The following is a 268,738-nucleotide window of genomic DNA, read 5'->3' on the forward strand; positions in this document are numbered from 1 at the left end:
ATTCATTAACTTTTTTGAAGGTGGGAGGGTCCCTTTAAAAACACATTTCAATCACAGTCAGCATAGCGCACACGTAACCGTATTATCTATTTAAGAGATCAAACAACGACAATAGTTAGGGGAGAACGGGGTCAATTGTAACATTTTTTGCATTTTATCATCTGGTGCAAACACGTTTGCAGTTATAAACCTCTTTCTTTTATTTTCAGAAACTATGATGTTTTGTCTTTAAAATGCAGTTAAAACATTTCCGAAATAACTTCTTTTTCGGGTCAAAATTGTTGTTCGAAAAAGTCAATTCAGCTGTTACAATTCACCCCAGATACGGGGTCAAAAGTAACACCACCCGGGGACAATTGTAACATGTTAATTTACAGGCTACAGCAACACAATTTTTTCCAAAACTTTGATTTAACAAAAGTATTGAACACTTGTTCATCTTCCCAGACTTGATAAGGACGGTTCTTCTCAGGAAAAAAGGCCTAAAACCTCGCACTTATACAGGGGTTGGATGGACCTCCTCTCCCTTGGTTTTTCGCAAATAAATCGCGTAAAAAGCTGCCGATTGCGACAAAACTTACAGTTCTCTTAATTCTAGCAATGTTTCATCTCCCTTGAAAATTTGACGACTTTGACATAATGGCCACTGACCTATAACCTGTTACATTTGACCCCAGCAAAAATGTTACAATTGTCCCCGTCGCGTCTTGACATATTTTAGACGAAACTGGCGCAAAAAGATGTTGCATGTACAGCATTTAATGCTTTCAATTTATCGACAACAAGCCTGCCAACGCATACACAAAGTCTAAAGTCGATATCTTTTCAATGGCGGGAATGAGCTAATCAAATATAACGGAATAAAAATTTACAAAATGCTCTCAAAAACACATTACTGTGCACAGCCATCGACATACCCGGCACTTTCGCTTCAAACTCCGTTGGGAAAGGCAGTATAGAATAACGCATTTTCAGTCTGAAAATCAGCTCATTCTATTGGTAAGCTTATGAATTATTAGCACTGTTACAATTGCCCCGTGTTACATTTGACCCCGCTCTCCCCTACTATAGTTAGGTACTGTCTAGCCTGAGGGTAATATTTTGACACTGTTTTATTACTTATTTTGTGGGACGATTGCATTCCTACGGCAATTTGGCTGATGCAGGGAGTCGAAGTTGATGGCCTGTAACGTCATCAAACATGCCAGCTTATGACTGCGTTACTGCTCGGGGTGATTACGAAAGCGCTGAACAGACCCGAACCAGACCTCATCCACCCCTCCCTCTCCCGTCCCAAACACTCGGTCTCGTGACCAGCAGACGCCGTGGTGACTGGCGACGCTGCCCCTGAGCACTGTGATGATTCACACCGGATGTGGCGGGTCGACCTCGTGACCAGCCAGCCGCGTCTTCAGAGCCCAGGGATTGACCGCGCCACGACCCGCCGTGGCGGGGGCAAGGGTCAGTTGGAGAAGGGAGGGGAAAGGCAAGTTGTCTGTGCTGACGTGCATCGGTATTCGGCAAATTTATAATATATAAGATTGGGCATTACACAAATATAAATATTTTCAGAAATTTCTCCTCTTCTGCCGTCGTACTCATAAATGGTAACATACATAGGCGGCGGAACGGGGAGGGCACCGGGGCACCGTGCCCCGCTTTGATTTTGGCATTTTAACATTATACCTATGGGCCTTGCATGGAAAGAATGGGATCAAATGTCGGCAGTGCCCCCAGGTGTTCCGCCGCTACTAGTAAGGGAGTTTGTTTCAACGGAGAAGAAAATATTTATTAAAACAAATAAAATGCGAACAGCAATCTTCTAACGATCGAAAGAAGTCACATACACAACCAAGGATAAGTGGTTGTTTTGCACTTTAACATCAACGAGGTTCATGTTATATCTTCACTTCCCTGCTATAGTGTGACCCTGACGCCTGTCTACGTCCTCGCATTGACCCGATCTTCCGATAAGCGCTTATGCAAAAACGTATGTATGTGTGTATGTTCGTCGGAGTAGATCGACTTTGCGTCCAGGTGACGTTGTTTCGTCTTTTGCCGCATATCTATATGCCATCTCCGTCCCGACGCACGATGTCGCTGTGCCGTATCAATCACCAGATCGACTGCACGAGGCCCGCACTGGAGGGGGGGGGGGGCACTCAGCGCGAGGTGCAGCCGCGCGGGCACGTGAGGGGTGCTTTGATAGGGGGCGGGCCGTGCCCTATCGCTGGACAAAGCGCACCCGGGCTTGTGCAGGGCCCGTGCAGGGTAGTCAAGCTGAGGAACACCCGTGCCTAACACCAGATGGATAATGTACGGAAGGACTGGCGGTCAAGGACCAAGGTGACGGCTTTCGGTGACGACTGACTGCCCGCGGCATGATCACTGCAGGTGTGAGGTGGGCAAGGTCATCAGGACACCTCCGATGCGATGCATCTAACTTTTCTTTTAAAGAGCATGTTTTTTCAGTTTCTACTGCCCTCGTGCTTTGTTTTTGTGTTTTAGTATTTCGGTTTGGTATATTATTTCAATTTAATAACTTTTTTTTAATAAGAATAAGTTATTTGTTTCATATTTCGGAAAATCATCTATTTAAAGTTGTACGTTACCTAAGCCTTATAGTTTGGAAGTCTGATTATTACCTACCTTTATCCTGGATCGTCATAATTTCTTTACAATCTAACCATGTTAAAATATACTTATTTTCGGGAAATGTTTGCCTTGCCATCAAAGAAGGACTGTGCACTGCTATGCAGCAGTCTGAATCTCAAGGAAGGACTTAAATGTCTTAAAAAATATGTTCAGTCGAATGAATAATAATTCTTATTGGCCTGTATTTGATGTCTGAATTAATGCAACAGCTATACTAGACATAACCAATTTGTTAAACGTTTACTATCAACCTGCTATAAACGTTTACCTACTGCACTGTTTTTAATAGTAGACCTTTGATAAACTGTGGGCACCTATATAGTAGCCGTAAAACACAACAGTTTCGCGTTACCGGATACTTTTTGCTTATTGCATGCAAGACGTGGGCCAATTTTAAACACCGCTATATGGTGACCGTTGGATGACCATCATCATCCCGACCGAGGACATGGCCACTGGACGTTTAAGAAGTTGCTGAACGCCAACTTCAACGTTTAACGCTTAAACGTTTTAGCGTTTAACGTTTAGCGCTTAACAAATGTGATATATATCCAGAAACTGTTAACATTTACACATCAGTTGGGCGGTTACTGATAAACGTTGTTTTTATTCTGGCACCCGTTATGAATGACGAAAAAGGGCATAAGCGTAGGAACCATGGGTGCAAGGGTGCAGCTGCACCCACAATATTTCTCCAGTGGGTGCAGACAATGTATTCTGCACCCACAATAATCTGAACCAAAAACCCCTTTTCTCATCAACACTACTTTCCATGCAGCACGGCAAATTCAGGATATGTTGCCCACTATCCATCTTTCGAAGCATTTGCTTTTGTGATGGTCTTCAAAACTATATTTGTGCTGAAGAAAAAAAAGGAAATGGAGCATGTGATTGAACACATACCGAGCCGATGACCCACTGTCAAAATTTTTAGCCCGATATCTTCGAAAATGGCTAAGTCGGCCGCTTTTACTTTTTGCGGTTATCAATATTGACAATTTTAACCCTCGCATGTGTGCGGCGTTTTCCAGCTTCTAATGTGTAGGGGGAGGGGGGGGGGGCTGATCGAGCTAGAGGTTCGCGGAAAAAACGAGGGTGTTGCCCGCGACGAGAGAAAGCCGATGATACCCAATTTTAAGGTCCTATGTCATTGGTTGACCTTCCAGGTCAGGTCAATGACCCAAAAGTCGGGAAAATCGGGACCTGCTAGAACTGCGTAAAGTGAAGCTGTATGTATCGTTTTTTTCGGGGTGCTGATCAAGAATTTCTTGTTAGTTTTGATCACAGATGATTTCTTCATGCATTTAGGCCAGATCGGGTCAGGTCAGGTCAACCATTAGGCGTCTTACCGGCTATCCATAGTAGGTGTCAACTACCACAGCCGGTGTCGTAGCATGTTACGAAGGCACTAAACTACTTCGTTAACGTTCAAATGGATGCTTAATTCGAAATCAGCCCGAAAAAACTACCCTAGAAACATGTAATACTCGAAAAAGTGAACCGAGGTCATCAAAGGTCAGTGACCTGACCTGACCTTCAGGTGACCTTCACACCCACCGTGATGCATGGGAGGAACATCATTTCACATGTTTGGACGTCTACAATCACAAAAAGACTGGAAACGCGCGGATAATGTGAGCTGACATAGGCCAAATCGCGATTCCGGCCGAACATGGTCTCGAGAATCAGGTCACAAGTCAAAGGTCTTTTGGGTCAGGGTCATGAAATTTTCAGAGTAGGTGTAAAACTAATCAAATCGAGGTTGCTTAAATTTTCGTCGCGATCGGCCGCTTTTTGCGCGAGTTATTTGCGAAAAACCATGGGGGCTCATCCTAGCCACCCACACATGCGAGGGAATTAATGCTTCCAAATGCACTTATCGGTCGGTACCTTTTCGACATGGTATACAGGGTGTCTCAAAAGTTCGCTTACAGGTACCAGCCATGCTTTTTTGTCAATAATTCTGAATCAACAAGAAATTAACAGTCGAAATTTTGCATGGGCATTGGTAACAACCTTCCTCAAGCAGCTTCATTGTTTTCAAGCGCATTCGACCCTTCATGAGCTCACAAAAAGGGTTCACCTCTGACCATGGATCAGGCATGAAAATGGAGGTCGCATACTCGGGTCGGCTGAGAAACTCTCTGCTTCACGAGTAATGTGAATGGTTAGGTCGGAAATGACACATGGCAAAGTGTCGGCGAGGATGAGTACAACATGATGGTCGTCTAATAAAAACGGTGGCTAAAATTTTTGAAGGACAAAACCATGCGAGACTAACAGCGCTTTGAACGACCCTTGTACCGCAGCAGACTCGTGCTCCGGAAAGCAGCTGAAAATGCAGTCCTAGCTATTGAAAACTGACTAGAAGCTCACAGGCAGAGGTTACCCAGTTTCAAAAATTGCAGGTCATCATAAAATAAAGACAAAATATCATTTAAAATTGTTTATAATATCTATAACGCTAAATTTTGAGGGAAATAATGCGAAAATCGTCAATGCCGAGGACAAATGACCCTCCAAAAGTGTCAATGTAAAGTTTTATCTAACGAAGTTTCAAGAGGCAGATCTGGAGCAAATAGCTTTCTTTTACACACAAAATCCGGACAAAACCGCACGATGGACAGGTTTTGGCCGTTTACAAAGCAGAACCTCTCCTGAGGAAAACACTCCGGAACCCAGCGAAGGTCTTGGCATTGGGAATGACGAGCGTTCGGGATTTGCAAAATTTGCAAAATGTGTCTAAGAAACAGATGGCCGACACATTCTGCTACGATATGCTGCGAAAAATTTGCCCCTGGCACTTCCCATTTGTTCAGGAATGGGGTTGTTTTGAAAAGGAAAATGGTGCTTGGGAAGTCGGCGCCAGTCATTCATGAAGGAGTTAGCGCCAGAGAAGACCTACAAAATACTCACGGATGATGTCGATGAAAGCTGTCGGCTTTCAGGGAGAAGCGGATGTTGCCGGGGAGCTCGTCAAACCTAAATCCGACGCAGAAACTGCAGGGGATTCCCCTACAAGAGCTTGAAAACTGGTAACCTTTTATCAGCCTCCGGCAGCTGACGGAGTGACGAAAATCGGTATGGGCAAATATTTTTGGAGATACAGCAAAGGGTTTGGTTTCCAACCTTCCGAATCAGTTGTCAAAGCATGCATATTTGTCTAGTGTACACACGGACACCAAAACCTTATATTTTTGGCCGGTTCTTATATGCTTTATTGACATGGGAAATGTGTAAACGAACTTTTGAGACACCCTGTACACTAGAGGTGGTAAAAGATGAAAATTTTGGGAACTAGACTCGAACCAGACCCGCGGCTGGACATTTCTGGAACCAGTCGGAACCAGTCTTAGTTGGAAACGGAACCAGTTGGACCCGTTTCCCAAATGTCAATTAATACAAACTACTTGTAGGAATCATAGTTGCATCATGCAAAACAGCCTATTTCCCACTGGGAATACTCATGAGCTACTGTGTGCAAAGAAACATTCACTTCATATTTTGTAATAATGTGTAGTGTGCAAGATGTATAGTTTATGGTAGGACCCGGTTGGGCCCGTCAGAAAATTTCCAGGAACCGGTCTGGACCCGGGCCCAGACTGGTTCTTTGGACCGGGTCCTCGGGTCCACATTTTGCCACCACACCCCTTCAAAGCTCGTAACGAGCCTTCGCTCGGGTGTCGCTCCCAACCCCCCCCCCCCCGCTTCACCGGCCATGGCTGGATTTCTGCACCCATGCACCCACAATGTTCCAGCCGTTCCTACGCTGATCCAGATTCGCGATCGAAGGGATAAACGTTTATTTTCATTTATGTAAAATTTGATCAAGCTAGGTGATGTTGGCATTCAGACTGTTCAAAGACAAAGTTTAAGCAAGATATAATTTAATCGAGAAAGAAGTCAACATTAACATCGCTACATCTTACGAAAGTTGTTGCGTTTTTACGAAGTTACGAGAAGAAATTATTAAAGGGACCCTCCCACCTTAACATTAGATTTGAGTTGAGATAGCCAAAATGGGGTCCCTGGCTCACAATTACCGGTTTCGGCACTCACAACATCGAGAAATGCCTTAAATCGGAAATATTGAATTTCAAAATTGCAGCTGATTGCTTGCTTGACGGCTTGCGAATTTTGATTCAGAGGGGCTAATGCATAGGAATACCCCTCTGAATGTGTGACGTCAGCGCAGATATCTAACGATTTTTAAATGTTTGACTAAAACGTTTTGTAGCACGCGGTGGTATATGCTGCTTTGCGCGCAACAAATGCCGCATTTTCAAATAAAGTCGCTAGGAACAGCGGATATCCCAAAAAGTAAACAAAAGTAAAAGTCTAATATCTTGAAAACCGGTGAACATTTTTCGATGAAATTTGGTAGATATTCGTTTTTGCCCTTTCTGAACCGAGCGACATCACTTTCATGCCAATTCATTAACTTTTTTGAAGGTGGGAGGGTCCCTTTAATGATTGTCTGTTGGTGAAACACTGTTTAATGTCTCGCTACGATTTAAACTTTATGAAAAGTAGGACTGCCTTTAGCATACCTAAGAAATAAGAATTACGAATGCGTTTGGGAATTCTAATGATGCCTATATAGTGCATCCTCTTCTTCATTCTGTTCCAATAATGAGGAAGTCTAAGAACCGTTTGAAAAATGGCCGGCATGAGACCGTCTAAAAAATTGATTTTTTCGGACAATACTTTTCTAAGCATAATTTACATCCTGAATTTAATGATGCCATTTGCCGTTCTCGTCCCGTGCCGACCGGTGAGACCTGCCAGTGAGACATCCCACTGGCGGATCCAGGGGGGGGGGGGCATTTAGGGCCATGGCCCCCCCCAAAGGCCTAAAGTGGCCTGTTTGGCCCCCCCCAAAACGTCAGAAAAATTGCTAAGAAAATATACCTTGATGGAGGTTTTTAGCCACTTGGTGAAGAAAAGCTTTCCACAGCATAATATGGAAGCAATATGGTAGCAGTGAGGGTCAGTCAAAAGTTGCGCGAGCGGAGTCGACCTTCAAAAAAAGACTGTTGTTGGCACGTGTTTATGGCGCGGCAGCTGGCAGTTGGCGGTGTTTCGCGTGGTGTGGCATCACTGGCGGATCTAGGGGGGGGGGGGGGCACAGGAGCCTGAGGTGCCCCTGACAGGCCCGTGGTGCCCTTGCTAGGCCTGTGGTGCCCCTGGACCCTGGCAGGCCTGTGGTGCCTCTGACGGGCCTAGGGTGCCCCTGCTAGGCTGCTGATGCCCCTGGGACCTGACAGGACTGTGGTGCCCCTGACAAGCCCAAAGTGCCCCCAACAGGCTTGTGATGCCCCCGACAGGCCCAAGGTGCCCCTGCGTGATGCCGTGATGCCTGCGAGGCCGGTGGTGCCCCTGCGAGGCCGGTGGGGCCCCTGACAGGCCCATGGTGCCCCTGCTAGACCGGTGGTGCCCCTGGCAGGCCTGTGGTGCCCCTGCTAGGCCGCTGGTGCCCCTGGGCCCTGACAGGACTGTGGTGCCCCTGACAGGCCCAAGGTGCCCCTGCAAGGCCGGTGGTGCCCCTGCAAGGCCTGTGGTACCCCTGCTAGGTCTCTGGTGCCCCTGACAGGCCCATAGTGCCCCTGCGAGTCCGGTGGTGTCCCTGGCAGGTCTCTGGTGTCCCTGACAGACCTGGGGTGCCCCTGACAAGCCTGTGGGGCCCCTCACAGGCCTGTGGTGCCCTTGCTAGGCCTGTAGTGCCCCTGGCGGGCTGGTGGTGCCCCTGCTAGGCCGGTGGTGCCCCTGACAGGCCTGTGGTGCCCCCGGGTACCAAGGGGGGTCATGACCCCCCCATGTGGCCCCCCTTGGATCTGCCCACATAATATATTGATTTGTAAAGGCGTTATGGCTTATGCAATATGCAATTGCAGGCACTTGATATCCCTCACTTATCCCTCATTGGGGGCTCTGGCGGGCTCCTGAGGGCCCACGTCTATCTCCGGGAGCCCTAGACGGGCTCCTTTGGGTCCTTTCAGTCCACTATAGCATAAGAGGTCTCCACGCGAGTCCTATAGGTGCATCTGAGGGCGTACCCTGACGTCTGAGGTACCCAACTGCAGCTCCAATGGTCTCTTACACTGGCGGATCCAGGGAGGGGGCATTTAGGGCCATGCCCCCTTCCCAGAGGCCTAAAGTGGCCCGTTTGCCCCCTCCCCCAAACGATAATGAAACATAGTTCAATCAGTGCGTGGCCCAGGAGCCGAGTTAGACAGGGGGTGTTTTACCACCTCCCGGCCCGCAAAGGGACCCAAGCACTGACTCGAAGCGGGTTAACTGGTCGACAAAAGCAATGGTAAGTGTTTACAAAGTAATATAAAGGCATGGGTCGGGTGGGCTATCATGTATATATTTTTCTTTTTAGTTTAAAAAAATCATAGTGTCAGGGCTGTGACGAAAAATAAGTGGCCTAAATCCGATGAGAAAACAGGATTTGGGGGTACCCTAGGTTTGGCTCCTGCATGAGTTGGCCCCCCCCCCCAAAACGCAAGCCTGGATCCGCCAGTGAGACATCCGACCAAGCATCCAAGCATCGCCCACCCCTTTCGGCCCCTACGGTAAAGGTGCGGCTCCGCCGAGTACAGCTGCACTCGGCACCCCAGCAGCCAAGGCCGCCCGCCTTTTCCGGCCGGCGGCCGCTAGGGGCGCTGGTGTGTGCGCGCGCGCAGGCAGAGCCGCCGGCCGGCGAGAGGGCGAGAGCGCGACACCGGCCGGCGCAGTCAGGGGGCGCAGTCGCCCGTCGTCCGTGAGGTTTGGAGGTTCCGCGGCGTGGTGCTGCGCTGCGGACCCGCAGCTGCCGTCCGGAGAGCGACTGAGGAGCTCCAGCAGCCGGACAGCGCCGAACAGGTTAGTTCTGCGGTCTGATAGTCGACTGTGGCCGGCTGGCAGAGGGGTTCTCAGCGGGCGGTCCCAACTCGCAACGGTTCGCCTTCACACCGATTACCGGCCCGCGCCACCTGAGTTCAAACTGTCGCCGGCTGGGGTGCCGCACAGTAAGAAGGCGCCGGGCTCACCACAGCTGAATCGACAGTGTGCCAAACATAATCTTTGGCTACCAGTGATTAAAGTTCAGGTGGTGTAGCGCGATCAGTTTTTGGGAATGCTTGCAGGCTAGAAACCACCAGCGGCCATGATCAGTTGGGCAAACTACGGGGAGGTAATCAAGAACTTGATTAATCAAGTTCATGATTATTTTATGCCCATATTTGGTCATGTTTGCAGCCCGTCACGAAAACGGCCGAATCTCGATTCAGGGTCTACGGAGATGCACGAAAATTTTAAGACCGATAGAGAAGAAGTCACTCTACAAGTGTAATCTTTGAATGATTCAAGTTGAAAATCGTGAGGCGGTAGATTGCAACCAAAACGTAATCAACAACTTGATTACGAGGCGTCGTCCCGGGAGTCCGATGATCAACTTCTTGATTACGCAGCCAGCTGGCTAATCATGATCTTGATTTCGCATTCAGCTGGCTAATCACGATTTTGATCGCGCTGATCGTGCTACTGGCGAGCGTTGAACAATGCAGCTAATTAAAAGATACAATGATAATGGTGTATATAATAGACAAAATCAATCAGTTTTGGTGGGATGGAATTTATGTTGCAGTTAATGTTTCTCATGAATGACTTGACCGAGCCTCTTCAAATTTTGTGTGTGGCTGGAAGCGGATTAGCTATAAGCTTTGGACGAATCGGGGATAGGATATATTTGCACACGCGCACCTTATTTCTGTATCTCCGGAACGGCGTCACCGATTGTTTTTCAATTTTGGTGGGTGGCTAGAGACTCAATAGCTGTAAGCTTTAGACGAGTTGGGGATGTGGCACACACATGTGAACTTGTGCACGAGCACGCCTCTTCTCGCGCTTGCTCGCTTACATTGCCGAACACGGAGCTGAAAAAAGACCACCCCGAGCAAGAACACCGCTGTCCGCGATAAGCGGCCTGACCATAAGTCAGCTCAAATGATAATCTGCATACGACCGTCGACCACATATATTGGACAAATAGCGTCACAACCCAGAGCCCGTGTAACCAAGCACAGATCAAAGATATATTTCAAGAAATGTGTATTTATAGTCCTGCCGGTGGAAGGCTCAAAGAATTGGCAAACGCTTCCGACACCCCGCAGCGGCATGCTCTACGGGGATCTCACTCCACTTGCTTCACGGTCGCAATAGCCGCCGCTGATGGCGGCACATCGGCCTTCACCCCACCAAACACTTTGGTTCTCAGAAACCAATTCAGATTGACCATGTTTTTAGGAGTTTTGATGTTAAAAATCCAAAAGGCGGCCTGCCACAGCAGGAATGCTTGGTCTGGTGGCGCCGATACCACCTCCTGGACCTCGACGAATACCGCGTCTTCCCCGCCCAGCTCTCCATTCACGATTATGGGATGGAAAGTTTTGCGGGCCTCCGTTGGCTTCCGTCGTCTCTTGGAGAATGCGCTGCAGGTTCTCCAGCTCATCCCCTGCAAAATGTTAAAGGGACCCTCCCACCTTAACATTAGATTTGAGTTGAGATAGCCAAAATGGGGTCCCTGGCTCACAATTACCGGTTTCGGCACTCACAACATCGAGAAATGCCTTAAATCGGAAATATTGAATTTCAAAATTGCAGCATTTTGATTCAGAGGGGCTAATGCTTAGGAATACCCCTCTGAATGTGTGACGTCAGCGCAAATATCTAACGATTTTTAAATGTTTGACTAAAACGTTTTGTAGCACGCGGTGGTATATGCTATTTGCGCGCAACATCTGCCGCAAACGCCGCACTTCTAAAATAAAGTCGCTAGAAACAGCGGAGATCCCAAAAAAGTAAACAAAAGTAAAAGTCTAATATCTTGAAAACCGGTGAATATTTTTTCGGTGAAATTTGGTAGATATTCGTTTTCGCTCTTTCTGAACCGAGCGACATCACTTTCATGCCAATTCATAAACTTTTTTGAAGGTGGGAGGGTCCCTTTAATAACCAAATTATAGGTACACTTAACATTTTGTGGGAGAAAATGGAGGAGAAAGAATAGGAGAGGAGGGAAAGAGTAAAGGAGAGAGAGAGAGAGAGAGAGAGAGAGAGAGAGAGAGAGAGAGAGAGAAAGAGAAAGAGAAAGAGAAAGAGAAAGAGAGAGGGAGGGAGGGAGGGAGGGGAGGGGAGGGGAGGGGAGAGAGGAGAGGAGAGGAGAGGAGAGGAGAGGAGAGGAGAGGGGAGTGAGTGAGGAAGGAAGCAAGGAAAGATGGAAGGAAGAAATGATGGAGGAGAGGTAGGCGGATGTAACAAGGCGAACAAGACAAGACATGGACCTGATGAGTTGGCGCAGGGCACTGATAGGTACTACATTTCGGCACATGATGTGAAAATAATGTACAATGCCTCAGACTCAGCAGTCTGGAAAATGTAGGTACAAATTACACATGCATTAGTGAAGAAGTTTCTGCATTTAGATTAGAATGAATTGTTTTGAAAACATTAGACAATGCCTGTATCTTGAAAAAGGATTAGATTGGGCTGTGTCAGGACAAAACTGGGGATGAGTCATGTGAGCTCGCAAAGTTCCAAAGTTGTGCCAGGCAACTTCATGAGATCACACTGAAGGAGCTCCAGCGAATTATTTTCAGCATGCCCAGCTTGAGTGTGCAAAATGTACACTGGACTGGACCACTGTAGTGTCTGAACGTGATGCACAAAACTGAGCGTGACACACCAGCGACAAAACAAAACACTTCAACCATCTAGTGCAAAAACAATTCATACATACCTGCAACTGTGTGTCCCTGCATCCTGGCCTGCTATCTTGCATGAGCGATGCACATAATACAAATGTAGCTGTACTTAGTCCGCTTAATTCCAAAGAAGTTCATCATATCATTTTTTGATTGAGCGTTCCTCAACGTAGAACCATAGGTACCATTATCACGAGCTTCCTGAACAATACTGTGGTGACGCCCACTGCTACAGCGAGGAGGTGGTGCTTTGATGAGCTGTGGAAAAACAGACACATTTGCAGTCACCACTTTCTATTATTGTTCTATGAATCCATGACAAAGCCACTTAAAATGCAAGTACGAATAACCTAGCATAAGCCCAAATTTAACTTTTCATTAAAAACTAAAAGATATATCCTATTGGTCCCTGCTTGCACAGACAATGGACAAGAATAAATGATATGGCCACACTACAAACTTCTGCACAACCTGCCAGGCCACAACATTTCTAGCTACTGTGGGCAGTTAAATGTGCCTCTCTAATCAACAATTGCCCCAAACAACAAACTATGCCTATTATTTACTTTAAGATAAACTATAACCATGTAAATAGCAATACACTTTGTAAATAATTAAAATATTATACCGCGGAAAGCATGCGCCATGATAGCCTACAAAATCATCATAAATTCTATCGCGATATTTCAACATTTATACCGACGCACATGAACGTTGAGGCTATTCAAATTTACAAACATGATCTAAATTATTGAAAAAATGCTAATTTTACCTATAAGAACCAAATTACCAATAATTCGGCGCTAATTTCCGGCCTCACCCACACACCGACAACACGACAAATGGCGGCGTGCTAACAGGCGACGGTGCCTTTTGGAAGAAATGTTTATTACGACCAATTTAAGACGTGTGTAAAATGAATGTCCAATTATTTATTTTTAAATTAGAAACGTAAAAATGTGGATAAAAGAATAATATCCGCCTAAAAAGGGCTTTAAAAAATATCACTTTTCTGAAAAAGTTAGGCTAGCAGTTTATCTTTCGCCATATGAGCTAAAGTACATATCCCACTGCTACCGGTCCATATCATTTCGGGAGAATAGAATATTGCGTTTCACCTGGGCCCTGTTCATGAACCCCGGCGGCCGCTGCGGCCGCTGCGGTCGCTGCGGCCAGCCGGGTTGTTACGTCACAAAAAGGGGCGGGGCTCATGTAGTATGACGAATGTATGACGTCACCTTGCTGCGGCCGCTGCGATCTCTGCGGCCGCAATCCAGCGACCGCCGAGCCGCAAGAAAGTAATTGCACTGAACTTGGCGCACTGAAGTCAAAGTGTAGGCTGTGTTGCCATGGAGACGATGTTACAAACAAATTCATTCCGTCCGGTGTTGCATGCCATGATACCTAGAAATTAGATTAATGCTTTAATATGAGATTTAATTTTAGACTTAAGTTATTTGTGCTACGATTTAATGAAAACAATACCAAATCATTTATGTGACCCACTTACAAAAATACAGAAACACCAGACGGCCTTGAGAAACGCCCTTTTCATCACAGGAATGGAATACACAGATAAAAGAAGCGCGTGGAAACTATTGATTAGTAATCGTCTCAAGCGCGCAATTATCGGAAACTATTTCGGCAGCAGACGTGTTCATGGAACGCTGATTGCGGTCGAGTGGATGATGACGTTTCAAAAATGGGCGGAGCTTAGAGCCTGCGGCCGGCCGCAGCGGCCGCAGGGTTCATGAACAGGGCCCAGGTAAAAAATCGTGTCGATATGGACATTATAACAATCGAAACGAAACACTTGAATAGTTCGGTGCACGAAAAGTAATCAAAATCTTGATTACAACTCCTTATATGGTCATGCCACGCCCCATTTTCATGACGTCATAATCATGAACTTGATTAATCAAGTTCGTGATTACCTCCCCGTAGTTTGCCCAACTGTGATGGCTGAGATCGCCGACGTCAGACGTGACGACGCGGACGGGCCGCCGCCTTTCCTCCATGGCCGTTTCCAGGTGCCTCTGGCGTGCGCCACCGCCCCCCGGGCCGGCGCCGCGCCGGTCGAGCAGCCAACGCCCTCGCCGACCGCGCCGCACGCCGGCCGGCCGGCCGACCGGCGGCTCTCCCGACCGGCGAGGGCGAGCCGACCGCGCCGACCGCTCCGCCGTCGATATTGATTTTCACTCGATCGGGGGGCCGTGCCGCGTCGGGTCGCGACGCGGGCTGTTCACGCTCCGTTTTGGCGTTGAGGGTGGCTCACTGCGCGGGTTGACGGTGAACCACGCGGGCTGGGGCGCCGGCCGGCATCAGCATGGGAACATTCCCGAACGAAGGGTCTGTGGAGCGGAGCGTCCCCATTGCGCTGCCCGCACCCGACCGCGGCCTTGGTGATTCCCAACCGTGAACGGTTACCGAGCGGTTAGATGGGGATGGAATTTGGTTGGTACAGGTGCGGCGAGGTGATTTGATTTGAGATCTGATAAGTTGTCCCACTCATATGCCTGCCGAAAATTTGTTTCACGGCGAACTTCAAATCAAAGTCGATCGCAGTCTGGAGACCAGGCTAGAGTTTCCGCTTGTGACAGGCTGTCGGTTGCCATTTACTTGTTCTGACTTTGAAGTTCTCCAATGTAATTTGACATGCTGTGGAATGGAATCCCTAACAGTCTAACTTCACTGTGGGCGGTGGCTAGCTCAGAAATGTGTGACCCCGTTGGCTCGGGAGGTAGCCTGTTGGGCATACCGGCCAACTCGGTCAGAAATCTCGGGCCAAACATCGAACGGCGGCGCTGGGATGGCGTCGAAGTGCCTCTGTCACGGGAGTCACTTTATAATTCAACCCTCCAATCCGTCCCGCTCCTCTGGCCTTACATTATGATCGAGCTGGATCGGGAAGCCGGACGTTTTACGGCCCCATCGATTGCGTGATCAATGCACAACATCGATCCTTCCTCCCCTATCACCGGTGTGTGCCGACGGCTGGTGAGTTTCCGGGTGCACTGGATCTATGGAATGTCGTCTTGCGTGCGATGTACCGCCTCGTTTTGCCAAATTTGGATGGTGCCTGCTTCCACATGGCTCGTGACTGGCAAAGGGGCCGGGTTTCCGCGATGGCCGCGGTGGCGGCGGCGGCTGGGTGGCCAACTTTCCTCGCCCAGTCGGCCGGCCTCGTTCGGCCGTGTCTGGGAACGCCGCGGTGGCCAGCGCGTGGTTTGTGCCCAATGCCGCTGGATAAAACCTCACGACGGTCACCGGCGCATCTGCCGGCGGTCGGGCTGCGGCGACATATGATCAGCCCGCCGCCGTCTGTCGGGCCGTTTGACGTGGGACTATCGAGCCACCTCCTTCCGCGCTCGACAGCCGTGGAGACCGGGTCAGCGCCGACGTCCATTTCCCGTGTCTGGGGCTCGCCGGGGCGGCGCACTTCCTCACCCGCGGGAGTGGCGACTGGCGAGCTTCCTTCCGCGCGAGTTCGGTTCCGGTTCCGCCGACGCTGTATATGGCGGGCTGTCGCAGACGGCGTCGTCTCCTGGTATAGAAGACGCTGTGTGCAGCCGTCGTCGCTCCCCTTCCGCGAGAGTCCCCTTTCTGCTGGGGGCTGGTGCGGCGGGTGCGGCTCCCACGTGACTGCGCGGATTGCGGAACATGTTTTGCTCAGCTGGAAGTTATGTCGTTCGGCCAGCGAGGTCACTTTTTGTCCCGGAGCTACTCAGGCGTGCCTCGGACAGCAGGGATTCGTACGGTGCTGCGGAAAATGCATAAACATACAGCCCTTTTAGCACGGTAGATTGTTCTTCCGCACATAAATAACCGCCCCTGTCGCCCTAAAATAGGTCGCCTCGATTGCACGCGGCTAAAAAATTCAACGCCACCGATTAGCGGCATACGAAAATATCTCCTTTTGGAATTTGGAGTCTCCAGGATCCACTTCTAACCTTTTTACCTAATCCTGAAAAGCCATTCCTCATCACTGCACCATCTACACTTAACCCTCGCCCATGTAGGGGGGGGGGGTTGGTGCAACCCCCCCTGAGGTTTTTCGGAAATAGTGCAAAAACGGCGGCGCGCAGCGCCGCCAAATTTTGGGTACCTTATGGGGCAAATCTTGCGCATCTTTTGATAAAAAAAATTTGACCGGGTCATGTCAGGTCACGGAGTTATGACGTCACAAAGGGAACAGCCTCCGGCCGGATTTTCACAAACTGAGTGCCAACGCCCGAGGTTTCCTGCCGGTGGTACGGACATCGGTTGATGGATCGTGATGAAACTTCCCATGCATGTTGGGGCAAGTATTGGCTATCATATGGTATAAGAAACTTGACCGGGTCAGGTCAGGTCGCGGAGCTATGACGTCACAAGAGGAACAGCGTCCGGTACTATTTTTGAAAAGCGCCCGAACCACTATTTTGCTAATTCTTGTCACCTCAATGGGAATATGCAGCAATATTAGCTTCTATAGGGAGCAAATGGACATCCCAAATCCAAAAATACAATCAGATTTCAAAAATTTAAATTTTGATTTTTCGAATTTCTGCCGCCGACTGTGACCTTGCCGACTTCCGGCGCTCCCAACGCGCCATTTTTAGAGCTAGGGAAACGAAATACATACCAAACGATAGAGAATTGATCAAGGAACACGATAGTGAAGGTTTCAAGTCGATATCTCCCACCGTTTTGCCGCAATCGCCGCGCAAAATTTGAAAAAGTCTATTTTTCCGAAAATTTGACCTTTGACCTGTCAAAAGTAGGTCAAATGTTGACCTAGGACCAAAAAATATACCACCAATCGCGAGATCTCGGCGAGAGCAATCCGTTGGTCTTTTCCGCTAAGCTCTACGACGCTCCGTTTTCAAACGCCAAGGGGGGGTCGCACCAACCCCCCCCCCCTGCATGGGCGAAGGTGGCAGATCGCCGTTTACGGGCGAGGGTTAAGGGTATTTACCAGTGCCGTAAGATGTGCTAAGCTGGTTACTGTTGACCGATAGCCTGGTTTGGCACCCGATGTAGGTATGTGTGAAGGCTGTCCACGGCCTGCTCGCCGGTTTGTATCGGGCGCTATCGTGGCTGGGCCGTGTTGATTCTGATAAGATTGGCGATTTGTCCTCCACCGGCGTATAGCGGTCGGGTGTGTCACGCGTCATGTATGCACTCACAGTCACATACACAGCGTTTGGTAGTTCAAACCTATCGCAGTGCCAGCTCTATCAGCCAAGTTCTTCGAGCATTTCATGTGTGCTTGACAGTTTTCAATTGGTGCATCGTCAGATGGGCTATTTTTGATCGTGCTTTTTGGTGATTCATCGAGCCGATAGGTCGCTATATGTGCGTTCGAATAGCTAGAGCCCTCTGATAAGTTCGAGCAGACTGGCTGCCGGCTGGGGGACGGGGGATAGTGGCATTTCTGTGAGCGGGCCGGCGACTGCCGAATTCTCTCCACGACTTGCCACTCGAGCCTCCAGACGGTAGCTTAGCGCAGCCCAACACAATGGCACGCTGTTGAAAAATGGCCATATTGTTGACCTCCGCCATCCATCGAGCCTGTATGCACTTTAGCACGCCTGTATGCATTATATTTGTAGACTTGCTTCTGCGACCTCCGAGCCTGCTGTCCTCGGCAGGCTCGCGAGGCAGACTGTGACTGTGCCGTCCTAAATTACCGAACCGCTTATTTTTCGGTACTCCTCGATGTTTCTATTCATTTTTACCTATACCGTTTGGGTCGTCAACTTTACCGCGTGGGTCGTCTAGCGGATGTGTCGAACGGCTATCGGCCGCCCTCTGTCCATTGTCAAGACCGTTTATCGTCTTTAACATGACAACAGAATCCGGTGGTATCGTCTATGGGCGTGGCCCAGGACGTCGCCTGGTAGCGTCGTGAGTGGAACTGCCGCCGGCTCACCTCTCCTCTGGGCCTCGACCTCCACAAAGTTGTCAGCATGATGTCGTGCTCGTGACCCTTATCGGCGTCCCTCTCACGGTGGGCGCTAGGCGGTGTCGCTGCCCGCTTCCCATGTCTCCCAAATAGCCACCACTGGCTGTTCTCATGTCTCTTTACAGGCCCCAGGAGCAGAGCGATTATCATGTCTCCCAATGGCCACCACCACTGTCCGTTTCCCATGTCTCCTAACCTAAGAGCCACCACCCCAGCTCCCATCGCCCGCCGCCGGCTGAGGACGCGGCGTCTGCGCCGGCGCCGACCGCAGACTCGACACGCATGTGTGAACCGCTCCGGTACCGGATGTGGCTGGAATCCCGCCGCCGCCGGGGAGGGGTTCCACCGCCGGGGAGGGGTTCCACCGCCGGGGAGGGGTTCCACCGCCGCCGACGACGGTTGGACCGCTGCCGCCGCCGCCGCCGGTTATGAATGGCTCTGGCGCGCCGGCAGCCGACGCCTCTGTCGGACCGCGATAGGGACGTCGGGGGACGCCGAATGGGGTGGCTGTCGAAGTGGAGTGGAGGGGGGAGGAGGAGCAGTGAGACGGGGGGGGGGGCTGGAGGAGACGGACGGTTGAATTGCCAAACGGCCAGGTAATGATACTGTGACCCTGACTCCTGAGATGGCGATGTTGAACCCGCAGACGGCGAGACAGTAAATTAACTGTCCGTGCGATGTCACACAGCTGTCTGCTAGCAGTGATTCACGGGACACAGCGGCCTATCGGATGAAGACCGTTCACGACCGGGTGTCTGGCACTGCAACTTATGAGGGCACCTTCACCGTGACCCGACCCATGCGGTGACCGAGTGCAGGGTTGGGACGGTCTGGAATGGCTCGTCCCGTCGGTCTGGCTGGTTTATATCACACCCATCCAAAGCCCTGTGTGCCTCTCAGAGGGATGCAAGGTATAAAAGTAGAAAATCGGACACTTTCCGGCATGCCGTAACGAAACTCTGAAGTCACCGGAAAAAAATTAGTCATGTGCCTCGGATTGTGCCTGGAGACTGGGACTGGCATTTTTCTACATTTATTTGCTGGGGCGTCGGCCGTGTAGTGAAAATTCAAGCAAAATCACTAAAAAGTGTAAAAATAAACATGAAATTATTACTTCTGGTTTGCTTTGTCTTGTGAAAATATTGCCAGCGCCGTATGATTTATTAATTTTATTATGTAGGCGTAAGCATTTGTACAAAAGAGTGAACAATTACATACATGCTAAAAGAAAAGAAAAAAAAAAGAATCAAGGGATGACTAATTCATCCCGACTCATGGATTTCGCTTTGCATCAAAATTTTCTATTTGTGGCACACAATGGCCGCATTATCTTCCGCCCTCGCCCTTCCGCCGGTTGCAGCATCTCTGCAAACCATGGCAACAATCGCCCCGGATATCCTGTGTGTGTTCCGGCCAGCGACCGGCGCATCTTTTGTTTTGTTTTTCGATTTTCGGAGCGGTGTTTATAGTCGCGCTGCTCTCCCGACATTCCCAACAGTGCGCCTGTGCCGGAACGGGACATCGCCGGCCGGGCTGACTCATGTTTCCGCACTTCCGCCGGCTGCAGCACTTCTGCAATCCATGGCAACCATCGCCCCGGGCATCCTGTGTGCAGCAGAGACTGCCAGCGGTCGGCACGTGGGCTGGGGCCGGCAGATCGCGTTCGCGGTCCGGCGAGTCACAGTCGCGCTGCTCCACATCGCCGGCAGCGCGCCCGTATACCGCTCCCAGTCCGCTCTGCCAGGTGTCTGCTGTTGGTGCTGAGGTAAGGGGTGACGAGAAAGCGCACCGCCCGCCGAGCGTCGGCCTCGTTCTCTCAGCCCCGACCCCACCCACATCGCACTACCGACGGCCGGCAGCGAGGAGGTATTTCGCGTAGCGGCGCCGGCACGCGAGGCGCGGCGGCATGGGGGAGAGGCGCGGTGCCGCCGGTAGGTGCACTGTCTTGAGAGCCCCGTCTGCAGTGGTCAGACAGAGCGGGAGAAAGAGATAGAGGGGGGATGGGCGGACTAGACTGCACTCTGCAGTTTCAAGGGAGAGCGAGGGAGCGATATGGAGGTCGGAGGAAACGATTGGACTGTCTGCAATTCTCTGGCAGAGTGTTTCGAGAGGTAGTGTTGAGGAAACAGTCGACCCGTCTGCATTCTTCAGGCAGAGTGAGAGAGCGAGGTAGAGAGCGGATGAGACGGTCGACCCGTCTGCAGTCTCTCGGTAGAGAACGAGAGGAGTCTAGCAGTGGCAGATGACCATTGGCCGTCGTTGTGCAAGCTGAAATCATATTCAGATGACCGCCGCGCTGCGGTGGACAACTGTCCGTCTCTGCTCCAATGTTGCATGCACAAATCAAGTAAGACGCTGGGAGCCATCCAGGTTTCGGAGTTTCTGCAAGCGTATTGCATTATTTAAAGCTGCACGTAAGCAGCAAAATACTTTTTTTGTGAGCTTGCTGGGTGAGCCTCATGCCAGAGCTATCATATCCAATGTTTATTCACTTCGCTTTCGCTATATATGATTCAAAAAGATGGGGAATGTAGAGAATCACACAGTTGCTGTTGCCAGGGATGAGGGAGGCCATCAGCTCTTCTTGCCACGGTCGATTCATAGACCGCAGGCTTAGGAACCTATGTTAGACGGTGAGACAGACCGTGACTTATTTGCTAGTAAGACTGACTTTCGCTCCTAAACCATTCCTACCATTACTTTCGAGCAATCGCATATTCGCCGTGTAATTGCATAGCCGGATTTGTGTCTGATGCCCTTTATTTTTCCTCCTATACGCCCTCGGACGATGGCTCGATGGCACCCGATCCGACTCCCATTTATTACCCAAATCCATTGAGCCGTCTGCAAACGAATATGCAAACTTATACAGCAAACGAATAAATAGCCGTCCGGGTATATACCATTCGTTCATTTGTTTCAGTGTCAGTGATTCTAAAGGTCTCGCGACACTGGACACTGAAGGTAATGCTATTTCATTGTATGGCATTACCGTGGTTGCGCCGGGCGGACAGATCGACCGTGTTTTTATGCGCGTCGTCCGTGTGGTGTGCGCTCGTCACCGCGGTGTTCGGACCGTGTTTGTTGTACTGGAGCCGGTACTGTTACCTGGCACCGGCCAGCCCCCTCTGTATACACACACTGCCGCGGACCAGTGCTGGACGAGTGGTGTATAGAACGGTGCGAACCAATGGTCAATGTGCCGCCATGACCGTCCCCTCCATACACACCACTGCTGACCCGTGGATGAACGATTGAATTGTGTATAGAGGGATGCGAACCTTTAGTCAATGCGTCGCGTGGGACCACAAAAAAACTGTCCTATAGGTAATAGGTATACACTGACATTGGCCGTGAGGTGCATACCGTAAGGGGGAGGGGTCAAGAACCATTGACAATCGCAGACCCTGTTACTGATCATCGTGCATTTCTGGCGTGGAAAACTCTGGATGCAAAAAACTTGATTTGTGATCATGGGCTGAACAGTGAACACGTGTTACTGCGCTCTGCAATTTCGATGTTGAAGCAGAAAATAGTGCGGTTATATGCAAAAAACCCTGACTTGCTGGTAATTTTAGTCGAGCAAATCGAGTCAGTCAAGCAAGTCGAGGCTATCATGCCGTTCTAAATCTGCACCCCTCCTCTCTCTCCGTCTACTAAAAGGTGGCCGGCGCCCGTTGTCCCGCTGTCCATGGTCGCTCTCCTCACCGAGCCGCGTCTCCAGCCTGTGCAGTCTCCAGCCCGTCGCTGAAAAGGTCTGCACGGTCGGCCGGGCAGCACTCGCAGACTGCACGATCGGCCGACGGTCCCTCATCGAACGCCGCTGCCGTGAAGGTGTCGATACCTCAGTCACAGGCGGGAAGTTGATTGTGCCCGCCGCCTGGCTTGTAATTTAGCTACTTCGATCACGATGTTCCGACTTTTGTTGGCCGAGCTGTGCCCGCTCTATTCTTACCAAACTTTTGTTGGGTTGTTTGGAAAGATGTGGCGTTTGTTTGTTGTTTGGCTCCACGGGGCATACGATGACAAGGCTATCCCGTATTATCTTTCGCTAATGATCTGTCTGTTCATCTCGACGGCTCGCTGGCGCTGCAAATGCCGCCGTCTGGCCCCTGAATCACGTGACCGAGCTCAGCTGACAGCGGCGTCTGGCACAGACCCCACGTGACCGAGCCAATCTCAGAGCAGCGTCTGGATCAGACATCACGTGACAGGCTATCAGACGGCAGCTATATAGTCCCTCGGCGCCTCGCGACCCGTCGAATCAGCTCAGGGGCTGTCTCGCGGTTATGATGAGTGTCGCGGCGCGGACAGAATGTGATTGCTCAGGCTGACCCGTCGCTCCGCTGACAACCTCTTCGACCGATCCGGGGGTGACCCGCCGTTCTGCGACACCCCTTCCAGCCTGTCCGATGACCCGTTTTGGTCCTCTCGCGGCTCTCACCACGGGACTTCACCCGCTCCGTGGAGCCGCGCAGCAGGCAGCATTCCAGTGTGCGCTGTCACTGCAGGGTTAGTCACCGGATGCGCTGGTTCGGGCTAACTGAGCTTTCTGATGATTGCAGACGCGACATGGCGGTGGCTGCATTTGGAATGTCAACCTTCAGCGACTCGGGGCTGTGAATCAGTGACTGTGGAGGGTAGTCGCTCCTTTGGATACTCAGTTGATTAGGTTTTAGAGGTCCACTTTTCCACCTGTTCGTCCACCTGTCTGTCCACCTGCCTGTCCACCTGTCCACTTGCGGTCGCCTGTCCAGCCGGCGTCGTGTGCCGATGGCTCCGATAATGCATCTTTTTCACATGTCTCTCTCTCTCTCTCTCTCTCTCTCTCTCTCTCTCTCTCTCTCTCTCTCTCTCTCTCTCTTTCTCTCTCTCTCTCTCTTTCTCTCTCTCTCTCTCTCTCTCTCTCTCTCCTCTCTCTCTCTCTCTCTCTCTCTCTCTCTCTCTCTCTCTCTCTCTCTCTCTCTCTCTGCAGTCTGCAGTCTGCAGTCTGCAGTGTCACCTGCAGATGTGGTCTGGTTAAAATTCTTCAAATAGCGTCCGTCTTCATGGAATTTATGCTGTGCTAACTAGCCATACACCTTGTATTAGAAAGCCAACCTTATCTGAATTGGGAGTGTGTCGGTAAATCAAAAGGTCTATTTTACAGATAGAGTATTCATAACCCTTGGTCACGCTCGCATTGGCATTGGGGTCAAACCATTAGATTCAGTGGGGTACGCCCCGTTCTGTTCTCGAGCCAAGTTTTGTTGGCATCCTCTCGCATTTTACATTTCTGGCGGCGAATTGACGTGTCACGGTATCTCTGTATCGGAGACGGCGGATGTCATGTCACAGGTCTGTGTCACGGTGTCACTGGTTTGTGTCACGGTGTCACGGAATTCGGTTTGTGTCACGGTGTCCCAGACGACGACGGCCCGGACTGTGATGCTAGGTAACCTAAGCAAGGCGAACTGAATGCACTTGGGCAGGCACATTTTCTAGTTTCCACGCTTCCATCGAGACGAGACTTCAGTTTGATACCAGTAAAACTAAAAAAGAACTAAAAAACAGGTGATACAAATAAAAGTTATCGCCAGGTCTGCTCTAAAACGCCACATTTTAACGTTCAATCAGACCTGTGGATAACCACATCACTTGAGACGATATCTATGCCCTATGGGCTATTAATGCTATGCATGAGATAACCCACAGATAAGCTTTAGCTGTCGCTTTGACCTTCGAGCACTCAGCATTATCGCTAGATACGTGTAGCTGCTCAGTACCATGTAATCTGCCACTGGAATGATGCCACTGGTATTGTAGCCCAAGCCCCGCGTGACCTCGGTGTTGTGTGTCGCGAATAGAGTGCTGTGGCATACACCAGAGCTCCCGGCCCGCAATTTGATCAGGTACTACATATAAAGCCTACAGGTGAAAAGGATAGTTGTTGTTCGTAGTAACAGTAGCATTCGATGTCCATGCTGTACCGTGTCGCTTTGTTACCGCGGATAATGGAAGGGAGGGTGAACTCTTAGGGGCGGGGCGGGACGGGGGAGGCTTCACTCTTCGCCAACGGGACGGTAGGCAGGGAGGGAGATCATGTATCGAATAATCTATCGAAAAGTGGTGGCGGTGCATGCCAGGAGCCAGCCCACCGAACCGGACCGGAGTGACCTAGCTCGGTCCGGAACACTCCTACCGGGCATTAATTCCGGGTCTCGTCCCGTCAGTGAGTCCCTTCCTCTACGCACTGCTCCGGCCCACTTCAACTGCGCCGTTCTTCGAGCGACGGCACTTCGCGTCCTTATTCAAGGGACAGTCGCGCGTTGTATAGCATACATTTCTTCATATGAAAGTACAGTCACTCACGCTGCGTCGCTCCACCTCCCCCGCTGAGCTGGTGCCTTCGGGCGGCGTCGCCACTCTCAGCCTCCTGTGTGACGTCATCGAGTGAACTGTGTGACGTCATCGAGAGAACTGTGTGACGTCACAACTCAAGGTGCGTCACCCACTGCGCGGGGTCACGAGCTGGGGTGAGGTGAAACCTCGCGCGGATGAATGCTATCGGTGACCCACACTGACGTCATCAGTCTGCTGACTGTCGGCGGTCCGGTGACTATGACGTCACTGGTTTATCAGTCAGCTGATGTGCGCGTTTAGAGCTGAATCACCGGAATCACCACTTCCTTCCCGCCGGCCACCGAATTCGTTGTGCGTCAGCGATACTTCCTGTGGTGATACAATGTTTAAGTGGTCTGCGTATGTCGCCGTGGCAGCTAACCGTCCGTGAGTCTGTGGGCCGCGTGACGTTACCCCTCCCCTTCCTCCTCCTGGGGGCTGCTCAGAACCAGTGTTACCACCAACATCGTCAATAACTATCGCGGCGGCGACGGTGACGACTGTGACAGTTGTTTTTGGCGGCGTTGTGACGCCGGCGACAAATTGATCCGCCTTGCTCACGCACCGTGGCCCAATTATGGCTGATACGACGCTTTTGTGTTATAAGACAAATTGGAGGAAAATAAGGACGGCGAGGAGGTGGTCGGAAAAAACGTGCGTCACGCGCGTGTGATATTATAGGTATACACACACACTTATATGGATCTAGGGTCTGAGCCATGCAATATTCGACGTGCTTCCTGACAAACGCTTCCGTGCTTCCTGACTTCAAGGATTCATATTTTTTGCCGCTGCAATTGTGTTTGTTGGATGGTCGTTTTTTGAGGCAGTAACCGCAGTAACTCACTTTCCTCCAGAGCAGCAAGTTGCAGTTGGTTGAACTGATAGGGCCGTCGGCCAAACTCTTTCGAAGATAGATCATCCGCTTGCTTCCCTCTGGTGCTGGAACTGAGCCGTCCGGCACAGGAGGTGACTTCAGCACACCCCAGACGAGGTACAAGCCAAAGCACGGGGAAAAGGAGGCTGCGGGTCAGGCTGAACTATACGATCGACACTGTTGACGGGCTGGCCCCAAGCGGCCATCCCCGTCGACTCTCCAGTGGAGACTGGAGAGAATGGAGAGTCTCCACTGACGTACCGGACGTCCGGCGAACTCAGTTCCGGTCGATAGCCGACTGTGCTGAGCGGACACGCGCCCACGCGGCGTGAAGCGATAACGAGTTTCATTGTTCGGGATTATGGCCGGCTGTTTGGTCTCCACACTCGTGCCTCAGCGTCTGACGTCGTTATATCGTAACCTTGCCCTTGAGAGACGAGCTGAAGTTATTGTCTCCGGCCTGCCAAGTTTTTATGTCCGTCAGCAGGTTTTCAGGCCTGTTCCCGGTCTCAGTTGGCACTCGAACCGCTCCTCACTCTCCCACAGGTCACTTCTCAGTCTGCTCGGAGCTGTTGCTCGCTCGTTCGGGCTGATGCTGACTGCATCTCTACATGTTTTCCAGATTCGTGACTGGAATTTTCTGACGACAGCATTTCATCAGAAAGGCTAGCCGCGCCTTCCTTTTCCCTACTTGTGCCAAACTGAATTTGTCTGTCTGTATAGCTACTGTAGAATAAATTCCTCCTGCTGTTCGGCCGGCCAACAGAGAAGGCGATATACCACTCCAAGTCCAGGACCCCGATCCGCATGCAGCGCCTTTGCGCTAGTGGACGGCTTGGACGTGACGTGCCGCTGTATAGTGCCGGTGCGGAGCGGGGCCGGTGTCAGGCCGGTGTGTAGCCGGTGCGCGGGGCTGGTTTAGGGCCGGCCGGTGCGCGGGGCCGGTCTAGGCCCGGTGCAGAGGGTCGGCGGGCCGTGCGATCCGCGCCCATCTCAAGGTCAGCGGGTCGGGCCGCCGCCGCCGCCGCCAAGGACAAGGTCCGACGTGGGCGCTGACCGCGGCGGCGGCCGCCCCGCCGGCCCCGCCCGGATCGACGTGATGCATTCTGCACGTGAGAACTGCCGGCCGGCCGACCGGCGCGCGGCAAATGGGCGTCGAGCAGCCGTGGGAAGGCGAGGCGGACCCGGCAGCAAACGTGACTCCCCCTCCGACCCCCTTCCCACTCCTCCCGCGGCTGGAAGGGGTGCGGCTCCAGGCGACCTTGCACCAACACATTATGAATTTATCATCGGGAGCTGTGACGCCCGTGGCCAGACCGGTTGGTGCTCGTTCATCATAGCAATGAATACGAATTAGCGATTGTCTGCGATTTTTAGCCACCACGATTTATGGTTATTAGTTATGACCACGTTGATAGTTAGGGAGGAGATGGTTTTTTCTTTACGTTATTCCACTGGCGTTTTGGCCCACAATCATCTTGTAAGTTTGTGCTGGCAGACAAATCACAAAGTTTGTGCTGGCGGGCTAATGTTTGTGCTATGCTTGTCCGCCACTCCCCATCTTTTCCCGACGTCGGGCGGTTACACTGGGCGCGATTGTCTGAGAGGCTGGCGCGGCTCTGAGTGGGTATTGTGTTCGCTGCGGGGAGCGATGCACTTACGCGAGTACACAGACGGGCGGGCGGTGCCGGGATCGGACTGGGAGGGGCCGGCCAGACCTGGACTGTCTCCAGCCGCCGCAGGGCGGGGCAGGTGTCCGTGGCTCCAGTCACTCCTGTAGTCGCACTGCAACGGGTCTCCTCCTTCAGCGATCTGCAAGATCAGGCGATCCCAACCGGGCGCGCCTTCTGTCATTTTCGACTGATTTCTTCTCCCAACTCACCCCTTCAGCTTCTGTTGATTAACCCGCGCCCCACTGGGGTCTGTGTATAACACGCCCTACTGGGGGGGGGGGGCTATTCATAGCCCCCCTCCTAACTCCGAAACTACTGGGCCGATCGTCAAAATTCAAACGGCGTCTGATAGCCCCGGAAAAACTGTCGAGCGAAACCTAATTTCATTGACCTCGAGGTCACCGATGACGTCACAGGTCAGGTCAAAGTAAAAATTATTAGCATTTTGGCTTGTTCACATTTTTGGCTCTGGCCGCCGTCTTACAAGTCAGATCACGCTCATTTTTGGTTTCCGCACTCGTGAACAGATTCTCTAGATACCTTGAGGGTACCAAACTTGTACTTTGATTTTCAGGTCAGGGTCAGGTCATCACAGGTCACGAAAATATTATACCATGCGTCGGTCACGTGACACATGTTTTATGGTCCATTTAGGCCATAGATTTCGAATTTGATGTCGTCTGTGTCATTCGAGGTCATTTGGAGTCAAATTTAGCTTAGGTCAGGTCACTTTCAGGTCAAAAAGGTCAAATTTTGAAGTTAAAATTTTTCAACAAAAAAGGTGTCTATTGAATGCAGTTTGAGCTCAGGAACACGATGGTGCCATTTATATTGGTGTACGATGTCAAATACGTACTGGAAAATTGATTTGAAAAATTAATAATTGTGATTTTTTTTTGCAATAATGCGTATAACTTGGCCATTTTTGAAGATATTTAGCTAAAACTTGCTAGAGTTAGTCATAATCATGCGTTCTGTCACATATATTCCGTTTTTTTTTTCGAAAAGTCAAAATCTTTTTGGAAAAAATAGAAAAATATAAATTTTGAATATTATTATATAAAATTTTCGTAATTTACAAAATTTTGAAAATCCGAGATATGTGCTGTTTTAGAGTCATATTTTTCCCAGGTTTATGTTTGTAGATATAAAACTTTATCGGAATTCACTGGGAATTTGCTTCCCAGTGAATTCCGATAAAGTTTTATATCTACAATCCGAGATACCTAGCAGTTTGATAGCGCGGTCAATTCTGAGTCCTTTCATGCAAAGAAATTGGATCTAGCTTAAAAACTGAGCTCTTGGGAGCGATTGCCGTGGTTCAATGTTTTGCGTCGAAATCGGACGAACATGACGTCACTCTGACGTCATTTCCGGCCGACCTATGGTAGCTACGAAGTTCAAATTTTGACACAAGGTGTCAAATTGATGCAGCCGAAGGTACTGAAAGTTTGGCGTCGATCCGTCAAGCGGTTTGGAAGTTATTGCAGAAAAACGGGAGGGGGGCTATAAATAGCCCCCCCCCCCCCCAGTGGGGCGCGGGTTAACCAGATTATCATGCCTTCTCTCCTCGAGCCCAATCTCTATAGAAGGCCAAGGCTTTGTCAAACTATTCTGTTAATACTGTCCTCCCCTTCGCTCAAGTGAAGTTAACTCCATTCAGTCAATTGAAGTCTTGGTTGTCTTGGAAGTTTTGGAAAAAAGACGGTACTTATCGGACCGTTGTTCAATTCTATTCGGCAGGGTTGATGCACATTATTTGCTTAAAACCTCCGCCGACGACAGAGCGTGTGTTTGGCCCTATTTTTCGTTCTATTTCGGTATCCTCGGGCCTCGGGGTTCCTTTGATGTCGCCCCACACACATATGCGTGTGGGTGTGGGTGTTTGTTTGCCAGGCGGGCCTATACGCGGCCCGAGGAGACACCTGCGGGCGGCAGGCCCCCGCTCGATATACCTGTGACGCAATGGTGCACCGTGACAATCTGATTATGCGTGTCGTGCGGGCTGCGGACACTATACGAGTAGGTGCTGCGTCCAACCTGTCACAGTGCGATTTTGGATGTGACGACGCCCCGTCGCCCATATCATATCTAGTAAACTCTTAACGGGTCCGCTGTGACCGTTGACGAGCAGCATGACGTGATGTCGCATGGGATCTCGTTGTAAATTTCTGCTCTGCTATATTTTGTGCGGCCTCTTCTCGCTAGCGCATAGGACTGTCACAGAAGTGGCTCAGTCCCGGCGGGGTTTGACTCGCCACCTGTGCTCCTCAGCTGGTGCGGCAGACGTCCCAAGCCGCGCTCTTTGCGGAGAAACTTAACACGCGCTGGGCGGGCGGCAGCCTCACCCGTCATCTGAATAATGCTAACGAGGCGGCCGCATGCATTAGTGGGGTGTAAAATTGCTGTGGGCTCGGCGCCGAGCCTCCGAGGATCTAAAGCCGCCTCACACCGGGCGCGGTCCGTACAAATTCCCGGCCGACTCCCGTCCCGTTCGAGTCTCCGCAGTCCGCAGTCATATGTATCCACCTTTTCTGTAGAGGGTTTTGCTTCTACATTGGATCGAACGCTTTATTCGGCCATTTTATGATTATTCCGCCGTCATATATGGTTGGATTGGCCCGTCTGTTGCTCAGTTAGCGATGATCACCAGCAGAAGGTCGGAAAGACTGGAAGAAATTAGCCTGAGGTAGGGATCTGCCTGGTGCTGGTTAACCTCCCCTGGACGGCCATTCAGGACCCCAAACCTGGGCGATAGGTGTGCTGACCGGAGTAACAGTATAGACTGAGGTGACCCAGGAGGACGGCCGCCGATGGCGCGTTTGGGTGCCAACTGTTTTGCACTGGTTTGGCCATGGGAAACACTGTGATTACCGAGCCGGCCCCACTGGCTACTGGGGACTACGGCATGGCGTGGTATGTGCTGGCGGTGCCCATCTCATATGCAGCTGCCGAACTGACATGCTCACAGACGTATGTAAACGACTACCGCTGAAACCGGGCGCCCGTCACCGCGTGGTCCCATGGGAGCTGTTTAATGTGACTTGTTCGTGTCGGTGGGCTAGTCATCACCAGCTGTTCGGTGACCAGTTTCAGCCGGCTCTGTCGGTCTTGTGTGACGCTGGGTGGCCATTTGACGGCTCCTGTATGTGTCACTGTGGCTGTGAGGCACCGAACACCTGTGTAGTAGTCGGTCACCTGACTTGCCATTCCCCTCTTTCACAGGTGCACAGCCACTAGACCGAGCGACACCGAGCGGGAGCCACGCCCGAATCGCTAGAGCACATCGTTAGGGACGGCCTGCCGTGTGAGGAGCGTCCGCTGACAGTGCTGTGAGAGCCTGCCTCGTGAGGACGGTGCCCGACGGGAGGAACTCGTGAGGACTGTGGTTGACGGGTGCAGCTTGTGAGGACCGGCAGGAGGAGGTCGTGAGGACGGTGACCGGCGGGAGGAGCGCCCCCCGGCTCAGTGAGAAGTGCTGTGTGTGTTCGGTGCGGCGCGCGTGCAGTATGTGTCCGGTGTGCGGCGCGGCGGGCGGCGCACGCCGATGACGTGCCGGCTGAGTCGCGTCGGCCGTCCCCGCAGCCCTCGGCTCGTCGCCGGTCATGTTCTCCTACTACAGCTACGAGCGTCACTGGGCCGACAGCCTGCTGCTGGCGCTCTGTCTGCCCGTCCTGGTGCTCTGGACCGGCTACTGGGGCGTCCACCTCATCGGTCTCGTCTATGCGTGAGTACTCCAGTCTCAAACCGATCATATGTGACATTTCATTCACATATAGTGCACATCCCGTGCCTCACAGTAGTACAATTGCATTAAAAGTTGATACGTTATGGCCGGTGAAGTGCTTTTGTCTGTTCAATACGATGTTTACAGTGCAGTACTTAGATAGTGAGTCACCATGCATCCAACAGCAGAATCGATGACACGTTTATCTTCTGTGCACACTCACCTGAACATCATGTGGTTCTTATGTTACAACATGAAAGGTGTAAAACGTTCGTGATTTAATTTACATCACACGACGGTGTCTAATGATACTGTTGGCGGTCTCCACTCGTCAAATTATTCAGGACCACGTGTGATAGTGCATGTTTGCAGACCACTGCAAGCTTTCATTCATTTCAAAAGTCCCGCGGCATGAATTTGTTAAATATTTCCCACGATTCGCCTCATAAACGTCACTGCAGTCACGGTACTGTGACCGTGAGGGGTAGCGCCCGGAATTGGTGGACAGGAGGGAAGTGATTCACATATCTACAGATCTACAACAGGTGGATTCACCACAACGGAAGTGGGCGAAGGGTTGAGCTGGCATCCGGTGGGGGTACATGACAATAACAGACAGCTGGCTCCGATTCCAGACACAGGGGCGCTGATTAAGTTGGATACAGTGTAAAGAGGCAGGTGGAGGGAGGGATGAGAAAGGTATAAAAAATGGTTAGGTACCCAATGTTTCTCATCCTCTGACTGAGTTGACCTCTCTTGTCCGTCATGAAGCAATCCGCTAAAATTCTCGCTGAAATTCCTCTTCAAAACCCCTCCGTAAATCAGCATTCGTTTTGCTGGGCGAGCACTGGCGGTTCCATTTAATGGAACGATGCGCATCACTCATCAGTGTGATTAAAATAAGTTGCTTTGGAAGCCTGGGAACGCGAGTCTCTGGAGACAAATTTTCTCATTTCGGTAGTTATTTGAAACGATCCCATACTTTCTGATATCCTACCATATTGCACCTGTGTCCAGGTGTCCTGAAAACGGCCCGCTCTCGTGAAATAACTGGTGTGACGGGGGGTGCAGCCAGCATGGACGGAAGTCGGACCGAGAGAGTTATCCACTGCTCTGTGGATCGTGACGACCGCAGAGCCTGGTGATGCTGGTTATACGGGATGTGGTGGCGATAGGACGGATGTTGACTGACCGGAAGAGACGGGAGCCACGCGGCGGTGCCACGAGCGGAGACTCGGATCATACCCTCACCTCGGGGATGGGGTGGGGTATGGCCAGCTATCTATAACCGCCGCTGGGAGCTGCTAGGAGCCGGATATGGCAAGGAGGGGCGTGGCGACTGCCGTGGTGGCGGTGCGTCACGCTGTGGTGATGGTAGGGTGACGGTGTCGTCATCCCCCGACCCTCCCCGGTCGCCTCGCTCCCTCCCGCCGAGCTGAGCGGATCAGCAGCAGCTGCAGAGTAACAACACTTGTCCCCCGCCGTACCGCCGGCTGTGCGCTCCAGACCGGTGGCATACATATACTGGGGACCGGCCGGATACACGGCCGGCAGTGGTACCTCGCCAGCCGGCAGGTGCAAAGCTAGGAAATGTTGCACTGGAAGTTGCAGAGCTGTGATCCCCATCGCGATATTACTGTGTCATATGACCCACGAGGCGGCGCTGGTGCGGAGCGACGCGGGCGTTCCTCGCTCTCCGCGGCCTGTTCCGGATTGTGTGCAGTGCACACTGCACACTCAGCCGGTCTCCCAGGCCTGTTACACTTTCCCGACCTGCGCTGAGTTCCAATCTTGGCAGCCAGGTATATACAAAAGTCTGCTATGTGGAGAATGTTCCTGCGGCGGTTTGCAGCTCTGGAGTTTCAGGCCGCTGAGGGGAAAGATCAGACGGGTCTAGTGAGCAGGCCAGTCTTTTGACGAGTTAGTGGGAGATGTTTATCTTCTCGGGCGAGGTTTGTGTGAGGCAGCGTGGAACGCCGTCCGGGAGGCACAGCATAGCCGGTGCTTCACTGCTTATCTTTCTACCGGGGAGCTGAGGACTGGGCTCGCCGTACAATGGGAGCTACGGTCTGTCCCCTGTCGTCCTACAGTTGTAGCTGTGCCTCACAAAGGACCGCACAGTGTGCCTAAGGGCCGACGAGTCGCCGCCGGTAAATGGGCACTGGATGGATCTGCAATGTCTCCGAGGAAATGGAAATCGATAGCGGACAGTGGCGCGTCTCATACACGTAATTGAATCCATCGGCGTGCTTCTGACGTCACGGAGTATCATTAGCGACTGAATGGTAAACTGAAGCGTCGGCAAACGCAGGCCGGCCGCCGTGTCGTCGTATGGACGGAAAATTGCCCGGTTTTTGCACGGGAGGTCGGTAGCGAAGATAGTGCGCCGACCGGCCACCGACAGGCGCTCGCCGGTGTGCCTCACGGTCGTTCGATACGGACCAATACTAACCAGACGGGGTCGACATCGGCACGGACGCGTCACAGATTGAAGTGGCCCAGGTCAGGGCCGATCCGCCGTGCACGGATATGAGGGCTGCGTGATTGGAGGGGCACCGATCGACCCGCATTGGACCGTGCCCGGGCGGTGAGGGCGGCCTCATTTTCCGGAGTAGAGGTGTACATAGTCAGAAATTGTCCTCCAGCGGTCATCAGAATCACAACCGGATTGCTGGTCACTTAATAAATATTTTCATTTATTAAATAGATATTCCCATCCCACTCTAAACGACTGACTGTCAGTCATTCGTCCCGTTCGTCCACTCCACTTGGCAACCCGCGCTGACCCCGCCCTCTCCCGCCCATTAGCCGACTCGCCCACTGTCCCCCTCCCCTCGGCCTCCCGGCCGGGGGCGGTGACCGCGGAACTGCCTCCCGCACTGCCGACAGGGACGCCGATCCCATCATCGTCGGCGGTGGCCATTTTACTCGGCAGCCGGCCGGGGCGACGGGAGGCGGTGAGCAAAATCTGCGCGGCGTTGCTTAACGCCGTATCGATCCAGCCGCGCCCTCTCCCCTCATTCCCTCGCCTCTATTCTCCTTCCTGTCCTGTATATGTTGCAGGCACTTTAGAAAATCAGTCATTTTGTAAAATGCCTAGGCATTTTACAAAAAGACGGCTGTTTGAAAAATGACTGAACGCAACCAGGCTTTTTTTAAAATGGCCAGCCATTTTACAAAATGACTAGGCATTTTGCAAAATGCCTGACCAGCATGGAACGTAGATCCCACTACAGATACTATGGCCAACAGTTTTTGGACGTCTTCCTATACCCATATAGGTATGTACGTGTTGGCAGGCCCGGTTGATGTACCTACAATTACATGTAAACGAATGAGTGTAGTCTTTGTTTGATTGTGTCTTTGTTTGACAGCTTTGAGTACCTACTTGCATGGTCCCAGCTAAAAATATCAAGCTCCACATCGGGAGAATCATCAGGTCGCTTGGGGTAGGACGAGAGCGTTGGTTTCAGAAGACACTAACGCCTAAGTGTGTGGGATCGAATCCTCGCGACCTCTAATGGTTTTACAGATACAGGCCGGCATAGGGCCAGTCGTTTGTTGGCGCTCCAGATCGATCATTTTAAATCCAGCAGCGTCGCTGACGTGGGGGTTGGAAATGTCGCGGGCCTGCACTTCTCAAAATAGAGAGAGGTAGGTATGGACTTCCCACTGCTAAACTCCTCTGGTCATAATGCTGGACTCCTCGGTCCACCTACACACTACCAAAACGTATATAATTAGGTAGGTACTCGTATCTACAACACGCTGCTCAGTCATTTTGTAAAATGGCTAGGTATTTTGTAAAATGCCTAGGCATTTTGCAAAATGACTGAAGAGTTAGTCATTTTGTAAAATGCCTAGGCTTTTTGCAAAAAGCCTGGAAAATCAGGCATTTTGCAAAATGCCTAGGCATTTTACAAAATGACTGATTTTCTAAAGTGCCTGCAACATATACACACATTGCCGTCGGAGGGAGCGGCACCACGAGGGTGATGTTCCCCAGGATCAAGCCCAATTGCTGACGTTTTTAGGGTGGTGTCTACCCGTCGAAATATCGAGCGAGGGATGAGGCCGGCGGCTGGCTCGCGTGCGTTGTTTTGCCTACTTCTGCCATGGCTGGCTTACTTATGGCTGGATGCTAGCGTGTGCACGCTGCACACTGCATATTACATCATGGTCCTTGGGGCACCCTCTCCCAGGTCTGCTTGACAGACAAATCTACTCTATGGTACCGGTGCGCTGCTCCCGGCCGTGTAAAGCTGGCAGCGACCATCCAATGCCCGAAGAACCCTCTCAATTATTCATGTTGCAATCAGGGCGATGGGCCCGGATGGTTCCGTGCCGCGCCAGCTCATGGGCCCGGGAATTCTGCCAGAAAGTCGTGGCAATGAGATAACGTTTATACTGGCGTTAATGTCAGAGTTTATGTGGCTTTGGCGTGGTTGCGAAGTAACTTTTTGTGGTTACCAAAATTTAATAATGCTGTCATGTTGTGTTTCCTCTCTTCTCCTTATCTCCTCTGGTTCCGCCTTCTCCGTCTCCGTCTTCGCCTCTTCTTTCCTCTCCCCTCATCACATTTTCTCTGCTTATCTTACCTGCCTCAATCACTCTCTTGCCGTCGTTCTCCAGTATTCCCTGTCGTCCACTTTATTTGATTCTCCGTCTCCTTATCTGCGCCTGGCCTGGCAGCCTCTCGGCCCATGCTCTGAGCCCCTGTCGGCGGGTCTGGCGACTCGGCTGCTCGCCGACCGAGGGCGTCTAGCCGCCGCCGACAATCCCGTATCGATCGGTGGGGGAGGGCGGCCGGGCCAGACGGGCGGGAGGTCGTCGGACCACCGCCGCCCGAGGACCGCCCACCCGCCCACCGCCCACGGCCCATGGCCAGTGGTCACCCAGACCCACCGTCGCCACCCCCCCACCCCCCACCCCTCCCCTACCGTACTGCGGCGGGTCGGACCGAGCAGAGCTGACTAGGTCGTGAGGACACAGAGGAAGGACGGGCAGGTTCGGGGCCGTTTTTTGCCAGTGGACCGGCTCTCAGAACTACTCCCTCAGTGTAGGAAAACACGACGGTCCACGGCGAGCGAGCGAGGAGGGACAGACGGGCTGCCGTGTGGTGCAGGGAAGACGGCACTGGGAACTGGTCAGAACTACACAATGCTGTGCGATAATATAATGGGACCGCGCCGGTCAGCCGGCGGCCGCTGACAGGACGGCGGGCTAAACTGGGCCACGCATGTCTGATAGATGTCGAGATATGAGCGGCCGTGACGCTTCGGCTGTCATTGGGCACAGTAGGACAGACAGCAGCTCGTGGCCTGCGAATGGGATCGCGCTCTCCAAATATTTGCGAATTGATGTGTGGGAACGTAGAGCCAGTGGCCGTTTCGCGAATTGAGGGCTCTGCGGTTCCATCGGTGGAGCTCTCCTCTTTTGTGGCGCTGCTCTCCCTTTCAGTCTGTCACGCCGCTTGCACAGCTAAAGCTAGGTCTGACGGACTGCCGCCTTCTTCGTGAGGCATATCGTGATGTCGGACATTTCTGCTCTCCGTGTTAAACTCTCGTTGGACGGGTGCGTTCAGCCTCCATGGGCGCTGCTCCGTGTCGTGACAGGGGTCTCCGGTCGGCCTATATAGAACCCACTGAGGTCGCGGAAGGCCGGCGCCGCCCCGTTCGGTTACACTGGCGGACGTTAGGGAGGGGCGGCGGGCTTATCGGTCCACTGTGTGTTCGACCCAGTGCCACAGCTGCATATCGACCGGCGTGGGCTAACGCACGCAACACACACAATCCACACACACAATCCACACGGCGCTGCGTTCCGCCTACCAATCACAGAACGGCAGTGCAGCGCCGACGTCCTAATTGGCTGTCAAAGCGCCGCGCCACTGCAGAGGGCGACTCGCGGCAGACGGCGGTGCAGCGTTTCACGGCGCCCCGGCTCCCGGAAACCGGGCCGAGCCGGGGCTGGGTGGCGTGGGCGCCGACGTTAGTCGATGGGCGCGTCCACGGAGCGGCGGCCGACACAATTACCGGCGACGGACGCCACTTGGCGTGGCAGCGCTCCATTACGGGCCCGGCGCCTGAGTCTGCAGGAAATCAATGTCATGGCTGTCTGAGCGCCGCACGGTGAGACAGTGCACCTGCTTGGCGGCTGCGGGCTGGAGACAGGACAGGGTGCTGTCTGGTCCGGCGACACGAACACTGGACAGGGCGCCGGCCGGCCGGCGACACGGACTGGGGCGCCCGCCGTCCGGCCGTCTGGTCGGGCGCCGGTGGTGTGAGACCGGCACAGCTAGCGGCGCAGCCAGGATACCCAGCAGACAGTGTGGCTGCCCTGCCAGTGCTGATGCTGTCTGTCAGGGTCCCGGACACGGCTCCTGCCGCCGGCAGACCGACGATGACTGTCGGGAATGATGTCTGTGACGGCCCGGTCCGTGCCCACCGCCCGGAAACCGGCCCCACTGCACCTTCAAGGTCGCCTGCCGGAGCGGCCACTTTCTGCTGTTGTGAAAACCCGGCTGGCCCGGCTGGTAAAACTGGTCTGTATACTAACCAGGTACGCGATAAACGTGTATCTATCTGTCAAACAGCGTATGTTACTCTAAGCCGGTTATTTACTTAGCTGGGGCGAAACCTTGTCAGAGCTCTATTGCGTCATTCTGTTGGCTCTGCTCCGTTCTGTGGTAGCTGGAAAAGCTCCCCTACCATCGCCACTCCCCACCCCTCTGCACTCTACTGAGAGCGCCGCGCCTCTCCTTTACATAATCCTCCTAGCCTCTCCCCGGTCCGACATATGTACAATCGACATTCCACGGGGTGGCGCGCTCCCAGAGTTCCGGGCCTGTTTCCGGTCCGGGCTCCGGCCGCGGTCCGCGGGCCACGAGGCGACGACAGCGTCCCTCCCACATCCTGCCCCGCCCCGTTCAGCCCCACCCCGCCCCGCCCCGCCCCGGCTCCGGTCCGTTAGCCGCTACTGCCCGATGGGCCCTGTCCCGTGTCCGACCATGGCGCCGACCAGAAGGTCGCGCCCTTCCCCGCTCTGCATGTTGGCTTCATCCATTCTGTTCTAATTTCACCGGCTGTCTGGTTCGGTCCGGTGCCACGCTCTCTCTCTCTCTCTCTCTCTCTCTCTCTCTCTCTCTCTCTCTCTCTCTCTCTCTCTCTCTCTTCCTCTTCCTCTTCCTCTCCCTCACAAGCAGCCCAGATGGCTCCGCCCTGCGCAGTATCAACATACATCACGTTGTATGTTGATACTGTGCGTAACACCGGCGGCTCGTAACGACCCTGGGCCAGTGCTGGAGACCTGTTGGCCATCCACCAGATTCCCTGTCGCCAGATTTGGTAGACAGATACCACCCTACCATCCAACCCAGATGTGCAGATACCCACCAGATACTCAGCCGTTAGCCTCGACCTGACCACCATATATTCAACTAGCAGATACGCGAAGACGTCCAATAGTCCAGCGGCCAGCACAAACCCGACCCTGGTAGCCGAATGCCCACTGCCGAAGTGCCGAGCTATGGCAGGCATCCCGATACTGGGTGGTGGTTTGGCTTTGGAACACCGTTCTTTCTCACCTTTGCTGTCTGCCGACGCTTTTAATCCCCCCCCCCCCAACCGCACCTGGGTGATATGATTTATCGAGATAAACGTGTTAGAGACTCAGGTGGGGTGTGGCCACCGCATACGAAGCTGGTCGTCAAGATTTTGCACAGCGGTATCAACAAGTGGGACATGCTGTGTATCATGACGGTATACCGTCACTATAGTGACTATCGTATAATCGACTATCTGGGTCATCCGGGTGCTCAAAGGTTACTCCCGTGTTGATCTAACTAGGATGGGCCGACGATATAGTGCATGGCATGCTGACTCGAGTGAGTGTCGATTGCTTTTATAGTGCACACCGTACACTGTGCGGTGTACAGTGTGCACAATAATGATGCGATTGGAACCCGTATCCGAATAGTTTGATGCTCCTGTTGTGAATGGAGATGTGGTTCCAGCCTCCAGGGGTCCGCTGAGTCCGGTCAGGCGCCATCGGTTTCCGCGGAATTTATCGTGAATGCTTACTTTTCTACTGCCATGATAAATAAATTTTGAGGCTATTTATTCATCACCCGACGTCATTCTTTGACATTCCAACGATGTTTATTTTAAACACGATAATTGATGATCATTGATCAAGATCATGAACGACTGTTGGCTTCATTGATTATTCAGGCCCAAGTCGTACCCCGTTCTGTAATGTGCCCAGCCCATTGTAATTGCCATTGCAACTGCGCAATTATTATCCTAATATCTGACAGCAGCTTATGGGCATCGCTCGTCGTCCCGATTTATTAATCAGTGGTGCTGTCCGGTGCGGTAGTAGTGTCGTTTTGGACGGTATCAGTTTTAATCAGTCACTGACGAGGTACAGGTGGCAGGCACCTGCTATGGTCTGCAGCGTGGCCAGTTGATGACTGGTGACAGAATGTGTCTGCTACAATCTGTCAGCGCTCCGGCGTAGCCGCGCTGAGCCGGGATCCACCGAGACGCTCGGGGGAGGGGGAGGGAGGGAGGGGCTGAGTCTGCACGCCGGGGTCGCGAGGTCAGCCGCGCAGAGCGGGCGGCGGCTCTGCCACGTGACCGACCCTCCCCTCCTCCCCGCCCCCGGGGCGTTGGCAGTGACCTGAGATGAGCGGCAGGCACGGCCTCGGGGAGGGAGGGCGGGGGGTGGGACATTGGACAGGAAATTGAGACGGCGACCAGGCGGCGGCGATGGCGGTCGTGCGGTCAATACGGCGCCCCTGAGGCGTTCATGGCGCACTGTGCGCCGAGCCTCGCCGCCCAGGAGACGCGGCAAACGACACCTCTGGGGTTGCGGTCGACACCTTCAACAAACATGCGACATGTCTTGGCCGGGGGGTCAGGAGGGGGCGGGATGTGGTAGGGGTATGAAGTCCGAGGCAGAAGATTATTTGCTGTGGCCCAACCTTTGGATCATTGAACATTCAGCATTTCCATTTGCATAAATGAGCGATTTATTAGCAATTGATGTTTTCTTTGGAAGTGATCTTCTGTCTGTCGGATGCAGAGGTAACTATTTAACTAAATGCGGATAGCAGTGGAGCTGATAGCATTTATAAATTTTGTCACCCCGTCACTGAAATGCACTCCCAGGCCATTCTTTGTATACTTTTGCTATATTTGGAACGGTTTTCAGTTGATCTGCGTATCCTAATTTAGGCCTTATATTCTGAGACATAGGCTCTTTTCTCCAAATGTCAGTCAGAACTCGGCTGACCTTTCTGGGAATGGCATTACATTAGTCAATGAAAGAAGCTTTGGCTACTTACAGGGAAACGTAATAAAAAACTGACTGTATCTGCCATAAATCAATAGTGTGCCCTTGGCCGTAGCCCGTACTTCACCCCTGAGAGCATAATACGGTCTCTCGCCTTAGGCAATAGTAATACACTAACTCAATACGCTAACTCGGTCCGTTTAGCGTGCTAAGGTGCTAAACCCGCGGTATTTGCGCCGAAGGTGACCCTGACGCGTCCTGCGTAGTGCGTACCGTCTCTGTTCCCAGCATGCTGCGCCGCACAGCATCACTCCGCGTGTAAGAATCTTGGGCAGGACAACCCCCTCCCCTCCTGTACATAAAGTATGACACCTGCCTGCCCCGGCAGTCTTGCGTTTCTGGGACTGGGAACTTAGTTGTTTCCCGTTGATGAGCTGGCGATCGGTTAACATGCTTGCGGGTCTGGCTCGTAGAAGCACTGCAAATAATGATGTCTCAATCTGCCTCAGTCTCACTGCCTGGGAGTGCCGGGATCCTGCGCGCTGTAGATCTTTGAGTGCCGCTCCTCACGTGTATCAAGGCGTGGTGTGAGGTGGCTCACTATCAGACTATCGGTCGGGCCTGATAGTGACGCTCTGCCGGAGATCCCTGCTGGCTGCTGCCGCCACTGCCACAGGATTATACCGTTCTGAGGCGTTCGGCTCGAGCTGTTTCATGAACTTACTTGGCCTTCGCCCTATTGGAGATGTGGTGTCACGTCTCATCCGTGCCCATTCCGTCATGCACTGTTCTGTCATGTGCTTTTCATGTTATTCATTATGTTTTGTAGTTAATCCTCAGTGGCTCCGTTTTTGGTTGGGTTCCCGAGATCGTAATCCAGTGTGTCTGTGTCTGTCCGCTCTGACTGTATCGTGTCCTGCAGATCCTGTGGCCTCTCTGGGCCGGACCTGTCTCCTGATCCTGGTCCTCCTGAACCCATCGGGACACCATGACATCCTGGAGGTGGTGGTATCCTACACCTGCTCCCAGCCGTCCCACGCCGCTGCCATCTGTTCATCAACGTGAGTACCTACAGCTGCAACATCCTTTACTTACCCTGTGAGTCACTCAGATAGCCTAGAGCTCATTTATAGAGGCACGGCCTCGGCCGGGAATTCTTTACCGCGACACTGATCCGAGAACGGACGATATCGGCCCCTAACGACCCGATAGCCTTATCGGCCACACTTGGTGCCTTTACAAACCATTATCGCTGCCCCCTACGTTAGCATTTCGGCTCTGTAGTGTTCCGCCAGTCACGAAGTCGGATGACGTGAGTTGGACTCTGCTCCGGTGGCAGCGATGGTGGCCAAGAATATCATCGTGAGACAGGTGGTGGATTTGCCGGCATTTGGCCCTGACACTGCACGATAGATGACAGCGCTCACATTTCACGGCAGGAGCGGCTGGTGCCGGCGGCTGAATTGATAGAGCTGTGTGCGGGTGACGGGGGACGATTATGGCCATACGCGACCCAATGCAACTCGATTGGGGCTGAGTATCATTTCCGTCACTGCGAGTGGCGGCACTATGCTGCTGGGAGAGGCGGACGGAGTGGGAGGAGGTCGGTGGTGGTCACTGCCGATGACTGGCGTCGGCTGTGGCTCACGACACGTAGAGCTTGTCGCCTTATCAGATGTAGCGGCTATTTTCAGGGATCCGTGATCCGGGTCACGCGCTGACCTAGTCAGTGCTGTCCCCTATCTGGGCGGATGTTTGTGTTTATATGCGACATATCCTGGGTCGGGTTGAAATGAATCAGCAACACGCTGGCTCCCTTCCATTCGTCATGTCAGCGTTTTGTTGGGTGGGTGGGTGTCATCACATGCCGGTTTTTCCCAAATGGTGTCTCATCGGCCGTCTGTATGTATAACACGACGGACCCTCGGGACTGCGATGTTTCGTTTGTGTACACAAGGGCCTGCACCCTGGTCACCCGGTGGTGGCCTGTCCTTTGCGGGGTAGTACTCCTCCAGAACGTTGAATAATGGAGCAACTTCGCGGCCGTGAATAGACGGACGACTATTCACGACCTTTTCAGATACCTTAGAAGACAGACGGGGACGAGTCACATGACCCTCAGGACATAGGAAAACGGAAAGCATGGGCGGTAATGGAAACATCTTTCAGGGCTGGACAACTCATTCATCAGATCATAGTCTATTGGCGGGCAAAACTCTAAAACGTTAGTCAATCGAAGTGCGCCTTTGTCCAGTAATGTGTCGTCCCTTCCGGCCACTTGACCTGTGTGAATGACCTATCTGTTCCTACTGGCTGGTCCCGTCAGACCCCATCCGTCTGTCTGGCTCTGAACGGTCTGGGCAGGCAGAAGCCACGGCCCACCGACCGACTGTCCGGGAGACGGCCCCCCACGTCGGAGGAACGTCAGAGTGAGGACGTCGCTCGCCTGGCCCGCCGACTGGTCCGGATACACACACAAACAGTTGTCCATCTTAGCGCCGCTCCCGGCCCGGGTGGATGGCAGGATCCAGAGAACCCCAGTCCCTAGAGCCCTGAGAGGCTGGGCCGTGAGAGGCAATTGTGCTCGAACTGGGTGACTGGGTCCTGAGTGGAAATATCGAGCTCAGCAAGTAGTTACCCGGACGATCCAGGTAGCACTTTATGAGCGACTTGGAAATGAGGGCATTCGTGCGAAAACTAGCGGCTCGTTCGGCCGAATCCGGGGATTTACCTTGGATGCTGGAGGGATTCTTGGTATGACACTGAACGGCTGATGAAACGTTTGACGCTGTGCGGTGAATCAGATGTGATTGAATCAGGCGGAGTAGGTAACTGACAAGTGAAGGAGTTTGTGATATCTGCAGAATCTTTGCTCGTACTGCACCCGACGACCTTGCCATATTGCTGGGATGTTTGATCTCTTGCAGTGCAGTGGGGTAGGTAACAGTGAGGCACGTAGTTAGTGGGTAGGGGGCATGGCACAAGGCAGGGGAGTTGTATAGTGTATAGTGTATACCGCTTCCCGGGCTGGCTGAGACCGGTCGATGGAAGGTGCCGTGACCGGTGCGTGCGTGACTTGTGCCTGGCGTGTCGGGGCGGGCCACCGTCTGCCAGTTCGCCCGCGGCCGCCCTCCGCCAGCTGTCTGCTGCCCTCCGGGCTCCGTCCGTCATCAACAGATTCCTTGAGCCGCCCTCCACCCTGACTCTCGACAGCTGCTCTAGCCCCCAGCCGTTAGATGCCCGTCGCCAGCTGCCTACCTGCACCACCTTCAACCCGCTTCCTCTTTTCCCTTGTCAGCTGCCCCCTCCCCCTCTCCAGCTGCCTTTCCGCCCACCAGCTGTCTGCGACCGCCGCCCGCCGCCCTTTGACGTTTTGTATGCGACAATGGACCTCCATTGTAGGATGGAGGGTGCAGCATTCACGAGCTGTGGCGTGGCCGGCACGTACACATGCAACTCATGCACATGTATGTGGATGTGAGGTGTCAGCTGCTAGGGGTTCCCCGGCCGGCGGGAACTCCCCTGGTGCTGGGAACTCCAGACTGGAAAATCATAAGTCTGGTCTGAACTGTATGATCGGTCTGCTCTGGACACAGTGGACAGTGCATTTAGTCTGACTAGAGTTCGATACGGATATTCCTTCAGTCTAGTCGGAGGAGAACTGAGTGATGGAAAGAACGCATCCATTCCGTATTCTCAGTTCAGAGGGGCGCGAGCCATCCTCAAAACCTTGTCTTTCCAAAATGCTCCCGGGAGGGCTGGACCCAATCGCCCAGCATATCGCCACCGTCCTTCCCGGTAATCCTGGGCTGGTGGTCCGAGGCATTAGTGAAGTAATCTTGGTCCGAGGTGCTGGCCGGCTGCCAGCCGACCGTCGACGGCGATGGCAGCGACGGTGGCACGAGCCAGGGGCGGGGCACTCCGACACTGACCTTACCACGTTGGCAATTCGGCCGATTGACTGATCTGGCGGCAGATAAGTCGGCGTGCTAGGACCGAAACGGGACGAATTCCCAGACATTGGCTTGTAGAATTGCGATGAGCTGATGAGCTGTAATGCTGATGTCGCGGTGACGGGGTGTGGCTCGTTAGTTTGATCCCAGTTTATATTTTCAACGGTGATGCGAGCGCTTTGCATTTGATGAGGGGGGCACGCCGCCCTCGGCTTACTAATTGGCAGACACATACATAACCGGCTCCTATAACCAGCATCTTAATCAGCATCCTAACCAGCTAACCAGCACCCTATACGACAGCAGGGAACCATTCGGCACCCTGCACCAATCCGTCTGAACTTGAAGTCTCCCTGCTGGACCTAGCTGATCACTCGGATCTCTCCCTGCTGGACCTGGCTGATCACTCGGATCTCTCCCTGCTGGACCTGGCTGATCACTCGGGGCTCTCTCCGTGCTGGACCTGGCTGATCACTCGGAGCTCTCCCTCGGCCAGTATCAGCTGATGGCGCGGCTCTGCCGCCGAGTGTCGCACTGTCTCGGTACACTTGTGTCGGCCGGTGTGTGCCGGGGCCTATCTACCGGGGTAGGTGGGGTGACGCCCCAGCTGTGGGCCCGCCCGGCCGGCTGTGAGCCGACCCCCGCCGCTGATCGGGGGCTCAGGTGTGCCCCGGCACAGAGTGACTCATCGCTCGACTGACTGTCGCGATGGGATGGGACAGCCGCCTTCGAGAGGCAGCCGACGCCCAGAAGGCCGCTGCCCTAGGTGGGGAGCGGGTATCAAAAATATCGGCTCAGTCATGAGTTCATGACTATTATTGGCTCTAGCTCAGGCTCGGATTGCTATATTTGCGCGCGGTGACAGGCAAACTATCGAGTGACGAGTCCGTTTAGGTTGGGACAGGTGAGCAGGCATCGGAGGGGCATGAGGGTGGGGGCGGAGCATTTGCCACCCTGTGCCGGCGGCTCTCTGCAGTATCCCTCTCCTGCCAGCGCGGCGCTGGGCAACGCTATTCTTGGCTGGCAGCAGGCGCGATCGACTTTTGTGAACGGCTGTCGGCGCTGTTGGACCGGCGAGCACGGCACAGCCTCGGGTCACGACCCAAATAAACACCTCGCCCGCTGCAAGCCATTTCCGGCGATAACACGGCCGGGTTACGACGTGGAATATTATCCCAGTGTCGGCAGCTGCAGCTCGACGGCATGGGTTGTTAAGAGCGAGCCTCATATTGCTCAACATTGCAGATGAACAGTATAGGTTATAGGCATCTGTTTGATGTAACTGCAGACTACCGGTCCTAGTCTGTAACGAACTTAAAAGCTGTGTTGGCGGCTTACAGCTGTGACCTTTTCCACTATCCCGTGTCAGGGCTGTCGGACGGGTCGGTGGCGACTTGCGATGTCGATATGGTCGTCCGGTGACCCACCAAAGCGTCTCACGCCCCGCCCCCGCACGCGACCCGCCGCTGACGTCACTAGCACCACCCAATGACGTCATAGGTCCACCACTGCGTCGGCGGCCGTGCTTCTGTTGTGTGTGCACACTGCACAGTGTTAATGTGCACGATGTTATGTTTGCACGGTGTAGACACGCCCCCGATCAGCTTACGGTGGTCGCCGTGGTTATAGACTCGTGGCGGCGCTGTAGAATCGTCGACATCGACGCCGTGTCGGTAGCGACGGGCGGCTCGATGACGTATCGTTCGCTGTTTGTTGTGCCCATTACGGGCGGACCATGAGCGCTGGGTGACGCCGTCGCGGAGGAGCGGGCCAGGCCGGGGGAGGGGCGGGGAGGGGCGGCGCCACGCGCTCCCTGCGTGCGGGCCGAGCGATCGATGACATCGTTTGTATGCCTGATGATGCCCGGCAGGAGGGTGGACGTAGGCCGTAGGAATAACTCTCGCTTACGGTCCGCCGGGTGGGTGGGTAGGTAAAACTGGGCTGCTTTGTGCGCCGGTGGTGGCATTGACAGTGACACGGGGTCGCGCAGGGTCATGACCCGGCGGCCCGGTTGGCACGGTGACGGCGCCGCCGTTTTCGGCAGACCGTGGTGAGCGCGATCGGCGCCCACACCCGATCAATGGCGACGCGCTGAGGTGTGGGCCGATGGCGGTGGCCGCTGGTCTAACGAACCCCGCGCCGGGCACGCACCTGCTGGCCCTTCGTGGCTGGGCTGGCCGAACTATTAACTAAACTGATAGTGACCATGACGACTACATAGACGCTTTCCCTGGCGCCAAATTGAAGGCTCTGAGATCCTTCTCACAGCACTCAATAAAGCGTTTGCTTCTTTATCCTCCTGTGTTTAGCGTCGTTAGTAAATGCGTGTAATTGCAGCGCCTATCCTCCTCCCCACCTCGCACTCACGTAGCCAATGCCGCTGTCCGGCCTCTGGTCGTTGTTACGATGCCGTTGCTGGCGCCGGTCGGTGGTCAGGAAGCCGGTGTCCTCTCCCATATCACGTCCACTGACAGTTTCCGAGAGTCCCAGACTTCGGTCACGCCCGGAACGGCCGAGGAGCGGCGCCGCTGGTGTCTCAGTGGGGTCAAGTTTAGATGAGTTCAGCGTCTCGACTCCGCCGACCGGCCGCCGTTGCCTGTGATCGGCTTATCTCGGTCGGTCCGAGGGCCGTTACCATTCCATGAGCGGTGATCAGGTGTGCCCCTGCGGTCGGCGCCGCTCCCGGTCTGATGGAGCGGCCTGCTTCCTATCACTGTCCTGTCGCCTGTCACACGGCGCACCTCGGCGGCTGATCGGGTCCCCAGGGTGACGCCGGCAGCGGCGACACATCAGAAACGACGCCGGTGTATCTGAGACAACGCCGGCGTATCACAGCACACATGGGACAGAAGCGGAGCGAGACAGTGGTGGCGTATCGGCGGACATTAGATAAACCGTCGGCATATCAGAGACTGTCATACTAGGAAGCTGCACGAGTGCGACTGTCTGGAGGATGTCCGTTACATGAAACCGAATCGCTGCTGCAACCGAGACCGGAAGGGCTGACTGTGCTGACTGACAAATGTGCTGGCTGGCAGACGCGATGTTGGAGCGGATACTTCAGGATGGTCCCAGGCCTGACTCTGAGTGTAGTCGTCGGTCAGAATGCTGGTACCCGGTCCGTGAACGATCTACGACAGCCTCAGGCAGCTTCAGACAGCCGGAATTCATCTGTGAAGCCTGTAGTCCTTGTCTGTAGTCCTTGTAGTCCTTGGCGTCCTTGTCTCTCTCTGCCCAGACCCCGTGCACCTCCATTTCTTCTTTCGATGTCTGCTGTGTCCAGGGCAGTCGCCCCCGCTGTCGGAGGGCGGACGGCCGACCGGATGTCGGCTGCAACTCGGCTGACGCCAGCTCCGATGTCCCGGTTTGTCAGCGATGACGTGTGTGGTGATCCGAGACGGTCCAGCGTGGCCTGTCGTCTTCAGTCGTCTCTGCTCTGCCCTCTGTCTCTTGTCGTCTGTCGTCTATCGTCTATAGCCTAACGTTTTCTTCTGTCGTCTGGTCTCCGCTTTCTATATCAGCTTCTGCCCACCTTCTATCAAATATCGCCTTTCGTCCTGGTCTCCCTTCTCTAGTCTCTCGACTGGCTGAGACGGTGACCGGTGTCTACATACACTGACGTTTGGCAGGGGCTCACAGACCGGGCCGGAGCGGGGTAGGGGCGCCGCCAGACCGGACATATCTTCACCGTCGAACACCGGCTGTCTGAGACTAGATGGCTGACGGGCTTCTTTGAGACTGGGTGTGTCGGCCGTATGGCGCAACGTGCGAAGTCCGGAGATGGAGACGGAGTGCAACTGGGGAGCCCGCCCTGTTCGCCGGGTAAACATTTCACAACTCGAAGGACTTAGCGCATGGTGGTCGCAGTGTCATACCATGCTCAGGGTGAACCCTGTCCGGGCAGCCGTGGGTGTGCCGGGCGGCCTCTGCGCCTGCTGTGCAGGACGGTCATCCCCGGGAGATGCGGCGCGGACCCCATGCCGGACCAGGCTTGGTGGTTAGGGTCTGCTGACGATTGATGCTAGAAACACGGTCGTCCGTCCCGTTGGGACCATGTCACAAGCGTGTGAATCACCAGAGGGTTACGGCTGGTGTATGCGTTCGTCATCACTTCGACTGGTAAGGGAGTCGGTCACTTTTCGGGAAGGGTTTTTCACCGGCATCCGACCATGTTAAATACAAGCAGGGCTTTCGAAATGATTGCATTCGTATTTTCCTCAGTGCAACATTTTAAATAGAAACCTGTGATGAACCTTACTTATATATTGCTCGGTATATGCTGATTTAATGATCATTTTGGAATGTAAATGCTTATTTATTAAATTTAATAATTAACTCTGTCCTGGTGATAAATGCCTATATATGTTAAGTAGGTGAACGATTCATAATGCAAGCTGGGGATCTATAATTAATTTTGTTAATGTGTGCCAGTAAACGGTACCAGGCAACGAATACACAAAACAGCGCCGGTCACATGTATGATGCGACGCGGCATTCATGCGCTGCCGTACTTTTGCTTATTTTTCACATGTTTGCCGAACAGACCCGGTTCCGGTAATGTCTGCCTTCAGTGGCTGTTAAGCTGCCCACACGATGTATGTAATGTATCTGTCAATGTTGACTTGTGTTTCCGTTTGTCTGCACACGGGCCCAGTTTCGGTCATGTGTGTCCTGTCCCTGTATCTGTGTATATTTGATGGCTGCACGCCCGCTGTAAATGCGGCTGTCGCTGCTGTCCAGCTGCTGATTGGTCGATACAATGTCGCTGATTCAGTAAGTCTGACAGCGTCTGTCCTCGGGCTCGGGTCTCGGCCTATTTTGGTCGGAGCGTGTCGATACATCCTGGCACTCTCGTCTGCAGCCTGTCTGGATTGTCGCCAGTGCTGTCTGAACGTCTGTCTGAATTACCTCGCACTCAGCGCTTACCCCGCTGTCCTGTCTTCAGTACTATCTGGTCGTCCGTGCGTCGTCTAGACGGACCTCACGGTCAACGCTTACCCCCTTTCCAATACTGTCTTGTCGGCTGGATGAGGGGAGCTCGCACTCAGCATAACACATGCTTACTGATTTTCCTGCTGTCTTGCCGCAGTGCAGAGTTTAGTCGTCCGTGTTCAGGATCTCGCGCTCACCATTTGTCACGCTGCTCTGTAGCCAGCGTAGATACTTCTCTAGCCTTGCGTTTACCATGTGCCTCCGGCTCTGTTTCAGACGGTACAAGTTTCATCGGAAGGACCACTTGTCGCCACGGGAGGAGCCCTGGCCAGGGGTGACCATCCTGAAGCCGCTCATTGGTGGTGACTCGCTGCTCGCCACAAACCTAGAGTCTTTCTTCACCATGAACTACCCTGTGGTGAGTGAATGGATCTTCTGTGGCGGCTTGTTTCATTGACCTGCAACCTGCTGTATTGATGACGTACCAACCAACTGTGCAAAGTGCCGCATCCATCACACTAAATGTATTGTGTGGTGCTGGTCTATGACCAGCCGGGTCTTGTTGAATTTACCAGCAGCCCATTCCATGTGTATTAGCGTGCATACTGCCGCTGCAAATGCATGGTAAGCACATGCAATGCAACTCGGTATGGATGGACCACAAACTGGCATTTTCCAGGAGACTGTTCGTGGTCGCGTTTTTAAAAGCAATCTGCCATTACTGTTCTAAAATTGTTCTTTTATGAACGTTGGGAACCCTACAGTAGCTCCGGGACTGCAAAACATTATTTACAGCTGCATGGTCTCTGACCCCTACGCGACCCTATTCATGGTCACGTGATCCAATTGTGGACCGCAGCCATCGGACACGTGGCCTGGCGCGTGCCGCCGGACGTGGTGACACGTGACCTGATCAGCAGTCTCATCAGGTCACGGAGGAGGCGTGACCCGGCGCGGTGATCTATAGAGATACGACGGGACGGCGTAGATATGTGCGTGTCTGAGACAGCCCGTTCTGCGGGGACCCCACGATATTACAGGATGAATGTCGGGCACAATGGGTGATTGTGACATGCGGCCAAGATTTTTGACTCACTAGAAGGATATTAGCATCAACCCAGGCACAGAGCCAAGCTGAGATTCCATGTTTCCACTGCTCTTGGTGTGGTTACTACGTTTTAGCTTGTTTCCATGACTCGTGTTGACGCTTTTGTGCCGTGGGTGTGTAATGTGTTTCGTGATGCCTCCCGTAAGTCGTGTTGTTGTGACTACCTATCTGAAGGAATCCTGCTTATGACTATGTGAGTCGTGGGTGATGTTTCCATGGTGTGATGTGGTGATTTCGTGGGTGTGGTCACTTAAAACTGCCAGCTGTCATATATGTAGAAGCCAACATCGATTCAGGACCATTCAGCGATGCATGTTTATGACTAGAATTTCTATGAACACGCCGGTGTCAATTTCGCTGCACTTTACCCGATCCTGGTTGGCAGGGGTGGCTCTGCCGCGGGATGACAGGGGTCATGGGGTCACGGGGTACGGGTCCATGACACGGCATCGGTAGATCGCGTGGGCGCAGTCACGGAGTCGGGTTTACGGTAAACTACTGAAGTGGTGACGTGATTCGCCGAGAAATAGTCGGACGTGCAGGGTCAACTGCGCTCTGTTCTCGGCCTGCCGTGACCTCTATGGGGCGTATGATCCTGCGGAAACCCGTGTGCCCCGAGGCCCGGGCCGTATAGAGGAATGGGCCCTGTTTCAGCACGCTACCAGACGCTGCCAAGTGTTAGCGTGTTGTGAAGCAGAGGCAGGGTGGAGTGTGATGATTTGCCAGTGAGCGATTAGGGCATAAGAATAAGCTTATTGGTCTCCCGCATGCTTATTCTGGGACTTTAGACGATGACATATATCTAAAATAAAAGTTCCCTTGCCTACCGAGGCTCGACGGACTAGTTTGGTCCCAGGTCCAGAATGGTTAACGTTTTACGGTCGATGCTTTACGTTCATGCCGGTGTCAAGCCTGTATGACTTGGTAGAACATTGCCATACACGATATTCTATCTTTACGCTTGCAAGTCGCATCCCTTGAACTATTGCTCTGTTTCTTGGTATAGCTACTACAGTAACAAAGTACACCTGCGTTTCGTCGTGTAGTAGGCATCGTCCAGTGATTTAATGTAACGATTCGTTTGATGCCGGTCGCTTAGGCTCGTTTACTGAGTAATAAGTCCGGCGTGTAGGTACATTTGTAGAGGCAAACTTCATTCAGTTGTGATAAGGTATAGCACGTTAAGTTCTGCAAAAACAGCCCGTGCCCTCCTATAGCGCACCAGATCGTCTCCATCGACGTTAGGGGGGGGGGGGGGAGTGTGGGCGGGGTGTGTCGAGGGGAGGGCTGTAGGTCATACCGGACGGACAGACTGGGGGGGGGGGGGCGGGGGTCCAGGAAGTAGGTCAAATCAATGCTTTATTACCGTTTTGTCGGTAACCAGGACTAGAGGAATCATATTCGGAGCGATGTCACCTTTTTAGGTGGCGATTAGATCGGCTGGTTTCTGCTCATTTTCTGCCGCAGCCATCAATCGATCTCCTCACTCGCTCAATAGCAGGGCCTATTTTAACATGTTAACTGGGGGGGGGCAAATGCCCCCGCACTCAACAGAATTGCCCCCCCCAGTCGTCGAGATGTGCCCACTATAAAAATGGACATAAAGGAACACGGTGACAAACATACAACTGTGACTTGTTTTGCAATGGATGTCAAATGAGTCAGTCTGCAAGTAATGACCACTGGTGGATCCAATGGTGGGTCATATGGGTTATGACCCCCGCCCCCTTTGGCCCGGGGACACCACAGGCCTGCCTGGGGCACCACCGGCCTGTCAGGGGCACCACAGACCTGTTGGGAGCACCATCGACCTAGGAAGAGCACCATAGGTCTGCCAGGGGCACCACAGACCTGCCAGAGGCCCCACCGGCCTCGCAGGGGCGCCACCTTGGGCCTGTCAGGGATACCACCACAGGCCCGCCAGGGGCACCACAGGCCTGCCAGAGGCACCACAGGCCTAGCAAGGGCACCACGGACCTGTCAGCGACACCACGGGCCTGTCGGGGGCACCTCAAGCTTGTCAGGGCCAAGGGACACCACAGGCCTGTCAGGGGAACCAGAGGCCTAGCAGGGACACCACATGCCTGGCAGGGGCACCACCGGCCTCGCAGGGACATCTTGGGCCTGTAAGTGGCACCACGTGCCTGTCGGGGACACTCCAGGCTTGTCAGGAGCACCACAGTCCTCTCAGGGCCCAGGGGCACCAGCGGCCTAGCAGAGGCACCACCGGCCTAGCAGGGACACCAACGGCCTCGCAAGGGCATCATGGGCCTGTCAAGGGCACCACGGGCCTGTCGTTGGAACTTCAGGCTTGTCAGGGGCACCCACAGTTCTTTCAGATGCACCGGCGGCCTAGCACCATGGCACCATGTTTGGCCGGGATTGCGATTCGGCGCATGTCGCCTCGCATTAGCCGCTCGTTTGCAGTCTTTTCGTGGTTTCAAACGTTCAAACATGGGATATGATGTTGCTCCCATGCATTAGGGTGGGTGTCAAGGTCACCGGAAGGTCAGGTCAGGTCATTTACCTTTGATGACCTCGGTTCACATTTTCGAGTTCTATAAGATTCTAGGCTAGTTTTTGGAGCTAAATTCGAATTTAGCAACCATTTGACCGTTTGCGAAGTAGTTTTGGTGCCTTCGTAACATGTTACGAGGCTGTCAGAGGCGGTTACCACCTACTACGAACACCCGGCAAAACCCTTACTGGTTGACCTGACCTGACCTGACCCGACCTGGCCTAAATGCATGAAGACATCATCTATAATCATAACTAACATGATATTCGTGATCATCACCCCGAAAAAAACATAGCAGCCACCCTTTACGATGCTCTAACAGGTCTCGATTTTCCCGACTTTTGGGTCATTGACCTGACCTGGAAGGTCAAGTGATGACGACCTAGGACCTTAACACTCGCCGGCACAGGCCATTTTGCGTCCTTCAAGGGGGGGTGGTGGGTACGACCCCCCTCGCGTTTGGCCCCTGATCGAGCTAGAGCTTCGCGGAAAAAACGAGCGTGCTGCCCGTCACGAGAGGAAGCCGATGATATCCAATTTTAATGTCCTAGGTCATCGGGTGACCTTCCAGGTCAGGTCAATGACCCGAAAATCGGGAAAATCGGGACCTGTTAGAACGTCATAAAGTGTAACTGCTATGGGGTTTTTCGGGGTGCTGATCCGAATGATATCATGTGAGTTTTGATCACAGATGATGTCTTCATGCATTTAGTCCAGGTCGGGTCAGGTCAGGTCAGGTCAACCAGTAGGGGTCCTGCCGGGTATTCCTAGTAGGTGTCAACCGCCTCTGACAGCTTCGTAACATGTTATAAAGGCACTAAAACTAGGCTTCGTAAATGTTCATCGGGTTGCTAAATTCGAATTCAGCTCCAAAAACTGGCCTAGAAACATGTAAAACTCGAAAAAGTGAACCGAGGTCATCAAAGGTCGCTGACCTGACTTGACCTTCAGGTGACCTTGACATCCACCCTAATGCATGGGAGCAACATCAAATCACATGTTTGAACGTTTGAAAGCACGAAAAGCTTGCAAAAGCGCGGCTAATGCGAGTCGACATACGCCGAATCGTGATTCCGGCCAAACATGGTCTCGGAAAGTAGGTCACAGGTCAAAGGTCATTTGGGTCAGGGTCATGAAATTTTCAGGGTAGGTGTAAAATTGATAAATGCGAGGGTACTGAAAGTTTCGTTGCAATCGGCAGCTTTTTACGCGAGTTATTCGCGAAAAAACCTTAGGGGGGTTGCATCAACCCCCCCCTGTGTCGGCGAGGGTCGGCGAGGGTTAAAATTGGGTATCATCGGCTTCCTTTCATCACGGGCAACACGGTCGTTTTTTCCACGAAGCTCTAGCTCGAGCAGGGTCGAAACGGCAAGGGGGAAGGTCCAACGGACCCCTCCCCCCATATACGTTCGCAGCTGGAAAATACCAATACGGGCGAGGGTTGATGGATTATTAGAGACAATTTTCCAGGCTGCCCCCCCCCCCAGTCAAATTCCCTTAAAATAGGCTCTGCTCAATAGCCAGCGTATAGCGGACTGTGTCAAACGGCACCCCACCCTCCCCGGTCGAAAGGTCTGACCCAATTAGCCCTCTCGGGGGCGGTACCCTCGGCCGCCTCACTAATGTCCATTGTCCAATGTCAATATCCGAACAGCGCACTAACCCGCCAGCTGGCCATTGGTCTTGTGTTACCATGGCGACCAAAATAGTGACGTCACGTCAACTTGTCTGTATAATTAGTCGGGGTAATTTGGTACTTTCTGTGAATGCCAGTCACTATGGGATTAGTTTGTTTTCTTGTCTTTTTTTTTGTAGCGAATTCTACAAAAAAGGTCATCTTGGCGTTTTAACATGCAGGTCACCAGTTATATTACCTAAAGGCCAGTTAAAATTAAGGTCCAAGGAACAAAAATAATACAAATATAATCAATTGTATTCTTATAAAACGCCTTTTTTCAGAGTTACCAAGTCATACGAAACTAGGTAGAGTGTTTTGGACGGACTATATATCTGTAAGGTTCGCCTGGCTTGTGTATCAAAGTTGAACGTAAGTTCCCTGAAGCTATTAGCTGGTTGGAACTTTGAAATAATTGCTTCTGCTCCTGCAAACTTCTGTCCCACTTCATTTTTTTTTTGTGACCAAGTTATTTATAACTTGCTAGATAGACATTCCACTTTTGTTTTTGTGCCTTTGCTACATTATTCTTTCTCGCTCAAAGTTATCAAAGGTATTAGGGTATTAGCTGAAGCTGTTGGCAGTTTCTGCTGCAGTCCGGCGGTGTCGACAGTTTTTGCCACTTCCCGCGACATTACGGGCATTAGCGCGGCTCGCAGCGACCCGGTTTGTGTGTGACAGGCCCGCCGGAAGCGCGTGTATGCCGCCGACAGCCCGAGAGTGTGTGCGTGTATTGAGCCGTCAGTGATTGGGCTCCAGTGCGCTGAGAGTCTGTAGAGGGACTGGGCACAGTCGCCGGGTGCGCTGAGAGTCTGTAGAGGGACTGGACATAGCCGCTGGTGTGCTGCCGCGCCCCGCATGTTGTGGCAAATGACTGCTGCTGGGACCGATAAACACTAACAGTCGGCCTGTGATGTCGGTGTGTTTGGCGCTGGGAGGATCCTCAGCTCGCCAGCTCTGGGAGGATCCTCAGCTCGCCAGCTCTTCGACGAGCAGTTCTTTAGTCCCTCCTGCCCAGCTCCTCAGTCCCTCCTGCCTAGCTTCTCAGTCCCTCTGTCCAGCCCCTCAGATAATCGGGGCGCCTCGCAGTCCACACAGCCCCCACAGCCCCGTCGCCGCAGCTCCCAGCTCCTCAGATCTCCGCAGCTCAGCTCGTCTGCCCTCAGCCCCGTCGCCGCAGCTCCCAGCTCCTCAGCTCTCCGCTGCCCAGCTCCTCAGCCCTCAGTTCCCGCAGCCCCGTCGCCGCGGCTCTCAGCCCCGCAGCTCAGCTCCTCTGCCCTCAGCTCCCGCAGCCCCGTCGCCGATCCCCGGGCGCGAGCTGCGGGCCGTTATCTCGTTAGGCCGTCGCTCCGGTCCTATTTGCCGGCCGTATGAATGGTGGCGCTCCATCGCGGCAGTCTGGGCCGGCCGCTGACAAATTGGCTCCGTAATCCGGCAATTTGGCCCCGGCAACCGTCCTGCCCCGCCCCCGTGTCCCCGCGGAACTCTGCGGCTGATACAGAACGGTACGGCTGCGTGGCGGTCGGGATTTTATAGCTGAAGTGCGGTAGAGCGGCTGGACGACAGATAAATCTTACGCCAAATGAATTTTTGATGGGATATGATTCCGGAACTAAAAGACATCTGAAATGACCTCGGGACTGTTCGATATACTCGGACGTCTGATTTCGAGAGTCGCATCATTGCATTTGGTATAGAAGCTGTGCATCCGCATGCCTGCCGAGTGCCGATGTCTCCTAAAACATGTCCGGGATTTTACCACCGCCGTCCGCTGTCCCCTAAAAGCGATGTCTGCAGAAGAGGCGCCGCCATGTCCGGCGTCTCCAGCCCTGTGACAAATGGCGTTTGAGCGGTTCTCCCGGCTGTGATTTGTCGCCGGACACCAGTCAGCCGTGAAATGGCCGCGCTGCACCGCCGGCCACCGTGAGCTGCGGACGGAGATTGGGCGTAAAACGCGAGAAGTCGCTTCCGTCATTTGTGCTGATGTGCTCCGTTAGTGTGATGGGCTGTTTTTAATGTTTTAGTGTGCTCTGTCGGGGTTCTGATGTATTCCGTTCTGGAATTGTGGTGGGATGTTTCGTTATTGCCCCAGTGTGCTACGCTCTTCTGTTTGTGTTCTCGTGGTGTGCGCTGTAATATGAACAAATGTAGATGAGTTATAATGTGTGCCGTTTATATAGAGCAGGATCTCGGGTAGTTATACATCTGACATTTCAGTACATGCAACCCTCATTTCCTCTCACAGGCCGCCCGTTTGCTCAACATTGTTCATATGTCAACGTTGTTGTATCCTATTGGGTGATACTCGCAATGTATGCCATCGATGCTGATGTTTGGCCCTGTGTTGTTCCCATTGATGCTTTAGTGTCACCCGCAATCGTTGTTTTTATGGTGTTATGGGTGTTATGCATCCTAACTAACACGTTTTCACTCCTTGCATTTCAGTATGAAATCATGTTCTGCATACAAAACGCCAACGACCCTGTTATACCACTAGTCAACGAGTTAGTCGCCAAATATCCCACCATAGATACGAAGGTCTTCATAGGTGAGTAGAAACCAACGTTCTCCGTCTGTATACTGGTCTACTGGCTCAGTTTCCAACCGGCCTCGCCGTGACGGTTTGAGAGCACGTGCTTCCGCTGAGCACTATTTTGGTCCCCATTGACGGCTCCCTGTTATTCTCAGCTCGCACTGATATAGACCACTTGGTCCGCTGCGCCGGTGCGGTCTAAATTCTGGGCGTCGGCGAGCTAAATTTTCGGCGCCCACTCGGGCGGCAGAAGTGTCCCGCAGAAGCGCCCTCGACCGTTTGGATCAGAGCGGCCGGTCCGTCGCCTTCGCCGCCGCGGGGCCAGGCCAAAGAAGGGTTGAAGGCCTGTCCTGGGGGAGTGAAGTCCGATCTGAACACGGCGCAGCCGAAGGCGCGGCTAGAGTGGAAGCAGGAGGTTGAGGTGCAACTTTAGGGTTGCGATTAAGTGGCTCGGAAGGCACTGACTTCACAAATATTCTCAGCTGAGTAAGCCTTATCCCGTGTATCGACAAAGAGAGACAATACGTTTAAGGAGGCTGTTGTGTTTAAATGTATCTAAGGCAAAGATAGTTGATGCCGATCCCAATATAACTATTCGGTTGGAGAGCTCTGTTTTAATCTTCGCCTTTATTTATTGTTTTCTGGAAGAAGCTGAAGGCTACATGCCTAAACTTTCTCGTCATTTGTTTGTCTGCGAAGTTGTGATAGCTATCTCGAATAATTATGCTAGAAGTTTCCATGCATTTCACAGAAGTTTTGTCTTGACATTGCTGCAGATCGAATGCATCGGGACATTTCGGGACGACTGGGGACCTTCCACCAGCTGCATAGAGATTTGACGAGGCGTTTCGGTCATCGCTGTAGTCTCAGGTCTGACGTTGCTGTCCGACCGAGCCAGTCTCCGGCGGAGCTCAAAGCACGCACAATATTGAACACACCGTCCGGCGAGCCGTCTGTTCTGTCAACGGCACGCGCCACCGGGCCGGGAACGTGCCCAGAACCGGTTTGTTTCTCTCTCAGTGTTGTCGTGTTTCTCGTCAATGTTTCGCCGCCGGCGGGGAGAGGTCGCGGACGGAGCAGAACCCTACAAAGAGAGGGAGAGCGGGCGATGGGGAGAGACCTGCAGCCTAGCTCGGCCGCCCACAGGAGCGGAGTCGGTTCTGACTCGTGACTGGAGAGTGGAGATCGTTTTCAGACTGCAGCTGTCCAGTCCCGTCCGTTCTATATTGATTCAGTTGGTTAGGCGGACAGGGGCGATTATAGGCTTCGGCGTCTGACCTCACAAGCTGCCGTCTGCCTCGTCCGGTGGAGGGTCTGAGGTTGACCGGTCAAAATCAGAAGCGAAGTCATCAGACGACGGGCGTGTCCTTCGATCTCCTAAGTCCTACCGGTCATAGGCAGTTCGAGCCGCCTCCAGTCAATACGTGACCGCTCATGGGAGTCGCGCGGGGCCCGGATTAGTCGCCGTCTGACGAGTAATTGACTCATAGTGCTTTATCCGTACTCACGTGAGTCGTCCGTTGCCGGTCTGGCGCCCACGGTCTACAGGAGAGACCCATACGGCAGCGGAGGCCACCGTTTGGGAGGCCCGCGGATACAGGCTTATATGGACCGAACGCGGCAGCACGGCGCCGCGGCCCGGCTTGCGTGGCCGCGCTTATATAAGTTGCACGGGCATTGTCTGCCATGAGCGGGCACTGCCGCGGCCCCTTGTCTGTGTAATCCGGTCTGGAATCGATGATGTGGAACCGGCATGATTTAGTTGTCTGGAAAGCATGGCTGCTGCGCCGGTCATCGTGTGCCCGGCCAGCAACCGAGCTTGCAACATTCAACATCTCCCCTCCCCCCACTCACTCTCCTCCCGATCTCTCTCCCAATCTCTCTTCTCTCTCTCTCTCTCTCTCTCTCTCTCTCTCTCTCTCTCTCTCTCTCTCTCTCTCTCTCTCTCTCTCTCTCTCTCTCTCTCTCTCTCTCTCGAACCAGATCAGATACTCGCCATGAACGCAAATCACCGCCGGGGCCGGCTACCCGTTTACCTTGAGATCCAGTCTGGGAAGGGATGGCTATGTTCCGGTGGATGGCGCTGTCCCCCCTCAGACTCTCTCTTTTAGTATTTATCTTGGTGCTGGTCGGGGGCCGTGTTCGCCAAGCCTCCCCTGGCCACTGTGGCTCCGTCGTAACGGTGTCATTCGGTAGGCCTGGTATAACCCCGAACGGCCGGCGTGGTTCGGAGGAATGTGTCCTTCCCCACCGAGCTGTCAGAGCTCAGGCTGGCGGCTGGCCGGCCGGCCGAGCGGAGCTGGCATCGGGCCAGCGCCGACACCTGAGAGGCTCGGCCAATGTCAGCGGGAGGGGTGCGGGGAGACGCCGAATTCCACCGGCGACCGCGGCCGCCACCGCCGGCCACGGGACGTGTCACCGCTTTCCGTTTCGGAGGAATTTGATTAGCATCGCCGGCTTTCTCCTTCTCCGGAACTCAGTGGCGTGGAAAGCGGCTCGGCTGTGTCGCTTTTTGTTTTCTATCGTTGGTAATTTACGGAGGATACTGAGCTTTACAAGCGACCCTCAATTTGTAACGTGGATTTATCTTCTGAAATGGCGTTGCTTTCCGGCGTGTGTGGTGTTTTGCTTTCCGAACATTGGATGCCTTCCATCAATTCGGTTTTCCGTGCGACTGTTTCTCTGAGAACGGATGAATAAATGTATGAATGGAATGACTTGAGGACGAGACTCGTCCGTTCCATGGCTGGTCGGCCGTGGACGACATCTGCATATTGATCGGTAGTTCCACGCGTCGTCGGCCGTCTGTGACACATGGCGTGTTTAATGGCGACCGGTCACTGACACCGACGAGGATCCGTCGGGGCTGGGGCACTCCCTAGCTCTGCGAAACTTATTCTTTCTCAAAAGAATGTTGTTAATATTATTCTAAAAATGTTAGATTCTTTCTTCTTTGTGTCCGCTACACAGGTCACAGATTGTCCTGCCAGCGCGCGCACACTGCAGTCACTGTTTGTCTCGGCGCTCGACAGGGCCGTCATCAAATGGTCCTCAGCGCAAAGCACCGTCCGCATCCGGCTCAGTCATAGTTCTGTCTGGTCCAGTCTATGAATCGTGTTTATTATTTAGCATCGCCTGCAACTTCCTGCGTATTAGGTATGATACGCGGCTGCTAAGCTATCATGTCTTATGTGCTTGTCAGACTTCTTGACATTCTTAGAGCTTCTTGACAAACTAATACGCCATTTTCCGCCCTCTTGAATATCGGCAACTAATATTGTTCGGTGTTGCATTATTCATAGAATGATCCATCACGTGAGGGGACGTATGAGGGAGGGGGCCGCTGCCTGCGTGACGATGTCGGAGCCAGTCAGCAGCTGCTCCCTCCCTCTGCTCCTGACCCGCGGCCTTGGCAGGGTTCCGGGCAGCGACCGGCGGTATTTCGACTGCCGCCGATCTCCGTAGTGACGGTCGTCGGCGCTGTCGTGGCCCGTTAGAAGGCGCGGCGTCACCCCGCGAGAGTGGATGGTGTTCTGTCACCGACCAGCAGCTAGCTGCTCATGGACGTTAGTTCTCCGTGCTGGCGAGCGGTTACGCCACTGGGTTTGGTTCGCTATGTGGGCGGAGCCTGACTGACGGATCGGATCTTTGGGACCGGACGGCGCCGGGGCTCCCATCCTCCGCGGCGCCCGCAGGAGCCGTCTTCTCCTCTCCTCTTCCAGCTCTCCCCGGCGGAGTTGTGACGTCACTATCCGGACCGCGGGGGCGGCGGGGGTGGGTGGGGGCGGCGCCCCTCTGGCCGGAAGACCGCTCGTCCGTCACCGCGGGCCTCGCGCCGGCAGTGCCATCGACCCGGCGTCATCCGGCCGCCATCGCCGCCACTGTTCTCTGGAGACATGTGAGGCCCTGACGGCGCCGGCCCGGCCGCTGCGCCCTGATTTAGTCGGCCATGACCGCTGATATAGCGCAGTCCTCACTCAGGACCGGGCCGTTATATGGACTGGAGCGAGCGGGCGGGCGCGATTCAACTGCCGCGGTCCGAAATTCGGGACGGGTTTCATATTGGCGACTTGGGCAGACTGGTTTTTGATTCACCTTTTTTGGATCGATTCAATCATTGATTCATTTGATTTTTGTTTGATTCAATCACCGTTTGATTCCTTCAAAAAATTTGGTGAATCGATTCCTTTTGATTCAGAGAATCAAAAAACAATAAAAGGAGTGATTCACGTTTGATTCAGCCAATTTTTTTTGAATGATTTTTTTTTGATTCAATTAAAAAATAAAATGTACAAAATATCAGGGATAGTATTGTATTTGTTGTGTTCTTTTTGTTGTCATGTAATGGCAGTAGTGTTAATATTTGTTGATAATTATCAATAAATATTAACACTAACACATATTCATTAACACATATTCATTATAATGAACTATGTTCGTTCACTTCAATTTTTTTAAGTTCATGAATCATTAATTTTTTTTGATTCAATCAACCCTGATTCCCAATGCGTTTGATTCAATCATGGCTTGTGAATCAAACAATCCTGACGGTGAATCAAACCTTTTTGATTCAACAAATTTTGTTTGATTCAATCCAATCGATTCAATCACAGATGAATCAAACACCAGTCTGGACTTGGGACGGGCATTGGGGCGCGAGTTGTGAATGCCGCTGTCGGAGAATGTCAGAGGACGGCGGTGAAAACTGCTGGAGCTATTCTCTGAATAGGCTACCGCAGGAGAGATCAGAGAAATCTCCGTGGGTACGCGTTTGCACGGTCCTGTTTAGACCCACTGCTGACGCTCCACCTGTCCCGTCAAATAGCCACGACGCATTGTTTCGAATGCATTTGTTCATCGCACGCCTTGCTATTTAAATGACGATGCCCACTCGTGTATAATATGATTCTTCATCCTAAACACTGCATACCGACTGCGCTTAAGCAGATGAGTTTTGATATAAAGCCTTTGCTGAATACATAATACTGAAAGTAAGCTCCCTTGGTCTGCCTGAATCTCCGTATCACGCTCCAGTCGCGGCTTAGCCTACATTCATGAACGGGTATGGCCGGTAGGTTCGCCCTTGAATTGGGCCCGCTGTGCCCTTGGTGTGGGCTCTGAGGAGGCGGTGTACGGTGAAAGGCGTCGTGGCGTCCGGCCCGGCTTCTTCCCGGAAAGCCTTGGCGGCGCCATGGGTCAGGAGCTCTGTCACGTGCTCCGGAGTACGGGCTGGAGGGGCACGGGCCGTGCATCCGTGTCTGTGAGTGACCCGTGCCCCTGGAAGACGGGGCACGGAACATGGGCCGGTGCCCATGTCGAAGGCTGCTCGACAATTTTCTTTTGCCGGATCGCGATGCCATGTGGCCGGTTGTAGAAAAACAATTCGTTCGTGATGAACATAAACCGATCCTGCTGATCAGTTTACGGGAGTGACCACAAATTCCTAATTGGGGTGGGATGGAATTCACCTGTTCGGGTGACGTTAGTAGACAGAATGGGTGAACGGTTCCGGGACATCAAGGCTACTTTACATGTAACTAAATGGCTAATCGATTAAATACGCTCGGCATAGAACGTCTAGGGGAGAACTTTATTTCTGGTATGTGTAGGTATTTTATACCGGCGTGCCATTTGTTTCACGAGCTCAATGCGGAACAAAATTGGTCTGGTGTGCATAGCAACATTTATGTTGCAATGACGGAATGGCATTATGTTGACTTACGGCGCCATAACCATAAATGAATAGTGCTGGTCTAACTGCCTTATGGGTAATGTTGTGCCATTTTTCATTTAGGGGCACCCCTGCACGCATTTCGCCTGTCGTCTACATGCCTTCCAATACCCTCAGCCTCCTGAAACGGAGCTCCACAGTGGAGCGGCGTCGCGCGGCGGGCGTGGCGTTTTATGAGGCGCCGTTCGGTCGCCGATGGCCGCGACGCCGGCGCCGGACGGCCGGCGGGCGGGCTGCGCTCTATTCCTGGCCGCACGGCCATGGGTCATTGCCGATGGCGGGCCGATTGTTGGCCGACGCTACACAGACGACCGACGCTGTGCAGACGACCGACACTGTGCACTGTGCAGCCAGCCAGAGCTATATGCTATACAGACGGCCGACACTATACAGACGGCCGGTGCTATACAGACGGCCAAAGCTATATGCTATACAGACGGCCGACACTCGTGTATAGTATATACGTCTGTAGACTGTATATACTATACAGACGACCGATGCTATACAGACGGCCGGTGCTATACAGACGACCGATGCTTTACAGACGGCCGGTGCTATACAGACGACTGACACTATACAGACGGCCGACACTATACAGACGGTCGACACCATACAGACGGCCGGTACTATATAGACGGCCGATGCTATACAGACGGCTGGTGCTATACAGACGACCGACACTACACAGACGACCGACACTATACAGACGAGCGACACTATATAGACGGCCGGTGCTATACAGACGGCCGGTGCTATACAGACGACTGACACTATACAGACGACCGACACTATACAGACGACCGACACTTTACAGACGACCGACACTATACAGACGACCGACACTATACAGACGACCGACACTATACAGACGACCGACACTACACAGACGAGCGACACTATACAGACGACCGGCACTGTGCAGACGGCCGACACTATACAATATACAGACGGCCGGTGCTATACAGACGGCCGACACTATACAGACGACCGACACTATACAGACGACCGACACTACACAGACGAGCGACACTATACAGACGACTGACACTATACAGACGGCCGACGCTACACTGACGACCGGCACTGTGCAGTGTGCAGACGGCCGTTGCTATACAGACGGCCGACACTACACAGACGGCCGTTGCTATACAGACGGCCGACACTACACAGGCAGCCGACATATAGGTACATATACAGACGGTCGGTGCTCCTCTAGAGACCCCGGGTGCACTATAGTATACATGGCTTCAGCGCCGTCTATATCGCTCCGATGTACTCCGAGATCGCAATAGCTATAGTCATACCTCAGACTGATCCAATGCCTGCCATCTGGTGCCAAAAACAAACCTTTGGTTGCAAAATTTGCCGCCAGGGGCCTTTTTGACTTCGCTATGTCGGGGCGACGGACGCGTTCAGGTGAGGCTCCGACATGTTTTCTTTTTTTCTTATTATCATGCCATGTTATCATCATTTTTGACATGTTGCTAGTTATGAGAAAGGTGCTGTGCAAATATGTGAATAGTTATTTTTGCTTTAGCGTTCGTAATTTTGACGAAGTGTGTTATCGTACTTGATTGTATACTATAGTATACATCCGGACTTCAGACTTCATTTCATGCCACCCGATGATGCAAGTGCCCTATATCTTACATTCCACTCTCTTGAAAAAAAAACTTTATTGTATCGTGACTGTAAGACACATATTAAGATAATTGTCATACCTAAACCACAAAATTAAATCCTACTTATTGAATGTGTATACTATGGTATCCATCAGGATTCGCTCGTTTCTTGATTTGTGTACTATAGTATACACTTAGGCTTACATTACAACAGGACATGTGCACTCAAGTATACATTCAGGATGTGAAGCGTAAACATAGTTGTGGTTCCCACGGACACATCTCAATAATTATTGCGCTAAAACATGGCACAACGTTAGGGACCGGTTAGTATGGTGTTGCACACAAGTCAGTCGGGGTACCATTTCACACTCATGCACGTAAACGACTCACCTTTGCGCTCTCTCGTTCATCGCCCTAACGGCGTTTTACTGGTATTTGACGGTAAAATACTGTTCTTGAATGGAGAATAAATGGTCAAACTACCATAAGGGATCGTGGCGTCACAGTCTGCATGCCATCACTGAAAAGTTAGGTCGGATTATAGAGCGAAGTTTGATAAACTGTGCTGCTTTATAGATGGCCTGTCGTCTGCCAGTATCAAGGCCATGCTCGAAGCACCTGATTCCGGATCCGACCTAGATGTCTCTGATTCAGGAGACGCCCAGTAAACATGCCGACGTCGGCCCGACGTCGGGCCGAGGCTCGGCCCGACGTCGGCCCAACGTCGGTTCAACCTCGGCCCGACATCGGCTGGACGTCGGATATGCCCAGCCGAAGTCCAGCCGGACGTCCAGCCGAAGTCCAGCCGACGTCGAGCCGACGTCGGGCCGAGATCGTTTGCCGAGGTTGACGAGACCGTTTGTCGTTGGACCGACGGGGCCGACGTCGGCATGTTTATTGGGACAACGCGCCAAAAATATCAACCGGCGGCGGGATTTGAGCCCCCCAGTCGCCGACGTCGGCATGTTTACTGGGACAACACGCCAAAAGCATCAGCCGGCGATGTGATTCGAATCCCGTGTCATTTGAACGTGAGGTTAGTGCGCTAACCACTAAACCACGCATCCAGATAGCGAATTTAGTTTGTTTTGTTGGGTTATATCCTTTCGGTCTGACAAGACCATTTCAGAGCCGAAAGGATGATAGGATGGAGACATTGGTCTTCTTGGCGAGCACCCTGGGTCCAGTTCATATAGAGTCCCTGGTCTCATTGCTGTTACGTGACACTTATTGGAAAAGGCAACCCCACAATGGATTCATATAGCCACTCTTACACACCTGCACCAACGTTTCCCAAAGTGTCCCTTTGATAAGTGGCACTTTGGCAAAGTGACACTTGCCGACTGGCCTTTCTATATGAACTGTGCCCGGCCCTGGTGAGTTGCCGGTGCTGAGCCTGACCAAAGGATAGGCCGGGCAGCCCCCAAGCACTCACCGCACCCGGCTACGGGCGAGCTCGGCTTACGGGCAATCCCAAATGGGTTAAAGTTTCCCGTCCAGTCCGGATCAGGGGGTTGCGGCGTGGAGGAAGATTTGAGTTTCCTGAGGATATTTTGAATACAGAAGCTCTTTATGAAAAATGAAACATGCATTTTATATTATTTTAACGGTCAAAACAGCGGCCGATGTCGGTCCGACTTCGCCCCAACGTCGGCTGGACCTCAGCAATTGATCTCGGTCCGACGTCGGCCCGACGTCGGCTGGACCTCGGCTGGACGTCGGTACATGCGGGCATATCCGACATCCAGCCGACGTCGTGCCGACGTCGGCATGCCGATGCCGAGATGCCGACGTCACCCCGACGTCGGGCCGACGTCGGCATGTTTACTGGGCGAGTACATCCCTCGAGTCGATCCTGCTCCTGGGTCCGACAGTGAGAGTGACCTCGAGTTAGGTGATCAAGATGTCACCCCCAATGCTCCTGAGTATGTTTACAACAACAAGTATGTTTTTTCCATGCAGATATCACCTCAAAAGGTTTACAACACATCAGCCCATTCATCACATTGCTAGACATTGTCCATGCGACGCTTAAAAAGCATATTTATCACTTTTAATATTAAAAACCAAGTGCAAAAAAATAAGTTCTGAAACCGAATGTATACTATAGTATACAGGTCACTGCGCATGCGCATTGGGGCATATGGCCAAAACGACTGGAAATTTATCAATCGCACCACTTAAGCAGACTATATTCCAAATTTCGTCTTTTTTCATCTGTAAACTTGCTCTCGGGTCTCTAGAGGGTATATACAGACGGCCGACACTATACAGACGGGCGACGGCAGACGATATATGTATAGGTACGCTATACAGACGGCCAACGCTTTACTGATTCTTTCTCACTGGTCACTAGATGAAGTTTTTCTTCGGTGTGAGAACTGTTTACTGTTCAGTCTTATATAGCTTGGTGGTCAATGACTATGCATCAGGGCCTCGTCTAAGGAATTTTCACTGGGGGGGCCAGAGACAACCTAGCCAAACCTAGGGTACCCTCAAATCCTGTTTTCTCACCGGATTTAGACCACTTATTTTTCATCACAGCCCTGACACCATGATTTTTTTTTTGAAAACTAAAAAGAAAATAGTGGACGATCCGACCCATGGTTTTATATTAGTTTGTAGCCTCCTCACCTTGCCCCATGAGACAGTAATAATCACACTTCTCGGTGTTGAGCGTTTGTGCGAGTGGCAGTGCCTCGTCTAAGGAATTTTCATGACGAGCCTCATGTCGATGGCCCGCACGCATATATTTTTTTTTTTTTGCGAACCACATCGGTTTCTGATGGGCCCCGCCCACTTCTGACTCTGAGCGCTCGGTACCGAACTCTGAGGGCTAATTCCAGCTTCTGGACCCACGTCGGCCTCTATGATAGCCCACACTGGTTTTATATGATTCATACCAGGCTTTAAAGATCAATCTGAGTAGAGACCGTATTTTCCCACGTAGAGCCCCCTCAGACCAGTGTAATGCCTGTGTATCAACTTGGAGACTGACTACTGAGGGCTTCTCAGGTGGATTCTCCATAATCGCCGTGGATCTCCGACACAACCTTAAAGGGACAGTATCATCGAAAAAAATATCCATGTATGGAGCTGATTTTTTTTTTACTAGCATTTCTTATTTTTCTGAATCAGAAAAACATAGTTTGAGGACCGAACTCGGTGAAAAATATTGCAACCACATTTCATTTTCATGATTCATTTTCATGAGCGAACCACCACTATACAAGCATGGCCGCCAGTTTGGAAGCATGCAAAATTACTACAGAACTGGCGCAGATAATACATTATTGACGCTACGCTTACGCGGTCGTTCTTCTGATTGAGTTGTCCTTAGGGAGAGGTAGCCTTAGGTATTGCCTATAAAAATATAACGTGACAATTGGAGGGAGTGACAATTGGACGTGACAATTGATAATGGGAGAAAATATCACGTGACAATCACGTGATAAACGTCATACATTGGAGGGAGATTGTGATTCAAGCTGGAGGAATTCCTTTGTTGAGCCGCTAGAATCCGAAGGAAACAGCGGAAATTGCCTACGACTATTTAATGAATTTAACGGTGATGAATAAGTGCGAAAAACGTTTTGGCTTTATAAAATTTGATGAAATGACCAGGGTAAAAGTTTTATTACTGGCGGTCAATTCAAAACGGCGCAAACATTTAAACAGTGAAGATAGTGAAGCACGATTCAAAGTGTGGTACACCTTTCGTACTTTGAGCGGCGATAGCGGGAAAACGGTGTGGAGCTTCGAGGATCGGTCTTCAGTTCCCGGACCAGAAAGGTGGGGCCTATGCAATGTCAAATTTCATCAAAATGGTGATACTGTCCCTTTAAGGTCGTCAGAGGCTATAGTGTGAGACAATCGGGGCCCCGTGTAGTAGTGCAATTTGAGGCCCGTTGGGACCCTAAGTGACTGGGATTTGCCCTCCGGGACTCCATTTTTGTTTTTCTTTTGTTGGGTTAGGCCCTTTCGGTCTGACGAGACCATTTCAGAGCCGAAAGGATGATAGGAATTAGTGGTGTCAATCGGAACTTGAATCTTCGGAATTCCGATTTTGTCCAATGTCCACTTCGGAATTCGGTTGGACAATGACAGCAGGCTTCGGACAACTTTGGACAATCGCTTGCTACACCTCAACATTTTTATAAAGTAATCTTGTTTAACATTGATTGGCTATTAGAAAGCTCAGCTTTCGATATAATTAACACCTTTGAGCTGGTAACGATACATTAAAAGCAAATTAAATACCGGTGTTGAGTGTAAACTACTGCGTAGATGTCGGACATATTTGGACAGATGGCTGGCTTGGACATTTTTGGACGGACTGTCGACGTAAGTATTAGACATTGGACGGACATTGGACATACGTTTTCTGAAATTGACACCACTTATAGGAATTAGGGGCAGACATTGGTCTGGGCAGGCACCCCAGTGAGTCACCCTGGGCTGAACCTGTCCAGTCGGACAGGCCGCCCAGCCCGATGGCACTCACTGCACCCGGCTGCGGGCTAGCTCCAGTGGAGCCGTTCCCGTGTGGGTTAGAGTGGCCTGTCCAGCCCGGAGCAGGGGGTTGCGGCATGGAGAAGAAGGATTTGACTGTCCTGAGGATGGAAAGCACGGCTCGGTGCCGGGACTCCATGCCGACTTCTTTAGATAACCCAGAGCTGTCAGTTCCCGTCGCCACACACAGACCACCAATCTGCGCCTATGTACGACCACCCGGAACGGGAACCTGCTTCATTACGATTAGGAGCTATACTCTAGCCGCACACCGGTGACCGTCCAGCCAGAAGTTGGACGCCGCATAGTGAGGATGACGATAGGCAAAAACAACAGATTGACGCCCCGAGGACAGAAACAACAGATTAATAGGAGAATTTGATACGTTATTTGATACGTTATTTGATGCGTGATTGATAGGAGAGACTAGGCAAAAAAGGAGAATTTTTTGCCGGTAGAGCGTTGGACTCCTCGTGGCTCGTGGTGAGGGCACGCGTCCCGGTTACAACAGTCCGGGTTCGAAACGCGACGGAGTCGCTCGATGTTTATGAGCCTCCTGGCGAGTATAGTTGCGGTTGGTAGCAGGCCGTAGCTGCAGTCGAAGTCAGTGAGGGGACCGGCCGTGCGCGGCTTTGTGCATACGTTAAACTTTGGGCTCTAAATTCTGCCATAGATCAGGAATTGCGCGATCGGAGGGTAGAGGGCAGGGCAGGGCCAACGCAACAAGCTCTGCTTAGCGGGGGCTCTGTCCTTGTGAATCCTTCATTCAAAAGGTTCGGACTAAATTTATAAAAAAAAAGAATACCCGGGACATGGAGTTGGGCCGCCTGAAAAGACGAAATGTAACGTATTGCTGAGCGAAAAAAAAATGGTTCAGGTAAACAAAATAAACACTTGATAACAACCCTAGGTAATCGGGTATATCAATGTGCTCACATTGCATCCATGTGTCGTTTACGCGTTTGTTTTTTTTTCATGTGGACTGACGACTCGCAATAAAAGTTCGTTTGCTCTTTCGCTATTGCCGGCCCCCCCAGTAGTGACTTTTTGCCCTGACTGGGGGGGCCAGGTTGGTGACTGCGGGGGTTTGGCCCCCCCAGTTAACATGTTAGACGAGGCCTTGCTATGCATTACTCCTGATCCGTTGCCATGCACGAACTGATGAGCTTTTAATTGTTCTGACCCCACCGTCGTATCTTTCTGTTTCAGGGGGTAAGAAAGTGGGCACCAACCCGAAAATCAACAACCTTCAGCCCGGGTACGAGGCAGCCAAATACGATCTCATCGTGGTTTCTGACAGCTGTATCCGCAGTAAGTACTGTCCGCCATCTTTTTTTAGTTTGCTCGATTATTTTGCAACTAAACGGGCTTAGATGCCTATTTCCAAAGCCGAAGCCGGAGAAACAGCTTGCCGCACAGATCCTAGCCCGACTCTCCCGCTAAACCAATGCCCCTTGGCGCGCGCTCACTGCTCACGCGATTGGTACGCTCTAATTATTCGTTTTCCTTTGACTCCTTTGAGTGTGATTGGCTTGGCCGTCACATAGAATCGACATATAGGGCCTGTCGTCTTGGGGATATCCGTCTGTCTATTTCTGTCTATAGGTGTCCGCTGTGTGCCGGTCCCGGAGTAAATGAGCGCTCGGTGCGCTGTCAGCTAGCTGTCCGCTGAGCTATTTTCGCTGCAGTGACTGCCAGTCCGGGTGGCGACAGTGGACTGTGATTCTGTGGTCTGTCTGTGACTGTGATCGATGGCCTGTGACTGTGATTTGCCGTGGGACTCCCCGCTTATGGCAGGCGATGTGAGCTAGTCGATAGTGGTGCAGGTCATTCACCTTAGCTGGGCTGTGTGGAGTTGTGGACTGTGCGGAGTTGCGGACTGTGTGGAGTCGTGGACTGTGTGGGGCTGTGTGGACTGTGTGGGGCTGTGTGGACGGTGTTGGACTGTGTGGGGTTGTATGGTGGTAGCGGTGCTGGAATGATCGAGGGGAGGGGCAGTGAATATTTGAGTAGTTACTGCTGTTGGTTTCGGTGTTGGTACTTGGTAGCGTATATCTTAGAGGCGGCACTTAGTGATAGAAGGTAATTAGGGGGTTGGGAGTATGTGTCTACAGAAAGGTGTGGTCGTGGTGTTTATTGTGTAGTTAGCTGCGCTGCTTTTGACAGCAGTGCATGCCACCCAATCGCGTAAACTCCGGTCACACCTTTCAGTATAAAAGTTTTGCTCGTGTTTCTGTCGGCTCTAGATGGTCCTCGTGCGTTGGTTTTCCAGTGCAAGTGTATGTGCTACTATCCTGTTGTCTGGTTGAGAGTGGAGAGACGTCCTCTGGTCATGTGAGTTGATAGGATGGTTCAGGAATAATTTTGGTGCCCCTCAGGCTAAGAAGGCTACATTATTACACTCCTGTTATGAAATTCAGCGACTGTAATTGCTTGAAAGTGGGGTAAGCTCAGCGACGCTTGTATGTTTGCTCAACAATGAGCTGGACTGCATGAAAGATGAATTAATTAGTCCTTGTGTAATGTTACTTAGTGTCCTGGCTACGCACTCCTTACACTTTGAAGTGTTTGTCCTCATATATCAAGTTTAATTAGCCATCGTGCCCTTCAATTGATGCTTGCGCCACAGTTTATGTAACAGTGGTCCAGTTATTAAACCAAACGGCAAACACATTAGATATTTAGCAGTCATGTTGCTGCAACTTGATTCTGCTCTGCAGTGCAACACACCCCATTCGGTCCCTTCGTGGCCGATTAGCTGGCATTTGCAGTCTAAATTAATATTTGATTAAAAATGAAGCTAAAATTCCATGAAATATCAGTCAACGATTGCATCTTGCTCTGAATTACTACCAACAGCCATGTGACTCGTGACTCGTGAGGAATTCACTGCCGTTCCCTCGATCCCTCTCCGCCTCCCCTCCCGAGCCCCAGCTGGTCTAACCCCCCCCCCCTTCACCGCCAGTGAAAGAAGACACGCTCATGGACATGGTGCACAACATGACGGCCCGTGTCGGACTGGTGCATCAGATGCCGTTCACCTGTGACCGGCCCGGCTTCGTCTCCGTGCTGGAAAAGGTGGGTGCGATCCTCCCGGTTCTCAGTCTGGGCTAACAGTCGCGCTGCGCTAGTGTAGGACAGTAGACATTGTAGGACGGCGCTCTTTGAAGAGGGAGGGAGGAGGGTGGGGATGGGTGCAGCCGAGTGCAGCTCGGTGCAGACTTCTTGCGAGTAGTTGGCAAGTGGGTGCGATATGTGGGGCTGCGCGCTGAATGCCAGATTGCAGCGCCCTGCGGTCGGGGGTGATTTAGGTTTATGACACGTGATTGTGTTGTTAGCGCGTGAAATGGCGACCGTGGTTCATGGTGGTTCATGAAGCGTGAATAGCCATGACCGTTCGGTGACATTGACTGCTATTGCTCGCTCAGTGTCTCTAGTCAATGTGTTCTAATGCTCCAATGTTGAATGACTGAAGGCCTTCCAACGCTGAATAAGACCCATAGCTCCAACACTTCAGTACCTGTCCTCGCTAAGAGTAACATGTCAATCACTGACCCTGCCTAGTCTGACTGTGCTTTACCGTCGTGACTCTGACCCACCCTCCCCTCCTCATCTGACAGGTGTATTTCGGCACGGCGCACGCACGGATCTACATGTGTGCCTCTCTGCTGGGCATCAACTGCGCCACGGGCATGTCGGCGCTGATGCGGAAGGGCCCGCTGGACGAGGCCGGCGGGCTGCGCGCGTTCGGATGCTACCTGGCCGAGGACTATTTCTTCGCGCAGACGTTCCTGAACCGCGGCTACCAGCTGGCCGTGGCCAGCACACCGGCCTGCCAGAGCGCCGACACCGGGGATGTGATCGGCTTCCAGAAACGGCTCATTAGGTGAGGCGCGCGATACGAACCGGGGAGGGGGACGGTTAAGGTGCTGCCTGCCCGGCTGCGGCGCGTTATTGGACGGAGCCGAAAGGCGTCGTCAGACGGTAAAGCGCGGAGCGAACCGCCAGACGACGGCCGACTACCAATAGGGACGGCGCGGAAATGAGTTCAATATTTCGCCAGGCGGCGTGTTATGTAAACTGTTTACCGAACAGTGTCCGGGAGTATCGCGCTCGGGGTGCTCCGAGAGACGCGAGAGAGCCTCTCTGCTGTCGGATGGGTTTGTTTGCCGCCCCTCCAGCGCAGTTTACCGCCCGGTCAGCCCCCGGGCGGTGTTTTCGAGTGATTTACTCCCCTAAGGTGCGTGGCCTTGGCTGTGAATTTGGCCTCGGAGTGGCTGAGTGGGAGGCTTTCCCCGAGGTCAGAGCTATGTGTCTCATTATGAGCCTCTGTGAGGGAAGATGAACAAGCGACCTTGGTGTCTGTCCTGCGAGAATGAGCGGCTTGTCATCAAACCATCCGGTGAGCCTTGCCGTCTGGTCTCGGTCTGAACCAGAGACGGCTGGGCGCCGGTGGGTGACCCAGTACCTACATCATATGCGTCATGTCATGTTACGCCGTCATGTAACTGACATGACGTAGTCCGGCCAGGAACGAGTGGTATGTTCCGGAGTCCGCACTCACTCGGTGCAGTCGCAATTATAAACGTTCCGCGAACCGGGTGGCCGGTTTGTTTGAGCGGTGCCGAGCCTCTGTGTTTGTCGGACGTGGGCAAGCCAGAAGCGCCGTCTCAGATGGACTGGACAGTGCAACTCTGGACAGTGCTACCTGGACTGGACCTGGATGGACTGGACCTAGCAACGCTGGCGGCGGCAGTGGTAGCAGCAGCGGTGGCTTTATCTTCCCTCTGGGACCGTAATCGGATCAACACTACAGCTGGTCGCTAAACTACTCCTAACCTACTTTCCGCTGCCATTACAAGTGGTTACGGGTTTACGGAAGTCTTCTGCTAGTCTCCTGATCTGCAAGTGGTAGCTCTGAGTGACTGGCCGCCATTGTCACCTTCTTCCGTGTCTTCCTAGTCCGCCTTCGCTCCCCACATCCGCCGTCGTGTTGTTATTTCAGCAACACCGCCGGCAATCTCTGGGTGACTCGGGGGAGAAGTGACGCGGTGTTTTTGCGCTGCCTGTGGCTGTCCCCCGAGTGGACATCCCTGCCGCCTGAGATGACCGGCGTCCGAGCGACCCGCGTGCGTCCGACTGCCGGCAGCGGCACATCGGATCGATGGTCTCGGCTGGCCGGTGGTGAACAGGAGGCGGGGGGGGGGGGGGTTACCTGATGGTTGATTGGACGAGCTGTTAAATGATACGCGTGTATTCTGAGAGCTTGACAAGGCTCTGAACCAGTTTGTAACAAGATACACGGTCGCCAAAGGGTTGTTATGGCTTAGGGTTGTTCATAAATGGAAGCCACTTTCAGTTGTTGCCCGACACGAAAGAAGCTGCGTTGATTTTATAGCGATATTTTATATTGGGCTGGTAAATTCCTGCGTTGGACGCCTTAGGTGGAACTGAATCGTAGTGAATGGGTGAGCTATTGATCTACGGTTAGAGTGCGAAGAGCGGGGAATGGGTAACCGCTGCCCAGGCCGAATTATCATCGCAGCCAAAGTGCTCGCTCGATACGGTCTGAACTGATTGACCACTAGTGATGTCAATTTCAGAAAGCATATGTCCAATGTCTGTTCAATGTCCAATACTTACGTCGACCGTCGATCCAAAAATGTCCAAGCCAGCCATTTGTCCAAAGATGTCCGACATCTACGCAATAGTTTACACTCAACACCGTTATTTAATTTGCTTTTAATGTATCGTTACCAGCTCAAAAGTGGCAATCATATCGAAAGCTGAGCTTTCTAATAGCCAATCAATGCTAAGCACGATTACTTTATAAAAATGTTGAGGCGTAGCAAGCGATTGTCCAAAGCTGTCCAAAGCCTGCTGTCATTGTCCAACCGAATTCCGAATTGGACATTGGACAAAATCGCAATTCCGAAGATTCAAGTTCCGATTGACACCACTATTGACCACGTAGGATCAACTTATTCACCGGCCGAGTAATCGTATCGCTGTTCTTTGTGCTGTGTAATCAGCACCCTGTTGGAGCGTTTGGTAACCTAGTTCTAACAGGCGGACTGTTTGCTGTGTGCGCCATCAGCATTGTGCAACTGCAAATGCAATTAAGCCCAGAGTTCCGCTTGCATGTCGACATTGCGAGATCCGCCTTCTTGAAGCGGTGAACTTATCTCGAGCAATGCAGGCGACCGTTGACTTTGTTCTGTATCAACAAACTTAAAGGCAGTACTTGCAAGCCGGTTCTGGGTCATTTTATGCCGTTGCGTAGTACGTCATGTGACCAGGCTGAAGCCTGTTGGTTAATATGTGCTGCCCAGCTGTGATGCGTAACAGAACGAGAGCGACTAGGTTCAGTGACTTCCAATGTCTTCCCTAATTGTTCAAATAGCTTATGCAATTCAATGATCGTGTCATCAAGGGTGATACATGAGTGTCATGACTGGCACTAAGCGTATTGAAGCACGATTGCCAATGCTGCGCAATTGGGCCTAATCATTAGTTACGCGTCGTCTGGGTGCCTCACAGGGCACTCACTCATGTGATGATGCTCCCCTGCTCCCCGGTTGCCTTGTCCCACCAAATACCCATGCCTTTCCTCATGCCCCCCCCCCCCCCTCTGCACCCCGCTAGTGCAATGTCCCGACAGTGTAGCCCCGTTTGACCCGGTGTGACTACATGACCCTGTGGGGCCCCTATGACCCTGTGTGACCCGACTACCCCTTCTGTCGTCAGGTGGGCCAAACTGCGGATCGCCATGGTTCCGTTCACGATCCTCATGGAGCCGGTGACCGAGTGTTTGCTGCTCGGGGCGCTGGGCGCCCTGGCCGCCCGCTGCCTGCTCCAGGTGGATCTGATTGTCTTCTACCTGCTGCACGTGCTCTTCTGGTTCTTACTCGACTGGCTGATGCTCAGCGTGGTCCAGGTGAGGGGGGGGGGGGTAGAGGGGTAGAGGGGGATGCCCCCGGCGCCGTACCGCAGTGCGCCAGCCATCGTGACCCGTCAGTGCCCTGGGTTATCGACCATGCAGCCGTCCGACCGACCGAGCGAGCGACCCTGCGAGCGGGGAAATGAGCACGGTTACCCATGGACCGAACGGCCGACGGACATGCAGACATGAATATTAGACGCTGGGAAAGAGACTGACGGGACAGGCTGGACAGTGGCAGTGGCTGCCCGGGAACGGACTCACTGGGACGTGACCTGCGCGGCCGCGAGGGGTCTGGATGAGCCTACATGGACAATAATTGCACAATGAGCAATGAACGTGACTCGTGCGGAATTAAAGTAGAGACCGACATTTGCACATCCTGTCTTAAAAGCTGGTAAGGATGTCCGTCGGCCCTTACTTAAACTGGTAGAAGCGTGAATGCGGGCAAGATGGGAACCGGAAACAGCGCCGTTAGGCTTAACAATTTTCCATGCGTTTTACTTTGATTTTCAAGACAGACACCGTCTTAACCCCAAGACTACTGAGTGCTCAGTTGCTAAGGAAAAGTCGCACAGCTTACGTATCGCGGATGTTTGACCACTCACACTCGTAACTGACGCCACGCACCCTATAAGTTCCGCCGTTCGGCCCGTGTGTGGTGGTCGTATCGGCCGGCTGTCGGTCCGCTATTCGGTATCCGGCCGGAGTCTGTAGGCCGCCCGCTACACTACGACCGGAACGAGCAACGGCCATTGACCACACAGGAGCTGGACGCTGGGGTAGGATTGGGTGGGTGGAAAGGATATGACCGGTGCAGTAGGCTCAGGTCAGTAGAGATGGCTGCTGCTCCGGGTAGCGCGGCTGCAACATATTGATCGCAAGGCGCCAGCTGTGAGGATATTGCTTTTAGAAGACGTAGTTTTTAGATTCAGCGGGAGTCGCGAATACGTTGATGCCGGCAGGCAGACCTACGGAAGTTTGGACGGACACACGTTTGGATGAATGAAAGCATTTCTGGTAACACAAACATTGTACCCGACCGCTTGCTAGCCTTATCGAGTTTTGCACTTTGTTGTTTGCTATTCAAGAAACTATTCGAAATAATTTTTCAAAGATATTCCATTTCGAACAAAGTTTATGCATCGGCGCATTTAGTACGGAACTGCGTGCTCTGTTTCTCAGTCGAATGCCGCCGATTATTGTGATTATGCCACTGACTGTATCTCTCTCTCTGCTCCATTTCAGAACACCTCCCTCCGATTAGTGGTCGCTCTGGGACTGACAGTACTCTCTGCTCCGTTTCAGAACACCTCGCTGCCGTTCAACAAGTTCGAGTTTGTGGTGGCCTGGCTGCTGCGCGAGGCGTACGCACCGATCCTGTTTCTGCGCGCCATCTGGGACCCGGTGATCCGGTGGCGTCACGGCGTGTTCAAGCTGCGCTGGGGCGGCGTGGCCGAGGAGGTGCCGGCGCCAGTGCCGCCTGCCGACGACGCCGTCAAAGTCAAGTTATAACGCCGGAGCACAGGTGGCGCTGGTGTGGCGCCCATACTCAGCATGCCGCGGCGCTGCGCGCTGCCGCATGCTCACGTGATACGGTGTGTCTAGTCAGTTGTGGTCGAACTCGCGGTGTGTGCCGGCCGGCCCGGCGCGCCCGGGACTGGTGGGGAGTGCTCCCCGCGGGCGGCCGGGCCGGGCGCCGGCCGTACCTCCCAGGCCGCCGGCCGGCTCATCAGTATTACCAGCCAGCGCCGGCTGGGCCTCGGACTTCCACGGCCGCCGCGCCGCGCCGCTCGGTGCCGACGGGACGGACGGAGCGCCGCCGGGGCCGCCGGCCGAGCGCCGACCGGCCGCCCGCGTGATTCGTGACTCGGTGTGTGCAGCACGTGACACGCGTCACGGCACAGTGCAGTTAGTGAGAGCCGACAATCCGTGCGGGGGCGCCGCTCGCCGCCGCCGCTGCCATCGTTCGAGGCATTCCGTTGTCGCTGCCGCCGCTGCCCGGGGCGCTGCACAGTGATGCAAATGGGGTTCACGAGTGGCCATAAATACGAAAAAGGCCCAAAATTCAAGTTCACTTAATCGAATAAATCGTAATATGGTCAGTCAGGCAAATGTTTGGGGTGTCTGAAAAAGTATGATTTTAATGTTTTTGTCAAAACCGGCCTCGTGTATGATTGTCAGAAGTCGAGCCATTTTCGATGTCGTAAAATGACTGTCAGGCACTTGAAATTCAAGTGCCGCTAGCGTGCGTTCATGTCATACAAACTGCAAAAATTATACATAAAAATGATCCCCGAAACCTGCTGCTTCTAATGCCACGTCATAAAAAGCCGTATCTATTTTGGTTTGGCGGTGAGCTAACTATTTGTAATCATGTTGCAACCGCAGTTTTTTACCAAAAATATTTGCTTTCAATTCACCTACAGCACTTCACACAGTGTGTGCCCGTTAGTGCGCCATATCATAGCATTCCCTAATCATTTCTGAGTCGCATAGTGAAAGAATTAAGGCGCTAGCACAGGGCTGACCGGCGCTACAGAGGTTTTCGTCCGGCACGGTCGGGTGCCGCGGCGCAGCGGGCGGCCCGGGCGGCCGCGCCGCCGCGCCGCCCAGGACGCCGCGCGACGGCACCCACCCGCCCACTGCGCGCCCACTGCGGCACCCGACCGCCCGGACAAAAACCTCTGTAGCGCTGGTCAGCCCTGTGCTAGCGCCTTAATTCTTTCACGATGCGACTCAGAAATGATTAGGGAAGGCTATGGTATGGTGGACTAACGGGCACACACTGTGTTAAGTGCTGTAGGTGAAACGAAAGCATTTTTTCTTAGTAAAAAACTGTGATTGCAACATGATGATAAATAGTCAGATTACCGCCAAAGCGAATGAGATACGGCTTTTTGTGACCCGGCATTAGAAGCAGAAGGCTTTGGGGATCATTCCCATGCATAATTGTTTCAATTTGTACGAAATGAACGCAAACCAGCGGCGTTTGAACTTGCGAGTGTCTGACCGTCATTTTGCGACCTAGAAAATGTTACGACTTCTGACGATTATACACGAGGCCGGTTTCGACAAAAACATGAAAACCATGTGATTTCAGATGCCCCAAACATTTGTCTACTCGGCCATATCGCAATTAACTCGATTTGGTAAACTTGACTTTTGGGTATTTATGGCCACTCGTGAACCCCATTTGCATCACTGTGCGCTGGGGGCTCCAGTCATTCATTCCTCAGTGGTTGGCGCTCTCCAGACAGCCGGTCAGTCCCGCCAGAGTCTGTCCCTTCCAGCCAGTCCCCCCCCCCCCCCCAATGACAGCCAGTCATCCCCTCCCCCGGAGCGAGTCCTCCCCCTCCGCTGAATGACCAACCCGGCTCTCATGGTTCACCGCGACTGGACTCCGACTGCCGCCCGCGGACTGGCGACCGGCTGTCTCCCCCTCCCAGTGATGTTTCTGAGGGCCCACACCGGCCTCAGTGGGCTGCCGGGCCCGCGCGTGCATTGTTTTACTACTGTGAATACAGTGTCTTCAAAAGACTAGTGTGTGTGGGTGCGACATGGACGGTGCTGCGGAAAGACAGCAGACAGTATTCGTCTGATGTGGATAGTTTCTGGAAACGACTGAGCCGTTTTCTCGAAATGAACACGCACACATTACATGAGCTAGGATGAACGAGGGCGCGTTATAGGCTTTGTACTGAACATCAGCCGTAGACCCGATTGCCAAATGCATTTACTTCGCACTGTTTCTGGGGAGTTTTCAAAAGGGAGGCAAGGTGTTTCACCGCCAGTGGCGATCCGATTTATACGTAGGTATAACTAATCCGACAGACTCAGTGTTAAATGACAGACTTGCCTCCTTTTCAAAAGGGAGGCAAGATGTCTCACCGCCAGTGGCGATCCGATTTATACGTAGGTATAACCAATCCGACAGACTCAGTGGTAAATGTCCCTTGTCCCAAGTCTACCGTACTCGATTCGACAAACGCCGGGTTTCCTCAAAAGTCGGGCGTGTATTGGTCCGATATAGACACTAGACAGACAGCTGTGATCAGTCAGTTCAGTTGCCAGATGACTCGGGTCGGACCGTCCAGCTCGGAGGCCGGTCGGCCGCCCGGCCGTGGCTCCCTCCCCAGGCCCGCAGAGCCGGCCGGACGTCGGCCGGTGACCGCCATCGCGCCGCGCTCCGCAGGGACACGCGGTCACCGCGCGGCCCTGGCGCGGAGCGCAGGCCGACCAGTCGCGCGCAGGACTCTCGGACGCGCCGAGTCCACCCGCCAAACATGCATCTCAGCTGAAGTGCGAGGGGACTTCAGAGACAACTAGTCTGTCTCTTGTTCCCATGCACTTCAGCTGAGATGCATGCTCAGCGCGTGGGCTCGGAGTGTCCGGCGTCCGGAGCGCTACTGACCGTGTCTGCGCGCCGCCCCTGGGCTGCGCGGTGACCGCGCCTCCCCCCGGAGCGAGGCGGGACCGCGGACCGGCCGGAGGACCGCCCGGACCACCAGCCCGCCACGAGCTGCGGACCGGGCCGACCCGCCCCCGCCGGCCTGCAACACAAGACACTACAGCGAGACGAACGAAGAACCGCGCGCTCGGTCGGATATACAGATGTTGACGGAAAGCACGTAGGGGAAATGCGGTGCCAGAGCAGCTGTTGGAGATTATTGCGCCCTCCTGCGGGGCTGCTGCCTAGACAGCTGCGCGGTCGGACGCGCGGTAGGCACGCACGCGCTCACTGGAAGCTCTGACCGGCCAGCAGCGGCAGGGCGGCGCTGGAGCCACATGTCACACACACGCCGCGCGAGCCGCCCCGTGGAAAAATACCGTATAAAACTCTGGTCGGTCGGTGAGGGCTGGTCCCGGGGCCGGCGCGGTGCCGATTTGTACACACTCCACAGCCGGCTGCCGCCGCGGACGGCGCCTCATCCGTTCCACACGCGCGCGCGCGCGACCTATTGCCTCCGTTGCGATAATCTCAGGGGGTGCGGCGGGGCGCGGGCGCTGCCCGATACAGCCGCCACTACGCTCAGGCGCCGATGCTATAACATGCAGCAGCTAAACATGCACAGGCTAGCTGGAATATGCCGGCGCCCGCTAGCCGAGCACCGCTACGGGGTTCAGTGCTCACCACTGACTACGGTCATGTATATAGGTATGTCTGCCGCTCGTCAATACGCACCGCAACTGCAATACGTACCTCCCACCTGACATGGTCACAATGACGCCCACACACACATACAAACACGCTGTATAACACACTACACAAGTTCAGGGACACGGTAAACTACGGGACACCGCCGGCGTCCGCCGACTTCCCTGCTATCTCTCAAACTGTATACATTATCAGCACCAACTCTCTCTCACTCTCCTAATGACAGAGCACAATGTACGTAACAAAACGGGACACTCGCGACTCTCGAGCGTTATCCGTACAAAAACGGACTTATTCACACTGACACATGTCCGGTTATTAAACGGACAAATTTACTCAGACACTCAGCCACTCAACGCATCGCGCTATAGCGCGACGAGAGAGGAACCAGGCAACCTGCTCTCACCCTTGTCGGGGCGACATCCCATCCTATTCCCCAAGAAACAGCCAGCTTGGCGACAATTTAGGAGAGATTACAATAACCCAGCTATAAAAGTTGAAAGTTCATTCATTCAACACAACAAATCACAACAGTAATACAAATCACGTGGCACACGATCAAGAAGCACGCAATACTACGGCCAAACAAGAATCCCTTGGTCCAAGTTTCGGTTATCGTCAGACGCACGAGTATTCACACGTAACTGAAAGAGCAGAGACACACACCCTCGACCTACGCAGATCGTCACGTGAACGGCCTGTGACGGCCCGTTACGCTACCGTCACCACCGGTACCCTGGCGCCGAGCTGCTGGTCCCCTCCCTCCCCGCCCCCGTAAATGCTGACCGGTCAGGTCACCTGCCTGACCTCAGTCTGTCCGCTGACCGTCAATGGTCCTCACTCGGCCCGCATCGGTCCCCATTCCCCCGCCAGCACTGCAGCGGGCCTCACTCACTCACTCTCCACACACCTCATGCTATCATCAGCAGACCTTTCTCCCTTCAATGTCAGTCCGAGAGCCCGTGACTCCCCATCCTGTCACGGTTTAGCCGCACAGGCTGCCAAGCAGCACCCAGAACACGCCCGGCTCGGCCAGGCCCTTCTCCAGCGGTTCGGGGTCGTGTTCAGAGCCGCGCCGGCGGCGCCACCAGTGCTGCTTGGCCGGCCGGCGGGCCGTGGCCGGCAGCACGGAGGCACGCACGGTCGGCCCGTCCGGGCTGTCCAGCAGCGGCTCGGCCTCGGTCTCAATACGGTTCAGCGATGACTGGCTGAGGTACTTGCGCGGGGACGAGGCGCTGCGGCGCACGGTGGCGTAGTCGGGCGACTCGGAGCGGCCCGACGACTCCGCTGTGGGGAAGGGGAGGGGAATGTAAGAGAAGGGCCGCGATAGAGCGACAACCACGTAGCCGGCAATTACAATGACAGCGGACGGACACGTGCAGAACATATCGAACATGGTTGAGGAGCTAGGAGGATACGGAGATCCTCGAAAAAATCAAAGTAGGGAATAACATATTTTGGGAATACGAGAGGAAACACGGATGGAGCGTGCATCGACAACAGGCTCACAGAGAATCAAATAATTCAACTTCAGCTAGATCCGACAGATACAGAGGGCGACACGGCTGCAACGGCTCTCTCTCTCTCTCTCTGTACCGGAGGGTTGGTACAGAGAGGGCGCTGAGAATCAGCGAGGGCCACCGAACGACACAGGCAGCGCCAGAGGACGCCGCCCGGTGGCGCCATCTGTCCTAGACCTCCCTGTCACCTCAGCAGCGTCGTGGAAAAACACCGGTCCGAACCGGTCAGCGGCGGGGGCGGGGGCGGGGGCGGGGGCGGAGCTGACGACGCCATCCGCGGCTCAAATACCGCCGTCTGCAGGATCCCATAAACTCAGAATTCAGACCAAACTGTAAATAACCCGATAGGCGTCCCGTTTTGCGGCCCAGTTTTTGCAGGCCCACGTCAGCCGGCAAAAACAGCCCACTTTCTTCGCAGGTACCGGGGTTGGACGCAAAAACTGTCGGTAACAAACAGTGCCGGCGGATTGTGAGCAGACTTTCGCCCACTCCCCCCGTAAACAGCGGCGTGTCGCCTGTCACAGACTCCCCGGGAGCGGAGGACGGAGAGCTGGCGACAGGGGCGCAAAAAGAGCGGCATGGTTGGCGTCAGGACGCAGTGGGGGACTGCAGGGAGCGAAACGGCATCCGCCGTCGGACACTTCTACTCTCTTTGAGCCGAGAGGAAGAAAGGACCGAAACAAAATCTTTGAAAGGACTTGAGCTAATGGTGCTGTAACCAACGTATTTAATTTTGATTTGCATAACAATCTGATCATGCGGGTTAGGCTCTTAGTCAGTGGTCATAAAACGAGCCCATCCCATTTCGATTGGCCTAACCAGAAATTATTTATTACACTATACCAGTGTTGCATGCGGGCGGATTTGGGCGTGAACGCTTCAGATTATCGTGAATCAGTCCAATCCAACTGACGGCATCCGGGAACACCGACATCAGTGCAATGCCAGTTATAAAACAATGCAAATACAGCATTCAGACCAAACAGCTATGAAAAACACAATGCTAACGAATAGTGTTTGTCTATTTCAAACAACCTGCGGTAAAGCTAAGCACACGTACCGTCGGCGAAGCGCAGGCTGGCCAGGCTGAAGCTGAGCGGGTGGAACTCGTCGCCTCCATCGTCGGGCACCTCGGGGCACGAGTCGGCGTCGCCGTCGCCGGCGTCGGTCCGCTCGTCGCCGTCGGCGGCGGCGTGCTCCAGGTCGGCCGAGTGCAGTACCTCGGCGTGGACCAGTTGGCGGGTCAGCAGCGGCTCGGCGCCGGCCACACTCGAGGCCACGCTCACAGTGCGAGCCACCAGCGGCGCCGGGGCCGGGGCGTCGCAGCCGCCCGTCGCCGCGTCGGCACCGCCGCTCGGCAGAAAGTCGCGCTGGTACGCCTCGGCAAAGTCGAGAATCTGGATGCAGCGCTTGCGCGCGCGGTCGCGGATGTCCTGTGGCTCGCGCTCGTCTGTGGAGGGGAGGGTTCGGTCAATAACAGAGGCAGGCGATCCAGTTTGTGTCAACGATTAGCAATGTGATAGTGATGTTTTTCCTCGCCGACTACAGAGAAGGACGTTAGTCGAGGTAAGCCAGGTCGAGACACTTCATTAAAATGTATCGCTAACGCAACCGGTTGGTCGTGTCGATCTCTGATCAGCTCTGCACGGGTAATTAATAGCCGCCCGGCGAGCTGAGGCCGGCCGGCTGTCAGTGATAATGCTGAGCAGCGCCGGGCCGGTCAGGCCGCGCCCAGAGAAACGGTGCCAGTCCGACTCGCCGCGTCAGCACTCCCTGCCTTTGTGTTCCCCCCGGCGGCGGCACCAATAGCCAGAGCAGCACGAGTCTCATAAACACTGACCGGTCGGCCGGCCGGCCGGGACTGTCTGGATCGTGAGCATGCAAAACAGGCCCGGGGCGGTCTGTGCAGCCGAGAGGTCGGCCCACCCCTCTCGGCCGAGCCGCCGCCCTGAACGTGACCGATTAACATACAAAGCAGATAATCTCGGGGAAAATGAATTCATCGCCGCCGCGCCCCAGGTTGCAGCCACTCTGCCCGTGCCGCGGCCGCGGGCGACTCGGCACTGGCCGCGGCGAAAACCGCCAGCACCACGCCGCATTATCATACAGGCGGAGCGCTTAAGTTACAGCCCCGCCGTCGAAAAAAAATGCGGGGAATGATAGCTGCAGGGCGTCCTTGAAAGTCGCCGCGGCATACCGAAGTCGCATCGCATGCATCATCACAAACAGGCATGGGTGAGCCCTGGGCCTACCTACCATCACAAACAAGCATGGTTGAGCGTGCCTGGCGGCGTTCGGGTAGTCTCTATGGCGTGAGTTAGGCGAGGTGCGTGCCCTGGGCGGTGTCGACAGACGGTCTATCTGAGGTGCCACCGGCGGCGCTATCTCGAGTATCGGGATCGGCGCCCGTCTGTCACGAACGGCGCTCATGCACACCCAGAGGTCACCGGTTCAAACCGGACAGACGGCGAAGGGTCACTGGGGTCCATAGGCGGCGAAAGGGTCAATGGAGTGGTAGGTAGGCGAGAGAAAGGGTCGTGGAGTGGTTGGAATGTAGCAATGTGTGTGGAAGGGCTGATGATTGTTGGTGAGGTTAATATACATTAAGGTGGAGCGAGCGGAAATGATTGGGAAATGGCAGCCGTGGAGTGGTGGATGGAAAATTAAAAATGAAGGGGTCGGCGGCTGGGAGGACGGAGGCGGATAAACGGAAAATTCTCCAGTAACGGCCCGAATCGTGACTGGTACTGACTGGATAATTCCGAGGGCGGGTTAGTCCGGTAAGTCTGTTTTTCTCCTGCACTGGTGCGGGAACCCAGTGTTTATTTTCTTCAGTCGCTGATGCAAAATCTTGAGTAATCGTACTTCTTTCATCGCACAGTTGCGGAGTAACGAATACCCGTCTCTCATCAAGATACTATCGATCCGCTCCAGTAACGTCGCAGTGCGACTGTCTGAGACGTCACTGATCATGACGGCGCAACAACCCACCTCCTCGCGGCCGTGCTTATCCTTCAATGACGTCATCCACGAACATCACCCTCTGATGACGTCACCACTGGGGTCACTGGGTCCGTTGTCGTCGCCCACTCGGCTCCTTAGCATCAGTCGCAATGGGACTGCCTGACATACCGCGAAAGACCATCTAGACCGACAAGCCGTGACAGCACGCCACCGCATCCCGGGTAAGGGCAGCGGCTCGATCACAGGACCCACGCGATCACTGGGGACCCATCCTCCACAGCGGGTTCGACAGCGTGAAAGTAGGAGCTTGAGACACCACAGGGGCGCACACAGGTAAAGGCGACCTCTCACCTTCCAGCGGAAACTCGATCTACAAACAGGAACGCCGCCGGCGGCGCCCCCAGGAAAAGATGCCGACTCTACGATAGTGCCGGGCGCAGATATACAAACAGCCGTATATGCAGCACACCCTCAACATCCGGTCACACTGGGCTGACTTTTCGTGAGCCGCTTATTCCTGCCCGCAGACCTTGGCGAGTGGTGGAGTAGCCGTGCCGGGGAACGGACAGGGTGCCCTTGGCATTCCCTTCACGGCATGCAACGGAGGTGCAAGGTTTGTTATAAATGACCCAATAGCAGCTCCATGCCCGAGCAAGGGGTCTGATGATTTAGTTAGCGTGTATTAGAGCTTACAGCCTAATAACAACACTCAACGTAGTACATACTCAAACGTCTGCACTGCTACACAGTCAGACTCTAAAAAATGCTGAATAAGAGCTACGCTCATTGCCAAACACGAAATACGAGAGTTCAGACGGAATACGCTATTGCTCATACTACCACGCATACACCTGAGGTAGTGCGAACTCCCGGCATACTCGTAATGAGGTAAACCGATATTGCATCTCTAGCTCATATGTCCCCGACGGCCGATTACTGGCACTCCCTTAGCTTTCCCCGAACATTCTGCAATGCCTACCCACGGAACCGGGGGCGTACTGCGCCACTCCACTGGGACTGGCTCGGTCCGAGCCGTCCCTCGCCTCTGAGAATCAACAGCTGCCCGAGACAGTTGCTGTATGTATAGTGCCGAGTCTAGCTCAAACCCAGCTGTGACTGCTACAGGAAGCTAGACTGGGAGACAAGACTGGACACTAGACTAAGACTGGCTCGGTCCGCAGCTGTCCCTCGCCTCTGAGAATCAACAGCTGCCCGAGACAATTCCTGAGAGTCCTTCTCCAACCCAGCTGTGACCTTAGGTAGCTACATTTACACAACGGACTACATTTCCTTAGATCTTTTCTACCCAGTGACCTTGACGGCCCCTCGCTCGGCAGCCGCCAGCAGGGGACCGCTGGAATTTCCAGACGCTCGTTATGAGGATTTCAATCACCCGGCACGGGTTCTATTTAGATCACGTCCATACAGCACGACCCAGGTATATCCCCGGCTCTCAGCAGTGTGTGTGATGCACACAGGGCGGAAATCCCACCGCGGTAGGCAGCCTTGGTAGTCGGCATTCTACAGCCGTCTCCTACAATTCAGTCATCAATTATGCATTCCAATCGGAGACACGTCTCATATACTTGGCGTCCCTGGCAAAACCCTTCACGCCATCATCCAGGCTCCATCTTACCCATTTAGGTCCCGTTCCCCACCCTTTTGCTCACCTTTGATGATCTGCAGTAGCTGTTCGACCTGCTCGGCGCAGGCGTCCAGAAACTGTCGTCTCGAGCGCTGCTGGTGGCTGCGCGGCTCGTATACGGTCGAGTAGGTTGGCTCCTCTGAAAACGGTACACACAAGTGACGGTCAGAGTCAAGGATACTGAGGGTTACAGCAGGTCACAGACATGGAGAACAGTGGACCAGAAGGTGTTGGGGTCTGCGCTGGTACACAGTCTAGTAGGTCGACTCTTCTGGGGAAAAGAAACATAAGGGGACGATCAGACAGTCAGGATGGTGGCGCATGTTAAACTGTACGACAAATGATTGTCAGGTATGAGGGGAGGAGGCATGTTGGCTAAGAAGAGTGGAAAGGGTACAGAAGACCAGTCAAAGAGTGATAGAAACGGCCAGTCAAGGGAGGGAGCCATTCAGCAATCCCAGATAATAATCCCGACAGCAGACAGACAGCAATCCCAGTTATTCATGTTAAATGGGGACCTGAAGACTCACAACTTGATAGGATCACACGAATAACAACCAATGCACGAAACTGGGACACAGGAAGGACTCCACTCAGCCCCTATAAGAGCACCACATCAGATATCCACCACGTACCACGCCAGCACCAGTACAGCCGAAGAGGTCAAGGGGTAAGCCATGACCTCCTGACCGAGACACGCCACCCAGTCGACCAAATATACAAATGACCGGCCTGATCGGAGGACATCAAACGCCAGTCTGACGGCAATGGTGACCTCAGCTCCGAGCTCGGGTACGGATAAACAGACAACCGTTCCATGGATAGCTGCCCTGGATAGTCCAGGGCCATCAGATGAGAAAGGCGACCAGTCTACGAAACACTCCACACCACTCGCCTCATCACGCCAGATGGTTGTCCCGGGCCAGCCCCAGCCCCGGCATACAGAATCGTGAGCTCCAGATCATGACTCCGAGACACGAATTTCGGCACCATCACCGGTGCTAGGCGCGGCAGAGCTCGGCTCAGCTCACCAGGGTCAAACGGCGTAGCACGTCTCCGTGGGCCTGGTTCATTGTCAGAGTGGACCGCGCCTGCCAGCATGCACCATTGTATGCAGCTACTGAGCAGTGGACAACGACAAGTTGACAGCCAGTGAAGGTACCCACCAGGACTGGCATCCGATGGCGGGCGTGTGATTGGGCCGATAGCGCCCCTACGTCGCCGCCCTGCGTCCTACACACGCACATATACACAGGGCGGTGACGAGGAACCGTGTCGCTCGCTCTGCACACAGCCTCTATCAACAGCGGCGCCCGCATACTCACGGCGAGGGCGTGCGTGAGTGAGCGACCTGCGACACCCCACGGAGACACAAACACACGGAGTGCGCCGAATTAGGCACCGGAACAGAGCGAAACAGGCGGGGACACTGACGGAGACAGAACGACTAGACAGCAGAAAAAGGCGGAGACGGAGTGGCTCGACGGGAGACAGTGATGAGACGCACCTCAACTCCGGTGGCAGTGGGCGGCCAGAGACGCAAAAGCACGCGCACGCACACGCACACACAGACGCCGGTCTGCCCACGCGGCCCCGCCGGGATGTCTCCAACTGCGCAGCACAGAAGCACAAACACGGCTCGGCAGATCGGCCCGTATCAGTGGCAATCTGCGCCAAGGCTGCTGTCCAGACTCGCCAACCAGCTGGAGTGGAGAGCTGAGAGGGCTGGCCCTTGTCCTCGTCAACACAGCGACGGACTCGCTGCGCCAACAGTGCAGTAATCTGAGCCACTGCACGGCGGATCACTGCGGCCCGGCCATTGGCGAGCGACCTCCACGGCTATTTACAGAGAACAAATCACAATCTGCACTGGTCAGCCGGAATAGGAACCCATCATCGACAACCAGCACAACGAGTTACAAGGCGACTCCAAGAACAACGAACGATTTCGCAGCATTTTGACCGGCCTGACAAAGAGGGTTGGATTTATCTATATCAGTCTCCCTACTTTACACAGCGATGAGTCTCAATCAACAGTTGACGCACAGAGCTATATGACAGCCATATGATTCACAAGCCGCCCTGGAGTGATACACAGTGTACACATGACATCAGGCCCATGGAATACTGTTTCCGGACAGCTAATAAAGTGCTGTTTCCGGGCAGTAGCAGGATGAGTTGGCAGCTTCGTAAGAGACATTTCCGTTGCCGCAGCCAAGGCTGGCGCCCAGAGTCGCACACAGCTCCGCTATCGGAACACGCAGACAGATAGTACATCCGCCGCCTTTTCACAGCATCGAGCTGCGACTAACAGGCCTGAATTCGTCTGAAATCAACGACTGCCCTGAGAAAGCATATACTCAAACCTCCGTACTCGTAATAGTTCCACGAGCAACAGCAGAAGGAGCTCAGGCATACATACAAAGCTATACAAAACCACGCGACATTATCATCCTCGGAAAGGAGCGAAGGACAATATTTCCATTCGCGTCGCTTTGTAGCGGTACCTGCGTGACAGTCAGACCCAGCCCAGCCCAGTTTGTTCCGCCAGCCCGCCGCGTCCTGCCGTAGTACGGAGCCGGAAGTGGGTGCGCGGCGCCAGTGCCGGCGTCGGCGCGTGGACTATTGTTGGCACCGCGTGGCCCGGGACCGGCGGGGCGACATCCGGTCTGTGCGAGTCGGCCGGCGGCGCACTGGGACTGCTGGCGTACAGCCAGCACTGCCGGTGCCGGAGCACTCAAACCTGACACCAATGACCGGCCGGCGCCGACGGACAGCGGTCAAGTCTCTCCAGAGACGCTAAGCACCGCTGGCGCCAGGCGAGGCCCACCCGGACCTTACAGGCCCGAAATACCGCGGTGCGGTAACTTCCGGCAGTCGTCCAAATCTCGGATATGCGTGTAATAGACACACGGAGCTGCGTGTAAACACCGTGACATAGCACTGGGCTAATCCAGCGAGCTATTACCGGCACCCAGCAGCTACTACGCATTGCCCTCAACATCGACTAGCATCCGGCGTTAGCTGAGGGACTCTGCACGACCCAGCACACACAGAGTCGCCCGGGCGGCCGTCCGACCAGGCAGATTAGCACCTGACGCCAGCAGCTGTCTTCAACGATACAACTTTACGAAAGTCAGTCGTACCGCGTACGTCAATGAATGCTTGAATTCAGACAAATACGGCCCAATCATCAGTCAGGTGATATACTGACCCACATTCCATAGCACAACTTTCCTTTATATTGCATCAATCAGACACGAGCTCCATCCAACTCGAGAATCTCACACATTCCTGTGGCTCCGTTCAAATCACCGAGTCACGATCTACTCCAGCCGAGGAGAGTGAGACAGACGGCTGAGCTGAGGTCCAGATAGCATCGGCACGGGACGGCCATTTGCCGCTCCGGGAGACATTTTGTCGACGCTCCGTGGCTCCGTTTTTTGTTGAGCGACCGGTGCGGACCGCGGAGACAGCGAAAAATGGACGGCGGAGAAGGGAGCGGATCGGGCGGGCGATAGGAGGTGGTGCGAGAGAGTTAAATGGCGATACCAGTCACCGGAAAGAGCCCCGGCCTTTGGAAGCCAAGGACTGAAACGTTGTAAAATAAACCAACTCGATATCGAAAAGAGTTCGTGAACAGGGTTGAACACCGACGCTGTATCGCACGACTTCCTTGAATGTCTGCGGCTCGTGTGACCTTCCCAGTGAAGATCATTGACCATACCAGCTGAGTCCACATTACATTTGATCACAGACCCCTCGATCGACACGTGACCGACGACGCCACGGACAAGTCACCTGTCGAGCCGGCTCTGACCTTTAACCTAACCGTGATCGATGACAGACCCGTCTACCGGTGCACGACCCGTGTCAGTCGCCAGAGCTCCTATCCGGCCATCGCGGACAGAGAAACTGACGAAACACCCACTGGTAACGGCACACAGTGACGAAACTGAATCCGAGATATCAGTGCATTGTTGTGAATGAATGAAGGAAAGGAGAACAATGAATGAAAATAACACCGAAAAAGACGCGAGTGGAGTGCTTTAGTGAGGATGCAAGCATTCCGCCTCTGTTGTTTGCCGTCAGTCGTGGTGAGTTGAGTCGTATCTGATGAAGAAGGCAACAACACCAACACGCCCCAACTTGCCGCGGGTCCGGGTCCACCGGGCGGCCTTGGTGCAACTTTTCACAGTGACACCAGCGTGACAGTGCTGTGGTGGAGGTGGGCTTCTCTGTGGCGCTCACACGGTTCGGCTCAGAAGAGCTCTCAAAGGTCTAATCACCGGTCTAGTTTCCCAGCCAGTCAGAGCTCAGTGCCAGTTCAGGATACCAAGCCTGGTTTAACCAGTGAACACTGAACAGGCTAGTTCCGAGCTAACTGTGATTTTCAGATCCGTAGCCTATGTCTATCTGGGGAAGCTTGCAATTCATCGTACCACGTTTGTTCATCAGCCAGCTCTCACAATCAGTTCTGATCACCAGCCACATGCTTACAAGCGGGGGAATCACATTAAAGCTACATCTACCGCACAGGTGGGCCAGAGCGAGGTTTTCCCTCATGACGATGATCCGCCGTTTTCCGGACAATGTAACAGTAATGTCGGAGACAGAGGCTAATTAGTGCAGAGGTCGCTTTCCTGTAGTCTCCTGTGATTCGAATTCTTGCGATGAAAACGAAACACAGGTGGTGGGTTATTCTCCGTAAACAGATCCCACAATCCGATAGAATGCGGGGCCGAGCAGACGGAGAAGGGAGTCACGCCACGAAAAGGATCTGGATAAACAACTGACATAAGCCTCGCCCGAAACTGGGCCAGTGGTGTGGAGGCTAACTGGCTGATTGTGGCACTGGCACTGGTGTGGGAGCGCTGCAAGTGAAACACGCCAACCAAACATGCAAAGTCGCCGGTGCGGTGTTGTAATTCAACAGGCCGTATCCTGAGCCGTATCCTGTTGGCTCAGAGGCGCCGACGGATTTCGGGCGAGCAGCCGCCTGGTCAGGGGGGTTGCTTCAGCAGGTTACCGAGACCTGTAACTCCGTCCGTCCATCCGCAGTCCGTCGTCAGTCGGTCCTTCGGTCTGTCAGCTCATAACGTCGCCTCGGAGCACCACCGGAGCGCCCCTGCCGTTACATCAATAAACACCCCGCCAACTAATGACGACCGGTGCCCTCGGCTGCCCCCGATCAGACATGGACGAGGTCACGTCTGTCCTCAGCTCTGTCCACTGTCCGGCCCAGATCCCCTCGGGCCCTCGCTGGCCCCTCGGACCCCCGCGGGGGTTCGTCTGAACATACATACACAGCCGGGGGAAGTGGGCAGCGCGACTGAAGGTTGTGGAGACAGGCAGGGGCGCACCAGGAGCTGAGGCTGTTTATTTGCGAGATCAGCCCGCCTGTGACGGATCGCGCTGCTGCCGGACACGCTCCTCAGCAGTGGCCGCTCCCTGAACGCGCGGCAGGCCAGTTCAAACCAGCTCGGCACAGGACAGGTCTTATCGGCAGCCCAGCAGACACGATGTGGCCTGTTCTGTGCGGATGGCATTGGAAAACACTGCAGGAGTGGCAGAGCCTGTTAGCGCTAACGACAAGCGTCTGATTAAGTCAGCGCGCACCATGGCAAGTGAAATGTGCATCGTGCACGGCTTCTGGACGGAGCCTGATGTTCCGGCTACCAGCAACACTTCTGGTTTCTGGTTGGTTTACATTAAGTGATTTAGTCCGACCACTTAGCCATCCATAATTACTGTCTGGACAAACAGACACCGGGATATGTAAACATAATCTGTTGCGCGGATCATGAGCACTTCAAAGGGAGATTCCGTGAATAATTTAGTGCTGAACCATAGCTGAACGTTTAATGGGTCTACACTGCCGTTTGACCTGACACGCGAGGCTGTGTTTGTGGAACATTGCGGCGCACCATGAGGCCCCCATGGCGGACTAAATTCCGCGTGTCCAGTGGATCTCACGGAGGCCCGCTGCAGCGCCGAGCCGCTCGACCATCGGTCTATCCGTCGATCGGCGACGATCTCATCTCCATGCGGAGCGATCGGCGGGCGGGCCGGAGCGGGTCGGACCGGTGCCTGACCGCCTCTCGGACATGCTCCAAACGCCGCCGGCAGCATACATTACACCGATCGGAGGGGTCTGTACGGCTGCAGCCGGGCCGGACCGCCCGCCGCGCCCTCCCGCCCACACAGCCGCCTGGCACCGCTAGGAACCGCCGGGCCGGACCAGTGCTGTCGTCAGCACGGTCAACAAACGCTGCTGGTGCCAGCGTTCGTACCGGGCAAAGGAAAACAACATGGATTAAAATTCTTGGCGTAATCTCCCGAAGCTATGGACAGGAAACAGAGAGACTGTGGCCGACCGACAACACCAGGACAGAGTCAACTGTAATCTGCTTGTCATCGTGACGCAAATCAAATCGAGCCTTCTACTACTGAATAATCCTACCTTTTCTGTCATCACCATCCTCCACCTGGAACAGCCCATCACACACCAACCCCCTGCCGACATCCTTGCCGGTCCACTCACCGGCTCCTGAGTCCGCCGACAGGTTGTGCGCGTTGTGGGCCCCGTCGTCGAACGTCTCGACTCCGCTATCGGAGGAGGCGCCCGTCTCGGCCGTCTCACTGTCGGCCGGCCCCAGGCTGCCGCCGTCCAGACTCGGCGACCGGCTGCGTGACAGGAACGCCTTCAGCTTCTCCGAGCGGTGCGCGTAGGCGTCCATCTTGGCCATGACACAGTCGCGCACCGCCTGACTCATCTCTGTGGAAGAGAGGGAGAGCGGGGTCAGTTCACTAGGCGTGTTACACATGGAGGGAAGCAGGAAACATATCGCTGCCGGGAAGGGAAGGGGCGGGTTGGTGGTTGGCGCACGGGGCAAGGCACGCACACGGGTAACGTACAGAGATAATCCGGCTAATTTTGCCTAAGAAGTGCCAAGTTCGGCTTGCAACCGCCACGTTGCAAGATCTTGCCGCACGCACATTTACGGATTCTGTTCGAACTGCGCCCAGTGAGCTGGCACATCTGGGGAGTGCAAGAAATTATCCGCGTCGAGTTTTGGCTGGCACTGTGGCGGCAGACATGGGACAAACACAGTGATAAGTGTTGGGCGCACGTGGGCCTTTCAACAGGAAGCAACTGCGCGCAGCTGGCGGCGCTGACGGATGGGGCCATCAGCGCGGCGGCGGAGCGCTGAGCAAAGGTGCACGAGAGCGCACCGCCTGACAGCCAGAACACCTGGGACCAGCGAGCGGTCACAAACAGCTCAATAAACGACCGCCTCTGACAGTCACCCTGACGTAAAGCCCGCGTAAAACACCCGGCTCAGTTTATCGGACTATCGCAGTCCTGGGCGCGACAAAGGCGCTCCAAATGTCAGCCTCGAGACCAGGGCAGGTGCCATTAATCCGGGCACGAGGCCACCCACGCTGAGACCCGAGCGGAGACGTCGGCGGTACCCCGCTGTGTCCGGACGGAGGAACGGAGAGGAGAGGAGAGGAGGGGAGAGGACATGAGAGGAGGAGTGGAGAGGAGAGAAGAGGAGATGAGAGGAGAGGAGAGGATAAGGAAACGGTGCCTACTGCCTTCAGCCCCTGACGTTAGATGTGCAGTGTGCACTGCTTGGGACAGACCGAATAACGATGAAAGTCGAAAGATCAGTGATAATGAAAAAAAAACGATGTGGGAAGCATCCCAGTAGTGCGGGGGCGCAATTAGAATCCACCTCCGTTCGCGGAATGATGTGAATCAGACATAGAGGTGGGTAGATGGGCGGCATGTTTTTCCCAAATGCCGTTCACCGGTCCACCCACATCCACTTTACAGACAGGGCGGCATACAGATAGGCGGCATAGGGAGGAGGGAGAGGGAGAGGGAGAGCGAGAGCGAGAGCGAGAGCGAGAGCGAGAGCGAGAGCGAGAGCGAGAGAGAGAGAGAGAGAGAGAGAGAGAGAGAGAGAGAGAGAGAGAGAGAGAGAGAGAGAGAGAGAGAGAGAGAGAGAGAGAGAGAGAGAGAGAGAGAGAGAGGCGGCGCCGAACAGATGGTGTGACGGACCGGGCCGAGCAGGGTCACAATGAGGCTGTAGGCGGCGCGGCGGGCGGTCGTCCGCTCCGACCCGGTGATGGATGAAGGCATTCAGATCACCGCGGCAGTCACGGTGCGAGGGGCTCCACTAGCGCGGCCATAGAGCGCCAAGGGACCGGCCGACCCCGGGCAGCTCTGGTACAGTGTGGCCGCCCGGCGTTCCAAACATGCAGGAGCACGGCCCAGCAGACGAGGTGCGGCGGCCTCGTAGACACTCTCATACGTCATCGGCATTCAGCCCCCCACAGAGTCTCTCTCAGCGCTCACACCTCATTGAAAAACGGTCGTCATCAGCCATGAACGCCGCCTTTCAGCCGAGACAATGCGGCCGTGATGAGCCCCCGAAACAGCCGACAGCTCCCAATGAGCGCCATACAGGGCAGCCGCCGGCACGCCCTCAATATTAAATCCCCCGTAATGAGCTCCACAGTCCACACCCACACAGCACGAACCAATCTGGATCAGACACCTGAGTCAGCCTGCGGGCCAGCCTATCCATAAGAGGCCCGGAGGCCCGACCGACCAGCAGACTGCCCCCCCCCCCCCTCCCTGTGAGGCCCGATGGCGTGACATATGACGTCACACACCGGCGTCAGACGTACCCTGAGCGACGACACAGTCGAAGTCGCGCAGCGCGGCGTCGTACTGGGTCACCGCCTCACTGTACATGCCCTCCAGGTCCAGTTCGGTGGCGCGGGTCACGGTGCTGATGGCTCTCTGGAGAAACGGAGAAAAGAAAGACAGGTCAGCGGCAGGTCAAGGGCAGCTCACTCAAAACTCAAGGGTCAGCAGCAGATGAACAAAATCAGTAGAATCAGTAGGACGAACCGGCAACATTGTCAAAGTCAAAGGCATGTCAGAATAGAATCAGCAGAAGCCGCCTACGACAGGTCATCAGCATCTCGGCTGTGTGACCGCGAGGCTGTTTGTGCACTGAGAGTGCTGCTGCGCACTAAGGTTATCGGTCGCAGCGTCAGGTCAATCAGTGAGACGACGAGCCCGGATGTGTTGTTGCGCAGAGCACACTGTAGGACCGCCCATCAATTGCCCCGACACTACGCAACGGCACGGGAAGTGGCCGTTTGTCATTGTCGAGCGGGTGATTCTGGCGGCACTGCAGAAAGTGGACAATGGGACGGAGGACGGGCGGAGCCGGCAGTCATTCACACTCAGAGACAGACGGCGGCGTGGATTGGCCGGAGGGAGCAGCTACTGCAGTCGCCGCGGTGGCGCAGATAGTCGGCCCTTGAACCGTCCCGTCTCGCCGCTGCAGGCGCGTGCGTGTCGCCGTGCAGCGATTGTCGCAGCGGCGGGCGGCGACACACCGCTAACGAGGCACGCAGAGCGACTGGGCGGAGCGCGCTGACTGATCAAAGAGACGCCAGCGGCGACGGTCGTCAGGATTGGAAAGGTAGACAGATGGCCGTGTAGATATGAGCCGTAAGGCGAACACGCACGTACGAGTACCTCAGGTGAAGTTAGACGAACCTCTCGGCGAGCCCGCACAGCGAGCGACTGACGGACGGGGACGTCACAGAACTGGGGCGTGACGGGGTGGCGACGTGACGGCACCACGTCACTCAGAGTGACGTTTGGAGCCGGAGCGAGCCGGCGTGGGCCACCACAGTCGTTCCGCGAACCGGTGAACCCGCGTCGACAGGACGTTATCGGATGGCATGGGAACGCAGCAGCCTGTGTGCTGGCTCGTATCGCCGACAGCGCCTCGCGGCCGGAAACGTGGCATCACGTCACAGCGTGACGGTGGACCGTGACGCCGTCACGTCCGCCGGCCCGGTGACGACCCGCCGAGCGGCGACACGGCGTAATTGGGCAGCCGAGCGAGTGCACTCGATCGCCTGTCATACATCACTCGGCCATGAATATTACATGAGTCCGTAGTTGGCCGGTTCCCGGTGCGGCATTTTCCTCCAGCCAGCCGCGCGGCTCGGTCAGAAGCCCACGCTGTGGTGTAATGAGATGCAGAGCAGCTCGATCGGAGCCGGCGCCGGTCACGTTTTGGGCGGCCGTGACCGCCCCTCCCTCCGTGGATCGTGAGCTCGCACTGATGTGGCCCGGCGACCGACCGGGTCACTGCAGGGGCACGCCTCAAGGTGCCTTCTCTGCTGACCGCGAGTCGCAATGCAGCACACAAAGGCGGCAGACGGACAGCGGCGTCCGACCACAGCCGACCTGCTAATGTATGCAGATGTGCAGTATGCAGTTGCTAGCCTCCACCATTTAGTGCTCGGAGCGGAGCAGACCAGGGGGAGGGCAGGGGAGGAGTATCCCCGTCAGCCCCGCGTCACAGCCGCGTGCGTCAGACCTCACGTGAGATCGGAGCGCGGGCACATCTGTGATGCACCCGGGGCGGATGTCAAGCTGCCAGTATTTATCACCCGGGCTTTAGTAGCAGCTTCACACGCAGTCATTGCCAGTGTTTTATCGCAAACACTTCTGATATACTGCTCCAGACTAATACCGGGAGTCAACGTTTATGGCACGGCGAATGGCGGGGATAAAACTGTGTCAATAAACGTTCCAAGTTCACAGAAAATGTCACTGAAATGTCTGAGAATAAGCGGAGACCGTGGGTGCGGCGAGTAGAGGCCGAGGCCAAGCCTCAGGATACGTCTTAACACAGTCGTGTGAAAAGTCGCAGGCCTGTTTTTGTCCCATGACCTCTATCGGAATCCTTGCCTGCGCACTGGGCTTTCAGAAAAACGCATAAGCGACTGACTTCCAAACACTGTTTGCTCTTTATTCTTGGGAAGTTAAAGCGAACACGTTAAAACTAGTGTACTAGTGTACTCAAAAGGTGCAAGAAATGCATAGCAAAACATACTCCATGACCCAAATGTTAGCCCATTTGCATTAGACAGGCTCAGAAGTGAGCAATCGCTCAACCGATATACATCAGCAAGTTCCATCAGTATGAAATCAAGGAAAAACTTTCACGCTGGAAGGCAACTCTATTCAGCTCATGCTGCCAAAGCATTACTGATGTGCATTAGGCCTTGATTAGGCAATTTATCGCCGAATAAATAGACAGCTCGGGCTGAGCTCATCTGCAAAAATAAACCAGTTCTAACATGGAAACAGTCGCAAAGCAGATCGGAGTCGAAGATGGGCGTGACATTACGTAAAATATTTCAGATTAAAATACATGGAACTCTAGAGTGGAAACCACTAACCAGTTCCTCGCTACTTCGAATGCAGGTGTCGATGATTCCCATTACGTGCACGTTCCAGACACTTGTAGCGTGCTCGGAATAGCGCGTCTGTCTCTCGAGAGCTGACGGCACGTAGCAGGAATCGGTCCCTGACGTCACGGCGTTCCCAGAGGCTCCCGTCACCCCGTGGTTCCAAGTCCGCTCGCCCCAGTGGAGAGTTCAACAGCGCATCGTCATCGCAGGGACAGGCGGCAGGCATGACACGACACAGCGAGCTTCGTATGGCCGCCGCTGGGCGGCGCTGCCGTCGCCGAGCTGCGAGGCCGAGGGCTTTTGTCCAGCTCGGCCGTGGTGTGTGTGACGTCACGGGCCAGGTGCGGCGCCGACCCGCTCTCTCCTCTCTCGGCGGCCCGACCAGCACGGCTCGAGCGCCAGCCGCCGGCAATGACAGGTCCGGTCGGCCCACAGCGCCGCCAGATACCGGACGAGGTCCGCCTAGGGTTCAGAGGTCCGCCCAGCCGCACCGCACCGCAGAGAACAGCGGTGCTGAGATGTCGGACAGGATAAGGGAAGGCGGCGTGTCATGGTTTGTTTAAACTGCATGCACTGATGAATCAGACCATCATACGATGGTTCATGCTTTACGATAAGCTATCACTCACTGATGCTCACCGAAAAGTCCGTATGCCACTTCGAAGGGGTAGCGCTAGGGCAGAGTGTCTGCTGATATGATAGAACAACAGACACTTTGTGCCGGGGTCGAATGGTGCGACCAGCTTATCAGCCCAGGTAGACGACTATGGGCGTTCAGGTAGGCGACTATGCACGCATCAGCTTCACGACAGTGCAAGGAATAATCACCCAACTTAACAGGCAGCGAATGCACCACGCTCCTGCTGTAACGGCATTGAGTGGAAACCGCACAACAGCGAACCATTACGACCGAGAGGTTACTTCCACCGCGGCACAAAGGAGAGGGAGGCAGCGCCGGTGTCCAACCGATAAAAAACCCACTCGACACCGACTGTCAGCCGCGGCGGTCCGGGCTAACCGGCTGCAGCGGGTCTCCGGGCGTGTCATGCAGCCGATGGCGCCGCGATAACCGGGCTGCGTATGAATGGCAGTCACGGGACGCCCGTTAGCCTTGCAGGGCCGGTAATCCTCACATTCCAAACGAATGACACCGCTTGGACACACAGACACCGAGCGCCGTCCGAGCAGTTACACTTGCTAGCGGTTACCAGTCCTGCAGACATGCGTGCGCAAGGAAAGTAGTGGTAAGCGGTAGCCTAACCGCCGTCAGACTCAGTGAAAAGACCAGGCGTCTCCTGAGATTTAACGCTCAGGGACGGTTCCTATGCTGACGGTGCGTTTTTCTTTCTTTGCAAATGTCGTACTGACTTAAAAGTCACCGTCCAGCACAAGAAGAAGATCTATTCTGCTCTCCTCTACACCTTCCAGCCAACTAAACTCACAATCCCCCTCCTGGCACATCCACAGCTCGCAGACACACATCTCACATCATCACCAACCAATCGCGCTGTCATACGTCATATATCTCACATCATAACCAGCCAATCATGCTCCCATACGTCATGCCCGGCCCAGCTACTTGCAGGGTGTAACTCGGCCCTGCCGGCATCAGATGCCGGCGGCTATGACCAACGCTGGGTCACCGGTTCACAGCTCGACGCTGAAGCTGACTCACACTTATACGGCTCACATTCATCCTTGCGTCACGCTACATCACCCCCTGGTTCTGAAGAACCACATTACTCTACATGTTACATGTCATTCAATCAACGCATCAACTACATCCTCTGGCACACCATCGCCATATCTTTCCGGCTCTCTTCGAACACGCGTACCACGGCGCAGCGTCGCAGGCACGAACGTTTCACTCTCGTCTGCGGACACATCGGACCCGGTCGGTGGATCGGGGTCCGGGGACTGAGCGACGCTGGGCGGCCGCGTGTCCGACTCCGTCACATCACTCGGAGCTGGCGACACACACACGCCATCACACTCGCTGTCATCAGACCACTCCACCGTTGGCGCTCGCAGAGCCCCTGGCCTCGGACATTCAGGGACGGTCAACCGATGTCGGAGGTTTCGCACATGTCGTGGGACATTATCGACTTCGATTGTCTGGGCCGAAACGACGCCTGTCACAATACCCTCGTCTGACTTTACAAAACATCGGTCGCCCCGCCGCCGAACCCACACCTTGTCCCCTACCTGGTATACACCGGGTTTCTTCAGCGGCAGGGCGTCACCAGGCTCGTCTGAGGTTCTGCGGGGCGTCACGTCAACGTCTCGGCCAGGGTGTCGAAGCACCCCGTTGATTGGAGCTGTGGCCGGGTCACTGCCATCCTTCGGTGTCACGTTGTATCGATGGACTGCTTCAGCAACGGAGCAGGACTGCCGGGCCACCATCACTTTGATGGTACGATGATGGCGCTCGACGATGCCGTTCCCGCCGGGCTCGTAGGCAGCGCGGAACCGGATGGATACGTCCCAGCGAGCCGCGAACGCTAACATGACCCGGCCACGGAACTCTGTCGCATTGTCCGTGAGTATTTCCGCCGGGGCTCCACGCTCTAGAAACACGTTCTCCAGCTCACTCACAATCTCCAGAGCTCCTGCCCGGCGAAGCCGTCGCCATATGGCGTACCTCGACGGCCCGCAGTCCACCAGCGTCAGGTATGGGTGGCCGTGCACGTGGGTGACATCCATGGCCAGGCGATCCCACGTGCGTTCTGTTCCGAGTGACCCACCGGGCCAGCGCTCCGGCGCCGGGTCAATCGAGGCACACGTCTGGCATCGTCTGACCACGTCTCGCACAGCTGGTTTTGACACCCGCCTCACCCCCAGCTCACGTCGGGCGTACCACAACGTTCTCCTCACTCCTTGGTGACCGATGTTTTCGTGGATGGTGCGGATGTCACTCGCTGAGGCACTTGTGATGGCAGCGACAGCCACCGGTTGTGCTTTGGACGAATCAGTGGTTGGCTGGTCGGCAGTCTGCAGCCAGGCGTTGGGCACCCGCGTCACCTCATCAGCACGGTTGACCGCTGACGCGACCAGCTCGATAGTGACCTCCAGTTCGTACTCGATGATGAGCTGACGGAAAACAGCCACGCGCCGTCGGATAAGCATTTCGGACTGCGCCTTGGTTCGCAGCCTTGCCTTACCCGACAGCGCGTCACTCAGCCAGCGGTGCACCGTCACCGAGTCTGTCCGGAGCGTCAGGCGACGGAAGCCCCATGCTACCGCCAGGTTGACACCGTTGAGAGCGGCATCCAGTTCTGAGATATTGATGTGCACGTCCCTCTCCGATTCGGCACGCAGCCAGGACGCGTCCTCGATGATGGCGCCCGTGTCAGGGTCAGTGAGCACGACACCGCGGGCGATGGAGCTGGCGTCGGTCCACACCACGACGCTCGTCCCTGTCACACACCACTGGCCGCGTGCCGGGTCACATGCTCGAAACCGCCGTGACACCTCATCCACCTCACGTTGTAGTTCCTCGCTGACGATCGGAGTGTCCCAGTCCGGGCTGAGGCGGTTGGCAGTCCGCTTCATCCATGCAGCGGCCGGCCGCAGCCAGCCTGCGACCGGCACATGAGATGTCAGCTGGCCGGCCCACGCGAAGACAGATCGCCGCGTTAGCACGGGTGGAGCCTGCGTTGGTGACTCCCCGTCCCTACTCCACTGGAGTGCCGGCCCGTCGCTCTCGGCGACACGAAGGCCCAGCATACGTGCACCGGTCGCGACCCGCTCCGGCGGCTTGCATGTGAGCCCGAATCGAGCGAAGTGCTCGGCAACCTCATCAGCCGAGACCACCGCTTCGTTGACCAGCAGATCATCGGCGTAAGGCAGCACTGCCTCTGCCAACCCGGGGCTCTGTGCGAGCACCTTCCTGACCACAGCCTTCATGATCAGAGGCGCGATACTGAGCCCAAAGCCGACCCTGGTCAGGCAGTACCGCCGCCCTTGCACGATGACTGTCTGGTACGGCCACAGGGCCGGGTCCACACGAAGCTGAAGAAAAGCTTTCTTCAGATCCAGGACAGCGACCCGGCGTCCGTGACGTCGCCACCTTCGCAGCTCTTCCACGCAGACGTCAGCGTCGGCTGTGTGACGTGTCAGGTGTTGATTGAGTTCCCGATAATCTAACACCGGCCGCACCTTGTCCTTCGCTGCCTGAGTAACCACCATCAACGGGATCAATCCCTGTGCGGGACCGTACATCGTCTCATCGTATTCGCGCAGCCAGCCCTCACTAATCCACAGCGCCAGCTCTGCATCGAATTTTTCACGCGCACAACTCGGCACACCGTACTGAGCTATCGAGTTTCCAAGCGGGGGCGGAGCCACGCCACCGGCCCATTTCCAACGGACTGTCCACACATCATCGAACACAGCCGTGAAGTCAGTCTCGTCAATCCTTAGCTCCGGCTCCGTGTCGACCGCTCGACACACCTCCCGCTCCGGCGGGACCTCACGCTGCACCACAGCAGCCGTGTCGACCGCACGACACACCTCCCGCTCCGGCGGGACCTCACGCTGCACCACAGCAGCCGTGTCAACCGCTCGACACACCTCCCGCTCCGGCGGGGCCTCACGCTGCACCACAGCAGCCGTGTCGACCGCTCGACACACCTCCCGCTCCGGCGGGGCCTCACGCTGCACCACAGCAGCCGTGTCGACGCTCGCAACTGGGTTGTCGCTCCCGAAGCGAACGGATCCTCCACTTACACTCACGCCCTGCAGGGCGTCAATGCCGGTCATGCCCAGCAACACGTCTACGCCCAGCAACCGGGCCGGTACGACGACCGCCCGCACACTCACTGTCGCCCCGCGCACTCCAAGGCTGACCACAGCCCGCCCACAGCACAGCACCGGGCTGTCGTTGACAGCGACCAAGCTGGCGTCACTCCGCTCCCAGCAGGACACCATGCCCTTCCACACCACTGTCTCGCTGCACCCTGTGTCGACGAGTGCTCGGCACTTGCGCCCATTTACATTGATGTCGATGATGGGGGCTCTTGGGTCACTGCGGCAGCTGGCGACGGCGGAGCCCGTGGCGCTGATGTAGCGCCGTCGCCGTGCCCGTTTGGGCAGAGCCGGGCGATGTGGCCTACCTGGTTACAGGTCCAACACCGCAGTGGTGGACGGCGACCCGTCCCTCTGGCTCCCCGCTGCTGCTGTACATATGATGGCGGCGGCTGGACGACAGCCACCGATGCAGTCGCTCTCTCCCTGGCCGCCATCGCCAACGTTGACCTAGCGACGGCGACGGCTCGCTCCAAGGAGAGAGTTTCATCTCCAGCACTGTTACGTACTGTTAGCCGCACCTCCGGCGGCAGACCTTGCAGGAAGTGCGTCGTCATCACTTCGTTGGACACTGAACCTATGAGGGATATCAGCCGCTTGACTGATCCCAGGTAGGCATCCACAGACTCGCCTGGTTGTAGACGTCGGTGATACAGCTCATACATAGCCGCGTCGGGTCCCAATGCAAATGCACGATGCAGTTTTTGGCGGACGATTGCAGCATCCCGCTGCTCGGTGGAGGAGAGGGTGGCCCACACCTCGTACGCCTGGTCCCTCAGGCGTGTGGGTATGACAGCGGCCAGTGACACACGACGCAGGGCACACAGCTGTGTCGCCTGCTCCAGCCATCTGACGACGTCACCGCTGCCGTCGAACTCCGGTATTGCCCGCAGATCGAATGCAGGCGCAGGAAACTCTGGTTCCATGGTATTGGTACCAGCTACCGGTGCACCACTGCCCTCTTCTACGTCAGACATAATCACAACACTTAGTCGAGAAGGCCGAAATAACTTGTCGTACTGACTTAAAAGTCACCGTCCAGCACAAGAAGAAGATCTATTCTGCTCTCCTCTACACCTTCCAGCCAACTAAACTCACAATCCCCCTCCTGGCACATCCACAGCTCGCAGACACACATCTCACATCATCACCAACCAATCGCGCTGTCATACGTCATATATCTCACATCATAACCAGCCAATCATGCTCCCATACGTCATGCCCGGCCCAGCTACTTGCAGGGTGTAACTCGGCCCTGCCGGCATCAGATGCCGGCGGCTATGACCAACGCTGGGTCACCGGTTCACAGCTCGACGCTGAAGCTGACTCACACTTATACGGCTCACATTCATCCTTGCGTCACGCTACAGCAAACATCACGAACTGCGCTCTTGATCGCGGCTCTCAGGGGCCCGGCCGGCGCAATCGGCCCAAGTGGATGATGGGAAGAGACAGTCGAGAGGCTTTGTGAAAGCCGACGGTGTCTGCTGGTAAAATACCGCCCGGACGAGGCTCTCCAACTCAGGGTCTGGATGCAGGGCAGGCGGGTTCAGAGACGCGACAATCCGGACAGAGCCTCTCAACCGGCGGACATCACAGGTGTCTAATTCGATCCGCGATAAGGGATTTAAACAAATCCAGCTCTGCAAAGAATGCCGTACAGCGCGGCTGGTATAAGCCGGTCTTTGTCTCGGGTGCAGCTGTCGCCTTCTCTCTGTGACCGGTCTCCCTCCCTCTCCGAGTCCCGTTAGCACCAAGTCGGACACAGGTATCCCCAGAGCCGGCTGGGATGACAGCCAGCCGTGATAAGGTGACTCGGCGCCAGCCGTGACGGCTTAGCGCAGCTGTCCCGGGCCCAAAGCTCCGGATTAGACCGCAGGGACAGAGTCAGGAGGCGGGCGGGGAGAGGAAAGCCGGACAGCGGACAGCCATCAGAGAACATGGAGAGAATGCAGCCAACAGCCGGACAACGGGCAGCGGACAGGAGAAAGCAGACAGCGCAGCGCCGATGATACGGAGCAGAGAGCGGACAACCGGACAGCAGTGCGCAGCCAACAACCGGACAACAGGCAGCGGACAAGGGGAAACAGACAGCGCAGAACGGACGGTACGAAGCAGACAACGGACAATCAGTCAGCGGACAGCAGCACACATCTACGAGCCGGCAATGGACAACCATCAGCAGAGAGCGGAATGCGGATAAAGGACAGCATTGTCGAACAAAAGACGACATACAGCAGCAGGCAGAATAAGGCTCGCTCGAGGCCCACGCGACAACTCGTCCAGCTAGACATGCATGTCGGACATGCAAGTGCATTGCCAAAGTCGTGAGTCGAAATTGCATCGAGGTTGTCAGAGACCGTGAGTTTAAATGCTGCAGCGCTGAACTGCAGTCGTGAGTTAAAACGCACTGTCACTGTGTGAAATCGTGAGGTTAATTCCACTAGAGTGCAGCTCGTGAGCCATTCCGGCAAGAACAGCGAGACCTTTAAATGTATCCAAGGACTGATTACGATAAAGTGCAGAAGCTTCGAGGCGATGTCGGCTCAGTTTATCAATTGATAGCCGTATCAAGTGACGCCAATTGCGGTTAGGGCTGCTAACTGCGCGATTTATTGCCGTATTACGCCGGCTGAGCCGCCCAAAAACCCGCTCCGCGCGGCACTAATCCACGGGTGGTCACCGCTGCAGCCCTGTTGTGTTGTTTACAGAACCGACCGCGAGCCGACGAAGTCCTTCTGAGAACGTGTCCCATCACCGCCCGGACACTGACTCGAGTGGCAGAGGCACTGTTGACACACGTGCTGCCCGGGCCACGATAGCCGCCCCGCGTCGCGTGCTGAATGTCTCTGATACGGTCCGGGCGGTCACAGACTTCACCCCAGTATTCGGCGGTATATCCCAGACGGACGAGTTGAGAGGCCCGCAAACAGATGATTCAGGAACCCCGGCATGGTGAGATACCGTATCAGACCAGTTTAAAAAGGTTGCATGAGGCTTCAGATTTCCATTACGTCATTCCCTGACCAAACAACTATCGGCCTCAGTCAACATAACAAGGAAGCAGCTTTGAGTGACGACACCGGTCACACCCCGGTGGGGTTTCTGTTACCGCCGCCGCCCAGTGTTCGACGGTGCTGGCGGTCTTCCCCGCCGTCCTCCACCCCCGCGGAAACTATTGCTCAGCCGGGGCATCGACATCGACATCGACGGAAAGGGAGGCGAGGGAGGGCGCCGGGACGCACCCTCCGCTCAATGCGTCGAGGGGAGGTGCGTGGCCGCCGCGCCGCGCCGGACCCTCTCTGTGTGTTGCGTCATCCTAGCCTTTGTGGCGGCGGCGGGTGGGAATGGCGGAGGGTGGACGCCTGGACGGCGCGGCGGCTGCAGAGGCCAGTTACGACCGCTCGCTGCAGTATCTCTGATCATCGCACACTGCGCCGCCAGCAGCCACCCAATTACCGCCGGACAGCGCGCCAGCCGCACTCGTAAAAACGTCGCTCTTTGTGCGGTCCGGCGCCACCGGCTCCTGCGCCCCGCCCGCCCGCCTGTCTGCCTTGTCTGTGTGGCTGTCCCCGTGTCGCTAAGTGCGGCCTCTGGCTCAGGTGTGTAGCCGACCACGCGGTCGGTCGGGCTCTACAGAACACGCCGGCCGGCGGGCGGGTCGGTCTGTAGCGCTCCCACTCGGTCGGTGTTGCACAAAACACGCGCTGGGAGAGGAGAGAGCGGTGAGCGGGCCGCGGAGAGAGAGGAGCGCCGGTGGAAAGGAGAGCGACGCGCCGCGGTTGGGTAACGCCGGCAGCCCAGAGGGAGGTCGACCCGCGCCGACCCCCGCGGCGGGCCGGCCGCAGACGCGACATGGGCCGACGGGCGGCCCCGGTCCCAGTCGACCGCAGGGCACCCGCAGACCGCGGCACCGCGCCGGCAGCCGCCCGGCCATTTACCTGTCAGCAGCGCCGGCTCCCATCATTGTACTCGGACCACACCCGCGCTCTAAACCGGCTACCGAACGCTCCACGCCAGCACACCTCCACACAGCGTGCACCACACCCGACTCACAGCCCGCATACCGGACACACACACCGGACAGACGCACAGACACCCGCGCGGCCGCCGGCACCACGCATACTGCCGCCGTGTCTTTCCCCGACGGCACGCAGGGACCGGTCGGCCGATTACGCACAAAGGGCCGGTCCGCGGTCCCTCCGCCGCCGCGGCGCATTCCGGCCCCAGTGGTGACGTCACGAGTCGGCGGACGGCGGGGCGCCGCCGGCCCCGAGCGGAGGGAGGGCGAGCGCATTCCAGCCGCCCCGCCGCAGAGCAGAAGGCGGACCGGAGATGATACCGCGATAGCAGGTTATCTCGGCCGTCATTTAAACTACGCCTCGGGACATTAAGTCGTTAGAAGGCACCCATCCGTGATAGCAGCGCTGGGAGTCGACCGATAGGAACCGGGAGCTGGAACGGACGGTAAGCAGACTGGTAAGGGCGGAAGTCGCGCGCCGGTGCGAGCTCTCGTAAAGGCTGCAGCGGCGGCGGGCCGCCGGCCGAGGTCGCTCCCACTCGCCGCCGCCGCCGCCGCCGCGGCCGTGGAACCCGGCGCCGAGTCGACAGACCGAAACACGGCGCCGCCAGCCGCCCTTGAACCAAATCGGCACTCACCCTGGCTGGAGGCGGAGGGGAGTCGGTCGACGGTTCGGTCCGTCTGCGGCGGAGGTGCGAGGGTCTCTGCCGGTAGCGGACCACCCGCCGACCCTGTCGGAGGCCACGCCGCGTGGGGGTGGGCAGCGACCAGCTGTGGACGGCTATCTGCCGTCCGACCGGCGCCGACAGGAGATAGTCACCGTCACGGCCAAACAAACACAAACAGGTACACAACCGTGGGACAACGAACGGCTGCTACCGAGCGGGCGAGCTATCAGGGCTGCCCTGACCTTCAGATGGACAGGCTCGGACCCCGGCGCTTCTCATTATTGGCAGGAAGTTCCTCCCGTGGTCGGCGAGGCCTTTCGGCGGCGAGAAGCTGACCAACAAAGTAGGCAGGTAAGCGGGTTGGAAGTTGGAACGCCGCGGCTATAAAAAACGGCGGCCCTCCACCCACTCTCCAAACATTGCATAAGTTACTGGCCGGCGTCGCTGCTGGCTGCAGCGTGCAGGCTGCACAGCCGCAGCAGCCTCCGCGTCTCCGCCGGTACCCATCTGTGCGTGTGCCCGGCAGTCCGGAGAGTGCGGTCATCAATCGCGTCTCGGCTCCTGAGTGCCTGGGCGCTCCATCTGCGTCGCGGCGGCCCGCGCCTCTCCTCCCTGCCTCTCCTCTCTTCCTGATCGCGTCAGACACACCCGAGCGAGCCGATCTCTCCGAGAATAAACACGACTGGCGCCGGCCGGCCGCCGCGCCGCGAGCTGGGGTGACCTTGTGGACCGGCGGCAGACGGGCAGATGGGCCGTCCAGCGCGGCCGCCAGCCACCAGAGAGGATACAGCCGCGGACAGGGAGAGAGACGAGCGGACGAGAGCTGGCCGGACCGGCTAGACCGGCCAGCCTGCTGACATGGGGGCGGACGCCGAGACCTCCCTGCCTCTCCTCTCCCGGCTGGTGACGTGTCGACCGCGGGCCGTCGCACCCGTCCGCGGTGTGCGCAGATGGATGACATGACGGCACCGCCCACCCGCTACTGTGCGCCGCCGTAACCAAACACAAAACACGGCCACCTCCCACCGGCGGACGTGAATCAGAGCACGGCGGCTCATAACAGCGAAACACGGCCCGGGTGGGACTGGGGTCAGCCCCGGGGTCTGTGCTGCTCCCGAGTATCACCATCAACAGGAAGGCCTGCATCCCTTTTCACCACTGTATCCGAGGTGGGAGTCCCTGCTATGGATCATGGAATGCATCATCATCTCTAGTCAGCTCGATAGGCCCTAGAGACGTAGACTGTATCCGTCCGAGCGGTCACTGAACTGTCTCCCCGGCTCAGCCCGCGCTATGCAGTGGCGACTGGCGACGCCACTGCGACCGGTCGCTGGCCTACAAACTGCTATCCCTGCAGAGGTCCTAATAAGGCACACCCAGGCATTCACGAGCATTCCGCCACCAGGGTGGCGAGGCCACACACAATTAATCTGCAGCGTCGCGAGTGTAATCATAAGCGGAAATCGGTCGCTCATGGCGCAAATGAAGCTATCGTTTGACGCACATGGTTTAGGGTGACAGTTTTTGATTGTCTGAGCGATTGGCCATTGACGGTTAACTGTGAACGTCGCGTGTCTCTGCACAGTCCAGCTGTCGGTCCAACTCAAGGCCAGCTCCGACCCCGGGCGGCCCGGCCGTCGGAAGCCCGGTTTAGCCCAGTACAACGATGGGAGGACCAACCGCGGTCCCAACCCGGCGGTCCAGCCACAGTACCAGCACGGCGGGCCAGCAGCGTAGCACTCTTATCCCAGACGACCAGTCATAGTCACAGTATAGCGGACGAGGCTCACTCAAACACGGCGGATTAGCAGCTCTCTCAGCCCGGGCACAGTCCGCTCGCTATCTGTCGCTGCAGCCAGCCAGCGTGCCCTGCCCGGGAGACAGTTTACAGTACCGAGCCTGTGGTGCAAGCTGATCATGGATAACGGCACTGCTGATCAGCTCAGGGCGGCTCAATAACAGTCGCCAGACCTGGTCCGCCGCGATAACAACATAGCGTTCATTTGGTTCATCATGGACACAGTCAGATGCCGCGCTGCACACAGACCGCTACCAGACATCCGACTGGATTCCGGGGCCAGGGACATGCGCCGCAACTTCCCGGCCAAATAGTCCTCTTCACGTGCCTTTTTATTTGCCAACAGCAAACAATGCAGGGAATGATAGCTAAGAAAAAAGAACAAAAAACAGCACATTGCATTTTAAAGCAATGATAGGTTTGGACACTGAAAAAACGAGGCTCACTCCAATGGATAAAAATAGAAGATAAAGATAAATGCCCTTCGTATTGCCCATTCTGATTCACCTTTGTGATGCTCCTGCTTCGGTAGCATCAAAATTAAGTCCTGAATGTAGGACAATAAGTGTTTTTATTGTCAAGAGGTGCCTTGAGTTAGGTATTTTGCTTTTGCACAAACTCTTTGTTTTGTCTGATTAGTGAAAATAAATGAGTATGAGTGACGAGTGTTGAGTATCCTAGATACCAAAGACTATAGTCCGGCACACAAAGATTGTTCTGCTGGACAACTTATTAAAGGCAATATCCTGCCATGTAGAGCAAAACCATTTTTATAGGACACTTATTGCTGGGAAAGGAAGTAACCACACTTCAACTAGAAAAACAGCTGCTCCCCAGCAATATATTCATTTTAACCTAGCCTACATAGGTATTGCATAGTGCCTACTGCCTACATAGCCTACATAGTCACTTTCAAATGGGACCCAGCACATGTTACAGTGCAACCTACCCTGTCCCTTTATCTACACACAATCTGACAGAACTGCAGCCCTCTTCCTAAGAATAAAAATAATGTTCAGCAACCACAGCCCATACAAAATAAGCTGGGCTAACCACTGGGCCTTGGATACAATACACATTACACAGCCATACTGCCTTGACACAGCCAAGCAAAAAAAAAACAGACAAGAGAGAAATGAAAAACGAGGAATACTGCTGCGGGCTGTACCATTGCAGGCACTAAACTTCACCTCAACCTGGCTAAGCTTGTAGTTGTGTGACTGATGTCTGCCTTTTTACTACTAAAATTAGCTAGGTTAGCTTCAAAAGATCTAAATACTTTTTCAATACAGCTTGGCTTGTGCCCTCAGCCCTAGGTCTCGTTACAAATTACAAATGCTTTTTCACCTTGGCTCCCGTTAGCCATGAACAGCTCATTATGATACTGTAATACGTAAGGTGCAATCAAAGCTTGGTAACAAGCACAAAAAATGGTAGGTGTTCACAATTCACACATCACTGTCAAGGAGCCAGGTTAATTGCTTTGGCCGAGCTGAAAACAGCTAAAAACAACAAAAATATCAATATTAGTGTGTAGTGGTAAGAGAAGGCATAAAAACTGGATAGATATCATATTCTGAAAAAAACTCACCTTAAGTGTGCCCTCCAAATCAATCTTTGTGATGCCCTCTGGTTCATCATGGGGCAACGGTTCATTTTTCAGGGCTTGGACGTTGTCCACCTCCATTTTTGGGGCTGTGTGGATATTCAATGAAGCCCCTAGCGACCGAAGTAAGTCTGTAGTTGTCCACGACACAGTAACGCTTGACAGGAAACTTATTTCAACAAAATAAGCGCAAAAAAGCGCAGAACCCTGACGCACCCAACACCCAGCACCTCTCTCACGAAACTGACGCTTTACGTCAAGGTTCATCTTTTGCTGCCAACTGCTGCCATATTCAGAACACCTAGCGACTTCTACAAAAATTACCTTAATTCTTGAGAATTGTCACGAGTCACGACGATAAAATGACTATGGATGAACCCCGGCCGGCCCTACTTCATTACCATTTTCTTTTCATAGAAGTTATAACTTTCTATCAAATTTAAGCTTTTAGGTATGAAACATTCACTTGAAGGCATAAACGAAAATACCAGAATGAAAGTCCTGCCTGAGCCAAGTTTCTCCCAAGGAGATGAGATTGCCTAAGACGCAATACAACTATACAAATTTTGCTGGTCAGCTTCCCCACACGTTGTCCGAGGCTTTCTGCGTTGCTTAAAACCGTATCTTAAAACAACGATGTGCGCTTATAATATAGAAGACCTAGGTGTTTCATTTTTCAACTTTCAATAGATTCTCATTTTCCATCACGTAGATCTATTCGTCCCTATCTTCTCAGGATCTGAGGAAAATCTTAGGGTCAGTCAGTAAAATTTCGCAGAAAATCGCGGACCATTGACAATATAGCAAATTTCTATAGCAACAGGTTGTTGCGTCATAACGTATGGTAAATTGCGTCATCAGTGAACCGGGTGAACCAATACAGAGTATAACCGGTTTAACCAATATCGGTCTCATACCGATGACGTATTGTTGGTCTGGGCTTCCGATTGCATTATTCCTGGACCATGGATCGCGTCATGCAAATCATACCTACATAATCTATTACACATTACACAACACCAAATATTAAGTCAAGAAATTAAGTTGGGCCGTTTAAATTACAGTTCAAAAAACAGTATGCAATACCAAACGGGATTCGCATTTTCAGAGCAGGCTTCCGGCGCTTTGAGGGCCATTCTCGTGCAAACGAAAGTAACTGTCACGTCCCAACGATATACACAATGTGACGACGATAAATACGATATTCCACGACGGTCGTGCCATTTATATTCTACTAACATAATTGCAGAATCAACCTAAGCAAATCTGAAATATTTCAAGTCAGGCACAAATATGTATATGCATACACCACAGTAATACCGGAAGCAGTAACATCGAATCAAATGCCTTGAGACCAAACATACAAAGCGTTCATCAAAACGTTATAAGTCCAAACAAATATGTAGAACGAAATACAAAACAATCAATGCCGTAAGAAAACCTGCAAATCATGACGAATGCGATACATGGAAGCGTAACAAGCTCGTGCAAAAGTTACCACACTTGATTCGTAAGGTTCCGTAACAAGCAATAAGGCACGGCACATCGCAGAAAATCAAGGCTGTGCTTCGAAAAAGGCTGCGGCGTGACCATTGTGAAAAAGCACACTGGCCGCTAAACGAGTGTTTAAAGTATAAACCCTCCAATACCGCCGTTCAACTGTATGTGCGTGGTATTATGAACTCGCAAAGGCACCCTGATACCATCATCTTATGGCAACACAACTGAACGACAGTTGACCTCCAGTAAACAACGCTCAGCCCTGTGCAGTGTGCGTGCGTGTAGCAAATCACTCGAAAACCCGACATGTATGGTGCGTTTTCGATCTCCCGATCGGTAACCCCACCCACAGAGACATAACACCCGAGGCACGCGGACGAAGGGACACTTCGGTCCCGTCAGCCAGCTGGCACCCAGAGGTTGTGACATGGCTGGAATGGCACCTAGCGGAGTAACAGGCACCAACTGTTTTCCAGGACTGCTGGACGCGAAGGACACATCACATTCACAATCGGTGCAGTTGGCAGTGTCATTATAATCACCACACATCGCTACAATCCACCTATTAACCGAGGTCCCTGTTAGTCCCAGAACGTAGGCCGTTGGTATGTGGTAAGTACACCATTCTCTACCCTTCCTTCTTCTATACCTTCTATATCCGTCAACCCATCAGCTGAACCGCCATACAGTCCCAACGGACGGTGTTTTGGGAGTATCCCAGGCTAATCTCAAAGCACTAACGAACCCATCGACTAACAGTTCTTCTCTCCCATACAGCAGTTACCGCAGCCGCACCTTCCCATGACTCCCAGTTTAGTCCCCATGTTCCCATACCCAATGTCTGATGCCTTTAGTGTCACAGCATCGCTCTCATGTGCTCACGTCTCTCGATCGCTCGTTATTCGTTGACTGGACGTCACGACCAGGTTAGGCGGAGAGCTGGTCAGACCAGGTCGAGTGAGGTCACGCAGAACTGACTGAGGTCAGGCCGAGCTGGGCCAGGTGTCTGACCGGGTCGGGTCAGACCGGACAGGTTCAGACCATCTATCCAAGGACGGCTCCGGCCGCCCTGGTCAGCGCCGTCTCGATGCTGCGGATGTCCTCTGGCTCCATCAGTCTATTGCAGGTGACGCGGATGGCCGGCGGAGGCAGGCGGTGCTCCTCCGGCTCCAGGTAGTGGGCACGCGTCAGGGCGATACCGGCCTCCCGACACTGGAACACATAGAAACACACAGTTACACTGGGCCCGCGTCAGCGCGATACCGGCCTCACGGCACTGGAACAAAACACATGGGTATAGTCACAGTCAGGGCGATGCCGACCTCACGGCACTGGAACACATAGAAACACACAGTCACACGTCAGGGCGATACCGCCTCTCGGCGCTCACGACACTGGAACACAACACATGGGTATAACTGATCTGAGGCAGTCACACTGACAGGGCGATACCGACCTCCTGGCGTAAAGATATGCATACAGTAATACATCAGGGCCATACAGGCCCCCGGCACTGGAGCGCAAGCTTATATACAGTCACACCGGATTCAGTCAGGGCGACAGCGGCACCCGATATTGGAACGCACAATACATACATTCCTCATGATTGTTCCAGGCCGTCAGGAGCTAAAGAACAAACTTCAATACAGTAAGAGGACATGGGAAACGGCCATTCCACCCCATCCTGTGCCACTTTCTCAGGCCACAGTGACACGGGCGTCACTGAGCCGACCCGGTCCAGAAACTGACGCCATGTGACGGTCAGCCGGAGATCCCACTCGGCTCAGCCCTCAGATCAGCGCCGAGTCCGCCGCTGAGTCTTCAGATCAGCGCAGAGTCCGCCGCTGAGTCCTCAGATCAGCGCTGAGCCGAGGGCGGGCCAGCACAGATCGACACAGGGATCAGCGCGGATACAAGCCAAAGTCGAGACCTTCACAGGGGATAATAACGACGCGGAAGTGGACATACTTGCCTAAATGTTGCCGTCCGACTGTGCAGCGCCGGGAAATTAACATATGCATCAGGAGATGGAGAGACGAGGCAAATCGGATCGTCACCAGCTGCAGGTCCGACAGTGTCTGGGTGCGGCACAAAAATAGAAGTACCGCAGCATTGTGAAACAAGGTTATTTTAATACACCAGAATGACACCCAGCGGTACAATACATATTTTATTTAAAGGTAGTGTGCCACCTTTGAAAGATTTCCCATTTTATTTTTCCTAGGATAAGAAGCTTCTGTTTTTACATAATATCGCAAAAAAAAAATCAAAAATGGGCCTGGAATAGTGCCTTTTTCGCCTAAAAGTTTTTCGGTTTTTAGATATGTATAACAACTGTAGTGGGCTCACCTGCAAACAGGCGTCGGGCAACAATCGCGAATGCGGCGCACTTGTGACAATAAGCAAAGGTCATTATAGTGTTGCGACCATACGACGTACGGGAATGAGTTATCAGCTGTCTAATCGTAGACAACACAATGTCGAGCCTTAAACTGTAAGCCCGTATTGGTATTGTTTCTTTTATTTGGCTGTCGAACATTATTTATGGTTTGAAATATGATTTTATGTAAAATAATTGATATGAAAAAGCCGTCTTATAAGTTATGACCCCATTTCACCACACGCAAGTGGCAGAAATGACAATGATCAGCTGACGCATTTTTCTTGGCCGAAGTCAGAGCGCGCGGCCCGACGCACCACGCGTATTTGGAAATTCCGACCTCGACGAGCATCAGAAGCCACCTAACAGGCGTGTTCGAAACCGCAGGAGATGATGATGAACGGGTTTATCGAAACTTGATTGGATGAGCATATCGGTAATAGCGATTTCAGTGTGTGCATTTATTGTTCATAGTGGTGTGAAATGTGGTTGGGGTACGACCGACAACCCGTCGGGGCGAATTTCGCACTGGGGTACTCGAAATTTGAAGAATTTAAGACGTTTCCATGAGTTTTGAAGGTATGGATAAGTTCTAAAAATCCGTTTCTCCTTATCTGGGCCATTAACTCCATACGGTCCAAGAAAGCTGGCACACTACCTTTAACACAAATGAACAACAACAAGCTGTCATTCACTAGGTACATCTAACTATCAGACCACACTTTTGAAAATTAACTGCGACGAATAAAATGAATGTCCGACGGTACCGAAATCCCACGATTCTCTGATAGTCTCGAGCCAGTCACGGCACTCCTGGGAATTTTCTGTCGATCGTCACACGGCCGCATCTTCACGACACGTCATGAGCGCGACACTGAACGCTGATGCGCACTCCGAAGGACAGAGAGCACGCCAAAAACTGCGCCAGTGTCACACGTCCCAGTCGTGTTTTCCGCTCACAAACAGGGATGTGTGAGAGCTGAGTGTGAGGCTGTCCGTCGCGGCGGTGGGAGAGGACGGCTGCGCGGCGGACAGACAGTGGTGGAGGGGTGGGCGGCGGACGCGCACGGACCACCCACGGACAGGACCGCGACCGGTCGGCGCCACTGAGAGGTCACCAGATGGACCGGGGACACGAGACATGAGAACGGCACGCAGCGGGGGAATGCAGCCAAACGGGTGTGGCTGAAGATGATTTCAAAGTGCAAAATATACGAAAGTCCTAATAGTGTGGTGTGGGCGAGCTGATTTCTATAATTTACTGCCCTGATGATCTGCTGCACCATCCCAGAGTTTTACCGACTGTACTGAATCCGCTCATCTAAAGGGTGTGCAGATTTAGAATACAGATCCTGATTGCAGCGCCGGTCGTTGTTGTCCTGCTATTCGTAAGTTTGTAAGAGACTGATGAGCGGACCATTCGCCGACCGTTATGAGTTTTGGACGAACTCTCCTTTGGGAAACTTTCCACGGTTCCCCTCCACCCTACGGAGGCGTAACTGAGAACCGCACCCCCCCCCCCCCCCCCCCCCAGATGCCTCTCCACAAGGAGTGGGCAGAATCCAATCATCACCGGTTGACATCAGGCACCAGGACTGAGCTAGGAACTCCCCCGACTTCCCGGATGTGATGCGATGATGTCCAGACTCCCGGGCCGCGTATTGACGTCAAAACAGTTGAGCCATAACACCGCAGCATTGTAGGCTGCGCGGGTTGGAGGGGAAAGCGATAAAAGCCAAGGGGTTAACCTCACGGTGGAGTATAAAACCACTATCGTAGTCCGTGGTGACCGGGGAGTCCGAGCCCCGAGGGTTGAGTTGACGCATACCGTGCGGCTTTGTAATCATTGCTGCTGATGCTGTAGGCGGGCAATACCCCTTCGTAGTACTTAGGTTGATGTAAACAGCAAAAATATGTAGTAAACGTAGTCTGGAAACCCCACAAAACGAATCACCGCAGATCTTCATTCGTGTGCAATAGTCAGTACAACTACAGATTCTATTCTTCTGAGCGCGGAATCACGACACCGGCCCGCCGTGCCGCCCGCCCCGACAGCCTTACACCGAGTCTGCGCGCTGTTTTTGTGCCATCCGGCCCAGTTAGATGGCTGGATAGCGCCACAACCGACGAGCTGGCGCCCCTCAGCGACAGGGGGACCCGCTACAGACGCTGCTTATCAGAGAGCATGCATCAGATGCCGGGCACGGAACGGGGCAGGAAAGCACGACCGACGAGTTTAGTGATCAATGTCAGAGCGTTAGCCGTCACACAAGCAAGTTGTCAACTAAGCTGTGCCACTGACATGAGGTAATAATCACTGGTCGGTTTATTTTTTAAAGTCGTTCAGCTGTCCATACCACCAAAAAGTCACAGCCAAGGCCCTAAATACACAGTCACAGCGGACAGTCACACAGTCACAGTTCGATCCAGCATTAGGCGGCTGGAACCAGTTAGAACCAGTCTGTCTGTGCCACGGCCGGCATCCACGGTCTTCAGTCTCACCTGGTCCACGATGTTCTGAAGGACGGCCTCAGACTGCTGCCGCTCCAGCCGCGGCTTGGACAGCTGTAGGAACTTGACCGGCGAGACCTCGTCACCGCACAGCTCCAGACTGCCGGACAGAGACGGGTCAAACGACAATGCGTAGAGCTCTGTATACACAAGGGTATAGAGACCAATGGCGTAACTTCAACTCTAAGCTGCAGCACAAAACAGCGTAGGTGTGCCAGAAAAGAAATCGAATACCATTGTGAAAAACGGCACAGATAGATAACACGTCAAAATAAGGTAACTATCACATCAATAAATGACAAAATAATGCGACAATTTAAGCCGTTACCAGTTAACACACAAGCCCAGCGGATTCAGTCTGTGAAGTGTGACCCCCTCTCATTTGTCCTCCCGCAGCGTGTCCGTACCCGTCGATGTTTGCCAGCGCCTTGTGCATGGCGCGACAGACGCTGCGCAGCTTGGCCGTCATCTCGGGCTGTTCGTCCAGCTGGTCGATGACACACATGGCAGCGGCAGCGCACAGAGGTGCCAAGGCGGCCGAGAACACGTAACCTGCGTGGCACAAGGAGCAGGGTTAGCCCGGGAGGAAAGTGTGCTTTGGACGGCACACATTACACAGACAGGCTGACGGGGCGGGATAACTACAGATTGAGACTGGCTCACTGGATAGGAAAGCTAAGTTGGGGGCGGTATATGATGAAGATTCAAATAAGCCGGTGTTAAAGTACACCCCCTCTATTTACCCTGTCCGCTGAGCCGCTGGTGGTCGGCCACGTAGAAGGATCCGGTGGTAAATCCGCCCACCGAGCCCAGCGACGCCTCCATGCTGACACAAATCAGGTCCACGTCACGTGCCTGCCAGACGACGGGAGGTGAGCGGATGACACAACAAACGAAACAGCACGTCTTAGGCCGACTACACGGAAACGGAGCAGCATTCAGTAATGTAGTATCGGGTTGAGCATTGTACAGTTCACAAACAAATAACACGGTTCCGCAGCCGACGAGTCACCGCAGCACCCTTAAGCCTGAAACAGACTCTTTCCGCAGTCAGGAAATCGCATGCGAGAGCCTATTCAAATACATGGAAGCACGCTCGCAGCAATCGCACGCACCTCCCGCAAGCGATTGATGCGAGAAGAATTATTATGTTTTTGAATAGGCTCTCGCATACGATTTCCTGAACGCGGAAAGAGTCTGTTTCAGCCTTTACTATTCCCCAGCGGTACCCGGGCAGATTAAAAGCCACGACTGTGTCCCCATTCGTCAAGACGAAGTGTATGCCATAATTCACCCCACTTGCACTACTGCAGCCGACGCTTCCCGATTCACCCACCGTGACTCCAAAGTGTTCGGTGAGCCCGCGTCCGGTGTCTCCCAGCACTCCGAACGACAGCGACTCGTCGACAAACAGGCGCAGCTTGTGGGCCTCCTTGAGTCGCAGCAGCTCGGGCAGGGGGCACACGGCACCCGTGTTGGCGTATATACCTTCCACCACCAGGAATCGGCGCACCAGCGCCGCCTGCTTCGGCTTCAGCTAAACGAGGGGGAAGACGTCATGTTAGAGCGTGACCAATCAGTCTTGAGATGTTTGAGTTTGAGAGTTTGAGATGAGATGAGATGCATTATGGTGGTTTCGTAAACAGGCCTCGTCAAGCGAAACATAGGCTCAACTCTTTTAAACTTCAGGTGTGAAGGAGGTTCTGAACGAAAACATCCCCAGCACAACAGTCCGACAACTCAGCAAGCTCAGTTCCCGTTCGCCTTTTCGCACCTTTCCCTAAAGCAGCCGCCTGAATGACCCATCCCAGGGAAAGGAGGAAAGATAAGGAGAAAGAGGAACTGAGGAACCTTCAGTTCTTGCTGACCAGACGGCCCATACGCGGGGAGGAAGTAGAGGTGGCTTACCTTCTTGCTGGCCTTCTGTTCCTCTACACCAGCTGCTCCAGGTGACAGGACTAGGAGCAGGGCTGAGGAGTCGATGGATTTTCGGCGACTCCGACTCCGACTCCGGCTTTCAAAAACCAGCTCCGACTCCGACTCCGACTCCGGGCAGAATTGTCGACTCCGACCGACTCCAACTCCCGACTCCGACTCCGCAGACCTAGCAGGGCTGCGGAGTCGACAGATTTTCGGTGACTCCGACTCCAACTCCGGCTCGGTTTTCTAAAATCGACTCCGACTCCGACTCCGGTCACAACTGTCGACTCCGACCGACTCCGACTCCGACTCCGACTCCGACTCCGCAGCCCTGACTAGGAGGGACCATTACTGGTTGTAAGGAGTGAAGAGCAGTAGCTCACCTTTTTGCTGGCCCTGCTAAATATGCTCCTAGATCAGCTGCGCCAGGTACTAGGACGGACCACTAGATAGAGGGTGGACCTGAAGCTCACCTTTTTGCTGGCCTTGTTGTGCTCCTCGATCAGCTGCTCCAGGTGATCTATCCCGGCCGGAGGGATACCCTACCTTTTTGCTGGCCTTGTTGTGCTCCTCGATCAGCTGCTCCAGGTGGTCTCTCCCAGGGAAGGGTGGAGACTGGATCTGTAGCTTACCCTTTTGCTGGCCTTGTTGTGCTCCTCGCTCAGCTGCTCCAGGTGGTCTCTCCCAGGGAAGGGTGGAGACTGGAGAGGCGTCTTACCTTTTTGCTGGCCTTGTTGTGCTCCTCAATCAGCTGCTCCAGGTGGGCTGTGTCGTTATGGCGGAAGTAGCGTATCTCACTGCGGGACGCCTGCAGACCCTTCTGGATGGCGAAACACACCGCCTCGTCTCTGGAACATGGAGGGCAGACAGGTCAGACTGTGAACGCTCAAAGCAGCATGCAGGTGTAAATCACTAACTTACCGAAAAGTAAGCAACAGACGACAATCTGAATCAGCACGATCAACAAGACCGCGAAAACACCTAATCACCCGACCCAATTATCAAGAAGCCGGAAACACAACATACCAACACTGAACACGGATCGCAAATACGTCGAGCTCCTTTAATTCCTCTTTCTGACCCCCACATGAAAATTCGGTGGAAAGGACGGTGGAACGTCTCGTCAACCGTCTATCTAAGACATGGTGCTGAGCTAGCGAAGACTTACGCGAAGATGACGTCCGACCGTTTGGCGTAGGCGGGTATGGCACTGGCCACGGTGGAGAATCCCAGCGAGTACAGCACCGCCTCCTCTGTGCCCAGGAACTGGGTGACGCGCTTCTCCAAGTCCAGGTGCACGTCTGGGGACAGAGAGCGGTCAGACGGGGAGGGCAGGGGACGGACAGAGGGAGGGGGGGAGCGCAAGGCCCGCTATCATAAACCATGACACGTCAATCACAAGGCGCCAGAAGGGCATATGACGGTGACGAAGACCGTTTGCGCAAAATATTCAGGTGATCCTCGTCCTAATGGAAAAGCATAACAGTCGCAACACTAAATCCAGCTCCATCTCAAGGAAGATGAGCAATGAGTATATACCAGACCAGACAACTACACCTTTTTGCGTTGTTCGATGGCCAATCAGCAAAACCCATTCGTCCGATCAGCACATACAGGGTGTCCCATAAGTTCCTTCTCACCTAAATTTTTCTTTTAGAGGCTCTCTTATTTAAAGTCACGCTTAATTTATTTTGTAACTGAGCTTTTGGGGTTGCCATGGCAACTGTGAATGTGCTCCACGGTAACTAATTCGTCTAGACAAAATATTTTTTGCCAGAGAGTTCACTTCCTGTGGAGACGGCTTACGCCGCAACATAGAGGTCTCCGATACGGGAACGTCTCGGTATTTAGTCCGCACTGGGCCATTCACAACGGCTGAGGGTGATTGAGGCCATCCAGTATGTAGCCAATGTCTGTCGCTAACTGGACGCACAGTCAACAAGTGACGTCGATGATTTGTCGGGAGTCAATCGCTGCAAGTTTATGCTCTTTTTTTGTCAGCTTTCACGAGTGAGCCATGTGGCCAAAACTGTGTGGCGCTAAAATGGCCGTCAAAAAGGTCTTAGCGTTAGAAAGTTGGTAAACATGCTTTTCAGGATGCATTACCAGCTGTCTAAGAGTATCATTTCAGGGTACCTAACTCAAGGTGACTTAAGCTCTACTTACCGGAGGGCTCAAAACAGTCAAAAACGTCTTAAAATGGCCAAACATGTGTTTCGTTATGCCTGAGGCTAACAAAACTGGAGGGCCGATGACATCAATGTGGTCATCTGGACTACCTAGTCCGTGCTCGAGATAAAACACCCGTCCAAACCCCAAAACGGTCCCATATGGGCGACGGAAAAGGCCTTTGTGTCATCCCGCTTTATTCCTATACAAAAGGCCATGGTCACGGTAATGTGGGGTAATATGCGTCCAGACACTGATCACGTTGCGATTGATACTCCAGAAACAGTCTTGGGACGCAGAATGCTTCTCCAAGAAGATCTAGGAGGAGTTTCAGCTTTCTAGCTTAACTCGAACCGCAAGTATGACCACATTTTTTGAGGAGAAAATGGCATCCGGGAGGTCGTAGGCCCATCTTCAAGCAAGACAGTGCATCAGTGCACAGGTCAAGCAAAGCTTAGAAGCGGTGCCAGGAGACTGTGATAGGCGTCTGTGGCAAGTTCACATCCCAGGCAACTCATCGGATCCAAATTTCATAAAAATGTGTTGGGAATATTGAAATCGAGGCTCGTCGAAGCGAAGCGGTGTTCCAGCATTGAGGAGCTCACGGCCCATGCCAAGTCAGTCTGGGCTAACTTCAAGCCTGCTATGCTGCCAAACATGCCGGTTGGCATGTCGCAGCATGTATTCATGTGTTTGCCTATGAAATGGGGAGCACATTGAGGGACTATAAACATATCAAAACGCAATGTACTCTGCTTTACAAGCAAATATAAGGTGAGAACGAACTTATGGGACACCCTGTAGGTGGCGCCAGTGAGAGGCATTCCGGCAAAACCTTCAGCATATGGGCAAAACGGAATGCTGATCCCACTCCACAGTTCGTCAGTTGGTATTACCTTCGCTATTCGCCATAACTGATTGAGTTCCGGCAAAACCTTTGACGATTTGGATAAATGCTTCGTCATTCGTTAATATCCCTTCGTCTTTCACCAAAACATCCCCATGCTAATTTCGGCATTCCTCATAACATTTCGTCAAAACTAAAAACAAATCCCCCCTTTACAGAGAAGTATAAATATGACCACGTTCATACAGTGCAGTGCGAGGCATAGGTGGCGAAACTCGTAGGCCATTTATCCACACAAAAAAAAATTGGTAGCGTTCATGAGCGCCATAGGTAAGTATGTACAATATAGATGAACGTAGCTGACATGTTATCGGCTGATTCATGATTGAAACATGGACAGGCAACAGAGCAACAGGCTAGATAAGTTAACCCCGCCTCAAACACCAAGGTGTCACCAAGGAACAGACAACAAGCTGGATAAGTGAGCCACGCCCCAAACACCAAGAGGTGTCCGGCCGGCAGCGCCTGGCTCGCCATCTGTCAGCCATTCCCTCGCGAGTCCGACCGGCGCGGCCGCCCGAGGCGTTGTCCCATAGCATCGCACGGACAGTGACGCGATAACGACGGCCGACTTCGTGGTTTGTATCGAAGCGTTTAAAGGGACTATCCCACCTTCTAAAATGTTGTTAAAACCAGTTAAATTGTGCCCGACTTTATAGATTGGATGACCAGGAACACGGTTCTGGCATTTATTTTTCATTAAACATCTTAGGTTCCCATATTCCAAACACAAACATTCAAATATGTGACGTCACAGCCCAAAACTACCTCCTTCCCCAGGCCACATTACTGTCATAAAGCTGATTCTTTTTACTCTGTAGGCACCACAACAAAGTTCAGACCAAGTTTTAAGCGATTTTTCAACGAACAAACCCATTTAAATCAGAATGACTAAACGAGGTGACGTCACACTAACGGTCGCTCCATGTTGAAGATAGGGCCTTGTACAAGGCCCATTTTCAAATGAAGGGAACGAATTTCTTCAACACCAAGAGGCCGCGGGGGTTGCAACCTAGATAGATAGTGGTTTCTGAACCTCGCCGCAAACTTGGCTATCTCAACTCAAACCCCATGTTAAAGGTGGGATAGTCCCTTTAAGAGTCCGACGCTCAACCATCTACATGCCTACTCGGTATTGTGCCGGCAGTCTCCTCGTAGCTATCGTATAACTGCCTTTTTCGGAATCCAGTGGTTAATTGGTTGCACATTGCGTTGGAACTGTCGCAAGCCTCATCCATGAATGTGTAAATAACGTTAAACATTTAATATGGCTAGATAAGCACTACATCATTGACATTTTGATCATTGACGAAAGTTTTAAATCAACAGTCATTGTTTACGCACAGTACCGATGAATTTTGCACAACGAGTAACCATTTTGTGAAATGTCGAAGCATTATGACAATCTGACAAAGTGTTTTGCCTATGGCGAACGTTGTGCTGTGTGCTCAATGACAAAGAGTTATGCAGAATGGTTAAAATATGGAGTCCAGCCTGTTTTGCCGACCGTCAAACAGTGATGCACATCGCCGATGGGTTATTCTGAATGACGCTTGTTCAAACTGATGCCGAAATGGTTATGACGATTGGCCATCGAACAACGCAAAAAGGTGTAATAACTTCCACCCAATCAACCCGTGAAGACTATCGAAACTCCGAGTATAACTATCGAAGCACCAGAAAAGGCCTCTTTCTCTCCACTGGTCCGCCCCCCCCCCCCCCCGCCCCGGCCCGATACCATGTCCCCTCCCCTTCCCGCCGCGCCACTGACCGATGGTTCCGTAGAAGGCGCGCGGCCCGCACGAGCCGACGCCGTACTTGCGCAGACAGCGAACGGCCGCCTCCTCCACCCGGTCGTCGCCGACCATGCCCAGGAAGTTGTGCGTGGCGGCGTTCAGGTACTGGCGGCCTCCGATAGTCACGTGCTTCCCCACCTGAGGAGAGGGGCAAGCGGAGTGAGTCAGATCGACCTGATCTGTCAGCTGGTACTGGTAGTGTGAACACCAGAGTGAAATAAGGAAAAGCGATCGCCGGTCATATTAAATCATTGCAGCGAAAATGCGAAAACATGTCGCAAAAGTACAAACGCGTCCAAATTGAAGCAGCAATGAAGAGAATAAACGCTTCATTATCCTATAGCCTGCATCCACTGGCACCCCTTCCTGGCCTTCCAAACCACGACTCATTCGTTTAAAGTCGGTCACTCACCTTTCCTTGGATGACGTCATATTTGATGGGGTTCAGGTCAGCGTCATCAGGCACCAGGGGCTCAGGAGTCCACTCTTGAATGAGCTCCTCCTTCTCCTGAACAAACAACCGACACAGGGTTAGACGGTGAAGCACGCACAGTTAAATTTTATATGTTTTAAGTGAAATGCACACAAAAGGTCGAAATTTATTATGACACTCAGTTTTGCGGATCAAAATAATAAATATACAGATGGCATGGCTTCAAAATAATAAATATACAGATGGCATGGCCAAACGGCAAAGAAGCCGACTCGCAGAAACCGTATTTCCACATAAAAAGTGCAGCACAATGACACAATGAAAGGACTCCAGTTACCGGCGTGGACAAAATAGCTCACATTGACGAACACGAGTGTTTTGGCAATAACGTTTACAAGCATTAGACGAACCAACTGACGAATAAGCTTTGGGGATGCGTGTAAAACGCAGGAGTGACAGACATTTCAGTTGAGATTCATCCCAAGAATATGAGAAAGAAGCAGTGCAGCTGTATAAGCAGGTTGTCAGCAGTTGCCTGCTGTAACAGTTGCCTGCTGTAACACGAGTGAAAACGTGGACAACGAAAACGGGGACGTGAGCACGGAATACGGATGACAGTGACACTCAAAGAAGGGACCAGCGAAGTGCGTCAAACACATAGCAGCGAGACACTGAGGCATGTGCGGAGGTGCGACACTGGTGGAAGGCAGGCATTATGGTGATGGACGCTGGTCGCTGACAAGTACTAAGTGGAGTGCCCTTCTGACTGAGACTGACATAACCTAACATCGACAATCGACGTGATCGACAAAACAAAGCGTGACGTGACGGTCTGACGTGGCTGCCGGCCGACGCAACACACTGGTGGATGAACTCACATGCTCAGAGAGCCTATCCCACAGGCTGGCCTGACGACATGAAGTTCAGGGTTAGTTTGAGTGGGAACTGGGAATACACACATCATGTGAATGTACACGGACATTACGAAAATACGACAGACTTTTAAAAAGTGATGTCTATTTTGTAATCTACAAAAGCTACGAGGAAGTCGGGCTGTCATTTTCGGGACCATAGCCATCCACTTTGCCAGCGAGGTAAGCGAATCCCTCATGCCTTAATTGTACAAGTCTACACCAGACCAAACAATCCATTCTTAAGGCTGCGACCATGACTGTGTTATCATGGAAACACTACCCACATAACATTAGTCAGATTGTCCAAAGGGTGAACGTCTGACAGCGCCAGGCCAAACCAAGACTCGATAATTATGGGTCAGGCTTTAGGTAACGTTTACCTACCATACATTCTATAAAAATAATGGTCTTGTGAGCTGTGACCTGACACTGTGTTTCCTATAATGCAATGTCAATAGCAGGCTTTACTTGATGGAGCTCGGGTGCATTCCACGGACACTGGACATGATCATTGGCGGTGTTTTCAAACCAACATTGCAGTCGCAACCGTAACAAAAAAGGATAACAAAAACGCCTTGATGGGCGATTATACTTCTACTACGAGCGAGGGATCAAGGCTGCACTCATCGCTGGCAAAGACTGACCGCGGGCAGTGGAACATACCTTCTTAACTTTTAGAATTTAGAGTGTACTTGGAACTCACCTTCTCTGATAACGAGGACTTAGATTTTTTAGTCCTTTTCAGAATCAGACTAAGCACCCAGATGATGAGCACCGCCTCCAATATCAAGTGGTAGATCGGAACCTGAAAGGTTGCACATTGTAAGCAGCATTCAGACAGCCAGCTAACATCATTTGCTCTCACTCCCTTCCTCCGCCTTATGAGAGGACTGAACAGACATGCATACTTATTACACAGCACATACTGATCTCTTTAACCCATGCACTGCTGGGGGGGGGGGGGGGGGGTTGAACACTCCTTTGAGGTTTTTCACGAATATCTCAAAAAGGTTTTTGGCACACCTTTTCATGCACATGCTGTAAAAGTTCAGACCGAGGTCACTCAAGGTCAGGTCACCAGGTCACTTCAAATGACTTCAGCTCATGAAAAGTTCAAGGTATGCCATAGCCAGGGTTACTATTACAGGAAAAGTCGAGAGGGGGAATAAAGTTCGGGGCAAGGGCGGATCCAGGGGCATCTGAAAGGGGGCCCAATTTGCCATTACGTTTTTGTTAGGATGGCGCCTGCAGAACCTTACCTACCCCCAAATCCTACTCTCTCCCCGGATTCTGGCCACTTTATATTGTTAGGTTGCTAAAAAAAAAAATAGCTAAAAATATACGTAGGTACCTTCCTTGGCGGTAGGGGGCGGGGGAGGTCCCAACTTGACTGCGCCCTTGCAAATGTCAATCAGTAGTATCAACCTATTACCCTGGCCAAACATCAAGTAGAGCCTTTCTAAATAGAGAGAGGTTAACACGCGGGCCAAGACCGATTGAAGGACCCTGGTTCGAAGGAAGACCCTTGGTTCGGAGAGGTCATGACCCCCGTCCCCCACCGGTTTCTACACCGACGCCTGTAGCGATATGTCAGTGATTGCGAAGGACGGAAGAGACAAGACAAGAGACGGTCCCACCGACCATCCGATCGGTATCGGGTCAAATCTGGAGTTCCCGCTGCACTGAACGTAAAATGGTTGGATGGAACCTCAAAGTGAAAATTATCTAAGCGCCAGCAACGTTGACTGATGACTAGAGTCTGATCAACGATGATTATAGAATCTGAGTAACGAATTGATTGAAAATGGGCTCAAAAATAAATTTGAAAGGGGGAAATTCCCCCTTCCCTCCGTCAGGTCAGGTCAACCAGAAGGGGGTCGTGACGGGTATTCGTAGTAAGTGCCTTAACCGCCTCTGACAGTTTCGTAACATTTTACGAAGGCACCAAAACCACTTCGTAAATGTTCAGATGGTTGCTAAATTCGAATTCAGCTCCAAAAACTAGCCCAGAAACATGTAAAACTCGAGAAAGTGAACTGAGGTCACCAAAGGTCAATGACCTGACCTGACCTTCAGATGACCTTGACATCCGCCCTAATGCATGGGGACAACATCCAATCAAGTGTTCGAACGTTAGAAACCACGAAAAAACTGCAAACGCGCGGCTAATGCGAGCTGACATACGCCGAAACGCGATTCCAGCCAAACATAGTCTCGGAAAATAGGTCACAGGTCAAAGGTCATTTGCGTCAGGGTCATGAAATTTTCAGGGTAGGTGTAAAATTTAATGCGAGGGTACTAAAAGTTTCGTCGCGATCGGCCGCTTTTTACGCGAGCTATTCGCGAAAAACCTTAGGGGGGGGGCATCAACCCTCCCTGTGCAGGCTCCAAACACTGAATTACAAGTAATTATGACATACTAAACATGAAAATAGCACCCGTGACCTCCGTTTATGCCCTAAGGTCATCTCAGGTCATGAATACTAACAGCTTTTTTGCGAATATCTTTTGATAGAGGCACGCTAGAGCGATGAAAATGCCTTAGATGTGCTCAGCTCGATGATACGGATCGACTCATATGCAGCACGACCTTTCCCAGTCAGGTCATGATCTTGACCTGAGGCCAAATTTTCACAGAAATAAGGATAAAAAAGGACGTCAGCATGAAATCTGATATTAATTATCTTTTTGTCACTGAGTTTTCCCAAAAGATGTATTTAGGAATACAGCACCTTCAGTAACAATCTAATGGTTAGATAGCTACCACTGTTGGACATAAAAAGACTTGATTGTTTTGCATCGTGCCTTCACAAGCATATGACATTGAGTACAGCCTTTTTCAGCTAAGTCCTCAAAGCATGACAAAATGTACTTACCTCAAAGAATAGTCTTACAAACTCATATATCTCCACAGTCACCATGACTACAAACTCAGAGAGTATTCCTGCTGTATCACTTTGAGACAGAGCCTGAAAAGAAAATGTTTATTCAGTGAATTACATAATCCAATCAAATACATATAAAAATGAATTTAAAGCAGACCCTGGACCTGCTTTCAATGCAATGGGATGCAGTGATATGTCACCATAGATCAAAATAATCAAATATTAGGTAGCTACCAAATGGAATTGTTATGTTTGCTTATTGCTAGCACTTAATTAAATCATAATTTATGATGTTACAAGTCTTAAACTTACAGGCCTTGCTATGAGCTGGAATATATTTTCAGCATGGTAATTGGCCATCATTGTTGGTGCAGGTCATCCATGGGCAGATTCAGAGAACCAACTGTGAGGCGGGCATTTGCCCTAAAAGCCCCCCTTAGATGATAGATATGCCTGGCTAAAATGCTGATGTTCTAGATACTCTGGACTCGCTAACAGAGCAAAGTTCATAAACAGACATTATTTGAGTTTGATGACAATTTATTTATTACGAGCGAGCGAGCGAGCGCAGCGAGCGAAGCGAGTCTTTTCAATATAACGGAAAAATCTCAGTATGAGCGGCCCGGCCCGGCCCGGCCTGTAACGCTTTTGAGAGGCTTATATCTCAGCAACCGCTGGACCAATTGGCCTGCGGTCTTTTTTGCTGGGTAGCCCCATCCCTTCTACCAAAATAATTTAATACTTTTAATACATCTCAGTGACTGTCGTGCCACGTGAAAAGTCAAGGGTGTTCAAGCTGTTTTGCAAGAGTAATGATTTTGAGAGGCCCATATCTCAGCAGCCGCTTGGGCGATTGTCTTGCGGTACTTTTTGTAGGGTGGCTGCATCCCTTCTACCAAAGGTCAGATACTCTTGATCTATGTGACCAGACTGACCCCCACTGCACGTGCAAAATGCAAAAAGAAGAGGTGCCAATTTTGTTCCCATTTCAATAACTCTGTAATTACTGGGGCGATTTCACTGAAACTTGGCATACAGGTAGGCACCCACCAGACAATGCAATCCCATGTGTGGCGGTTAGGGTGCTACTGCACAGTGCACGTGCACACGTGCAGGGGGCGCTCCCAGATCTCGAGAACGGCTGGGCCGATTGTGCTCAAATTTCGTACACGGTTGGGGACCAGTTAGTAGAGTGCCGTGCAAAAGTAAGTTTGGACCCCGTTTGCACGTGCGCACGTGCAGAATGCTGCTTCCAGATCTCAGGAACGGCTGGGCCAATTGCGTTCAAATTTGGCACACTGCTAGCGACCGGTTAGAAGGGTGCTTTGCACAAGCCCGTTGGAAGTACCCTCTCGCCCCTCCGCTTCTGCAGGGCTCACTATCTCGCTCGCTCGTTCTTCGCCAAAAAGTCGTTTTACTGGTTTTCACTTCCTTTGATTTCATAATTCTTACTGAGAGAAACAAACTGAACATCGCCACAGTTTTTGTCCACACTGTACAAATAAACACCACCTGGTCATTTCCCTCTTTTGCACTCTTTTAAAACTGAAACTGACATTTCTCAATGCTACAATTTATGTACCGCCTTGGTTAAAATGCCGTACGCCGAACGGTCCAGCTTAGTCCAGCCAAGGGTCCAGCTCGACAATGGCTCGACTTGTGCTCGACTGCGACGGCCTTGCGATGTAAGTCAATATACCCACCCTGCTTGCGATAATCAGCGGCGATCTGGATCAGCGGCGGCCGGAGATAGGCGTTTACAAGTTGAAGTGTAGGCAAGCAGTGGTGTAGGCCAAGGTGTAGGCCAAGTATAGGCGTCTACATCAATTTACTTGATAGGCGTCAACATAGTCAAACTTTGCAGGCCAGTCGCCATTAGTTGCTGAGTGCAGAACCTGATCACCCCACCAGTAACAATGTTCGTTGCCTAGCAATTGGCTGCCATAGTGCAAACAACGCTGATAGTTGCCAGGCAACTACTAATTGCTGAAGGAAAAATAAAATTTTCGAACACGTTTCTTATTTCGATAAATTTCATTTATGACGCGTTTGTTGCATTTCTATACCTGTTCAATAACTGAATCGTTTAGCCAACGCACCCATATTGCCAGGCAACTTTGGTTGTTGCTAGGCAATTCGTTGCTACCTCCAGGAAATCAATCCTTACAAGATTGGTCCCGAACAGCACCATGTATGGGAGTAACTGTATATTGACATGCATTTATATGAAAATTGCAGGTCGTGGTATTTGCCTTTTAATATTCACATCCACAGGGATTGCATCTTCCATCCCACGGTATCAGATCATGTCATCAAATTTTCTGGTAAAACTTCATTTCTAAGTCGATTTCAAGTTTCATGAGTCTGTCTTGGCCGATCAAGAAAGTCGCTTTTGATACCCTGGCCCTGGCCCCTGGCCTGTGCTCATTTTTTTAAAAATAAAAACCAGACTATTGTAAGTAAAGAGAACCTACGTGATAATAACCTCATGCTCATGCTTTGCACATTTTAGTTGATATTGCAATTAAACAAAATCATTAATTAATATCAATATTTTTCGGCTTAGCCTATCTTCAGGATGTCATGGCGCATGTAATGGCGCATGTCACATTTTGAAGATGTTGATGCAATCATTTACTAATAAAAAACTGGTACCTATCTACGCTACAAGCAGAAATGCCAAAACCTAATCTAGCCTGACCTGTGATGGCCTTGATAACTAACTTAACCTGAGCTTACTGGACTCAACAGGTAATTCAATTGAGAATTGAAATTTGAGTGAGAACTGAAGCATAGATGTTTTTTTGTAAAAATTATTGTAAGTAGCAATGTGTGGTATCAGTTTTTAAACTTAGAAAGACATGTTATTTCCTTAAATCCTTTCATGTTTTTATTTTGTGATTTTCTCTTGTTGTTATAGGGTGCAAAAGGTAGCTGTAGTTGTAATTTCTTAGTTGTGATTTTTGTTTTAATACTTAGCTGTAAGCTGATGTTCATCAAGACAATTTTAAGCCAGAGACCAGGGTTGATGTGTCTGGTGATTCCAGGGCAAATCGTCATCTACAATTTCTATTTTGAACCAGAGTGAATGGGATAAACATGGCATAGGCTGGCATGACCTGACCTACCTACCTACCTATCCTTACCTAACCTAACACACAATAGCTAAAGTTTGACCCAATCTCTAGGTTTTAGTAAAACAATATATTGGATTCATGCCAAAATTCATGCCAAAATTTTGTGTCCAGTTATAATGTTTTTCCCTCATATGATGCTTTATAAATATTTTTATTTTGTTTGATGTCTGTAAGCACTTGACACTTACATCGCTTAGATGTAATTAAACTCTCCTGAATCAGTGTTCCATTTTTCAGACTTTTTGGTGGCAAATCACACCTAATGGGGAAAATATTTTCATCCCTAAAATATGAATGACCGACTTTACTTCATCTCTGAAAAAAGTTTCATGCATTCCCAACAGCCAGTTTACATGTCACTTGACAGTTGGTGCCCCACATCCTTTTGTTTCACACCCTGTCAAGATCCTGACATGAAATCCTGGCATAAAACTTGGCATTTACACCATTTTGCAAAAATACTTCAGTTATTTACTTCCTTTTTTCTCATCCTAGGATTTCTTTTTCTTCATCGGCACACCCAACCAATATCCAATTTTAGAACACTGCTCCTGATTCCACGGAATTCATGCTGTCACTAGGATCTGCTGGAGTTAGCATTCATAATCTGTTATTCTATGTACCAAGTTAGCAGCAGATTGGACCATGAAAGGTGCTATGTTTGAGCAATGTAGTGAAATGCACAATGTTATGTGTCATATTCTATTCTGATATTTACAGGATTTCTTAAGATGGGACGCTCATCAAAGGACAAAAGAGATATTTATTACAGATTGGCAAAGGAAGAAGGATGGAGGGCAAGAAGTGCATTTAAACTTCTGCAGATTGATGAAGAATTTGACATTTTCAAAGGTATATATGCTACCATAGCATAACATATTAATCAAGCTGCCATACCATTGCATTTTATCATGCAAAATTCAGGTTCCAGCAGCTGCTTGAAATTGCTTCAGATAAACTAAATATTTTCAGTGACTGCTCCAACTCTATTGTAACTGTTGTCTGTTTTCCACTGATCAGGTTTAACCCGCGCCCCAGTGGCGGTCTCAGCCAACTTTACCCTAGTGGGGGGGGGGGGGGGGGGGCATATGTTACCACCCACCTCTAACTAAAAAACTAAGAGGGCTAGAAAGACGCGGTAAAAAGCAATCGATAGCTCTCACTGCGTACGTTTGAAAGTATTTCGGTCATTTTTCATCTTAGACCAATATTGGGGTCACCAGAGGTCATCAAAGGTCAAAATTTGCCAATGGTCATTATATTTTTCAGAAAACATGCCGTTATCTCAGGAACTATGGTAGCTAGAAAAACGCATGGAAAAGCAATCGATAGCTTTTGAGCTCTTCTTTTGATAAAGTCATTATCAAAATTGACCTCAGGTCAACGGTTTAGCCTCCAGAGGGCAAAAACTCCAAAAATAGTTGTTTTTACGAAAAGTGTTTTTCGACAATAACTTTCGACTTCCAAAACCCACGACATTTATATTGCCAGATTCGTGTTCCTCTCGCCGAGACGCGTCGAATGAACTATAATTTGATGTTGAAAGGTCAACTTGAAAATTTGACCTCAGGTCAAGGTCATGACCTGACCGGAAAAGGTCATGTTGCATATCAGTCGATGCCTTTCAACAAGACAAACACAATGAGACCATCCCCAGCGTTCTATCTCTTTCCAATCGCGAGTTATTGGCACAAATCTGTTTGTAGCCTCAAATGACCTTGGATGACCTTTCTAGAGGCTATCAGCAAAAATGACACCTTGGTTGTCAAGGGTGGTCCAAATCATTGAGATTCTGAAATATTTGGACCAGTGGCGTATCCAGGATCTTGAAAAGGGGGAGGCCAAACCTGCTCAAGGGGCCCCACCCTTACCTTAGGGGCCCCAGTGGTAGCATACTTAAACCACGCACAGGTGCGGTTCTTTGCCACTTTCGCCACGTGAGGGAGCCTTTTTAGGCACACTTGGCAATCAAAAACTCTGAAGGCTCATTCTGGCCTCTGAAAGCCCCTCTTCGGCAACAGAGTGAACGACTCTGGCCTCAGCCGGCCCTATAATGGCCTCAGGAGACCCATGCTGACCTCCCAGGACCCCACGCTGGCTCTTTGGAGCCTTTGAGTCAGTCTGATGGCCCTATGCCGCTCTCGAACCCACGCCGGTCTCTAGAAGCCCATGCTGCCCTCTGAGGGTTCCGCGCCGGCTTCTAAGGGCCACTCCTACCTCAGGGGGCTCAAGCATGCATAAGATCTGAAGTATGGCTGCCGAGGCCCTCGAAGTGGCCTCTAATGGCCCGACGCCAGCCTATGAAGGTCCGTGCTAGCTTCTGAGGGCACAGCACCAGCGTCTGAAGTCAGATGACAGCTGGCCCCACGCTGGCCTCAGAGGGTTCACGCTGGTCACAGAGGGCCTCACACTGGCCTCAGAGGGCTCCACATTGTGTTCAGAGGGCCCCAAGCTGGTCTCAGTGGCCAATGGGCCTCAAACTGACTTCAGAAGGCCCCACGCCGCTGGGCTTAGAAGACCCCAAGCTGGACATAGACAGCCCCACACAGCACACTGAACATGAAGGTCCCACACTGGCTTTAGAAGGCCCCACACTGTCCTTAGAAAGCCCCACAATAGACTAAGAGGGCCCCACGCTGGCCTTAGAAGGCTCCACGGCTGGCCTTAAAGGGCTGCGCGCTGGCTCCTTGTAGGCCGTTAAGAGGCACTGGTGTGGGGACCTTAGAGGTGGCGGTGAGGGCCCTCCCAGGCGCCATTGTGAGGGCCCTCAGAAACACTGGTGTGGGCCGTGGGGGCATAACAAACAGGTGTGGGGCCCTTACAGCTGATCCCTCATTAGCCTTCAAGGACCCTCAGAGGCCGGCAAGGTCCTTCAGAACCTGGGGTGGGGCCCTTCTGGAGATAAGTGTAGCTACATAAGAGCCCATGACGTGTTCTCAAAAGCACCGTGGTGTCCTTTCACTCCTTTCCAGTTGACCGTGGCCAGCGCGAACCCTCTGATGTCAATTGGCACCGCAGGGCCCCTCGGGCCCGAGGGGACCTTAAACCATATAACGGACACGTGTCTCCTCGCCCCCTGGCTATGCCATTGAATCCAAGTGATCAGGAGCTCGTTGGGTAATCAGGGGCCTCTCAGGTGACTGCAGGGGCTTTTCAATTGATCATGGGCCCACCAGGTTACCGTGACCAGGGGATCCTCTGAAAATCAGGTGCCGGTTATTTCAGGGGCTCCTCGGGCAACTAAGGGCCCTCATGTGACTGCAGAGGCCCTTCAGATAACCAGGTACTCCCCGGGTAAACATGGGCTCCTCAGGTGACCAGGGCTTCTTTAGATGACTGGCCAGGGGCCATCCAGGGGATCAGGGGCCCCTTGGGTAACTAGGGGCCCCTCAGATAACCAGGGGCCTCTCAGGTAACCAGAGGCCCCTCGGATAACCAGGGGCCCTCGTAACCAGGGATCCTTTACCAGGATTCCTTCAGATAACCAGGGGTCCCTCAGGTAACCAGGGGCCCCTCAGGTAAACAGGGTCCCGTGACCAGGGGCCCTTAGGTAACCAGGACCCGTCAGATACCTATCCAGGGGCCCCTCAGGTGACCAGGGGCCCCTCGGGTAGCCAGGGGGTCCCTTAGACAACCAGGAACCTCTCAGACAACCAGAGGCCCTTCAGATAACCAGGGGCCCCTCAGGTAACTAGGGACTCGTCAGATAACCAGGGGCTCTTCAGGTGACCAGGGGGACCCTCAGGTAACTAGGGGCTCTCAGGTAGTTGGGGGTGCTCTGTGTCCGTCACTGTGATAGATATCGCTCTTTGATATCAGTTTTTCTTCCGAGTAAAAGACGTTCTGTCTAGTACTGGATTAAGGCAGGGAGACCCAGAACGCCTTCGTCACGCTGGTCCCCTGAGTCATCCTTGGACCTCAGGGGCCCCCGTGGCCCCCCTTGGGTACGTCACTGCACTCAAGTGACCCAAAGGGCCCACTTGCATAAGGGGGAGGCCATGGCCTCTTGGCCTCCCCCCTGGATACGCCACTGATTTGGACTGTTCCGATGCGTACACACGGATCTAGAGGCATTTTCATTTTTCTCCATTGACTTATAATGGTAAGGTCACGCCACTGACCTGACCTTAGGTCACGCATATGAAAAATCCGAGATATACAAATTGTAGGCACCCATAACATCATGCAATCCACTAAGTTTAAAACCTCTGACAAACACTGCAGGCTGGACATGATTGCAAACTTTTTTAGGCTTGGTCAGGTAACTTGACCTGGTGACCTGACCTGACATGACCTGGGGTCAAAAATTTCACACATTGTGCAAATTGATGTACCAACAGCTACCCCAAGCGGCGCGGCGCAACGCGCCGCGGTTTTTTATTCACACGCAAAAAACGCGACAGGGTGGTAACATATGCCCCCCCCCCCCCCACTGGGGCGAAGGTTAAACTCATTGCACCACCAGAAACCTTATTCAATGATTCAAGTCATATTTATTTGTGTATGTGAGTACTGTGACATATAGCAATAAGGATTCAGTGAGTGTACAATGAATTTGTGTTACAGATGTGACCAGAGTAGTGGATTTGTGTGCTGCGCCTGGCAGCTGGAGCCAGGTCCTTTCCAGGAAACTGACGTAAGTCTGGTGATCACAATGCAATCATTTTGAGTTTGTTGGATACCTATGTGACACTTGAATCTTGATGATTGTCACCAAGTATCAAGTGTGTGCATTGTGTAATCACACAGCTGTGATGAAACACAGTCATGTTATCCCATTATGTATTAGGGATGCAGACTTCACAGGTTTTTGGTGATTATGACTCCTACTTTACAAAATGGACTCTGACTCAGACTCTGCAGCCCTTCTATAATTCAGATGCCTGGCTTGGCGACTGTACCGTTTGAGACCGACCCTCCTCTTCCGCCACGCACAGGAAGGACGGCACCGCCGGCGGCGACGTCAAGATCGTGGCCGTGGACCTGCAGGCGATGGCGCCGCTGCCGGGCGTCATCCAGATCCAGGGCGACATCACCAAGCGCTCGACGGCTGAGCAGATAATCTCCGAGTTCAGCGGCCAGCAGGCGCAGCTGGTGGTCTGTGACGGCGCGCCGGACGTTACCGGACTGCACGACCTGGACGAGTACATCCAGGTGTGTGGGAGGGCGGCGGGGCAGCCCGACCTGGAGAACAGCTGTGGTACAGCGGAGACTTTGGCGTGAGCTGGGACACAGTCGAATAAGGTTAAAGTGGAAAAGGTATTCACAAGATTCCTTATAAGAAAATGTTGTGGGGTTAGGTTAATCTTGTTCGATTAGGAAGTAGGTGGATGGGTTTCCCACAGGGATGCCGCAGACACGAGGCGTAGGTTCCGAGTGAGTCTATATCATTCCCGTCCATCTGACTGTCACCGATTGTTCTGACAGGCCCAGCTGCTGCTGGCGGCGCTGAACATCACGACGCACGTGCTAGCGCCGGGCGGCACGTTCGTGGCCAAGATCTTCCGCGGCAAGGACGTGACGCTGCTGTACTCGCAGCTGAAGGTGTTCTTCAGCCGCGTCACCGTGGCCAAGCCCCGCAGCAGCCGGAACTCCAGCATTGGTCTGTAAACGCACCGCGACTCTGTTTCCGTTTCCGTCCGTCTGTCTTCTTCTTCTTCTTCTTCGTCGCACGTCACGTGGACGCGCCCGCAGGCGCGTCAGACGGGGGCTGGTCGAGCGGCGGCTCGGACCGCCCCACCCGCCGAATGTATTCAACTATCTTGCCGGCCGGCCCGGAGAGGACCTCGTCGAGGGATGGCAGGGGTCCCCCCCAGAGCCGGCGTCTCGTGGTGGCGAATGCTGGGCACTCGGTGAGGAGGTGGCGAACGGTGTCCTCGGCACCGCACTCCCGGCAGAGAGGGTCCGGGGTGAGCTCCAGGCGGTGGAGCGTCGCTCGTGCCAGGGGGCAGTGGCCGGTCCGCAGCTGCGACACGGTCACTTGCCCCCAGCGCGGGAGGTCTTGGAGTCCAGGTGTGGGCTGGGGGTGCGGGTGCCGGTGTGCACGCGTGGCCTGCATTTCCCTGGCGCGCTGCCGTATGGCGGTTCGGGCGCTGGCCAGATCGATGGGCGTCTCCGATTGGGCACACTCGGCCGCCGCACGGTTAGCCAGCCTGTCTGCCGCCTCGTTGCCGGCGATGTCGGCATGGCCTGGGACCCACTGGAGGATGATGGCCGTGTTCTGTTCCCCCAGTGAGCTCATCGCGGCCCAGACGCGCTCGGCGAGGACCAGCTGCTGGGCCTCCGGTCCGCGCTGGAGTAGCTGAAGGCCGGAGAGGGAGTCGGTGCACAGCAGGCATGTCTTGATGCGGCTCCTGGTCTCCCCCGGTTGTGCCAGCAGGCAGGTGAACGCCGCCAACATCGCTGCGAGTTCGGCCCGCATGCTGCTGCAGACCGAGCCCGCCGGTACCAATGTCTCCACTTCGCGGTTCTCCCGGTGCAGCTGGATCAGCGCACCGCCGCCTCCGTCCCTGGTGCCGGACGGAGTCCTATCTTTCTCACGCCATCTAATGCTCTCTAGCTTTCTCACTTCTTCTTCCTTTATCTCCCTCTCCCTCTTTTCTTCCAGTACCTACCGCCCCTCTTTCGCGTGTTGTCAGCAGATCTGCTTCCCTGATCGACTGGCCAACCCCTTTGGTCGATTTAAGCGCCATCTCAGCCAGTTATACCGTATGCAATGTCTAGTTATTGCAATCATTTTCAATACTTCTCTCACCATGTTATTTCCTGGCTACTGGCTGTTCGTAAATCTGTTTTTGCCTTGTAGTGTGTGATTTGCCTAATCATGGGCCTCGTCCGCCCGTATCATCAGCACACTCATGCCGGCTGGCTTCATGACCGTATCTGACAAAATGTCTCTATTCCCTCCGACAGAGTCGTTTGTGGTGTGCGAAGACTACCGGCCGTGTCTGACTGCATGTCTATCTCTCCTTCGACAGAGTCGTTTGTGGTGTGCCAGGACTACCGTGGTGTCTGACTGACTATTCCCTCCGACAGAGTCGTTTGTGGTGTGCGAGGACTATACCGGCCGTGTCTGACTGCATGTCTATCTCTCCTTCGACAGAGTCGTTTGTGGTGTGCGAGGACTACCGGCCGCCGGAGGGGTACGTTCCCAACATGACCAACCCGCTGCTGGACCACCAGTACTCGGATCTGAACCAACTGAGCGGCCCCAACCGGGTGCTGGTGCCGTTCCTGGCGTGTGGCGACCTCTCCGGCTACGACGCCGATCTCACCTACCCCCTGCAGGTCAGTCGTCGGGGGTGAGGTGGGGAGGGGCTCAACTAGCCGACTTCTGGCCTTCTGAGAGTTGATAGGGGTGACGGCGACTTCTTTACGTGGGAGATCAGAAATTGTTTGAGCTTTGCAGAGTTGCTTCGGTCTTTTCACCCAATTTGATGCAGCGTTATATCTAATATGATCATTTAGTTGAGTACACCATGCTCTGCAGACAGCTAGCCCCAGTTTGTTTTATGCTTACAACTCAGCAAATTACTGCACTCCGCGACCGTCAGGCTATTCCTAGGTGTTTCGATGCCAGCTGAATCCGTCAGACGCTTTATATCTGACAGTCCTCTGGTGCGAGTCCGACATCCGGCCGTCCCCCGACTGTCCTCACTGACTCCTCCGGCAATTGGATACATGCCCTCCCTTGACCCCCTCATTGTGTTCCCGGGTCAGTTGTTTGTATGTGCCTTTTCTCCGACTCCCCCGGCAATAGGCGTGATGGCTATGTCCCCTTCCCTGACCCCCTCACTCTCCCTCCCCCGGCAGCTGAGAGAGGGCGCAGAGTACGAGTACCGTCCCCCGAACCAGCCGCCCATCAACCCGCCCTACCAGGACGCAGTGGAGAAGAAGCGGACAGACCAGCTGGCCAAACCTGGCGGCGACTGTTCGGCCGCACCGGACACCGCCGTCTCGCTCTCCGCCTCAGACGTGGACCGGACGGCCGCGCTCAGTCTACAGGAGCCGGCCGGCGCCGAGGGCGACGGTTGAAGGGGGAGTTGGTGGCGGGGGGAGGGGGAGACGGCCCCTTCCTCTGGTGTAGGGGTGTCGGGACCAGGATCACTGAGTTGGCTAGCCTGCAGTGGTCTTTTTTTATTTGGGGGATGGGGGGATACGTACTTTGTAACATTTGTGTTGTTTATCAGATACGCGGTGCTTACACTGGTCCCGTTTGGCAATCAGCTGTATATTGCGAGTAAATACATGCTTTGTTGTAACACATCATCGTATACTATCACTTGTTAATGATTGGCTGGCGTACCATGCTGTCACGTGAATCACAGCGTGTTGAGTGCGGGGTTACGCATTCACCGACTACACGGAATGTTCAAATAGCGATCGAACTCCTCACCTCGCACCAACAGCTCGCCAACAAAGTCCCCGACGAGTACATCAATCGAGAATAACAAATATAATTGTATAATGGCACTCCTACAATCCTAAACAATGAGCAATGCGACACACATTCGTAGAAAAACCCTCCATTGGGAGCGCCATCTCGCCGCCGATTTTCCCGTCCTTTCCGAATACTCTATGAATACCGGTTACCACCCACGCGCCGCCGCTGGCCACACCGCCTGCCGACCACCTCAGAACTAGGCACATGTCGCTGGTATCTTAGTACCTACAAACGGGTGGCGGAATCAATGTGTCCTGGCGAACCTCATCCCGGTGCGCCAACGACAACATGGCGAGTCCCAACGGTATCGGTGTTTGGAATGTCCTATCACACAACAATTCACGTGTACGCTGGTTTCACAGTTCACATGAACCTGGCCATGGACCGCGCCTTCTCCAGCTGGTGCAGCAGCGAGTAGAACTGACTGACGCCCAGCTGCACGTGGCGCACGCGGCGCGCTCCGTCCGGCGCCAGCACGTGCAGCGCCAGCCGGACGAACGTGCGGCCGACGCGCGCCGGCTCACTGCTGGCCGCCGTCACGCCGAACCTCCACTGGATGTCCTCGAGCTCGTCGAAGCAGCGCACGCCGCCCGTCTCCAGCAGGTCGTCCAGGCCGGTGAGCGGGGCTTCGGCCGGCGGCTCGGCCCCGTCCGCCGGCGCCGGGCCGGCCTCTGTCGCCACAGCCGTCGGGGCAGGCTTCGTGCTGACGGCGCTGGCTGGTGTGGCTGCGGGAAGTACATCTGCGCTTGGTTTAGCTGCGTCAACAGATGTGTCTGATTTGTGAACGTATGTAGACCACAGGCTAGTGATGGACTTTGTGGTCTCTGTTGATCCGGTTAGCTTCTGGAAGTCCTCTGCTACTTGAGCTGAGGTAAGGCCTCCTCGATATGATGCCTTCAGGATGTTGAGCAGTATCTTGACCAGACCCTGGGCCTGCCCAATATCAATGCCTGCTGTAGCTGAGAACTCTGAGACAGCCTCTGCCATAGCCTCCTTGTTGACTCCTCCCACGCCAGTTAGATATTTCAGAATGTTCTCAGCTATGTGAGTGATGGATGGCTGTGGTAATAATGCTAGCTGAGTGACACCATCAATGACAGACTGAGGCACCTCGCCAGAGCTGAAATGATACATCATTCCAGCTGCCAGTGCCACTTCAGCTTCAGTGTTTGGCTTCTGTTCAATGCATCTAGCAAAATGATGTTTGTTGTGTCCAGCTTAGCTGAAAAGTGGAGAGAAACGAGATACATTATCCTTGACCATAGCATCTTAAACACTGTTACATTTAATGCATAGTTAGAGGCTATCTGAGGCACTACCCCTTCCAAGCACTACCCTCATAGTACAGTCCACAGCAGAAGTAATGTGGGGTTTCAGTCATGGGTATGTTCTGCTTCTGAAGCTTAGGAACGATTAGCCAGACCACAATGGAACTTTGAATGTAGCTTATATGTATCGTCACCCTTGCAGCTGCAACTTTAGCTATTGACATCTTCTTTTCGATCACTCCGCATTAAACAATCGCCAGTCAAAGCCAACCGTTGAGATTGGTAAAACCCTACATTACTTTAGCGGTGGGCTGTACCTCCTTGATATGGGTGGAGTTTGGAATTCAGAACCACAAGAACATAAATGGCATTGGTAGCAAACATTTAGAAGTATGCATCTGATATAAAAACCAGCTGAATATGACATTATTCAAAATCAATTTCCATGAAAAAACATTGGTGCCTGCTTGATGACTGCTGCACATTTTTAAGACATGTTGAGATCATGATTTTAAGGTGAGATCATGATTTTAAGGTCATATAATGCTTGGAGTATTAGGGTATGTTGCAAAGGCATTGGATACAAAATGATTTTTTCACCAGCAAAAAAGCAATGGCAGCTTAAGTAGGTACCTCCCTAGAATCAGTAATAATTATGAACTGAAAAACAATATTCAACTGCTTTCCAAAACAAATAAATGCCTAACCGTGGAGGCGGAACACCTTCAGTTAATGGGTTTGAGGTGCAGAGGAGCAGGATTTGTACGTCCTGAGGAAGATGTGTGACAAAAAGATTGTCGAGTCTGTTTTTGTTTTGTTGGGCTAGGCTCATTCCGTCTAAGACCATTTCAGAGCCGCAAGGATGATAGGAATTAAGGGGAGACTTTTGGTCCCACCCTTTTCAAGCAACACCCATAGGGATAATGTTAAAATGCAAAAAAAAAAAAATCAGATGGGCTCGGTGCGACGGTGCCCCCCCCCCCCCCCGGCCCTTTCCGCCGCCTATGATACACCTCGCACATTAAATTCACGATCAGTGCTCAGTGCTGTAAATTGTTACGGAGCGAGCGAAGCGAGCGGAGTCTTACGTAGAATAACGGAAATTTCTGAGTATGAGCGGCCGGCCGGCCGGCCGGCCGGCCGTGCGGACGCTTTTGCGAGGCTTATATCTCAGCAACCACTTGACCGATTTACATGCGGTAATTTTTGTAGGGTAGCTTCATTCCTTCTACCAAGTACTGGACTATTCCCGATGCATGTGGGTGACCCCTTATGCACGTGCCACGTGCAAAACGAAGAGGTGTCACTTTTGTAATTGTTGCAATATCTCGGTAACTACTTGGCCGATTGCGCTGAAAGTTGGCATGTAGGTAGGCACCCACTAGGCACTGCATATCCATGTGCCAGAGTTGGGGTGCTGCTGCACGTGCGCACGTGCAGGGGTCGTTTCCAGATCTCGAGAACGGCTGGACCGATGGCGCTCAAATTTGGTACACAGTTAGGGACCAGTTAGTAGCGTGCCGTGCACAAGTCAGTTGGGACCCATTTTGCACGTGCGCACGTGCAGGGTGCCGCTCCCAGATCTCGAGAACGGCTGGGCCGATTGTGCTCAAATTTGGCACATTGCTAGAAACCGGTCAGTAGGGTGCCGTGCACAAGTCAGTTGGAGGTACCCCCTCGAAATTTCGCACGTGCAAGACTCACCCCCTCGCTCGCTCCGTTAGTCGCCCCAAAAGGCGCTATACTGGTAATATACTTGATGTGCAGCCAAATATAAAAATATTAAACTTTCAATGGTACATACCCTAAATATACAACTCCAAATCCAAAATGTCCAAAACCAAAATCACAAACCGTGTATGCCACATATGAAGCAATCACACCAGAAATGTATTACAAACGAATATGTTTAATTGTATAGTTTTTGCAGCTCGCGATTGGGAAAGTCGAGCGTTGCCTAGCAACTTGCTGCGAATTTGAACAACTTCTGCAGGTTACCTGGTGATGGCCAATGCACTCCATGGCTATTAGACTTTTGAACACCCATATCGACATAAGCTCCCCTAAGCAGCTTTTAGTAAATAACTAAAGAGTAGACAACAAATCAAAATGGGCTGCCCCTCTTTATCTTATTTTTGAGAATGGTCACGGTCATAGAATACTAAGGTAACACGGAGCCGAAGCTTCAAGCCAGGGGACACGGGAGGCATGCCGTCAGCTGTCCATTTATAAATAATCGGTTTCTTTGACTTAATTTCTAATGTTTTTCTGATGTTTTGCATCAATGAGGTACATCAAAAATTAAGTTTTATTTTTTTTTGAGGTCGAAAATATTTTGTTGTCCAAACTATCCCCGTTTAAAGAAAATAGACAAGGGGAGAGTTTACCCAGGACCCTATGGAGAGAGTCTACCCAGGGCCCTATGGGAGAGAGTTAACACGTGCTTCTATGGGGCGAATTCGATGCAACAATGGCGCAGTAGCGACATTACTCTTGTTCGATGTTTTTCGGACGACAAAGATTCTATGCCATTCGGCCAATCACATTCCATAATTGCAGCCGAGCCCCCGTTGATCTAGAACGGGATTGGCCGGACGACGTACAATCTTCGTCGTCTGAGAGACATCGAACGAGGGGTACATCGACTGAACATACATTGCGATTCAATATTCAGTATTTTATGACCGTGATTGCAATCCAAATTTGCATTTGAGCTCAGCAGTCGAGTGTGGTGCCAAAAATACCAGAAGCGATGTCCTATATACGGCCTTGACCAGAAGTGTTGCATGCCCTGGATGCAGAAAAACAAGATTGAGATGAGTGGATCAAGATGTATCTTTCGTGCAGATGTATCAAGATCCTTTCACTTAAGATCCATGGGTATTGTTATAGCAGGCGTCTCACATGCTGCCACCAGTTTGGGAAAAGTCGCTAGATTCGTCAGGTCTAGAGATATTTCTACCAAGTCGCTATATAGGGTAATCACATAGCGGTGATTTCAAAAACGGAGTCAGTTTTTTTTTTCTGAGCTGGCGGGGGGGGGGGGCGTTTGGGGGGGATTGCCCCCTTGCCGATAGCTCGGGAACGGCTGATCGGAGCCAGGCTTGCAAGGCGGCGTTGGAAAGCGGTCGAGTAGACAAGCCTAATTAGTAATGCAAACTATCATCGGGATACTGGGGGGGGGGGGGGGCGTAGGGGGATTGCCCCCTTGTCGATAGCTCGGGAACGGCTGATCGGAGCCAGGCTTGCAAGGCGGCGTTGGAAAGCGGTCGAGTAGACAAGCCTAATTAGTAATGCAAACTATCAACGGGATACTGGGGGGGGGGGCGTAGGGGGGATTGCCCCCCTTGCCGATAGCTCCGGAACGGCTGATCGGAGCCAGGTTTGCAAGGCGGCGTTGGAAAGCGGTCGAGTAGACAAGCCTAATTAGTAATGCAAACTATCATCGGGATACGGGGGGGGGGGGCGTAGGGGGGATTGCCCCCCTTGCCGATAGCTCGGGAACGGCTGATCTGAGCCAGGCTTGCAAGGCGGCGTTAAAGCGGTCGAGTAGACAAGCCTAATTAGTAATGCAAACTATCATCGGGATACTGGGGGGGGGCATAGGGGGGGGGGATTGCCCCCCTTGCCGATAGCTCGGGAACGGCTGATCTGAGCCAGGCTTGCAAGGCGGCGTTGGAAAGCGGTCGAGTAGACAAGCCTAATTAGCAGGGCTGCGGAGTCGATGGATTTTCGGCGACTCCGACTCCGACTCCGGCTTTCAAAAACCAGCTCCGACTCCGACTCCGACTCCGGGCAGAATTGTCGACTCCGACCGACTCCAACTCCCGACTCCGACTCCGCAGACCTAGCAGGGCTGCGGAGTCGATAGATTTTCGGTGAAATCGACTCCGACTCCGACTCCGACTCCGGTCAAAACTGTCGACTCCGACCGACTCCGACTCCGACTCCGACTCCGACTCCGCAGCCCTGCTAATTAGTAATGCAAACTTTCATCGGGATACTGGGGGGGGGGGTAGGGGGGATTGCCCCCCTTACCGATAGCTCGGGAACGAGCTATCGGCAAGGGGGGCAATCCCCCCCTACGCCCCCCCAGTATCCCGATGATAGTTTGCATTACTAATTAGGCTTGTCTACTCGACCGCTTTCCAACGCCACCTTGCAAGCCTGGCTCCGATCAGCCGTTCCCGAGCTATCGGCAAGGGGGGCAATCCCCCCTACGCCCCCCCCCCAGCCGCCGATGATAGTTTGCATTACTAATTAGGCTTGTCTACTCGACCGCTTTCCAACGCCACCTTGCAAGCCTGGCTCCGATCAGCCGTTCCCGAGCTATCGGCAAGGGGGGCAATCCCCCCCCCCCGCCAGCTCAGAAAAAAACTGACTCCGTTTTTGAAATCACCGCTATGTGATTACCCTATATAGCGACTTGGTAGAAATATCTCTAGAACTGACGAATCTAGCGGCTTTTCCCAAACCGGTGGCAGCATGTGAGACGCCTGCTATAACAATACCGATCCATGCAGGTGAGGTTCCAGTGAAATTTGAATTCGATAGGTAGCCATTTTTGATTTTGCTTTGATACTTGTGGTAAGGAAACATGATTATGGTTGCATGAACCGCCCACTGCTCATTGCTGGCTTGTCTCACGTTCGATATCCGATCACCATTCTTAAATAGCTCACCCCATATGGAAATCAGGTTTCAGGAGGCCACTAGGCTTGTGGGGCCTGGTCTCAATGAGCTCCCAGTGCTAAGGACAGTCAGGCTCATATGCTGGGTAAGGTCAGGTTCAGGTAGGCCAGTATGCACTCTGCAAAGCATGGCAATTTCGACAAGATCTCGTCTGTGCTGGCTTGTCCGGCTGGTGAGGCTTTGGTGTGGCGTGGATTTAGCTTGGTGCAGTGCGGATTTTGTGTAGCGCGGTGCAGATTTGGTCTGGTGTGGTCAGGTGGTGGGGGTTGTAGTGTAGTGCATTTTAAATGTGGCTGATAGGTGTGCGGTGGTCAGAACGGACTGTGCCAGTGCTGGTGCCTGGTGGTCCCACCAATCACGGGGGTCATCTCCTGTTGTGACCCAGGGCCCAGGGGGTCTAGTCAAAACCTTACCTATTTCTGCTAACCTAAACCTATTTCTTACAAATTAGGCATAAATGTGATTATGGTATAATGATAATTAAACCTGGCCCTTTTTCAGGCGCAAGCTTTGGATGAACTTCTGCTTCTGCGGTCGGCATTCTTACAGGAGAACCCAAGATTCATTGTACCTACCTGTATGCATTTCAAAACTGAATAATTGATAGCAACAAGTAAATATTTGAAGTTGCAGCCAAATGCTGTGCCTTCTCTGCTGCAAGAGCTACATGTCACCATTGAAGCAAGGTAAGTGTTAAAAGAAATTGTTCACCTTCTGTGAGTAACTTGATAAATAAAATTTAAAAAGGTGTGTTAAAAATGTGATGAATAAAATTTAAATGTATTCTAACTTGGAATTACACACTTCTTCTAAAGGGATTTCATTATTTTAATGATTAGAGTTATGAACACTTACAGCTGAACAACCTATCAGCTGCAAGGGATTCTGCTCCTGTAAGTGCTCTCATCGCTGATTGGCCACTGTGTGTGTTGAAGAGGTTTCTGCTTGCTGTAAATGAGCACTAGAACATTAATTTAAGCACCAATATTCACTGATAAAAGGTGAATATCTCAAACGGTTCAAATATAAGGCATACACAAATCTGCTCTATCAGACTGCTATCTCAGTTTAAAATCCCATGTTAAAGGTGAACTATTTCCTCGACAGGACCAGCTCGACTCCTGCAGTAGGAGTCCAGCCTCGTCCAGTCGTCGCCGCTCGCCAAGACCAGCCGGACTCCTGCAATAGGGGTCCAGGCTGACCCGTTCGTCCAGTAACCGCCGCTCGTCAGCACCAGCTGGGCTCCTGTAGTAGGGGTCCAGCCTCGTCCAGTCGCCGCCGCTCGCCAAGACCAGCTGGGCTCCTGTAGTATGGGGCTAGGATGGCCCGTTCATCAACCGGTCCTGAAGTCACATCGCCGTCAGCCAGCCGAACTCAGTACATAAGTCACCAACCCTGAATGTTGCCAGCCAAAGTCGGCAGTTTCCTTCGGACAGTCATCTCACCAGTGTTGTACAGTGTACGAGGTTAGTGACGCAGTTAAATGCGTCAATTAAATGCGAGGACGTGCGCTTGTATGCAGCGTTTTGTCATGTTGAGCTGCATGGGTGTCGATTTTCACCGAATTGAGGGTGCCCACTGCCCGGGCGCAGCAAATCCGCCGCTGCCTTAGCGGTGACCTTGACCCGCACCGTCTGTTGGGGCTCCAAAGCCAAGCCAGCCGAGCCGGCGGGGAATCTAAAGAGCTTGAGCACCCCCAACCCGGCGGAAATTGACACCTATGTTGAGCTGTATGGATGCGTTTTAGCCTTCCGCCGTGGTGGTAAATAGCAGCCTACATGCAGAATTAGGCAGGCTTATTAGCGGACTCATTATTGGATTCATTGTGTCACGTTTGTCGGCACGTGTAAGATGTGCTTAACTGCCATTAGCTCTCGGCCTGGCGACTTCTGGGGACCACGTAATGGGGATGACAATTGGGATCCTGTGCCTTAAGCCGGCCATTTACGTCCATGGCTATATACCCCCGTACTAGGGCTAGTTATGACGTATATAGGGATCCACGAGATCTTTTTTGATGAATGTGTTGTGCAGTGTTGAGATCCGCGTGTAACGTCACTGTTTGGCCAGTCTGCCCTCAAACGCGTCATCTTTACTCGTATTTTATTTACTGAACGCTTTGCATGGTCCAGTGGCTTATATAGACATCTTCCTTGCACTAGCTAGTTTTATGTGGCCAGGTTGATTGCCTGTCAGCGCGGTCACGCTGTCGTCTTTCGATTGGTGCGCTTAAATGCGGCGAGATGAATATAGGATTTCCTTTGATGCCATTTAGTACCTGCGCCCAGCTCAACTGGGGAAGGGGGGGGGGGGGCACTGCCGACTTTTGGTCCCATTCTTTCCATGTAACGCCCATAGAGCCCATTGTTAAAATGCCAAAATCAAAGGGGGGCACGGTGCCCCGGTGCCCTCCCCGTTCCGCCGCCTATGCGCGAAAGTACCAACTACCAACAGTTTCCAGTTGTTTGTGTCCCAAAGTTTTTTATGAGTTGGACGATTGGGCTTTTCCCATCGCTCGTTATGCAATTATTTTGTTAAACGCTCTAAAATTGTTTCTCTACAAGTCATTAGAACTTAGAAGCAAATAGATATTGATGGATACGATCTCAAGGGGGCCGATAAGAAGGAAGAGCGCGCGGCGCAATGATTGTGGAGCACAGCACACGATTAATGTGAGGCGCATTTAAGCGAGAAATAACTTCATTGAACAGAAATGAGCAGAGTACCAGCATTGAAACTGCACCAGTACCAGCATTGAAACTAAATATAAGATATCTCAGAAGGTTGCGCTTTTGGGGCCGAGTTGTGGTGCTTTACGCCGTACATCATGCTTAATGAATGTGACCGTCGTGTTTGTGGGATCCCCGTCGGTACTAGTCAGCCCCACGAATCGTGGTAGATCATAAAGATAATCTTCGCCTCCGGTTATGATTTTGATATATCTACGAAACGGGTGCTGGGTGGTACACGAAAGCAGCTTTTTCAGGTGAGTTGAAAGGGGAAGAAGTTCTTTGAATTACCATTTCGGACCATGGTTCTAAAAAGCGCTAGTTTAAAACTATTGTTATAATTCCTATCGTAAACCATCGGACGCTCGACGCTGCATTGGCATTGGTACGATGTGCCGGTAATCGCTTCGCTCGCCGAGAATGATAGCGTGGCAGGTTTACTGATATGTAGGATTATCAAATAAATGTAATAGAAACGATATTAAATCCACTACCTCTTTAGAAGCTCTTGAAATAAACCTGGCTATCTGGTTGTCGAAGCCAGGCAAATTATATGCTTGGAATGGCTAAATGTCCATTGTCCATGACATCATTAAATTGAATTATTTTCCTTCTTAGCACTTAAAATACATTTCAGCGACACAAAACTCCCAAAAGTCTGATATCTTGCCCGTGGTATCGTGGTACGATCGGCGAGTACCTAAACCTTCCTACGCAATGTCCATGGCTATGCGAAGTCTAAGGTTGGCCTACATAAGCCTTGGGTTGGCCTGTTTATCCTGTTTCATATCGTATCTATGATAATAAAGTGTTCACGATCGCATAGCCAAACTGAGAACAAAATATTTATTTGCAAAACTCCAGCAATACCCCTCGCTTGATACTATAAAAAATATTGCACACGATCATGCGAAGCCGTGAATCCTACCGCCTTTATTTAGCGCCGGCGTTCCCGCGTTAATAATTTCTCCTGAATCGGAGGACCAATAATCAGCTGACGCACCGTTGTTTTGATGTCGGCGGACCGTGCCAGCCTGAGAATGGTTGTGTGTAATGTTTCCCTGAAGTTCTTTCGGGCAGTTGGGAGCTTAGGGAGCAGGAGCTCCGGCAATATTCGAATTCCACCAAGCTCGACATCTCTTCGTAGACGTTTGTAAGTACCTATCCGTATAATTACAATACGTGTACCTACCTAAGCTTTGATAAGTCACCTACTTTGTTGTATGTATTGCTAATGGGAGCAATTCACTTATTTGGAAGCTGGAATTTATTTTATTTTGCTCTTCAGTGGCTTTTGATGCAGCCTTTATGGATTCTGAGCAGTAGATCTTTTATCCTCACCCTTCACCATTCTATCCTGGAAGTTGCAAATTGCCGTTTTTTATGCTTCCCTGTCTCTCCTCTCATCTCCCCTCCCTTTCTTTTCCTTCCCCTCTCATAACAGTGTTCGGACTGTATGCTCTGAACAGTCCCTCCTTTTGTTGACAGCTGTCAGAGCCCACCGGGAAAACGGCTGCCGGAGCTCACACTCTACACCAAGACGCCGTGCCCTCTGTGTGACGATGCCCTGGAGGCACTGTCGCCGGCACTGCACCGGGTAGGTGTGGCCGGCGAGGTGCAGGTCAATGCCGGGGTACACCCACTCCCCAGCCCCGCTGCCTTGGGTGTGTCCACTTCTCACGGGTATCGTGATCCAATCACGGGAAAATTGAACTCCGAACAAACACTCATGGCTGATTGGTGACCTCAAAACATGTCTGCTGACCCGGTGCAGCTGTGGAGAACATTGTTTTCCTGCCGACTCGCGGGATTGTGACGCCGGGTTGTGAGAACGGCGTCGGCAGGGTGTCGCGGCCGGGTGCAGTCGAGGGTGTTGTCCGTGGCGCCCGACCCCAGCTGACTGCGGTAACACCCGGTAACACCCGGTAACACCGTTTCAGGTGACGCTGCGGAAGGTGGACATTACGCTGCCGGAGAACCGACGCTGGTACAAACTCTACCGCTACGACATTCCCGTGTTCCACCTCAACGGGGCCTTCCTCATGAAACACCGGGGCGACATGAAGGTTCTGTTGGAGGCACTGGAAGCGTGGGAGGGGGCGGAGTCCAGGTGACAATATTTGTCATTTAGATTATGACCGTGTGCCCATGAACATTCGTAGATAATGTATCGTTTTGCGAGTCCTGCTGAATGCATCAGCTGTAGTTCTCATGCGTATGGAATGGATCTAATTGCCCTGAAGAGACACAGATGACTTAGATATTTTCTGAGCTTGCGAATATAATGGGCTGGGAGACAGTGACATGTTTGAGATGGCATTTTCGTTTGGTAAGGAAATTTAAGAGTTAACTTGGATGCAACAGTGAAAGATGCACCTTTTTGGCATACGAGCTCGCGATGGCCACCCAGGTGTAAGTCTAGAAAGCGACATCTACGATAAGTTGTGGATACAGCGCCACCTGCGACCAGTGGCTGATCAGTGTTCAGTCATCTTACGATTCGCGGACTAAAGCACACAGTACGTAGGCACTGGCGGATCCAGGCTTGCGTTTTTTTTTTTTTTGGGGGGGGGGGGGGTCAACTCATGCAGGAGCCAAACCTAGGGTACCCCCAAATCCTGTTTTCTCATCGGATTTAGGCCACTTATTTTTCGTCACAGCCCTAACACTATGAATATTTTTTTTTAACTAAAAAGAAAATATATAAAAGGTAGCCCACCCGACCCATGCCTTTATATTACTTTGTAAACACTTACCATTGTTTTTGTCGACCAGTTAACCCGCTTCGAGTCAGTGCTTGGGTCCCTTTGCGGGCCGGGAGGTGGTAAAACACCTGTCTAACTCGGCTCCTGGGCCACGCACTGATTGAACTATGTTTTATTATCGTTTGGGGAGGGGGCAAACGGGCCACTTTAGGCCTCTGGGAAGGGGGCATGGCCCTAAATGCCCCCTCCCTGGATCCGCCAGTGTAAGAGACCATTGGAGCTGCAGTTGGGTACCTCAGACGTCAGGGTACCGCCAGAGCCCCCAATGAGGGATAAGTGAGGGATACCAAGTGCCTGCAATTGCATATTGCATAAGCCATAACGCCCTTACAAATCAATACATTATGTATCAGTGGCAGATCCAAGGGGGGCCACATGGGTCATGACCCCCCTTGGTGCCCGGGGGCACCACAGGCCTGTCAGGGGCACCACCGGCCTAGCAGGGGCACCAACAGCCCGCCAGGGGCACCACAGGCCTAGCAAGGGCACCACGGGCCTGTGAGGGGCCCACAGGCTTGTCAGGGGCACCCCAGGTCTGTCAGGAACACCAGAGACCTGCCAGGGGCGCCGCCGGCCTCGCAGGGGCACCATGGGCCTGTCAGGGGCACCAGAGGCCTAGCAGGGGTACCACAGGCCTTACAGGGGCACCACCGGCCTTGCAGGGGCACCACAGTCCTGTCAGGGCCCAGGGGCACCAGCGGCCTACCAGGGGCACCACAGGCCTGCCAGGGGCACCACCGGTCTAGCAGGGGCACCACCGGCCTCGCAGGGGCACCATGGGCCTGTCAGGGGCCCCACCGGCCTCGCAGGGGCACCACCAGCCTCGCAGGCATCACGGCATCACGCAGGGGCACCTTGGGTCTGTCGGGGGCATCACGGGCCTGTTGGGGGCACTTTAGGCTTGTCAGGGGCACCACAGTCCTGTCAGGTCCCAGGGGCATCAGCAGCCTAGCAGGGGCACCCTAGGCCCGCCAGAGGCACCACATGCCTGCCAGGGTCCAGGGGCACCACAGGCCTAGCAAGGGCACCACGGGCCTGTCAGGGGCACCTCAGGCTCCCGTGCCCCCCCCCCCCCGGATCCGCCAGTGATACCACACCACGCGAAACACCGCCAACTACCAGCTGCCGCGCCATAAACACGTGCCAACAACAGTCTTTTTTTTTAAGGTCGACTCCGCTCGCGCAACTTTTGAGTAGAGGTGGCAGAAGATGAAAATTTTTGGAACCAGACTCGAACCAGACCCGGTTGGACATTTCTGGAACCAGTCGGACCCGGTCTTAGTTGGAATCGGAACCAGTTGGACCCGTTCACCAAAAGTCAATAAATACAAACTACTTGTAGGTATCATTAGTTGCATCATGTAAAACAGCCTATTTCCCACTGGGAATACTCATGAGATACTGTTTGCAAAGAAACATTCACTTCATATTTTGCGGTAATGTGTAGTGTGCAAGATGTATAGTTAATGGTAGGACCCGGTTGGACCCGTCAGAAAAGTTCCAGGAACCGGTCTGGACCCATATGGGTCCAGACTGGTTCTTTGGACCGGGTCCTCGGGTCTACATTTTGCCACCTCTACTTTTGACTGACCCTCACTGCTACCATATTGCTTCCATATTAGGCTGTGGAAAGCTTTACTTCACCAAGTGGCTAAAAACCTCCATGAAGGTATATTTTCTTAGCAATTTTTTTAACGTTTTGGGGGGGTCCAAACAGGCCACTTTAGGCCTTTGGGGGGGCCATGGCCCCCGTGGCCCCCCTGGATCCGCCAGTGTACGTAGGGCACAAGTACATACGCATTACGCAAATGTGCGTAAAAACAAAATTGTAACTATCACTACAATATCACTAGTATTATATCACTAGTATATAGTATATCATATATTATATTATATTATAATATATGATATACTATATACTATATTAATATATTATATAGTATATTAATATAGTATATTATATATTATATATTAATATAATATATAATATACTATATTATATATATAGTATATACTATATATACTATATGTCTATATTATATATATATATATACTATATGTATAATATACTATATATATATATATATATATACTATATATAGTATATTATATATTAATATAGTATATGATATACTATATTAATATATTATATATATATTAGTATATCACTAGTATATAGGGTATCACTAGAAACCAATATAACCTAACCATACCTAGCCTTCTTGGATCTTTATGACCCAACCTAACCTAACCAAACCTTGCCCAGCCTAACCTAATCTAGTCTTAACTGACCGATGCTTTTGTATCTACGTACCTTATGCCATAACGAGCATTTGTGATGCTTTTTTATCCTACGTACATTGAGTGACGTACAATTGCCATTTGCGCTACCTACTTTTGTCCTCAACCCCAATCTTCGAGGCATGCAATATAATCTTGCTTATAATAAAAACAATATCGTGCACCACGACAAAGTCCTACATTCGGCGTAGCCCAAGGTCTCAATAGGACAAAACAATTGAATCGTGTGCTGTCAATACATTATCCGTGGAACTGGGTGCACGGCAGCTGGGGTGGGCGTGGTCGCGTCGGTCGCGCCGTGCTAGTGCTGACCGTGGCACCGGCGCAGGCCACAGACGCCGGAGTCGTGACGGGACCGGTCGGGAAAGTCACACACCAGACAGCGCGAGATTACATGATAAAATTTTACACGTGGAGTCGAGCTGAAATAGAATGTGGTGGCGCATATGCGTCACCGGAATAACTAAATCTGCAACCACTCAACCGCTCCCTTTTTGCCTTTGGCATAGGTCTTCAGTTCGTGCAACGGGCTCCGTATTCATTGCTTGGGAACTTTGCTTCAGATTATCATAACATGATTACATGGCACTAAGCATATTATGAGACTATGAAAGCATGCTAAGTCATATCCCGTATCAAAGCTGTACTCCTTTCTGCTCCCGCTCTCAAAATGTAAATTACCATGTTTGACGACGGAGCTGATTCTTCTACTTACTCTGCCCAGCTAGATAAACAGTGGTATCACAAACAGCCCATTCGACCTCCTGTCCTGTCCACTCAGCGCGGGCTATCGGACGTCTTTCTTCCCACTTTGTAGATACGGGTTGAAGGACCTCCTCCCTACGATGCACGAGTTCAAGGGCCTCCTCCCCACTGTGCACGGGCTGAAGGGTTCCCTCCCCCATACTCTGCCGGGGTTGAAGGACCTCCTCTCGCTCTGCTCGGGTTGAAGGACCTCCTCACTGTGCAGTGTGCACGGGTTGAAGGACCTCCTCCTCACTGTGCACGCGGGTTGAAGGGCCTCCTCCGTGCTCTCCCCGGGCTGAAGGGCGTCCTCTCGCTCTGCTCGGGTTGAAGGACCTCCTCCGTGCTCTGCCCGGGCTGAAGGGCGTCCTCCCACACTCTGCCGGGGTTGATGACCTCTGGAAACTATCCGGGGCTGACAAGTGACATTTCCTTACCGAGAGTCGCAGCGCGAGGTGAGAGTGAAAACATGTAAAAACAAACCTCCGGTAGGTATGTGAGCAAAACTATCCAGGCTCACCCGAAAGGCACCCTGGGAACAAACGTAAAACTGATCACATATAGAAACTGAGTTATCCCACGAGAAGCAAGAGCATTGCACTGTCTTTGCATCCAAGCATCTGCAACACTTGAGCATTTGAGTTAGTGCCAACGCCCAGCGCGTCGGTTACAACTCTGCAAAAACCACCGGCTACTTGCACCAGTTTAGATACGGGTCAATGTCCAAATGACATGCTACTGTTTACTTATTCCCAGTCCCCACGCCCTTAGTTCGCGAGAAGACTCTGAAAGTTCGGAAGCTTTTTCTGTGACTTTGAAAGCCTCTGTCGAAATGGTGCCATGCAGTATAGCATTTCGCAATTACACAAGAGTTCCACATAACAACCGTGACACATAAGGCCGTGAACATTTCTATCAAGCATACTGCCGATTGCCATTTTTTGTCGGCAGCGGTTCTGCGCTGCGCTGCGCCATTAGGTGCTCACTGCTGAGTATTGCTAACGAGTAAATACGACCTCGTTTCGGCCAAGGTTCTAGGTTTCGGCGAGCTACTGCTATTTGTCCCGTTTCCGTTCTCAATATTGGACCGGTTTGAGCACATATAAAGGTAGCGAGTGACCTCCAGAATCACATGAACATATCTCATATGGACCCGTTCCACCATAACATTGTGTGCGAGATCTCCGGGGTTACTTTTTTTTTCGTTTTCAACACAAGTGAACGTGTAAGTGGGCCGCTCGGTTTCTTGCAGGATAATTCCTTTTTCGTTTGAGATGACATTCCATGAACTCAGATATCTAATGTATGAGGTAGTTTATGGCTGTGCCGTGGACAATTTCACAGAACAGACCATGTAATCTAGCGTAACAAGCTTCATGTCTACATCACCTTCCAATTTCTGTCGGGCGTCGGATCCACGATGGATATCTCCTTACTTGTAGCTTGTTTACTTTTGCCCTGGCCTGGCCCAATACCAATACCTACGGCACTAAACGGGGCCATGTCTCAATTTATCAGTGTCTGATCCGAGAAGCCGCATGTGACCGATATCGTATAGTTTTCTGGCCGCGTCGGCGAGGCTGGTAGGTTAGAAAATGGATCTATCGTGTTTTGTAAAAAGCAGTCTGTGTAGTGACATACATTTTGCTCGGAACCGGAACGGCCGTATTCGGTACGTCTCAACAGGAGCAGAAATACTCGCATAGGCGGCGGAACGGGGAGAGGCACCGGGGCACCGTGCCCCCCTTTGATTTTAGCATTTTAACATTAGCCCTATGAGCGTTGCATGGAAAGAATGGGACCAAAAGTCGGCAGTGCCCTCCCCCCCCCTTAATTAAAGGTGTTCCGCCGCTACTGAATACTCGCCCGTAATCGGAGCCGTCGAATTTGTTCCACGGCTCCAAGTCCCTGCAAACAAATCTTTGCCGTCAGGACTATTGAACTCGCCAGTCACTGACACTTCTTATCATAAGTGCTGAGTCAGAGATCAGCAGCCATCGGCCGAACAAACGCGCTACAAGCTTAGGTATAGCGCCGACATGAAAATAACAGGTCGCAACTAGACATTTTTCATTGAGCTGTCATGGGCGGCATTGGTGTCGCAGGCGCGGCAATAGTAATCAGGGGCTCAGTGCTGGCCGTACAGCGCCGGACAGCGGTGATCGGCCGGTAACGAGCCAGCCCACCACTTTCCTCCTCTCGTGGGGCCTGCCCCAGCCGAGCCCCCGGCCGACCCCGGCCGCTGCAGCCCTGTGAACGGCCCGATCCGGCCGCCTCTCGGCCGCGGAGGCCGGCCGGTGCACGGGGGTCACCAAATCGGATCGTCATGCACCGCCCACAGCCCCGCCGCGCTATAGCGGACTTTTTCCGGTAGCTGTCAGCTGCCCGGAAGGAAATTCACTATACCGCGCTGAAGCGGAGGTCATGTATTTCCAGCGTGATAATTTGCTACGGCCAGCGTGAATTGTAAACACGTAGTGCCCTTTGTCTGCGTCGTGCGGAGATAAGCTGGCTCATTCCTTAAGGTGCAGTACTTTGAAGTAGACGACATGAAATAGAAACAGGGAAAGGCTGCTGCGAACTGCGGCTAAATGCCGCGGTAATTCATCTATCAGAAACTGGATAATCAGCTAAATGATTAACCAATTTACAGTGCATGTTGCACCCTTTCTTTTTTCAAATAGGCTGGAACGGGACGGGAATAATTGATTTTCTTCTTGTTTGGCATTTTAATGTTTGTCAGTTAAAAGGTCGAGAGGCGGATAGAGATTCAAACTACAGTACCATGAGGCACATGTGAGACCTTAGGTCCACTTCAGGCGACTTTGGGTCCATGTCTGTAATTTCGCCACTGCTCGAAGAGATGAGCACCGCATGATGTCGCGGTTGTGAGTCTGTCTGTGTGTGACTGCCCGTAACTCGTTCAAAAAGCTGTTCAAAAGCAAAAAAAAAAAAATCCTTTCAACTCAAGTTTCAAGCTCTGAATCATTCTTATCAAATCAAATTCAAAGATGGATACTTGAGATATAATTAGTTATTGGCGAGATAAATTCGATATATAATAAATAGAACCTCCAAAGGGAAAATGACAAGGTCTGTCTTGCTAAGTTGCGCTTTACCTATGTTAGTATATTAATGGCAGCATGCATTGATTAGTTCCCAGGTACCGGGGTAGTCATTATCTCACCAGGAAATTGGGTGAGCCCTGTCCAACTGCAGATAGGTCATAAGACGTGCCATGCGGAGAGCTTACAATACGAGAAGAAGTGATTACCACGCTTGTGAGGTAGTAGCGCATTTCGGTAAAATGATAATGGCAACTACTAAAACGGCGTATTATCACGCATAGCATGTAGCCGATTGCATTAACAGTTGCCTCTGATATCTCGTTAGAAAGGCCTTTCAAAAATGGCTTATAAAAAGATTGATGCATTTTTCAAACTTGGTTAATGGCTAGTACTTGGTACCCAAGGTTACTGAATTATTTACTCGTATTTATTATCATTCAGCTGAAATTATACGCTTAGCCTACCGTAACGAGGCGACGCAGAAGCCGTCTTCTCATTTGCATGCAGGACGTGTTCGATTGTCAATAGGTGTTTTCATCTGCACAACAGGCTCTCGGACCACAACAGGCTCACGGACCACAACAGGCTCTCGGACCACAACAGGCTCTCGGACCACAACAGGCTCACGGACCACAACAGGCTCACGGACCACAACAGGCTCTCGGACCACAACAGGCTCCCGGACCACAACAGGCTCACGGACTACAACAGGCTCACGGACTACAACAGGCTCCCAGATCAGAACAGGCTCCCGGGACCCGGACCACAACAGGCTACCGGACTACATGCAGCCGCCAGCCTCCACATGTGACATCCACATTTGACATAACCCTGGCCGGTTTTTTACACACCGAGTTGGTACGGTACGATCCCCCTCGACGTTTCGCCCGTAATGGAGCTGGAGCCTCGCGGGGCGAAAAAAAAACGAGCCTTTGCGCCGTGTGCGCGGGGATTGGTACCCGATTTTAAGGTCACCGGTCAACCGATGACCTCTGAGGTCAGGTCAAGTGGCCCAAGTCACGGGTTCGGTTTTTGGTAATTAACTTTACAAAAATGCCTCGGGTCATGTTGACTTCGGGTCAAGGTCAAGTCAGAGCCCCTCAGGTCACGAAGTTGGTCGAAGGTGGTCATATTGCATATCATTAGACTAGGCAAGTAGTCTTCCCGAGACCATTGGTGGCTTTCCTGACTCGCTAGCTCAATTTGATCGGGAGTTATTGACAAAGAACTCGTATGACCCTAGTGGCGTCATAAATGACGTCAGGCAAGGTCAACAATGCAAAAGTGAAGCATCGGACTTCGCAAGGAGTGCATAACATCACGATTCCGTGTGCTTGAGATAGTTTTAAATCATTCCCGACGCTGAAATAACAGATTCCGTATTTTCCCATTTACGTACATACTTACCAGTAAAACGCCTTTTGGGCGAAGAACGAGCGAGCGAGATAGTGAGCCCTGCACGTGCGGAAGGGCGAGAGGGTGCTTCCAACGGGCTTGCGCAAAGCACCCTTCTAACCGGTCGCTAGCGGTGTGCCAAATTTGAACGCAATCGTCCCAGCAGTTCCTGAGATCTGGAAGCGGCATTCTGCACGTGCGCACGTGCAAACGGGGTCCAAAATGACTTTTGCACGGCACCCTACTAACTGGTCCCCAACCGTGTACCAAATTTGAGCGCAATCGGCCCAGCCGTTCTCGAGATCTGGAAACGCCCCCTGCACGTGCGCACGTGCAGTAGCACCCTAACTGCAACACATGGGAATGCATTGCCTGGTGAGTGCCTACCTGTATGCCAAGTTTCAGCGAAATCGCCCCAGTAATTACCGAGTTACTGAAATGGGAACAAATTTGGCACCTCTTATTGTTGTATTTTGCACGTGCACTGGGGGTGACCCACATGCATCGAGAGTATCCTATTTTGGGTAGAAGGGATGCTGCTACCCTACAAAAATTACCGCAAGTCAATCGCCCAAGCGGCTGCTGAGATATGAGCCTCTCAAAATCACTACTTTTGCAAAACAGCTTGAACACCCTTGACTTTTCACGTGGCACGTGCCACGACGGTCACTGAGATGTATCAAAAGTAGTCAATTACGGGGTAGAAGGGATGGGGCTACCCAACAAAAAAGACCGCAGGCCAATCGGTCCAGCGGTTGCTGAGATATAAGCCTCTCAAAAGCGTTACAGGCCGGGCCGGGCCGGGCCGGGCCGGGCCGCTCATACTGAGATTTTTCCGTTATATTGAAAAGACTCACTTCGCTCGCTGCGCTCGCTCGCTCGTAATAATGGTGAGGTCACGTGACCGACCTGGCCTTATGTGAGTGTGACCTTTGGGAAAAAAAAATCCGAGGCATAGAAGTCGGTAGACATCTGGAGGATCCTACATTCTTTAAGTTTCATCTCCCTGTAAAAGTTCCTCTGGCACTGAGGGCGTTGCGAAATTACGACATCTGAGGACCGTGTGCAGGGGTTCACTTGTGACATCATGCCCATAGGTCACTACTTGGCCTGACCTGAAAATGCAATGCAAAATGCACATGCCATTTTCCCATCCTAGAACACACATGGGGGGAGGGGGGTTGCCACCCCCGCGCCATTTCGTTCCTGCTGGAGGTAGAGCTTCGCGGCAAAGACCAACAGATTCTTTGGGAAGAGACTAATCCAATGGTACCCAATTTTATGAGAAAAACACTTTTAAATGGCCTCCTTACAATGAAATACCAAATGATGACCATTTTTTTCAATGGCCTGTGGTCGAAATCACAAGACCCATAGCTAACGCAAAATATTGAGTTTTGGTCATTTGGGTCATGACATGACCTGAAAAACTAAGTCATATCTCCGAAACAAAAAAAGCAGAAACTTGAAATTTTCCGTGGACGCTGAGAAAGGATAGAGGAGCAGAGCAGCTATATGAAAAATCAGGCTTCTAGCTTTAAAAATGTTCAGTGCAGATCAGAAAAACTACCTAGGGGGGAGGTGGCAGCCCCCCCCCCCATGTGCGGGCGAGGGTTAACGCGACAAAAGACGTCAAAAAAAAGATGCTGAAGACCGTTAGGTCATGGGTGAGTGTAACATTGAAAATTGTTAAGTCATGACAGTGAACGCTGCATTACCTACTTGTAGGTACTATATGATTGCTATGATATCGTGCAGTGTGCAATCCATATGTCACGCATCAACAGCTGTTGCTTTGTGCACAGTGTGGTGGTGCATGTCAAGGTAAATTTGCACATTTTCCATGTCGGCTCTGATAACATACTATATTGCCTGAAGTAATTATATTTTATGTTGTTGGTGCAGGTTTTATGTTTCACCAGAGCACGATGCAAGGATATGACACATCATAATATCATGTTGGCTCAGTTGTTATCCTATACGACAACAAGCGACGGGTCTTTAATTGCACTGCTCATTAACCCTATTGCGGGCGGGCTCTGTTAGGTTCGGAATCGGGCGGGAGGGGGGAGGGGCTTTTTGCCCCCCCGTCAGATCTTGAAGACCACGAATCAGAGCGACAAACGATAAACAACGTTTGATACTTCGTTGAAAGACCTACAACTCTTATAGATAACTTTTTGGGTCTGGTCAATGTTGAAGTCACCAAACATCATCAAAAATAAAATGTTTGAAACAGATACTTGCATGACCTTGATGGGTGAACTTCAAAATTTGACCTAGGTAGGTCACGCTGGATACCAGTCAACACGTTATGACCAGGCAAACAGTATCGCACCATTTACAAGCCTATAGCACCATCATATCGTGATTTATTGGCTAAAGCTAAAAAATGTCGATGACGTCACATGACCTCAGATGACCCTTCCCGGTGCCCTTGTCTGTAAATGACACCTGGATCATTACAGAACAGATAATCTGTCATAATCCTGAAGAAATGGGTGGTTTTGACTCGAAGCAGGACGCATTTCAATATTTTCCCATAGGCTTGTAATGTATAGGTCACGACTCTGACCTGACCTCAGGTCACAGATATAAAATTCTGAGATAAAAAATTTAAACATAATGGTAGTGTAATGAATGTAATGTGACCTGACCTTAGGTCACAGATATAAAGATTCTGAGTTATACAAATTACACATACCTACTGGCTACTGGTACTGTAATGAATGTCATATGACCTGACCTCATGTCACAGATGTAAAAATTCTGAGATAGGTATACAACTTACACATAGTGGTAGTTGGTACTGCAATGAAGAAAAGAGGAAATCGCTCCGTGAAAGACTCTAGCTCTGACATGACTGCAAACTGTTCTGACGCGGGGTTAACAAACCCGCTCTGGTGAGTGACCTGACCTGACCTGACCCGGCCATTTTTGTTTTTGCTGAAATGCGGGCAATGAATATTTAGGAAAAGTCACCAAGCATTCTGTATTGTATTCTGTATTTCTCATCACCGTCTACAGGTCATGTCCACTTAAAGACGGAGTCAAATAAAACTTGCAAAATCACACAACTATCACACATAAATACAGTGTCAAATTAATTAAAAATAGATGTGGGTGTCACAGCGGACTCGAGCAAACAAATGAGAGAACCTTGTTAATTCTTAAAAAACATTTTTCGAATGCTTTTGCTAAATAATCCTGAAAAATATGTATGAGCTGTAGGTATGACCAAGTATGAGCTGAATGTCTTCTTGCGGTGTTTGGCAATGGCACAAGAACAACCTGAGGGGGGGGGGGGCTTTTCGGCCCCCGCCCCGAATAGGGTTAACCCTCTTTGGCCAAGGGGGAAATTTTTACTAGCTCCCACCAGCCACCTGACGAATATTTGCGATAGCTCCCGAACGCTTGGGGATAGAATCACCAAACCTTCATTACCCCATCGCGCATTAAGTTGATATCTCCTGGAGGAAGGGATTTGGACCCAGCGTTTTGATGACGTCACAACGTCGATTTTTCCAACCCTGTGTAAATTTTGACGTCACAGACGTGAGCTTCAAATAGCTGCAAAAAATAAAGTTAAAGAGATAAATACAAATTACGAGCACGGATGTGTAGCATATGACTTAGGTAGAAAGAAAAAAGATTTTGGTGACCTGAGGTCAGAGGTCAGGTCAACGATCCCAAGCTAGGGTTTCAGTTTTTACTTTTCACAAATAACAACAAATATGGTCCCAGAGGTACCTAAAGCAGATTCGTCTTGTCAAGACGCGTCGAATGACATATATTCTGCTTTGGAGAGGTAAAATTTTATGTTGACCTCATGTGACCTCGAATCACCTTTGGTTGACCTTAACACATGAAGTATATGATGTATTCGTAGCCGCTGATTACGAATCTGGCATCCATTTTACTCTCTGTAAGCATTCATTTAGAGCCTCAGGATAGAAAAAGGACTAAATTATTATGGTTGACCCGAATCATTGAAATAGCCTCTAGCAAGGATAGGGGAAGCCGGGGGAAGCCTGGCATAGTAAGCTCTTTTTCATTTTTATGACATACCTTGCGTGATGTATAAAATGTTGATATCCTGTTAGCTAGATAAGTTAATTGGCCGTGTTGTCCCAAAAACTTGGTTTTGTGGAAATAGTAGGTTGCGAAATTCGAGTTTAAAAAAGTATTAGTTGGGATAGCCGGTGAGGAGTCCTTTTGTGACAGGATATTATTATAAAATAAAATCGAGCCATCACCAGCTGCAAATAAAAATCGAGCTGAATAATTATAGAACAGTTTCTCATTGTAATTAAACTGCATACCTACGTGTTTAATGAAATGCATCCTAGTCCGTTTTTTTTTTTGCCAGTGAATCGGCTCAAAATCAGGAATTAAATTCGCAGCCGGCACCGATTTATTTTCTAGTAATGGAAGATATTGCAGAAAAACGATAAGGGGTTCTGAAAATGCCTCCGCTTTCCCAGTTATGCGTGGCTTAACCCTCACCCGTATTGGTGTTTTGCCAGCCGCGAACGTATGGGGGGGGGGTGTCCATTGGACCCCCCCCCCCTTGCCGATTGGCCCCTGATCGAGCTAGAGCTTCGCGGAAAAAAACGAGCGTGTTGCCCGTGACGAGGAAGCCGATGACACTGCATTTTAAGATCCTAGGTCATTGGTTGACCTTGCAGGTCAGGTCAATGACCTAAAAGTCGGGAAAATCGGGAGCTGCCGTTAGAACGTCGTTAACTGTGGCTGCCATGAGGTTTTCAGGGTGCTGATCACGAATATCATGTTAGTTTTGATCACAGATGATGCATTTAGGCCAGGTCGGGTCAGGTCAGGTCAGGTCAACCAATAGGGGTCCTGCCGGGCATTCATACTACGTGTCAACTGCCTCTGACAGCTTCGTAACATGTAACGAAGGCACCAAAACTACTTCGTTAATGTTCAAATAGTTGCTGAACTCGAATTCATCTCCAAAAACTAGCCTAGAAACATATAAAACTCGAAAAAGTAAACCAAGGTCATCAAAGGTCAGTGACCTAACCTGACCTTCAGCTGACCTTTTTACCTACCCTTAAGGCCTGGCTACACTACGCGTTTTCTGCGTGCGTTTTTTGCGAGTTTGCGTGATTTGCGGTATATCGTTCTAGAAAGAAACGACATTACGTTTTTGTTATACCTACGTTTTTCATATAAACTTTTAATTAACATAAACGTTTTATTAACTTTTATATAAATATAAAAGAAGTTTAATTAATAATAACCTTTTTTTTCTAGAACGATATTACGCAAAACCCGCAAACACGCAAAAAGCGCACGCAGAAAACGCATAGTGTAGCCAGGCCTTAAGTCATGGGACCAACAGCATATCACATGCTTGAACGCTTGAAACCACGAAAAGACTGCAAATGCGCGGCAAATGCGAGCCGACATACGCCGAATCGCGATGCCGGCCAAACATGGTCTCGAGAAATAAGTCACAGGTCAAAAGTCATTTGGGTCAGGGCCATGAAATTTTTAGGGTAGGTGTAAAATTGATCAATTCGAGGGTACTTAAAGTTTCGTCGTGATCAGCCGCTTTTTACGCGAGTTATTGACGAAAAACCAATAACTCGCGGGGGTCCTTTCGACCCCCCCCCCCCCCCTATAGAGGCGAGGCTTAAAAAGGCTATTCCTTGGTCACTGCGAAGAGATGGTCAGAGGCTGGTCCAGGTTGGTCAGTGTCCAGTGAAGCTTGTAGAGACCTAACGGAAATCTCGCCATGGATGTCACTCTCACCACGACTCTCACCAGGATCAAACCGAAGTGGACCCACCCGCAGTGTGTAATGGACTCGTCTGTTGGGCGGAGCACCAATAGCGGCGGCCGCCGACCGGGGATGGTCCGGCAGTGATGAGCGATGGACGCAGTTGGACTGCTCCCGGCCAATCGCGCCCAGCGTGACAGAGACCTATGGTAGACAGAGGCGCTTCCACGGCAATGAGAGGTAAGAGCTTTATAGCCGCCTCAGTGAACGGATCAGAGACTACTACAATTAGGGGACTTATTGACGTGTGAACAAGCGGCTCAGTTCTCGTCCGGCCGCCTTCGGCTTCGACTTGCCCGCACAATGCACATTCAGGTCTAAATCGGCCATCCTGTCGATAGACTTATGCATAAAAGGCATGCATGTGATTGACGAAGTGATCAAAAGGCACCATGCAGACTATGAATTGCCAAGTGATTTTACTCCCGCCGGGCGGGGAAGGGTGTCTGAACATTCCCATGTGGTTTTTTCGCAAATATTTCAAAAAACGGCGGCACTTGGCAGTGTGGCACACATATTCATGCATCTGTTCCTCACATGTTGCGAAAATTTCAGACCCAGGTCGCACAAGGTCAGGTCATCAGGTCACGTCAAGTGACCTCACCTCAGAAGAAGTTAGAATGCTAGTCTTAGTTACAACGACTGAACGATCGCCTTGAAACTTTCAGCGATTGATAAGAGTAACATATTATTATTAATTATTTAATAAGCATTTATATGTAATGAGTTACATATCAATGTTATTTTGTCATTTAATTTGCGGCAGTGATCATGGATCATGATATATGTAGATATATTGGTCAATTATAGTGCAGAGGCCAGAGCGAGTAGCGTACGACTTCGCATTTCGTATGAAACAAGCACCTAAGTCAGCCTATGCTTGGTAAATTATAATTCTTTCGGTCAGTCAGTGGCAGTTTTCCGCATATTCCGCCATTTGCTTTGAGAAAGTATGAATCTAGGATTATCAGACTTTCTTCGACGCAACAGCAATCGCTTGTCACCTTCATTGTCAAAAAGTTATCGTGAGGTATGCAACTTCTTAAAACAAATGACCAGCGTCACGAGTCCGTTTTGCGGTGTGCACAGCGGACAGCCGCTACGTCAGCTTGTTTTGCCTGAGGCCCAGTAGGGACAGCAGAGCTATAAAACGGCACTGCCGTACCCACACATCACTTCCCTATCTCAGTCTGCGACAGCTACAACCCAGCTCCGAAGCCCTGCACTCGGCCTCGCCATGAAGGTAAATCCGGTCAATTTGCAGAATAACGAATAGAGGGTACGGCCCTCCAGGTATTAAGTGGTTGGCCTGCCAACATCAAAATAAGCGATCTGCATTGACGAATACGTCTAATGGCTGTTGATAACTATTGCCGAAGTGTGTGCACAACCCCATTTCTCATTTCTATTGAGTCATTTTACATGAGTGTCTCTGTCATTCGAAGTTATTACACCAAAAGCACATAGCCTAACCAACCACTCTTTTGCTGGAGGGCCGTACAACGTCTGAAAATGACCAAGGTGGGGCTCAGTATCAGCAACTGGGATAGGTACCCAGGGAGCTGGGATAGGTACCCAGGGAGATCCCATCAAGTTTTTAAGGAGTGGACATCATCCAGCGAATGAACTGCAAAAGAGAACATCGGATTGTATTGTACGAATTGTAGGCGCAGTCACAGGGAGTTCGTCTAGAATTAGTAAACCAAACTTTCTCAAATGAAAAGTCCTTTGCCTACGGGGGCAGAATGACAATCCGGTCGGTTTCCATTAGAGTCCAGCAGTCAGCACTGCTCAAGAAAAGTTTCGCAGACAAAAGCGAATCACGATCTACCAATCGAATGCGAAGTGAGCCATCAGGCCATCATACTGCCTTGCATCTAACGCCTATGTTTTCTGTTTTCAGCTGGTAATTCTTCTGGCCCTGGTGTCCGTTGCCGCTGCCAGCTTCCCGTCGTATTACCACAGGCCCTACTACTACCCGTACCGCCCGTATTACCCCTACTTCCCCTACCACCGCGGAGGCCTTAGCGGCGGTGGCATCTTCGGCGGCAGTGCTTTCGGGGCTATCGGAAGCGGCTTTGCCTTTGGTGGCGGCCAACGTTTTGGCCTGGGTGGCCGTTTCGGTGGCCGCTTCCTCGGTGGCGGCTTCGGTGGCAACTTCGGCAACTTCGGAGGAAGAGGAGGGTACGGCTGCCAATATGGTTATTACTGCTGAAGGACCAAGAACCAAGGACACATGATCATCATGAGGACATAGATTCCGATGCACAATATGCAATATGGATTCTGACACGCCGCCTGTCCAGAAAACTTTTAGGATATTGTGGTCTATTTCCGTTGTATGTTTGTGTGTGTACCTGTGTGTATGTTAGTAAGTACATGTGCCTGTCCGTCCCTAAAACTGTTCTTCTAAAATAAAGTTTTCAACAGCCTAAAGCATGTGTTTTTCCTATTTCCCATACCTGCTACATTGCATGATTAAATCGAGACATCCAGGCATTTAAACGGCACGTGCACTGTACCACACTTTTCAAAGTTTAATGCAATGCTTTAATATTACCAGCCGTGTGGTTCAAGGGGTGTGGTTCAACATGTTGAACCACACGGCTGCTGACGTCACTATCATATAGTTGTGAGCTTTTGGCAGGTATGGGAAACACCTTCCAGCCCTAAGGCCGGGAATTCCATAAATGTCACCTCGCTTTTTTTTAGCAAAATCACCTCGGGCCGTTAGCCCTCGGAGTTTTCGCTAGAAAAAGCCTCGGTGACATTTATTGAATCATCCCGGCCCCGGGCAGGAAAATATTTTGTTGCAGCTAGCAATCCTTGCCCCACAGGCCATATGCTACTGGTATCTACCGAAGCACAATGATGCAGGTACTACATACAATAGAAGGCATCGGCCGAAATCCGACATTTCACTACGACATAGGTATTTATAGGTATACACCACAATGCTTAGACTGCATACCATTTCTGCTTTGTTCTTACTGGGTTGAAGTCAATAATATTTCGACGAAAACAAGAACTGTCCTTCGGTTTGTTATATTGCTACTGATCAGTCACCCGCGCATTACAGAAAAGACACACATCCTAAATACGGTCAACTGGTCCGTTCAAGCCTAATATTGAGTTCAGCCTTTGTGAAAGTGAAACACCCCGCCCATTGTGGCGACAATAGCCAAAAGTTTGCATTGACGAATCTATATTGGGGTTTCAAGAGCCGTGGGTTTGTATTGTATTGTAACACCCACACAGACAGATTCTCTAGTTTCATGAAAAAAGTGGATTTTGCTTCCTTTGCCTTCTGTGCGATTAACAAACTTCGCCTAATAAAAGTATATTTTTCATGACGGCGAAATTCGAGCGCTCCCCAAATCCACTAGTGAAGGTTGTAGTCATCGCAAATAAAAACTAAATAAAAGTTATATTTTTTCATGACGGCGAAATTCGAGCGCTCCCCAAATCCACTAGTGAAGGTTGCAGTCATCGCAAATATAAACTATCACGTTGCACAGAAACCTTCAGTTTTAGCGAATGGCTGAAAAATAAAATCACAACTGTTAATCGAAAAAGCCCTTCTTGTGACTTACTTTATAGCTGATCAGGTATCCGACTGGGGACTCAGTGACCAAAGATTCGAGGCGGACCGAGGGCACTCGGTCTGAACAGTTTCGTTGTTCGTGCCATCTGACGACTGGCGCAGAGAGGACCAAGCTTGGCTCAAGAGGACCGTGTTCTACCAGCTGATAGGTACTTACACATCAGAATTCAGACACAATTCATAAAAGTCGTTCGGCGAAGAAGTCGGACCTCGAGTGATGGGCTCATGAATTATGGTTTTACGCAACAGCCTCAGTCATTCGGATATTTCAAACAATGTGGGATTTTCGTGTGCAACGCATCAATTGCATATAGGTGAGCATTAGTTTCTCACAATCATGAATTCGTGACGGGTTCCTCCGTTCTTCTGCATAAAATGTAATGGAAGGTCTCCGTTACGAAAAAATTAGGCTGAGACCTAGACAGCGAGACAGAGACAGAGAGACTCTGAATCTGATACCTGCCGAGACGGCGATTCGTCTTCAGAATCTGCTCCAAAACAGCGGCTATAGTGAGCCGCCAACTAAACGCACCGAGATATGGCGCCGCCAACTAAGTCCATACAAGGACAGCCTATTATGGTGGGTTTAAGTGGCGACTTGCTGGAGACAGCGAGACGCTAGCCAAAACCCCGGCGCACGTTGCCAGCTGGGAGTCGGCGGATGGTTACGATGGACTGGCAGACCGGGACGGGGAGCGCCGGGCTGCGATGAAGGACTGACTGATTGGGACGAGGACCAACGGTTGGCGATGAGGAACTGGCGGACTGGGATGAGTGACATAGCCTCGAAACCAGCCCCGCGGGGTGCAACACAGGTGGTGGCTGGGACGAGGGACGTACCGAGGGACCGGCGGGCTCGACAGCGAATCGAAGGAAATCGGCATCGTGTGTGTCGGCTGACACTCAGACGAATCACTGAAAAAAAAACACAAGCTGCTACTCCGCTGTCATAAATGCTTGGGATTGATTGCAAGATTGATTGACTCTGAATATAACCCAAAGTGGAGTAAGGCAGAACGGAGAAATGAACCGCAAATGTAACGGAAGCTTCTTGGTTAGTTACACTTTTTCATGTGACGAGTCCGTTCCTCCACTTCTGAAAATGGTGTCGTTCCGAAACGGATGAATTAACTATGCTGAATTTGCCAACGGCCAGCTTATGACTCCATTGCTTCTTTCCTATTTATTGAGTTTCCGGAATTATGACACACTCAAAATTAGGACTCTAAATATGTTTCATTGTGACTTTGGGGACAGCGGTTTTAATCTGAGCTTTGAACTAGGGGTTGGCCTGGGCCTGGTGTACATTTATGCTGTGGCGTTCGTCCTTTAAGTATAAATTTAAACCAACATTTTTTCCTCGTTTTTTTTTTTTCAAACGTGATTGTTTTAAATTTAATCAATATTTTATCTAAAAACATATTTTTTCTTACTTTCGCATATCAACAATGTCCTTCCTAAGAATCGCCTTCGCCGTACAGCGCATACAATAAAATAAATTAAATATGTTTTATTTGCTGAAAAAGGACAAACACACAGACATTCTCAGTTCACCCAGTCGCACAGAGGACACTGCAAGACACTGAAGCGAATACGGTCAGCCGGCAATGCAAGAGGAGGATATTGTGACGTGCTCATCCAAATATACCGATTAGCAGTAGTATCCGTAGGGGCATCCGTACCTTCCCCTGCCGCCAAAGTTGCCGCCGAGGCCAAGGCCGAAGTTGCTGCCGAATGCATTAAAACTGTGGCCGAAGTTGCTGCTGAATCCGTGGCCGAAGTTGCTGCCGAGTCCAAGGCCGAAGTTGCCGCCGAGACCAAGGCCGAAGCTGCTGCCGAGTCCAAGGCCGAAGTTGCTGCCGAGTCCAAGGCCGAAGGCACTGCTGACTCCACCAAAGCCGTGGCCAAAGTTTCCGCTGAATCCGTGACCGAAGTTGCTGTTGAATCCATGGCCGAAGCTGCCGAAGTTTCCGAAGCCATTGCCAAAGCCATTCAGGCCACCGAAGGCGCTTAGTCCACCGAAGCTGTTCAGTCCACCGAAGCTGTTCAGTCCGCCGAGGCCGCTCAGGGCACGGAAGCCACCCCGGTGGTAAGGGTAGTAGTAGTTGTTTTTGTAGTAGTAGTAGGGGGAGAAGCTGGCAGCGGCAGCAGCCACCAGGGTGAGGAGGATGACCAGCTGAAAAAAGAAAATAAACCTTAATCTTTATACCTCCTGCTCACATTTTACTGATAACATTTCGTCTATAGTGAAGTGGTAAATCGTTACCACTTTTAATGATCGTTTAGGGAACGACCTAAATCAAACATTTCAGTTTGATTAGTGCATAATAACAGAGAATGAATTCATGCTTAACTGTGCACGAACCAGCTGGAATAGACGTTGAAAATAGGCTAGAAGATCAAGCACAACTTAACTGCTCCTTTAATTAAACTGCTTCCGTCGTAAAGCCCCACCTTCATGATGGTGATTTGGAAGTTGAGGGTTTTGGAGCTGTGCTGCCGCTGCCTTTGGACTGTGATGGTGAAGTGACTGCTGAGGGCAGCAGAGCGGTTTTATATCCAGACAGAGCTCGGCCCAGGAAAATGCTGCGAGTTAGTATCGAGCTAACGGGCATGTAAAAGCAACACCATCATGCTTGTTCGTACATTCAAAACAGCACGACAACATAATAATAAAATAATGCACATGAGAGTTCTTTTTTAACAATTCTTATCACACGTAGTAACATAAGCATTACATTGTTCCGCAACTTCCTTGGAATATCAGCCGTTTTCACGACGGGCTATCTGGCGACTGAACCTAATTTGACCAAATCTGCACCAAATCTCTATTACAATAAATATATTCATAACTATCATGAATTTATTTCAGTGTTTATTAGAAAAAATATGTCTGATTATTTGCCAAATGAGGCACATAAGCATCTGTGCAACCCAAACTGGTAACTTTTAGGCCGTGCCCCGTTGGGGTCTGCCGAGATACGCGCCCTGTTGGGAGGGGGGGGGGCAACTTGCCCCCCCCCTAAGATCTCGAGAACCACGCAACATAGCGACAAGCGGCAAACGGTGTTGGATAGCCCCATCAGGGAACTACCTTGTGACCCACTTTCATCGACCTTGGTCAAACCGATGAAGTCACAGGTAGAGGTGGCAAAAGATGAAAATTTTTGGAACCAGACTCGAACCAGACCCGGCTGGACATTTCTGGAACCAGTCGGACCCGGTCTTAGTTGGAATCGGAACCAGTTGGACCCGTTCCTCAAAAGTCAATTAATACAAACTACTTGTAGGTATCATTAGTTGCATAATGTAAAACAGCCTATTTCCCATTGGGAATACTCATAAGCTACTGTGTGTAAGGAAACATTCACTCCATTCACTTCATATTTTGCAATAATGTGTGGTGTGCAAGATGCCTATAGTTTTTGGTAGGACCCGGTTGGACCCATCAGAAAATGTCCAGGAACCGGTCTAGACCCAGATGGGTCCAGACTGGGTCTTTTGACCGGGTCCTCGGGTCCACATTTTGCCACCTCTAGTCACAGGTCAGGTCAAATGTCAGAATTTTCACCGCTTACAGGCATTTCAAGAAATGCGTTATAAAATCGAGTATTTCATTGAAAATCATCGATGGGGAATTGTTCGTCAAACACATATTTTGCTATTTGAGGTCACTGACACTAGGTCAGGTCACATAGGTCCGATCACTAAGGGTCACAATTTGAAAATATCATGTGAGGCATGTTTTATGATTCATTTTATATGTCAAATGCGATATGTGGGTCAGGCAGCCTTTGGAACCAGTTTAGATTATGTTCTGGTAAAGGTCAGATCAAGGTCAGGTCAAATTAGGTCATATTTCAAAGTTGATATTTTGCATAAAAGGGGTATCGATTCGATGCAGCTCGGCACGGGGAGTTCAAAGGTTGTCTTTGTTTTGCGCTACGTGGTCTAGAATGACTAAGAATTGAGTTCAAAAATTTGACTTAATAATTTCGAACAAATGTTTCGCTATAACTTGGCAAAAAAGGAGGAATCGATCTAAAATTTGGTATGCAGATAGAATAGAGCAGAGACTATCACAAATATCCCGTTTTTTGGAAATTCGGAAAAAAACGTTTGGAATCTTTTTTGCGTAAAAAATCAACTTTTTTTATTTTAAAATTTTGAAAATCCGAGATAACAGTTTTGTAGCGCTATTGTTTTTCTACATGACGATATAAAGAACTTTGAACTTCCTTGGTAACTGCATCTTTTGTGAGCGTTTCAAGATTTCATGCTTTTTGCTCATTTTTGCTCCAACATGACCCAAGTTTGACCTCAATTACCCCTGACCTAAGGTGACCTAAGACTTGAAATTTTGTGTGAAGGTGTTACATTGATGCTCGGGAAGGTACTGTAAATTTGGCGGCGCTGTGCGCCGCCGTTTACCTGCGTAATACCTAATACCTGCGTGGTATCAAAAAATTCAAACCCATTTGTTTTGACGGGCCGGGCCGGGCTGGGCTCTCACACTTTTACCATGAACGAGTTCGGGCTGGGCCGGGCTGTGAGCCCCATGGGTCTGGGCCGGGCTGGCCTCAGTACTCCTTCGTGCCCCAGATGATCAGATAAAAATCAAAGGTAAGTTAAGTAGGCATATAGCATTGGAAGTTTCCTATTTGATCATATCGCCATGCAATTTGAGTATGTGGATCGCTTACAGGGGCGCGGGAACTACTTTCCGACTGGGGGGGGGCCACACCATAATAGAGATTAACCTAGGGTACCCCCAAATCTAGTTTTCTCACCGGTTTTAGGCCACTTATTTTTCACCCCTCGGCTTTTTCAACAAAAAAAAAGAAAACATTTGCAAAAAGTGTGGTATTCCGTCTCAAAGCTGTGGGGGCACCGCCCCCACGGCCCCAGAGTTGGGGGGGGGGCAAGCTGCCCCCACTGCCCCCCCCCCCCCGGCTCCCGCGCCTATGATCGCTTATGATTGTACAGATATAATACAATACTGAATACTGCACAACACAATTGTCATAATGATAATAAGTTCAAACAATAGCTAGTGCTTGAAGAAGACTAGCTGCATCCAGTGGCATTATATGGCCAGGGCCACCCTTTGATCAAATCTGACGTGAAATCGTTCCTGGAGTTTTAACAGATACACAGGACCATTTTTAAATCTAGTAAAGCTTTCAACAGTTTTGGATAAGATTATTCACATTCTCCCATAACAGATTCATGATATCCTCCAGTCGCTTCTATGCTGAGTTAAGCTAAAAATTACCGAAAGTCATTGTTGAAAGCCGTTAATTTTGGTGCCATTTTATATTTTGTAAGGTTGTTTTTAGAAATGATTAGTGGGTGCGAAAATTTTCACTCACTCCATGGCGACAATCGCTTGACCCTATCACAGGTCCAATGTTGATATTAATATATGTACATCATTACGGAGCGAGCGAAGCGAGCGTAGTCTTTCCTTAGATTAACGGAAATTTCTGAGTATGACCACGGCCGGCCGGCCGGCCGGCCGTGGTCACGCTTTTGCGAGGCTTATATCTCAGCAACCACTTGACTGATTTACATGCGGTAATTTTTGTAGGGTAGCTTCATTCCTTCTACCAAGTATTGGAATATTCCCGATGCATGTGGGTGACCCCTTATGCACGTGCCACGTGCAGAACGAAGAGGTGTCACTTTTGTAATTGTTGCAATATCTCGGTAACTACTTGGCCGATTGCGCTGAAAGTTGGCATGTAGGTAAGCACCCACTATGCAATGCATATCCATGTGCCAGAGTTGAGGTGCTGCTGAACGTGCGCACGTGCAGGGGTCGATTCCAGATCTCGAGAACGGCTGGACCGATGGCGCTCAAATTTGGTACATGATTAGGAACCGGTTAGTAGGGTGCCGTGCAACAGTCAGTTGGGACCCATTTTGCACGTGCGCACGTGCAGGGTGCCGCTTCCAGATCTCGAGAACGGCTGGGCCGATTGTGCTCAAATTTGGCACATCGCTAGAGACCGGTTAGTAGGGTGCCGTGCACAACTCAGTTGGAGGTACCCCCTCGTAATTTCGCACGTGCAAGGCTCACCCTTTCGCTCGCTCCGTTAGTCACCCCAAAAGGCGTTATACTGGTGACACATTACGTGAAGAATATTTACTCCAAAATTCAAATAATATTCAGCCGCGAACTACCATCCATTTTTACAAATGTTCGTATGATACGTTTAAAACAGAGCACATGAGATTATATATGTTGCGGACCAAGTGCGAAGGCTAGTCCATTCGCGAATGGCCTAGTCCAAGTGCGATAACGCACTTGGACTAGGCCGTTTGCGAATGGACTAGTCCATGTGCGTTATTGCAGTTGGCCTAGGCCGTTTGCGAATGGACGGGCGTTTATGCTCCCAGTCCAAGTGCGAAGTCAGGCCAAGTGCGAAATATCCAGCAAGAGGTCATCTGGAGTCAGCATTTTCACATAATGTGCGCAGAATATGGGAGAAAAGGTATACAAAATTTGGCTTTGCTGCGCGCCGCCGTTTTCCTCGTGATCTGTGAAAAACCACAGGGGGGGTTGAAAGCAACCCCCCCCCTGCAGTGCGCGTATTGTTAAATGCAATGCAACGCAACAGTTTTTCGAACACTCACCGCACCGCACTCACTACACACAAGCCGCACCGTCCCGGTACACCACACCAGAGCAGAATGAATCGAGCGCCACAAACTCGACCAAGGTCAGGTCGGGTCATCAGCGGGGAGCCCGGAGCACTGACTATTGGTCTCCGCACACCACGCGACTCTCCGCTGTTCGAAGGTCACGGGGATATTTGACCTCCCCCAGATCCAGATCGGTGGCCGAAGCCTGGCCAGCGGCAACACGTTGCTATAATTTCCGCGTTGTGCAGGGTTCAGCGGAAAGTCGCATCCCGAATGGACCAGGTGTGTGGAGACCTTAACCCAGAGTTGCGCCAGCTCGCAGATCTGCTCCGGAGAACAAACTAAACATATAGACGCAGTGGCGTCGCCACGGATTTTCGACTAGGGGATCTGGTCGGACGGTCAGTCAAAGTAATCCCCACCAAATACTGAAAACTCCTCGGATTTAGACAATTTTATTTTGAGAATGCACCAAAATCGTTTTTAAAATATTTTATTTTATTCTTGATCTATTTTCGTGGCCAAGAGTGTGTGTGTGGGGGGGAGGGGGGGGGGCGTCGGACCAGCATATTTTCAAGAATGTGTGTGTGTGTGGGGGGGGGGTCCGGACCCCTCCGACCCCCCCCCCCGTCGGCGACGCCCCTGCATCGACCAGCGGTCCCCCATTCATTCGGAATCGTACCCCAATCCGAGGATCCATGCTTCCGGCGGCTAAGTGCAACGCCACAAACCCGTCCGTTCGCAAACGGCCTAGGCCATTCGCGAATGGCCGGCCATTCGCAAACGGACTAGTCCGTTTGCAAACGGACCGCCATTCGCAAACGGCCTAGTCCATTCGCGAATGGACTAGTCCGTTCGCAAACGGACTAGCCTTCGCACTTGGCCCGTAACATATACATCTGGAAAGTTGTCATGACATTCATTAGTTGTTGATTTTCAAGAAATGCGTGGACGTGTTCAGCGTGATATAAGATTTGTTAGCAAATAAATGTTTTGACAGAGTCGTGCTTGTCAGAAAGCACGGACAAGTGCGACCGTGAACTTTTACATTCCTCTAGACTTGATAGTTGGTTAGAACAGTTTTCCTGGGTCGGTTAGTTCTGGTATAAAAGCGTTTCGCTGTTGGCATAATTCACTTCATCATCACAGTCCAAAGCCAGTGGCAGCACAGCTCCAAAACCTTCAACTTCCAAATCACCATGAAGGTAAACCTGCACCATCAAGATGATTGCGGGACCTTTTCTCCTCTTAACAGTTTACAATTATCACGATTATGGTTCACCATGTCAATTTTCACCATTCTCTGTTCCCTGAGGGCAGTGTCCTTGTGGGTTTTCACTCCACGTTCAGTAAAATCTGAATCCAATGCCTACAGACCCGAGGCCATCACCAGGAAATAGGAATGGGATACTAGGTTACAGTACACCATCCTGGTCAGACATTATTAAAGCGCATGTTCTCATTTTTTTTTCTTAGGAATTAAGTGGATCTGGGATCGTGTTGCTTGACGTTCCCAGTGTTGAGATAAGCAATAAGGAATACGTCTATCTTTTTCAGCTGGTCATCCTCCTCACCCTGGTGGCTGCTGCCGCTGCCAGCTTCTCCCCCTACTACTACTACTACAAGAACAACTACTACTACCCTTACCACCGGGGTGGCTTCCGTGCCCTGAGCGGCCTCGGTGGACTGAATAGCTTCGGTGGACTGAACAGCTTCGGTGGACTGAGCGCCTTCGGTGGTCTGAATGGCTTTAGCAATGGCTTCGGAAACTTCGGCAGCTTCGGCCATGGATTCAACAGCAACTTCGGCCACGGATTCAGCGGAAACTTTGGCCACGGCTTTGGTGGAGTCAGCAGCGCCTTCGGCCTTGGCCTCGGCAGCAACTTCGGCCTTGGACTCGGCAGCAACTTCGGCCTTGGACTCGGCAGCAACTTCGGCCTTGGCCTCGGCAGCAACTTCGGCCTTGGACTCGGCAGCAACTTCGGCCACGTTTTCGGTAATCGATTCAGCAGCAGCTTTGGCCAGGGCTTTAGTGGAATCGGACGCAGGTTTGGTAGCAGGGGAAGGTACGGATGCTACTACGGATACTACTGCTAATCGCGCCCAATTTTCATTCAACACTTTCCAACTACCCTGTAACAATGGCCGACTGTTAAGCTGACAATTGACAACTTAGTATGCCGCTGTCTCCTCTGTGTGTGCGAAAGTGTGTGAATTGGGTGTTCCAGTATGAGTGTGCTTTCTTGCAAATAAATCATATGCAGAACAGGAGTTCGAAATTGCTGAAGCTCGTCCATCCGCTGAATCTTCGAGAATTGCTACACTTGGTTCACTCATGCATACTTCTGAATTGAATTGAGGCTTAGGTCTCGCGACGCAAAACTTCACTAAAGGCCTCCGCCTGCGAAGATCATGCAGATGACCAGTAAGAACGAGGTCGTAGATGCGGATACTCAGCCCTCCGTGGTGTTTCTTTAAATTCCAACAGCGCCTACCTACACGGTCATGTAGTTCTGTTCAGACTTCTGAGCCTCCAGATCTTCCTAGAAGATATGAAACGTATAAAAGCGAATTAAGTGCACGGTTTTCTGTTTTGAACGTTATCATCAATATGTACAAAACCGTTTCTCGAATCATCTTATGTTTTGGCACAATATTCTTGGTGCATAACCTGAATCTTTCGAAATGGTTTGGAGCAACACAACAAATATTTTGTCATAAATTGAAACTGCTAAAGCTTTAATCCGCACCCCGCTGGGGGGGGGGGGGATGGCAGAATCTGCCCCTCCCGTTTTTCGTCAATAACTTCTAAACGCGTTACGCCAGCGACGTCAAACTTTCAGTACCTTATCTTACATCAATTTGACACGTTTCCTAAAAATTTGAGCGAAATCTGTCGGAAAATTGCTGAGAAAATGACGTTGTAGTGACGTCATGTTCGCAATTTTCGCCTCAAAAACGGCAAAATTTCAAACGCCGCTAACATCTTCATTTTTAAAGGAATCAAGACGTAACAGAAAAAGGTTATACGCGATTCTTCTTTGTCTATCAAATGGCTATCTCGGTTTTTTGAAAATTTTGGATTTTGGTCCAATTTTTTTTTTCAAAAAACTGACTTTTTTTGGGAAAATAATTATAAAATCCAAAAGTTTGAGTGTATCGAAAAAACCGGAATATATGTCAGAGAACTGGTCTATGTGCACCTACATACCAATTTTTAGAAGAATCAGTTCAAAAATGTGGGAGTTATTCAAAATTTTATGACGTCACGAAACACAAAATTTTCGAAAAATGATTTTTTGGAAGTTCTAGACCTCGTACGGAAACAAAAATAGCACCATTCGATTTGCCGTGAAAAACTGCATCAGATAGACACCTTTTTAGGCCTTAACAGCCAACTTCAAAATTTGACCTCACTTGACCTGACTTTGACCTGACCTCGATCTGAAATTTATCCAGATGTGGTCCATATCATTTATTGAGTGCTACTGTGCCTATCAAATTCTATGAATAAAATGGCTCATAAAACATGTGTCGCACATGCCCTTTTCTATATTTCGTTTTTGGTGACCTGACCTGACCTTGACCTTGACCTTTGCATGATATTGTATGCAACGAATATTGTCTTGGTAGCCTAAGAACACGTTTTGGGCAATCAGTCTCAGTCCATTCTTCGGCAACTACGGTGCAAGGCCGATACTGTAGAAACTTGCATTTTGTACCATTGACCTGACCTTGACCTGACCTCTGACCTACGTAAGCAAAGAAAATTGGGCTCTAAAGATCCGCCTTGTTGCGAGCTTTCTATTGCCGTTCTCCCCGTCTTTCTACGACCATCGGTTCGGAAGTTAGCTAGGGGGGAGAATCTGCCCCCCCCCCCCCCAGCAGGGCGCGTATGGCTGAATAGCCCAGCGGGGCGCGGGTTAAAAAAGCTGATGTACATGACTTTTGAAGATGCTATAAACAAACAATAAATATCCTCAAACAATAAAGGAATGTTGAAATCCCATTGCAATCGAAAATCAAAAAGCAAAACCACAGATCACAATCAGTGATCGATGACCAATGACCATACTGGATGCTCTCTGAATCCTGAAACAGACGGGATGGACCCTTTGCAAAATTGGGAACCCCTCTCAACTTCATGAACTCATTCGCCTCAAGTCTTCAATCCTCTATGAAAGACGGAAATAGCGGTGACAGCTCAGAGCTAGTGAGTCGGCTGGGTCATTTTTTTTTCGATTCATGAATCATGATTCACTTCATGCTGCACGATGTGTGAGTGTGTAGCATGACTTTTGTCTAAGAGGCGCAGCTCAATTTTTTTCCTCTGGACTTGGTGTGGATCGCAAAATTGACCCGAGCTCAGGTCACTGATGCCTAAATTTGCTATATGTTGTGCATTATACTCTCACCGAAATTTATCACTGCAAATTTTAACCCACACCCCGCTGGGGGGGGGGGGCAGAATCTGCCCCCTCCCGTTTTTCGCCAATAGCTTCTAAACCCGTTACGCCAGCGACGTCAAACTTTAAGTCCCTTATCATACCTCACTTTGACACGTTCCCTGAAAATTTGAGCGAAATCCGTCGGAAAATATTTGAGAAAATGACGTTTTAGTGACGTCATGTTTGCCATTTTGGCCTCAAAAACGGCAAAATTTCAAACGCCGCTAAAATTTTCGTTTTTAAAGGAATTAAGACGTAACAAAAAAGTTATGCGTGATTCTATTTTGTCTATCAAATAGTTATCTCAGTTTTTGAAAATTTTGGATTTTGGCCATTTTTTCTAAAAAACTGACTGTTTTGGGAAAATAATCATAAAATCCAAAATTTTGAGTGTATCGAAAAAAACCGGAATATATGTCAGAGAAGTGGTCTATGTTCACCTACAAACCAGTTTTCAGAAGAATCGGCTTAAAAAATGTGGGAGTTATTAAAAAAAATTGACGTCACGACACACAAAATTTTTGAAAAAAATGATTTTTTTGGAAGTTCTAGACCTCGTACGGAAACAAAAAGAGCACCATTCGATTTGCCGCGAAAAACTACATCAGATAGACACCATTTAAGGCCTTAACAACCAACTTCAAAATTTGACCTCACTTGACCTGACCTTGACCTGACCTCGAACTGAAATTTATCCAGAGTTGGTCCAGGTCACTTATTGAGTGTGCCTATTGAATTCTATGAATAAGATGACCCCTAAAACATGTGTCGCACATGCCCTTTTCTATATTTTGTTTTTGGTGACCTGACCTGACCTGACCAGACCTTGACCTTGACCTTATGATGATATTGTATGCAACGAATATTGTCTTGGTAGCCTAAAAACACGTTTTGGGCAATCAGTCTCAGTCCATTCTTCGGCAACTACGGTGCTAGGCCGATAATGTAGAAACTTGCATTTTGTACCCTTGACCTGACCTTGACCTGACCTCTGACCGACTTAAGCAAACAAAATTGGGCTCTTAAGATCCGCCTTGTTGAGAGCTTTCTATTGCCGTTCTCCCCGTCTTTCTACGACCATCGGTTCGGAAGTTAGACAGGGGCAGGGCGCGTATGGCTGAATAGCCCAGCGCACACAGCCGCTATCTGGGTTCAGAAGTGGCCAATACCCTAATTTTCGACAAATTTTAAAGCGTGATTTTCTCACATTTTCTGGTCGTAAATTGATCAGACCGTATAAAATATCATCCAGAAAAAATATTACTCATTCTGGCACAGATTGGTGGGCTCCCAAAGTACACCGTTTTGCTTTACTCCGTGAGACCGAACTTGTGCTGCGATTTTGATGTAAATGTTGACGAGTCTCCTGCCATATTCTTCGCTTGAACATGCGTAAGTAAGATATCAGCTGAAAGGGGAAAATGTGCGGAATCCATTGGTAACAAAAGTGCATCTAAAAAACTTCCCACTCAGTTATTTTAAGCCAATTGTTGCACACTTGCACAAAGCAGAAGGGCTTGAGGATTTCAATATTTAGGGGAGAACGGGGTCAATTGTAACATTTTTTGCATTTTATCATCTGGTGCAAACACGTTTGCAGCTATAAAGCTCTTTCTTTTATTTTCAGAAACTATGATGTTTTGTCTTTAAAATGCAGTTAAAACATTTCCGAAATAACTTCTTTTTCGGGTCAAAATTGTTGTTCGAAAAAAGTCAATTCAGCTGTTACAATTCACCCCAGATACGGGGTCAAAAGTAACACCACCCGGGGACAATTGTAACATGTTCATTTACAGGCTACAGCAACACAACTTTTTCCAAAACTTTGATTTAACAAAAGTATTGAACACTTGTTCATCTTCCTAGACTTGGTAGGGACGGTTCTTCTCAGGAAAAAGGCATAAAACCTCGCACTTATACAGGGGTTGGATGGACCTCCTCTGCCTTGGTTTTTCGCAAATAAATCGCGTAAAAAGCTGCCGATTGCGACAAAACTTACAGTTCTCTTAATTCTAGCAATGTTTCATCTCCCTTGAAAATTTGACGACTTTGACATAATGGCCACTGACCTATAACCTGTTACATTTGACCCCTGCAAAAATGTTACAATTGTCCCCGTCGCGCCTTGACATATTTTAGACGAAACTGGCGCAAAAAGATGTTGCATGTAGGCAGCATTTAATGCTTTCAATTTATCGACAACAAGCCTGCCAACGCTTACACAAAGTCTGAAGTCAATATCTTTTCAATGGCGGGAATGAGCTAATCAAATATAACGGCATAAAAATCTACAAAATGCTCTCAAAAACACATTACTGTGCACATCCATCGACATACCCGGCACTTTCGCTTCAAACTCCGTTAGGAAAGGCAGTATAGACTTACGCATTTTCGGTCTGAACATCAGCTCATTCTATTGGTAAGTTTATGAATTATTAACACTGTTACAATTGCCCCGTGTTACATTTGACCCCGCTCTCCCCTACATAGGCCTACCAAAAAACGCACAGCGTGCTTCACACCGAGACAACGTCCACAACATCTACCGTCCAATTGTGATTCATTTGCTGAAAAAATTAGGTCGGCATCACACTGCCGGCAAAAGTTATTGCAGTTTTAGTGACGCTAGGTCGCCGCCCGGCCGACCTCGATCAGGTCGGCCGGGCGGCGGCTGTGCAGCTGACGTCCGTACGGTTCGGGAGCTGACCAATCAGCTGCGTGAGAGGAGCGCGGTCCGTCTATAATCGCTCCCGGCAGTTGCTTGTGCTGAGGGGTGCTCGACGCTCGTGTCGATTGCATTTGTTGGTTGTCGATTGTCGATTGACTTGTGGGTATACTTTCTGGTGACCAATAAATGCACGTCGTCTTAACTGAATGTAGTCTGATCAACTTCAATAAAGCAAAAAGACATCCAGCCAACAGAACATCGTAAGAATGTCCGATATGGTTGATAACATTCAGAGTTTTGGGGAGCAGCCATCGACCAGAATGAACCTTATTGGCTTTTGTATGTAACATTTGCATTGCTTTTGGAAAGTTTCAGTCAGATATCTTCAGAAATGGCAATGTTATCGGCTTTTGCATTTTACCGTAGTCGGTTAATCACAATTTTCGATATTGCAAAGGCAATTTCAGTACGTTCTTGACATCAAAAACCAAAACGAATAGCATCATCGTGTTCCAGAGCTCAAATTGCATCCGATGCACATCTTTTTTGTTGGGAATGTTCAACTTCAAAATTTGGCCTTTCTGACCTCGCCGTGACCTGACCTTCATTTGTCGAATGAAAATAGTTTCGAATCGGACGACCCAGATGACATCATTCTTAGATGCTTTTGCCGAAATGGACCATTAATTATGTGTCGCATGACCTTAAAAATGTATACATTTACTTCCATGACCTTTTCCATGACCTTTTGTGACCCATGACCTTTCCATGACCTTTTGTGACAAAGTTAGGTTTCGTTTGTCAGCTATTCCTATCAGAAGCCGTTTGAACTTTTAGTATTGAACGAGTAGTTTCGAAGACAGCAGGGAAGCTATGCAGAATCCCCTCCCGAGTCACCCACGTTATGGGATATACCCGTCATCCGCGGATTACAAGCAAAAATATTTTTACGGCAATGATGTATCAGCACGGATGCTCATACGTTCCCATATGTGACCTTACGGTTGACTTCACATACAATAAAAATTCCTTGGCAAAATGTCAACTGGTTAATGAGTTATCGCATTTTGGCCACTTCCGAACTCAAATAGCGGCTGTGTGCAGCGGGGCGCGGGTTAAGGCTACCATTTAGTGGCTGTAGATGGCTTTAGCTATGCGCACATGGCGTCATTCCTACATATTTTTACAGATCTCAGGTCAACAAGTGACCTCTGAGGGCAGGTCAAACTCTCCCAGGTACGGGTCTAGTTTTTAAAATGACTTAAAAAATATCACACTTGTCGCCACTTTGTTCCCATCATGCTCACCATAATCAGGCACGTCGAATGATATACTTTGTCTAGCCACTGATACATTGTCAAGTCCAGCCATTCAGGTCAAGAAGCTGGTCACATGTCATACCAATTATGCAATTCGGCAGGTTTTCGTAAGTCCGCTCATGGTTTTCTCAACACGCTAGCTCAATTAGATCGAGACTTATGCAATATGCATCGACGAAAACTCTGATGACCTTTTATGACGTCGTACTTATATTACGTCACGCAACGTCAATAATGTAAACATTTGATATTCATCCCTTGCCAAAATTGTTCATAATCTCGATTCTATGTTCGTGTTGGTAAGATAATTTTCGACCCTAAAATTACAGTATCCATGTAACCTGCGTTCACTGACAATAGGTAGTGAGTTCACGTGGCTGACCTGACCTACATAGGTGACCCTTTGGAAAAATACGAGATATCCAAAATGTGATTATTCCGGAAGGTTCCTACCTCCTGTAAGCTTCATATCCCCCCCCCCCCCCCCCCGACTGCGATATGGCTCGGATGTTCAGGCTCAGGCGTCTACTCGTAAAGGCTTTCGTCTGACTGACTAATGTCGTACACTCTGTCATGAGTGTTATAATTACTTATGTCTCAAAGAAGAGCCAAAATATTTCTTTTTTTTCTAAAAGCTGACGTATACGTTCACGTGACGTTTGTAGGCCCAATGACGCAGTGGCTCAAAACTACACGTCAAAGACGTGATGCTACAGGACCCGGCAATAGTTTTGTCCTCTTAACTATGCAGCACTTCCCGGCTCCTAATCGCTTCTACCCTTTAGGGATAACGGTTCTGGCTGCACCCCTGCATTGCTAGACCCTTGACTACGGGACGTGAGGTCGCGAACGGACCTCGGGTCATGGGTCACCGAGCCAAGGCCAGTTTCACACAGATTGTCCACCCGATCGGCCGCGTCGCAAAATGAAGGTCAGAAAATCTATATCGGGGAGCTGAACCGGACAGTCGGCAATGGCATGCTCCAGGCCGAAATCACCCCGTGTGCCATTGCTGATCAGTTAGGACATCTGACTGCAGTGTGTATACAGACCAGCGTGGGTGGGATAAGCATACGGCTGCTGGCAGTGTTGCTGATCGAATTCCAGACCGGGTGTTCGCCCACCACTTCGACCGTGACAGAAATCGCATTGAAAAAGGCGACCGGGGAGAGGGGCCAGTTGGTGTCAAAATTGCCCAAGCAGCTTACGTGCAAGGGGCGGGCTATCCCATCTTCAGACAGGACCGTGAGACACTATTGGAAGAAGTGTCGACACATTGTCAATGACAGGTGGACATGCATTTTCATGCGGGACGGCGCGTCAGCTCATCGCTCTGCTGCAGGGCCCAACGGTGGTGCGAATCCAACCTAGCGGACTTCTGAAGGAAGGAGATGTTAGCCGGCTACAATCCGCACCCAATCCTGGCCGAGGAGGTTTGCGCTATCATCCAGCAGGTCCTGGACAAACAGGAGCCGGCGGCCAGCTTCGGTGCCCTGCAGGTACAGCTCAAACGGGCGTGGTCGAAAATCAAGCCGTCAGTGCTGCACAGCCTGGTTGCGAGCATGCCAAATTGTGTTCGTGCGTACATTTCTGTTTGTGGGGAATATACTGAACACTAAAAAGAATAGCTGCATCTTATACAGCCGCTTAGAGAGCATATTTTTAGACATAAAACTTATGCCGGGTCTTGAAGTTTCTGGTACAAAGTACCAAATAGGTAACGCTTGCATTGCAACGCTCTTCTAGTCATCACCGAAAGGTAATATCAGTTGTCCACTCATTAATCGATGAACATGATTCACGAACTTTTTGAACACTTCATAAGTTCGAGATGAAATTTTATTTGCAAGTTAAACGCATTCATACAATCACTTATTCGGTTCACTCACAATCACACTCACACACACAATCAACCGATAGCACACGCAGTAGTTACGTCACACTTAATCTGTGGTTCAATGGATTGTCAATGTAAACTAGCGATTCCATTCGAGCTATATCACGCGATAAGATTTAATGGTTAGCAGTGGTATCCGTAACGACATCCGTACCTTCCCCTGCCGCCAAAGTTGCTGCCGAGTCTGCCGCCAAAGTTGCTGCCAAAGCCAAGTCCGAAGTTGCCGAAGCCATTGCCAAAGCCATTCAGGCCACCGAAGGCGCTCAGTCCACCGAAGCTGTTCAGTCCACCGAAGCTATTCAGTCCACCGAAGCTGCTCAGGCCACCGAAGCTGTTCAGGCCTCCGAAGCTGTTCAGGCCTCCGAGGCCGCTCAGGCTATTGAAGCCGTGGCCAAAGCTGCTGCCGAATCCAAGGCCGAGTCTGCTACCGATTCCAGCGAAGCCACCGATTCCGCGACCAAGCCCAATGCCGCTGCCAAATCTTTGACCGAGGCCGAGGCCGCTGCGAAGGCCGAAGCTGCTTCCGATGTTGCCAAAGCCGTTCAGGCCACTGAAGCCCCGGTGGTACGGGTAGCTGTAGGAGGAGAAACCAGCAGCGGCAGCAGCCACCAAGGTGATGAGGATAACCAGCTGAAAGAAAACAAAAACATCAGTCTCTCCGTCGCCTCTCTTATCCTAGAACCGTTCGTGATAGAAATCATAGTGGCATTTTGCTGATATTTATTTGAGAGCTAAATGTGCAAAAGAATTATCATAAACCGATCATTACAGGCAATTGTAACGGTGAGACGAAATAAAGATAAACGGAATTGCGGAATAAAATGAAAACAGAAAACACTTTCAATTTGCCGTATTGCATCCACTACGGCTGACAACAACTAAATGAATGAGCCGGAATGGATCGAGAGATCTAGGTGGTTTTGCTGTTTGTTACAACCGTATCAGAGATGCTGTATGTTTACCTTCATGGTGATATTGAAAAGAAGGAGCTGTGCTGCCGCTGTCTTTAGACTGTGATATAATAGTGAAGTGAATGCTGGAAAGAGCGAAACGCTTTTATACCTACCAGCACTGAGTTCGAGACAGGAAAACTGATCAAAACAAGATTAAACCTAACTAGATCCAAAACAACTTGCTACACTTGTCCGTCTTTTCTGTGAGGCACGACTCTGTAAACACATTTATTTGTATGTTTTCAATTCTTTTTTTAACTTGTCTCATTTGTACAGCGCACCCAAAGTCGCACATTTGTTCTGTGTTGGGGTACACATCAGCCATGACATGGTTATTAGACACTACATAGACCGGTATTCATTCTCGATATCCTCTTATGGCGTTCATATTTCATCTACACAATGCTTTGTTAGTACATGCTTTTCTAAAATGTTTTATATGCCATGTCAATCTTTTTATTGAATGTTTCGAAGAATATTTGGTCATTAGTGTTTTGCTGACGTCGTTCGAATGGGCGAAAATATTATTTACCATACGATTGTTCAATCCATGCATTCTTCGTCGCAAAATATCATTATGTCGGAAACAGTTGCTGGAAATGGTTGTTCGATGGAAAAAGGGCTCACAATTAAACATTTCATACCTAATCAACTTTTTCATCCACGTAACGAAAACATCACAGCGTGTTTCTGATGAAGCGTGTTTCCAAAGATATCAATTATCAACGTTGTACCTACCTACAGGGTGGGGCAGCATAATCGGGAATGCTTTTTGGGCTCTGGTCATGAGTAGGCATGGCATTATTTTGATAAATTATATCATGGCAATGAAACGCCCAAAAGTTGTGCATCATCTGACATGACTACATCCATGAGCATGCAACTTCCTGGAAAAGAGCAGCAAAATAGTTCGACGGTGCTCCAAGTGCTTTGCGCGCGCCCATAGACACTAATGTTAAACGAGTAAAACAAGAACATTTTGTTTAAAACAATGCCATTCCACGTAAAGGTTGCTGGACAGGTCAACGTGTTATCACGGACGATAAGGATTGTGTGGGGATACTTAGGACAAAAAGTTAACGTAATCGTCGTAAAATAACTCTTAGCAGAGGACATACAAGATGACTCACTTGAATATAAGGAAGAAGCTCTTGAGCATATTAAAAAGAAACAATGTTCAAAACTTCAGCGACCAAAAATCTTATCACCGACTGGAATACGATAAAAAAGAATGGCATGCCATATAGGGGATTGTATCGAGAATATTGCAGCGGTCATGCAAAGTAAACATCCTGTTGAGGTGATGGACCTATGGGTGGTCTTCAAGGGAGGTGCACGTGGTGCACCCTACTTCATCGAGCCCGGATAAAACGAGCACCTCTGGTAAATACATCCACACTCTGGCAGACTCACGTGGAGTCGTCGGAAGAGAGGATCACTGACGGTCCAGATCACGTCTTACGAGGACTCTGTCCGTGCTGGTACTGCAGTGAGGACGACATGTTATTGTGTAGGGCACCTCCACCTGAGATGAACCAAAAACTTCTGGTCCTTCAACTCCGCCGATTTAAATCCGACCAAATTCTTTATATGGAGCGTTTTTTGGTAGAAGTTTAATGAACAACTTATCATCAGTAAAAACGGTCTTCAGTGCAAGGTACGAAGCTGATGGGCGATCATGGACAAGCAGGAGGCTGCACGTGCATGCGCGTGCTTTTGGACCCGCCTTGAGAAGGTCATCGACGCGAAGGGCGGTCAAATAGGATGAGGGATAGGTAAAAGGTGACCGATTGATGGGATGTTGTTAAAATAGTGCTTGGAGCTATATTTTTAAATTCATGACCAAATAATCCCGTTTGATATTTATTCCCGATTATGCTGCCCCACCCTGTACAGACGCTTTTATGTAAAAGCTTACATTTGATCCGCACATGGTTGGAGTCGCGCGTCCACACTGAACTAGTATAATGCAGAAAGATGTCTGAAAAGTGTCGCCGGCCGCCGCGGACATCGAATTCGCCCTTCGAGAGACCCTGATTGGAGGGACGGTCCGGGACTGGACGATATACTCGATAACTAATGGAACCTGGGAGAAGTGGTTAAAGGGACTATCCCACCTTCTAAAATGTTGTTAAAACCAGTTAAATAGTGCCCGACTTTATAGATTGGATGACCAGGAACACGGTTCTGGCATTTATTTTTCATTACACATCTTAAGCTTCCCATATTCCAAACACAAACTTTCAAATATGTGACGTCAAAGCCCAAAATTACCTCCTTCCCCAGGCCACATTACTGTCATAAAGCTGATTCTTTTTACTCTGTAGGCACCACAACAAAGTTCAGACCAAGTTTTAAGCGATTTTTCAACGAACAAACCCATTTAAATCAGAATGACTAAACGAGGTGACGTCACACTAACGGTCGCTCCATGTTGAAGATAGGGCCTTGCACAAGGCCCATTTTCAAATGAAGGGAACGAATTTCTTCAACACCAAGAGGCCGCGGGGGTTGCAACCTAGATAGATAGTGGTTTCTGAACCTCGCCGCAAACTTGGCTATCTCAACTCAAACCCCATGTTAAAGGTGGGATAGTCCCTTTAAAGGGAGTGATATCTGACGAAATAGCAACAAAGCCTCAGCAGCTCCACTGTTTGGTATATACAAGAACATATAAGTAGACTTTGTAGGTAGTTTTGTTTATGTTTGTATGCATGTATGTATTGTATTGACATCAAAAGCCTCCCACATATGTATAGCGTGGCGACTACGGCTTAATCACGCTGATTCAATAATCAAGTAGAATGAGATAATAATCATGTCATGCCTACATCTAATTGGTCACACCCCCATGTCCGGTCAGAGTCACTCACCAGGCAGCCGGTAGTATGGGTACTTACATTCCCACCAGGGCGACTGCTTGAGTGGCTGACATGCATACGATTCGGGTGTTGAATCTGCGACCAGGGTGAGTCCCAACCAAGGCAAGCTAAAATTTAGGATGTATCGATCCCGTCTGATCACACAGGGAAACATATGTTGGATCTATGATCGCATGGGCCATGGTGATCGAATCACATATTCCCAGGTCATTAAGCATTTTCTCAAAGCCCGAGAAATAATGCTTGCACCACTGTTTCGTTGTCTCCGAATCCCGACGCCTGATGCGAAGTAGGGGACAGTGGGGCAAAGTGACCACCCGAGGCAAAGCGGCCACCCATCGTTTGAGCCCTCCACAGCTGGCGTCAGTTCCAATTTATGGTTTCCAATTATACTTCTCTTCGCGGTCGTTCGAATGAGCCAGACCGGGGTTTCAGGCCCATCGCCATTGTTCTGTGAAACACGGAAAAACATTGCTCGCCAGGTTACTAACTATGTTTACAATTTTTAAATGTTATTTTATTCCATAACCGTTTAGAAATTTTATAAGCGTCCTTGTTCATGCATTGCGTGGTTAAAGTACATGTCTTCCACCAATTTTAACCCTAGAACGCCTAGGGGGGGGGGTTGTATCAACCCCCCCTGAGGTTTTTTCGAAGTGCACGCTAAACGGCTTGTCGTAGCGGGCTGAAATTTTAAATACCCTCTGGGGCAACCTTTGCGCATCTTTTGCCGAAAAAAATTGATCGGGTCATGTCAGGTCACGGAGTTATGACGTCATAAGAGGTACAGCCTCCGGCCGACAGTTACCAAACGTGTGCGCCGAATCCCTAGGTTTTCTGCCGGTGATACCCACATTGTTTGATGGATCATGATGAAACTTCCCATGCATGTTGGGGCAAGCATTGGCTATCGTGTGGTGCAAGAAAATTGACCGGGTCAGGTCAGGTCACGGAGTTATGACGTCATAAGAGGAACAGCGTCCGGTACTATTTTTTGAAAAGCGCCCGAACCACTATTTTGCTAATTCTTGTCACCTCAATGGGAATATGCAGCAATATTAGCTTCTATAAGGAGGAAATGGACCTTCCAAATCCAAAAATACAATCAGATTTCAAAAATTTAAATTTCAAAATCAAAAATCAAAAATTTTGATTTTTCGAATTTCTGCCGCCGACTGTGACCTTGCCGACTTCCGGCGCTCCCAACGCGCCATTTTTAGAGCTAGGGAAACGAAATACATACCAAACGATAGAGAATTGATCAAGGAACACGATAGTGAAGGTTTCAAGTCGATATCTCCCACCGTTTTGCCGCAATCGCCGCGGAAAGTTGAAAAAGTCTATTTTTCCGAAAATTTGACCTTTGACCGGTCAAAAGTAGGTCAAATGTTGACCTAGGACCAAAAAATATACCACCAATCGCGAGATCTCGTTGAGAGCAATCCGTTGGTTTTTTCCGCTAAGCTCTACGACCTTCCGTTTCGAAACACCAGCGGGGTCGTAACACCCCCCCCCCCCTGGTCGTTCGTGTTATGAGAAATGGCCTGGTCGTGCGAGGGTTAATGCTTTTTTACCCTGGAATATTTTTGTCTCGGACGGTATGCGTGGGGCACAGTGGCCGGGGCGAAGTGGCCAGCCCCTAATAGGCCATAAGTTGTTTCCATCTGGATAAAAAACATCATTTATATTCAAATGTGCCGTCATGCGTTCATCTTGGCCACTTTTCGGTTATATGAGTTACCAAATAATGCAATAAAATGTTTTCCATGAAAATCCTTTCTAGTGATTACCTACAGGTTGGAAGATGACAAAGTAAACATCCATCCTCGCTTAAACCTTGTCACCATCAAATACCCTTGTCGTACATGATGCAACTATTCCGTTGCATCATGAATCATACCTGGACTTGAGAAGACGCCGGTGGCCGCTTTACCCCAGGGTATGAGGCAAAGTGGCCAATATGCATAGGTTCAAAGTTTTGTTAATATCTCCCACGTGTGAACGCATTTGGAAATGAAACGCAGTGGAAATAAAAGGCAATGTACCAGGGATCACATCGGTATAGTAAGAACCTTTCCAAGTTTAAAAATCAAGCGTATGGCCGTATGGCTGTTCCCGTATCTCATTAGAATCGAGTGCAATTACACTTTTTTAACAGTAAACGCATGTTTAAAAGCACATGTTCTGCGACACCCTATAAAGTATAAACAGTTATATACAGGGCCGTAAAGCAGAGCTCCTTTCAAAAAATGAAATGCAATAAATTTTCAGTTATCACCAATCTCCTTGTCACGCTTGCTTCTACCTGAGAAGGAAATTGTTGGTTGTTTTCTTAACATGTGCTGACACCTGAGCAGCGTGCAATGACCGGTGTTTAAAACTTTAAAGCATATGTCTTTCTGGGAACGTGCTTAGCTAAGAACACGGCCAGTGATGACGATGCCGTTTGACACAACCATTGCTGTAAACATTTTCCTGTATCGAGCCCAGTTCTGATATAAAAGCGTTTCGGTGTTTCCATCATTCACTCCATCATCACAGTCCAAAGATAGCGGCAGCACAGCTCCAGAACCTTCACTTCAACGTCATCATGAAGGTAACGTGCACTGACACTGAACAAGTGCCGTGAAAAATAAAATTTGTGATTCACCAGTCTGTTCACATTTGTACGCCTTAGATGTGTTCGGCTCGACGTTGCGGATCGACTGATATGCAACATGACCTTTTTCGGTCAGGTCATGACCTTGACCTGAGGTCAAATTTTCAAGTTGACCTTTCAAGGTCAAATTATAGTTCATTCGACGCGTCTCGACGAGAGGAACACGATGCTGGCAAAAGTAATGTCATGGCTCTTTTGAGTCATAGTTATGGCCGAAAAAACGTTTTTCGTAAAAACGGCTATTTTTGGAGTTTTTGCCCTCTGGAGGCTAAACCGTTGACCTGAGGTCAAATCTGAGAGCATTAATCAGAAAGGCCTGTAAAAGGGCTATCGAATGCGCTTTTCCGCGGCGCTGTAGCTCTATCGGTTCCCGAGATAGCCGCTGGCAGTTTCCAAAATGTTGAAATAGTCAACATTTTACCTTTGGTGACCTTTGGTGACCTGACCTTTGACCTGACCCAAAAAATGACCGAGGTGTTTTCGTCCTTATTTTGGACGTTCTTTCGATTGCCGCTTACCGCGTGTCGCTACGTGGCCCAGGAGCCGTGTTAGAAGGGGGGGGGGGGTGTTCAGACTCCCCCCGGCCCGGCGCGGAATCTCAGAGCACCGGCCCGGCGCGGGTTAATTAACTTTGTGTGCAGTTGTGTGTATTACAGAAAACATGTAACGTCTATTTTCTTTTTCAGCTGGTCATCCTCCTCACCCTGGTGGCTGCTGCCGCTGCCAGCTTCTCCCCCTACTACTACTACAAGAACAACTACTACTACCCTTACCACCGGGGTGGCTTCCGTGCCCTGAGCGGCCTCGGTGGCCTGAACAGCTTCGGTGGACTGAATAGCTTCGGTGGACTGAACAGCTTCGGTGGACTGAGCGCCTTCGGTGGTCTGAATGGCTTTAGCAATGGCTTCGGAAACTTCGGCAGCTTCGGCCACGGATTCAGCGGAAACTTTGGCCACGGCTTTGGTGGAATCAACAGTGCCTTCGGCCTTGGCCTCGGCAGCAACTTCGGCCTTGGACTCGGCAGCAACTTCGGCCTTGGACTCGGCAGCAACTTCGGCCTTGGACTCGGCAGCAGCTTCGGCCTTGGACTCCGCGGCAACTTTGGCGGCAGGGGAAGATACGGATGCCACTACGGATACTACTGCTAATCGGCATAAAAAGGAATCGAACGATGTGTATGTAGTCGGTGCGTTGACTGGCTGTTCCATAACCTCTTCATTGCTACTTTATGTGGGTTTTGTGATGGTGCATTGACTGTGTTCCTATGGCCGTGCTTCTCTGTCAAATAAAAACTACCTAGCTGAACTGATGATGGATTAACACACGGACACCTCATTTTGAATTTTCTCTTTTTTACCTAGTCATATCCCACCTTATACGACAAGTCATTAATCGAAGTTAAATGCACCATCCTAGTTGACTATTCACAAATACGCATCTATTGTCGCAGATAAGGTTTGCATGAAATGTTTCAAATCAAGTTGAACCAACAAATGAAGAAAGAATAAGATTGGATTTTGAAAGTTTTGACATTTGGTTTTTCGGTTTTTATCGTTTCCAAAGTGAGATAATGATTCTAACATAGCACTCACCTTTCTTTAACCTGCACCGTGCTGCGCTGGAGGATTTTTGCCGACCACACTTGTTGGTGAGAGATGCCGCCTCATCTAATGTTTGTAGAACTGGGGTAGAAAAACGGTAGAACGGGAAAAGGAAATGTCAACAAGACGAACCTCAAGATCAAAAACATTTTTGTCTCAGCAACTGTGTAGGCCACAGATAAGGTTTAAGACACATCAAACATCAAATTTACCAGATTCTCCATTATTATACCTGGTGACCATTAACCCGCGAGTTATTGGGGGGGGGGGGCGTTAAACGCCCCCACTTTTTTCGCCGCGCCATAGCATGAAAACGGCGCGCCGTAGGCGGCCAAAATTTGGGTACCTGTAGGCCAGGGAATCGATTGAAGTTTATTCTGACAATGTTTCAAAAAGATCGGTCGGAAAATTTTTGAGATATCGAGGTTTTAGTGACGTCATGATTTCTGAGTCTTCGACCAAAAACGGCATATGTTCAAAAAATCATATAAAATCACAGAATAGACACACAGACATGCCGTAAACGCCATTAGACTGCCAATACCATGAACAATCAAATGGATATCTATAGATTATCGTTCCCCATTTTACAAAATCTTGAACTGAATCTTGGCAATTTCTCGTGACTACTTCACATGATACATGCATTTCTTAAATTGAACTTTTTGAACCAAACACGTACATACACATATGATAAAATGAATGTCACAATCGTGTTCTACGCCCAAAATTACCCATAAAACATGTGTCACAGGTTGCGAATATCAGTTTTGATTTTCGGGGATATGTGCCTACCCGGTTGACCTGACCTTGACCCTGACCTATGCTTGACTGACCCCCGTTTTGACAGAGTTTATGACGAGGGGCGCCCATTGCGAAGTCCTGAAGTTCATGCTACTGAAAGCCCGATTTCAGGTGTTTGACCTGACCTTGACCCGACCTGTGACCTCAAAATTCAACTGTAAAGTACTCATCTGAAGCGTCTCGTCGCGTTCTTTCGTTTGCCGCCTCGTGCGTTTCGCTGCGCCTATTGGTTCTCGAGTTATTGGCTGGGGGTGTTTAACGCCCCCCCCCCTCCAGCAAACGGTGGGTGGCGAAATACCCCAGCAACTGCCGGGTTAAAGAATGAGAATTATTCGAGTCTCGAGAAAGTACCTAAGGTGTGGTCACAGGCGTTTATCACTGCAGAGGAGTAAGGCTACATACGCTCGCGAAGGCAAATGTTGGAAATTTGATGTTTCGCAAAACACCTTTCTATTGTTGGGATATTGTGACCGCGCACCGGCCGTGTGGGGCCGTGGAACAGGATGGGTCGGCGGCCCGGCCGTCCGGCCGGCGAGCCGCGTGACCGCCGCGCGGTCGCCGCGCATGCGCTCTGTGCCGTGGTTATATAAGGGCGCGACCGTGACCGGACTGGGTCGGTCGGCGGGTCGCCGTGTCCGTGCTTGGTCTTCGGTCGCTGGAAGCACAATACACCGTGTCGTGGTATATGCAGCTTTACTTGGCCCTAACATATTTTGGCGCGGTCGGTAGGACCAATAACGTAAATGGGCTGCATATGAGTTTTTAAGAAAGAAGATTGCTGTGAGAGTTCTGTGACGGCCTACGCAAGCTCACGGTGGAAAAGGTGGACGGAGCCGGTGAGTAGAGACTTTGGGTGGTGAGAGGTTCTCTCCAGCAGAGTTCAGTATAACAAACTATGGATTTATCTACCATTTTCCTTTCAAGAGCTTCGAAATTTAGTGGAGAGTCGGGGGAAGTGTGGCAGAAATGGTTCTGCCGATTCGAAGCTCAGACGGCGAGCATGAAAGCCGGGGACCGGCTGGCGGCTATGGTGGGTCTTTTGGACGGAGTCGCACTGGGGGCGTTCCACGACAAATCGACAAATAAAAAATTAAATTTGCACCCTCATATTTTATTTTTCGTTGAAAACTGGTGTAAGGGGTTGTGATGGGCGGGGAAGCCAGCTGTGGCAAGGATTTTTTTCTTCGAACAACGGTTTCCGAGATATAGCCTCGGGCAATTCCTGGAGGTCGCGCTGCAGCCCTATGTTTGGCGGCCTATAACTCAGAAACTCTTGGTTTTCTACGATAAAAACTTTATATGGTTCGACTCACAATCAGCCAACAAACATTTTGGCTATCTCGGATTTTCAATTTTTGAAAATTTTGATCACGTGACCTTTTGACCTATTTTTCGAAGAGTGACCTTGATATTTTCCCCACTGAAAGTTGCAATTTTGTCTGATGACGATTAAAGCCTTATCAATTGTCATTCATATGCGAAAATAAAAAAAGTGGATATCGCCCTGCGTTGACCTCAGGTCAGGTCATTTTTATGACCTGTCCATTATTACGAGCGGGAGCGACAGCGAGATCTCGAGAATAAAGCAAGATAGCTACAAGCGGTAAACGGTGCAGGGTACAAATGGATAAGGTCTATAATTTTTACTAAGGTCATTTTCAGGTCAGGTCAAAGATGACGTCACAGGAGCAAAAAGGAAGCCAAAATTGCGGCACTACATATATATGAAGTTTTTCTAGAATAACTTTCAAGGTATCCCATCTAGGAACAAACTAATAGCACCATCGTGATCCTCTCGTCGATCCGCATCGAAATATATGTATGTTGACCTCGGAAGGTCGAAAGGTCAAAAGTTGACCTTAGGTCACGTGACGAGCGGGAGCGACAGCGAGATCTCGAGAATAAAGCAAGATAGCGACAAGCGGTAAACGGTGCAGGGTACACACGGATAAGGTCTATAATTTTTATTGAGGTCATTTTCAGGTCAGGTCAAAGATGACGTCACAGGAGCAAAAAGGAAGTCAAAATTGCGGCACTACATATATGAAGTTTTTCTCGAATAACTTTCAAGGTATCCCAGCTAGGAACAAACTAATAGCACCATCGTGATCCTCTCGTCGATCCGCATCGAAACATATGTATGTTGACCTCGAAAGGTCGAAAGGTCAAAAGTTGACCTTAGGTCACGTGACCTTAGGTCAACTTTTGACCTTTCGACCTTTCGAGGTCAACATACATATGTTTCGATGCGGATCGACGAGAGGATCACGATGGTGCTATTAGTTTGTTCCTAGCTGGAATACCTTGAAAGTTATTCGAGAAAAACTTCATATATATGTGGTGCCGCAATTTTGACTTCCTTTCTGCTCCTGTGACGTCATCTTTGACCTGACCTGAAAATGACCTGAGTAAAAATTATAGACCTTATCCATTTGTACCCTGCACCGTTTACCGCTTGTCGCTATCTTGCTTTATTCTCGAGATCTCGCTGTCGCTCCCGCTCGTAATAACGGACAGGTCATAAAAATGACTTGACCTGAGGTCAACGCAGGGCGATATCCACTTTTTTATTTTCGCATATAAATGACAACTGATAAAGCTTTATTCGTCATCAGACAAAGTTGCAACTTTCAGTGGGGAAAATATCAAGGTCACTCTTCGAAAAATAGGTCAAAAGGTCACGCGATCAAAATTTTCAAAAATTGAAAATCCGAGATAGCCAAAATGTTTGTTGGTTGATTGTGAGTTGAACCATATAAAGTTTTTATCGTAGAAAACCAAGAGTTTCTGAGTTATAGGCCGCCAAACATAGGGCTGCAGCGCGACATCCAGGAATTGCCCGAGGCTATATCTCGGAAACCGTTGTTCGAAGAAAAAAATCCTTGCCACAGCTGGCTTCCCCGCCCATCACAACCCATTAGACCAATTTTAAGCAAAAAATAAAATATGAGGGTGCAGGGCGCTTGTCGATTTGTCGTGGAACGCCCCACTGGACACATTCGCGTCACTCACCGAAGAGTCACGGAAGGACTACGGCAGGGTGGTTGAAGCACTGAAAAGTCGATTCGGTCGGCAAATAAGCACGTTGCAGGCTCATGCCGAACTCAACCGAGTTTGCCAATCACCTTCGGAGTCTGTTGAAGACTTCTCAGCCAGGATCAAAGAGCTGAGTGGGCTAGCCCAGCCGGCTCTGCCCAGCGACCACAGCGCTATGGAGGGATTCCAGTGCGGCCGATTCATCTGTGGCCTCCGTGACACGCAATTGCAAGAGAGGTTAATCAACCAAAACGTATCCACACTGACTGACGCGGTACGCGTTAGTAAAGAATTCGAGGAGACAAGGAAGACGATCAAGGCAGTGCGAAATCATGAGATCGACGTCATCGGGGCGGTCCGCCCGGTCGGGGGTGAAGCAACCGCGGGTCAAGCAGAAAAGACTGTGACGGACAACAACCGGCTCACAGCCATCGAAGATCATATTCGCGGGCTACACGAGTCGATATCGGCCATCACAATGGCGCCGAAGACGACAACTGATGCGAGTAAGTCTCGCCGACTTCCCCGGTGCTACCACTGCGAGCAGCCGGGTCATTTTCAGCGAGACTGCCCCGAGCGTAGCCGTGGTTCACCTAGCGTCAGATGCTTCGGCTGTGGAGAATTGGGTCACCTCAAGCGACACTGCCCCATTTCATTGCCGTCGACAAGGGATGGGCGCGCGCTGCCGCTCTGCTTATGTTGCGGGCAGCAGGGCCACTGGATGGCGGGGTGCCAGTACTTCCAGGGTGGCAGCACTGGCGGAGGCCACTCCGAGACAAGAGCTGCTGATCCCCGGCGGGGCGCCGGTGCGCATCAGGAAAACTGAACCGGACTGGAGCCGTGGGACAGGTCCCAGTCCTCTCGAAAGCGTCCCCACTCACGGCGTCGGCCGTTCGGGTCGTCATTCACGGCACTCCGACATGGGCGCTGGTGGACACTGGTGCCGACTTCACCATGATGCGAAGAGGATTTTATGAGGGGAACCCAGCACTCAGAGCAATCCGGCTCAGCCCGAGCGCGCGCAATGCTATCGGAGCGGGAGGTACCTCCCTCCAGGTAGTTGGTGAGTTGGAAAACCTCTCATTATGCATTGATGGAGTCAGCTTCCGATGCCCGGTAGTGACCGTGGCAGACGACCTCGTGTACGACGTGATACTAGGTCGCGACTTCACGTGCATGCATCGCACGGTCATCGACGACGACGCTGGCTCATTCAAGATTGGAACCATGAGCGTTCCCCTGCCGAGCCGGGAGCAGGTTCGACCAAGACGTGCGCGAGTGCGATTACTGTCGAACGTCGTCATTCCAGCACGGTCAGAGAGCGTGGTAGCCGGTAAGCTGGAGAGAGTGGACGGCGTGAAGAGTGATGAAATGGGTGCAGCCGGGATATTCGAGCCATCAACCGTAGCGGAGCGGGAGGGACTCCTGACTCCAAGGGCTCTGGTCGTTGCAGACGACGACGGGTGCGTCTCGATCATTTTGACAAATGTTGGGTCTGAAGAAGTCCGTGTTCTCAGAGGCAGTGACCTAGGGACATTTTATGATACTACAAACGAGAAGGACTGCGAGTACAAGTTGTGCCTGGCTGCAGACGGAGGCGTTGAGGACAGTGATGATGATGACGTTGATGATGTGAGCTGCAGAACAGAAAGGCGTCAGAATACGACGGTGACAGAAGTACTTGATGTGGACGGATCTGACTTCTCAGCGGAAGGAAAGGAGAAGCTCAGAACCATTCTCAGCGAATATGCAGACATCTTCAGTCAGTATGCGGGTGATATCGGCAAGACAGATTTGCTCGAACACCACATCGACACAGGGGAGGAGGCTCCCGTGAAGCAGAGACCACGGCGGGTACCAGTTAAACTCCGCGAGCAAGTCGAGATGCAGAAGACGCAGATGATGAAAGATGGAATAATTGAAGAGAGTACAAGTCCTTGGTGCTCCCCAGTCGTCCTGGCCAGAAAGAAAGATGGAAGTTTCCGCTTCTGCGTCGATCTCCGCGCGATCAACAGCCGAACTCGCGGATGTGCGCATCCTCTGCCGAGGGTCGACGAGGCGTTGGATACCCTTGCGGGGGCAACGTGGTACACGACGCTCGACATGGCGACCGGTTACTGGCAGGTCCCGCTGGCCACAGAGGACCGGGAAAAGACGGCGTTCTCCACGGGCAAAGGACTCCATCAGTTCAGGGTGATGGCCATGGGTCTCAAAAATGCTGGAGCCACATTCCAGCGACTCATGGAACTGGTGCTTGCGGGTCTGGACTCGAAACGCTGTTTAGTCTACCTTGATGACATCATCATATCAAGCAGATCCGAGGACGAGCACATAGCAACGCTCCGTGATGTCTTCAAGCGAGTGAGGTCGGCGAAGCTGAAGCTCAAACCAGAAAAGTGCCGCCTCGCAAAGCGCGAAGTTACGTTCCTCGGTCACCGGGTCGCAAAGGAGGGACTCCTACCGGACCCACATAACATCCAGAAGATACTCGAGTGGGCTCCACCGAAGACGGAAGATGGCATGAAAAGCTTCCTCGGATTGTGCGGATATTACAGCCGTTTTGTCCCACAATACATGGATCTCACGAAGCCGCTGAGGGAAGCCAAGGTGGTGGGTGACCATCTGACGTGGACGCCGGAAGCTGAAGCAGCTTTTGAGAGTCTGAAGCAGGCGCTGACTGCACCTCCAGTGTTAGCCCTCCCTACGTTCCGTGGTACATTCGTCTTGTACACGGATGCATCCGACTCTGCAGTCGGTTCAGTGCTCGCGGAGCGGGTGGGTGACACGGAGAGAGTCATCGCCTACGACAGTAAGGTGCTGACAAAGCAACAGCGCAGATGGCCAACATATGATAAAGAACTCTGGGCCATCGTTCACGCCATCCGGCGATTCAACCAGTACACAGTTGGAGCAGAATTCGAAGTCGTGACCGATCACAAACCACTCACGGGTGTACCGGAGTCCATCAATGTGGAACGTGACGGGACGGGAAGACGTGGCCGGTGGGCCATCGAGCTGAGCTCTTACCAGTTCCGGGTGGTTGTCCGGCCGGGCCGTGATCACGGCAATGCCGATGCGATGTCCCGGCAGCGACCAGTCAACGGCAATATCTGGACGGGCAAGCGCAGCAAGTCTTATCCCGCCGAAGCCGGTCAAGCACCCGTGCATACCGCAGCTACAAGAGACCAAGAACCTGCTTCTGGTGGAGAGGAGGAATGTGTGGGGAAGACTCGAGGCGCAGCAGAACTTGACCAAGTCTGCGCACTGCCTACTGCGCCACCTAGGGCGAAGGGTGACCAGGCGGGACGCCTAATCACTGAAGCACCAGGACAATCGGAGTTGCAGACGGCGCAACAAGAGGACGAGGTCCTCAGCGTCATGCGGAACGCCTGTCTGGGCAGTCGGGAACCACCGCCCGATCACCCTCTCGCCGAGTGGGAGCTACTGCGTGGGAGCTGGACGCAGCTCGAAGTGCGGGAGGGCGTTCTCGGCATGAGGACGAAGTGGGGCTTCCGGGCCCTGGTCCCCGATTCGATGCGATCAAGGATCATGACGCTCGCCCATGACCATCCGACGTCCGCACACTTGGGACGGAGTCGAACAACGGAAAGAGTGCGACAGCGCTTCCTCTGGCCCGGCATGTTCGCGGACATCCGTCGGTACTGCAGCACGTGTGACCTTTGCCAACGGCGCCATCGCCCTGCACCGAAGAAACGGGCTCCTCTGGTGACGGAGGTCACGAGTCAACCATTCCGCAGAATTGCGATTGACATCACTGAGATGCCTGTGTCGGAGAATGGCAACCGATATGCAGTAGTCATCATGGACTATTTTTCTAAATACGTCCGAGTGTACCCAGTCAGACGGCAGGATGCCGAAACCGTAACCACGGTGCTGTTGGATTGGGTTTACGACATGGGGGTGCCAGACAGGATTCACTCGGACCAAGGAGGCCAATTTGAGTCTGCATTGTTCCAGTGCATGTGCAAGCGACTGGGCATCCAGAAAACGCGTACAACGCCCTATCACCCTGAGAGTGATGGTATGGTAGAGCGTTTTATGAGAACACTCAAGGACATGGTCGCCAAATACGTTGACCCTCAAGGAGCGAACTGGGACGCTGACATCAAGGCGTACTGCATGGCCTACAACACCTCTGTGCACAGCGTCACCGGATATTCCCCGTTCTTTCTGCTGCACGGATTCCACCCGAAAACGCCACTCGATGCGGTCATCAACTCTCCGGATCGGGCGGTAAATATCCGGTGCTACCTTGAAGACCGTCTAAAGGCCATTTCAGAGGCTTATCAGACGACTATCAGGAAAACCCGGGCCAGTGCTACGGAGGCTGCGACCCGATTCAACCAGCGCGCGAGCGGAAAAGGGTTCGAGGCTGGTGACCGGGTATGGATTCGGGATAATAGGGTCTCGGTCGGCGGGAAGCCGAAGCTGGGACTGTACTACAAAGGCCCGGGCACCATCATCGGCCGCCTCGGAGGAGAGAGAGGAGTAACGTACCTCGTCCGTGACGACAAGGGCAAGGAAAAGGCTCTGCACTTCAACCAGCTAAAGCCAGCTGTGGAACGGGAGTCCCACAAACAGGAAACGTCTGGAAGCACCCGGAGGGAAGACGCATCGGACACAGCCACAGAAACGCGTCCCAGGAAGCAGACGGGGTCCGAGGAGACTGGACCGGATCCACTGGCGTTGTACTACCTCTGCCGGCGGGCCCGAGATCAGGTGGGGAATGGGGGTACATCTGTGCGGGGCGCGTATGTGACCAGGTCTGGCAGAGTGTCGCTCCCCCCAGATCGTTTTCAATCCTAGGCCTCGGATGCTCTCGATGTGCATCACCAGTGTCTGAATCAGTTTGTATTTCCGGTCGCGTTCCGGTCGCGTAGTGTGTCGCGTTTCTTTGTTACTTGACCAAGTGGAAACGTTTCTTTTATGGGGGGAGGAGTGTTGGGATATTGTGACCGCGCACCGGCCGTGTGGGGCCGTGGAACAGGATGGGTCGGCGGCCCGGCCGTCCGGCCGGCGAGCCGCGTGACCGCCGCGCGGTCGCCGCGCATGCGCTCTGTGCCGTGGTTATATAAGGGCGCGACCGTGACCGGACTGGGTCGGTCGGCGGGTCGCCGTGTCCGTGCTTGGTCTTCGGTCGCTGGAAGCACAATACACCGTGTCGTGGTATATGCAGCTTTACTTGGCCCTAACACTATCACGCTCATTTTATGTTCAGAGCAAATGGTCAAAGTGTCCACCCTGTTCCGCGCAGCACAGCTCGGCTCGGAGCCGAGTGTGGCGTGCCATCCGCCGCAGCTGATCCTCGCTGATGTTGCGAGCGAAGTCTTCCACGTCGTCCTTCAACTGAGTCGAGTTCTGAGGCTACGATGAACTACTACCTCTTGAGCTTGGGGCCAGAAGCTGAAATCGAGGCACGCTTATACGGAACTGTACGATGGCCAATGGCCATTGATGTTGAGCCTTGCGGGAGATCAGCCGATCACCAAACTTTGCCGTTAAAAATACATCACTTCTGACGTTATGTGAGAAGGCGCACCGTTCTGCTCCAACTAGTACTCACTTTGGGTAGCTACGGCCTGGACGGCGGGACACATGAGCGTCTCCAGCATGTCTAGATACGTCGCTCCGTCGCTCCGTTAATTGACCCCTCAAACCAGCGAATATGCAGGCACCTCCCGTCGATCCTGCCCACCCACGCCATCACGCTTAATTCTTGCACGGAATGACTGGGTGTGGATTTGCTGGTGCCCAGTGCACTGTGTTCTTCTTGGCTCTTCTTGGTTAGATCTTGATACAGAGAAAACCGCCTTTCATATGTCCAAATATCTCTGTCAAATCCGTCTTCTTCATGTTTTATCCAAAACGAACATGCGGTCTCTCTGGCTTCCATGTTGCTTGGGGAGAGCGGCGCTCTGACTCTGAGCGCTGTGGTAGAGTGGGCACGGTACGATCCCCATTTTAGCTTCTTTCGAAGAATCTTTGAAACTTTTCCAAGCAACACCCCCAGCTGCTCTGCAGCGCCACGGACGTGGGAGCCTGGACGATTTATTCATTCATTCATGTATTTAGCAACTTTCCACTCTACAGTGGCCATTTAACAGTTACACGTCATGTAATAAAAAGACGATCTTCAGAGAACTTTATACTCTGTCCACGTGTCCATCAGGTGTTGATCTTGTGCCCTTTAGGAACAAGGGGTGCTCTTTGCCTTCGGTCCCGCAGCGTTTGACAATGTGCTGGAATGCCTTCGGTCCGGGAACATTTCGAGTGTTCGGTAAAAAAACTCCTGGCAGAAGAACCGCCGTTCATCACTCAAGTTCTTCAGCTCACCGAACTTGAGAACCATACTCAGCTCGCCTGCACCTGGGAGAAGGCTAATTTTTTTATAGTGCCCAGTGGGCTTCGATAAAGATGGGGGCATTGCTGATAAAACTGCTGCATCAGCTAAGGTAGCTTGTGATCCCAGCTGGCGAAGGGTAAGTTGTATGTCGCCAAACAGGCACGGTTGTTGCACATCAGCTGGTTCTTGAGAAGCTTCGAGCACACTAATATACGAGCATGATTTTCTTCATCACATTTCGCTCAATGACAAGGTGAACTTTCCACTGGATCCACGCGTAAACGAGATTATTTTTCTCGAACACAAAAGTTTCAAATTTCAAAGCATTCCTCAGGACCTTATAAGAGTTCAAGAGGGCCGTGACGTCCGCAGTGCGCCTAGTGCGGTACGAGACCTGCCGGGCCGCTGTGACTGGGACGAAAAAGGGTCATCTGTAATTCGTCCTCTGAAGCCGTAAGTGAGCAGTCAGTACGGAGCAGGCGCTACCGCACAAAGTGGCACTGACAATTTTAATTGCGCATTATAGGCATTGATTTGCCTTGTTTTCTTCCTTTCTTACTTGAAATACACATGCAGTTTTTAAATTCGATTGTTCATTTAGGAACTCCCAGTAGGTAATAGTGGGGTCCACATTGAAACTGAACCGCATCCACCCCAATTTTTATAAATGCTTCGATTTAACAAAGCATGCCTCGAATTACACTAAAGCATGAGCTCCACATTTAACCCAGAACTAGGCATTGGACATGAAAACATGATAAGAAGTCAGCAATCTGGTCGTGCACGTCCTTCTTACCCAGTCACCAGTGAGTGCCAACACTATCAGACGCAGGAAACTGAGGTCATGGAGTATTTCTATCACTCTGCTGATGAAAATAAACAATCTTGAAGTGAGCACCAACTACAAAGCAAAGAAAGATGGATATACTCGTACAGTAATTCGTCTACATATGTAGAAAAAATATTCAGCAATTCGATATACATATGTAGAAAAAACAGCTTTGCATACGTTGATAAAAGCAAATTATTCACCATCACTTACGCTAGAAACGGATCAACATTAGATGGTATAGCTAGCTAGTGGTGATGGTGATGATGATGATGATGATGATGATGATGATGATGATGATGATGATGATGATGATGATGATGATGATGATGATGATGATGATGATGATGATGATGATGATGATGATGATGATGATGATGATGATGATGATGATGATGATGATGATGATGATGATGATGACGATGATGATGATGATGACGTTAGGTGTTATACGCCAGGAATACCTTGACGAAGTGTAAATGATACCGTCCATTACGATTTGTTCAGCATGTGCAAATAAACGACACGATCGACAACGCCATGATGCCACGTGGGCGCGGTGCAGCTGAGCCGAAACGGGTTCGTCATCAATTTTATCTGGTCACTGCGGAGAGAAGTTGACAACTTTCCGCCTGCAATCCACCGTTAGTGTCGCCGGTGCCACCGGATGGCGAGCTTAGTTGGGGTATAAAGGGCCCGTGCTGTCCTCAGCAGTCACTCCGCAATCCCTGTCGGCCGATCACACAGTTCCAGCACACTTCCCAAACTCGACATGAAGGTAAGCCCGGAGAACAAGAGGCACGGAAAGCCAAGCCAAGGGAACGTATCACTGGGGACCTCGACTGCGCCAAGTAACTTATATCAATTTGATATGCTCGAACATCTTATTTCCAGGTCATTTTAGCCTTGAATTATCTTTCTAACTCTATAGCTCTGTCCCTGACTAGCTTTGAGATATCTGTTCCTCTTATCTTTACTCAACTGTGACATAAAATATTATGCAAGCTTATTTTCGAAACTCCTCAACGTCCTGTTGTTAGATAAAACCGGAAAACCTCAGCCATGAAAAACTAGTTAGCATGATGATATAGGTACGCTATGTTGTCGCGGTTTCAGAACTAGATGAGCCTAAATGTCAGCTAAATCAGTGTGAAATGGCGTGATTTTAGTAGAAAGTAAGGCAATGGAACATTTTGTGCGCTGGTGGGTCTGATGATATGCATCTTGTTTCAGCTGGTCATCCTCCTCGCCCTGGTGGCTGTCGCTGCTGCCAGCTTTTCTCCCTACCACAGCAACAACTACTACTCCCCATACGGACGCGGCATCGGAGGCAACTTCGGAGCCTTCGGCGCAGGTGGTTTCAACAACTTCGGAGGCTTCAGCGGCTTCAACAATGGGTTCAGAGGCCTCGGCTCCTTCAACAGCGGATTCCAAGGTCTCGGCAACTTCGGACGTCTCGGCTTTGGTATTGGCGGACAGTTTGGACAAGGAGGCGGCTACGGAGGATGCTCTTACTGCGGATAAGCCACGAGGAAAACACGGGGACTGAAAAATCACCTAACGAACGTTTGTCGAAATGTTAAACTGCTTGTGTTGATTCCTTGTCGGGTTTCTACTTATCTCTTATTCGGATGTATGTAAGATCGTTTGTGTTTGCATTTCTTTGCGTGCCTGCCTTAAAAATAAACTTGAACGCAATGGCAATCAGAGTTCTGAGCTACCTATTGCGTCCAAAATCCAAATGTGCTTATGATGCAAGAATGGCAATGCATCGAAAGGCATTATGCTTCGCAAGCAACTCCTATGCAGTTTGCTATTTCAGCGGCTGGCATAATCTTGCACAGCCTTACACAGAAGGGTGTCATACACTATACCATAGTATATATTGAGACGGGCTACACACTACACAGCACATTCGGTTGGACGCGTTTCGTCTACATAAATGATCTAAATAGTAAATGAATAAAAGAGGGTGTCGATAAAGTCATTTAGACGAAGCGCGTCCACCCGAATGTGCTGTGTAACCCGTCTCAATATATATATATATATATATATATATATATATATATATATATATATATATATATATATATATATATATATATATATATATATATATATATATATATATATATATATATATATATATTTGTCTGTTGCTACTCAACTATACCATAGGTAGCAATAACCTGCGCCCCGTGGCGGGGGGGGGGGGGGGGGGAGAAACGGCCCCCCTGTCCTTTTTCGTACATATCTCCTAAGCTGCTGCAGATATCACCACCAAACTTTTCGGACCCCTCCGAACATCAATTTTACACTTTGTGGCCAAACATATTTCCAGAGGCTATGATAGGTTGGCAACAAATAACGTCAGAGTGACCATAGGCGGCGGAACGGGAAGGGTACAGGGGCACCGTGCCCCCTTTGCTTTTGGTATTTTAACATTAGCCCTATGGGCGTTGCATGGAAATAAAAGGCCCAAAAGTCGGCAGTGCCCCCCCCCCCCCCTCCTTAAATGAAGGTGTTTCGCCGCTACTGGGAGTGACCTCATACTCTGCCATTTTCGACAAAAAAAAATCGCAGGAAGAGCTGTCAGGCCTACAGCTTTGAAGACACAGAAAAATGTTAATTACATTAAACTGCAGATTTGACAGAGCTATAAAACTGCTATCTCGGATTTTTGAAAGCTTTGGATTTCAACCCTTCAAAATCAAAAAAGTAATTTTTGGGATATCATAGAAAACAAATCCCAAATGTATTTTTTTTTTTATTTAACACGCGCAGTGGACGGGGGCGGATTCCGCTCACCCCTCCTGTTTTTCGCCAATAACTCGCGCCGCAAACACGATATTAATGTGAAATTCTGGCTACCTGTCCAGAATTGAACTGCAGATCTTCTCGTGCAAGAAATAAGAAAATCGGGTCACAACTTTTCTTGTAATAGCGGTGTAAAGTCAAACATCCTGCCGCCGTGGCGGCGCGGCGGCGCGGCGGGCGGCGCTAGCCGTTACGCGCTGCCTGAATTGTAGACTGTGCCGGGGCGGGACGGTTCCGTCTTTACATCGCGCTCCTTACCGCTGATTATATTCGATTCACGTCAAATTGTGTGAGAAGACTAAGAAATGTACAGAAAATCTCATGGTCAAAGAATTTTGAAACTCGGCCGGTAACAACTTGAGTTATGAGTGTGTAAACACAAAATTGTGATTGCCGCGTTTCCCGCGGCGGCCGATCCCGCTTCAGCCGGCGACATCTTACCCTTAGCAGGCTTCTAGCCACTGGCGGATCCAGGCTTGCGTTTTTTTGGGGGGGGGGGGCAACTCATGCAGGAGCCAAACCTAGGGTACCCCCAAATCCTGTTTTCTCATCGGATTTAGGCCACTTATTTTTCGTCACAGCCCTGACACTATGAATTTTTTTTAACTAAAAAGAAAAATATATAAATGGTAGCCCAACCGACCCATTCCTTTATATTACTTTGTAAACACTTACCATTGTTTTTATCGACCAGTTAAAGGGACCCTCCCACCTTAACATTATATTTGAGCTGAGATAGCCAAAATGGGGTCCCTGGCTCACAATTACCGGTTTCGGCACGCACTCACAACATCGAGAAATGCCTTAAATCGGAAATATTGAATTTCAAAATTGCAGCATTTTGATTCAGAGGGGCTAATGCTTTTGGATACCCCTCTGAATGTGTGACGTCAGCGGAGATCTAATGATTTTTTAATATTTTACTAAAACGTTTGGTAGCATGCGGTGGTATAGGCTGCTTTGCGCGCAACAAATGCCGCACTTTCAAATAAAGTCGCTAGGAACAGCAGCGGATATCCCAAAAAGTAAACAAAAATAAAAGTCTAATCTCTTGAAAACCGGTGAATATTTTTCGATAAAATTTGGTAGATATTCGTTTTCGCCCTTTCTGAACCTAGCGACATCACTTTCATGCCAATTCATCAACTTTTTTGAAGGTGGGAGGGTCTCTTTAACCCGCTTCGAGTCAGTGCTTGGGTCCCTTTGCGGGCCGGGAGGTGGTAAAACAGCCCTGTCTAACTCGGCTCCTGGGCCACGCCCTGATTGAACTATGTTTCATTATCGTTTGGGGGAGGGGGAAAACGGGCCACTTTAGGCCTCTGGGAAGGGGGCATGGCCCTAAATGCCCCCTCCCTGGATCCGCCAGTGTAAGAAGAGACCATTGGAGCTGCAGTTGGGTACCTCAGACATCAGGGTACGCCCTCAGATGTATGTATAGGACTCGCATGGAGACCTCTTATGCTATAGTGTACTGAAAGGACCCAAAGGAGCCTGTCTATATGGGCTCCCGGAGATAGACGTGGGCCCTCAGGAGCCCGCCAGAGCCCCAATGAGGGATAAGTGAGGGATACCAAGTGCCTGCAATTGCATATTGCATAAGCCATAACGCCTTTACAAATCAATATATTATGCATCAGTGGCAGATCCAAGGGGGGCCACATGGGTCATGACCCCCTTGGTGCCCGGGGGCACCACAGGCCTGTCAGGGGCACCACCGGCCTAGTAGGGGCACCACCAGCCCGCCAGGGGCACCACAGGCCAAGCAAGGGCACCACGGACCTGTGAGGGGCCCCACTGGCTTGTCAGGGGCACCCCAGGTCTGTCAGGGACACCAGAGACCTGCCAGGGGCGCCGCCGGCCTCGCAGGGGCACCATGGGCCTGTCAGGGACACCAGAGGCCTAGCAGGGGTACCACAGGCCTTACAGGGGCACCACCGGCCTTGCAGGGGCACCTTGGGCCTGTCAGGGGCACCACAGTCCTGTCAGGGCCCAGGGGCACCAGCGGCCTAGTAGGGGCACCACAGGCCTGCCAGGGGCACCACCGGTCTAGCAGGGGCACCATGGGCCTGTCAGGGTGTCCGCTCGCGCAACTTTTGACTGACCCTCACTGCTACTATATTGCTTCCATATTATGCTGTGGAAAGCTTTACTTCACCAAGTGGCTAAAAACCTCCATCAAGGTATATTTTCTTAGCAATTTTTCTGGCGTTTTGGGGGGGGCCAAACAGGCCACTTTAGGCCTGGGGGGGGGGGGGGGCATGGCCCCCGTGGCCCCCCTGGATCCGCCAGTGCTTCTAGCTACCATGTTTATTGTTGCATTAACTAGAAATTCACCATACATGCTCACAAATAGATATTCTTTCGTATAGTGAAAGAAAAAAGAAAATCGGCCAGCAACTTTTTGAGTTATCGGCGTGTAAACGCAAAAAAGTCGCTCATATGGCAGATTTGACCACATTTGACCTTATTTGACCTTGGAGATATTGACCTAGGGTCATGAAATTCACAAACAACAGAGATGCCCGGGGCTTTCACCTACCCTCCAAATTTCGTCTTTCTAGCTCCAGTGGGAGCTGAGATCTTGGGGGGGGGGGGGCGACATCCGCCCCCCCTCCCCTTCCACTGGGCGTAGTACTCGCAACCCTTCCACTGCGCGTGTTAAAAAAGGACCACATGTGATGTTACCACTTACCTACCGACTTCTATCCACATACCGAATTTCAGATCTATACCTCTCTTTTTTTGGCCAAGTTATAGCGAAAATACTGTTAAAAATGATAACGTCAAATTTTCAAACTCAATTTATAGCAATTCTAGACCATGTAGCGCAAAATTAAGACCACCATTAGACTCCCCGTGACGAGCTGCATCGAATCGATACCCATTTTACGCAGAATTATCAGCTTTGAAATTTGACCAAATTTGACCTGAACTTGACCTGACCTTCACCAGAACATAACCTAAACTGGCCTAAAAGGCTGCCTGACCCACATAATCGCATTTGTCATGTAATTTGGACCATAAAACATGCATCACACGACACTTTCATACTGTGACCCTCAGTGACCTGACCTGGTATCAGTGACCCTAGATAGCAAAATATGAGTTCGACGAACAATTCGCCATCGATGATTTTCAATAACATACCAATTTACTCGATTTCACAACACATTTCTTGCAAGGCCTGTATGTATACGGTGTAAACGGTGAAAATGCGGCCTTTGACCTGTGACGTCATCGGTTGGACCGAGATTTGGGTCACAAGGTAGTTCCCTGGTGGGGCTATCGAACACCGTTTGAATTTTGAAAATCAGCTGGTAAATTTCCGAGATCTTAACCCTCGCCCGCACATGCAATTTTCTCATCCTAGAACGCACATGGGGGGGGGGGGGTGATTGCCACCCCCCGCGCTATTTCGTTCCTGTTGAAGATAGAGCTTCGCGGTAAAGACCAAAAAGATTCTTTGGGAGAGACAAATCCAATGATACCCAGTTTTACCTTCTGAGGTCAGTCATTGACCTTCGAGGCCATGTCAAACTAAAAAATGTTGCTGTTTTGGGTCACCGTTGGATATCAAGTGCGCTGCTTATCATATACCGATGACAATGCCGTTTTCTGGTGCCAAGCCAGCTAGAACCACTTTGTCACACTACCCGACCAGGTTTTTGCTGCTGAGGTCATTTCAGGTCAAGTTAGGTCAAGGTCAATGATATGTATTTGTATGTCTGTGTGTGTCTGTGTGTATACTGATGTGTGCACCGATTGTTTATGTGTCCATATCAATATTACATGAAATCATGATCTGAGAAGCTTTTACCAAAAATTCAGTCAAAAAATTTCACGAAAAGTAAATTAAGCTTGCCTAAAACGCAACTATTCTAGATGACCTAGGTTGAACTTGACCCTGACCTTGACATCTGTACATCGTCGAACAACATGTTCCATGATAGGTGGAGGTAAGACTGGCAAAAAAAGGCCGAAATAAAGGTGTCAAAAGCTCACAAGGCCCATAGCCAACGCAAGAAGTTGGGAATTGATCATTTGGGTCATGACATGACCTGAAAAACAAGGTCATATCTCCAAAACCAAAAACCACAGGAACTTGAAATTTTCAGTGGACATTAAGAAAGGATAAAGAAGCAGCTATACGAAAAATCAAGCTTCTAGCTAAAAAAAAAAAATGTTGAGTGCAGATCAGAAAAACTACGTGGGGGTGGTCCCCATGTGCGGGCGAGGGTTAAGGGAGGCTGAAACACCTCCCCCGGCCCCCTGCGGGTGGTAAAATCCGCCGATAGCTCTACGGGGCGCGGGTTAATTATGTTACGTTATGCATGATTATACTCGTACAAATACCCTTTAGTGTGAATACTTAGTAATGAAAACACCACTTATGCATGTCACCTTGGTCACCAGCCAATCAGCAATGCTGCCTTTGGATTGCTCCCGTTCGTTATGTCCCGTCTTTGCACGTAACATGCAGGTGCTGATAAATCCGACTTAATTGCACGATACAACTGAACGACCGCTGCTTTCTGCACGCTTGAGTTCGTTGCGTGACAGTTCGATCATTTGTAGGGTGCTGCTTAGTGTTTGTTCTGGACAAAACATCTATCTTTTTAAAATTCGCTCTCATGGACTGTTACCATGCGCTATACTTTACCGGAAGGTAAATGCATACATTGCATTCCACTCCTAGACGGTTGCACAAGTTAAAATAATTGAAGGATTAAAACGATAGGTTGTGGAGGACAGATAATGCTAAAAATGAAAAAATCAAATGATAAAAAATGCTAGCCTCGGTTGAGTTGAGGATGTTGTTGAATAAACTGAATGAATGAATGAAAAATAAAACCCTGCCACCAACCGCAACCATACCTGTCAGGAGGTTCATAAGCGTCAAGCGCCCGTCGCTCTTCGAACTCGGACTGTTATAACCGGGAACGCGTGCTCTCACCACGCGGAGTCCGTCGCTCTGCCGACTGAGCTACGGAACCGGATTCGACCACTTAGGCTATCGCGGGTAGGGGAATAGCCCAGGCGGTTCCGGGATTAACAGATTCTGCGCAATCCGCCTTTCGGTTTATAAGTGGCTCTTGAAACCATAAGACAATGAAATTAGCCATTTACCCTGAATATTTACCGTAAGTAAATGTCACCAAGTACCCTTCCGAGTAATAGCAAACTATGAACCCTTGTCTTTCCTGAAATTTGGCAAAAACCCCGAAACCCGGGACAAACACACAGAACCCTGTTTTTCCATAAACCCACTAATCACTATCCATGGGAAAAAAACTATTAACACAGGGTTTTCACAGCCCTGTCTCTGATAAAAGTATTGACTCACTTATAGCCACTACTCGATAAAAATCGGTGCTCTCAATTATCCTTCCGACTTTTCACTAATTACCAAAACATAAACCATTATTTACTTGCTTTTGACGTTTTGCATCAAACATAACGCTTGCGCCTTCTAGAAGAAAGATGGACGTTAAAATACGGCATACGACATAAAACCAGTCGAAACAAGTGCACACCGGCCCAAACACAATCCTCCGGTCACATTTTCCTTCATTCCGAGAGCTTACGCTGAGAAATGCGTGACCACCGTGCAGAAGCAGCAGCTCCTTTGGATGACGTCACAAAGGGGCGTGCACACCCCGGCTGTATAAAACGGGCCCGCTGACCCTGCAGTTTAACTGCAATCTCGACGGCAGCTCAACGTCCTCTCGCGACACACCGATCCTTACCGACATGAAGGTGAGCCTAACACTCATTGCAGGACAGTTGTAAACGCTGGTTCAAAAACTCACGTGCGCAAATGTTTCGTAAAAATGCAGCCGTATTGATTAAACGTACCGTTGCTATGAACTAAGGCAATAGCTATGTAACTTTTCAGAAGATCACGGGTCACTAGGCCATCAAAAAATCAAATGAATTGACGCAAACACTTCACCTGCATTTCCTTGTATTCTTATCGTTGTATTTCTCCTATAAAAGCGACCCTGTGTGACTTATGTAAGTACCAATCACGAAAATAATATCTTACAACGTATGCTAGAACAAACCACGAAAAGCTGTAAGGATTTAACATTTCAAGACGTATCACTTCGTTAAGTAAAACTTCTAGTATGCTATACAATGATTGCACCCACAGTTTATGCATTACACATCTTGGTTTGAATTACCCTTGCTATGTCGCAAGCCATATAAAAATGCTGTTTTTTACCAAAGACGCTTTACCACAATCACTGACCATCGGAGGCTATAGCAAGGCCCTATATTGTAGTTACGATCTCCAATGGAGAACCAAGCCTCTAAAAGAAAAGAACAAATCTGACCCGACTTTTAACATGACGCCTAGGCAGTGCACGAAAAGTGGACACGCAAGCATCGTCCGATTCTCTGACAGCCCTTGGGACCGAGCTACAGTGTAATCGACGACGTGTTACATAACTACTGAATCCGTTCGGCAGCAGAATTGTGGTAAAGTTTTCGATTAAGTCATTGGCAAAATCCAACGAAATACGCATCAGTTGAGCACTTTATGATTTTGACTAGTTGTAAAAGAATATTAAGCTAACGAAGTAATATTTCTTTTTTCAGCTGGTCATCCTCTTCGCCCTGGTGGCTGTTGCCGCTGCCAGCTACCTTCCCTACCACGGCAGCAACTACTACTACAGCCGGCCCTACTACTATGACAACTACTACAGCCGGCCCTACTACTATGACAACTACTACAGCCAGCCCTACTACTATGACAACTACTACTCCCCCTACGGACGGGGCTTCCAGGGAAACTTCGGCTTCAATAACTTCGGCGCCTTCGGCGGTCGCTTCAACAACTTCGGACTTGGAGGCATCGGCAACGGACTCGGCTTTGGTCTCGGCTATGGCCGAGGTTACGGTGGCGCTGGAATCTTCAACAACTTCGGCCTAGGACGTGTCGGTGCATTCAGCCGTGGCTTCGGACTTGGATCGGGATACGGCAACTGCTTTTATGGCATCTGCTAATGAACTTCTGTTGGAAACATGATCACGTCAGACAACGTTGCAAGATTGATCGGCATGCATCTTTGACTTTGTGTTCGTGCTCTTTTGTCGCTTAGTGTTCTGACAACGGTCATTACTATGGCCATGTCAGACTCTCTGCCTTTGTGTGATAATACTTGCTATTGTGAATACGTGCGTGTCTATTTGTGCTTATTTCTGGTAATAAACACTCGGCTGAAACATCATGGTGGTTAAACTAGTTACTATCTATCATAGCCCGAATACCATGCATCAGAGGCGGATAAATGTTGATTGTTGACAACAAGCGAACAATATGGGAACGTGTAGAGGTCAAAAAGAAGTTCAGAAAGTCGGATGCTCAACAGAAACAACTAAATACTTGATCAAGTCATCCTTGAACTTGTAGAGTTGTCTTTACGAGGAGCCATAACTATTTCATTGAATGTTTCAACAGCTTTAATGCTCGCCAGACTCATAGGTGTCCTACATACGTTTCGGCCGAGAAAGAGGGAGCTGAGGGAGGCTACGACGGACGACCCTCTCCCGCCGTTTCGCCCCTAATTGAGCTAGAGTTTCGCGGATAAAACGAGCCTGTGCGCTGTGACGAAACGCAGCGACCCGTATCCAATTTTAAGGTCTCAGGTCAACCGGTGTCTTGTAAGGTCAGGTCAAGTGCTCCAAGGTACGGGTTCAAATTTTGGTAAACAACGTCGACAAAAATGGTCATGAAGACAAGATTTGGTCACCATCGTGTTCCATGTTCATCATGATCAGGCGTGTCGAATGACATGCTTTTGTTTGGGTGAGGACAATTTAACCCTCGCCGGCACAGGCCATTTTGAGTCCTTCGACGGCACAAGGGGGGGGGGGGGGTTGGTACGACCCCCCTCGCGTTTGGCCCCTGATCGAGCTAGAGCTTCGCGGAAAAAACGAGCGTGTTGCCCGTCACGACAGGAAGCCGATGATACCCAAGTTTAAGGTCCTAGGTCATCGGGTGACCTTCCAGGTCAGGTCAATGACCCGAAAACCGGGAAAATCGGGACCTGTTAGAAAGTCGTAAAGTGTGGCTGCTATGTGGTTTTCCGGGGTGCTGATCACGAATATCGTGTTAGTTTTGATCAGAGATGATGTATTTAAGCATTTAGACCAGGTCGGGTCGGGTCAGGTCAGGTCAACCGGTAGGGGTTGTGACGGGTATTCGTAATACGTGCCAACCGCCTCGGACAGCTTCGTAACATGTTACGAAGGCACCAAAACTACTTCGTAAATGTTCAAATGGTTGCTAAATTCGAATTCAGCTCCAAAAACTAGCCTAGAAACATGTAAAACTCGAAAAAGTGAACTGAGGTCACCCGAGGTCACCAAAGGTCAATGACCTGACCTGACCTTCAGGTGACCTTGACACCCACCCTAATGCATGGGAGCAACACCAAATCACATGTTTGAACGTTTGAAACCACGAAAAGCTTGCAAACGCGCGGCTAATGCGAGCCGACATGCGCCGAACCGCGATTTCGGCCAAACATGGCCACAGAAAAGAGGTCACAGGTCAAAGGTCATTGGGGTCAGGGTCATGAAATTTTCAGGGTAGGTGTAAAATTGATCAATGCGAGGGTACTGCAAGTTTCGTCGCGATCGGCCGCTTTTTACGCGAGTTATTTGCGAAAAACCTTAGGGGGGGTTGCATCAACCCCCCCCCCCCCTGTGCCGGCGAGGGTTAATGTGCTGATCTCAGGTCAATGTTACGTCAGAGCCACTCAGGTGACGAAGTTGGTCGAAGGGAGCCATACTACACATCATTGGCTTCAGCAGGTTTTCTCCCCAGTCCATTGGTGGCTTTCGGCTTTCGCGATTCGCTAGCTCAATTTGATCGGGAGTTACTGACGAAAAACTCCTATGACCTCGTCATACGAGGTATAGGTACCATGCAAAAAGGAAACATCAAACCTTGCAAGGAGAGCATAAACTCACGATTTCATCATTCATGTGATTGAGGTAGTTTTAGCTCATTCCTGGCTTCTAAATATTTTTTTCTCCATTGACTTATAATGGCGAGGTCACGTCACCCACCTCACCCCAGGTGACCTTAAGTAAAATTCTGAGATAGACAAGCTGTGAGGCCTCTGGAGGATATAGGTCGTATAAGTTTCATCTCCTTGTGAAGACTCCTCTAACACTGAGGGTATTGCAAAATTGCGACATTCTAGGACCATGCAGAGGTTCACTTATGTATAGGACAGTAATCTGACCTGACCTGAAAATACGGTTGGTCACACAAAATCCTGCTTGAAGCAGCGGTCAGGTCAGTGTGACAAGTTTCAGCTATCTCTTGCGTGTTCTGATCTATCACAAAAAAAAACAACGGTTATAGGTGTGGGTGCGGCACGAGTTCCCCCTCGGCTGACGAGGGTTGACAATATGATAATGTGTACTTCATGTATTTTATCGTAAGTAAAAAAGTAAACTATAAATGACTTCTCTGAAGTGTTTATCTATATGCACCATGGACTGCATTGCTCTTCCTTAGAAATTAAGGCAGTGTTTCCGCTACAAGGTGCTTCGTCTAATGGTGATTATAGGAAGCTTCTTTCGCAGTATCTGCGACAGTCCTATAGAGAGTTTTGGCTACCACCGATCAGTGAATAGCCATTTTGAGGTGGGTTCTCAAACACTTTTTCTGGGATTAAACTACTTGCTGCATCTCGCTTCTGCACTGTCATGGTCACTTAGAGATCTTAACGTCCACAGATTCTACAGAGCAGAGCTTCTTCCTTCTATTCTTCCGCGTGCTTAAGCCCGCCTGGTTCTAGTTTCTTTATAACTCGGTTGACTGGTAGTCGGTTCCATTTTTTGTTAAGACCTTACCCCGGCCCTATACCAAAAAATGCGCTGCGCCAGGCATTTTGCTTCAAGGACAGTGTGATCTGAGCCTTTCATTATTGGGCGGCATAAAAGCTCCTGAGGCAATAAAGGATATTGCAAATCACTGTTACTTTGTTATAACTTACCAGCATGACACGACCCTTTGTCTTTTCTCTTTGTCTTTACTTTCAGAACTAAGGCTATTGTTTATTGCAATAAAAGGCAAAAACGCAAAATACGTTTCTTGAAACTCAAATACAGCCATTTTTTGAAAAGCATGGCAAAGTCACCCAGCATGGCAAAGTCACCCCTGTTTACGGCACCTTGAATTTAACATCGCTTCACACAATATCTATTACAAAGATGACGCAGGAACAACCTCCAACCACCTCTCCCCAAAGAGGATGAGCCGTAGGTAATTGTCACATCACGTGTGGATGGTTTATGGTCGTAAATACATATACATGTACGAGTACGCTGTCGATATCTTCATGTTTACCGAGCGTCGGTGTTTGCAGTCATGCATTACTAGCTGCAGCTTTCCGCGGCCATCGCACGTCGAACGCTGATGGATGGATGAAGATCGGCACAGACGTGCTGCTTCACCATACCAAACTGACTGACAAACCCACAACCACCAGTCTCACTGACGGTAGGTACTGTCGGCACGACGCCGCTCTGCAATATGATCCCAGCAACACTGAGGAGCTGACCGTAAAGCGGTCGAGCTGCGAGGTATCCGGATCAGGGGTCTTGTCTCAGATCCCCGAGTCACACTAATTATCCAGCCACGTGAAGATTTAACTATTTGGTTTCCGGCGCCCTCGATTGCTTATCTCCATGGGCGTGGCTGTCAGAGTGGGTATAAATCGACACCGCGGGCCCCACTATTCATTCCGCTATTACCGCCTGCATCCAGCGCAGCTCCAGGCCTCCACTTGCCAAGCCATGAAGGTGAGTCTACTGAGGTCCACCTGGAGTTACAGCACCGCCTGTCAAATCTTCCCGTCTGTATTTGCCAGTTGTCACTGTACCCGCCGTAGACATCGACCGCCCTCCGATAATCGGCCGTATATCAGTTTGTGTTAGCATGAATCTTCATTGTCTACCTAAAAGTTGGTTCGCAATTTTCTTTATTGCTGTTGAGCGCTTGTGCGAAGAACATAGGTGTAAACAGTTTAAGTACCATATGACCTTTCTTCGCAAAATGTATACCACCAGACAGGATATAATGATATCGCGCTTACATTTTGGTTTCCTGTACTTTACCGCATATTTACTCTACCAGTAAAACGCCTTTTGGGCGAAGAACGAGCGAGCGAGATAGTGAGCACTGCACGTGCGGAAGGGCGAGAGGGTACTTCCAACGGGCTTGTGCAAAGCACCCTTCTAACCGGTCGCTAGCGGTGTGCCAAATTTGAACGCAATCGGTCCAGCCGTTCCTGAGATCTGGAAGCGGCATTCTGCACGTGCACGGGGTCCAAACTGACTTCTGCACGGCACCCTACTAACCGGTCCCCAGCCGTGTACCAAATTTGAGCGCAATCGGCCCAGCCGTTCTCGAGATCTGGAAACGCCCCCTGCACGTGCGCACGTGCAGTAGCACCCTAACCGCAACACATGGGAATGCATTGCCTGGTGGTTGCCTACCTGTATGCCAAGTTTCAGCGAAATCGCCCCAGTAATTACCGAGTTACTGAAATGGGAACAAATTTGGCACCTCTTCTTTTTGCATTTTGCACGTGCAGTGGGGGTCACTCACATAGATCAAGAGTATCCGACCTTTGGTAGAAGGGATGCAGCCACCCTATAAAAATTACCGCAAGACAATCGCCCAAGCCGCTGCTGAGATATGGGCCTCTCAAAATCACTATTTTTGTAGAACTGCTTGAACACCCTTGACTTTTCACGTGGCACGTGCCACGACAGTCACTGAGGTGTGTCAAAAGTAGTCAATTACGGGGTAAAAGGGATGGGGCTACCCAGCAAAAAAGACCACAGACCAATCGGTCCAGCGGTTGCTGAGATATAAGCCTCTCAAAAGCGTTACAGGCCGGGCCGGGCCGCTCATACTGAGATTTTCCCGTTATATTGAAAAGACTTCGCTTCGCTCGCTGCGCTCGCTCGCTCGTAATAAGTGTGAGCAGAAGTTTTAGTAGAAGTAGGTAATTTACTAGAAGTAGTGTGCGTAGGCATTCCTACTCATGTAGCATTAACTATACATTTGTTCAAAATATGAATCCATTGCTCAAAACATTCTAGACATTGGAAAGACACGCATGCATGTAATGTTCAGATACTGAACCATCTTTTAAGGAACTCGATGTATGTAGTAACAAAGTTGACCAAAAAGTTTAAGAATACAGGCTAATAAATTAGAGAGCATGACAAAGTAGTCATGATAGAAATTGACCACAGTTTCTTTCTCTTGTTTCAGCTGGTCATCCTCTTCGCCCTGGTGGCTGTTGCCGCTGCCAGCTACCTTCCCTATCATGGCAGCAGCTACTACTACAGGCAGCCCTACTACTACGGCAGCAACTACTACTCCCCCTATGGACGACCCTACGGAGGTTTGGCCATCGGCGCTGGCTTCAATAACATCGGCTTCGGCTTGGCCCAGGGTGTCGGCGGCTACGGCTACGGCCGTAACTTCGGCCGCCTCGGCGCTCTCGCCTTTGGCGGCGGTTTCAACCGCCTTGGAGGGGGATACGGGGGCTGCTTCTACGGAATCTGCCACTAGATATCTCGGCAACCGAGAGCGCGTTCTACAAGACTGAAGACAGTGCAGAGCACAGCTGACCAGCATGCCAGCTTCTACCCACCCCTGCGATGGGGCTTATCCATCCAAAAGTTGTCCAGTCACTATATGTTTTATGTCTTTCGTGTCTTTAATGTGTGTGTGTGGGGGGGGGGGGGGGGGGGTTGTGCGTGTGGTGTGTGTGCATGAAGAGTGTGTGCCTCTGAGTGCTGTTGACTGTGCCGTCTATCAATACATCTACAGCAATCACACGCGCCAAAAATTGCTTTGTGAAGCACGGAAACATGGAAAAGGTTGTCAATTATAGGGAAAATGACACCAGCGTCCGCTTTCATAACACGCAATGGCATCTAGGTGTATTTCATGCCCTAAAAGCTACACCCTCTAGAAGTGGGGGGTTTTCCTAGGATCGGAGAGCGTTTTATAGTCAGTCCGTCGATTGTTTTAGACTGTATTGTACTACATACCATTACCCACAATACTTACACCAGTAAAACGCCTTTTTGGGCGACCAGCAACGGAGCGAGCGAGAGGATGGGCCTTACACGTGCGAAATTGCGAGGGGTACCTCCAACTAACTTGTGCACGGCACCCTACTAACCGGTGTCTAGCGATGTGCCGAATTTGAGCGCAATCGGCCTAGTCGTTCTCGAGATGTGGAAGCGGCATCCTGCACGTGCGCAAGTGTAAAATCGGTCCCAACTTTTGCACGGCACCCTACTAACCGGTCCTTAACCACGTATCAAATTTCAGCGCAATCGCCTCAGCCTTTCTCGAGATCTGAAATCGACCCCTGCATGTGCGCACGTGGAGCAGTACACCCCTGTAGCGCATGGATATGCATTGCCTAGTGGGTGCCTTCCTCATATAACTCAGAGCATCATTTATTGCTAGAGAAAGGCAAAATACACATACGTTTTTTTACGTTCAGACACAGCAATCGTCGAAATCATGGAACGACCTTGCTAAGACCACCTCACATGCGCTAGCGTGGCGTAGTAAGTCACGATGTTCCATGCACAAGGATCCCGCAAGGAAGCTGACTGTTACCGTTCCCATGTTCCCATTCAGAGTCGCCGGCACGCCCCTGAGTGTGACGAGCACTGTCTCGAGTTCATGTATTTACGTAGAGCACACGGCGATGGTCGGGACACCTGAGTACCTCGATCACCGATCAGCACCGAGTGCGGGCGATGGTCAGGACTGGGGGACTGTCAGGACACCGACGTGCAAGCAACGAACTAGGACAGGTGGACCAGAGACATTGGGGAATCCTGCTGTCTGGGTCTTATGGGCCCGATTTAACGCGTCCAGGCTCGCGAGCATCCGGTGCCTGTCGCCCATGGCAGCAGCGTGTGCAAGCACTGTCCGCTCCACTGTAAATTGGGCCTGCACACTGCCGATTTGCAACGGGGAACATCGTCAGTATCGTCACCGTGTCTCACACTTGAAGTTGCATTTTCGATCCATCAGTCAGTTGTATTTAAATGAAACATGCAGGGCGAAAATCAATTCGCGAGCTTGAACTGACTCGTGGATCTGGGCTCAAATGCATTTACTCAAACAAAGCATTTTTTTCACCTATACAGACTACTAGACAAACGTTGTGGCAAAGCGATGAACTGCACTGGCTACGGCCCTTCAAATCTAATCGCATCGCCACGCAAAACTTATCATTTAAAAAAAACCTTCACTACTATGTCTTTCTTCGTACGCGCAATCTTAAGTCGGGTTTCAAACTTAGTCTGTTTGAGTTGGCAGAAAACGGGACTATCATCACCTTGGGTAGAATAACGCCCGAAACGGTATATATTCCAAGATGACGCCCGGAACAGCATGCAGCTACTCTTCACCATAGGATGACACCAGCCGTTTTTACGACGGCCATCTGATACATATTTAGTGTAGAGTAGGTGCAGATTTGGTGTAGATTTGGTCACATCAGGTTCAGTGTGTTTCTTAAAAGCAATCAGTTTCAGTTGCACAGATGCTTATATACCTCATTTATAAGATTATCAGACATCATTTTCGATTAAAACACTTAAAAAAAAAATCATGATGTGAAGATATCTACCGCTAGATATCTACAGAATTTGGTGCACATTGGATCAAATTAACTGCATTCGCCAGATAGCCCGCCGTGAAAACGGCTACTGTCAATATATTTGCGTTTGCCCGGCGGAAAGAGCCACTTCCCGCCACTCCAAGTACAATGTGAGTGCAATCTGCACTCACATTTCCGCGACCATCGCACGTTGAACGCTGATGGATGGATGAAGATCGGCACAGAAGTGCTGCTTCACCATACCAAACTGACTGACAAACCCACAACCACCAGTCTCACGACACTGACGGTAGGTACTGTCGGCACGGCGCCGCTCTGCAATATGATCCCAGCAACACCGAGGAGCTGACCGTAAAGCGGTCGAGCTGCGAGGTATCCGGATCAGGGGTCTTGTCGCAGATCCCCGAGTCACAATAATTATCCAGCCACGTGAAGATTTAACTATTTGGTTTCCGGCGCCCTCGATTGCTTATCTCCATGGGCGTGGCTGTCAGAGTGGGTATAAATCGACACCGCGGCCCCCACTATTCATTCCGCTATTACCGCCTGCATCCAGCGCAGCTCCAGGCCTCCACTTGCCAAGCCATGAAGGTGAGTCTACTGAGGTCCACCTGGAGTTACAGCACCGCCTGTCAAATATTCCCGTCTGTGTTTGCCATGGTTGTCACTGTACTAGTGGTGTCAATTTCAGAAAGCGTATGTCCAAAGTCCGTCCAATGTCCAATGCTTGCGTCGATTGTCCGTCCAAAAATGTCCAAGCCAGCCATTTGTCCAAAGATGTCCGACACCTACGCAATAGTTTACACTCAACACTGTTATTTAATTTGCTTTTCATGTACCGTTACAAGCTCAAAAGTGTTAATCATATCGAAAGCTGAACTTTCTAACAGCCAATCAATGTTAAACACGACTACTTTTTAAAAATATTGAGGTGTAGCAAGCGATTGTCCAAAGTTGTCCAAAGCCTGCTGCCATTGTCCAACCGAATTCCGAATTGGACATTGGACAAAATCGGAATTCCGAAGATTCAAGTTCCGATTGACACCACTACACTGTACCCGCCGCAGACATCGACCGCATCGGTATATCAGTTTGTGTTAGCATGAATCTTCATTGTCTACCTAAAAGTTGGTTCGCAATTTTCTTTATTGCTGATGAGCGCTTGTGCGAGGAACATAGGTATAAACAGTTTTACTACCTTTTGACCTTTCCTCGTAAAATATACGAGGGGGTACCCAAAAGAACCGGGAATTGTTTCATATCTGTTTATTCACTGATCCCTACACATCGTCACTCATGTCATTCTTAAAGTACTCTCCGTGCGAGACAATGCACCTATGCAGACGCGTTTTCCAGCTCTCAAAGCAGCTCTGGAACTCTTGCAAGGTGAGGCCTTGCAGAGCCATCGTCGTTTTTGTTTTTACCTGATCAAAGTCGGCGAAATGGTTTCCCTTGAGGTCTTTTTCATTCTGGGGACCAGGAAAAGGTCACAGGGTGCCAAATCCGGTGAATAGGGAGGGTGGATCCGTGGGGTCATGCATTTTTTGTCCAAAATTGTCTGACACTCAAGGCGGTGTGCGCTGGCACACTGTCGCGATGAAATCACCACTCCCCGCTTTGCCACCTGTCGGGGAGTTTTCGTCTCACCGTGTTTCACACACGCCGCAGAACGTCCAAGTAAAACGTCTTATTGGCAGTTTGACCAGGGAGGAACAATTTCCTTTTGCACACTTCCCTTTGCATCGAAAAAACAAATCAACATTGTTTTGACATTTGACTTCACTTGGCAAGCTTTTTTGGGGCGCTTTTGGGATAACATTTGACCACTTTTGAAGTGTGAAAATCATTCATAAACCCGCGTCTTGCTCACGGCAGCATATTTGTATGCTGCTTGAAGCATTGGAACCGTTTCAGTCGCGGACTTCCCCAGCAGGAAACAAAATTTCACAGATGCGCGTTGTTGCTCAGTTCCGCTATGCATAAAAAACGACGGATCGGGCGGGAGTGCTCCCACCATGGACTCCCACCATGGACATGGGAGTGTCCCAGGGACACTCCCACCTTAACATTAGTTTTGAGTTGAGATAGCCAAATTGGTGGCCATGGCCTGCAAATACCGGTTTGGGCACTCACAACATCGACAAATGCTTTAATTCTGAGATATGGAATTTCAAACTTGCAGTTTTCGGATTCTAAGGGGCTAGTGCATTGGTATGCCCCCTTAGAATTTGTGACGTCAGCGGAGATCTAACGATTTTTAAATCTTTTACTAAAACGTTTGGTAGCACGCGGTGGTATATGTTGCTTTGCGCGCAACAAATGCCGCACTTTCAAATAAAGTCGCTAGGAACAGCGGAGATCCCAAAAAGTAAACAAAAGTAAAAGTCTAATATCTTGAAAACCGGTGAATATTTTTCGATGAAATTTGGTAGATATTCGTTTTCGCTCTTTCTGAACCGAGCGACATCACTTTCGTGCCAATTCATTAACTTTTTTGAAGGTGGGAGGTCCCTTTAATAAATACGTGCGCCACGCGGCCGCGCCTCTTTATTTCGTCACCTCACGGTGCAGACTAAGTCCCAAGGGCCAGACTAGTTTGCCCCTAGCAGGGCAATGCCGAGCTACAACTGGCTAGTGGCCTACAGAGAACGATTCCCGTTACTTTTGGGTACCCCCTCGTATGTCACCAGACAGGATAAAATGATATTGCGCTTACATTTTGGTTTCCTCTACTTTTCCGCCAATTTACTATAAATGTGAGCAGAAGTTTTAGTAGAAGTAGGTTAATAATTACGGAGCGAGCGAAGCGAGCAGAGTCTTTCCTTAGATTAACGGAAATTTCTGAGTATGAGCGGCCGGCCGGCCGTGCGGACGCTTTTGCGAGGCTTATATCTCAGCAACCACTTGGCCGATTTACATGCGGTAATTTTTGTACGGTAGCTTCATTCCTTCTACCAAGTATTGGACTATCCCCGATGCATGTGGGTGACCCCTTATGCACGTGCCACGTGCAAAACGAAGAGGTGTCAGTTTTGTAATTGTTGCAATATCTCGGTAACTACTTGGCCGATCGCGCTGAAAGTTGGCATGTAGGTAGGCACCCACTAGGCACTGCATATCTATGTGCCAGAGTTGGGGTGCTGCTGCACGTGCGCACGTGCAGGGGTCGTTTCCAGATCTCGAGAACGGCTGAACCGATGGCGCTCAAATTTGGTACACGGTTAGGGATCAGTTAGTAGGGTGCCGTGCACAAGTCAGTTGGGACCCATTTTGCACGTGCGCACACGTGCAGTGTGCCACTTCCAGATCTCGAGAACGGCTGGGCCGATTGTGCTCAAATTTGGCACATCGCTAGAGACCGGTTAGTAGGGTGCCGTGCACAAGCCAGTTGGAGGTACCCCCTCGAAATTTCGCACGCACAAGGCTCACCCTCTCGCTCGCTCCGTTAGTCGCCCCAAAAGGCGTTATACTGGTTTACTAGAAGTACCTAGTGTGCGTAGGCATTCCTTATCATGTGGCATTAACTATACATTTGTTCAAAATATGAATCCATTGCTCAAAATATACACGTTGGAACCAGGCACCCATGCATGTAATGTTCCGATGCTGAACTATCTTTTAAGGAACTTGATGTATGTAGCACAAAGTTGACCAAACAGTTTCAGAATACAGGCTAATAAATTAGAGAACATGACAAATTAGTCATGATAGAAATTGACCACAATTTCTTTCTCTTGTTTCAGCTGGTCATCCTCTTCGCCCTGGTGGCTGTTGCCGCTGCCAGCTACCTTCCCTATCATGGCAGCAGCTACTACTACAGCCAGCCCTTCTACTACGGCAGCAACTACTACTCCCCCTACGGACGACCCTACGGAGGTTTGGCCATCGGCGCTGGCTTCAATAACATCGGCTTCGGCTTGGCCCAGGGTGTCGGCGGCTACGGCTACGGCCGCAACTTCGGCCGCCTTGGTGCTCTCGCCTTTGGCGGCGGTTTCAACCGCCTTGGAGGGGGATACGGGGGCTGCTTCTACGGAATCTGCCACTAGATATCTCGACAACCGAGAGTGCGTTCTACAAGGCTGAAGACAGTACAGAGCACAGCTGACCAGAATGCCAGCTACTACCCACCCCTGCGATGGGGCTTATCCATCCAAAAGTTGTCCAGTCACTATGCGTTCTATGTCTACTCTTTCGTGTCTTAAGTGTAGGTGTGTGCATGTGTATGTGTGTGTAAGAGTGTTTGCCTATGAGTGCTGTTGAAAACTGTGCTGTCTATCAATAAATCTACGGCAATCAACTGCGTTTTTCTTCTTCTAAGAATGTTTTGAGAAACACCGAAACGGAGTAGGCAATAAATTACACGGAAGTTGACAATGACAACAGAAATTTAGGAGAGCATATATTGACTGGGCCAGCACTCCACATATGTACACCCGTGGCTATTCTGTGGCGACATAGACCTCTGTATACAGAGGTCTATGGTGGCGATTATCACAATATAAAAACAGGGGTAGAAAGCGGAATGGGTAAAAACAGGCAAAACATCAGGCACAAATGCATATTATAAAATCTTCAGTCCTTTGCCCCCTCCTCCTCCCACTACACACCCATATAACACTCAAGTAACTTTACGGCACGTTTAGAAAGAAGTGGGGTCCAGCTCAACGATACTCGCAGGCAAGTGAGGTTGCGCAACATAAAAACGATCGCTGCCCGGTGGCCGTTCGCATAGCAGAAGGCCTCAAAAGGCCTTCGCGTACTGCGCTCGGACTGCTGGCGGTAGACTATATATGTATTTTCAAGAGCGATATTGAGTTAGCCACAGTTTTAAACAATAAGTATTACTTAGTATACCAAATGAAGATATTAACCCGCGCCCTGATGGGGGGCATTTTAGCCCCCCCTGTGGTTTTTCTTTAATATTTGAGGAACCTTCCCGGGCATCAATTTGACACTTTCACACGAAATTTCAAGTCACAGGTCACCTTGGGTCAAAAGTTATTGAGGTCAAACTGAGGTCATGTTCGAGTAAAAATGAGCAAAAAACATGACATCTTGAAACGCTCATCAAATCTAGAGTTAACAAGCAATTCTAAAGTTCTTTATTTGGTTGTGTAGAGAAACGACGGCGCTATAAAACATTTATCTCGTACTTTCAAAATTTTTTGGATTTTCAACCCCAAAAAATAAAAAAAATGATTTTTTTAAAAGAAAAACTCAAAAAATTCCCAAAAAAATTCGAATTAAAAAAACGGGATATATGTGATAGTTCCTGCGCTCTTCGAAATACATACCAAATTTTAGATTGATACCTCCTTTTTTGGCCAAGTTATAGCGAAAAAACTGTTCAAAATTGATGACGTCAAATTTTTTAACTCAATATTTAGCAATTCTAAACCACGTAGCGCAAAACAAAGACTACCATTGAACTTCCCGTGACGAGCTGCATCGAATAGTTACCCATTTTATGCAAAAATATCAACTTTGAAATTTGACCTAATTTGACCTGACCTTGACCTGACGTTCACCAAAACATAATCTCAACTGACCCCAAGGGCTGCCTGTCCCACATAATCGAATTTGGCATATAAAATGGACCATAAAACAAAACATGAATCACATGATATTTTTAATTTGTGACCCTCAGTGACCTGACCGCTGTGACCTGACCTGGTATCAGTGACCTCAAATAGCAAAATATGTGTTTGACGAGCATTTCCCCATCGATGATTTTCAATGAAATGCATTTTACTCGATTTTACAACGCATTTCTTGAAATGCCTGTAAACGGTGAAAATTCGACCTTTGACACCTGTGACGTCATCGGTTAGACCAAGGTCAATGAAATTGGGTCACAAGGTAGTTCCCCGTTGGGGCTATCCAGCGCCGTTTGCCGCTTGTCGCTATATTGCGTGGTTCTCGAGATCTTGGGGGGGGGGCCAAAATGCCCCCCCCCCTCCATCAGACCGCGTTGCTCGGCAGACCCCATCAGGGCGCGGGTTAACCTGGACACCGACGGGGGGGGGGGGGGGGCGTAGCGGATATCCCGGAAAACCGGGATATCCGCTACGCTATCCGCTACTCGGTTTCCGCTACCTATATCGGAAAACCGAGGCGCGTAGCGCGGCGAAATTTCGTATTACTTCTCCCACATCAACCTACCTGCGCTACCGCTACCTGCGCTACCTGCGGGCCAGATGAGGTTGTAAGTGTGTGTGCGCACTGCGCTAAGGGGAGGGGTTAGGCCGTATCCGGCTATTCGGAACCCGCCAAACATTTGGTTGTTGAGCTCTGTAGCGGCCTGCGGGAACCCGGAATTTCCCTGTCGGACTGCAAATTTCAGGACATGCGCAACGAGTGCTGTATAATGAGGGTTCTGGCTTCAGAATTTTGTCCATTTGAACTTCTAAACGAAAACCATAAACAACAAAAAATAAAATGAAGTGCAGCTGCACTGAGAAGGGCATTGCCTTTTTAATCGCTTGACCTACCAATATGCCAGCGCTAGAAATGATAGCAACATTTTAGCATACGAATGCAGAATTTTTAACATACATAACATTTTAACATTCTTTGAGTTAACCCTCGCCCTTATAGGGGGTCAAACGGACCAATCCCCTGGGTTCTTCGCAAAAAACTCGCGCAAAAAGCGGCCAATCGCGACCAAACTAGTACCTACCCTCAAATTGATCAATTTTACACCTACCCTGAAAATTTTATGACCTTGGCCGGAATCGCAAATTCGGCGTATCCAGTATTCGTGCGGTTTTAAACGTGCAGACATGTGAAATGATGCTGGTCCAACTCCAATGCATCATGGCGGAAATCAAGATCACGTGAAGGTAAAGTCAAGGTTATTGTCTATTGACCTTTGATGACTTTGTTGATGGCTGTCTTTTTCGAGTTTCATATGTTTCTAGGGCAGTTTTGGAGCTAATTTCGAATTTATTAACCATTTGAACATTTACGCAGTAGTTTTGGTGCCTTCGTAACATGTTACGAAGTTGTCAGTGGTGGTTGACACTTAAAATGAATAGCCGTCAAGATGCCTACTGGTTGACCTGACCTGACCTGACTCTACCTGGCCTCAATGCATGAAGACATCATCTGTAATTTAAACTGTAACATAAAATTCGTGATCAGCAACTCGAAAAACATGATAACCTCACTTTACGAAGTTCTAACAGGTCCCGATTTTCCCGCCTGTTGGGTCATTGACCTGACCTGGAAGGTCAACCGATGATCTAGGACCTTAAAATTGGGTATCATCGGCTTCCTCTCGTCACGAGCAACACGCTTGTTTTTTTCCGCTAAGCTCTAGCTCGATCATGGGCCAAACGCCAAGGGGTCGTACCACCCCTCTTGTGCCGTCGAAGGACTCAAAATGGCCTGTGCCGGCGAGGGCTATGGTTAAACTATGTAGCCATTCGGCTCGTATCAACGATGTTAACACTCCATTTAACCCTATTAGTGGCAGGCTCCTGGCTACCCCTATTAGTGGCAGGGGGGGGCTGTTTACGACCCCCCCCCCCCTTTGATATCTCGAGATCTAACGGGCCGATTTTCAAAATTCAAACGGCATTCGATTTCGCTCAACGAGATCTACATTTCTAAAAAAATAAAATTAAAAATGTAAATAGGGGGGTAGAGGGGGGTAAAAACGGGCAAATTTCAGATACATTTTAGACTGTTTATCACGGCCAGGTTTCTGAACTAATCTTAACGCAACTTTTGCCGATCGATAGAGAATGAACCAGGAATTCACATGGATCCTAAAAACATGCATTTTCAAAAATCATAGGCGGATACAGATCATTGAGATTGGGGGTACACAAAAAGTATAGTAAATAAGGTTTTTGTTGGTACTGTTTCTAAAAAGGGTGGCAATGGTCTTGTTATGTTACAATTTTCTTATGAGAGAACGACTACAATTGTATTGGTCATGCATAGGCGGTGTCAGGGCGCCTATGTTGGAAGGTAAAAAATAACCCCCCTTTTTGGACGCCTGGATCCGCCTATTATAGCAAAAACGTGTCAAAAGAGGATGCACAATAACTTTGTATATGTTGTCACATGATACCTTTCATTCACTGTTCGTAAAACTGGTGCAGCATCGTGATCTTCGCCCAAATGACTCGCTTCACGAATAGGACCCCCCAATTCCCAGTGCTCTGGAGCCGCCCCTGGTAAAGTTATGAACTTGAAATTTTCAGGGAATGTGCCCAATTTAGTTTTAGGAAAAGTCAGAAAATTTCAGCATCGTAGCTTCAGCGGTTTCGGAGATATTCCCGAAAAACCTGAGGGGTGGATAAAAACAACCCCCCTGCCACTAATAGGGTTAAAATCAATGTCATACAAGCTATGCATCAAATGTTACTGCAGACAATATTTTTCAACTAAAGCGTAAATTTTGACCTTTTAACTCTAAGGCTTAAAGAGACCATCCCACATTAACATTAGTTTTGAGTTTAGATAGCCAGATTGGGGTCCCTGGCTTGCACTTACCGATTTGGGCACTTACAACATCGAGAATTGCTTGAATTCGGATATATTTAATTTCAAACTTACAGTTTTCAGATTCCAAGAGGCTAATTAATGCATATGAAATTCCCTCTGAGAATTTGTGATGTCAGCGAAGAGCTAACAATTTTTAAATCTTATACTAAAATCATCATTTAAACATGGTGGTATATATGTTACAGACCGTATGAAAACCCAGTCCGTTTGCAAACGGCCTGGCCCAGTCAGGCCGTTTGAAAACGGCCTGAAAAAGCCGGCCGTTTGCAAACCGCCTGAAATATCAGGCCGTATGAAAACGGCCTAGGCAGTTTGAAACGGCCTAGACAGTTTGAAAACGGCCTAGTCAGTTTTCAAACGGTCTGGCGAAGTACAACAGCCTCTGAAAATTGAACTTAAAGGATCCAGGCTGGTCGATGATCAGGTTGCATCCATGTGAATGTTTGCGCATTCCATGCCGAATGACTCGTCCAAGTACATACGTCGAACATTTTCTTACTGTGCTGATGCTCGGCCCGGCCGTTTTTCGACAATATTACTCTAATTATACAAGTTCACAGTCCGCCTGTGTACGGCCATCCAGTTGATGGAGCCTGGTGAAGCCACTACTGGTGATGTCTGGTGAAACGTATCGCTACAAGACTCACCGATTATTTTGCGGCATAAAACGCCGGAGCGCGCAATGGACATCAGAGTTCACATCAGTGGCGCGGGAACCGGGGGGGGGGGGGCTAGCGGGGGCTGAGCACCTCCAACTTTTCGGCTGGGGTGGGGGGCTCGTAATGTATTTGAGCCCCCCCCCCCCCAGCTGGAGGAATCGAAATCGGAAATCTACCAACATAATTTCATAGATTCATACATAGGCGCGGGAACCGGGGGAGGGGGCAGTGGGGGAAGCTTGCTGCCACAGCTCTGGGGCCGTGGGGGCGGTGCCCCACAACTTTTCATGAGGTCAGGAACCGTTGGGGCAGCTTGTCCTCCCCAAATTAGGGGTTGTGGCCTGTGGGTCACAAAGGAAGAAAGCATGTAAGTGAAAAATCCACCTCTTTCACTGGCTCGGCAACTCATTTGGCAGATTAAAACCTTTATTCCAAGTTGCAAAAACGGTAGTTTCTTCACTCAGCTGAGACGGAATACCTGACTTTTTTGCAAATATTTGCGTTTTTTGTTGAAAAGACCAAGGTCTGAAAAATAAGTGGCCTAAAACCGGTGAGAAAACTAGATTTGGGGGTACCCTAGGTTGATCTCTATTATGGTTCAGCCCCCCCCCCAGCCTGGAAGAAGTTCCCGCGCCACTGGTTCACATAAGAGTCGTCACCGCGCCCGGTCGACCGCCGGCGGCTGGCCGGTGGCGTACGGTACGCCGGCAATACTTGACCATTGCGGTGGAAGGCGAAACTTTGAAGTCCGGGGGAAGCCCGCGGGTCGACCGGGCGCTATACGGGCCGGGTCTCAGTTCTGCTAATCTCGTCTTGACCAGACCTGCATTCGTCATCGGGAAAATCAGGGAGAATTTCCGGAACTAGCGAGAATCATCGGGGATCACGAACGGTATCGCGATAACGAGACATGCTGAAGATAGGCGCTCATCAATAATTTTCCGACGGAGAACATCCGATTGACAATATTTTTCCGGATGCCGAATGCACCTCAGGATTTCATGGTGCCATTGGTGCCATGTAATGTCATGAAACGGTCGTGCTTCAACAAACTCAACATTGTCCAGCTGTAACTTTATGCAGACCAGATTGTTTTTAAAATGCCTAGACCGTTTGCAAACGGCCTGGTGTCTGGAAAGTTGTCATACGGCCTAGTCGGTTTGCAAACGGCCTGAAATTTCAGGCGGTTTGCATACAGCCTGGAATTTCAGACCGTATTCAAACGGCCTGACTTTTCAGTCCGTTTGCATACTGACTGGGCTGTCCAGGCCGTTTTCAAACGGCCTGAATCGGGCCAGGCCGTTTGCAAACGGACTGAGTTTTCATACGGCCTGTAACATATATATTGTTTTGCGAGCAACATATGCCACACTAAGGTGGGAGGGTCCCTTTAACCGTTGACCTCAGGTTAAACTTAAATCTGCATACACTAGCCGAACTAGCTTTAAAGCAACCATCGATTTTTTTCTGTGATGTTCATTGTTCAAGCTCTTTTTGTTCACGATCTACGAGCCAAATGTTCAAGAACGGCAAATCGGGAACATTTTAAGTTTGATGATTTTTGCGATCTATAACCGCAACAAAAAATGACCAGAAAAGTTTCCTCATGATTTTAACCCCCTTTCAAATGCCGCTTACTCCGTGTCGCGGTCCAGGAGCCGAGTTAGGGGGAGGGGAGAGAGGCTAAAAACGCCTCTACCCGCTACGATATGTTCCCATCAGACCAGCGCCCTGGCGCGGTCAAGGTATGAGCTATGATGACACCTTTTTTTCTGGGATTAGATTGTTAGGGTGTTGAATGGTAGGTATAGCTTAACAATTTCCGCACAGCGTGCGAGACTGCAAGTGTATGTGAGGCGATAAGTCTAACATACCTATGCTAGTCTTTGCAGGTCAGGTGCACAGATGTTCAACAACATGCAAAAGTGCAAAAAAATATAAAAGTGCGCGTAATATTTCAGTGAAACTTTATCATTGCGAATTATATAACGATTACTAAAGTTTTCCGCTATAAAATCACATAAAAAGTTGAATTGTACACGTTAAAAGACCCGCAATGGATACGGCACAGATTAAGTACAATCTGCAACTAGTTAGTATTTTCCTTTATTCCACGAGATTATGCTGAGGAACACGTGATCGCTGTGCAGCAGCAGCAACTCCTTTGGATGACGTCACAAAGGGGTGTGTCTGCGCTATAGGTGTATAAAACGGGTGCACAGGTCCCACAGTTCAACTGCACCCTCAGCGCAGCTCAGTTCTCTCCATCACATACCAACATGAAGGTAAGTCGGATCTTACCCAGGACGCACAACTTAGTATTTACATATTACTACAGTGTTACAACTCAGTACCAAAGGACCCTTTGTATAATTGATTGTGGTAAACTATAGGCTATAGCCACGCCAAACCACTTTACCTGTTATTGACTGTAATTAAGGCTTCGCGAGAACATTTTCCACTTTTCCATGACCTATCAAATTTGATCAGTTGCACTGCACCCTTCATTGTTGCACTTTTCAGCACAACAGACTGATGGTCCAGGTCAGATGAATCAAAAGCAAAATATAATAGCAAAACAGCACAGAAATTCAGACAACAGTGAAGATCAACAACTACCAAACCTCTCATTTTTTTTTTCAGCTGGTCATCCTCTTCGCCGTGGTGGCTGTTGCCGCCGCCAGCTTCTCTCCTTACTACTACGGCAACAACTACTACTCCCCGTACGGCCTGGGCTTCCAAGGAAACCTCGGCTTCAGTAACTTCGGCGCCTTCGGCGGTGGCTTCGGTGGCTTCGGCGGCTTTGGAAGCATCAGCAACGGACTCGGCTTCGGTCTCGGCTATGGCCGAGGTTTCGGTGGCGTTGGAGCCTTCAACAGCTTCGGCATCGGTAGATTCAACCGCGGGTTCGGCCTCGGCTATGGCCGAGGTTTCGGCGGCATTGGAGCCTTGAACAGCTTCGGAGGCCCCGGTGCGTTCAACGGCGGCTTCGGCCTCCGCCGTTTCGGTGCTTTCAACCGCGGCTTTGGAGGGTACGGAGGCTACTTCTAACTTTTGAAAACGATCAGACAGTGCTGACAATCCCATCGGCTAGAAGTCTGTTGAATATCGTGCCACCGACATACTCGTATTTGTCTTTTATACGAGCGTCATGTTTCTCACGTCTCCGTAGCCTGGCGTCTGAATTTGAAACTATCGCATGCTCCGTCAGCTGTATGAATATACATAAGCATTTGTGTGAGTCCTTGGGGATGTTTGTTGATTTGTGGTGATTTCTGAAAATATATTATTTTACGCCTATGCTTACGAGTGTGGACATCACAAATGTCGCATATATTCATTGCACGAGCGTTGCTGTGCGTTCAGGTGTGCAGGGCAGCATCCATAACAGCATTAGCGTAGGGGAGAGTGGGGTAATTTGGCCGCTTTTTTTTAGAAAACGATATAACTTAAAATTAACGACACATTTCTGCATTTTCTCAACGCTGGCTGGCCGACTGTCGGCGTCCCCTGTCTCTGCGCCGCCTGTCAAAGCTTACCGGCGTCCCTGGCCGGCTCACAGGGACGCCGGTGAGCCGGCGTCCACATACTCCCCACTCGAAATCGGGGCGAGATTTCGAAAGAACAGAAAACAGGTACAGCAACTTAATAAATCACAACAACGCATCGCGCGCGCACCGGGACAGTCGCAACCGTGTCACCAGACTAACCACCGATCCGGGTCCGGTTCACGGCGCCTCACGGGCCGCTTCCAGCCGAAATAGCCGGCTGAGAGGTCGGCGCGTACGGCGACCGCGCAGTTGAATGATCGCGGCGCGGGTCTGGCCGTCCGGTCCGACCAGGAGCTCGGTCACGCGTGCGAGAGGCCACCGTCCGCGCGGCCCCTCGTTGTGGACGAGCACGACGTCTCCCACCTCCGGTGTCCGGTTCGGCTGCCCCCGCGGCGACCGGTGCCAGCAGCGGAGCGCGCGCTGATACTCGCTGTTCCACCGCCGAGTCAGCTGGTCAGACACCCTCCGGCGGTGCCTCCAGGCTCTGTTGAGTGGGGACTCCGTCAGAGTCGGGCACACAACACCATCGATTGTGGTCACACCGAACAGCAGGTGAGCTGGCGTGAGCAGATCCTCCCCATCACCCTGGGTGAGGGGGCGCAGGTTGACAAAAAACGCCAACTCATAAAGAACGACAGACAGCTGTTCAAAGGAGAGATGACAGAGGTGCAACGATGCACGCAGAGCCGCCTTCGTTACACCCACCATGCGCTCCCAGAAGCCTCCCCACCATGGGGCCGATTCAGGGATGAACCGCCAGGTGACACACCTTGGGAGCTGACCCAGCAGCGCGCGAAAGGTCCTCGCGTTATCGCTGTAGATGAGCGCAGGTGTCCCGCGAAGCGCAAAGAACCGCCTCAGGGCCAGGACGAGGTCGGCTGTCGTCTGGGAGTGAACTAGCTCGAGGTGGACAGCACGGGAGGTGGCGCAGGTGATGAGAAGTACCCATACCTTTTTAGCGCTGCCGTCTACGTACAGTGGCCCGAAATAGTCGACGCCCACCTTGGCGAACGGTCGGGACGGCTGCACGCGAAAACTCGGCAGCACCCCCTCTGGCGACCTGTAGGGAAGACATCGGTAGCGACGGCATCGGCGACATGAGTCAACAGCTCGGCGAACGGTCCGCCGCCTTACCGCGTACTCTGCGGTGAGCAGGGCCAGTGTCACGCGAGTCCCCTGGTGGAAGCACCGGCGGTGAGCCTCTTCTACGATCAGCGTCGTGATGCGCGCCTCTTCTGGTAGGATCGGGACTGGTCGTTCGCCGGTCCGCAGCGTCGCCAGCAAGATTCCCTCCTCACTGAGCTGCGGGCGGAGTTTAGTCAGTGGTGACCCGCTAGGCAGCAGCTCACCCGAACGTACTGCCTTCAGTTCATCGGGGTAGACACATATCTGGGACACTCTGATCAGAAAGAGAAGGCTACTCCGCCTCTCCTCTGGATTCAGCGGCCCGGTCACTCTGTCCTCCTTCAGCGCGCGGCTGTTGGACACAAAACGACGTATCCAGGTCAGTCGGTTCACCGCTTGTGCGAGACTGGAACACTCTGTGAGGTCGAACGGCATCGGCTCACTCCTCTGGGTCACCAGACTCTCTCTGACTACAGGTCTCTCCTTCTTGCTTTCCACAGCGGCCTCTGGTGATAGCTGCCGCTCACCAGGCGCGGCCGACAGCGGCAGCTCAGGGCTTGAAGAGTCCCTCAGAAACGCGGGTCCCTTCCACCACACATCACACTTCTCCAAGACAGCGAGGGACATACCTCTGGTTCCGATGTCAGCTGGGTTGTCCTCCCCACGGACATGACGCCACTGCTCGGGGCTCGACATCTCGGTGATGGCCTTCACTCGGTTGTGGACGAACAGCTTGAGCGCCCTCTTGCTGCTGATCCAGTAGAGGACATCCTTGGCATCAGTCCAGTAGACCACTCGCGGTGCGTCCAGGCTCAGAGAACTGCGAACAAACTCCATCAGGCGGCAGCCGATCAGGGCTGCCATCAGCTCCAGTCTCGGCACACTGAGGGCAGGAGTCACGGGCGCCAAACGAGACTTCGCCATCACTAGTCGAGAGTCTCCATCGGTCACAGCGTAGATGACGCAGCAGTAAGCACGCTTCGAAGCATCACAGAACACGTGATACGTGACGTCATCGGTGATTAACAGAGTGCGGGGGAACCACACATCACGGTCAGACGCATCTCTGCACCAGGTGGATAGCTCATCCAGCGTGTTAGGGGACAGATCATCATCCCATACCGCGGACGGCTGCTCCTTCCAGGTCCGCTGAAAGACTGCTCTGCCAACGACAAGCCAGGGCGACAGCACACCGAGAGGGTCGAACAGCTTACCCAGGGTGGACAGTAGCTCACGCTTGGTCCTGATGGCCGACAGGGTGGGTAGGCACACCGCCAGACGGTCCGTCCTGGTGCTCCAGCGCAGTCCCAGAATGCTCGAGTCCTCAGCGTCGTCACCGGTGATGCGCAGCTTGTGCAGTTCCATTCGAGCGTCGCCGAAGATCTGCACCGTCCTCTCCATGCCTCTCTCCGCTTCAGTCCTGTTGGGGAATGATAGGCATATATCATCCATGTACAGTCCCTCCTCCAGCATCTTGCAGAGGGACGGGTCAGTCGAACGATACCGACAGATATGACTGGACAGGGTCTGCAGCAGAAGGTACGGGGAGCAGCTGAGGCCGAAGGGGACACGTCTGAACCTCAGACGTTGGTCAGCCCACAGGAATTGGAGGTACCTCCTGTCCCGTTCGGAGATGGACACCATGTGGAAGGCCGACCTGATGTCCGTCTGAGCTGCCACTGCGCCCCGTCGAAAGTTGAGCAGTACCGCAGGAACTCGGCGCAGCAGGTTTCCGCCAGTCTCCAGGAGGTCGTTGAGACTGCGGCCGGTTGGGTCTCTCGCTGAGCCGTCAAAAACTACTCGCAGTTTTCCATTCCGCCAGATGCCCCGGTGCGGCAGGTAGAAGCCGTCTATGTCGCCTGCCGGAGACTCCTCGATGACACAGTTTCTCTGCAGTTCCGCCAGGTGGCGGGCGTACTCTTTCCGCTCTGGGCAGGTCAGCCGCGCCTCCATCCGCTTGGTCCGCGCCGCTGCTGAATACAGGTTAGTGACGGGGCGTTCACCGGAGGTCCACAGCAGTCTCATCTCGTACCTCTGATCCTCGAGGCTCCAGGTCGGGTAGGCCTGTGAGTGTGGTCCCGCCTCATCTTCGGAGATGCCGATCGCCTCCAGACGCCAGAGCTGCTCTGCTTCCTCCTCTGGCAGGCGGCGGCTGCAGCGTAGCGCATACCTCACCGAGGTAGACGTGACAGGGAGCTCCTCCCTGCCGTGGATCACGTAACCGAACACGGTATCCACAGCTCGCAGACGGTCAGACAGACAGATTTGGTCATGCAACACAATCTTGTAGATCTGGTCTACCCCAATCAAGACATCCACTGGCCCGCCCTGGAAGTCATCAGCAAGCAGAACGTGGGGCTCAAACACTACGGTAGGCGGTCGGGCAGGCGTGGGTTGCGAACAGAGCCTGTCAGTCTTCCACAACTCGAACACATGGTCCTCCCCACCGTGCCGGCTCCTCAGGGCCAGTCTCACCTTTTCATACGTCCTGGGCTCCTCACCGCGCTCTTGAAAGCCCATGCAGGCGAATACTCCGCTCCCCACCAAGGCCAGGCCGAGTGCATCTGCCGCCGACGTCCGGATGTACGAGGAGTCGGAGCCGCCGTCGAGCAGGATGCGCAGTCTGCAGGTCCCCTGCGGCCCGGCCGCCTCCACCAGCGCTGTCTGGGTGTAGCACGCCGCGTCGCTGACGTTAGCGGGGTCAGGTGGAGAGCTCAATGAGTCACATGGCAAAGCGTTAGTCGAACCAGAAGGCACAGGGGCAGACGCGGCAGTCATCACACTAGCTGAATATGGTGCGCAAGCGGTGGCATCGGGCTCCACGGGTGGGTTCTGTGCATCTGGCGCTACGGGTTGGTTCTGAGCATCCGGCGCTATCTGTGTAGACATACCCTGGCGATACACAGGAGCATACCGACCTTGAGACTGCGAATGCTGACCGGCGGCAGCAGGAGGCAGTGGTGCTGAGTAGACCGGCTGGTTGAAGTGGTTGTGATGTTCTGCAGGTGGCAGCTGAGGTGGTCCGTGGAACCCTGGTGGCGGTTGACTGCTGTTCCGACCAGGCGGTGGTCCGTAGAAGCCAGGAGGTGCTCTGCTCTCGTTCCGACCAGGCTGAGGGGGTCGTCTCGGCAGATCGTTGGCGCTGGTCCTGTGGAGGCTCGAATGGTGCGGTCCACCACACGTGAGGCAGTTAGAACTGCGACAGTCACGGGCCAGGTGGGGGCCCAGACAGCGGAAACAGACACTGGCAGCCTTCACAGCCTCCCATCTGGCATCAACAGTCATGCCTCGATACATCTGGCAAGCCGCTAGCCCATGCCTACCATCTCCACATGCCACACACACCCAGTCATCGCGAGCACAGACAGCAGAGCGGGGAGCATAGCGACCTGGCGGACGAGCGGAGCCCAGCTGTCGGTTGGCAGCCAGGCAGCAGGTGGTCTGGGTGGTTCCGTCGGCTGGACTGGAGCTGCTGCAGCCTGCTCGCGCACCCTCATCTCGTGCTGGAGAAAGGTGAGAAACTCCCGGAAGTCTGCAGTCTGGTGACGTGCCCACTCCAGACGCCAGGAGTCCGGCAGCTTCTCTCGAAGAACCGGCAGCAGGATACTGGAGAAGCTGCTGGCAGTCACTCCAAGAGCCTCCAGGCCCCTGACACGAGCAGTCAGCTGGTCGAGGAAGCGGTGCATAGCAGGCACGTCAGCGGTCTTACAGCACGGCAAGTCTAGCAGCTGTTTCATGAGTAGCTCCCTCCTCACACCCTCTCTATCGAAGCGACAGGTCAGCGCATCCACTGCAAGTTGATACCCAACATCAGACAGAGGGATCCCCTCAATTACCCGTTTGGGTACACTCCCCAGGTGAGACTTCAGCAGCACAAACTTTTGTACTGCTGCATACCTTTGGTTCAGGTGGATGGCGACCCTGAACAGCTCCCAGAATTCGGGCCACTGTAGCACATCACCCTCAAAGGTCGGCAGACGCACCACCAACGACGACTTCAGGTCAAACTCCTCAGGGCTTGCAGCAGCGGCTGGACTTGGACCTGGGGGCTTAGACTCCAGACGACCGAGAACACGCTCACTCTTGAAAACCTCCTCCAAGGCCAGCTCCACATGGTTGGTCTCGTCCAGCACACCCTCCTTATCCAAAGACACCTGCACAGACTGAAGGTCTTTAACAATGTTACTGAGAAAATGAATTTTATATGCCAAGTCGTCTTGATCGAGGTCACTCCCCAGGCGGTACTCCCTTAGGTCATTTGTCAACTTGGTGACCTTACCTCTCAGCCTTGCACGAGAGGCCTTTGCCTCCTCCATCACAATCACTCCGAAAGCACACAAAAATAAAGCAAATCCGGCGACCCGCCGCAAACCAATCTTGATCTCAATCTTGAAAACCAATCAACAAAATCTTGTCGGTGTACCACCGCACAGAGCAAGATCAAAATCACTGAAAAAGATCAGCCATCCGGCCCGGAGGACCAGATGTTGAAAGATACGTTACGTTAATGTAGTTAAATCGGTCAAATCTTCGGTAGGTATCCCTCTGGTAGCGTCGGTACGCCCAAACAGCACGGCGTCTCACAGGTGACTCTGTATTGTTGCGTGTGGCGCCACTGGCCTCAACTCAGGTTACCAAATAAAAATGGCAGCAATCACTTAGGGGTAATTTTCGGCGATGAAAGTATTTAGGGGGAAACTCGCACAGACGGCGTTCGAGTGTGAAACTAATGGCGTTAATGACGTAGAAGAACTTCAGTGAAAATGTCTCCCAATTACTCCAGTGACCTTGACTCCAGGGTGGTGTTTCATAGCAGATCGCTGCAGTGCGCTGCGCGCGTCGGCGCGTTGGGTTTCCATGGCAATATCAACAAACTTCACTCTGACGCTAAGCTATGACGTCATCGCAAAACGCTAGCGCGCCGCTCCGCCAGCACGCTAGCAGCATTCGCACTCAAACCTCTGTTCTCTTTGTACTTGGTTCCTTAGGACCTCTGTTCCAAACGCGATTCATCATAAGCTAACAGATCGCTCGCAACGTCATTCGAGTGACGTCAGGGGTATGCCTTAGCTCCCAGCGCGCGCAGCGTCGGACGGTGAGACAGGGGCCAGGGCCCAGGACAATATTCATTAATCGTTTTATCGTCCAAGGCCGTATATTAGGGGTTTAAATCGTCAGTAGGTCTGTTTACATTTGCTCAGCTGACGAAATGACGTCAATGGTCGTCCGCCCCGCAAGGATCAGACGGCCGCACACAGTAGGTAGGTACATAACGCGGGCACAGGCAACAATCTCATCGACCTTATCTTGATAGAAAACACAACAGTAAAACGCTCTAAGCAGGGGCGCAGCCAAGGGGGGGGGCACACTGGGCTTTAGCCCCCCCCCCCCCCAAATCTAGTAGGCGCCCTCATCCAGGGCGCCGAAGGCGCCCTGGATGGCGCCTTTCACGATCATTTCGGGGCGCCGAAGGCGCCTTTCTAATGTCCAGCACTCTAGGCGCCCTCGACGGTTAGCCATTGCGGTACACCATGCGGCACTGGCGCCCAGGTTTACAATTTTATATCTCTTTGTGGGTGAAGATGCACCCACAATCCTGAACTGCCAGACATCCACCCCCAATCTCCTGACCATCTAGCACCCTGGCATCATCTTCAGCGCCCTTCTGTCTGTTCGGCGCCCTTCTGATCTGTCGGCGCCCTTCTCGCCATTAAGCGCTCTTATGGCCTGCCGGCGCCCTTTTCACATTCGGCGCCCTCTGGGCTGACCAGTCGGCGCCTTCATGGTCCTTATCACACAGCATCCTCCTGATCTTTCTGCGCCCTCCACACTTGCCGGCGCCCTCCTGACCTGTCAGCGCCCTCCTTATCGTATTATAGCGCCCTCCTCACGTCACCGTACAGCGCCCTTATGGGCCCATCGATAGCGCTTCGGCGATACCTATCGCCTAGAGGCTGCAATGGGGCCCTTAGAGTACGGTGTCAGACCCCCCAGAGGCCGGTGTTAGACCCAAGGGTCAGCGATGGGCCTCAAAGGGCAAAGGCCCAAGGTAGGGCCCCAGATGCTGATGTGGGCCTTCAGAGGCAAGTGCGTGACGCCCAAAGGTAAGGCTTGAGCCCCCCAGAGAACATAATAGGGCCATCAGTGGCCGGCGTAGAGACCTCATAGGCCAGTTTGGGGCCCCTCAGAGGCTAGTGTGGGGCCTCAGGTGTCGGTATGAGGCACTTAAAGACCGTTATGGGTCCTCAGAAGCCGGCATCGATCCTTCAGAAGCCAGTACGGGGCCCTCAGAGGCACACAAGGGTCAGTTTGGGTCCCAAAGACAGAAATGGGACCATCAGAGGCCGGTTTGGGACCTTTAGAGGCTGGTTTGGGCCCTTAGGGGCCAAATTAGGGCCCTCAGAGACCAGTACAGGACCTGCAAAGGGCAGTTTGAGACCATCAGAAACCGAATTGGGCACTCAGAGGCTAATGTGGGTCCTTACAGGCCAGCATGGGGCCCTCAGAGGTTAGCGTGGGGCCCTAAAAGACCAACATGGGCCGGCGTTGGGCCCCAGAGGCCATTAGAGGGCCCTCAAAGGACAAGATGGGCCCTCAGAGGCCGATGCGGGCCCTTAGAGGCCGGCATCAGATCTTCAGAAGCCCGTGCGGGGCCCTCAGAGGCTAAGGTGGGTCCTTACAGGCCAGCACGGGCCCTCAGAGGTCAGTGTGGGGCCCTAAAAGACCGGCATGGGCCGGCGTTGGACCCCAGAGGCCAACAGAAGGCCCTCAAAGGCCAAGATGGGCCCTCAGAAGCCGATGCTGACCCTTAGAGGTCGGCATCGGGTCTTCAGAATCCAGTGCGGGGGCCCACAGAGGTTAATGTGGGCCCATACAGACCGTCATGGGGCCCTCAAAGGTCAGAATGGGACCCTAAAAGACTGCATTGGCCGGCGTTGGAACCCAGAGGCCAGCAGAGGGCCCTCAAAGGCCAAGATGGGCCCTCAGAGGCCGATGCGGACTCTTAGAGGCCGGCATGGGGTCTTCAGAATCCAGTGCGGGGCCCATAGAGGCTAATGTGTGTCCTTTCCGGCCAGCATGGGGCCCTCAGAGGTCAGTGTGGGGCCCTAAAAGACCAACATGGGCCGGCGTTGGACCCCAGAGGCCAGCGGAGGGCCCTCAAAGGCCAAGATGGGCCCTCAGACGCCGATGCGGGCCCTGAGCGGCCGGCATTGGGTCTTCAGAATCCAGTGCAGGTGCCCTCAGAGGCTAATGTGGGTCCTTACAGGCCAGCATGGGCCCTTAGAGGTCAGTGTGGGGCCCTTAAAGGCCGGCATGGGCCGGCGTGGGACCCCAGAGACCAGCGGAGGGCCCTCAAAGGCCAAAATGGCCCCCAGAGGCCGATGCGGGCTCTTAGAGGCCGACATCGGGTCTTCAGAATCCAATGCGGGGCCCTCAGAGGCACTTAAAGGCTAGTCTTGGGACTAGAGAGACAGAAATGAGGCCACCAGAGGCCGGCGTGAGGCTATCAGACGCCGGTTGGGCCCCTGAGGCCGGTTTAGGGGCCCTTAAAGGCCAGTGGAGGGCCCTCAGAGGTCAATGTGGGTCCTCAGCGGTCAATGTGGACGCTTGACCGCCACTGAAGGGCTCTCAGAGGTCAGTGTAGGACCCTCAAAGACTGGTATAGGAGCTGTTAATAGCTGGCGTGGGTTTCTCGAGCCTCGGGGCCCATACGGCCATGGGGGCCCATCGGTTGTTTGGGGGGGGGGGGGCAAATGATATGATGCCCCCTGATTTGCCTTTGGGGGGCATGACCCTGATGCCTTCCCCCCCCCCTGCGACCGCCACTGGAGCCGTCCGCCTTGCATACACCTATGCATTCATATCTCGGCCAACACCGACCAGCTGAGCGCCACATGGACACATTTGGCAGCACATACACCAGTGCGAAGGAAATTCCCTCCGCTAATACTTTACACATAACAGGCCTAATGAAGAGGGGTCCCGCGCAAGCAACAGGTAAGTATGTGCATAGAGTAAATACAACAAAACTGATCTTTAACATCTAAACATGCTAAAGTATAACATAAAAGGCATTAAATCCACAAAACCAGTGGCTGAAGCCGCCTCTGTCAAGTAAATTGTGCCGTCAAGTGTAAGTGCAATGCGCCCAAATCAAACCTGAAAGTGTCTGGAAAGGGCGCATATGCGCTCGGATCATACTGCAGAGTGTCGTAAAATGGCGCAGTGCGCTTTTATCTGACTCGGTAGTGTCGTTTTTAGGCTAAGTGTCTGATAATTGCGCCTGAAGTCGACTCGGGAAAATTATTCAAACAGGTATTTCGAGAAAAATACAGTGTTAAACGCAAAAAAAACTGTCAGAATGCGTTTTACAAACACACCTATCAATGAAAAGTGTTTGGGTCACCTTCAGGTCATTATTTAAAAAAAAACTTGTGCACCGAATTCCAGCTCAACATCTAGGTAAGGTATACGACACCCACTCCGTCGTCGGGGCAAAATCCTTCATCTGAAAATTCAAGTACATATGGTTGTAAGTATGATGTACCAAATGTATGCATTATGCATCAGAAATCACGAGCGAGAAAATCTCTTTCAAATGAGCATCATTTTTTAAAGATTGGTTGCGAAATAAACGAATGACAACAGAAAAACGGAAAGTGCTCGACCACTCAGGCTCCAACAGGACTGTTGAATACAGGCGCATTTTGCCCACGATTTGTCGCGAATGAGCGCAGTTTCACCGCATCGTTCTGCATCGCGTTTTTCTCATTTGTGGCGGAATCAAACAGTGTCCTGATACTGCCACATATTCCGGGGGGCTAAATTTACCTCTTTTCATTGCAGCGAGCTTCCTAGAATGCATAACTTTGGAGATTTTGCGACATGAAAGAAATGTCGTATTTCAGCGCAGTTTGAGTGTGCAATTTGCGGCAACTGTCGCTTTTAAGCGCTGTCGTTTTATTTTGCGCAAAGTCGAATTCGAGCGCAAAAAAGTCGAATGAGAGTTGAATCGTATTCCCTTGTTAGGCTCTCGGGCCGTGGAGCCGTGCGCTGTTCGCTGTGGTTGGGGCGGCAGACGGCCGGAACGGACGATTCTCAGCCCGGTACTGCTAAGTGGAGGACAGTTGACAGTTGAGTTGGATGTTAGTGGTGGCCCGCTTGACAGCTGCTGACCTAGCCTTGCCGACTCGCTTGGCAGCCGGAACGTACGTATATACGTAGGTACACGTTCGGTAGCGCGTTCCCGATGCACAGTGGCCCTTTTTCAGAATTAGCACGCATTAATTCCCACATTACCTGAAAGTGGTGCAAGACATCACCACGTGATCAAGGACGTATTCCCTGCCAATGCAAAGACAAGAAAAGAAACGAACTGCCCAAGGAGATTCGGCCCAACAGCGACAGGCCGCTCGGCCCAAGATTTGGCGCACGTTCGCACGGCTCGCCCGCCGGCCCAGGCCGCTCCGAACGCAAGTGTGGCGAGCCCGCCAGCCGACCGCGCTGCACTGACCGCCAGGACGCCTCAGGGCGTCACGTGACCGCATCTGCAGCTGTTGCCAGCCACCGTTAATCGGCCCCGGCCGGGCAGCAACTAAGGTCAGCGCGACGCGAACAATACAAACACATAGGCGCTTTTGACGTTAGATCTTAAGCCGACCACGGGACTTGTGCGGCTTGGACATCAAACGCGACAAGAAATCGGACAATTTTTCTTGAGCACAGCGTTATGCCTATATGACATTTCAATAAGCACATCTTATGGCAAAAGTCAAGCCACATTTAGGCGCCCACCAGGTGACACCAGCTTCGAGCCAGGTCAATGAGCTTAGTCGTATCGAATAGGAGCCACAGCCGCTCGCGGACTGAACTGGCTCACGTTATTCACCGTAGAAGCAAAATGGCGCAAAATGGCGCGATGCCCTTTGGTGGACATGGTCAGAAGAGATCGGCGATTCGAACGATGTATAATACGATATGTCCCAGAGTGTGTTACTTAACATAAAGCTTCATATGTATGCCGCCATCTCCAGTTAATAATTGTCCTGTTATTGTGTCCACAATATTCGGCAAAAGTGGTCTATTTAAGTTTATACAATGAAAATTGTGGTTTCTAGGGCTTCTACGTAAACTCAGCTTCACAGCCATGCCACTAATTTTTAATATTTTCTCACCGAAAGCCTTACAAATTGATGTTCATCTCACCCTACTTTTTAGGGTCCGCCGGTGGTGTCCGCGCGCCTCTCGACAAACTTCGATTTTGCGGTCAGTTTTACCAAAGATAATTATTTTTTAGGAGGTAAAAATGGCACCATCGGATAGTTTGGAATGTTTTGCACACGATTAGACTGCTTGTTACTCAAAAGAAGAAAAAAAATATTTTGAATTTATGCGTGCTAATTCTGAAAAAGGGCCACTGTGCGATGGTGGGGTGAGGAGGGACAAAGGGAGGAAAACTGTCTGGGCATGTGGGTGGGAGGGAAGGGGTTTGCTCTGGCTGTGGGAGGGAGAGGGTTTGTTGTGTCCGTGTTTTGTGTGTCGCTTCGATCGAGTCTTTCACTCCTCATACGATGTCAGAGAGACTACATGTTTATTGTTTATGCGCACCTGTTGTTGCATACGCTAGAATACGCTAGATGGTAGAAATCCCGATTATCCCACCTTGCTGCTTGGTAAATGTCGTCCTGTAGTGCTGTGATATGCCGAAGGCCATTACCCTTGTGCATCTTGAGAGCCATGTAATTGATTTATTTAACCTTCTTTAGTCATTTATCTAATGTAGCTGCAACGTGCATTTAAGCTTATGTTTCGTTCAACAAATGTCTATTTAGTTCACACTGTGTCGTCCGCCGCCGTCGCTCGCCCTTCTTAACCGATGCTTTACATTGCAGTAGCGGCCGGCTCGCGGGGAGGCGGCACTGTGTCAGCCCGTCACCTGTTATCGTCACCTACGCTGGGGACCACTCGCTCGACCTCCTCGTTGCCGGAAGTGACGCCATCAGAATCGCCTCTTCACCACTATTCATCGTGGACTCTCCCGGCCGCTGGTAATCGCTCAAGAATCCTCAATATTCCTTTCTTTCCCTATAGCTATTACACTAATGTCTCTTCACCCAGTCTCCAGTCAGTCTCTTCACCCAGTATTCATGTAGATCCCCGCCTCATTCACAATCACAAGTATGATTACCACAGGACATTCTCATGTAATAGCACCCACAAATATCACATAATAGAGCATCACCAAACAGTCTGTTCAATCTCTCAAATATCACGTCTCAACGAATACCCTGACTTAGAGGCTCTATTGTTAATAGGGGGAATTGAAAGAAACCCGGGACCGCCATCACTAAACATTAACTTAGCCCACGTTAATATCAACAGTATTACTGCAGAAAACAGACGCGATGAACTACTACAATTCCTGGACATAAATAACATACAGATATGCGCCTTAAGCGAAACGAAACTTGACAATAATGTTCCTCCCAGCATGTATACGCTAGCAGGATACAACCCCCCTCTAACGCGACATAGAAACAGGCACGGCGGAGGTGTTGCACTCTACACCCACGCTTCTTTGCCGGTTAAAGGAAATAGTTCACTTTTAACATGGGGTTTGGAACTGGAATAGCAGTTTTGTTGCTTGCGCTGAGACTAGCACAAATCAGAAGCTTTTACGGCCCAACGATCACCCTAGACGAAGATATTCCATTTTTCGTTCCGAAAAGAGTGCCTTGCAGAGGAATGCGTGCCTTGCTGAGGAATGCAGTCACGTCATCGTCAGCCAATCAGAATGCTGCTTACAGCCGATGGGTTTGTCCTACGCAATATGATTGGTCAACGCGTAATAAGCTTCCGCGTCAAACATTATTTTATATAGAATATAGTTCTTCTTATACTAAAATATAGAAAATAATCCTTTTTACAAAAACGTTTTGTTTTATTTTCTGATCATTTTGAGCACAAAAAAACATAAATTCATAGCAAAATACTAATTTCAGGAAAGTGAACTATTTCCTTTAAGAGATTGCAGGACTTGGAATTGGGCGAAGAAGAATGGATATGGGCAAAAATAAAACTGACAAATCTGACGTTAATTATTTGTTGTATTTACTTGCCTCCAAATTTACCTGCTGAAAGACTGCAAAATTTTATTGAACATTTCACTGAAAGTGTATCACTTTCACAACGATACATGCCTGCTACAATACTTCTTATGGGTGACTTTAACACAGGAAACGTATATTTAAACAATGAGACAGCCTGCAACAACAGTGGTATTACGACATTTGACCATAAACTTCAAAACACCGCCACCATGCTGGAACTGACGCAACTCATCACACAGCCCACACGAATATCGGAAAACAGGAGTAACCTACGAGACCTGATTTTCACAAATAACACACAAATAGTAGAAGACAGTGGAACATTGTCCCCATTCACAAACATTGACCACTTCCCCATCTATGTTTCTATTAAAACGTCAAATACACTGTATACAAACAAAGACACTGGCGTGACCATGTGGGACTACTCAAGACTCGACTCAGATCTACTAACAAGACTGTTGCAGAACACAGACTGGGAGGACATTTTAAATGACGACATTGACAAAGCGACCGATAGATTCATAGCCACCCTTCTCTCTGCAGCAAAAGCGTCCATTCCACAAAAAACGATCCGACATAGACCTGACCAGAAACCTTGGATGACCACAACATTGAATAGAAATATAAGGAAACGCGACAGACTCTTCAAACAAGCACGAAAATTACAGACAGAAAGCGCTTGGGAACGCTGGAAACATCAAAGGAATTTTGTTACATCTCTGAACAGGCAAATTAAGAAACAGTACATAGAACGTAAAGTGACAATGCTTATATCCCAAAGACGTGACCCTCGGAAGTACCACCAGACGTTACGAACCATAACAGGCCGGACACGTAATGACAACATCCCACCTCTTGAAAGGCCAGACGGAGAAATAATTACTGACGACTACGCAAAAGCAACACTTTTAAACAACTATTTTTCAGACCAGGCCAAACTTGACATAGACACAGAGTTGCCCATACCAAGAGATGAGCCAGAAATAATGCCGGTGCCCACTCTAGGAGAAATAAAAACATCTGAAAGAGAAGTCCTACAGTTCCTAAATTCATTAGATGTAAACAAAGCAACCGGACCTGACGAAATACCTGCAAAACTTTTAAAACTAACAGCCGTACTAATCGCAGAACCATTGTCAAAACTGTACAATAAATCACTTGCACTTGGTATTTATCCCTCTAAATTCAAAGAAGCAAACGTAAAACCTATATTCAAAAACAAAGGCTCTCCATCTGAAGTCAGCAACTATCGGCCTATTAGTCTTTTGTCATCTCTATCTAAGGTTTTCGAAAAAATAGTACACAAACACATCTACGACCATCTTTCCCAAAACAACCTTCTAACAGACAAACAGAGTGGGTATCGGAGAGGCCACAGTGCCGAACAACAGTTGCTTTATTTCACTCATAACTTGTACCAATCATTAGACTCAGAACACGACTTCACAGCAATCTATCTCGATATATCAAAGTACTTCGACAAAATTTGGCATACAGGACTCCTATACAAATGCAGACATGACTTTGGAATCACTGAATCTCTTCATGACTGGCTTAAATCATACTTATCAGACAGACGGCAACGAGTAAAGATTGACGACACTTTTTCAGCAACCGATCCGTCCTTGGACCACTTTTAGCCCTTATATATCTTGACGGACTTTCGACGAAGACACATAACGACATTCTCTTCTTTGCTGACGACGTCTCTATTTACACATCCTACTCAACAGCAGACACTATCAAAGCACAGGCATCATTACAAAAGGACCTCGATGCAATATACAAATATGGACAGGACTGGGCAATAACTTTCAACACAAACAAGACAAAACAACAAACATTTTCACTAAAACAAAAATACACTTCGCCAACCCTAACATTTGGAAACGATAGGATACCACAATGTGACAATCATACACATCTCGGAATGACATTTTCAAAAGACTTGCGCTTCCATCAGCATGTAAATGAAATTTGCAAAAAAGTACAGAGAACATTGAGTCCACTCTACCCTATTGCACCATACATTCCCAGAGACATTCTTGACGACGTTTACAAAACATATGTGAGACCTCACTTTGACTTATACGATACCATATATGACGGACACTTGACAGCACAGGACGCATATAGACTAGAGACACTTCAAAACAGAGCGGGAAGACTAGTCACCGGTACACTATATAGAACACCAACAGATAAATTATTATATGACCTGGGGTGGAACAGACTCACTATTCGAAGGAAAATACACAAACTATCGTTGTACCATGCATTCACACATAGCCAACATACACCTGCATATATCAAGTTAATCATACCGGCCACTCGCATCCAACAAACTGGCAGAACGCTAAGAAACGCGAGTAACCACACGATCACAGCAAACCGTACCACATCCTATCAATCCTCATACTTCCTTTCAACCGGCAAACTATGGAACGGGCTGCCAGAATCAATTAGGTCATTACCCCATACATCCTTTAAGCGAGCGATTACCGAGCGGCTGGGAGTATCCAAGCCTCCAAATTATTACAAAATTGGATCCAAGGAAGGAAATGCCCTCCACACCAGATTAAGAACAGAAATGTCATTATTAAATTCACATCAGTTCCAGATAAACAAGTGTTCGACCACTGCTTGTTCATGTGGTTACCCGACGGAAAACGTTCGTCATTTCACATTATTTTGCCAAAAATATGAACACCAAAGAAATCAACTCTTTCGAGACGTTTTGCATATTCTCGGCAATGTCACTAGACACTAACAACCAACCACTCGATTCCAACCTGACACTTCGGTTGCTCATTCATGGAGAAACTCTTGGCGACGGGGATGGGCGGCGGGTGGCACACCACTTCCAAAGATTCTTGATTAACTCAAATAGATTTAGTCAACAATAACACTTTCTTTAAAATCAACCCTAGTTTTTCATTGATTTTCAATATGTGACCTTGGTGCTGTCCCCGCGGGCCGGCGCGCGGTCTGCATTCATCCCAACCGCTCATCGGTGACCGGGTTGGCGGCGGCGGTGTGATTAGCAGCAATTAATTTCATTTCCTTTACAGCGAGGTGCCTAGAATTAAGCGCTTGGCGCTTTTGCACCAATCTGCTATTATTTTTTTCGAAACGCCTTGTATAACTATTTGTTTTCTACTTACGTTTCTCTTTTTGGTAATACGTGTTGATTAATAAACATTCTGTGTGTGTGTGTGTGTGTGTGTGTGTGTGTGTCGCATTCATTTTACTTTACTGGACAGTGAACTTGAAACGATAGAGTAATTACTTATATTGAAATTGTGACGTATTACAAAGGTCTGCAAGGCGGCCAAATTGCCCCACCAGCAGGGTTATTTGGCCGGGGGTGTGGGGCAATTTGGCCGGTGTTAGTTTGCGGTCGAGATTTTCTGTTATATTGCGAGTCAGCTTCAGATTTAGCAATGACGTGTGTCCTATGACGCATTTGCCACATTTTGGAAGTTGGCTCAGGGGTCACAGGAGTCAAAATAGCCAAATTAGCGGCTCTATGTAGATGCGATCACAGGTTTTTACGAATAACTTTTGAAGTAATCAACCTAGGCCAAAACTTCGAGTACCATCGTAATTCTCTCGTCAGTCCGCATCAAAAGATATATGTGTTGACCTTGAGAAGTCAAGGTCAAAGGTTGACCTCAGGTCACGTTGCATCAGGTCGCTTGACCTCAAGGTCACGTGATTTCAAGGTCCTCATGCATATCATTCGATGCGCCTTGGCGAGCTGAACAGAATGAGACCATTTTTGCGGCTGTACCATTTTTATGTAAGGATTTATTAGCAAAAAACGTTTGGTAACCCTTGATGACGTCACATGCTCTTACAGTTGACCAATCGGAAGTAAGGCATCAAAGAAGTCAAAGTTGGTCATGAATCATGTCATTTATGGTACAATTGACCATGAAAACTCGGCCGTCCCAGCATAGTGACCATGAGCGCACCGGCCAAGTTGCCCCGCTAGTCCCGGCCAAATTACCCCATATTGCCATTCTGAAAATTTTTGTCTATAAAGTCATCACGGCTTTACAGAATTAGATAAAATTGCTCTTGGAACCGCTGAACACCCCCAAGAATGGCGCTATAATGTCTGAATTCGTTTTTAGCCCAAATACTACATGTTATACAACTTTGTAAACAGTAGTAAAAGTTACCATTTTCTAATGAAATGAACGCTTTATTAATATTGAATAAAACTACGAGGGGCAAAGTTTTGACATTTGTCCTCCAGTTATTTCTACCCATGACAAATGAATAGAGACTAGAGTTATTTCACTCACTTTTATTAGACATCGTACAGATGGGGGCGGCCAATTTATACCACCGGCCAAATTACCCCACTCTCCCCTAGTCTGAACAGGCTGCAGCACTGAGCTCTCTTTGTGCCCCTCAGGTCAGGTCAGGTCATGAAAGTCTCCAACAGCTTTTACAATAAATCTAGGACGGTGAAAGCACCTCAGATGCTTTCAGCTTAACCCGCGCCCCGTTAGGGCTTGCCGAGCGACACGCCCTGTTGGGGGAGGGCATTTTGCCCCCCCTCCACACCTAAGATCTCGAGAACCACGCAACATAGCGACAAGCAGCAAACAATGCTGGATAGCCCCAAAGAGGATCTACCATGTGACCCAATTTCATTTACCTCGGTTAAACCGATGACGTCACAGGTCAGGCCAAATGTCGAATTTTCATCGTTTACAGGCATTTCAAGAAATGTGTTGTAAAATCGAGTAAAATGCATGTCATTGAAAACAATCGACGGGGAATTGTTTGTCAAACACATATTTTGCTATTTGAGATCACTGATGCCAGGTCAGGTCACAGAGGTCAGGTCACTGAGGGTCATAATATGAAAATATCATGTGATGCATGTTTTAATGCCCATTTTACATGACAAATGCGATTATATGGGTCAGGCAGCCTTTGGGGCCAGTTTAACCGCGCCCCACTGGGGTCTGCGCATAACGCGCCCTACTGGGGGGGGGGGCTCTTCATAGCCCCCCTCCTAACTGCGAAACTACCGGGCCGATCGTCAAAATTCAAACGGCGTCTGATAGCCCAAAACTGTCGAGCGAAACCTAGTATCAATGACCTCGAGGTCACCGATGACGTCACAGGTCAGGTCAAAATAAACACTATCGATGTTTGGCTTGTTCACATTTTGGGCTCTGCTCTGGCCGCCGTCTTACACGTCAGATCAGGCTCATTTTTTGTTTACACACTCGTGAACAGATGTTTTAGATACCCTGAAGGTACCAAACTTTTACTATGATTTTCAGGTCAGGGTCAGGTCATCACAGGTCACGGAAATTTTACATCATGCATCGGTCACGTGACACGTATTTTATGGTCCATTTAGCCATTTAGGCCAAAGATTTCGAATTCGATGTCGTTTATGTCATTCGAGGTCATTTTGAGTTGAATTTAGCGTAGGTTAGGCCACTTTCAGGTCAAAAAGTCAAACTTTGAAGCTATTTTTCAACAACCAAAAATGTATCTATCGGATGCAGTTTGAGCTCAGGAACACGATGGTGCTAGTTGTTTACATTGGTGTACGATATCAAAAACGTACTGAAAAATTAATTTGAAAAATTCATATTTGTGAATTGTTTCCTTTAACCCTCGCCCGCACATAGGGGGGGAAGGGGGTTGCCAGCCCCCCTCCAGGCAGTTTTTCTGCTCTGCACTCAACATTTTTAAAGCTAGAAGCCTGATTTTTCGTATAGCTCTGCTCCTCTATCCATTCTTGATGTCCACTGAATATTTCAGGTTTCTGTGGTTTTTGGTTTTGGAGATATGACCTTGTTTTTCAGGTCATGTCATGACCCAAATGACCAATTCTCAACATCGTTCGTTGGCTATGGGCCTTGTGAGCTTTTGACACCTTGATTTCGGCCTTTTTTGCCAGTCTTACCTCCCACCTATCATGAAACATGTTCGACGATGTACAGATGTCAAGGTCAGGGTCAAGGTCAACCTAGGTCATCTAAAATAATCGCGTTTTAGGCAAGCTGAATTTCATTTTCGTGAAGTTTTTTGACTGCATTTTTGGTAAAAACTTCTCAGATCATGATTTCATGTAATATGGACACATAAACAATCGGTGCACACATCAGTATACACACAGACACACACAGACATACAAACACATATCAATGACCTTGACCTAACTTGACCTGAAATGACCTCAGCAGCAAAAACCTGGTCGGGTCGTGTGACAAAGAAGTTCTAGCTGGCTGGCTTGGTACCAGAAAACGGCATCGTCATCGGCATATGCTAAGCAGCGCACTTGATATCCAGCGGTGACCCACAACAGCAACATTTTTAGTTTGACCTGACCTGAATGGTCAATGACTGACCTGAGAAGGTAAAACTTGGTATCATTGGATTTGCCTTTTCCCAAAGAATCTTTTTTGTCTTTACCGCGAAGCTCTATCTCCAACAGGAACGAAATGGCGCATGGGGGGGGGGTGGCACCCCCCCCCATGTGCGCTCTACAGGGTGTTTCATAAAGATTGTTCATTTTCAATGTACCATTGGAGGATCTTAAATAAAGCAATGATCGATAATTTTATATGAGCATTGTTGCAAAAAGATTGGCTTTTTTATCTGTGCAAAAATTATGCACCTTAGTAGGATGGGAAAATGGCATGTGCGGGCGAGGGTTAATGCGGTTTTTCGAAAAGTCAAAAACGTTTTGAGAACAAGATAAAAATATAAATTTTGCTTTTTTTATAAACAATTTTCAAAACCTTATAAATGCTGAAAATCCGAGATGGTAGTTTAATGGCGCAGTCTATTCTGAGTCCTATCATGCGAAAATTGGATTTAGCTTAAAACTGAGCTCTTGGGAGCGATTGCCGTGGTTCAGTATTTCGCGTCGATAACGGCTGAACATGACGTCACTCTGACGTCATTTCAGGCCGACCTGTGATAGCTACGAAGTTCATATTTTGACACAAGGTGTCAAATTGATGCAGCCAAAGGTACTGAAAGTTTAGCTTCGATACGTCAAGCGGTTCGGAAGTTATTGCAGAAAAACGGGAGGGGCTATGAATAGCCCCCCCCCCCCTCAGTGGGGCGCGGGTTAAGTTATGTTCTGGTGAAGGTCAGTTCAAGGTCAGGTAAAATTAGGTCAAATTTCAAACTTGATATTTTGCATAAAATGAGCATCGATTCGATGCAGCTCGTTACGGGGAGTCTAATGGTGGTCTTTGTTTTGCCCTACGTGGTCTAGAATTGCTAAAAAGTGAGTTTGAAAATTTGACTTAATCATTTTTGAACAGTTTTTTTTTTCGCTATACCTTGGCCAAAAAACGAGATGCAGATCTGAAATTTGGTATGTAGATAGAAGACGGTGGGTACTATCACATATATTCCTTTTTTTAACTCAAAAAACATTTCGGATTTTTTGGCTAATATATATAAAAAATGATTTTTTGATTTTTGGGGATCAAAACTCGAAAATTTCAAAGATCCGAGATATCAGTTTTGTAGCCTTGTCAATTCTACACCTTTTATGTCTTGATAATTTTTCTGTATCTTCAAAGCTGTAGGCCTGACAGCTCTTCTCGCGAAGGTCTTTTTTCGGTCGAAAATGGCAGAACATGACTTCATTCTGACGTCATTTGTGGTCAACCTATCATAGCCTTTGGAAAATGTTTGATCACAATGTGCAATAGGTATTCACGGGAGGATACTGAATGTTTGGTGACGATCAGCGCAGTGGTTCTGGAGATATATCGAAAAAACTAAAGGGGGCAAAAAAATTCCCCCCCCCACCTGGAAGGTAAATGAACGCATTTTGCATTCGAGTCGTCTTCCCTTTCGTGGTTTATGAGCCCTAAAAAGTTATCCGCCATCTTTTTCAATGAGCGTTTTGAACATCTCGCCATGTTTCATATATCTTCCCTTTCATTGCTGTCCACCGTCTACCGACACCATCAGGCATCAGCCCCAGCACGTGTTAGATCCTTACAAGCGTCGACAGGTAACAATGGAAAACTCGCACCTACCTACAAATTGACGGAACAGAGCTTTAACCCGCGCCCCGCTGGGGGGGGGGGGCAGAATCTGCCCCCCCCTCCCGTTTTTCGCCAATAACTTCTAAACGCGTTACGCCAGCGACGTCAAACTTTCAGTACCTTATCATACATCGATTTGACACGTTCCCTGAAAATTTGAGCGAAATCCGTCGGAAAAGTTTTGAGAAATTGACGTTTTAGTGACGTCATGTTCGCCATTTTCGCCTCAAAAAAATGAACGCATTTTGCATTCGAGTCGTCTTCCCTTTCGTGGTTTATGAGCCCTAAAAAGTTATCCGCCATCTTTTTCAATGAGCGTTTTGAACATCTCGCCATGTTTCATATATCTTCCCTTTCATTGCTGTCCACCGTCTACCGACACCATCAGGCATCAGCCCCAGCACGTGTTAGATCCTTACAAGCGTCGACAGGTAACAATGGAAAACTCGCACCTACCTACAAATTGACGGAACAGAGCTTTAACCCGCGCCCCGCTGGGGGGGGGGGGCAGAATCTGCCCCCCCCCCCCTCCCGTTTTTCGCCAATAACTTCTAAACGCGTTACGCCAGCGACGTCAAACTTTCAGTACCTTATCATACATCGATTTGACACGTTCCCTGAAAATTTGAGCGAAATCCGTCGGAAAAGTTTTGAGAAATTGACGTTTTAGTGACGTCATGTTCGCCATTTTCGCCTCAAAAACGGCAACATTTCAAACGCCGCTAACATCTTCATTTTTAAAGGAATCAAGACGTAACAAAAAAGGTTATACGTGATTCTACTTTGTCTATCAAATGGCTATCTCGGATTTTTGAAAATTTTGGATTTTGGCCTAAATTTTTTTCAAAAAACTGACTTTTTTGGGAAAATAATAATAAAATCCGAAATTTTGAGTGTATCGAAAAAACCGGAATATATGTCAGAGAAGTGGTCTATGTGCACCTACATACCAATTTTTAGAAGAATCGGTTCAAAAATGTGGAAGTTATTCAAAATTTTGTGACGTCACGACACACAAAATTTTTGAAAAATGATTTTTTTGGAAGTTATAGACCTCGTACGGAAACAAAAATAGCACCATTCGATTCGCCGTGACAAACTGCATCAGATAGACACCTTTTGAGGCCTTAACAACCAACTTCAAAATTTGACCTCACTTGACCTGACCTTGACCTGACCTCGACCTGAAATTCATCCAGAGGTGGTCCATATCACTAATTGAGTGTGTCTATTGAATTCTATGAGTAAAATGACCCATAAAACATGTGTCGCACTGTCCGCACATGCCCTTTTCTATATTTTGTTTTTGGTGACCTGACCTGACCTGACCTGACCTTGACCTTGACCTTTGAATGACATTGTATGCAACGAATATTGTCTTGGTAGTCTAAGAACGCGTTTTGGGCAATCAGTCTCAGTCCATTCTTCGGCAACTACGGTGCAAGGCCGATACTGTAGAAACTTGCATTTTGTACCCTTGACCTGACCTTGACCTGACCTCTGACCTACTTAAGCAAAAAAATTTGGGCTCTTAAGATCCGCCTTGTTGAGAGCTTTCGATTGACGTTTTCCCCGTCTTTCTACGACCATCGGTTCGGAAGTTAGACAGGGGGGCAGAATCTGCCCCCCCCCCCCAGCAGGGCGCGTATGGCTGAATAGCCCAGCGGGGCGCGGGTTAAGGCTGCTCCACCGATCACAGAATTAACAGTTGCTGGAAAATAACGCCCGCTGTTTGTTCACCGGACTGTACAGATAAGTGGTCACGCACAGAGACTGCCGCGTCGAGTTGTCGGACTACAGGAAATTTAGCCCCCCCCCCCCCCCCCAGCAAGCAGGACACAGATAGTCGAGAATGAATGGTACATTCATATTTATATACAAGCACTCGTGTAGTTCCACACCATTGGCACATGCATCTATGCGCATCTGGGGTAGGTATGCACGCAATAGAAATAATACTATTTTGAAGTTAGAAATATATTTGCAGAGCATTTTTGCAGGGTAATTTCATGATTGCACACCAACCACTATGCAAACATTGTTGATCATTGATGCTACCTGACATAAAACTACGTGGCGAATCTTTGAAAGTAGGTACAAAATAAAACATTGATAGCAAATACACAGTCGGCCTTAAGCTCAATCCCCAGGTCACATTTTCCACTTTCACGAGCGAATGCGCTGAGAAACACGTGATCACTGTGCAGCAGCAGCAGCAGCTCCTTTGGATGACGTCACAAAGGGGTGTGTCTGCGCTATAGGTGTATAAAACGGGTGCACAGGTCCCACAGTTCAACTGCACCCTCAGCGCAGCTCAGTTCTCTCTGCATCACAAACCAACATGAAGGTAAGTCGGATCTTACTGTCGTGTGTGTCCGAGATTTCTCGCATGCTCGATCATTGTTCTGCACAAACATAAAACCTGTCATTCTTCGTGAAGGTTGAATTCGATATCAAAAGAAAACCAAATTTTAAAAAAGTCTCGTCATTGCAAAAAATAAGATGATGCATTGAAAAGATCCTAAGAATCGTGAAAAACAATGGCAATGTAACACAGTATTTATGTAAACAGAGTTTAATTTCTTCATATTCTTTCATATTTAATGCAGGTCAGGTAGGAAAAGATAGTAACAAAGTGTCCGGGAGTGACTGGTGTTATATAATACTGAACGAGGCCGGTGTAAATAAATTTTCAAGACCGAGGTCCTTACTGGATTTTTGAACTCGGCCTTCGGCCTCGTTCAAAAATCCAGTAAGGACCTCGGTCTTGAAAATTTATTTACACCGGCCTCGTTCAGTATTATATATTCCTGATCCCTGCACACACTGCAGCTAACTAGTATCCCCTTCGGCTGTCCTATGTTGAGAGCGACGAACTGTCGAAATATTTCTTAAGCCCTGATTTCTTGTTTCAGCTGGTCATCCTCCTCGCCCTGGTGGCTGTTGCCGCCGCCAGCTACCTTCCCTACCACGGCAGCAACTACTACTACAGCCGGCCCTACTACTATGACAACTACTACAGCCGGCCCTACTACTATGACAACTACTACTCCCCCTACGGACGGGGTTTCCAGGGAAACTTCGGCTTCAATAACTTCGGCGCCTTCGGCGGTGGCTTCGGTGGCTTCGGTGGCTTTGGAAGCATCGGCAACAAACTCGGCTTCGGTCTCGGCTACGGCCGCGGTTTCAGTGGCATTGGAGCCTTCAACAGCTTCGGCCTCGGCCGTCTCGGTGCCTTCAACGGCGGCTTCGGCCTAGGACGTGTCGGCGCTTTCAACGGCGGCTTCGGACGGTACGGAGGGTACGGAGGCTACTTCTAAGCCGCTCCGTAAAACGACAGACCACACTTCAGATTCTTGAACGATGTTGATCTTGTTCGTTTGTTCGTATGTCTCGTTATTGCATGTCCATTGCATATGACCTATATTGTATGCATGCAGTATGTGTGTGAGTCCTAATGTGTTCATGTGCATTCCCGAGAATAAATGTTGAAACGGAGTGGTAGGCTGTGAAAGAAAGCAGACACATCCACCCCAACCAGCGATTCAGTCGTAAACATAATTAATGGCTATACGGTTGGGAATGTCGGGAAAGCTCCAGAAGATCCAATCTCCCCCAAACAGGTTGTCCATTTTAGTTCGGGAATTCAGCCTGATATCGAACTACATATAAGAAGCTTGTTCCAAGCCTGGCTTGCAAGCGGTTGGGCAACTTGGAATTTTGCACTATACCTTTTAATTCATGTTCCCTTTGTAAAACGGCATCAGCTTAGTTGGCGCTACTGGGGGCGCCATCGATGGGCGGCTGGGCGGAAGGGGGGGAGCATGGCCCCTGTGACCCCCCTGTCTACGCCACTGGTCTTCATGCATTTAGGCCACGTCGGGTCAGGTCAGGTCGGGTCAACCAGTCCTACCGGTTATATATGGGTGTAGCCGCTCCCGACGCGATCGTCCCCTCCGAAGACGCGTCCGGAAAACTCAGCGCTGATAAGTGTCGTACAGGGTGATCGAAAAAAAGTGTCACCCCTAATTTAAAAGCCATATAACTCGCGATTGGTTGGTCGTACGACTTTGCGCCAGGCAGCATTGGAAAGAGCATACAATTTCCTTTTGAATGGATGTAAATATGCATGGTTTATGCCGCAAACGAAGATGTAGCTATTCAAAAAGTATGTTAAGGACGCAATTTGGCGTGTTCAAAAGTTTGGTTGTGCAAATTTGTACTTTTGATCGAGTTTTTGATCTGACAGCCCACGTGACAGCTCACGTGAGCATTTTTCTTAACTGTTCCATGGTTACCGCTGCATAAAATTGATAATCCTGTAGTGCAGGTTGTCGCAATGTTTCGTTAGTTACCGGCTAATTTGTGAATAATGAGGCCGCATGTTTGCAAGGAAGATCTGATAAGGTCTTCCTTGTCTACGGTCAGCTGAGAAACGAGTCTAAGGTCAGCTGAGAAACAGTCTGCAGTGAACAACATACACTCCATGTGTAATGTGTAAGGTGTGTGTCATGTTGAGTTACGATACTCATTGTTCTCGTTCAGCGGTGTCAGATCCCGTTCGGTGAATTTCGTTTCACGTGAAAGCCGCACATTGACTGGTTTTTGAGCCCATGGGGACATGATTTGGAATAGAAAACAATCATGAATACCAGACATGTGCTTGGATCCGGAAAAATGGATCTGAGATCCGATCCCATGGATCCTGATCCGAGATCCATTCAGATCATAGATCCAACCCCTCAATTTTGTCGAGAGATCTACCGGGATCATAGATCTGACCCTTCAATTTTGTCGCTAGATCCACTCGGATCATAGATCTGGCTCCCCAATTTTGTCGTGAGATCCATTGGGATCATAGCTCATAGGTGCTCAAAATGTTAACAACTTTCTTTCATAAGAAGTTATGAATACCAAAGTATGGTTAGAAACAAACAATCTTATACAAAGGCCATATTAGTAAAGGCATCCAGTTACATTATACAGAATACAAAATAAAGGAGGCTCATGACGGTCACAACTTGAGAGAATTGAGTGACATGAAGATTGTTCACAGTTCACATACCAACAGAAAAGTTTGCATTAACAATTAACATAGAGGTAAGTCAAAGTAATGACTAATGAACAATACATAACTAGGTACCTACCACATCACAATTCATGTTAGAATCTACATAATGATATTGATAAGACAATCTTGCATTAGACAACCATGAGGCTTTCCAGTTTCCAGCAACCACAATTGATTGATAAACAATAAAAGATTATACTGACACATGTGGCTTGGTTAGGTAAAGGTATTTCAATCTATTGAAAGAAATATTTGATAAAATAAACTGAGATATAAACAAAAGTATAAAAATATTCAACAGCCTGCGGAAGCGATGGGAAGCGAAATATCAATTGTAATGGCCTTGGATATTTACCGTAAAATGATTATTCAGTATCTAAATAGAACTCGTGACGTCATTTCAAATAACAAATGAGCTAGGCGTTCTACCTTCGAGTATAATGAAAATAAATAAAAAATCAAACTGGAAATTCAAAAGTCTGGAGTTTTTTTTAACAATGTTCATTTTTACTGCCTCACTTAATTTTACGATACGATTGTTTGTGAATATCATCTTTGTAGCGTTGAATTTAATGACGTAAACGTAAGCTGAAACGGTATTACATGGCCTTGAGCGGTATGCGCCTTGCATCTTTATTTTATTCACTTTCAAAAGAATAACAATATCTTACGTCATTAGTTTAAAGGGCCTATTACGGGGAATCTTTTGGAATCATCACGGTTTTGGTCAAATTAAGATTTTTCATTGGTCAAACGATAATGACGTAATAAAACCATATTACCAAAACGTGAGCTGCTGTGAATTTCGTTTGTCTTTTTTTGGGAGGCTCTCTCAAAACAAAAGCACAGCATGGCACCACACGTGTGGCACGATGCCAAAAGTAGGTAATCTGAAGAAGTTGATGCCATTTTTGAACTTGTAATTTTATTAGGAAAGTATGTATTAGAGGTTGGTTGCTATACTTACTAAATCGAAATTGTGTTGCACATACTAATAGCTCATATGAACATTCTGGATTGGGATTTCATACCTGGCAGAAGTGGATTGATGGATTATTTTTAACGAAACTGACCTATTGGCTTCCAGGTTTGATTTCCTAACATCTGTCCATAGGCGGCAGAACAGGGGGGGGGGGGGGGGGTGTGGCACCAGTGTACAGTGCGCCCCATAGGTTTTGGCATTTTAACATTAGCCCTACTGGCGTTGCATGGAAAGAATGGGACCAAAATGAAAATCTGCAGTGCCCTGCTGCCACTGCATCTGTCTGTACTGTTTGTTCATTGAATTAAAGTGGCTGTAGCTTGTTGATAAGATTGTCATCAGTGCTGTCATGAAAAAGTTACAATTGGTCGCAAAAAGTAGCAATATGCATGTTCTTGGTTTATTTTAAATGTAGTACAAATGTTGTTTATTTAAATTCAAATTTAATGATGATACCTAATGATTACAAGTGGTCTTAACTAATAACCATGTCCACAAGTGATAATTCTCAATTGTATTGCACTGTAAGGTGTACAATTATGTAGGATAAGGGTTTCATTGGCTACATGTTGTCGTGAGATCCATACAGATCATAGGTCCTCCACAAATTTTTGCCCGCTGGATCCACAGAGATCATAGATCCGACCCCTAAATTTTGTCGAGAGATCCATTCAGATCATAGATCCAACCCCTGAATTTTGTCGAGAGATCCACTCGGATCATAGATCCAACCCCTCTATTTTGTCGAGAGATCCACTGAGATCATAGATCCAGCTCTCGGATCCAAGCACATGTCTGATGAATACATTCAATTGAAAAGAAATTGCCTGCTCTTTCCGATGCTGCCTGGCGCGAAGTCATCCGACCTACCAGTCGCGAGTTATGTAGATTTTAAGTTAGGGGTGACACTTTTTTTCGATCACCCTGTATATTCCACTGTACCAGCGAGACGATGACGGTTTCTGGAAATAACGATTACCAACATAAGAACGATATCAGAACAAAACGTCGCACGCAACGTGGAACTCGAACACTTATCAACCAAACAGGGAAATAAACGGAACAGGCAACAAAACATATGGGCATAACACTTTCGCCATCAGCACACAGAGGGGGATGCACATACTTAACCGATCAAATAACACACTTAACCTTCCAGGCGGTGGGGGGGGGGGCATTTTTTTGCCCCCCTTTAGTTTTTTCGATATATCTCGAGAACCGCTGCACCGATCGTCACCAAACTTTCAGTACCCTACCGGGAGTAGCTAGCGCACATGCTGACCAAAATTTTTTCCAAAGGCTATAGATAGGTTGGCCGCTAATGACGTAAGAGTGACGTCATTTCTGCCATTTTCGACCCAAAAAAAGGTTTCGCGGGAAGAGCTGTCAGGCCTACAGCTTTAGAGATACAGACAAATGTTCCACATATAAAAGGTGTGGAATGAAGAGGGCTACAAAACTGCTATTTCGGTTTTTCGAATGTTTTGGATTTTGACCCCAAAAAAACAAAAAAATAGATTTTTGAATATATTAGCCGAAAAATCCAAAAAGTTTTTTGAATTTCGAAAAAACGGAATATATGTGATAGTCCCTACCGCCTTCTATCTACATACCAAATTTGAGATCAATGCCTCCTTTTTTGGCCAAGTTATAGCGAAAAAAACTGTTCAAAATTGATGACGTCAAATATTCAAACTCAATTTTTTAGCAATTCTGGACCTCGTAGCGCAAAACAAAGACCACTATTAAACTCCCCGTGGCGAGCTGCATCGAATCGATACCCATTTTATGCAAAAATATCAACTTTGAAATTTGACCTTTTTTGACCTGACCTTCAACAGAAAGTGACCTAAACCGTACCTGATGGTCTTATAACCAATACCATTGAGTTGGAAATGAAAAACTGGCCATAAAACATGCATCGCACAACCTTAGTAAAGTTAGGTTCATGTGGTGACCCTTGGTGACCTTTGGTGACCTGACCTGTGATCTGACCTGGTATGACCAGTGACCTCTAATAGCAACATATGTACTAGACAACTGACGACTTATCGCTGATTTTTGACAAAATGCGTCTTACTCGGTGTTATAGCGCTTTCCCTAGAAGCCCCGTGAACGGCGAAACATTTTATCTTTGACCTAACCTGTGACCTCATCGGTGACCCCGAGGTCAATGAAATTTGGTTTCCTTCGACAAATTTGACAGGGCTATCGAACGCCGTTTGAATTTTCCGGATCCGTCCAGTAGTTTCGGAGATACGGGGGGGGGGGCAAAAAATGCCCCCCCCCCCACCGCGCGGAAGGTGGCTGGGAGGCCCACCGCCTGCCGGGTTAATCGCAGCGCCGGCAGCGCCACTAAATTGCGCAAGACCAGCGCCCTCTAGATCACAGCATCAACGCCGAGCCTGGGCGATAACAGCGATCAATAACACGGCACGAATAAATATAATGCAGCGAATGCAAAGCACATCATTCCATCAACCAATTCGGATCAATAGCTTCAGCTCAACTATCTCTGACGAGCAACTAAAACGTTTAATTCGCTCGCTGTAGGTACTCAACCTAGCGAAGTCAAAACAATAACGATAAAAAGACAAAATATAAGGAAAATAGAAATATCGTACCGGATATATTGATCCTCTCAGGTCCGTTGGGAGGCAGCCGACGAAAAACACCACAGAATCTGGAGTGCACCGCAGAGCAGCAAAACGACTAAGTGGCGCGAGCCAGCCACAGGAGCACTCGGCCAGCCGGCCCGACAACAACGGCAGAAAATGGACCAGCCAGCCCGACAGCCACGTGATCAGCCACCCCCGGGGCAGCACAGAGGCGCACTCAGCGAGCTGCACAGCGTTAACCCGCGCGGGGCTGGGGTCTCCAGCCGAACGCGCGGGGCTGGGGGTGGGTAAATTTTACCCCCCCCCCCTGTTATCTCCCGAACTAATGGTCCGATTTGGAAAATTCAAACGCCAATCGAAAGATCTAATCACGAACAACTAAAAACATGTACCGTAAACGGGGGTGACTTTGCCATGTTTTCAACTTTAGACGCTTGTATTCTTTACAGTTCTTAAAGGGACCCTCCCACCTTAACATTAGTTTTGAGTTGAGATAGCCAAGTTTGCGGCCAGGCTCAGAAACCACCATTTATCCTGGTCGCAACCCCCGCAGCTTTATGGTGTTCAAGAAATTTCTTCCCTTTACTTGCAGGGTGGGACCAGCGTGGTCCCTATCTCTTAACCATTACGGGAATCTGATGACGTCATCAAGCTTTCGAACGTCCGTTAAATGTTTGACTAAAACGTTTTGTAGCACGTGGTGGTATACGCTGCTTTGCGCGCAACAAATGCCGCACTTTCAAATAAAGTCGCTAGGAACAGCGGGAATCCCAAAAAGTAAACAAAAGTAAAAGTCTAATATCTTGAAAACCGGTGAATATTTTTCGATGAAATTTGGTAGATATTCGTTTTTGCTCTTTCTGAACCGAGCGACATCACTTTCATGCCAATTCATTAACTTTTTTGAAGGTGGGAGGGTCCCTTTAACTTGTTGGGATGACTCTATGTTCAAAACACGGATGAAGATTAGCTCTCTTGGTTTTGCTATTATCGTATTTATATCTTGCCTAAAAATGTAATTTTGTCATATGCAGTATTTTTTAAGAAGTTGACCACGTCTCTTCTCTTTTGGTGTCCGGAGAGTCCTCTACAATTCATGGACATAAACTTTATACTAGCCATGTTGGATAGAAAAATAGAGTATTGACAGGTAAAACTGCGCATTTGTGCACCTGAACATTGCTTGTGTTAGATATCGGGCTAGGCTTCTTGAAAGGGGGACGGTTATTAACTCTGGGTACTGGCTGAAGCTGATAGCTACCCAGCAGTCACCGCCGCAGCCGCCGCCACCGCCACCGCCACCGCCACCGCCACCGCAACCGCCGCCGCCGCCGCCGCCACCGCCGCCGCCGCCGCCGCCGCCGCCGCCGCCGCCGCCGCCGCAGCCACCGCCGCCGCCGCCGCGGCCGCCGCCGCCGCCGCTGCAGCCGCCGGCCGCAACCAGTACCACTGCCCAGGACAATAAATTAGGCGAATTAAACTTTGTTTGAATAAAAGCGATTCGCTGACGTATAAAAGGAAACGCGAAACAGGCTATGTGAAGCTGCACCTTAGCCCGCGCACCGACGGGGGGGGGCGGATATCCGCCCCCCCCTGAGGTTTTTCGCGGATAGCGGGAAAACCGCGGCGCGTAGCGCCGCGAAATTTGGTATGACTATTCTCTCATCAATTTTACACATGGTGTGCAAGTTTGAACCTCCTAACTTTTAAGGTCAGGTCACCAGGTCACTTTGAATGACCCAACCTCAAGTCACTTTTTTGCAACTTTGTCACCGTGCCAGAGCTACAGTAGATGTCGGAGGCCTTTGAAAGTCGCAGGATGTTATAAGGTCATTAGTAGCTACAATTTGTATATCTCGGAATTTTGATGTCGGTGACCTAAGGTCAGGTCAATTTCGCGACCTCCCCATTATAAGTCAATGGGGGGAAAATCAACTCCCTGTTTTTACCACTAAAACGGGTCGGAATGGCCCCATATACCATACATGACTTCACATACGATCAACCTTCACTACCTTGAGGTCTGTTTTGCTGTTGGGCAGCTGTAAGGTCATGTGACGTCATCAAAGGTCACCAAAGGTTTTTTGCCAATAACTCCTTACAGGAACAAGATACAGCCGCGCGGATGGTCTCATTGTGTTCAGCTCGTCAAGACGCATCGAATGATATACATGATGACCTCGAGGTCACGTGACCTGAGGTCAACCTTTGACCTTGACCTTTCGAGGTCAACATATATATCATTCGATGCGGATTGACGAGAGGATCACGATGATGCCCTTAGTTTGTTCCTATCTTGACTACTTCGAAAGTTATTCGAGAAAAACCCTCTCCATTTCTAGCGCCGCCATTTTGACTTTTTCGACCCCTGTGACGTCATCTTTGACCTGACCTGAAAATAACCTTAGTAAAAATTGTAGACCTTGTCCGTGCGTATCCGGTGCCGTTTACCGCTTGTCGCTATCTTGCTTCGTTCTCGAGATCTCAGGGGGGGGGCGGTCATCCGCCCCCCCCCCCCCCGTCGGTACTAAGTTGGCGCAGACCCCCGTCGGTGCGCGGGTTAAAAAGAACAGAGTGTTCTTCTACATCATATAGCAACAATGAATAATAGCCCGAAACAAAAAGTGGTAATAAAACTAAGTAAACAAAACCTAGCAAGTACAAGGAACAAACGAAAAATACAATCGGACCAACTTGAAACTGCTGACTAATGCTTGGGAATAGGCGCATCACTGTTTTACTGGGAAACGTAACTCTCTTAGCTTTTCGATGGAGTCCACGCGAGTGCTGGTGCTGAACTTCTCGGACTTGAAGAACACGTGTCCCCATCTTGTGAAGACAGTGTAGATCATCTGGGTCTTCTTTGCTTCAAGTAGAGAGCGGTAGATCTGACTCTTGCCTGCGGTCAGACTCTCGTTGATGAAGAGGTCTTGACCTTTCAGCTCCAGGCGCCGAGACATGAGCTGGTCCCTCACGCTGCCAGGCCCGGAGCGGACGAACCGGACGATCACCTTGTTGTTCGGTCCCGGCAGTCGATGAGCACGGTCGATGTCCTGTTCTGTGATGCTCAGTCCAGGTAGCCGGGCTCGGACAGCGGAGATCACTAGCCCGCCGACATCCTCCGGCTCGCCGGCACGGCGCGCGGCCGCGGGTCCCCGTTCTCGCGCAGAGACTGGCGCGCCACCGGAGCCGGCCGGCTCAGCGGCCGAGCTGTCAGACGTCGGGGCCCGAGGCGCTGCATATGACTGCATACTGCATATGACATAATTTTCTTGCAAGATACACACTTCACTGCTAAAACATTAAGAAACTTTGACAAAATCTGGCCGGGGAAAGGATATCATGCTTGTAAGACATCCAATAGTAGAGGCACCTCAATACTGATTAGGCAACATGTTCAACATAACATATTACTCGAACAGCAGGATAACAACGGTAATTACGTCATCCTCGTTTGCGAACTTGACTCAGGTCTATACACATTTGTCAATATCTACGGTCCAAATGAGGACAATCCAACCTTTTATAAACAAATAGATCAGTTACTGCAGCAGCTTCCGTGTGATAATATAATAATCGCCGGAGACTTCAATATGGTTATGGATATTCACCAAGACTCAAATTATCTGCACGATAATAACACGAATGCCAAAGAAGAACTAAAAAATATCATGCAAAAACATGAATTATCAGACATCTGGAGAAACTTTCATCCGATCAGAAAAGATTATACTTGG

At 50.7% G+C, this 268,738-nt stretch overlaps 17 protein-coding genes and 2 long non-coding RNA genes across 28 annotated transcripts; 12 read left to right on the forward strand and 7 right to left on the reverse strand.

Moving 5' to 3' along the window:
* Positions 1 to 9,394: 9,394 nt before the first annotated feature.
* Positions 9,395 to 77,836, forward strand: LOC122378598 (ceramide glucosyltransferase-B-like). Its single transcript, XM_043359835.1, has 9 exons — positions 9,395 to 9,522; positions 30,505 to 31,006; positions 49,465 to 49,606; positions 56,935 to 57,037; positions 70,100 to 70,201; positions 71,856 to 71,968; positions 72,511 to 72,776; positions 75,638 to 75,827; positions 77,139 to 77,836. Exons 2-9 carry the CDS (start codon positions 30,885 to 30,887, stop codon positions 77,343 to 77,345), a joined length of 1,245 nt encoding a protein of 414 aa, XP_043215770.1. The 5' UTR covers positions 9,395 to 9,522; positions 30,505 to 30,884; the 3' UTR covers positions 77,346 to 77,836.
* On the reverse strand, positions 10,733 to 13,517 carry LOC122378599. Its single transcript, XR_006256046.1, has 3 exons — positions 13,192 to 13,517; positions 12,437 to 12,659; positions 10,733 to 11,152 (listed from the first exon to the last, which is right to left on the reverse strand). It is a non-coding gene; the product is annotated as an uncharacterized LOC122378599 (long non-coding RNA).
* A 1,990-nt stretch (positions 77,837 to 79,826) lies between the features above and the next one.
* LOC122378631 lies at positions 79,827 to 111,401 on the reverse strand. The gene is made up of 7 exons (XM_043359883.1): positions 111,306 to 111,401; positions 107,887 to 107,979; positions 95,821 to 95,935; positions 93,662 to 93,895; positions 87,143 to 87,256; positions 83,569 to 83,958; positions 79,827 to 82,275 (listed from the first exon to the last, which is right to left on the reverse strand). Exons 1-7 carry the CDS (start codon positions 111,399 to 111,401, stop codon positions 81,974 to 81,976), a joined length of 1,344 nt encoding a protein of 447 aa, XP_043215818.1. The 3' UTR covers positions 79,827 to 81,973.
* Positions 111,402 to 112,461: 1,060 nt separating this feature from the next.
* On the reverse strand, positions 112,462 to 130,602 carry LOC122378600 (serine palmitoyltransferase 1-like). 4 transcript variants are annotated; one of them, XM_043359837.1, is made up of 13 exons: positions 130,439 to 130,596; positions 128,727 to 128,819; positions 126,554 to 126,655; positions 125,815 to 125,844; positions 124,916 to 125,011; positions 124,479 to 124,641; positions 120,800 to 120,932; positions 120,350 to 120,479; positions 119,048 to 119,248; positions 118,455 to 118,566; positions 118,119 to 118,263; positions 117,703 to 117,811; positions 112,462 to 114,032 (listed from the first exon to the last, which is right to left on the reverse strand). In XM_043359837.1, exons 2-13 carry the CDS (start codon positions 128,769 to 128,771, stop codon positions 113,865 to 113,867), a joined length of 1,434 nt encoding a protein of 477 aa, XP_043215772.1. In that variant the 5' UTR covers positions 128,772 to 128,819; positions 130,439 to 130,596; the 3' UTR covers positions 112,462 to 113,864. The 4 variants fall into 4 exon arrangements, with proteins under 4 accessions (XP_043215772.1, XP_043215773.1, XP_043215774.1 ...); XM_043359838.1 differs by having other exon boundaries at positions 128,727 to 128,820; positions 130,495 to 130,525; XM_043359839.1 differs by lacking the exon at positions 130,439 to 130,596 and adding an exon at positions 130,318 to 130,402.
* A 209-nt stretch (positions 130,603 to 130,811) lies between these two features.
* Positions 130,812 to 140,135, forward strand: LOC122378601 (putative tRNA (cytidine(32)/guanosine(34)-2'-O)-methyltransferase). 5 transcript variants are annotated; one of them, XM_043359842.1, is made up of 7 exons: positions 130,812 to 130,926; positions 132,593 to 132,724; positions 136,439 to 136,508; positions 136,810 to 137,026; positions 137,300 to 137,474; positions 138,975 to 139,159; positions 139,685 to 140,135. In XM_043359842.1, the coding sequence occupies exons 2-7, from the start codon at positions 132,604 to 132,606 to the stop codon at positions 139,904 to 139,906; spliced, it is 990 nt and encodes a 329-aa protein (XP_043215777.1). In that variant the 5' UTR covers positions 130,812 to 130,926; positions 132,593 to 132,603; the 3' UTR covers positions 139,907 to 140,135. The 5 variants fall into 5 exon arrangements, with proteins under 5 accessions (XP_043215777.1, XP_043215778.1, XP_043215776.1 ...); XM_043359843.1 differs by lacking the exon at positions 130,812 to 130,926 and adding an exon at positions 130,944 to 131,031; XM_043359841.1 differs by lacking the exon at positions 130,812 to 130,926 and adding an exon at positions 130,961 to 130,973.
* Positions 140,087 to 141,452, reverse strand: LOC122378603. The gene has a single exon (XM_043359846.1). The coding sequence runs from the start codon at positions 141,450 to 141,452 to the stop codon at positions 140,679 to 140,681; it is 774 nt and encodes a 257-aa protein (XP_043215781.1). The 3' UTR covers positions 140,087 to 140,678.
* Positions 141,453 to 146,193: 4,741 nt separating this feature from the next.
* On the forward strand, positions 146,194 to 147,441 carry LOC122378604. Of its 2 annotated transcripts, none has more exons than XR_006256048.1 (3): positions 146,194 to 146,360; positions 146,777 to 146,961; positions 147,383 to 147,441. It is a non-coding gene; the product is annotated as an uncharacterized LOC122378604 (long non-coding RNA). The 2 variants fall into 2 exon arrangements; XR_006256047.1 differs by lacking the exon at positions 146,194 to 146,360 and adding an exon at positions 146,625 to 146,648.
* Positions 147,442 to 147,833: 392 nt separating this feature from the next.
* LOC122378605 (glutaredoxin-like protein C5orf63 homolog) lies at positions 147,834 to 151,304 on the forward strand. The gene is made up of 3 exons (XM_043359847.1): positions 147,834 to 150,157; positions 150,493 to 150,601; positions 150,945 to 151,304. Exons 1-3 carry the CDS (start codon positions 150,018 to 150,020, stop codon positions 151,116 to 151,118), a joined length of 423 nt encoding a protein of 140 aa, XP_043215782.1. The 5' UTR covers positions 147,834 to 150,017; the 3' UTR covers positions 151,119 to 151,304.
* Positions 151,305 to 166,230: 14,926 nt separating this feature from the next.
* On the forward strand, positions 166,231 to 167,539 carry LOC122378606 (glycine-rich protein 23-like). Its single transcript, XM_043359849.1, has 2 exons — positions 166,231 to 166,329; positions 166,990 to 167,539. The coding sequence occupies exons 1-2, from the start codon at positions 166,324 to 166,326 to the stop codon at positions 167,299 to 167,301; spliced, it is 318 nt and encodes a 105-aa protein (XP_043215784.1). The 5' UTR covers positions 166,231 to 166,323; the 3' UTR covers positions 167,302 to 167,539.
* Positions 167,540 to 170,186: 2,647 nt separating this feature from the next.
* Positions 170,187 to 171,218, reverse strand: LOC122378607 (glycine-rich protein 5-like). The gene is made up of 2 exons (XM_043359850.1): positions 171,145 to 171,218; positions 170,187 to 170,866 (listed from the first exon to the last, which is right to left on the reverse strand). Exons 1-2 carry the CDS (start codon positions 171,148 to 171,150, stop codon positions 170,342 to 170,344), a joined length of 531 nt encoding a protein of 176 aa, XP_043215785.1. The 5' UTR covers positions 171,151 to 171,218; the 3' UTR covers positions 170,187 to 170,341.
* Positions 171,219 to 176,487: 5,269 nt separating this feature from the next.
* Positions 176,488 to 177,596, forward strand: LOC122378608 (glycine-rich cell wall structural protein-like). Its single transcript, XM_043359851.1, has 2 exons — positions 176,488 to 176,543; positions 176,896 to 177,596. Exons 1-2 carry the CDS (start codon positions 176,538 to 176,540, stop codon positions 177,433 to 177,435), a joined length of 546 nt encoding a protein of 181 aa, XP_043215786.1. The 5' UTR covers positions 176,488 to 176,537; the 3' UTR covers positions 177,436 to 177,596.
* An 8,089-nt stretch (positions 177,597 to 185,685) lies between these two features.
* LOC122378609 (keratin, type II cytoskeletal 2 epidermal-like) lies at positions 185,686 to 186,683 on the reverse strand. The gene is made up of 2 exons (XM_043359852.1): positions 186,633 to 186,683; positions 185,686 to 186,300 (listed from the first exon to the last, which is right to left on the reverse strand). The coding sequence occupies exons 1-2, from the start codon at positions 186,636 to 186,638 to the stop codon at positions 185,794 to 185,796; spliced, it is 513 nt and encodes a 170-aa protein (XP_043215787.1). The 5' UTR covers positions 186,639 to 186,683; the 3' UTR covers positions 185,686 to 185,793.
* A 5,327-nt stretch (positions 186,684 to 192,010) lies between these two features.
* LOC122378610 (glycine-rich cell wall structural protein 1-like) lies at positions 192,011 to 193,466 on the forward strand. Its single transcript, XM_043359853.1, has 2 exons — positions 192,011 to 192,101; positions 192,851 to 193,466. Exons 1-2 carry the CDS (start codon positions 192,096 to 192,098, stop codon positions 193,310 to 193,312), a joined length of 468 nt encoding a protein of 155 aa, XP_043215788.1. The 5' UTR covers positions 192,011 to 192,095; the 3' UTR covers positions 193,313 to 193,466.
* An 11,970-nt stretch (positions 193,467 to 205,436) lies between these two features.
* Positions 205,437 to 206,703, forward strand: LOC122378611 (WW domain-containing protein C660.06-like). The gene is made up of 2 exons (XM_043359854.1): positions 205,437 to 205,576; positions 206,032 to 206,703. The coding sequence occupies exons 1-2, from the start codon at positions 205,571 to 205,573 to the stop codon at positions 206,320 to 206,322; spliced, it is 297 nt and encodes a 98-aa protein (XP_043215789.1). The 5' UTR covers positions 205,437 to 205,570; the 3' UTR covers positions 206,323 to 206,703.
* Positions 206,704 to 213,315: 6,612 nt separating this feature from the next.
* On the forward strand, positions 213,316 to 214,839 carry LOC122378612 (keratin-associated protein 6-1-like). The gene is made up of 2 exons (XM_043359855.1): positions 213,316 to 213,372; positions 214,219 to 214,839. Exons 1-2 carry the CDS (start codon positions 213,367 to 213,369, stop codon positions 214,624 to 214,626), a joined length of 414 nt encoding a protein of 137 aa, XP_043215790.1. The 5' UTR covers positions 213,316 to 213,366; the 3' UTR covers positions 214,627 to 214,839.
* Positions 214,840 to 222,813: 7,974 nt separating this feature from the next.
* LOC122378614 (keratin-associated protein 19-2-like) lies at positions 222,814 to 226,608 on the forward strand. Its single transcript, XM_043359856.1, has 2 exons — positions 222,814 to 222,902; positions 226,055 to 226,608. Exons 1-2 carry the CDS (start codon positions 222,897 to 222,899, stop codon positions 226,355 to 226,357), a joined length of 309 nt encoding a protein of 102 aa, XP_043215791.1. The 5' UTR covers positions 222,814 to 222,896; the 3' UTR covers positions 226,358 to 226,608.
* A 7,119-nt stretch (positions 226,609 to 233,727) lies between these two features.
* On the forward strand, positions 233,728 to 234,787 carry LOC122378615 (keratin, type II cytoskeletal 2 epidermal-like). The gene is made up of 2 exons (XM_043359857.1): positions 233,728 to 233,772; positions 234,131 to 234,787. Exons 1-2 carry the CDS (start codon positions 233,767 to 233,769, stop codon positions 234,536 to 234,538), a joined length of 414 nt encoding a protein of 137 aa, XP_043215792.1. The 5' UTR covers positions 233,728 to 233,766; the 3' UTR covers positions 234,539 to 234,787.
* Positions 234,788 to 235,215: 428 nt separating this feature from the next.
* Positions 235,216 to 240,479, reverse strand: LOC122378632. Its single transcript, XM_043359885.1, has 5 exons — positions 239,507 to 240,479; positions 239,055 to 239,359; positions 236,180 to 238,827; positions 235,990 to 236,098; positions 235,216 to 235,623 (listed from the first exon to the last, which is right to left on the reverse strand). Exons 1-5 carry the CDS (start codon positions 240,477 to 240,479, stop codon positions 235,216 to 235,218), a joined length of 4,443 nt encoding a protein of 1,480 aa, XP_043215820.1.
* Positions 240,480 to 258,632: 18,153 nt separating this feature from the next.
* Positions 258,633 to 259,823, forward strand: LOC122378616 (keratin-associated protein 19-2-like). Of its 2 annotated transcripts, XM_043359859.1 has the most exons (3): positions 258,633 to 258,677; positions 259,246 to 259,336; positions 259,367 to 259,823. In XM_043359859.1, the coding sequence occupies exons 1-3, from the start codon at positions 258,672 to 258,674 to the stop codon at positions 259,648 to 259,650; spliced, it is 381 nt and encodes a 126-aa protein (XP_043215794.1). In that variant the 5' UTR covers positions 258,633 to 258,671; the 3' UTR covers positions 259,651 to 259,823. The 2 variants fall into 2 exon arrangements, with proteins under 2 accessions (XP_043215794.1, XP_043215793.1); XM_043359858.1 differs by having other exon boundaries at positions 259,246 to 259,823.
* The last annotated feature ends 8,915 nt before the right edge of the window (positions 259,824 to 268,738 follow it).

Source organism: Amphibalanus amphitrite, unplaced genomic scaffold (assembly GCF_019059575.1).
Source record: "Amphibalanus amphitrite isolate SeventyFive unplaced genomic scaffold, NRLGWU_Aamphi_draft 000062F_arrow, whole genome shotgun sequence".
Taxonomy (NCBI): Eukaryota; Metazoa; Arthropoda; class Thecostraca; order Balanomorpha; family Balanidae; genus Amphibalanus; species Amphibalanus amphitrite.

What these genes read in the sequence shown, in the direction of transcription:
- LOC122378598 (XM_043359835.1), top strand. Translation starts at nt 30,885, where the DNA reads ATGTTCTCCTACTACAGCTACGAGCGTCACTGGGCCGACAGCCTGCTG. An exon ending in CTCATCGGTCTCGTCTATGC is followed by an intron (nt 31,007 to 49,464) that starts GTGAGTACTCCA and finishes GCTCTGTTTCAG; the next exon opens with ACGGTACAAGTTTCATCGGA. An exon ending in TTCCAGAAACGGCTCATTAG is followed by an intron (nt 72,777 to 75,637) that starts GTGAGGCGCGCG and finishes TTCTGTCGTCAG; the next exon opens with GTGGGCCAAACTGCGGATCG.
- LOC122378631 (XM_043359883.1), bottom strand. Translation starts at nt 111,401, where the DNA reads ATGGAGGTGGACAACGTCCAAGCCCTGAAAAATGAACCGTTGCCCCAT. An exon ending in GCTACTGCAGATCATCAAAG is followed by an intron (nt 83,959 to 87,142) that starts GTGAGCAAAAGG and finishes TCCCCTCCACAG; the next exon opens with ACGAGCGCGAGCCACAGGAC. An exon ending in CAGCCTGCGCTTCGCCGACG is followed by an intron (nt 82,276 to 83,568) that starts GTACGTGTGCTT and finishes CCTTCCCCACAG; the next exon opens with CGGAGTCGTCGGGCCGCTCC.
- LOC122378600 (XM_043359837.1), bottom strand. Translation starts at nt 128,771, where the DNA reads ATGGTGACTGTGGAGATATATGAGTTTGTAAGACTATTCTTTGAG. An exon ending in TTGTAAGACTATTCTTTGAG is followed by an intron (nt 126,656 to 128,726) that starts GTAAGTACATTT and finishes GCAACCTTTCAG; the next exon opens with GTTCCGATCTACCACTTGAT. An exon ending in GCGCTGGCAAACATCGACGG is followed by an intron (nt 117,812 to 118,118) that starts GTACGGACACGC and finishes TCTGTCCGGCAG; the next exon opens with TCTGGAGCTGTGCGGTGACG.
- LOC122378601 (XM_043359841.1), top strand. An exon ending in AGAATTTGACATTTTCAAAG is followed by an intron (nt 132,725 to 136,438) that starts GTATATATGCTA and finishes TTTGTGTTACAG; the next exon opens with ATGTGACCAGAGTAGTGGAT. An exon ending in CAGCCGGAACTCCAGCATTG is followed by an intron (nt 137,475 to 138,974) that starts GTCTGTAAACGC and finishes CTCCTTCGACAG; the next exon opens with AGTCGTTTGTGGTGTGCGAG.
- LOC122378603 (XM_043359846.1), bottom strand. Translation starts at nt 141,452, where the DNA reads ATGATGTATCATTTCAGCTCTGGCGAGGTGCCTCAGTCTGTCATTGAT.
- LOC122378605 (XM_043359847.1), top strand. Translation starts at nt 150,018, where the DNA reads ATGTCGGCGGACCGTGCCAGCCTGAGAATGGTTGTGTGTAATGTTTCC. An exon ending in ACATCTCTTCGTAGACGTTT is followed by an intron (nt 150,158 to 150,492) that starts GTAAGTACCTAT and finishes TTTTGTTGACAG; the next exon opens with CTGTCAGAGCCCACCGGGAA. An exon ending in TGTCGCCGGCACTGCACCGG is followed by an intron (nt 150,602 to 150,944) that starts GTAGGTGTGGCC and finishes ACACCGTTTCAG; the next exon opens with GTGACGCTGCGGAAGGTGGA.
- LOC122378632 (XM_043359885.1), bottom strand. Translation starts at nt 240,479, where the DNA reads ATGGAGGAGGCAAAGGCCTCTCGTGCAAGGCTGAGAGGTAAGGTCACC. An exon ending in TGCTCCTGTGTATCGCCAGG is followed by an intron (nt 238,828 to 239,054) that starts GTATGTCTACAC and finishes TGCTACACCCAG; the next exon opens with ACAGCGCTGGTGGAGGCGGC. An exon ending in CTGGCCCTGCTCACCGCAGA is followed by an intron (nt 236,099 to 236,179) that starts GTACGCGGTAAG and finishes TCTTCCCTACAG; the next exon opens with GTCGCCAGAGGGGGTGCTGC.